This window comes from Saccopteryx bilineata, chromosome 10 (genome assembly GCF_036850765.1).
Source record: "Saccopteryx bilineata isolate mSacBil1 chromosome 10, mSacBil1_pri_phased_curated, whole genome shotgun sequence".
NCBI lineage: Eukaryota > Metazoa > Chordata > Mammalia > Chiroptera > Emballonuridae > Saccopteryx > Saccopteryx bilineata.
Genome location: NC_089499.1, coordinates 38051453 through 38339810, shown reverse-complemented (window position 1 = coordinate 38339810; position 288358 = coordinate 38051453). Strand labels below are relative to the sequence as shown.

The following is a 288358-nucleotide window of genomic DNA, read 5'->3' as shown; positions in this document are numbered from 1 at the left end:
CTGGCCATCCAGCATCCCAGAGCTGTTGGCACCTGGGCCAGCCCAGCGTTAAGATGGAGTGCGGTGCTGACTGAGAAGAAAGGAGGGTTCTCAGTGCTTCTGGCACCATGACCAGGAAGAGAACGCAAAATGCCTCTGGTCACTGTAAAAGCTTTTTATTGCCTTAACTAGAGCTCCAGCAACTACTAAGCAGACCTTGAAAAACTAAGATCTGTAGGCAAAGTCTGCAGCAGGACAAACGAGGTCCTTGTTTCTGGGAAACTCCAGTCTGACTAGCCAAAGATAATCTTCAGTCACGGGTTAGCATGTTACAGATCCACTGGCTACACCACAGCCACCCGAAAGATTGTCCAACATGCAAATCTGATCGTGTTCCTGCTTCTGTTCTTTCTTTGCCTCCTCCTTTGGTGCCCAAGACCCCAAGTTCCTTGTGAGTACAGAAGGCTCCTGACCAGCCCCTGTGGGTTCCTTAAGCCTCCTCACTCTTGGCCTCTCACACTGCGTCCTGCTTAAGTGTCTCAAGCTCACAAAGCACATTGTGACATCTCATGCCTCCAGATCTCTCCTCTGGTTGACGACTTAGAATATCATTTCCCCTAGTCTCTGATTAATCTTGAATCACCCAACTCAAGTATATACCCCCCTTGACCTCTCTCAGGCTGACTTCCTTTAGGCTACCGATATTTTTAGAGTCTGGACCTATAGGCCAGCCTCTTCATGGTCATATTAATAACCATCCTGTAGGCAAGGACCTTCACCGCAGTGGCATTGATGTGACTGCGGGTCTCACACATCAGAAACTATATATAGCCAAAGGGTCGATATCAACATTTCTAACCTCTCATTCTGCCCAACTAGCTTCAAAAGGTGGCGACTCTGTTAAATCTCAGGATAAGCACCCTGGAAGGTTTTGCTCCTGGAGGAAGAGTAAGAAGCAGATAGAGAGTTATAGGAAGTTTGCCATTGTGGGTAAAATGCAGAGAGAAGATCCCCCAGGGTTCTGCTTGCTTTGAGGTTTGGTGGCTCGAAGCCTCCCAATAGCATCTCCACCTCAGAGAGAGAGGAGGAGAAGAAGTGAGGAGTTCAGGCCCATGTGAGGAGTCACGTGTGGGGGAGGGGCAGGGGAGGTAGAGAGGAAGAGGCAGATCTTCACAAATTCCGTCCTGAATCTCCCAGGCCCACCTAAAGCACTCATGTCAGGGCCGAGGGGACAGGCTTCCCAGGAGCCCGCCAGATAGTGCCCTGGCTCTCAGCCCTCGATGCCCCCGGTGGAGGTGGAGCCTGGCTGGTGGCCATCTCAGCCAAAGCGCCACTTCCCCCTTGCCGCTTCGGACAAAATGAATTTTTCTTGATTCAGCTTTAACGTGAATCCAGGGGCTGCTCCTCAGAGTCACCCTCTCTGAAGGCTCAGTCCAGGGCCGCACAAGGCCAAGGGGGTGTCCAGGGGCCCCCACAGCAGGTGCATGTCACCTGGCGGGAGAGAGTCCAAGTCCTGACCTTCCCCTCTGGGTTGCAGTGGGCCTTGCCACACCAGGTCCTCTGCCAGCCTCCTTCACTTTCCATACTCATGTTCATGACAATGAAAAACCCTGAAGATGTAATCATGGGGCTGTGTTGGGAGAACAAATGGGCAGAGCTTGGTAGGCAACCAAAGGAACCTTGCGGGCTCAGGGGGCAGGGCGGTCTGAGCCTTTAAACGGAGCAAGCAGCGGATGAGCAGAGGAACCGCCCCAGTGACGGAGGAAACGGCTTCCAGGCTCTTCCGTAGACACAGGTCCTCTTGCCTTACAAGGTTCTCATTTAAGAACAAAAAAGACCCCTCGGCATTATTTTTCCTTACAACAGCCTTTGAGCAACAGGTTTAGTCAGTCAAAGAATTAAAATCCAAATAATTGAAAGGGTCCCGGCATGGTGTGCAGTGGAGTGATGCAGGAAGGTAGAAATGTATTACTGTGCAGAAGTACCCTCCCGCCCAGGGCTGCACCGTGAGGAAGCTATTTGCATTAAACTCTGAGCTCCTCTCACGCCAAAAAAAAATTAGCACGTGAGCCATTTCTAGCTTTGGCTTGTCCACAGACTATTAGAGCTGTGTTACCTCAAGTAAGATCCTTGATCTCTCTGGTCTCTATTCATGGCATTGTTGAAAAGATTAAAGGAGCACCTGATGATACATTAACACCATTCCTGGCAGGCACGTAGTAATTGCCTAATAAATGCTCACCCTGTTAATTATCCTATTTACTCCTCCACAACCCTGGGTTGGGGCCATCCCCTGCAGCTATACCTGACACTGAACAGGGAGGTTCTGGCCGTCTCCTGACCTCAGCTTCCTCATCTGAAGAATGAAGACAAGGATTCCTGCCTGCTGCTCAGGGCCCACAAATGAAACCACAGACGGAAGAGTGCTTTGGGATCAGTGATGAGGCGAATTCGCATTTTTACATCTGATGCAAGAGCATGTTCCCAAGAGTCAGACTAATCATGAGTTCTCATTGTTTTTAGGAATTGCTTAACCTGTCTACGTTCCAGTTTTCCAACTGCAAAGCAGGGATAATAAAGGCAAACATCTCGTAGGTTATTGCGAAGTTGAAAAAGCATGTGCTAAATGCCTGGCGCACTGTGAATACTGGTTAGTCTTTCTCTCGACGGTTCCAGTTGCTGTCCTCATTGTTATCAATGCGCTACATGCAGTAGCGGTGACCATCTTCCCTCTGTTGGGGTTGCTTATCCCAGAAGCCTTTCATGCTTACACATCACTGCCAGCGACCCCTGCCCCTTGTGGTAAAACCTCAACGTGGGGAAGGTGGCTTGGTTTCTCCTCCTCCATCTGAACCGCCACTTTAAGCAGGCTTCTTTCCATTCCACAGCCCTACAAGTCAGGCTTTACTAGTTTCCAGTTTTAAAACCCAGGTGCTGTAAGTCAGAGTCAGGGCTTCCTGTTTCCTGCCCATTTGGGTGAAGTTCTGTTGTTGGGAGGCTCATGGTCTCACAGAGGCAGCCGGGGCGGGGGGGGGACAAGGGGGGTTTCCCTTGCCAGGAAAATCCAGTGGGTGATGATGCCCAAGGCAGAGGTGACCTCTGTATGGGGCCAGTTCCCATGGAAACACTAATGAACTGTCAAGTAAGGCCCCGATTTCTAAGAAGTCATGGGCCCCAGCCATAAAGGGCTGCTCTTCTAATGGCGGGGAGAAAGGCCCATTTGGTCAGAGACTGTATTCGTTTCCTATGGCTGCAGTAAAATACGACCACAAACTTAGTGGCTGAAAATAACACACATTTTCTATCTTATGGTTCTGGAGGTCAGAGGCTAAAAGGTGTCCGCAGGGCTCCGTTCCTCCTGGAATCCTAGGGGGGAACCTGTTTCCTGCCTCTTCCGGCGTTGGCGGCTGCAGGTGCTCCTTGGCTTGTGGCAGCATCGCTCCAATCTCGGATGCCGTCTTCACATGGCCTTGCCCTCTTCTACCTGTGTCTTTTCCTTTTGTCTCTTATAAGGACATTTGTTACTGGATTTAGGGTCCACCTGGTTAACCCAGGATGATTTCATCTCAAGAGCCTTAACTTGATTACATCTACAAAAAAACTCTGTTTGAAATAAAGTCACATTTATAGGTAATAGGAATTAGGACCCCCTCTCTTTTTGTGGGTCACTATTCAACTTGCTACAAAAGGAATTGTTGGATACAGGAATCACTGAATGGGTAGATTTTCTGCTCCTTAATAACTAGAGCCCATCTTGTGGGGAGGCACAAGCCAGGGTGGCCTGTGGTCTGGAAAGAACCCAGGGCATCCCAACTCAGCCCTAACACTGAGGGTGAGCCCACAGAGGAGCAGGAGGTCCTTGGGGGATCACAACAACATGCCCCCGAGGGAGCCCTGGGTTTGGATGAGGGTGATACATCAGGGGAAACAGAGCTGCCACTGACGGGGGTAACCCAAAGTTCAGGGGACAAAGAGTGAAAAGGAAACATTGCCGAGGGAGTGGTCCCAGGCTGGTGTGAGGAGCTACACCCACAACAAGGGAAGCCAGGCTGGCCTGCGAGGGTAGGCGTCCCCCAAAAGGCCATGTTTAGGGGACGAGGTTCAAATCCATTGGAATAAGCTGGCTCAGAGCCAGGCTGAATCAGGCCCCGTGACTGGGAACTGGGGAGGGGCAGTCGGCATCCTCCACGGAGCTGCTCCTCGGCCAGCAGTGGGGAGCCTGAAGAAGCCGGACTCTTAGCTGGAAATAGCCTGACAGGGTGACTGGTCCAGCAGCTTACAGATGAGGAGACCGAGGCCGAGAGAGAGTGGAGCATCCCTCAAGGCACGACAGCCAACAGGGCAGCTGCAGCCTCAGCCCCGGCTCCTGGCTCCTGGCCCTGAACCTTTCTGTGTAGAAATGTCACTGTCTCCTTCGTGCAGTTGGGTGGCATTGGGCCCAATGCACCTAAGTTCTGAGAGGAAAAGTAGGCTCAAGCTGGCACTTGCGTTGCATGTTTTTACTGTAATAGCCCATGAAAGGTCAATAATTATCATAACAGCCACGATTAGGAGTGACTTTGTCACCGACAAGTTGTGCTTTTAAGTGTTTTTTCCCCATTATCCCATCTCTACACAGTTTCACTGGCCCACCCCCCTCTTGGCTTAGCCCCAGCGCGCACGCAGTCACACGCATGCACACACACGGGAACCACGCCTGCCCCACCCAGGCTCGCCCTGGACCCCGGGACTCACTCACTCCTCTCTCCTGGCCCCTCCCTGGGCCGAGGACTGAAGCTCCCACACAACCCCGTCCTCAGCAGCCAGAGACTGCTCCTGTCCCCTTCTCTCCTGCTCAGTCCTTGGTTCATGTCTGCAGCCCAGGCCCCCCCTTTCTATGACTCCCCCACCAAAGCCTACAATTCTATAGAGTTCCCCTCGGCCTCCAACTGCTCATATCACCATTTTGCCTCTCTCCTTCCCTTCACTCCCAAGGAGCTCTTCTTTGTGGCCTCGGCACCCAGTCCCATGTGTCCCCTGGACTGACTTCAGCTCTCCTCCAGGGCCACTCCCCCCCCCCCCATAGGCTCACCCCTGGTGCCTTCTCCTCAGCCTGGAGAGGGAGCCCTCAGTCCTGCTGACACAGATGACAGCTTATATAATGTTATTGACCAACGTTATCCTGGTAAAGTTAATCATACTTTCTCTATTGGTTTCTTGTACCAGCCCTCGTGTCCCCCCTGGAGTTGGGTGTAAGATAAGCCTACAGATGTGACAGAGTCTCGCTTTCCCCTGGGTCTCCTCTTTCCCGGGTTTGGCTGGACTTCAGCTGTCAGGACAGCCCTGGTTTCTATGTACCAGACACAGCCCTCCGTCCTGCACACAGCAGGACTTGACTTTGCACAGCCTCCCGATAGAAACACTCTTCTTCACTGTGTCGGGGCCTCTGGGCACTGCCGAGTGCTCCGTACCACAGTGAGAACTTCCCAGCTGTCCACGGACGGGTCCCCTTGGGAATACCCTCTACACAGAGGCGTGGGCCTCTGCTCTGATAGTCACCGGGACTCAGGAAGGCAGGAATGTAGAAGTTAGAAAATGCTGTCAGGAGGTGTCAGCCAGACCGGGAACAGTCAAAACTGTCCTACGGACGCTGAGGGGAGACCTTCCACATAGGAGACTAAAAGAGGGGGTGCTCTCCCTTAACTTGGATCAACCCTGTGGTTGTTCTTAAGCAAAACTGTTCTGTGCATACAATACGCTGGACCCAACCCCTTGTCTCCAGTGGGTCGGACCCCCTTGAGAAGCTCTCTGGTAGCTGAGAGATGCTACTAACCACCTGAGGATCACATCGCCATTCACAGACTGTCCACTAGAGGGCAGCTCTAGGTGAGGGCCTGGGAGTTCCCAGGGCCCCCAGAACTCAGGGCTCAGAACTCAGGGCTCAGGGCTCTGGGATCTCTCAGGAAGGAGATCCCAGATGATGGAGGATAAGGTGCTCCTCTCCCCTCCCCCTTTGTAGCTGCTGCGTCCTCCATAAATCAAGTCTCAGAGGCCACATGGCCCAGCACCATTCCTCTGAGTCATACCCGGCTGCCCAAGAGACCACACGTGTACTGGCTAAGACACCCGTGGAGAAGGGAGCCCAGGGTACAGCGAGATCAGAGAGGCATGTCAGAGGTGCCCCTGCAGCCCCTGAACGTCCCTTCTAGCCCTCTCGTGGTTTGCGTCTCCCAGACCTATGGGACAGGGAGGGTTTGGAGGGGCTAAAGGCTTGTCTGTCCTTAGCTAACAGTCAAGTGGGGGAAAGGGGTAGTGTTGGAGCCCTTTTTAAGAAGCCGAAAATGTAGCAAAAGTCAGGGTGCTGGCCTAGACAAGCTTATAGAAGAAAGCCCAATTTGTAGAACACATACAATTAGAACTGCCCTAGTCAGAAGAGGGTAAACTGCCTCCCACCCTCGGAGTACCTTGTAACCACCTACCCTCTCCATCCCCCAGCTAGAGCACCTCTTGGAGAGGCTGAGGGTCTCAAAATACAGTTTGTAAATCATGGGGCTAGATTTACACACTAGCCCACTGGACATGGCCACCAGCCAGGCAGCTCCAGGCCAGTGCACAGGGGACAGTGAGGCCCTCCGGATACAGGGAAGGGGGTTAGGAACTGCAGGGGGCCCTCCTCACGCTGGGGCAGCCACTGTCTTATCCACTGTTGACAAGATGAGCTGTGTCATCCACCAAAACCTTGGAATAAAACTGGCCTTCTGAGTAGATTCTTGATGAGCAGAATGGACAGCCCAGGGTTTCTGAGCGTGAGTGTGAACCCTGCTGCTCCCATGGCCAGCACTGCCCCAGCCAGAAACAACCTTGGGGCACTGGAGGCCAAGGCCGCAGGCAGTCCTTGAGGCTCAGACACAGCCCTGCCTCCCTGGCCAGCCCCCATCACCATGCGAGTGGTGTGTGTGTGTGTGTGTGTGTGTGTGTGTGTGTGTGTGTGTGTGTGTGTAGGACTCCAAGGCAGGCAGGAGTGTGTCCATCTCTGGAGGGAGAGGCCTTGCACCAAGCAAGTCCTTTGAGCTCAGAAACACTATGTGTCATATTTTCAAATAAAGACTGAAAAGGGCACTTTATATTGTCCTAAGGGGCTCATGAGCAGCACAATTCCAACAACCCCATACATGTGCACATACAGACTTCACAGCTACTCATAGTGAAAGGCACATACACACCAGCGTGTGGCTCAGACACATTTGTGGCCCACACTACCACGCAGTATTGCAAACTGGTCTGGAATGTGGACGCTGGGCCAAGAGCATTACGTTGCTGTCCGGCTCTGTGTCCTCAGGTTAGTTACCCCACCTCTCTGAGCCTCTGCTTTCTTTCTCTATTTTATTTCTTTTTTTATTAATAGAATAGATTAGCATGACACTAGTTAACATAATTATGCAGGTTTCAGGTGCCCAGTTCTACAACACATCCCTGTACACCGTACTGTGTGTTCACTCCTGCAAGTCAAGTCTTCATCCCTCTCCATTTATGCCCCATATCCTCCTCCACCCCCTCTCCTGGCAATCACCACACTGTTATCCCTGTCCACGAGGGGTTTTGGGTTCTTTTTTGCTCTGTCCCTCCACCTCCTTTGCCCAGCCGCCCTGCCCCCATAGCTGTCAGCCTGCTCTCTATGTGTGACTCTGTCTCTATTTTGCTTCTGAGTTCATTTTTTCATTAGAATTCACATATGAGTGAAATCATGTGGTACTTGTCCTGCTCTGAATGTGAGCCTTTGCTTTTTCATTTGTAAAAGTGCATGTGTCGGACCATCTACCTCCGAGGCTCATTATGAGGACAGAGTGGGAAAGTGGCCTGCAAAGCCATAGCCTGAGATCTGTGCTTGGCTGTTTGTGGGAACACCCAGGAGAACAGCACTTAGTGGGGGGCTCAGAGGACCAGGAGGCCCTGGCTTACTTCCTGAGTGGTGGATGATGGTCCCAGAAGCTATCCCTGCCTTTGGGCCGGTTTTCCAACTCCACTGAGAATGAGGGTCCTGAGCCAGTGTCTGAAGACCAGCAGCCTGTGGACGATCAGAGGGGTAGACTTGGGCCCTTTCAGCCTGCACGCTACTTGCCTGGAAGACCCAGGAGTTAATGACAAGTCCCCGTGGAGGGAGGCACTGGCCGCAGGGAGACAATGAGGGGAGAGAGAGCTGGGATAAATATAGAGGAAGGAGGCTGTAAATAGAGCGGTGACAGATGCAAGGGGAACGAGCAGTGAGAGCCTGGATATAGAGATCGGTTTAAGAAGACCATACGGAGACAGCCGGCCAGAGAGCCCTGCTGATTGACAGAGAGAAGGGCCACTGTCTAGACCACACCGGTAAAGACCCCACAGCTGAGGACAGAGAACAAAGGATGGAAACACCCCCCCCATGTCTATGATCTTCATGCCCACTTCATGCCTGGACTCCCCAAAGGCCCTTCCCTCCAGCAGTTGAGTTTCTGCCAGGCCACTGGCCACCAGACACACATCGTGCCCGGGCAGCAGTGAAGCCAGAGGAGGTGGGAGAGGGGCAGCACAGGGCACGGGCAAGCCGGGGCAGGACAGAGAAAGGAAACACAGCGCTTCCAACGGCTCAGCCCGCTGCAGCACAAGCAGGGCCCACGGGCCTTCGCTGCCAGCCCTGCAGGTTAACGGCACTGGCGAGACTCGTGCCATTCTCTCCCTGGAGAAGGTGCTTTCTTTCTAGGACTCCCAACCCCGGAAGGCTGCACATCTCCGCTGGCCTGGCTCCACCCAGACTGTGAGGGAGTATGGCAGAAGCTCCTTCTGTCTTCCTTTTATGATTGTAATTCATTCTTTCCAAGGGGGATAAAGGGACGTGCTGTCCACGGACGCGGTCACCTGCCATCCCTCGGTGATTTGCCAGGACGGGAGCTGGCTGCCTTCCATCACGGTGTTCCTCCTTCAGCTTTCCCTCCCCTTGATGGGAGAGCAACAGTCATGTCACATGCTCACAGCCCACATGTGACATTTACCCCAGGCACTGGGCTGGTGGCAGTGATGGTCACATCTGATGTCCACGTGCAAGGTGTTCTTGGGATGGGTTGACTCACTTTAAAATAGCTCTCTCCCTGTGAGTTCTGATTCCCTCCTACCCCTGAGCATTTTTCTTGGTCTCTTTTATTAGTGACTGTTTTGCCACCTGCTCTTAATTGTCAGGGTTTCTCAGGTGCCACTTTTGTCCCTCTTCTTACTCTGAAGCGCTAACTCAGGAAATCCTCTCCCCCCCACACACACCCCACTGAACAAGCACGCCAGCCCCTGAGCCAGGCCCGGGGAGCAGAGAGGCAAGGCCAGTCCCCACCCTCGGGAGCTCAGGCTTCCTGGATTGCAGCCGGAAGCAGGGCAACACGGCAGCCAATGTGCTCTGTGCTTGTGGGAGTTAAGAGGTACTGAGGGACCCCAGCACATTTTTTTTTCTTATATGGAAAATGAGGTTTACATAGAACCCCATGCGGTTGTTAGGATGGTTTGATAGTAGAAAGAGCTTAGAGTAGTACCCAGGAAAATGATAAGCGCTCAGGAAATGCAGACACGTGGGATGACCTGAGCCACTGATGAGAGCCACTTCGGTCTCCAGCCCACATCTTGCCTGTGATTTCAGGTGAGCACACCTAGCCCTCCCCCAAGTCATGTCCATGTGTCCCTGCAACAGACACTTCAAATCCAACAGGTCCCAATGAAACATCTCCCAGCCCCTCCCTGTGCTCCCCATCATGACAGCATCTCCATTCACCCACTGACGCGGTGGCCTGATACAGCCTGGGAGCCTTCTGGTCAGTCACAGTGTCTTGGGAACTCCAGCAGGGTCAGGCTGAGGCATGAAAACACCTGAACTAAAAGTAGGATTTCTCAATCAGAGAAACATCAAATAATCATACAATCTATTCCTATCTAAGCCATTCCAACTCATAGACATGTACCGCAAATAATTGAAATGGGCATTCAAATAAACCTTTGTACACAAATATTTGTAGCCACTGCTCAGAGTAGCCAAGAGGCAGGAACAACCCAAATGGCCATCAGTGGATGACTGCATAAATGAAGTGTGATATACCCGTACAATGGAACACTATTCGGCTGGAAAAAGGAGTGAAGCACTTACACATGATGTAATGTGGATGAACTTGAAAATCACGCTAAGTGGAAGAAGTGAGACATGGAGGTTAATGTATTATGCTATTCCATTTATATGAAATGTCCGAAGTAGGCAAATCTCAGAAAGAGAAGCGGATGGGTGGTGGCCAGGGGCTGGGGAGAGGGGGAATGAGTGGTAACTGCTTAATGGGTACAGGATATTATTTTGGGGTGATGGAAATATTTTGGAATGTAATAGAGGTCGTGGTTGCACAACATTGTGAATATTCTGAATTGTTCACTTTTAAATGGTTCATTTCTATTATGTGAATTTCACCTTCATTTTTTAAAAAAGGAAGCTTGTCAGTTTTTCTCTGGAGAATCTGTTGGTCTTGGTCATAGACCCTGCTCTGTGCCATAGGAAGGCCCAGCCCTGCCCAGTTGGAGAGGCTGGCAGTGTCTGGGCTGAGCAGGGAGGAGAGCTCCAGAGGATGGATAGATGGTTCACAGAAAGCCTTTCTCCTCCAAACCCCTCCTCAGATGAGCTGGCCTCCCCACTGCCCCCATGAGGAGGCTGCAGACCTGTCAGTGTAGGGAAGGGGTCCCTGGGAAAGAGGGGCTCCTGTGTGTGGTGTCCGGGCACCAGCACTGAGGCCTGACCCCAGCAGTGCAGAGCCACAGAGCAGCCTTGTGGGAGTCACTCCACCCCATCCGCCAGCTGCTCAGAGAGAGAGTCCAGGGACTTGCTGCCCTAGGTTCGGGACAGCTGGGGGTGGCCCTGCTTTGGAAGTACACAGGGTCAGGAACAGGAAGGTGGGCTCTGTGGGGCCACTCCTCCAGAAAGAGCCTACTGGGGCCAGGACATTGATTAGCAGGGAGGGAAGGGTCCTGGCCAGAGTCCCCTATCCATAATGCCGTACAGCCCTCATCAATGTCTGACCTCATCTTGAATACATGCTTGTGCTTGAAGGGTCTGTAAAGAGCTCACACTGGAGACATTGGCCAGGGGATGCTAACGGGGACCAGTCTCTGGAGCATTGCAGGCTGTAGGATCTGGAGAAAGCAGGAGCGTTGCTAAAGCAGGTGAGATAGCAAACTGGTACTGGGCATAGCGAAGCCCTTGCTTCCCAGTGCCCCTCCCCCCCAACGCCAAGCTCAAGTTCCACATCAGATGGTAGCAATGGCTTAATTAACCACTGGAAAACTGGGCCAACCACAGGGCACCCACCTCCCCAGCAGTGAGGCCCAGGGCTGGGAGCTCGGGTCTGTCTATCTGTCCTCACTCCACCTCTGTCGGCCACCGAGCGCTGGGTTCCAGCCAGCAATTGATTCCCTCTTGTCTCTCATTTCATTTTATCATCCCACTTTATCTTCCTTGTGGCGTTTTTCTTTCTCTGAACAATCCGTGCTGCTCTTCTAACTTGAAGGAAGGAGGTGGGAGGAATAAAGGGGGGGGGAGGGTTTGTCTGCCTCTCCATTCCATTCCCCTGGTTGGACACGTGCTTCCTCGTCTGGAGATTCTGAGATGGTGATAAGATAATACACTTGGACATTTTTTTACTATCCTTTCCCTAAACCACTGACATCCTGTGGATTCCCCTGCACATTCCGCTCTCTCCACCCCGCACTCCTGGGTCAGGCAGCCCCCGGCACCGCAGGGCAGCCTTTCACCCGCCTCTCCGTCCCAGCTCAGCAAGCCCCAGTCCAATCCAAGAAATTCTGAGCACTTCGCGTCCCTACTTCAGTGGTCCTCAAGTGTGCTTCCCGCACCAGCAACGTCAGCATCTGCTGGGAACTGGTGAAAAATACAAATTCTCAGGACACATCCAGACCTACGGATTCAGCCACTCCTGGGCCAGACCTGACAATTTGTGCTTTAACAAGCTCTCCAAGTGATTGTGATGCTTGCTAACATTGAAAACCACTGACCTACTTAAAAGCCTTTCGTGACTACCACTGCCAGGCTCAGATTTTTCGGGCAGCACCTCTGGGACCTACTTTTTGCCTCCCTTCTGAGATCTGCCTCCTCCTCCCAGCCCTTCCCAACATACCTTGCAGCAAGGCTTCCCACCTGCCGATGGGGCCCTGAGCAGGGGCTGTTCCCTCAGGCTGGACGCTCTTCCCTCCTCGTGCGGAGCACACTAGTCACTCCGCCCTCTGGAACACTGACTAGCCTTCCTGCACTTAATGTCAGTCTGTTGTTCATTCTCTCCCTAGGTTATGAAGTCTTGGAGGGCAGGGCCATGTGTTTGTACTTGTGAACCCAGCACCCTGCATGTACGTGGCACCTGATTCAAAGTAGTGACTTAAGCACTGTTCCCTGAGTCATCACAAGATCCCTGGACACACCAGCACATGGGCAGGATTGTTTCATTTTGCTGTTTGGCTTATTATTACTTAGAGAGGTTGTTGGGCCCCCAGGCAATGCATGGCGAGCTCCCTGCAGCTCTTGGACACATGCCCTTGATAATAAAGCTTCTAGAGACACCCAAAGAGTGGGGAAAGAACAAGAGACTTGGAGTCCAGTGACCTGTGTTTATACCCTGGCTCCCACTGCCTAGCCCTGGGAATCTCAGGAATCAACACTCAGTTTTCTCATCTGTAAAATGGGAGCATTGTTCTAAATTTAGATAAGTTTACATCTTCATTTAAGCCCCCCTGAAAGCGGAGCCTGAGACAACTCCTTGGACGCAAGTAATTTATCTAGGAAATGATCCCAAAGAATAGGACGGAAGGCATGAGGAGACCGAACCAGGAAAGAGGAAACAGCGCTGTAACTGTAATGGGGGCTCCATTCTGCCGGAGCTTCTGAGAAGCGTACAGACGCCTCCCTAGGACTGTCCGTCCAAAAGACAGAAAAGCAGGCTCCTTTATCACACCTCTGCTGTCCCACTGGTTAATGGCTGACATGGCCATTAACTGCCCACTTCCTCTTTCAGACTCCGCTTTCGGTGGGGGGGGGGCTTGTTTGCAGGTGCATGGATTTCAGGAGCTTCAGAGAACCCCTGAGGCAGAGAAACAGAATGGCACAAGGTGCAAGGTGAGACTGAGATCATGTCCCACCATGGCTGCAGCTAAAATCAGAAGCGGGCCAAGGGACCCTAAAAGCATCTGCTTCAGTCTCAGTGCACACACCCATAGAATGCCGTGACTACCTTCCATGTGGCCCTGCTTCTCTGGACTGAGATCCTGTTTAGTTGTCTGTCTTCTACTTAACAGGCATCTCCTGGAAGGCAGGGACAATGCCTGTCTTGCTCATCACTACACCCCCAATGCCAAAGAGAGCTCCACACAGGGGACATCCTCAAAAATATTTGTTGAATGACTGAACGAATGAAAGTAACTCTCATGTAATGGATATTCAAGAAAATTGACCACTCAAACTTTTTGATTTGAAGGAGAGGGTGCACTCTTTTCTGATCAAATTACAGAGAATCATTGAAGATGGAGTGGGTTGGAATGCCTTTTTCATTCAGATGGAATAATGGAGACTAGAGATTCACCTTCTCACCTGAAACAACTATAAGTCATGACAAAATGTACAAAACGATGGCGTGCAAGCCATTGGGCATTGGACAAAAAGAAGAGTTATTCTTGAGAGACAGCAAACAAATTAGGTGAGCCTATGCCTGCCTGAGCATAATGCTCAGGGAAAGTGCCGGACAGCAGTGGGAAGCAGGGGTGGGGGGTGGGGAGGGAGGGACAGGTTACCAAGGGCCATAAGGAAACAGAGTGATGGATATGTTCCCAATCTTAATTGTGGAGGTGATTTCACAGGTATATACACATGTGAAAACTTACCAAATTGTATCCTTTATGCCATTTTATTATATGTCATTATACTTCAAAAAAGCTGTTTCAAGAAAGAAAGAAAGAAAGAAAGAAAGAAAGAAAGAAAGAAAGAAAGAAAGAAAGAAAGAAAGAAAGAAAGAAAGAAAGAAAGAAAGAAAGAAAGAAAGAAGGGAGGGAGGGAGGGAGGGAGGGAGGGAGGGAGGGAGGGAGGGAGGGAGGGAAGGAAGGAAGGAAGGAAGGAAGGAAGGAAGGAAGGAAGGAAGGAAGGAAGGAAGGAAGGAAGGAAGAGAAAGAAGGAAGGAAGGAAGGAAGGAAGAGAAGGAAGGAAGGAAGGAAGGAAGGAAGGAAGGAAGGAAGGAAGGAAGGAAGGAAGGAAGGAAGGAAGGAAAAGGATGAGGGACTTGTATTCTGTTTAGGTAATGGCGAAAAATCTACATTAGAAAAGCACATGTAGAAACTCATTAAAGACTGGAGATGTAATCAAGATCTTTCTAGTAAGATCTTTATCTCTCCGCTGTTTGACAAATCATCCTTGTCTAATATTTGGCTCCAGCTTCCAGTGGGGGTTCAGAGTTTTGTCAGGAGCCCACAGAATCAGAAACACGTTTTTAAGTTTCACAGGCATCGCTCTCCCATCCAGATCAGAGCCAGTTGCTGTGGGAGGGGCACGTCTAGCTCACCAGGCCACACCCGGGGACGTTTTCCTCTGGGGCTCCAACCTTGCTCTCCCCGTTCCACTGTTCCCACCAGAAAAACCCTAGCAGCTTCTGTTTCTATTTTGTTTGTCAGTTTATTCTGTTCATTAGATTCCACATAGAAGTGAGATTATATGGTATTTGTCTTTCTCGGACTGGCTCATTGTATGGGGTCTTAAAATTGTTTTTATATACTATTTGTTTCTCATTTAATTGCTTGGGATCAGATACGCGGTCTCTATGCTATTCATTCTTTAAAATGTGCAGAGACCTAAGTAATGGCCTACTTTGGGGTTCATTTTTGTACATGATCCTTGTGGGCTTGAAAAGAGTATAATGCCCCCATTTCTTGCTAGGGGGTTCTATCTACATGTTTATTGGCTCAAATGTATTAATTATATAATTCAAATATCCTGAAGTATTTGTTGTCTGCTTGATCTACTCATTACTGAGAGAGATACAGTTATGTCAAAAATGTCCTAGTATGATGAGTATGTGTCAATGTATCCTTGTTGATCTGTCATATTTTGCTTTCTATATTTTGAGACTGTGTTATTAAGCACATTTAAGTTTATAATGATTATCTCTTCCCAATAAATTAAAGATTTCATCATTATATCTTGGCTCTCTTCGTCTTTTTTAAAAAATCTGATCTTAATATAGCTGTACATCTTTATTTTCGTTCTCTTACCTGGAAAATATGCATTTTCCACCCTTTTGTTTTCTGCCTTTTTCTGGAATCCTGCTTCATGTGGCCCTTGCAAGTAGAATATGTATGGATTTTGAAATTTCATCTGATAATTCTATCTTATAACTACAGAGTTTGGTACATTTATATTGCAATTATAGTTATATATTTATAGAGATAATTTCTCCATGTTATTTGGTGTTTTACATTTACCCTACTCTTACTATTATTTTTTTTTAAGTTCCGAGTTGATTTTCAAATAACTGATTTCTCTTGATGTAAAAAAAATTTTTTATCTAGAGTCTGGTAATTCTACCAGTTAATCCTAATATTCTCTTCTGATAAATCTAAGTAAAATTATATTTATACCTATTTTTCCTATGATAAACATATATATTACTTTTGTAATATGAAAAAGTTTTGAGATAGAGAGTTTAGTCTATAAATAGATAAATAAATATTTATATGGAACTATTTTGTTGTTATATCCAATTAGACTTACCAACAGCCATAAAATGGAAGTGGTCAGAAGGCAGAATCCCCTCAACTCCTCCTCTCCTAAATATTTTCACCTATGATGAGTAAATACCTGCAGGAGAAGAATGGATGCTGACAGAAACGTCTGAGCTGAGCCCCAAGGCTTATAATAAGGCTACCAGATTTAGCAAATCTGTGAGATATGTTGCATGAGATATGTTATACTAAAAAAACATTGCATGTTGTTTATCCGAGATTCAAATATAACTAGGTATACTGTATTTTATCTGGCAACCCTACCGAATGGCTCAGTCTCACCCATTCATTGCACTGGGAGTAGAGGGAGGCCAGGTGGCCCTTTCCTGGAAGACCTGATCTTTCTCTGCTGAAGAGAGATGAGACAGGTTAGAAATGCAGGCTCTCTGCTTGGACACCCAGATTCATTGTCTCTTACATACTTACAGTCTCCTAGGGTCCTCATTAACACTTAATCTAGGGAACAAGGACACTACTGTTATTCATTTTCAAACTAATGGAACCAGCATCCTAGAACTCCCATCTGGCCCCTTACTAACCACACACACACACACACACACACACACACTTTCTGCCAAAGTCAAACCTCAGAAGCTAGAACGGACCAGAAAAACCCACACTGAAGGATCATGGCCAGGAATTGCCTTCTTCCTAAATTCAAAAAATGACTGCTAAGCAACTGCCCACACAGGACTTCCCTTGTTCAAAACCAACTAACTTTTTGACATCAGTGGGTATGAATACCTCAAAGTCACTGCGAAGTCCTCGTCCCCAATTCTTACCCATAAGTTTTTCTGCTCACAATTATTCAGAGGTCCCATTTTTACCTCTTCTATGCCTAATTATAATAAGCTAATAATCGAGCATTTGGTACAAAACTTCAGGTCCTTGGATATTCTTCATTATACCTGGGATGATTATCTCTTAGTCAAGCTCTGACTGAGAAAGCATGGCCTCTGACCTTGATAAGTTTGACCCCAATGCCTAGATCCATCATTTATTAGCTTATGACGTTAGCCAATTCATTAACTTCCTCTGAGACTTCTATCTCTCATCTATAATATAAAATGGGACGTGTCGTCTTTGTACCAGACCTTATTCTATCAGAAACAATTCAGATTGATAGGGAAAAAATTTTTTTAAGCCCACATTTAAACTAGATCTTTTAAGCTATACAGATCAATAGAAAAACATTATACACTTCATTTGTAGCAGAACTAGAGACCAATTGTCAGATTATGATATATTCACATAGTGGAATATTACACAGGCATTAAAAATGATGACATTTTTTAATCCTTACAACTGTAAGAGGTAGACATTATTTTAGTGAGAAAAGCAAGATAAGAAATAGCATGTATAACATATTATATTTTGTATTAAAAAAGGAATATAAAAATATCTTTATTTACTTATTTTACATAGACAACACACAAAACTTAATAAAAGTGGTTAAATCTGGTGTGAGATTGGGGGTAATAGTTCAGGGCATGGGTGGGAAATGAGATTTTTCACTATATATCATTTTATATTGTTTTGGTTTTGAAACCACATGTATATATAACTTATTCAAAAGTAAAAATTGAAAGTTGAACATCTTTTAAAAATAAAGTCTACTTCTAAAAGTTGTGAGTGAGTTAAGGCTTTGGCCAGTTGGCTCAGTGGTAGAGCATCAGCCTGGCATGTGGAGGTCTAGGGTTCAATTCCTGGCCAGGGCACACAGGAGAAGCGCCCATCTGCTTCTCCACCCCTCCCCCTCTCCTTCCTCTCTGTCTCTCTCTTCCCCTCCTGCAGCCAAGGCTCCATTGGAACAAAGTTGGCCTAGGCACTGAGGATGGCTCTGGCACTAGAATGGCTCTGATTGCAGTGGAGCAATGCCCCAGAGGGGCCAAGCATCGCCCCCTGGTGGGCATTCTGGGTGAATCCCGGTCAGGTGCATGCGGGAGTCTGTCTGTCTGCCTCCCACCCGCTTCTCACTTTGGAAACATACAGGGGAAAGAAAGAAGAAAAAAAAGTTGTGAGTTAAATGAGACTATGTATGTATGTGTGTATATATATGTAAGTGGGGAGGGCATGTGGGTAGTACTCAGAAATCTACTCAAAAATGGCATATAATAGGCATTCATTATTGTGACAGCGTGGATGGACCTGGAAAGTATTATGCTGTGAGTGAAGTAAGCCAGTCAGAGAAAGACAAGTATCATATGATTTCTCTTATATGTGGAATCTAATGAACAAAATAAACTAACAGACAAAATGGAAACAGACTCATAGACACAGAGAACAGACTGACAGCTGTTTGAAGGGAGGTAGTTGGGAACTCAGTGAAAAATGTAAAGGAATTAAGCAAAAAAAAAACCCCTCATAGACACAGACAACAATATGGTGATTACCAAAGGAAAAAAGATGCGAGACAGGTAAAAGAGAGTAGAGGGCCTGACCAGGCGGTGGCGCAGTGGATAGAGCATCAGACGGGGATGCGGAAAACCCAGGTTCGAGACCCCAAGGTTGCTGGCTTGAGTGCAGGCTTACCAGCTTGAGCTCAGGGTCGCTGGCTCGAGCAAGGGGTCACTCACTCTGCTGTAGCCCCCTCCGATCAAGGCACATATGAGGAAGCAATCAATGAACAACTAAGGAGACTAAGGGGCCGCAACAAAGAATTGATGCTTCTTATCTCTCCCCCTTTCTGTCTATCCCTATCTGTCCCTCTCTCTCTCTCTCTCTCTGTCTCTGTCACACACACACACACACACACACACACACACACACAAGAGAGAGTAAAGGAGAGATAAATTAAGACTTGACTTGGGGTGGTGACCACGCAGTACAGTATAAATGGCCTTTGTTACTGTTTCCTTGTTCATGTCCTCATGCCCCTATAAACTAAACTCTCTGAAGATAGGGGGCTGTGTCTTATTTACCCTTGCATCCCTTGTGTGTGGCTCGTAGAGAAACCTTGATAAATATCTGTTGAATAAATGCACAAATTAGTTATCTAAAAATTACCAAAGGGTCATTTATTGTTGGGCGTTTGGGTCACTTCCAATTGTTTTTACTCCTCTATAAAATGCTAGCACAGTCATTCAAGCACATAAATCACAGATCACCACCCACATCTTTACTTGTTTCCTTAGGCAAAATTCCCAGAAGTGGAATCACTGGCTGAATGGATAGGAAAAAAATACAAGGTTGTTGAAATCACGTTGCTAATTTGGCTTCCAAAAAGTTGTCCCAAACTGCACTCTGAGCAGCTGCTTGGGGAGGCTAGGTGCCGGTGCTCGGTGAACTTAGGAGCTCTATTCCTTAAATCTTTGCTCATTCCTTAGGAAGAGAAATGGCATTCTATTGCTTTCATTTAAATTTATTGAATGTTTTAGTTAGGGGAACAGGTTTTCAGATTTCATTAGACATGATTATTGTGACAGCATGGGTGGACCTGGAGAGCATTGTGCTGTGAGTGAAGTAGGTCAGTCAGGGAAAGACGAGAACCATACGATTTCTCTTATATGCGGAATTTAATGAACAGAATGAACTAACAGACAAAATGGAAACAGATCTGTAGGCACAGGGCGCACACTACCTACTTGCGCCTCTATACTTTTCTTCTATATCTTGTCTTTTCAATTTTAGAGTTTTTTGTTAATAATATTTTTAATGTATTTTGTTAATTGTAGAGAGAGAAGAAGGGAGAGAGAAGGAAATAGAAACTTGGATCTATTCCTGTATACACCCTGACCGGGGATCGAACCGGCAACTTCTGCACACCCAAACAACATCCAGCAACGCAGCTGTCCAGCCAGGACCTCTTTTTCATTTTTGCATCTCTGCTCTTCTTTTGCTTCATAGCTTACCTGATTGTCTTCAGGGAAGTTTTTTACATGTTTAGGGAAGATTTATATTGTGAAAACTTGCCAATAGATACAAGAGTAGAGAGAATAATGAACCCCCATGTGTCTATCACCAAACTTCAACAATTCTAAACACTGAATATCTTATTTTATCTATTTCTTCCCTAACATACACACACATGCAAACATTTTTTTTTTAATTTTTCCAGAGTGTTTTAGGCAAATTCTAGACATTTTACCTATAAATATCCAAAGAATTTTTGAGTTGCCATATGAGTATTCCTATTGAAGAAGTACATGCATTGACTCCACAATAAGGAATGTATTTTTAACAGTTCGGAATCCTGACCTCTATTATCCTCCACATTGGGTTGGCTGAGTAAAATGTGGCCTTTGTCCTCTTTCATCCCACTTGCATGTCCTCCCTGGGACATCCATAAAATATTGCAGCCAATGCACTTAGGACAAATGAACAGCCAAGGCCTTGTCAAAGTCACCCACATTGGCCAGGAAGGGGGAATCATCAATTTGCATTTGCTGAGCACATAAACAACTCCTCTTCAGCCTGTGTTTAGCTAACTGATCGCCTGCCTTAATCAAACTCATAATTCAAAAGCATTAACACTGTTAAATCTGAATTCATCTTCATTAAACAGTAGCTCATGTTGAGAAGGGGAAAGTGGGTTTATTCCCTTCCCTTCCTTTCTCCTTCCCTCCCTTTCCTTCCCCTCCCTAAAAAGTGGAGCTGTCTTTGCCCTGCTGGAAACAATGGGTCCCATTGCTATCCTTTTTCCAGAATGGGTTTCAGTTTTAAGTAGAACTCCAAGATGGAGGCAATATCTTTATTTCTTCTGTTGGAACCATCTTATCCGATTTAAAGTTTCTGCAAAACTCAGAATGAATGCCAGCCAGCCTGCTGCCTTAACTGTGAGGACCATAGGTACGCAGGGTGGAGAAGGAGCAGGGGGAAAGAGAGCAATCATAAAGAAGCCATGTCTGCACAACAGTAAAAGGCATTTTTTTAAAAAAAGAAATAAGTGCTTGCAAAGACCTAAGTGCAGCCAGGCTGGAAGAGGAGAAGGCCACGCCATCCCGGCTCTGCCGGCCATTCCTTGTGCTAATCCCGGTGAGAGCAACAGGAGCTGCCGGAATCCGAGCTGCCTGCCTGACTTCAGCATCTGGCGCTGGAGGCCAGGGCTATGAATCAGGAAAGTTATGTTGTGCGAATGAAGAAATACAAGCTTGTCAAGGCCCAGGACTGGCCGTGGACAAGATCCCGAGCCTGCTCCAGAAACGTCTAAATGCCCCTTATTGCCCAGCACTTGAGTTCGGGTCTAGCTCTCAGCCTGTTCCAGACCTTGCGCATCTCCTGGGATGCTGTAGGGAGAGTGGGCGAGCGGGACTTCTGCCAGCCCCTAATCTCAGGGAGCGGTCCTGCCTGTGCCTGCGTGCGTGCGTGTGTGTCTGTCTGTCATGTCATGCTTTGGGATCTGGAAGCTACAAAGCACCTTGTTCAAAATGAAACCTGCTGCTGTCAAGTGGTAAACAAGGCAGATTCTGGGGGTTAAAATGTCAAGCCCAACCCAAAGCCAGGCCTTTGCTAACACGCACAGTGGCTCAGCGGCACTCAGAAAGGTTTTCAAAGGCTCGAGGCCGGCATGAGGTGTGTGAAACCAGAGCTTGGAAAAAGCTGGGGCACAACAGGAGGAGACAGGCTCTCTCACCGTGAAACGTGTTTAAAGAAGAATCTCTTGAATTAAAATAGATGTACTCCTGAAATAATCTTGTTTTGAAACATCAGAAATCTTAGGAAGAGGAAAAAGCTATCAATACACTTACCCTTTGAATCTCTTATGGCCCTTGCTATTTATAATGTATTTTCCCTCCATGTGGCTTAAAATAATCAACGGACATTATCCGTTAACTCTTGCAATCCCCCCTGCCCTGCCATGGACTCCCATACTTCAGGGCCTCAGAAGACACAGGTCTGACTCTGTGGCCGTGGCCTCTCCTGCCCTTGCTCTTCCGAGCCCCCTGGCCTGTCCAGGCCATAAGAGCGTCCTGGCTACCCACCACAGTTCAGGGTCTTTCCTCAACTGCACCAAAGCCAGATGACAGGGATCCTGCTGGAGGAAACACTGAGCATCAAAGTCTACAGGACCCGAAGACTCCCTAGGCCTCAGTCCCCGCCTCAGTGTCCTGACCTGCTGGTGTCACCATGAGACCATTGCAAGTCACCATTGTCAACAATGAAGCTCTGGTGCTTGTGAATTGTTTACTTTTTAAAAAGGAAATTACAGCAAGGTAAAGTTATCTCAAGAAAGGGTACAAAAGGGCAGCCCACACAGTATATATGTGCTAACTCGAAAGACTTGGGAGAATTCACGTAAAAATTCATATTATGAGTTTCTCTTGGAAAACCCAGGACAGATGCTGCCAAATGTCAGCCCTCAAAGGGAGCCGAGGGGCCCTGCAAAGCTTTGCAGATAGCAGGGTCCTCTATCTGAGAGACAGTGGGAGCCCCTGAGTGGCATGCCACCTCCCTGGTGAAGGTACTGCTGGCCCCTCAGGGGCATGTGAGGTGTGACCTCTAGCAGTCAGGAGCAGAAGCAGATTCCCTGGGGGCCAAACCTATACTATTTGGGAGCATATTTTAAGAAAAAAAGATAAAACTTCAGGTATAAAGTTAAATGCAAAAGAAATATTTATTTAGAATGAGAAAAGGAATGACAGACAATTATAAATTTGATGACAAATATCAATGATGAAAATGATGAAAGAAAAAGAAAAAAAAGCATTGGAATTCTAATCAGTTATGTTTTACATAATTCCCATTGAAAAAGGGGGGAAAAGGATATATAGAATAATTATAACCATATGTTCTGCCTTATTGGGTGATTCTTGCAGAAGTGAACTTCTGTTATGACTAAGCATCGATGAGAACTGAATCCATTGCTTACAATTTTATATGCCTAATAATTGGAACATTATCCTACCATCGGTTTTATATATTTCAAGCCTTGCTTGGTCACTTCAATGCCACCTGACACAAAGAGAAGTTTGACAGAGCAGAAGAAGGAATGGACAGGGACAGAGCTCAAACCCCTTACCTTTGTAAATCTTACAGAAATAGAGAACCATATGCATACATTATGGAGGTCCCTCCCAAAGTTCTTAAAAGGGGTCTGGAAAGTGAGGGACCTGGGGTAGTGATGCTTCCAAGTGAGTGGTTCTCTGGTGGATAATAACAATCTCATGGTCATGCATTCTTGAATAGAAGAGAGAAAGGTTAATAACCTGAGAGATGCTGGAGCTTCACATCACCCACAGCCCCTAGGACCCAAGCCATAGCCCAGTGTGAGTGCCCCTTTACTGTAGTACCACTAGCTGTTATAGTGCTTGTCAATCATCGAAGTGACTTCCTCAAAATTATCTTTTGGAGTTTTTGTCAAAGTCTGGATCTTGTGGAGGAAATGTGTTTGACATATGGCCATTGCCTACCAGATATAGCCCACTTGCAGAAAAATGACAGAGGACTGCTGTGCAGGTGGGAGGCCCTTATGTTACAGGTATAGAAAAATGAGAACAGCCCAAGGTTGTTGGGGCCAGGATTAGATTCCTCCTAAACTATTCTTAGCTTGAAGCTCTTTCCACTGGCTCAGAGCAGAGGCTCAGCTTTAAGGTGGCTCAACCATCCCTTCTCACACCTACTGAAATACCACATGCACAGCCTTCTAATGTGTCTTACCTAGTATATTGGTCAAATATTGCTCCAATGCTGTGTAACCATTTACCCCAAAACCTTTGGCTTGTAACAGCTATCATTTATTTTCAGGGATCTATGAGTTGGCTACAGAGGTTCTGCATCATGCTGTAGAATTATGGGGCTACTTCTATTCCACACATTTCTCATGCCAATTGGACCAGAGAACTAACATAGGCATGCTTTTCTTAAGGTGATGGCAGTGGTACAAGATAATGAACCTCTTAATGTGAGACCTCTTAACACTTAGGCCTGGAACTGGCACATTTTGGCTTTCATTCATATGTCATTGACCAAAGCAAACCATATAGTTAAAAATCAAAGCAAAGAATGTAAACTGTACTCCACTCCTAAGGCTCTGACAAGGGTGTAATGCAGAGAGATGGGGGAGGGGGAATTTAGACCAATAATTCAATCTCCTACACCTAGGAAGAAGCACAGATGACAGATGGGCAAGGCCAGCAGCCCACTGTAGAGACGAGAGAATTGGGGAGTGCCACAGACAACAGAGCTTTAGCAGGGCATTTGGCAGGGGCAAATGTAGACAGCTGGGTAGATTTATTGCTGAACCACTGTGCCCAAAGAACTTTGACTAAAGGATTGATGTCCATCTGGAAGAGGCTTGCAGTGGCATACCATTCGCTTCTGCCCTGCTCCACTGTTTTCATCCACATCTTGGATGCAGGTATTGGAATCATGTTTTATCAGATTTGCAAATGATACACAGCTGAGTAGCGTGACTAATACCCTTTGATGACAATATCAAAATTCAAATTGGTATCAACAGGCTGGATTTATGGGCCCAAAACAACGAGGACAAATAAATTAAAAAAGGAAGCAACATTTATTGAACACTTACTAGATGCTAAGCACACATTTTATTTAATCCTGAAACAACACTTTGAAGCAAATCATGCTCTTTTCTTGGGTTAGAAAACTATGTCTTGAAAAAAGAAGGACAAACTGCATTCAAATCAAGCAGGAGGAAAGAAATTAAAAGTTAGCATGGAAATGAAAACAACAGAGGATAGAAAAAGAGAGAAAATCAACAAAACCAAAGTTGGTTCTTTAGAAAGATCAACAATATTGACAAAACTTTAGGTAGGCTTGATCAAGGAAAAAAAAGAGAGAGAAAACTCAAGTCATTAAAATAAGGAATGAGAGAACCTCACTATTGACCTCACATAAATAAAAAGTTATTATATTGGAATACTATAAACAATTGTGCATCAAGAAATTAGATAACTTAGGTGAAATAGGCACATTACTAGAAAGACACAAATTACTAAGACTGCTCAAGAAGAAATATAAAATCTGATAAGCCTATAACAAGTAAAAGATCAAATTAATATATTTTAAATTTCCCATAAGGATTAGCAGTCCAGGTAAAGTCAACCAACATTCAAAGAATTAATACCAATTCTTCAAAAACTCTTAGGAAAATTCAAAGAGAAAGAAATACTCTTCAATCCATTCTATGAAACCAGTATTACTCTGATAGCAAAACAACACAAAGACATCACAAGAATACAAAACAATATCTTTTAAGACTATAGATGCAAAACCCTAAACAAAATACTGGCAAACCAAAACCAGAAACATATAAAAATAATTATATGCCATGAACAAATGCAACTTGTCCCAAGAATACAAAGTTTATTTACCCTTCAAAAATCAATTAATGTATTACACCACATTAATGGAACAAAAGCCAGAAACCAGAAGATCATTTCAACAAATAACAGAAAATATTTGACAAAAACCAATACCTTTCCATTATTAAAAAAAAAAATACCCAAACGCTCAACAAAGTAGGAATAAAGGAACTTCTTCAATCTGCTAAAGGGCATCTGTGAAAAACCCACATAGTAAATGGTAAAATGCTAAACTGTTTCCCCCTGAAATTAGGAATGAATGAGATAAGGATGTCCTCACCACTTCTATTTAACATATACTGGAAATTCCAGTCAATGCGCGATTAGGTAAAAGAAAAGAATAAAAGGAATGAAGACTGGATAGAAAGAAGTAAAACTCTATTTTCAGATGACATGATCTTGTTCATAAGAATGATAAGAAACCCCTAAAACATTACTATAAGTAAAACAAGTTCAGCAATGTAGCAGTAGAAAATATCAATTTACAAAAGTAACTTTTTATATACTAGCAACTCAAAATTGAATTAGTTAAAATTGAAATTAAGAAAATTCCATTTACAATAGCATCAAAAAAAACACAAAAACAAGCCCTGGCCAGATAGCTCGGTTGGTTGGAGCATCGTCCTGAAACTCAGGTTGTTTCGATCCCCAGTCAGGGCACATACAAGAGCAGATCTATGTTTCTTTCTCTTTCTCTCTTTTTTCTCTCTTTTTCCCTTGCCCTCTCACAAAAATCAATCAATAAAAAATTTTTTTAAATAGTAAACATTGAGGTATAAATTTAACAAAAAAATACAAGATTTGATTTGAAAAAAATAAAAACTATTGCAATAATGTCATGTTATTGTTTTAATATTTAAGTAATATCATATTTATTGTTTGGAACACTTCATATTGTTAAAATGGCAATACTCCCCAAATTAATCTATAGATTCAATGCAATTTCTATCAAAATCCTAGCTGTGGATTTTTGCAGAAATTGAAAAGCTGATCCTAAAATTCATGTAGTAATTTAAGAAGTTTAGAATAGTTCTATAATAAGTAAAAATAAGTACTTATCAATCTTTCCTAATTTCAAAACTTACTACAATGCTATAGTAATCAATACTGTGTGGTAGCAGCATAAGAAGACATATAGATCAATGGAATAGAGTTTGAAGTCTACAGATAAATTTTTATATTATAACCAATTGAGTTTTAACAAGGTTACCAAGCCTATTTAATGGAGAAAAAAATAGTCTCTTCAACAAATGGGGCCAGGACAACTGAACATCAACATACAAAAGTTAGTCCCCTGCATCACCGCACAGATAAATTAATTCAAAATGAATCATAGACTTAACCATATGAGCTAAAACTATAAAACTCTTAGAGTAAATCCCAAGAAAAAAATCTTCATGACTAAGATTTGGGGATGTATTCTTAGATATGAAACCAAAAGCATGAGCAGCAAAGATAAATCAATAAATAAATGGGGCTTAAGCAAAATTTTAAGATTTTGTGCTTAGAAAAACATTATCAAGAAAATAAAAAGACAGCCCACAGATGGGAGAAAATATTTTCAAATCATATACCTGAAATGAGACATATACCTATAATAAAAAATTCTTAGGACTCCATAGTGAAAAGACAACCCAATTTAAACAGGGGCGAAGAATTTGAATAGACATTTCTTCACAAAAGATATTGCATAATGACCAATAGGTACATGAAAAGATGCTCAAAATCATTAATTATTAGAGAAATGTAAATCAAAACTACAATAAAATACTATTTCACATCTACCAAAAAGTTATAATAAAAAAAGACAGATGAGTTGTGTTTGTGAAAAACTGAGGAAATTAGAACCCTCATACATCGCTGGTGGAAATACAAAATGGTGCAGACACTTTGGAAAACAATTTGGCAATTCTTCAAAAGGTAAATGTAGAGTTCGTTGCCACATAACCTAGTAATTCCACTCCGAAGTGTATACCCAGGAGAAACAAAAACAGACATCCACACAAAGATTGATATATTAATGCTTATAGCAGCATTATTTGTAATAGCTAAAGAACTAGAACAACCCAAATAATTGTCAACTGCTGAATGGATAGACAAAATATGATACATCCATACGATGGAATGTTACATGGCAACAGAAAGGAATGAAGTACTGACACATGCTACAACATGACAACCCTTGAAAACATGTTAAGTGAAAGAAGCCAGACACAAAAACCACATATTGTATGTTTTCATTCATACGAAATTTTCAGAATGGGCAAATACATATACAGAAGGTAGATTAGTAATTGCTTAGGGCCAGCATTGGGGGGTTGGAAGGAAACAGAAACTGACTGTTAATAAGCATGAGATTTTTTTATTAGGGGGAACAAAAACTGTCTGGAATTAGATTGTGGTAATGGGTGTTCACCTTGTGAATATACTAAAAAACATTGAATTATATACTTATATGGGTGAAATATGTGATATGTAACTTATAACTCAATAAAGCTCTTTTTGGGAAAAAAAATGATTGCACAGTTGAAAAAAATGCTATGTCCTAGGCCTGACCTGTGGTGGCGCAGTGGATAAAGCGTCGACCTGGAAATGCTGAGGTCGCCGGTTCAAAACCCTGGGCTTGCCTGGTCAAGGCACATATGGGAGTTGATGCTTCCAGCTCCTCCCCCCCTTCTCTCTCTCTCTCTCTCTCTCTCTCTCTCTCTCTCTTCTCTCTCTCTCTCCCTCTCCTCTCTAAAATGAATAAATAAAAATTTTTTAAAAAATTTAAAAATGCTATGTCCTAAGAAAGTGCTTCTTATATTTTAATGTGTATGCAATTCATCTGGAGATCAGTGAAAATGCAGATTCTAATTTGTATGTCTAGGATGGAGCTTAGGATTTGGCGTTTCTAACAAGATGCCTTACCACACCTTGAAGAGCAAGGTAGTATGGCACTTAAATTGCTCTCTTGGGGTTAGATAGCTACTAAATGAGGGCAGCTGGGATGCACATTAGTGTGACAGCAGAATTCAGAACTAGTAGTTTAGTGGAGAATGGATTAGCACTGGCTTCTCATCAACTAGTGTAAAAACACAGTCATGGGCTTTATAAAATCATCAGCAATAAAAACCGTCTAACAAGAGGTCACCCCAGCTAATGGAACTCTGAATGGAGTCTTGAACTGAATTAATAGAAACAGAAGGTCCATCCCAGCCAGGAAGGGGTAGTCTGTGAACTCCAATATGATCAGACCATCTCTGGAAAGCCAGGTCCAGGTGTGGTAGCCACATTTAAGAGGAACATTGGAAAGCCAGAGTTCATCTAGAAGAAGATAGCCTACTTGGCGAGGGAGGGGATTAGAAACCTGGTTGTAAGGAGAGTAGATAAAGTGGTTGGTGAGGATTATAATCCAGAAATAAGATTCAAGCAAGCTATAGAGTCTTTAAATAAGGGCTATTCTATGAAAAAGGAAATAGATGTTTTCTTTATGACCCAGAGGGCAGAACAAAGATTAAGAAAGGAAAGTTGTAGAGAAGTCATTTCAATAAATAAAAAAGTAATACATTTCTAATGAGTAAGAGTTTCTTGTTTCATTCAGGAATCAGAAATCAAACACAAATTAGCTAAAGCTAAATAAGGATTTTACTTTTTACATAGCTTAGAAATCCAGAGATAAGTTTCAGACATTCTACTTTTCCACAGTTTGTCTCTATATTAGCTTCACCTTTAAGTTATTCTTCTTCAGTGGCGGCAAGATGGTTACTAGCAACACCAAGCTTAGATCCGATCAGTTTAACAACCAGGAGAATAAATGCATCTCCTTCCCAAGGGTCCCATCAAAACTCCCAGGACTAGGTCCTGGCCAGTTGGCTCAGCGGTAGAGCGTCGGCCTGGCGTGCGGGGGACCCGGGTTCGATTCCCAGCCAGGGCACATAGGAGAAGCACCCATTTGCTTCTCCACCCCCACCCCCTCCTTCCTTTCTGTCTCTCTTTTCCCCTCCCGCAGCCAAGGCTCCATTGGAGCAAAGATGGCCCGGGCGCTGGGGATGGCTCCTTGGCCTCTGCCCCAGGCGCTAGAGTGGCTCTGGTCGCGGCAGAGCGACGCCCCGGAGGGGCAGAGCATCGCCCCCTGGTGGGCAGAGCTTCGCCCCTGGTGGGCGTGCCGGGTGGATCCCGGTCTGGCGCATGCGGGAGTCTGTCTGACTGTCTCTCCCCGTTTCCAGCTTCAGAAAAATACAAAACAAAAACAAACAAACAAACAAAAACTCCAGGACTGACTTTCATTGGACCACCTGGGTCACACGCCCCTTCATGAACCAACATTCTGGTCATCGTGTAAAACATGATGACTTACCAGGCTTGGATCACATCTCCACCATGAAAGCTGACAGATTGGCGCAGCCTTGCCCAAACTACAGGCTTGAGACTGGTGAAAGGGAAGTTCTCCAAAGGAAAAACATAATAGCTTGGCTGTTCTTTCCAGAAGAAGGGAGAACAGAAGTTTGTCCATAGATTTGGCAGCCCAGGCAGCCCTTCAGTAAGTCTGTGGACAGTACCTCAGGAACATGGTACTCACCTACCCCAGATCCTGTACTGTCACATGCACCCCTCCTCTTGCACCTGAGTGCTGTGGAGAAATGCAGGTGCCTGGCCTCATGATCTCCCTGTAAGCAATCAACCAGTTGGGAGGGCATAAAGTGATCAAGTCATGGCAACAGAATGGCTGTCTCTCCAAATGGTGGTGGCGGAGAAAGTTGCAAAGCTGTTGCAGGTGACTCTGAAAACAGTGCCAGAAAGGGGTTTCAGATTAAGGAAGAAAAGGAAATCCACCAACACTCAGGTGTCCTCTGAACCTCGGGCCTATCAGAGAGGGAGGCTTGCGTCTGCATCCACACTGTATCAGGGACGGGGGCTGCATGAAAGGCAGACTGCACTGACGCTGGAAATCAGAGATTTGCACAAAAGGAAACCATGCACGAATCCACGCACATGTTTCATCCCTTCTTCCACAGGGTTTTCAGGGGACTCGCCAGGGAAGGAGCCAGATCTAGAGAAATAGGAGTCTGGAAGTGCGTGGCTACCAAGCGACTCAGACACCTGCTCCTTGCTGAAAAAGAGGCTGGAAACTCCTGACAAAATGAGCATCTGAGGCCTCGCCAACCCTAACCTGAAGACACCTTTCCCAAGAAAGCATACAGCCAGAGAGACCAGAAGGAATTGGACACAGTAATTAACAGAACTTTACGAAACAAATTCAAATTGATCAGTCAGTAAATGAGAGTATTGCCACTCAGACTGGAACTGATTTAAAGGAGCATAAATTGAGTCAATAATAAATGTGGGAAGAGACAGGAGTTGGGAGAAAGCATCCGTGCAGCATGATTGGAGTGGATATTATTTATTATAGGGGACTAATAGAAATAAGAAAAGCTCCCACGACAAAGCCTTTGAAAGAAACTACAATGTAACGCTTAGATCTAGAAGTAAGATCTGGTTTTAGGAGCTTAATTGAAAGTATTAAACAGGGAACAGCAACTTAATTAAATATAAAGATGATGATAAATTGCTGGAATTGCATCTGGCCATGGGAACAAAGCGCTCTGGTGCAACCGAAGGGCTGGGAGACGCGGGCATTTCTGCAAAGAGGAAATGTTCAGAGCGCCGGTTGTCAGCTTTCCTCCACCCCTCCCCATTGGGCTCCTTGTAGGATACAGTACCAGGACCTCTTTAAGTGGTCAAGGCCCTCTGGGGTCTGTCTGTTTCCCACCCTGCTACAGAGAAAGGAAACCCCTTGCTTTCCCCGGCTGCACGGCCCTGCTGGCCTCACCCCATCCCTGAACAGGCACGCGTGCAGGTCCTGCCCCTGTCCGTCCTACACGGAGCCGCAATCCCAGAATCTCCCCACTCCATCCATAAACCAGAAAAAGGGAAAACACCTGGAGCTGAAAGGAGTGGAATTCATCACCGGGTGATTGATTAATAAATGAGGAAACTCCTGATAAAGAGCTGTGATATTGTTTAATCCTGAACTCCAACCCCTTGCCACCGGAGTGGAGGGCCCAGAACACCCCAGTGCCCACAATCCAGCCACCCCCACTGTTGGCCACTTCTGCCACCGCATCAAGAGAGCTCTGGGTCCTGAAGCCATCAAAATGGGGCTGTGGCCTCTGGAGCCCAAAGGCTGAGGCCACACTGCGTTCTGTGCCTGCAGGGAGAGGACGTTCCCCGTCCCCTGCCTCCCTTCCCATGGGCAGCTCTCCTGGTGCCCAAGGACGTTCCCCTTCCCCTGCCTCCCTTCTCATGGCAGCTCCCCTGGTGCCCAAGGATGTTCCCCGTCCCCTGCCTCCCTTCCCATGGCAGCTCCCCTGGTGCCCAAGGATGTTCCCCGTCCCCTGCCTCCCTTCCCATGGGCAGCTCCCCTGGTGCCCAAGGCAAGACTGGTTCTGCACCCAGAGTCTTTCAAGGTCTGCACTGAAAATCTCATTTCATCTGTATTCTGCATCTTAAACGTGTTCATGGGACACTGAGCTGGGGACAAATCCAAGTGATAGCCTCTCTAAAGACAGAGGTTTCTTTTCTGATTAAGTCCTGTCTGACCCTCTTCCCAGGAGGCTCCTCAATCCCTCAGGAAAGTAGTCTAGCCCCACCCCACTAATCTTTCAGACACACACTGACAAGGCTGAGAGTCAATGGTCCACTGACTCACACACACACACACACACACACACACACACACACACACGCATGCACACCTTCCCCCAGCCTACCCTGGATCATCTTCCCTGGTCATTCTTCCATGGTCAAGGTCCAACACCCTCAAACCTCAGCATTTGGAGATAGAAAGGGGCAGGAGGGCGTGTGTTCCCCACCACCGTCTCAGGAAAATGCCCTGAAATTGCAAGGGATACAAATATTAAGTAATTGATGAATATGTACTATAATAGATCAGAAAACCTGGTAGTCTGGGAAGAAGAGGTACAAAAGGGGAGATATTTGTCAGAACTGTGTTTGTGCTGTGATGGGGTCAAGGCATAAACTTTTCAACCAGCTGGAATCTACAGAACAGAAAAGTCCGAGGACCCGTCCACTGCTAGAGGGCCTGACCAGTTAAGTCAACCAAGCTTCTAAATTTCCAGGCATCTTCAGCGTTCCCTCAATGATTCATCAAGATAATGACAATCCCTTCTTCTGTGACCTATTCCCTGGGATCCCTGACCCCTGCCAGGCAAAGCTTTATTGTTGGAAAACCCTGACCGATAGAACAAATTAATCTCTGATGAAAGATTAATGCAAGGATGGCCAATAAATATCATTGCTGCTGCCAACCGTGACTGCTCAGTAGGGCTACCTGGAGTGCTCGCCTGAACAGAGCTGTGACCAGAGCTCAGCCCAGCAAGCACGAGTGCCGGGATCAATGCAGGATGTCTGCCCTGAGCCCTCCGGAGACCATCACTGCAGGTGCTGCTGGTCCGCCATCCTACCATTAAGGGCTGTCCCTCCCTCCCTAGGTACATGCTTGCATTTCGGCATGGCTAAAAGCAGGAGGAAATCTTATTCCAGACAGTACATAACCTTGAACCCATGACAAGGTATGTGGCACAGGCGGGCCCTCCAGCCCTCTTAAGGACAGCCTTTTCCATGTGCAGGTGGCCCTGATCTTGCCAGCAGCATCACCGAAAACCATCAGCAGGGCTCCAGCCCAGGGTGAGAGGCTGGCTGAACAGCCATCAATTCCAGTTTATCTCAATGCACATCATTGATTTGTACTCTCCAGGACAGTCTTCCTTAATCACTAGGGTAGACAGGCAGGGCTTTGGAGAAGGCAGCATTTGAGCAGAAACCTGCTGGAGGAAAGGGTGTGAGCCCTGGGCTATCTGGAGGAAGTGTTCTCGACAGAGGGAACCATTGACACAAAAGTCCCAGGGCAGGAGGAGCCCCTCTTAGAAGTATGTTCAGATTGAATCCAGTAGTCATGGTGATGAAGGTGGGGTTCCAACCCCACCCCTGCCCATGGGGAGATGTTTTTACATGGTCTTCCTCTGGAGCCAGGACTAGCTACCACCTGCTCTTTGCTATTTGTAGCAGTCTGCTCCCAGTGTGCCTCACTGATGAGCCAGTCTGCCATTGGGGCCCCTATGTGCTTTATTTGGACTAGCTGGGCAAGCTGAGACTTGTTCATGGGCTGGAATCTTCTGCAAATAGTGGCTCCCAGAATGGAAAAGCTATGGCTTGCTGGAGAGGTGGGACCTGGCAGGAGTTCCTTAGCTGTCCCGAAGGGAGACAGCCCAGGGTCCATCAGAGCCCCAGAAGCAGAGCAGAAGGTGCTTGGTTATCCTCTGACATCCTAGGTCTCCTACCCGGCACCCAGAATCGTGGGCCCTACACAGTACCCTCAGGGCCTGCCTTACTTTTCAGAGCCTTTTATATTTAGTCCTTTAGCAAACACCTCAGCAGCCCTGGACAGGCAAACAAAATCGAACAAAAATAACCGGCCAGAGAATGGGGCTTTCCTATCCCTCCTGGATCTACTCACCAGCTTCACTTCTTACTTTCTTTCATACGTCTCATTGCTTCTTAACACATTCTATATACTTTACCCATTTAATATGGTAATTGTTCACCGTCTGATCTCTGCTCTCAACAGGGATGAATCTCTGTGAGGAGAGATCTTGTCTGTTTGGTTCCCTTTACGCCAAACACCTGAAGTAGGGCTTAGCACATAGTCAGTGCCCAATTTCTATTTTTGAATAAACATTGATGGATGTATCAAAAATTTTCAAAATTGTATATGATGTCCTAGATCAGCATCAATCATATCAATCTTTATACATGGCAATCTTATATCTATAGTATTTTATTTAATCATTCAAGAAAAAAAATTATTTTAGGAAAGAAAAAAAAAATTTTTTTTTTGAGCACTGTGTACCAGACACAAATGCATTACTGTGGCTTCCAGTTGACCTGGGATATTAAACACACATGTCTTCCCCAAACTCCCAACAAAATAACCATAAAAAAAAAAAGATAGATGATAGATAGATAGATGATGATGATGATAATGATAGATAGATGATGATAGAGATAGATAGATAGATAGATAGATAGATAGATAGATAGATAGATAGAAGCAGTAACCCATAAAGACAGAAAGAAAATGTAATATGAAAGAAGATGGATAAGAGATAACCATGTTGGCAGAGCAGCCAAAGGTGAAGGGTGTGCGTCTGAAGAGAAGGAAGCCAGCAAGGAAGCTGGTTCCTACAGCAAGATCTGGAACTTTAAAAAGAAAGACCATGCTGAAAGCTACAGGTTTTGTGTGTGGGGGAGCAGGGGGAAGGGGATTGAACACAAGAGAATGGGTTGAAGATCAGAATAAGAGACAGTGAGATCTCCACACACACCCCTCCCCATCCTGCACCGACGGCAGGCTGCGTGTGGACTACTGATTTGATCCAAGGTGTGATACGGCTAAATTGGAAAGATGTTATCGGGAAGTGTCTGAGTGATGGGGGAGGGAGATTAAGAGAGATGTCTTATTCCATTTCTGGAATTCAGTAGAAAATAACTAAAAGCTAAAACTCAAAAGCCAGCAGTATAAGAATGGAAGAAACTACCAAAAGAGTTGCAAACATTCACCTCTGGGAAGTGTGAATTATGACAGAGGAGGGATGGGACAGGAGCCCGCTGTTTTTCATTATAAGCCATAAAGAACTATTTGTCTTTTTAAACTTTGTGTGTTACTTCTAGAAAAATAAAAATTGAAGTTCTAGCTGCTATGTAAAGGAAAGATTGGAGGAAGGCAAGAAAGAAACGAGGGAAACCCATCTAGTGGTCTAGGGAAGAGACATAGTAGGAATAGAAGTAGAAAAAATTAGATGCTTTTGCAAAGTTTTAGGGACAAAGTCAATTAGACTTCCTGAAAGATTAAATATAGGTGGTAAAAAAATAAAGTGAGAAGAATCAAATGTAATTTCTAGGTGTTAGAGGTGGAATTAAGTTAGACTCGTGGAGACAAAATACCTCAGCAAGGCAATTTAATAACTTCTGCAGATGGGCGTGCTGCCGCTAGTGAAAGACCAGCAAGCTGCAGGCAAGGGGTTGGTTCTGTTTTTATCCTTACGGAAGGCCCTAGGCTGGGTCTTGCCCCATTGGCTGGAGTGTTGACTGTACAATTTATTCTTTCCCGATTGGCTAGTTCAAATGGCTGTGCCAAGGGGGGAAGGTAGAGATGGTAATATCATTAACTGGATGAGGTGGTTGGGGAATGGTTGAAGAAAAGAACAGGAAGTAAACAAGTTGTTTTTCCTTCATAGGGATTTGGGTGGAGCAACTTTGTGCAGACAAGGTGAGGAAGAGGTTGAGGTTGAGGCAAGCGAGGTGCCCTTGACCTCAGGGACAGGCAAGTGCAGGTGGGTACCCAATAGTGACAGCTTCCTGAAATGTCCTTGCCTCACCCTAGTCCCAGCCTTGAATTGGTAGGTTCTGGTGCTGTTTCCTGAGATACGGATATTAGTGGCAAAAGCATAGGGGATCAATGCTTTTGGAGGACAGGGAGGGGGAAAAAACGTTTCAATTTGGACAAGTCATGGTTGAGTCCTCTATCTGTGGCCCACGTGGAGTTGTCAAGCAGTACGAATCTACGGCTCAGGGGGAGTTCTGTGAGGTGGAGGAGAGCCCAGAGGCACTTACTAGCTATGTGAAGTCAGGAAAGTTCCTGAACCTCTCTGAGCCTCAGCTTTCACCGATATTAAACGGAGATAATATAGGATTACAAAACGGAGATAATACTAGGACTTCACCCCCCAGTCATTGCTGGGTTCACCAAGCACTTGTAAGCACTTAGAACAGAAACCATCAGCCATTGGGGTTCACAGGTAGCAGTTAGCAGACAAGGTCACCTGACCTTGTGTCCAATGCTCTGGCCATTGGGCCTGCATTGTCTTTCTTTCTCCGTCTTTTAATAAATTTCCTGTGTGGTGTGGATGAGCTGCAGAAGGAGAAGGGAGTGCGTACTGGCCTCCACGCTTTTCTCTAGGAGTGGTCGGCAACTTTCCTTCCCTGGAGACCCCATGGGGCCCTGTCCCAGCTTCACCTTTGCAGCCATCCCCTGCCAGGATCCAAGTCAGCCTGTTTTCAAAGACCACGTGGACCCAACTTTGTCCTGGGAGTCTAGTACCTGGCCCAAGAAGGTAAGAAAGGTCACCGCCATGTGTGGGCAGCCCCCCTGCCTCGGTAAACTCATCTCTTGATAAATGATGAATGCTTCCACCTCTCACTTGAGAAGCCAGAACAATGTGCGCTCAAGTCTTTCCAATCGAGGTTGTTTCCACAAGCCTTTGGCTTCTGTGGGGAACATTTGGTTTAAAAGGAAATGGAATTTCCCCTTCAATATTCTTCATGGATGACAGGTCTGTGATTGGAATCAGGGCATGAAAAATCATGCCCTGGTGGTTATTTCCATTAGTGGCTTTCGACTTTGCAGTGGCACCTGGAGCAGAGTGCTTCTCTCCCACCTCCCACGTCCCACCCCCCACAGCTCGGACAGGTCCTGGCCAGCTGACAATGGAGCTTCCTCGTAGTTCAGAGCCTCGTGCTTTCTGGCCAAGAGCTGGCCATCTTTGCATTTCACTCATCTTTGCATCTCACTCATCTTTGCAAGAACCTGCTACATTCCCTCCTCACATCATTGGCCCACAGGCCTGTGCTCTGGTCCTCCTTCTTCCTCTCCACAATGTGGGGGAACTCCCGATCTGCATGCATGCACGCACATGCACACACACAGGGAGTGCTTGCTTCTCTCCCTGCCATGAACAATCCACAGGGAAGGACCCTCTGATCACAGATGATCAGAGAGAAAAAAGAGTATTTATTGTCTACATTGCAGGGTAGCAGATTCATTCCAGTGGAGTGCCACTGAAAGCAATGGAGGTGGGGTCTGAAAACTCAAAAGAAGCACTTTATGAGACCACACTGAAGAATAAGTCCTTGAAGAAGGTGCAGTGACAAATATTGCTGCAGAAGCAGCAGGCCATGTCATGGCTGGTTTGTATGTCTGTCTCCTGTCCTAACCTGGGAGCCCTGGGGACGGCCACACATCAGGATGCCCCCCCTCATACCCAGCACAGGTCCAGCACAGGCAAACTCGCAGGAAACGTTCTTTAATGATGGGATGAAGAAAGAAACAAGAGGAACAGGGCCACTAGCTTCTGGGTGCTGTTTTACTTAACTTGGGGCAGGGTTTCAAGAACAGCAGTGTGTTTGCTAAGTAGAATATAAACTCAAATGAGCAGGTTTCTCAGCAGCCAGGTGGGGAGGCTGGTCTGGGGCCTGGGCGGGGAGGGCGCCAACTACACAGTGCTCACAGCTGCTCCTGAACCAGGAGGAACAGCGTACGGATGCAACACGGAGCCCATCCCAACTCTAATAATACCAGGAAGACATCGGGAGCCTCCAGCCCTTCACAGCAAGCGACAACCATGTTCAGGAGCATGTTTGATTGTTTCTTGGAGTGGGGGCCAGAGGCCAGTGGACGCATGGAGAAGGTTAGCATCTTAGCCTAGGCAGGATGCTCTGTCCACAGGACCACTGTCCGGTCACCAACATTCGCAATGGATGCCACTGCCTTCCTCCCTGAGCCCTGAGCCCTGAGCAGCATCTCCAGGACATTGCAGCTAGGGGCAACCAGTGGAGGATGTATCTGTCTCAATGCCTGGAAGGCGAGGACCGAGAACTCACCCCAGGCCTCTGGGAAATCTGGCCAGTGTCTATGCAAAGTGAGACAAAGGCCCCTCGGGAGAGCAGCCAGCCCTCTCCACTCGGACTCTCCCAGCTGTCCAGCAAAAAGGCTTCACAGGGTCTGGTGACTGGGGCAGGGGTCGGTACCCAGTGAATCCAGCCCCGAGATGAAGAATCATTTCTCTGCTGCCTTCTGAGAATGTCTGAGCTCCAAAGGCAGCTATAAATCAGCCATAAATTAGCTCATATATTCATGCTCCCTGCCACTTTATATAAAGAATCATTCTGTCTAATAAAGAAAAGAAATAACACCTTGCATTGTTTAAGAATTGTGTTTGACAACAGAAATCTGAAAAAAAAAGCAGCGACTTAAAGACAATACATATCTATTTATTTATTTATTCTTACAGAGAAATCTGGAAATAACTAACCTAAGGCTTTTTCAGCACCTCCATGAAGCCATTTAGGGACCAGTCTCCTTAGAGGTGTTTGGGAAATAAATTAGAGAGAGGAAGAGGACAAGAAAGAGGGAGAAGAGAAGGGAGAGAAACAGAGCTTGTAATCAGACCAGAGCAGGAATGCCCAGGCCAGTTCGAATAGAAATGTGTGTGCCTGTGTTAGGGTGGCCAACAGTCACAGTCTTCCAGGACCCAGGACTTCCAGTGTTAAAGCCAGGACAGTCCCAGGCAACCAGGATCAGCTAGTTACCCTAAATGTGTGAAGAGGGTGTTATTAGAGCGCATATGCTAGGCCAGTGTTTTTCAAGGTATTGAGAGCAAGAAACAAGGACCTCTGATCGCCCTCCAGATCCTTCTAGGGAATCTCTGAGGTCATACTGTTTCTATAATAAGTTAAGGTGTTTTTTGCCTACTTCGCTCTCTTTCCTCTCACAGATACAGATACAAGGCATTTTACAGGGGTCATATAACTTGTCATATTGCAACAGATTAGATGTAAATGCAGAAATGAGGTGTTATCTGTCTTCCATTCTGTTAGAAAAGAAAATAGAGATGCTAGACACCAAAGAGATTGTTTTTAATTGTTAAAAAAAATTCACTCTTCTCACTGTTTAGTTTTGTTTTGAAAAATAGAATTATTTTCATTAAAAAATATGTTAACATGTAATGATTTATTGTGATTATGATCATCTATCATGATTTAAAATAAATTTATAAATAATATTTTTAATTTCTTGATCTTCATTTCTAATACAATAAATATTGATAGTTCTAATCCACATTTTAAAAAATATTTTTGGCATTCTTAATAATTTTTAAGATTGTAAAATAGTCCTAAGACCAAAGATTTGAAGATTTGCTGTCCTAGACTAGACTGATAATGGTGTGAGATTGGGGAGCTACAGTGTCAAGTCTCCCGGGACTTATAGAAGGGGAGCAGGAGAAAGCCTGGACCTCGGGGACACTGGCAGCAGAAGGCAGCAGCTGCTGGAGCCCCAGCAGCAATGAGTATGAATAAATATTCCCGTACAATGCAGCTTGAAATGTGCTTCACCAATCAGGGCCAGGCCTGCAAGCTAGTCACCACTGTCACTATGGAGAAAAGTACAGAAATCGAGGAAAACTTGACAAAACATTCATAGCAACTTGATGGAGTAACTTTATGTCTATTGAAACTAATAATACAAAAAGTTAGGCTTGTATTTTGTGTGTCTTCTTTCATTTTATTTTTCTAGCAATTTATTTTTACTGTACTTTATAAAAGTATTCCACAATGCATTGGAAATTTTTTAAAAATAGGGTCCTTCCATTCCTGAGTTGAATCTTTAAAATAAATACATAAATAAATATAAATAAATAAATATAAATAAATAAATAAATAAATAAATAAATATTGGTTATTCAAACAAGGGTTGGGGGATAAAGAATAGAAAATATTATGCTTCAAAGGAAAATTATGCATTGTTGAGAGCACACTCTCCCTGCTCCACTGCTTCTAGCCTTTCATTGAACTATTTTACAATTTTATAAACTGTAGATAACTAACCGCAATGCAGAGTGATTTCTGCTTGTGGACACACAAAACATCTCTCATACAACCAGCTTTCCTCCCTCACTACAGCAGAAACCAATTCAGCCTCCATTTGCTTATTTGTTTCAATATTACTAATTTATAATTTTGTCCATTCTTTGGATTCTTTTTTGAACTTGTAATATCTCTGGTTCCCTCATTAGTGAGTTAAATAAAATCATTATTATGTGTTCATATAAAAAGTAATATGGGCCTGACCAGGCGGTGGCGCAGTGGATAGAGCGCTGGACTGGGACTCAGAGGACCCAGTTCGCAAAGGTTGAAACCCCAAGGTCACCGGCTTGAGTGTGGTTCATCCAGCTTGAACACAGGCTCACCAGCTTGAGTGAGGGGTCGCTGGCTTGAGCGTGGGATCATAGACATGACCCCATGGTTGCTGGCTTGAGTCCAAAGGTCGCTGGCTTGAAGCCCACGGTCACTGGCTTAAACCCAAGATTGCTACTTGAGCAAGGGGTCACTTGCTTGGCTGTAGACCCCCAGTCAAGGCACATATGAGAAAGCAGTCAGTGAACAACTAAGGTGCCACAACGAAGAATTGATGCTTTTCATCTCTCTCCCTTCCTGTCTGTCTGTCCTTATCTGTACCTCTCTCTGTCTCTGTCTCTGTCACCAAAAAAAAAAAAAGTAATATGGTCCTGAGAAGCCATTGACAACAAAGGTAGACAGCTATCCCAAGACATCAGCAGGGCTTGTATATCTGTAGATTGATATTGAACTCAGAGTCCATTTTATTTGATTGTCTTCACCTGTCTGCTAGTGACATTAGTCATAATAATAGTTATACTTGTTCTTTGACTTCTTCTATATAGTCCAACTGTTTATGATTACTGAACATGTATGAGATAATTGTTAATATTCTTTTCATGGCTATGTAGATGATATTATGCTGGTGGCCAAAGACAGAAAAGTGAGACAGAAGGCTAAACTAGGATCAGGATAGTTCAGTGGGTAGAAAGGGTCCGGAGTGCTTTTTTGCAATAAAGGACATATACCTGACTGCTTTCCACTTACCTGCTCTTCTCTTTTGGGGAAAATTCAGCCTCAACTGAGATTGCATGGTTACAATATTGTCTTGTGCCAAATGATCAACAAGGCAAAGTTGATATTGAGACTTCCTAGGAATGAGCCTTTCCAGCACTGTGAGATCACACTATCCAACTAAAAGTTTGGTCATAAATGCATTCTTTGATTAACTTATGATCAAAAAAGGAAACTGAATAAAAAAGAAAAAAGAGAGGGTTCTATGGAAAATAACCTCACAGGGTGGGAGATCTGATCACAAATTTCCAACTGGGCAGGTCACCTGGGTAGACTCAGCCCTACAACTTCCTTAGTGAAAGGCTTTAAGCCAGCCCTGTCATCGTTCTTATGCATCTGGGCTAACACACCTTTTAAATAGCAGAAGTAATACCCCTTGAGTGGGGTATTAACCCTCCAGAAAGCACATAATCTTGTTAACTATCCTGTAATCTAACCCCCTGCCTTGCTTCCTCCCATCTCCATATATGTCCCCTCCTTAATTTCAAATGCATGAAAGAAGCTGCAAAACTTATTCTCCAGAGCATTTGAGATCTTGCTCCCAGCGTATGTCATCAGTTTAGCTCACATAAATTCTTAAGAATTCTCAAAATAATAAGTAAAATGGTTCTTCATATTATTCACAAACGACAGAGTTTGGGGATTTTTACTCTTGGACCTCACCATTGATGTGACTCAGTTACCTTCCGGAAGTCAGTTTCATTCTCATCCTGCCACTTACTGACGTCTGTACCCTCTCCTCTGTGTATTTTTTCTACCTGCTGCTACCTTGTTCCTTTCTCTGAGTTTAGGCTTCCTTGTTATCTTGTTTGTGGCATAGAAAAGAGACAGAGAGAGAGAAGGAGATCAACAGGGGACTGAGCAGTCAGGGCACAGGGGTCATTCCATGTGCACCTTCGTATATGGCTAGACAGAACTGTGTCATGCCCAATCACCACTCAACACCAATTGTATATATTTTTGTGAGAAAAACCACAACTTGGTGAGCTTCTGGCTTAACACTTTGTCCTTAAAAACCGTCCCCAAGTAGCAAAACCAAATCCCATCCTCTTTTATCTAAGGCCCTGGCAGAAGCTTTGTCAGGAGGATCCGGATGCCAGGGAGCCGCCATGGAGCCTGACCTCAGCTGCAGAGGAGCACAGTTCAGTGACCAGCGACTCTGACACTTAAGGAAGCCAGAATGAGGGTCCCAGCCACCCGCTGTCCTGAGGTGCGTAGAGGGGGTGCTACCTGAAGCTCCTGTCTGCTGAACAAACCTTCTTCCCACTTTGGCTGCTGATAGAGCAGCACTCGGATCGTCCCCGGTTCCTCAGGACTTTCTTGGAGGGCTGGCCAAATAAGGTACTGGCACACAAGTCCATTTAGACTATTTGGAATCAAAATCTTTCTCTTGTTTTAATAGTTTCATTGAGGTATAGTTTATATACCATAAAATTCACGTTTTAATTATACAATCCAGGAACTTTTAGAAAATTCACGGAGTTACGCAACTATTGCCACAACCTAATTTTAGTATCTTTCCCTCATGCCAAAAAGTAACCTTGGACCCATGTGCCCATTTGTAGGCGTTCCCTGTGCTTGAGACAACCACTCATCTACTTTCTGTCTCTATAGATTTGTCTTTTCTGGGCATTTCATATAAGTGGAATCATATAATACACATAATGTTTGTGAGTTTTATCCATTATAGTATAGATCTTCATTTTTTAGTAGCCAATGTGTATTTCATTGTATGGATATGTCACGTTTTGTTTATCAGATGGTGGACATTTGGATTGTCTCCACCTTTTGGCTATCAGTGTTGCTGTAAGCACTTGTGTGCAAGTCTCTGTGTGAACTTATGTTTTCATTTCTCTTGGGTAAATATATAGGAGTGGAATTTTGAGTCCTATGGTAGCTTTACGTCTAACTTTTTGAGAAAGTGCCAAATTGCTTTCCAAAGTACCTACAGTACTTTACGTTCCTACCAGCAACATAAGAGCGTTCCAGTTGCTCCACATTCTCGCCAACACTTGTTATTGTCTGTCTTTTCGATTGCAGCCATTTGGGGGTTGGCAATTTGAATCCAGAACCACATAAAATGAGGGCAGTCCACAGCTGTGGCTTCACAGGACAGACAGTGCACAGAAGAAACTGTCCCTCATCCTGCCACAGGTCCCAGGCATCCTGGATTCCTGTTTTTCTTGAGTCCTAATTATTTTATTCTCTAATAAACTTGTTTTGATTGAAGTTTTGTTGAATGGGATCCTGTCACTTGCGACAACACCCATTTGAATTAGACACTTCCCACCACAGCACCCCTATTCCTGACCGCAGTTAGAACTAACATGCCTGAGGGTTGCCTGTTGGAATAAGCCCAGCAGGCATCATGGGGTCAAAATGTGTCCTTCATGCAGACGAACACTGGGGAAGAGAGATGGTACCATCTCCCAGCTCTCCAGGCACCTGAGGTGACACGTTGCCTATTTATTCAGGCTATTCACCTCTCTGGACCTGCCACAGGCTCAGCTGAGTTGAAGTTAATGTTTTCTGCAGGATCACACAAAGCAGTGGGGAGAGCCAGATGCTTTTGAGAAATGTGATGAGTAGGGAGGCACACTTGGTGGGTATCAAAGAATGTATGCCCTGGTGCATTTTGAGAACTTATCTAGGGCACATTTTTCCTGGATGATCGAAGTTGGTTCGATGAAAGCATTGGGAGCTGTGTGACCTGGTTTGAGTCAGCTGACCTCTCTGATCTGTCTTTTGCAGGACTGTTGTAAGGCTTGATGATGAGAAGAGCACCTGCATGGTATTGGCACATGTTTGGCACTTTTTCCAACATTGTCAGCGTGCCAAAGTTTGCTGACGGGAAGTGAGATATAGTGGCTTTGCTATAGCACCACGGTTAAGAAAATGAACATCCATGCCGATGTATAATATATCTAGTGACGTCACACTGTGCCTACTGTGTGCCATCATGCAAATTAGCCATTCACTTAGCCTCAGTTTCTCCATCCTTAAAATGACATCTGTGACAGCACTTCAGTCCGTGAGTTGTGAGGCTCCTATGAGACAATGAAGAGAGAGAACTGAGCCCAGTCCTGGGCACCTAAGCAGCATTTACCAGCATTCACTGTGTTCAGAGCTGCTATTTCTGGTGTTTCTCTGACCTCCCTGAGCTGGGCGCTGCCCTTCCTGTAGCTGCCGTGGAGCTGCTTCAGGGAAGAGCCTGTGCTGTGTCTCTGGTGGGTCGTGAGGGGCCAGGATGGCACAAGGCAAGGCTGGGAGGCCCAGAGGCAGCCCCCACTGTCCTTGTCCAGCCTCTGTCTATGGGAGTCCGCTGCTGCCCCCGGCTGGAGGGCTCTCGGCCAACCAGAACCTCCGCCTGCCAGGGACACTGCTGACCCCACCCCAGGACAGACACATGCTTGATCTCATGAGCTCTCCAGCCCCTCCCAGCCCAGGACAACAGGTGTATGTGCTCAGTAACTCAATCCTACCTTCTAAGGGCCTGAGAAATTGAGAGAGGACAGACAACTCTTTCTTCAGACTACGACACGGCCAATAAACAAGTTTTCAGGGAGAGCGTGGCCAGCTCAGCTTCTGCACAGCCGGCTGTCAGTTCAGGGATCGTCCAGGCCCTTTGCTTTTCATAACAGCCGCAGCAGCAACAACCAGCGCCACGTGCCGAATCCCCAGTGGGTGCCAGCCCTGGGCGAGGTTCTACCCATGCCTTTCCCATTTCTGCCCCTCCACAGCCCTATGGGGAGGGCAAATCCTCATGCACTGGAATCACACCAGGGCTTGAACCTCCAGATCTGCCATCTTAGAGCCTCAGTTTTCTCATCTGTAAAATACAGATGGTAATACTCACTTCATATGTTTTGGGGGAATTAGATAAGGTAATTCAGGGGAAATTGGTAGCCCAGAACCTGGCACAGAGGTAGCCCTAGTTATATGACAGCCAACTATATTATCAGAGCAGTGTCCCCACTATAGGTATGAGGACACTGAAGCCCATTGAGTCAGAACCTGAAGTGGGTCTAATGAGCACATGCTCATCACTACCTCACCTCCTGGTTGGTCCCCAAGTTCCGGTAACTCTGTTATTATACAGACAAGAGGGAGGTTCAGGGTTCCGGACAGAAGGAAGTAGAAAGCACCAGCTAAGATAGGAGGTGGCATTATCTATGGCTTCTTGTTGCCCAAGCTCTTTTGCTCCTAAATCAGAGCATTCTTCAGAAAGGGCTAAAGATGGGCATGCAGAGATGACACCCCAGGTTACCTTCTTCCAAACACAGACTCTAGTCCATACGCAGAGAACCACAGACCACACATCTATGTCCAGACTCTGGGACAGCAGGCAAAGGATACGAGTCGATGAGAAACCTCATGCAAGGGATGTGATGGGTGTCCCCAGAAAGAGCCCTCGGTGTGTCTGTGTGTGTGCACATTCATGCATGCTGTGGGCAAACAGGAACGCCCACAGCTCTGTATGGGTCTGGGTGACCACAGTTCTCCCAACCATTGCTTCATCTCAACATAGTTTAAATTGGCATACATGCATTTTAAATAAGATGCTTGGCCAGAGGTTTTAGATTTCCTCCATAAAAACAATTTTAGACATGATGCTTACGTTTAATTTTAAATCTATAAAGGTCTATATAAACCATAATATGTCAGCAATACCATGTCTTTTAACGAAAAAAATAATTTAGATTAGAACGCATTAAATAAACACGAACAGCCTACTTAAACACCATACAAGGGCTGCCCAGCATACAACCCTTCTTCTCTCCTCTACTCCTGCCGTATGACACCTGCTGACTATTATTGGTTCCGGGAGGGATGTGAGACCTAATGGGTCCAGTGGGCTTGAAGAAACATTCTCTCATCCTGTGGGTGGAAGAGAGGTTTACTTGCTGTCTTGCCGAATAGGAACACAGAGCATGTGATCCCAGGCACGGCTGGGGCCACCTTGATAGCCACAGTGAGGTCCCCTGAGAACAGAGGAGTGACAGACAAATGCAGGTGAAGATCTTGGGGAGATCAAGCCTAAGCTTCACCGTGGGCACCATGGCAGCCCTACCTCTGGACGTCCTGTTTTGCAGAAAGGCAAATTCCTTTGTTGAGTTACAGGGCATTTTCAATTATTTGCAGCAGGAAAGCATCCTTGTTCTGAAAGAGATATATTGAAAGATGAATGGAAAGGAAAGGACTCCCTTGAGACAATGAGGCCAAAGTTGAAAGAGATTGTGGAAGAAGGTAAGGGATTATTGAAGGAGCTTGCACTTAAACAATAAAGACACTTGCCACATGGAATTATTTGACAGGAGAATTATGAGAAATGAAAAGGAGGACTTCCCTTGGGCCCCAGCCCCCGAGCAAGCAGGGACATTAAAGTGGAAAGAGATTTCTTTGTAGCTGGAACCACTCTATCCGTCCAGAACAGCTTGGCCCTGCTTATTCCAGGAAAAAGAAGGGTAAGAGCAGTGGACAGACAGTGAGCCCGTGTGGGAGAGGAGGACGGTGAGAGGACATGCAGCCAGCTGCCCATGCTCACAAGCCAAGCTGTGAGTTCAAGTTCCCAGCGGGTGAGCCCACTCCTAGGGTCTCTGAGCAACTTTGAACCTAAAGCCCTTAGAGGCAGCTTGTATCATCTGCCAGGGGCTTCCTTCCATCCCCTGATATGCTAGAGAGCTCTTTTTACTTTTCTCTCCATCCAAAAAATGTTCTTAACCCTTTCCATAGCCTCTGTCAACTTCGCATTGCCTTTGATGGCAAGAGCCAAATGAGAATGAAAAATGTCGTGCAGCAATGGCTCTCCTAAAAGCTGTGGAGCACATCTGAAAATGGATGCAATGGATGCCTGCCCTGCATCCACTTCTCCTGGCTCTGTTAGCAGCATCCCATTTTGCCCTGAGGCAGTGTGGCTGGCAGTGGGTTGATCTCAGCCCAGATCCAGGGGTGAGCACGTGGTTCAGTTCTAGCCAGTGAAAACACTGCATCCCCCTGTGACAGTAATTCAAGTGTGGGCAGGTGACCCCAACCCAGCCAACCTAAGTGAATGCGATGGAACTGTTGGTAATGAGTAGTGGGAAAGTAGCTTCTTTCTCAGCTAAGCCTGTAGAGCTATAAGCCGTCTTTGAGCTACTGGGGCCATTTTGGTGGCTTATGAGAAGAATCTGCTTAAAAAATGAAGAATACTTGAAAAAGAAAAGCAGAATGAGAGACAGATTGAGCCCTGATGCTATCATTGGAGCCCCGTTTTCAACACCAGTGACTGGGTTTTCATTTATATGAGCTGATGCTATATTCTTTTTTTTTTTTTTCTTAATCACAAGTTAATTTTGCTGTCACTTGTAATAGATGGATTTGGGGTTGATAACAAATCTCAACATTAGAAAGAAAATAAGTTTCTTTCTCTCTTATTATTTAGCAGTTGGTCCTACACAAAAGATCTGTGGTAGGTTATCCGTGATGTAATCAAATTCTCGTCTTCTGACTTTGAATAAGTTATCCATGTGTCTTCATCACTGAAATGAAGGCATCAGACCCAATATCCAGGTTCCTTCCAGTTCTAAAATTATCTAGTTCTATAAATAGTCTCTTTGCAATCTTCACACTCAAAATTAGATACAAAACTAGTGTGTTCAAGAATGTGGATTCAAAACATTAAACTAAAACTTTAATAAGTTTAACCAAATGTTAGATGATGAAAACCAGGCAAGGCCCCTTCACTCTAGCAAAGCATGGAGCCACATTCATGATGCAGAGCTATCATTTGCTAATTTCTGGTGCCTAAAAACTTCCACTCCACCTGCCCCTTCTAATGAGGAATGCCCAGTTGCGGCTGTAGGCAGTCTATTTCAGTCAGCCTTTTAGTCCACACACTTTCATTGGAGGTAAAAGGGGCACAAGTTAATAATCTTCAGAAACGTTTAAAAACAAAACTGTGGTTGCTTTGTCCATAGAATCTAGAACCTTTACTCAAAGCCCTTTAGTGATTCTCTGTTTCCCAGATGCCAAGTTCAACACGTGCCCACAGCTCCATTCCTTCCCCCAATAGCTGCTTATCCTTAGGTACATCACTTAACATCTCTGTGCCTTAGTTTCCTCATCTGTGAAATGGGGATAATAATAGTACCTTACTTCCAGTGTCATTGTGAATACTGAATGAGAAAAGTCCTCAGAACAATGCCCGGCATGTAGTAAACACGAAATAAATGTCCACTCTCATCTTCCCCATAATTCCTATTGGACTTCTCAATGCCCAATGGGTGGTTGCTTGGATGGATGACAAACGGGTTACAGCATGAAGTATTCAAAAGTTTGTCACATCCTGTAGGTGATCAGTAAACGCATATTAACAATAATGTTCTAGAGACATAAAAGTAGCAATTCAGAAGGGGCAACTTACCCAAGCAGTTCCCATTCCTGCCCACTCCCAAGTCTCCCCAAAACCATTTCTTTTTGGAGCTTTTGCTATTGCCTTACAGGGCCCAGGATGTCTAGTTAGAGGATTCGCAACTCTGTAAATTTGCTCTTCTTAGTATCTACTATGAACTGTTCTCAATACCATTGCAGTCTCATTTCTCAATTATGTATTTTTAGCTAAAAGATGCCCAGAGTGACCAGCTAACTTCAAACCTCAATTCCTTAGCACACCCAGAAGTGACAGGATATGGGAACAAATTATCTTAATGTGCTCTTAAGTGAAATCAATTTATGTCTCAGAAAGACCATTTATTGAGGTGTAATAGGAGATAGGTTAGACCAGAGCCTAGTCCCTGGCATCACCCAGAGACCTCCCTCCCAGAAGATTCACCCTCTGAGCACTAAAAGGCCGCTCGTGGCCACAGGACAGGAGCAAAGCTGGAACAACTGACCAGGGGTCATCAACCCTCCAACAGGCCTGCAGAGTACAATGAGAGCAGGCCGAGGGTTCCAGCAGGCCTGTGTTGCTGCTCTAGCAAGATTTGTTTGCTAGCTGGCCACTCTGGGCAGATTTCTAACTTCTCTGAACCTCAGTCTCTCCATATGTGAACTGTAGCGGTGATACTCGCCCCAGGAGTCTCTGAGGACTGACTGAGATGGGGCACGTAGAATGCCCACCACATCCACAAACGGGACAGCCCTTCTGCAGAAAGGTTTCTGCACCAAGAGTCAGCCTCAGCCCCCGGACCCGCCCACTCTCCCTCCGCAGCGATGGGGCGAATCTACACAGTTTCATGCTGGTCTTCTCTCAGGCTCCACCATCTCCTGCCGTGACGTCGTGGCAGTCCTCCCGCTGAATGACACTTACGCAGGTTCTAGTTTAACATTCAGCATATTTCACCCCAAATCAGAGCTTCTGAACATTGTAAGGGTCGGAGGTGCTTGAAAATCTAGTGAAAGCGATGGTCCCTGTCCCTGTAGAATTGACCTTGTATTTGGGTGTGATTTCCATGGGTTCATCGATGCCATGAAGCCTCTTTCTAGGTCCTCCTGTTCCTCGAGGTTAAGACACCCTGCCTGATTCCAGCTTCAGCAGCATCTGGGCCGGGCCGGTGCTCCCATTGGGCACGTGTTCACAAGTCATCCCTGAAAGGTGCGGGGCAACAGTGCCTCACTCACAGTTTACAAAGTGCCACAGAACCAAGTGACATGTTCACACCCTTAATGCCATCCTTACTCGGGTCTCTTTTCAGAGTGTCCGCTTCAAAAGATGGGCTTTTCCGACTCTCTCTTACAAATCAGAAGTCCCCTTACAGGAACTAAGCCTGCTGAGGGTCCACAGAGCCACCTCCCTGCACACCCTCTCCCATCCTTGACCCTTATCTCACTCTGAGCCCCATCCCTGCATGTTCCCAGGCTCCTGTCCCAACAGCCACCTGTCCTGTGGCCTCACTAACAAGCACCGCTGGCCTGCAAAGCTCCTCCGGGCTCAGCTGCCAAGGCAGGAGGGAAGAATGAAGATATCGGAGTTGAAAGACATCAAGGCTTCAGAAACAAGCTCTAAACAGACTTGAATAGCAGAACATTTCAAAGGTATGCGCAAAAGTCCTCGGAAAACTCCTGCCACCGCTTCTGTGAGCAGGCAGTTCCAGCCTTTTTAGATCACTTTGAGCAAGCTCCTCACAGCTGCCAACTCTGGTCCTGCAAAGGAACCAAAGGGCCTTTGTATTGAGTCCTTTCAGTAGAAAGGGACTGGTGAGGCCCTGGACCCGCCTCGCCTGAAACATGAATTTCTCCCAGCATCGCTAAGCTCAGCTTTTTCCACCCTCTCTCATCAGGAAATGATGGGATTTTTGAGTTGGAAGGAAATCTTAGCCATAGGTCTCAAGATGCTCACCTTGCAGATGAGGCTGAGACTGTAAAGTTGGCTTCTTTTCTCAGCCCCTTCAGGGAGCAAGCAGTCAAGTTGGACAAGCTCACGGTCGTCCAGTGTCCTTGCCCCGTTACTATGTGGTACAGTGCACGGCCCCCTTAAAGAGTGACTTCAACAAGAGTTACAAAGGCTGTCCCTCAACAGCCAGTGTTTAGGGAAACTTAACATTGTTGATAAGACTATGACTATTAAAAAAACTGAGCATGAACAAATGATCACAGAATTAGCCCAGAGTGTTAAAATGTATGTGTGTGTTATTTTGCTGGGGCAGCCATAATGAAATACCACAAGCTGGGTGGCTTAAACAACAGAATTGTATTTTCTCCCCACTCTAGGGACTGGAAGTCTGAGGTCAAGATGTCAGCAGGGTTGGTGTGTTCTAAGACCTCTCTCCTTGGCTTGCAGGTGGCCACCATCTCTCTGCGTCCTCACATGGCCTTTCCTCTGCGCATGTGCACCCTGGTGTCTTCCCCTTCTTATAAGGACACGAGCGCTACTGGAATAGGGCCCCACTTCAGATTTCATTTTCCTTTAGCTGCCTCTTTAAAGACCCTATCTCTAAACGTAGTCACATTCTGAGCTATTAGGGGTTGGGACTTCAATATAAAAATGGGGAGGACACAGACCCTGTAACCATATGTATATTTTTAAAAGAGAAAGTGTAACTACCTTGGTGACATAAGAGCCCAGTGGAAAACTCCCCATGGGAAATTAGTTCTGTTCATCAATACAGTGTGGGAACAGACCCCTGGACGGTCCTGAGACACAAATTATAGGGCTCCTTCTGCCACCCACCAGCTGAATGACATTGTACTGGGAGTCAGTTTGCTGGCCAGATAGTGTTTGGATGCTGACATCAATCAAGGAATGAGTGTGAGTTTAGAACAAGCAAACCTGGATCCTTATGAACTGCGGGGCCATGGGCAAGTTCCTTATTACTGCTGACATTTAGTTGTCCCCAATAAAATGGGGCAAACCTGTCCTGAATGCTTCGTAGGAAAGTAGGGAAAATCAAATCAGATTAAAGTATACAGTGGCAGCATTATACAAACTGTAGTTACACCAACTAAGTAAACATTATTAAAACTTGTTTCTTTTTCCTTTTGAGTAAAGTATTCTATCCCCATCAAAAAGATAACATTTCCAAAGGCATGGCTATTAACAGCTGTATTTCTTAATGACCCATATGTCAACAGCTATCTTCGTAAGGGTACAAGACAACTTATGTTGAGACCTGCTTTAGCTCTGGGGGTGATGTGCTTTGTACTAATGAACAGCACTTGTAAAGGGCTCCTTCGCTGCTGGGCCAGGGTCCCCCAGGTGGGCTGAGCTCGCTCATGCTGAGGTGGAGGCGGGCCTGAGCTTGGCAATTCCTGAGCAGGGTGGAGAAGGTGCCCAGGCACTGGCATCTAGAGTGGAGAGGAAGTTAGCAGGAGGTGTGGGCAAAGCTATAGTAGCAGCAGAGGGTGGTGGGCCAGCCCCTAGAGCTGGGCTGGAATCCAGCTCCACAGCCTTGAACAAAATACTTAGCCCCATTGTGCCTCAGTATCCTCATCTGTAAACTGAGGACAACTGTGGTACCCGCAAGGTTGCTGTGCGGTTTAAATGAGTTGCTATACAATGAGATCTTATAAGGTGCCTGGCACACAGTGAGTGGCCAGGGAGGATTAGCCACCTTTTTCTTTCATTAAATGTTGATTATGTGCTGGACACTCGGCTAGGCCTTGGGAACACAGCCTGGCCTGCCCTGCAGAAAAGCACACAGCACACATAGATGTGAAAACCATTTGAACAGTGTTATAAATAGTCTCGCAGAGAGAAGCCCAACAAGCTGTGGAGAGCACATGCCCTGGCCTGAGTGGGGGTGGGAGCAAGGCAGACACGGGACAAGGTGTCCAGAAAAACATCCCAAGGAAGTGTCATCTGACCCAGTCTTAAAGGGAAAGTAGGAATGTCACTGGAGAGGGTCAGAGGGTAGGAGGGCAGAGAGACACGGGGACTAACCTACAGTTCCCGGTGGGAGGAGCCTAAGCATAAACAGAGATGACAAGGAAGCATCTGAGAAGCAGGTGGGAGCTGCAGGTGGTGGCCCACGTGCCCTGCCAGAACAAAAGCTTGGATCTGATCCTGTGTGGGTTTGAACAGGGAGTGGCACTCCAGATCTGTGTTTTAAACCTGAGCACAGCGAGGATGGAAGTGGGAGGGAGAACACTCGTGGCAGAGTGACCCGTGAGCTGATTGGCTTAGGGGGCGACAGTGATGGGGATGCAGAGAGAGCAAGGGCACCAGGCGTGGTGCGACATGGCAGGTGACTACGTGAGGAGGAAGAGAGGGTGACTGGGTCAATAGGTGCTTCCAAAAAAGAAGGAGGTGAGAGGAGGACAAGTCTCAGCATCGGCAGGGGTCCAGCTGTGAGGACGCAAGCATGGAGGCAGCAGCCCAAGGAGAAGGAGCAGAATCAGGGCAGCAGCCCAGCCGGGATTTAGGGGAGGCACAAATGTTCACGGAGGAGTAGTGAGGAGCCAAGGTCAGAGGGCCACCAAGAGCTCAGAGCCTGGACGTTGAGGGCCAAAGCCTGTGGGTATTGGCCACAGGAGGGCAGTAGAGTGCCCATGGAGTCCGGGTAGGGACCCAGAAGCAGAGGGTGAAGAGGAAAAGAAAGATGGAGAGGAAATAGAATAGCAGATGTGCATTAATGTTTGGGAGATTTGGGTGCCATGGGGAAGAGAAAAGGGTGTGACATGAAATCAGGAGAGAATTATTTTTTAAATGAAAGAAGCATGAACCAGGATCCAATAGAGGCACAGGTGGAGAAGCAGGAGGAAAAAGTGCAGCCCCCGAAGGTCAAAGGGCATAGGTGCCAGCCTTGGCTCCTTTGGGGGTGAGTGTCAGAAAATCTGATCTACCCTGACCTAAGAAGCAGAGAATTTGTTGGCTCACGTAACTGAAACATTCCGAGGCAGTCTGACTTCCGGCACAACCGGATATGGGACTCGGGCAGCGAGATCTGGTTTCCCCCTCTCTCCTGCCCAAGTCCTTTCTGTCCACCCCATTCTCAGAGTCCCTTTTTTTAATCTTCTTTTTTAAAATTGATATATCATTAACTTATCATAAAAATGTACCTTTTTAAAGTGTATAATTACACTCTATTATAAATATAGTTAATTATTTTAACTACATTTACAAGGTTGTGCAACTACTAGTTCCAGAAGAATTCTGTCACGCCCACCAGAAACTTGCACCCATTAGCAGTCACTGTCCATTTCCCCCGTACCCTCTGGCAACCACTGGTTTATTCTCTTTCCCTATGTATTTGCTCATTCTGGTCATTGCATATAAATGAAATCATAAAATATGTAGCCTTTTGTGTTCGGTTGCTTTCACTTATCATGATTTTTTTTTACCCATGTTGTAGTATGTATCTGTACTCCATTTCTTTTTTTTTTTTTTTTTCTTTTTCTTTTTTTTTTTTTTTGTATTTTTCTGAAGCTGAAAACGGGGAGAGACAGACTCCCGCATGCGCCCGACTGGGATCCACCCGGCACGCCCACCAGGGGGCGATGCTCTGCCCCTCCGGGGTGTCGCTCTGTCGCGACCAGAGCCACTCTAGCGCCTGGGGCAGAGGCCAAGGAGCCATCCCCAGCGCCCGGGTCATCTTTGCTCCAGTGGAGCCTCCGCTGCGGGAGGGGAAGAGAGAGACAGAGAGGAAGGAGAGGGGGAGGGGTGGAGAAGCAGATGGGCGCTTCTCCTGTGTGCCCTGGCCGGGAATCGAACCCGGGACTTCTGCATGCCAGGCTGACGCTCTACCACTGAGCCAACCAGCCAGGGCCTGTACTCCATTTCTTTTTATGCCTAAATAATATTCCATTGTGTGGATATACTCAGCTTGTTTTTCCATTCATCAGTTATTGATATTTGAGTTAGTCTCACTTTTTGACTATTATGAATAGTGCTGCTATGAACATCTGTGTATAAATTTTTGTGTGAACACGTGTTTTCCGTTCTCTTGGTTATATACTTGGGAATAGAATTGCTGAGTCCTATGGTAATTCAATGTTTAACTTTGGGAGGAACTGACAAACTGTTTTCCAAAGTGGCTACATCGTTTTAAATTCCCACCAGCAATGTATGAGGGTTCCAATGTCTTCACATCCTCTCCAATAATTATTATTTGTCTTTTTTATTCCAGCCAGCCTAGTGGGTCTGAAGTGATATTTTATAGTAGCTTTGATTTGCATTTCCCTAATGATTAATGATGCTGATCATCTTTTTATGTGTTTATTGATCATTGTGTATCTTCTTCAGAGAAATGAATATTGAAATCCTTTGCCCATTATTCAACTGTTATCTTTTTATTATAGAGTTGTAAGAATTCTCTGTGTTCTAGATCTAGTCCCTCCTGAGATATATGATTTGAAAATATCTTCTCCCATTCTGTGAATTGTTTTTTTCACTTTCTTGATAGTGTCATTGGCAACCCAAACATTTTTTAATTTTGAGGAAGTCTGGTTTATCTGTATTTTTTTTTCATTGCTCATGCTTTCAGTGTCTTATCCAAAAATCTAAGCCCAAAGGCATAAAGATTTACACCTATGTTTTCTTCTAAGAGTTTTATAGTTTAATTTTTACATTTAGGCCTATTGTGCATCTTTAGTTAGTTTTCATTTATTGTGGGAGGCAGGTATCCAACTTCATTCTTTTGCATGTACATAGATATCAGGTTGTCCTGGCACCATCTTTTATTATTATTATTATTATTATTGTTTTGACACCTTGTCAAAAATCAATTGGCCATACATATATGGATTTACTTCTAGACCTTTAATGATATAATTAGTGCACCTATTTTTTATACAGAGGGGTTTTTGTGGTCCTTGACGAGACAGGAACATTATTTTAAAAAGTTGTTTAAACACTCAACCCTACATACTTGTTTAAGTATCACTCTACTGGACAACCTGTCTGTCACTGGAGGTTCCCAAGGGATACCTCTGGCCTGCTCACGTCATAACACTCACTATGCGTGACTCCATGCTACCCATCAGCATCCACGCACACGCCTCCCTCAGCTCACAGCACCCCACTTCCTAGATCAGGAAACTATCTCAGAATGATCAGGAAGACCCCACCACTTGGATGTCTCACAAGTAGTGAGAGTCAGGGCAAAGTTCTCACACCTTTTAAAGTGACTTCTAAGGCATTGGTACAAACTCCTAACACCCCGCCACATCCAGCGGACACTTTACAGACTCTATTGAAACACTTCCACAAATGCAGGACTCTGTGTTTTCCTTTCCCTTTCTCTTCATGATGAATTATTTCAAACACACAGAAAAGTACAGTTGATACTATCAATATAACAAATATTCATGTGCCCACCACTTGGGAGTGAACAAAGGTTAACATTTCGCTTCAGGTCATTTTTTAGAGAACATAAACTATTGCAGATGTATTGACGATCTGTATGAATCCCTCTCCAGTTCTCTCTCCACATAGGAAGCGCTGTCCTCATGCCGGGGCATGATCTGTTCATTTTTCTAAACTTTTGTCACACGTGTATATGTCTGTAGACAACACATCATATTGTTTTGGATGTTTTAAAATTGTGTCTAAGTGATGTCATACTATAATATCATTCCAACCCTAGTTTATTCATTCAGTTTTGTGTTGCTAATGCTTTTACCCATACGATTCCATGAAGATCCAGTTTATCCATGGTTATTGCCGTACAGAATTTCAGTGTGGGAGGATACCATGATTTGTACAACCATCCCTACCATGGACCCTTCCCAGGTTGGAAGTTTTACAAATTCTGCTGTAATAAACAACTTTGACGCGATCTGACCTAGGTCATGGGACACACACATTTCAACTTTATTAGATGTTACCAAATCGTGTGTAGGTTGGAAAGAAGTGTGTTCATATTGGACACAAACAACTTACAAAACTGTCTGTGAAAATAGCTCAGAGAGCTTCAAAACTCAGACTGGATTTTGGTTATCTAGTTGGTAATAGTTGAAAATCTTTTATTGTGCTCAGAAATAATTTGCCAGCCTCCAAATTCCATCTTTTTACCATGCACTGGTTCTATTTTTACTTGAGAACTTTGATCCAATTACTCAGTTATTTTAGTCCTCCAGAAAACATGGAATTAACTAAAGAGCTTTATCATAACTGAAATCACCATCAGCCCCATTAATAAGTAACATGAACTGAGCGCAGTTAGTCTGGACTAGAGTTGATATTATGCAAAATACTTACCGATGCTCACCACACCAGAGCTGATCAATCAAATTAGCTAGCAGTGGTCATCAGCCTGGTGACCATACTGTGCAAACCAGCTGAAGAGCAAGCTGGACCTCAGAGCTCCCGGTCGTTACCTCACTACCAGACCCTGGCATTATGTGGGCCACAAGCGTCGGGGCTGGAGGAGTGGCAAGAGCGATAAGCCAGGACATCTCTCCAACACAGTGTCTGACCAGAACCCCAAGAACAGGCTCACAAAGAGGAGGAAAAGGACTTCTGAATCCTCGGTCTGTACTCCTCGAACTACACAGTCTGACTCCCCTTCATTACCCGCTCCTTTGAAGACTGAGTGTCTGTCTCTGAGACATGGGACAAATCCCTGTGGTGGTGAGGGTAAGAGTGAAGGTAGAAGGTAGTGGGTGTGGTGGAAATGGTGATGGTGGAAGTAGAGGTGGAGGTAAGATGGAGATGGCGGTGGAGGTGGTGGAGGTGAAAATCCAAGTGGAGATGATGGTCTTTTGAGAGAAATGTGGCAACAAGCTGTGCTTTATTACTTATTTTGGTGATTACATCATAAGGTATATTAATGTCGAGTCACTATGTTGTATACCAGAAACTAATATCATATTGTATGTCAACTATACCTTAATAAAAAAGTAAATTTAAAATTAAAATATAGAGACGTGCTTCGTTGAAAAGGAACCAGCCCACAGGAGAAGTAGAGGGCAGTGGAAATCTACAAGATGTGAGTGACAGTCTACCTAAAGAGCCGTTGAGTTCAGTTAAAAAAAGAAACAGAAATGATTTTATCAGGAGAGTTAACTGGACACCACTCAGGCAGAAAGCCATTCAGAAGGTGTGGAAAGCCCTCTTTGCTAAAAGCAGCTCTGGGATGTATTCTTGGCTTGTCTTGAAGGTCAAGGAGGCAGTGAACTCATAATGCCACCTCTAAGTTCTGCTTCTTGCTCAGGGCGGGCCCACCTCCCGGGGGCAAGGGCCACCTGGCAGCTCCCCTCCTGGCTGGCTCACACCTGAACAGCCTTTCTCAATCCTCGACTTCCTCCTTCTGCCAGGCTGGACAGCTGGGCAGACCGGGATGCCCATGGTCGTGGGCTTCATGGCTTCCTCCCACCCATGTCCTGGCCAGGGTGTCATGAGAAACAGCAGGTCAGAGCACTCCACGAGTTTGCGAAGTGCAGACTTGGATTGACACGTGTTTACAGGGTCCCAATCTCCCCCTTCCAGGGCAGCCTCCCAGTGCCCCCTCGGGCCACCCGTACTTCTGGATCAGGTGCTCTCCTTGGAAGGGTCTGTGCAGAAGCCTGAAATGGGGAAGCTCCCTGCAAGTCCTCCCTCAGCAGCTGGAGCATGAAGTTTGCTGCCACCACATTTGGACCCAGTAGTGCCCTTCCAGGATGTCATGAAGCAGATACATCTGTGGAGCAGACCCATGGGTTTTCCATATTGTCAAGTTGTAAAATAATAATTATACGCACGCGCACACACACACACACCACATATACATATACATACAGGGGTCCTTGGGTTACATCAAACTTGATATACGATGTTTCAAGTTTATGACACTCACTCCATAAAAACTTTAAAGAATTCAGATGCGAGTGGTTTGGCTTTCGCTGTTAACATCGTACTTACGGACTATGTCATACTTACAGACTAGCCTGGAATGATTCTTTAAGAAGGTAGAGAGGCCTTCAACAGATCCTATTCCCTCTACATCAGCTGCTTCTCAAGATGAAACACCTGTAGTACAGGTAGAATCATCTCCAGCATTTCCTGCATGCTCCTTAGGCAATCCTGATTCACCTGACCCAGTATCTCCAGCACCTTCTGCAGGTTCTCCTGTCTCTCCAGCTTCCTCCTCCCAATAGCTCACTCTCTCCCACCTTGCAATGCCCCTTCCGGTGTGCAAGCCAACCACAGGAATAAAGGTAAGGAATTTTTTTACACTCATTTTTTTTCTGTTACTACAGTACAGTGTACAATACAGTATATTTATGTCTTTTCCTTTTTCTGTGGCTTAGTTGTGTTTTTATGTTCTAGATTATGGTTTCATGTTAGGATAGGTAAGTGACTTAGTATAGGGTGTGTTTCAGCTTACACCAAAATTCGGGTTACATCACTGTTGAAGGAATGGAACTGTGTCGTAACACAAGGATCCCTGAATATAGATATAAAACACACACACAGGCACATGCACACACACACACACGCACACACGCACACACACACACACACACATTTCCGCCCCACCAGTGCCTGCTAACATTTGGTCTTTGAGCCCAGTTGCTGACACAGAGCTCCTTAAACCCTTGTAGTTTCCTGGGCAGTAGGAGGACAGGTGTCTTAATGAAGTGACTCTGGGTGGGGGCTGGTCACCAGAAACACCAAGCATGATTAGGAGCTTAGAACTTACAGAGAAGGGTGAAGAGCTGAAAAATGAGTTGGTAATCAGTCACGGCTCTGTGATGAAGCCTCCATAAAAATCCCAAAACATGGGGTTTAGGAGGCTTCTGGGTTGGTGAACACATCTATGCGCAAGAGGGTGGTACAGCCCAGCTCCACAGAGACAGAAGCTTCCACGCCTGGGGCCCTGCCAGCCTTGCCCTGTGTATCTCTGCATCTGGCTGTTCATCTGTACTCTTTAAAACACTCTTAGTAACAAATCAGCAGTAGTAATTAACCGTTTTCCTAGGTTCTGTGAGCCACGCTAGCAAATTATTAAGCCCAAGGAGGGAGTAGTAGGAACATTTTTGTAACCAAGTCAGATGGAAGTTGGGGGCAACCTGAGACCTGGTACTTTTGGTTGGCATCTGGGGGGGGGCAGTCTTGCAGGACTGAGCCTTTGACCTGCAGGGTCTCCACTAGCTCCAGGCAGTTAGTGTCAGAAGTATTTGGTGCAGAAACCCCACCATACTGGTATCAGAAGTGCCATGGGTGTGGTCGCAGTGTGAGAGTGAGAAAACACAGCAAGTGCTCCCAGACCCCCGTCTGCCTATGTCTAAGTGCAATGTAAACTTAACCACATACTGGTGGGCATGTCGTTGTCTAATTTACTCCACATCTGATCCGAGGAGAGCCCGTGGTGACTTCACTTCATCGCCTAACGCCTCCAGCCCTCTCTGCCTGCCCTGGGGTGGGAGCCCGGCTTGGCGCAGCCTCTCACCCGCACCACTGGGGGGCTGTAACCGCTCCAACAGGAGGAGGCAGGTAACAACCTGGACGCGCAGGGAAGTTCATGCCTCTGGGGATGAACTACCACCAGCGAGGGGTAAAAGACCAGAAGGAGCATATAGATGAATTGTGACCATCTGTCTTCACCCCAAAAGTGGACTCAGTGGTGACCCCTACTGTATTTAAGCTGGTGATGTGAAGAATATTGAGCACAGAGCCTGGGCCAGAGCAGGAGCTTGAGAAATTACACTCATGTTATCCTTACTCCCTTGCCCCGACACTGAGTTTCCTCACCTGCACAGAGTGAATCAAGGCCTGCCAGGTGCCTCCCAGTCTGCCCACCGGGGGAGGGTAGGCAGAGGACCCCCAACTCTTCCTGAGAGTCACTTGCCGATGAAACAAAAGGAACGGAGGAAACCTCCACGTCTATGGAGGGAGTTCCCTCAGAGCCCGCCCAGCCCTGGCCCCTGCTCGTCTAGGGGCCCACAGTGTGGGGGGAGCAGGGGCAAGGAGAAGGGGCCCACCCTGGCTTCTTCAGCCTCTTCTGCAGCCTCTCTGACTGTGACTGGTGTGACCCCCACAATAGAATCTCCTGGGGACCCTGCTAGACATGCGGAGTCCGGCCTCCCTTTGACCAGCACATCAGACTGGAAATGGGCCTGGCACCTGGACTTGAATAAGCCCCACCGTGATTCTGCTGCTTACTAACATCTGAGAACCAAGGGGCCCAGGGTCAAGTATGACTTCTTTCCTCCGAATGTGCTGGGGCTAGAAGGACCTCCGTTCATGACGGCTCTCCGTCCACCTGGAGCCGGATCAGAGCACCTTTGTCTCTTGACCCCCACAACCCCAGCTACTCCAGCACACACCCCCTCTGTTCTCTTTACCTGTTTCCCAGAGTACCTTTGCCTGTCTGTCTGCCTGTCTCTCTCTCTCCCCATGTCCATCTTCCCATCTCTCTGATTCTCTCTCTCGGGTGTCTCCCTGTCTCTGTCTCTCTCCTCTCCCTCTCCCTCTCTCATCGCTCTGTCCCTTAATTGCTCTTTGCTCCTCTGTTCCTATTGTTCTCTCTCTCTATCTCTCTTTGTCTCTCTGGCTTCCTGCCTTCTATTTCTCTCCCCAGGTCTCTGTCTCTGTCTCTTCTCTCTGTTCCTCTCGTTCTGCTTCTTTCTATCTTTCCTCTTGTCTATCTCTCCGTCCACCTTTCTGTGGCTCTTTGTTCCTCTCTCTGCCCCTCTGTCTCTCTGTCTCTCTGTCTGAGTGTCTCTGTTCCTCCCAGCCTCTGTGTCTCTCAGTGTCTTTCTCGATGGCCCTGTCTCTGGCCCCTGTTTCTCCCTCTGTTTCGTTCCCTGTCTTCTCCCTCCCCGGAGGCTCCCCGGCTGGAGACTGGGAGCAGATGGCTGTCAGACCTTGGCCAGGGGCCCATGTCATTACAGAGGCTCTTCCCTCGGTGGTGGCTTTTCAGCAACCATCTGGGGAGTGCAAACTGTCCTGCCACAAACAGGCTGCTGTCACCACTTTGATCCAGGGCCTGGCCCAGCCCGGAGCCCAGCCTGCCTTGGGTAACCCTGAGAGAGGCCAAGCTCCCTGCTTTACTTATGTAATACCCAGAGCAGGGGCCAGAGGCCTGGCCTCGGGGAACAGTGAGGGTGCCTTGTAACCAGTGGGCTTTTCCTCGGCTTTCCCCGAGGCAACAGTGAGAGGTAGGGGTCCTCCATGGACGCAGGTCAGCCTTGACCTCTCTCACCAAGAAGCACAATCAAGGCCTTGACCTCGGCCCCTTCCCATGCCAGGAGATGGTGGGGGGTGGACAGAGTGGGGGGACAGAAGAAGCCTGGCTGGTTAGGGTATCCTAAAGCTCTCTGCCTGATTTTCCCCAGACCTACAGGGCGGCCAGAAGTGGCCTTATGCTGCTGAACTGTGGCCAGCCCTGGCCTGCTTCCGTCTGCAGAGAGCATCAGTCTCTGGTGAGAAGCCAGTGCTCCCCAGCCCCCTGTTAGTCACCCTGTGTCCCCACCATGACCTGGAGCAGCCCCCAAGGCAACCTGAGGAAAACCTCTGCACTGGGTGGGAAAAAGGGACAGATGCCACGGGACCCCCTGACTCACTGCATGTTCCATGCAGGGGGCCAGCTGTGAATCCAGAACAGCTGCATCAGGCAGGAACTGACACACCCACTATTCAGATAAGAAAATCAAGTCACAGAGAAGCCACAGGACACACCCAAGGTCTCACAGCACCAGTGGGGACCCACAGAGGCCTTGTCACACACATGCCCATACACAAATTGCCTGTGTGTGTGTGTGTGTGTGTGTGTGTGTGTGTGTGGCAGAGACAGAGAGAGTCAGAGAGAGGGACAGATAGGAACAGACAGACAGGAAGGGAGAGAGATGAGAAACATCAGTTCTTCGTTGCGGCTCCTTAGTTGTTCATTGATTGATTTCTCATATGTGCCTTGACCGGGGGGCTACAGCAGACCGAGTGACTTCTTGCTCAAGCCAGCGACCTTGGGCTCAAGCTGGAGAGCCTTGCTCAAACCAGATGAGCCTGTGCTCAAGCTGGCGACCTTGGGGTCTTGAACCTGGGTCCTCCACATCCCAGTCCGACGCTCTATCCATTGCACCACCGCCTGGTCAGGCGACAAATTGCCTTAAAGGAGCACCTGTCATGTGCAAAAAGCAGGCTGCTCTAGGAAACATGGATGAAGGGCAGGCCCCGGCCGCAGTGCTCCCACAGACGCAGGTACACGGCCACACCCCAGCGTCCCCGAGAGCCACAGTGAGGCGCACGTCCGGGGCTGCTTCTGCCTTTGCTCTTCCCGCCAGCATACTGGAGACACCCCCGACGGTGAGCTCCGGGGCTGCCTCCCAGGGTCAGGGACCGCCCCCACACTGCTTGTGAATAGTCTCTACCGCATGCTGGCGTGTGCTGGGCCACACTCCGTACCACCTCACTGTGTCTTCCACCTGGGAAAGTGGGTGTGATTGCCACTGGATTACACATGAGGAGACCGAGGCTCAGACAGGCCTGGCAGTAAGCTCACTCACTCCTAGGTGGCCTTTTTAGGATGAAAACCAAAGCACCCTACCCAGACCCGGTGACGTGAAGGGGAAGGCATAGCCCAGGGGAGGCAGGAGAGGCTCTGCTGGTCCGAAGGGGCCTAGCGGGGTCCAGCCTCCAGAGCAGACCCGAATAGTCCCTGCATGAGAGCGTGTGTGTGCACTCCAGACGGGACGCCTTTGTTTTGCGGTTTTCGTACATCCTGGAGGCCCCTGAGCCCCGTGCTCCCCCGGCCCCAGCCCCTTCCCTGCGTCCTCCTGGGGGGAGGGAGGGCAGGAGGCAGGAGGCAGGGGGAGAAGTCCCGCTCGGCTCATGTTTCCCCCTCTTTTCCTGGCAGGGATTACACGGTGAGCAAGGAGACAGCTGAGCTGGCAGGTGGGTGGCCCCGCCACGCCCATGCTGAGGGGAAGGCTGGGGAGGAAGGACGCTGAGGCAACGCAGGCCCAGAGCAGCCGCTCTCCTCACACTTCTCCCCCTCGGCCACTCCAGGCCCTGCATGCCTGTGGCTGACCCACTGGGCCCACACCAAGATCTGGGCACCTGAATTCCGATTCCCCCAAGCTCCGCTCTCCGGAGGAGGCAAAGGCAGAGCCTAAGTTTCTCAGCAGAAGACAGGCTGACTTCAGAGAATCAAAGACCCACGAGTTTGTAGGAGGCAGCAGGGCTCAGGTGAATGAGAACCATGTAATTCTAGAATCTCTAATTAGTACAGCTGCCCTCATCCAGCCTGTCAGAGCCCTCATCCCACACACTCTGCAGCTAGAGGGCATCTGTTGGGTAAACTGCAGGCCTACGTCACCCCAGCCAAGCCCCTCACCGTGAGTTGTCATTAGAGCCTGTGTTTACTTGGGCCACACCTTGAAACAGAGGTTGTCAATCAGTGGTCCTTGGAGATTCATCAGAACAGTCAGGAAACAATTTGATGGCTTCAAACAATGAGAATTGGGTGTGAATTGAGAAGGTGCCAAGAATGATGTGTCATCAGAAACCTGTACATCCTGGGAGCCAAAGGGACCTGAATCTGGGACTCATATGGGACGTGGTTGAATGCCCAACAGATGGGAGGTGAAGCTGAGCTCCTTCTTGGAGCGCCACAGGGTCTTCCCAAGCCCTCCACCCCCAGGAGATCATCTGGGACCAGAAGAGCAAAGCGAAGGTGGACACTGAACTGGCTGTGTGAATGCCTGCAGATCTGACCTGAAGGTGCTTGGTACATCCTGGCAGAGAGAGTCCGGGGCCAGAGTCCCCCAGGAGGACCCTGGATCTGGCACAGCCACCAAGGGATGCTCCGATTCCATGTCAAACAGATATGACCTGGCGTCAAACTCCAATAGCTGGGCATACCCCCACCATCTCCTTCACACTGGGCATCCTAGGACCCAATCAACTTTGTGGCTCCTGTCCACACACATCTTCAGGCAACGCACTCCGAAGTTAACCATCAAATAGCATGCTTTTCAGTTGTCCTGGACCTGTTCACTTCAAGCTCTCAAGCATGTTCAACCTAGCCCTGTTCCTCATGTTTACTCCTGGTAAGTAGGTGCCTTTAGCCCCAGTTCCTCATCTCTACAGTGCAGATAACTACTCCAAGGTGTTGGGATAATTAACTAAGACTAATGAAAGCACAACACTGGGTCCAGCATAGAGTGGGTATTCAATATGTCTGCCTGCCTTCCTTCCTTCCTTCCTTCCTTCTCCCTCATCTATCTTCCCCAGAAGCAGAGTCCAAGCATCTGATCTCCCCTCAGCCCCTTCACTTCTCCTTCAGCCATATTCTTCCTGTCACTCCACTCAGGATCCTCTTCAATTCTGCTATTTCTTGCATAATTGGATCTGTATGCTTTTTCTAGGTTGACTTCAAGAGAGAGACTTTCATCTCCACAACACCAGACATAAGGCCTGCAACACCATGTCTGGTTCCAGATGGGATGGAAGAGTTGGTAACTGATGGGGATGGGAGACAAATGGATAAGTAGATGAATGAGTGGATGGATGGAACGTGTCGGATGGAAGGGATAGATGGATGGGCTTGGTAGATGTTCAGGTAAAGAAGGAGGGATGAGTGAACAAATGGCTAAGTGAGATGAATGAATGAGAGTGTGGATAGATGGAGTGGTAGATAGGAAAGGTGGGCTGAGGGATAGACAAACAGATGGACAGAGGCACATGCCTTGGTTCGCTTTGGACTGAGGCAGGGAGGTACAAGGAACTCACTTCAATGCTTTCGTCTCAAACCCATGTTTTCACTCTGTCTTTTGCTCTCAAACCATAAAGATGAGGCAGGAGAGGAAGGGAACAGCACCTCACACTGGTCTGACAGCAGCAGAGCTTGGGTACTACCTTCATTCTAGCTTTGCCAGGCCCTCACTTCGTGAGCCCTGCCCCAGGCTCCAAGCATCACGATGTGCAGAGCTACAGAACTGGAGAGAGTGCAGAGGGCACACTCGCCCCTCCCTGGCCACGTCCCCTAGTCTCACCCTCGGAAGATACTATCCGGAAGGGGGATTGTCTGTCTTAGCAAAGTTTGACTGTCCTCATGCTCAGCACAAAAGGTCAGAAACCTGTTCTTTTCACTTCCCTGCCTGCCTGTCCCACAGGGCTAGCTTGTACACTGACCACGCTGAGGTTCAGCTGGGAGTCACTTCCATGTGGCCCTCACTAAGTCCAGAGCTCTGGAGACCAGCAACGGTGTCATTCTCACCGTCTCATTCCAGTGACAGAGTTCCTGACACTGAGTTGTCATAGAAAAAAAAAATGTTCGTGGTAAAATAAAATGGATAACGAATCTTGGACACAACTGACCATCATTGGGGAGAATGTGGAATCTATTGGAGAACAATGGTAGACCTTGATCTGGGACACTGAGTTTGAATCCCAACTCTGCCACTTCCTGTGTGACCTGGCACAAGTGTCTGCACCTCTCTGGACCTCCATTTCCTTACCTGTGAAGTCAGGATAAGAATTGACACTGCTCGACTATCTTCTGAAGCCGTGCAGATCACATAGCGAATCGGCTTTGAATCTGGTCCTCTTGAGGATCCCCACCCCTTGAATATACCTGCCTTCTGCATGTTTTAGTGAAAAGGGGCACCGATGTCTTTTTTAAGAGCAGGCTGAGATTGGGGCAGGCCACTTGCAGGGCCCAGGGCAGTGCTCTGAGTGACACAGGTCTCCTGGGAGAGAGCTCTCCCACCTGGGTGTGGGCAGGCTGTCTAATGAGGTGGTGTGGAGGGCCACAGAAAATGGCTTTGATATTCAAGCCCCAAAGCTGAACACCCTTCCTGCCCAACCTCCTAACCTGGAGGGCAAAGAGAGACCTGTTGGGAGGGGATCGGCAGGGCACAGAAGGTGAACCTGCTCCACTTCCAGGTTCCTCTAACTGGGGCTGTGCTAATCACCTGCCCTCAATCTTTCTCTCTGAATTATGAAAAGAGAGTTCTCTGAAAACGAGGCATGTGCAAAAGTTTCCACCAGGTTCCCTGCCCTCCCCCTCATCTCATCCTTCCCAACGTCACACGGACTGTGGCTTATTAGCTGTTCCTGTCCAGTTCGCCCTGTCCTGTGCCTGCACACGTGAGACTAAAAATACCCATGGCTCCTATTAGAGGCTCTGCCCCAGGAACGGGCAAGGCTGGAGTCTGCGCTGACGTGAGAAGCTGGCGCCCTGTGCCCCCTGGGATCCAGGCCACAGGGCCTGTCCGGCTTAGGGCAGACGGGCACCAATCCCCTCCTCCTGGGAGTCTATGGCAAAGAGCAAAAGGCTGTTCTGACTTCATTTGTGTTTCGGTTAAAACATTCAAAAGCCATTTTCTGTGGCCCTCCACACCACCTCATTAGACAGCCTGCCCACACCCAGGTGGGAGAGCTCTCTCCCAGGAGACCTGTGTCACTCAGAGCACTGCCCTAGGCCCTGCAAGTGGCCCGCCCCAATCTCAGCCTGTTCTTAAAAAAGACATCGGTGCCCCTTTTCACTAAAACATGCAGAAGGCAGGTGTGTGAGGTTTAGTGCCAGGACTGGGCCCACCTAGGGAACAGTGTAGACTCACTGGGAAAACTGTGTGAATTGATTTCTTGACCCTCTGTTTCTCTGTCAACAAAATGGGCATAAAGGCATCAGCCCAGACATGGGTTATGGCGAGGACTTACATGAGTTCATGGACATAAAAAATGCTGAATTCTCTACAGAAGTAAGTGACTGCCAGGGAGCAAACTCTAGCGCATACTATGGGTGTGAGGACTCCTCGTTTCCATTGGAGACAGTGGTGGATCGAGGAACAAGCAAGGGGCACTTCAACAGCCGCGATAAACACTTGGCGAAGCTAAAGAGGTCATCTCTCCATGGGCTTTCTTGTGCCACTGGATACCTCTCTTGGCATGGCCTGAGATATTTTGGAAGTGGTGGTGAGAGGCAAATTGATTTTCATCATCTCCATCCACAGGAAAAGGCCAGGAATGCCGTAGAGCAGTGAGTGGTCCCCAATCCCCGGGCTGCGGACCGGTACTGGTCCGTGGGCCATTTGATACCGGTCTGCAGAGAAAGAATAAATAACTTACATTATTTCCGTTTTATTTATATTTAAGTCTGAACAATATTTTATTTTTTTTAAATGACCAGATTCCCTCTGTTACATCTGTCTAAGACTCACTCTTGACGCTTGTCTCAGTCACGTGATACATTTATCCATCCCACCCTAAAGGCCAGTCCGTGAAAATATTTTCTGACATTAAACCGGTCCATGGCCCAAAAAAAGTTTGGGGACCACTGCCGTAGAGTATAAAGATTTCCAAATTCAAACTACCTGGAATTTGAAAGACATGTGCATATCGTTATCTGCAAGAAGTAGGGTTAAAATGAGCTAGGGACAGAACACTGGAGAAAGCCAATGAAGGTGTCATGAACAGAAACACTGAAATGGGGACAGCTGACGGGCCAGTTGGGGAGAGACGCAGGGAAGGGTGGAGAACACAAATTGTGTTTAACAGAAAAGTCACAGCTTATGGCTCCTGATTGGGATGAGGTGAGGGGTGGCTTCGTGGGACTGGGCAGTGCTGTCAGAACCAAGCTCTCCCCAAATTTGTGCTCCAGATGGTCTGTCAGCAGCAGGGGAAGGTACCTTTAGAGCTGCTTGTCCTAATTTAACCTCCTTCGCCTGCACTCCCGGAAGGCCTGAGAGAAAGACGCAGAAGAGCAAAGGCTCCGAATCTGCGGGAGGCTGTCATACCTCCAGGCTAGAGGGGAAGTCTTGGCTGGCTGGGAGCATTCATTCTGTCCAATTTGATTCAAACATCAATTGAGCACCTCCTGTGTGCAACACCCGCAGAAAGCACTGTGAGTGAGGGGGAAGGCGGGAAGGCCTCGGGAATCTGGGAGACAACGACCTGGACCTCAGAAAGCTTCACTTGGTCCAAAGTAGTTTGGAAGAGTAATTGTTTTTGAAAATTACCATTTAAGTGTTTGTGACATTCCTGTAGGAAATAGGAACTACAAATATGAATGCAAAAAAAAATCACCATTTGCATCCCCCTCATGCACATGCACAAAAATTTAGGTAAAAATATATTGCCCTATATTAGTAGAGATAAGAATAAAAATTTGAAAGAGCTACCATGTAACAATATTTTACTATATTTTGGCACAGGTTTATGTAACAATAGCATTCAGTGCTTGTGATGTTATATGGGAAGGTTGACATATACAGCTAGTGAATTTATAAATAGGCACAATCACTCTGGACAATAGCTAGACTATATATATAAGAAAGCCATAAAATTATCATAACCTTCAACTCAGTAAGTCCACTTCCCACAATATACTCTAAAAATTAACCAGCCTGACGAGGTGGTGGTGCAGTGGATAGAGCATCAGCCTGGGATGCAGAGGACCCAGATTCAAAACCCCAAGGTCACCAGCTTGAGCACAGGGTTGCTGGCTTGAGTGTGGGATCATAGACATGACCCCATGGTCACTGGCTTAAGCCCAAATGTTACTGACTTGAAGCCCAAGGTCGTTGGCTTGAGTCCAAGGTCGCTGGCTTGAGCAAGGGGTCACTTGCTCTGCTGGAGCACCTCGGTCAAGGCACATATGAGAAAGCAATCAATGAACAACTAAGGTGCCGCAACGAAGAACTGATGCTTCTCATCTCTTTCCCTTCCTGCCTGTCTGTCCCTGTCCATCCTCTCTTTGTCCCTGTCTCTCTCTCACTAAAAAAAAGAAAGAAAAAGGAAATAACCAGATATGTAGTCAAAGGTATAAACACACAGATATTTATCATCACATTATTTATAAAAGTAGAAAATGCAAAACAAAATAAAAATCCAACAATAAGCAAGTAGAAAAAAATGGATTACAACACATCAAAAAAATGGGTGATGCGCCTTTTAAATGGGATTTTGATGAGTTTTTTTTAATAAACTACTCATTACATGTGTTGGGTGAAAAAAATCATGATACCAAATGTATATGGTATAATCACAATTTTATTTTTTAAACTAATATACACTTATGTGTGTATATATATATACACATACATATATGCAGCTATGCAAACATATACACATTTATCATATGTTGTAGTAAATACATATCATATATTGTAATAGAAGGAAATGCTAAATAATAAAATGTTTTAAAGTGATTACCTCTAGATGGTGGGATTTGGAGTTTCATTTTCTTCCTTACCTAGTTTTTGCATTTCTAAATGTTCAATAATGAGCTTGAGTCTGATAGAGGGCCGTGTTTCATTGCCCCTGGGGAGCTGCGTGGCCTCGCTCACCCAGAGCGGTCGCCTGTGCTGAGGACTCGGCTGGTCTGCGCTGCGTCCTGCCCGTCTGCTCTGACACCCTGGCCACCCAGTCTCTAGGTACCTGGTGCCACACTCCCAGATGCCCGTTTTCTCCCACAGCACATGTGTGGTGTTTGACTATCTCTTCATACCATCATCCCCCTCTGCCTAGCACCCTCTCCAAAAGGCCGGTCTCCGGTGGCAGGGCTTGTATCAGACCTGCCTCTCCCCCTGTGTACTCTCTGCTCTCCTGTCCCTGCTGACAAAGGTCCCCACCACCGCTCAAGCTGGCAGCAGAAGCCCCACCTACAGCAGTTCTGCCTCAAACTGGCCCTGACAGCTCTCTGGCTCCCCTCTGACCTCTTCCTTCTCCTTTGACTGCAGCCTCAGCCAGACTGCCCTGCTTTCGCTCCATGCAACTTGTCAATCTCTCTCTCAGCTCCCGCCCTCCCTCAGCCCTCCCCACCCCAGGCCCCTGCTCTGCCAGGAAAGCCCTCACCCTTCTTCCACAGCTCTCTCTTACCCATCCCTCCCCAAGGCCACTGTTTAGATGTCAGCTCCACCCAGTCACCTTCCTGGACCCTCCTGTCTAGGAGGACAGGTGGCCCTCTCCTGTGCTCACTCTGTCGTTTCACTCAAATGTCACTGCACATAGTAGGGGCTCAGGAACAAGTTGCTGCCTGGGCTGGGCAGTATTTTGGTGGCAGGCCAAACAGAACTGGGGAGCCCCCTTTAAGATTTAACCATCCTCGCAGCAGAACGCTATGGAGCTATGGCAGCCCATGAACTTCCTTGTCACGGCTCTGAAAATGGCAGTCCTTCGCCTCCCTCTGCATGCCTGGCAGGGCTACCTCACTGTTCCTCAAGGCTATCAGATGCATCTGACCACCAACTTGTGACCACAGCCTCTGTCACTGGTTCTTGGCCACTGATGCCACAGAGCCTGGGAAATCTGTCCCCAAAGGCCCAGGTCAGGGCTTAAGCTCAAAGAATTTTTCTGAGAGTCTCAGCAGAGATCTTAGGCCCCGGGCTCGAAGTGTGTTCAGCATAACCGTTGAGACCATCTTCCCTGCAGCCCGGTAGTTGCTCTGCCCGGTCCTGGACCAGGGCATTAAGCAGCCTCAGCTCACAGGCATGTGAGAGCCATAGGAGAGGCGCTCAGCACAGGAGCTTTGGAATTACATAAAGTAGGGTGTCAAGAGTTAGGGTGTCACCTGCTACCAATGACATAGCTATGGGACCTGCAATAAGTCATCATAGGCCTCTAAGCCTCAGTTGTCTCGTATATAAAACGGAGAGAGTACAGAAGCACATCCCACTGAGCGCACACACTGTCCACAGTGTAGTGGGGCGTGAGGCAAGGGGGCTGTGCCAAGCCTCACCTCCTGCTGCGGAGGGCGCTGCTGCACAAATCTGATGTCAGTTCTGCCGGGAATGGCCCCGGTGGCTCACGGAGTGTCTCTGTGAGAGCGACATAACAGCAGAGAGTGACATATCAGTGACACAGAAGGGAAGGTCAGGGATGCCACCAGTTTCTTCTGTCCTCCCTAACTGTGAAACCACAATCATGAGGCCCATCTCAGAGCAGGACCCAGACAGGCGCCTGACCAGAATATAGGAAGCTGCAACATCTTTAACTAAGTCATACCCAAGTATTTTATTTAACTTAATTCAGCAACACCTTCACCCATTTGACAAGCTTAGAAAGGTTAGGTATAGTGGCCAAGTCACCCTCATAGGAGGTAGAGTCTGGAAACATACAGTTGCCTGGTATAACGGCTCCAATGGGAATTGACAGGTTTTCTAAATGTGATGAGCATGAGACCAGAGCTGGAATAATCTTCTAAGTCCTGTTAACTATTGGGATGATCAAAAAGAGAGGCACCACAATGAACTGGCATTTTCTAGGAGCTCTGAGAATTTGGTGGCCAGGGTGGAGGTGGGAACAGTGTCAGGCCTTGAAGGATGGCTAGACTCTCCTTACCGGGGAAGTCCGTCAAGGTCTTCCAGGAACTGATGACAGCAATAACAAAGACTCAGAAGTGGAAGTGAGCCAAACCAGGCTGCTAAGCACACCACGAGAAGTCAAAAAGATTTCTGGGAAAGGTGTCTAGTCCTCCATGTAATGGTTTGCCCATCTAAGGGTTGAGAAACTGGGACTCAGTGCACCCCTTCCCCATGACACCAATAGAAAAAAGGCATGTGATGTCTACAAATTGCCTGCTACAAAGCCTTTCATGCATTGACTTGCCCAATATGTCTCTGTGGGCCAAAGCTTGCCTCTTGGGATCTCTGGAGACCTAAAAGAATTGCGGCTGGTGGGCCCCAAGGAAGACCTATTTCTAAAATAAAACAATAGGCCCTGGCCGGTTGGCTCAGCGGTAGAGCGTCGGCCTAGCGTGCGGAGGACCCGGGTTCGATTCCCGGCCAGGGCACACAGGAGAAGTGCCCATTTGCTTCTCCACCCCTCCGCCGCGCTTTCCTCTCTGTCTCTCTCTTCCCCTCCCGCAGCCAGGGCTCCATTGGAGCGGAGATGGCCCGGGCGCTGGGGATGGCTCTGTGGCCTCTGCCTCAGGCGCTAGAGTGGCTCTGGTCGCAACATGGTGACGCCCAGGATGGGCAGAGCATCGCCCCCTGGTGGGCAGAGCGTCGCCCCCTGGTGGGCGTGCCGGGTGGATCCCGGTCGGGCGCATGCGGGAGTCTGTCTGACTGTCTCTCCCTGTTTCCAGCTTCAGAAAAATGAAAAAAATAAAATAAATAAATAAATAAATAAAATAAAACAATAATGCGAATCAAAGCATACCCCTCTCTGGCGAAGGTCTCATCTACTAAGAGCAAGTCTCCCCCTGTCGCTCGCTGCCTATCTCCAACACACAAGGTCAGCTCTGGGCTCAGAACCAGTTAAGACATCTGATGAATCCCACCTTTAAGACAAGGGATGGAAGGCAGTGTGAATGACACTAGACATGCCAATCATCACCTGTGATAGAAGATAAAGGCAACAGAACAGCCATTTTGACCATTCTTTGTCTTTTGGTGCCCAGAAATTTCCCAATCATTGTGATTAAAATAATAAATAAAGTGTCAGATTGGGATGCAGAGGACCTAGGTTCAAGACCAAGACCCCAACGTCGCCAGCTTGAGCGCGGGCTCATCTTGTTTGAGCAAAAGCTCACCAGCTTGGACCCAAGGTCGTTGGCTTGAGCAAGGGGTTACTCAGTCTGCTAAAGGCCCGCGGTCAAGGCACAAATGAGAAAGCAATCAATGAACAACTAAGGTGCTGCAATGAAAAACTGATGATTGATGCTTCTCATCTCTCTCTGTTCCTGTCTGTCTGTCCCTGTCTATCCCTCTCTCTGACTCTCTATCTGTCCCCGTAAAAGAAAATAATAATAAAAAAATAAAAATAAATAAAAAATTAAAGGTTCTGCCCAAGAATGAAGATATCCCCTAGTTTGTCAGATTCTAGGACAAGGATGTAGCTTAATTAGTTAGGTCAACAATATACAGAGGTTCTTTCTTTTTCTTTTATTTATTTTTTATTTTTTTGAGAGAGAGAGAGAGAGAGTCAGAGATAGACAGGGACAGACAGACAGGAATGAAGAGAGATGAGAATCATCAATTATCAGTTTTTTGTTGCAACACCTTAGTTGTTCATTGATTGCTTTCTCACATGTGCCTTGACCGTGGGGCTTCAGCAGACCGAGTAACCTCCCACTCGAGCCAGCTACCTTGGGTCCAAGCTGGTGAGCTTTTGCTCAAACCAGATGAGCCTGCGCTCAAACTGGCGACCTCGGGGTCTCAAACCTGGGTCCTCTGCATCCCAGTCCGACGCTCTATCCACTGCGCCACCGCCTGGTCAGGCGCATACAGAGGTTCTTGAATTCCATGTTGTTCAAGACAGTGGCAAGATGGAGGGACACAAAGCCTAGAAGGGGAAAGGCCAGATATGTGCAGGGAGTAGTGGACATGACTGTGGCCATAGCATGTGTGAGTTGTCAGCGAAAGAGGAAGACATGGATCTGTAGAAGCCCAAGATTGAAACACGGGCTGAGAGTCTGTTCCTTGTCCCATTCATTATGGAAACAATGGGGGGGGGGAACGTTGAGCAGAAGGAATAGACCCTCTGAATTATATAATCCTAATCTCAGTCTTCTCTACTGCCTTTCCTCCCTTTCTGGATACATCCAAATACTCTCAGCCACATCACCTTCCGTGTGGTGTCTCCTTCTCAGGTAGTATGGATAAAGGGATAGGTCAACAAAGGTCAGGCATAGGAGGGGTGGGCAGTGAGAAGAGCATCTCATCTTTTTGCCCACGCTCCTGGCAAGTAGAAACTCTGCAGACCCCAGACGCCGGCGGCTGGACAGAGGGCCACAGAGGGGAGCTTTGGAGAGTGGCCGCCGGCTCTGGGGAGCTCAGGGGTCCGTGAGCAACAGCATCTCCCAGAGCCATTAAGGCAACACCACCCCCATTTCACGGCTTTGCTCCAAAGCAGTGTTCTCACTGCATTTTTGTCCCCCAGAAACATATGTCAACATCTGGAGACATTCTGGTTGTCACAACTGGGAAGTGGCTCTTACTGGCATCTAGTAGGTTGATCTCAGGGATGCAGCTGCAATACACAGGACATCCCCCTACAACAAAGAATCATCTGGCCCCAAATGTCCCTAGTGCCACCAATGAGAAACCCTGCTCAAAGGATCTGTTTTCAAGCATCCTGGCTGGCACACACCCCACGTCATCCTCTCTTTCTTCAGAAGCAGCTGTGAAGGGGCACCATGGTGAGCTGGATCCTAAGTGAGACGACTGGAGCAGGGAAGTATGGGGGGGGGGGGACAGGAACACCAATTTCAGGTACTGGGGCTTTAGCTTGTCTGCCCTCCTCACTCAGCCCCGTCCGGTAGGGAGAGGCACTGTACAGGCGCTTCTGTCGGGATCTGCACCCTCAAAAGGAGGCAGGCCACACTGTCCCAGGTCAAAAGGGGGTACACTGAGATGAAAGAGCTGCCTGATCAATCTCCAAGACCCCAAGAACTTTGAATAATTCATAGTTCTTACTTCCCCAACCATCTAGAGAGCAGCAAGCCTTAGCCAACCTCCCAGCCACACACACACACACACACACACACACACACACACCAATGCAGATAGGACAGGAGAGGACAGGACCCACTACATGAGGAACTCGCCCTGGGAGTCATCCACCTCCACTGGTCCATTGGCTCAGCTCTCTAAGGACTCCAGTTCAACAGTGTCAGAAGCCAATGACCTATCCTTTCATCAGCTGCCAAGTGGGGGCGGGGCGGTGGTGATGCAATGAGGCAGCCCCCTTTATGGGCAGCCCACCTGTGAGCCACAGCCAGAGGGGAGACATCCTCAGAGTCTGAGGGTACAACTGTGTAACCTCAGCTCTGTCACTTGCCTGTTACTTTACATCTCCGTTTCCTCGCCCTTAAAATGAAGTAAGAATGACAGCTACCATTATTATCATGAGCCAGGCACCTCACGTGCAATCATTCTCACCACAGCCCTGTGAGAATGTGTAACGTGCTTGTGATATGGGTGAGAAAATGGAGGGCAGGTGGCTTGTCCAAGGTCACATAGGCAATAAGTGGTGGAACTGGGACTAGAACCCAAGCCTCGGCAATGCAGTTTGCCTCCTGGGGGAAGGAGCGAGCTCTCAGGCACCATGCTGCAAAGTGGGGTCACAACAGTCCAAGCTGGAAAGGATTTTAGAGCAAAGGCCTCCGTGAGCTCGGCATTTATTAATGGTGGAAACTCAAGTTAGGGGACTGGTTCGGGCGGGGTGGGCTCACCGTGCCAAGAGCTATCAGGCAGATGCCTCTGTAAACACTCCCGAGACCTAGAGCCAAAGGCCCTGCTGTGGTGCCGGGCCGGGCCAGGCCCCGCTAAAAATAGCTGTGCTCTCAGGTCCAGGTCCCTGACCACAGCAGGCAGGCTGCTGCGCCCCAATCTCCTCCTCCCCCCTCCCCCACCCCACCCTGCAGGAGCCAGGCTTCTAGAAGGAACAGCGATGTTAAGATTTTCACTTCAGCGAGAACTGTTAAATTGAGGCCCAGTGAGGACGTTCCAAGTTCCACAATCAGGGGAAGGTTCTGATCCCAAGACCCAATCCATTTCCTTCTTAGAGAGGGGGCTGGCAACCTCCAAAATCCACCCCAGGAAGAAGTGGGGCCAAGAGTTGGCCATTATCTCCACACCTTGCAATTCAATCTGGAGCCCGCTTGTTGTTTTTCTTTTTCCTGAACTAACTCACTCACTGGTTAGCGGCACTGCGCGATTCTGTACTTGCCATGGCTTTCTGAGAAAGTCTGCTTAGGGCCCTCTCGGGGAACCCCTCGGAGAAGGCAGGGATGAGGCATGCGGCCAGCTGGACAATCCTAGAGTCCGGGACAAGTGCTTCCCGAGCAGGGGACGACAGGCAGGGGCGCGGGGCGGGAAGCTCTGGGGCCGGTGGCCTCGGTGCAGGTCTAGGCTCAGCCGGGGATTTCCTTTCAAAGGTGACTTAGAGCCGCTTCATTAGAGGAGCGCCCTCCCGGGCGGGCCTTAATGGTGTGTTTGGCAGAGTCAGCGAAACGCTGCGCGCAGCGGCTAGGCGGCAGGGGAGCGCCCTCTCCCGCGCCCTCATCTCCCGCGCCGGGCAGCGGCGCGCACGGGGCCATTTGCAGCACAGGCAACCTTGCGAGCGGCCGCGGCGCGCCGGCGGGGAGCGGGGTGGCACCATGGAGCTGAAGAAGGACAGCAACTCAGTGGCCATCGACATGCTGCTGATCGTGCACTCGGAGAACCGGCGCGCTCTGCAGGGCACGCACTCGGACCGGCAAGCGGACCTGAGCGCGCTGCCGCAACGCAGAGGAGGTAACGCGCTCTGGGCCAGACCCCCGGAGGCCCCGGCACCTCGGCTTCTTCGCCCTAGGGCTCGCCCGCCGTGGGGGCGCTCTACACGCCCCCGACTGAGGTCAGAGGCACCGACCCTCTCCCCATGGCTGCCTGTGTCTCCACGCTGTGGCTCTGGCGTCCCTTGGCAACGCGCAGCCCCGTGATTGCCCCGAGTTGACTCCCTGTGCGGGCCTGTGGGTGCTTCCATCAACCCCCGCAGCCAGTCTCCGCCAACCACTCTCTGAAAGGTGCAGATCAGGGTTGGAAGATGTCCTGAAAAACGGGGTCCAGAGCCTCAGGCCTGGCTCCTTGGTGGCCAAAGCCTGCTCCCCACACGGCATATGAAGGATGCAGGGTCCCCAGGAAAATCTGGGTCAGACTTGAGGATGGGGAACGCCCTTTAGTGCCCTTGCATAGTTCATAGCCTCAGTTTCCCTTTCTTCTACAGAAGGCATAAAAGGTGTAAAGCTCACACAGGCTTGGATAGGGTTAGGCTTGAAATCTGCTCTCCCCATCTTAACTTACCTATTAATTTTCATTTCCTTCAGACTTTCTGGTAAAGGGTAGACTGATAAAATAAAGTGACTGCTTATAGAATGATTGTGGAAAGCAGGTCCTAGGCCTCCCTGCATTCTCCAGAGGAGAGTACACAGTGGGAAGAAGGTATCCATGCATTATAATTGTTAACTAAGCCCTTAGATGTCTGGGAGCCTGGCAGAGGTGTGTGCACGCAATAGACTAACTGCACATCAGTGCTGTGAGAGTGATGCTTGACAGTCCGCGTGGTAAAATGGCTTCTGCCTCCGGCCTCCCCTCCAGCTCCGGAGTGCCTTCGAGTTGGCCCGGGATCATCTGCCCCCAGAACCCCCATGCACTTTGAACACCCACCTTCCACCTGCCGCGCTGAAGCAATGATATCATGGGTGGCTTTGCCCCACCACCTGCACAGGCTGGAGCTGTCCCATAACTCCTGGTGACTCTTTAGGGAAGCAAAGCAGGGAGACTAAGAGTTTCTGCAGAGTCGAGAAGGTTGATGGGTACCTCCCGTCTCGGAGGAATTTGGGGGTCGACGGTTGTTTGGATGGTTTGGTTCTTTAAGTTCTCAGAACTAACTGCTCTGGAAGAAGGGAAAATGCCCACCCAGAGCATTTATCATGAGGAAACTGGCAGAGGTCACCGGCTCCCTGATAGAAATGAAACTGCTTCTACTACGCACACCACAGTCCAGAAGGCCTCCCCCAGTGTGTGACACAGCCAGAGGGCCCCCACGAAGCACAGCTCTGGGTCAGCCCGTGAGTCCCCGCTTCCCTCTCCCACTCTGATCACATCTCTTCTCAAAGCTCTGTCACTAGGAAGAAAGGGAGAAGAACACAGAGAAGGCCCAGAAATGCCTGGGGTCAGGGCTACTCCGGAAGGTGTCAAACACCTACCACAGACCCTACTGATCCAGACCAATGCACTCCACACTCACGAAAGAAGACCCTGCTTGCTGAGTCCTTTCTGCTATTTTTCTCCTAATGTTTTCCTGACAGATGTTTCTCCCAGACCCTATGTGAGCGGAGAGACCTGTGTCATATATTCAGTCAGACAGTCCTGCACCGGGTCAGAGGATAGGGAGTGTGCCCAGCCTCTGAGGTCTGCTGGGCAATGGTGATGTGCAGGAGACCCCTGGCTCAGCCAGCCTGCGAGCCCACGCAGCCTAATGAGGGGAAATGCTGAGCAGGACTTGCGTGATCCAAGGCCTCTTTTAGGTGCACAAGATCCAAAACTCACCCGGGCCCAATTCCAGGCATCTTCTCCCGTCTCCTCTCTGCTGCAGGTCCTCAATTCTGAAAAGGGGGGCCTGAGCTCAGTTACTGTCACCATGCAGAGGACTGAAGGAAGATGTGACCGGATGGCTTTCTGCTGTGTTGTTATTGTAGAAAAGAGTCAACAGGATAGGAGGCAAAGAGCATGGCACCAAAAATTTGGGCTGCAAAGCCTCAGGTGCTCTCTTCCCTTTCCTCTAGGGCCCTAGCATTTTCCCAGTCATGCCTTAGTGCAGCGCTTCTCAGAACTGTGCCTGGAGGTGCTCAAGTCCTCTCCGGTGTTCCCCTGGCTGTGGACAAGGCGGCCTAAAGCCGCCTGCACCAAGGCGGAAAGAGCCACAGAGTTCTAGGTTTCATCTCCAAAGTTGATGTGACGTGTGCATTCCACTCCAAAAGTTTATCAGTAAGATTCCGGCTGGTGGGTCCCAGACACTGACTGTGGCGGGTTCTGCCGAGGGGGGATCCTGGGGACCTCGGAGTGGCTGAAAGGGCGGGAGAACAAGGCTTGAGGTTGGGCTTTTGAGGACAGCAGCATGAGCTGTTCTGCAGAGGTGGTCTGGTGAGGAAACCTTCGCTGCCACCAAGGAGCACTAGATGCGCCTTTTGCACCAGGAACTTGATTTTATTGCAGCTGTTCCCACTGCCAGAATGTATGCCTGCTCTGTGCCAGGGACCTGACCTCGTAGCCACCACTTCCAACTGTCACCAGAGAGAGAGAGAGAGAGAGAGAGAGCGTTTCCATTCCCTTCCCCATTGCCTCACCAGGCCCCAAGACAGAACTGGACACCAACTGGCTATGCCTCAGCCACGCTCTAGCTGCAAGGGAGGCTGGGAGAGCAGGCACCTCTCACTTTCAGTTCCACAGGGATAGGCAGTCTTTGCCCGCTCCCACCCCACAGCAAGTCCCTAAAAGTGGAAGGTTCACCACATACAGAAATAGGCAGGCAAAATGAAAGGCAAATGTCTTCGACAATAATCCTTCCATATTTATGCAGTGGAGATGTAGGGGTGAACAATGGGCATCTGTATTGCGAAAATTCCCCCTGGATGATTCTGGTCATCAACACCATCACCCTTGAAAACTACTGTTCTAATATTTGTTTCAAAGTTTTCAATATTGAGGGTTATGTTCATGTTCCCAAGCGCATCTCATTCGTGGGCAGCCTCCCTCAGATCCCAGGAGAGTCGGGTCCCACCAGCCCCACTTTAACCCAGATACGTATGCAGCTGGCACATTGTTTGTCGTGTGGGTCTCTGCACCACGGAGAGCCTCATGCCAGTCCTTGTTATTCCACAGGGCTTCGAGGCATCGGAAACGGAATACAGAAATGGCAGAAATTAGAAGGAAACAGCCTATATGGTAAATTCTTCTTTTTCGTTTTATTTTTAAATCTCTAGAATTCAACATGTTGAGAAAGGACTGGACACATTGGGTCTCACTTGTTTGAAGACTGGCTGTAGTCATCTAGCGCTCAGAAGTGGCTGCTTGTGACTCAGCCAGGCCTCTGCGGCCACTGTGACCCTGGAAAGTTTTCCCTGGCATCAGGTCCCCAATTTCCTGGAGGCTGGAGGGGGGCATTGCGTTAAGCTTTTGCACCCACTTGTTCACTGGCATCATCTGGGATATGAGGTTTAGGTGTGTCCCCACGGAGGTGAGACTGCTCCTGTCAAGCAGAGCACCCATCTTTAAATATTTTCCTGAATAGAAAGAACAGTGTTCCGCCTTGAGACAGCGTTACTTGAGGCCTGGGAGATGCCAGTGTCTACCTGCTGGCCTGGGACCCAGAATACCATGAGAGAAGTCAGCTTCCAAAGCCTCCTCTGTCTGGTGCCAGGTGCTTGTTGCCCTGCAGGCCCAGGATATTCTGGGAGTTCGATGCATGCACTATCTATATCGGGTTTTGTTCCGTGCCCTTCAGAGATTCATTAGTCCAGCCTCCAGGAACAAACATCAGTAGAACTGCACTGTGGGTGTATGAGAATTCTAGTAAGAATCAGACTTCCACTCACAGGGCCCCAATAAGGGGCTCAGTCAGATCCCTGGTCAGAGGACTGACTCATCAAATGCCAATGTGAAGAAACCCCCCTCCGTGACCCTCCACAAAGGGGAAAACAGAACCACAACTGAACAAGACCAAACAGCTATGCTCTGCCATCCTTCTGACAGTAACAAAAGGGAAGAATAAAGTTCTAAAAGTAAATTCATTCATTCATTCCCTCAGGAAAGGTCTATAGTGCTTACTCGGTGCCAGACGGGGTTCTAATTTTGGGGGGTGAAACAGTAGAGAATAGAGTCAAAAACTTTTGTTCTCATGGGTTTACGTTAAAATGATTGTAATCATAATGCCATTCAGTGCAGTTGAGTCTCAGCAGCTTGGAGGTGAAGAGTTTGCCTGTGTCCTCTGCCCTGTGCATGGAAACAAGTCACATCCAAGACATACATCCCTAGAGACCAGCCTTCTGAATCCCAGCTGATGGGCACACATGGGTGGGATGGCTTCCTTCACCTTGCTCTAAGGCAGGGGTCTCAAACTCGGGCCCGCGGGCCACATGCGGCCTGCCCACCAATTTTGTGCAGCCCGCAGACTGGCCCGCAGACTAATCCACGAAGTTTGATTAGTCTGCGGGCCGCACAAAATTGGTGGGCGGGCCACGAGTTTGAGACCCCTGCTCTAAGGCCATCAAATGGGAGACGCACCTGCTCTAGCTCTACTGAAGATGACACCGAAGTTAGCGAAACTATGCTGTAGGCTTGTGAGAATGAGGAAAAGACTCAGACCCCTAGAGACCTGCCAGGCACAGAAAGGCCTAGCCTAGGCAGGCACGTGTGCCTGGCCAGTGTGCGCACGAGCAGGTGGGCGACTGACCACAGCAGAAGGAAAGGGGCGTAGCCTCTTGGTTTGTTGCAGCCCTCTCACCTTGCCTCAGTTGCCTGAAATTCATCTTACGTCTTCTCGGGCGTATTATTACATCAGGAGAACATTAAAATATATTGAATTCATCCTCTTTTTACCATCTGCGGGGGTCCTGGTTCAGAAGAAGTGTAGTGGAAAAATACAACAAAACACAAAGGGACATGTTAACTGTTCCAAGACTCTTCTAAAAGTCATGAAGTGGGTTTTAGTATAATGTGCCAGCCAATAAAAAGGATGATTAAAGTAGTTCTTGCAAAAACTAAGAGTTCAGGAAAATGCAGGTCTGAAGAAAGCCTCCGCAGAGGCCTTGAACCTGTTCACCAATATACGTAACTTAAACTACAACTTTATTTATTTTAAATGGTACCCTTACATGCACGCAGAAATTAAAAGTTGTAGCTTTTTGTGTGTGTTTTCTGATGGTGACATTCTGCATACCTATTGCCTTGCTGGTGCTCAAGGCACCCAGCCCTGGTAACCAGCAGACCGCCCAGCCCTGGAAGCTGGATGGCGTGTTCATCTGAGAAGGAAGCAGCTGACAGCTTGTGCTGGTGGCGTGTGCACAAGTGTAGCTGAACATGGGATTGATCCAAAAGTGCACAGGAGCCCCCTTTTGCTGCTCTCTGCACTCCTTGGGCTGGGGCATTGGCAGGTTAGGGGAGCTTGGAGTGCTCCAAACTTTTCCAGGCAGCTGGTGTTTGGAGGGCAGAGCCGCCCCAACCACCCCCACAGTTTGCCCAGTAACGTGCTTCCCCTGCTGTGATTGGCTGCTTTCCTTGGTCCTGGCTGAAGTCTGCCTAGCAGCAAGAGACTGACACCCCACAGCTACAGGGAAACCAGTTGTGCAGCCCTGACTATAAATACTCCACAACAGCTACACCCGCTAATCCTCCTCCTTGAGGATTCCCTTCCCAGATCCTGTTTCCTCCCTAGGCCAGCCCAGCAGAAATGTAGCCAGCTGTGTCCACAGGAGGTGGCCTCCCTGTTCCCTGGCCTGAGTCGAGCCTGGAACTCCAACCCCACATTCCACATCATGCTGGGTTGGAGCTCCTGTAGAGTTGGCCCTCAACCAGTCAACTTCCAGCGGCCCCTCAGGGTTCTGGTTGGCCCCATCTGCTTATAGCACAAGGCTGGGACCAGCAGGCTTCTCTAGGTCAAGACCTTGCCAGGTGGCTTGCAAGCCCAGCCCACTTAGTGCCCACTCACCCACCATGTCTGGCTTCTGCCTGGACTCAGGCATGGGAAACACTGAGTAGCAGATCTGGTTGGGTGCATGAGGAACTTCATCTGAATGGGACTTGATCAGCCAGTACCCTAGAGCAGGGGTCCCCAAACTACAGCCCGCGGGCCGCATGTGGCCCTCTGAGGCCATTTATCCGGCCCCCACCGCACTTCCAGAAGGGTCACCTCTTTCATTGGTGGTCAGTGAGAGAAGCATAGTTCCCATTGAAATACTGGTCAGTTTGTTGATTTAAATTTACAATATTTATTTTAAATATTGTATTTGTTCCCATTTTGTTTTTTTACTTTAAAATAAGATATGTGCAATGTGCACAGGGATTTGTTCATATTTTTTTTATAGTCTGGCCCTCCAACAGTCTGAGGGACAGTGAACTGGCCCCCTGTGTAAAAAGTTTGGGGACCCCTGCTTTAGAGTCATGGTTGTTTCCAGGTCCAGACATTGGTCTCAGTGGTCACTTCCCAGTGGCAGGCCTAACGGCCTTTGCACAGACCAGTGGGAGGCCAGGGGAGAAGATGGCTGGCCAGGATGGTAGCAGTGGGTACGTCCCCAGCTGCCACACACTGGCCTCCCAGCCCCTGCCCCCCCTCTCTGAAGCAGAGATTCAGGGGCATCTTCAGCAAGACCAGGACGCTTCAGCGGCTGTCAAAGGAGAGATGTAGGAAAAAGACAGTGCTTCCTGTAGGAAGGGCAGGTAAGCCTGTCAGTTCCTCCTCATGGCTGTTGACAAGAATGGGCCATCTCTTGACAGCAGCTTGACCCCACTAGGCTCTGAGGACAGCTCCATGTCCCAGGGACATAAATATTCCTAGCACGTGGAGAGTACTTTCACATAGTGGAATTCCTGCAGATGTTTGTGCAACGGAACCAAACTGCAAGTCACCCCGGCTCCGAGGCTGGAGGAGGAAGCAGGCTGGCCGTTCTTCTCGGAAGGAGGCAGGAGGCAGGAGGCTGAGCTAGGAGTCAGGAGACTTGCGGTTCAAACCTTAGGTCTGCAGCTCCCTAACTGCATTCTGGCAAAAAAGTCAACCAGTCCAAGCTGCAAGCAGTTCCCTTAGCTGTAAAATCAGGACAGGAACCTCTCATCCCTCTCTACAAAATGGTGGGAACATCGGGCATTTCATACACTTTGGAGAGTGTGCCCAGCAATACCAAAGTCTGAAGTTGTGGTTACTTAATCCATGGAGGTGTCCCTAGCTTCTTTTCAAGAATCTGACTTGAGTAGTGAACACACAATACCATATACAGATGATGTATTATAAAATTGTACACCTAAAATCTATATAATTTCATCAACCAATGTCACCACAACAAACTCACTAAAAAAAAAAAAAATTAAAGGAAGAGAATCTCATTAGTATCCTTAAAAACAAGCCAAAGAGCTACATTCACAATGCTATAAAAATTTGTACATATATATTTTGAAAACTATAAGAAAAACTAAAAACCGTGACTCTGATAATCAAAAGAAGCTAGAAGTAAAATTTTTTTTTAAATCTGTGTTGGCACTTGCTGGGAGGTGTGAGGGTGCACACACAGGGCCCCAGCCACTTGTCTCTGCGTTCAGGTGTGTAACTGCCAAGTCCGGCGTGTGCACGTGGGGAGGCTGTGCAGGTGGGTGTGCATGTGTGTGGAAGCCAGGCCTGGGATGAACTGGCCCCACCAGCCTGCCTTTCTTGCTGATCCACACAGCTCCCCGCTCTGCCCAGGGAAAATTCCATTGTGGTCCCAATGGTCACTGCAGGTCCCTCTGTCTTCCTTAAATAGGAAACCTGGCAGAGAAGCAGCATCCTCAGCAAACCCAGGTCATCACTTCCTACAACAATCAAGGTAAGGAATTCGCCACCAGGCGTGACCTCTCGCCCAGCTCCTATGTGCCAGTGACAGCCAAGTGCAGAGCGTGGAGAGATGGGTCTGCTCTGCCCCATGGATGTGGGAGCCCCTTTCCCCTCTTCTCTCACCGCATGGGAAGCAATGAAAGTCTGCATGGTGTCAAGGGGTCGAGAGATAGTCCTTGGGCCACAGACCTCCCTGCGGTCATCATCAACACCCTCATTGCCGTCACTGTAGCCAACACTTATTGAGTGCTAACCATGTGCCAGGCATTTTGCCAAGCCAGTTACATAATTATTCTCATATAAATTAAGCTTCACCACAGTCCTGTTTGATTGGTACGCCTGCTATCCTCGCTTCACATATAAGTACACGGAGGCTTTGAAAGGTTTGCATGTGCTCAAGATCAAACGGCTGGCAAGATTCAGAGCTGGGCAATTGACTCCCGCCAACCACCAAGTCCTGAGCTGTTAACCTTCAAAGGTCTGCTTCCCCCGCGCTGCCCCCCTTCCCACAAAACTGGCCACTCCTGAGGAGCAGGAGGGCTCCACTACTGAGGCTGGAGGCGAGGCCAGGTTACCGATCCCCACCCCTGCCTCAGTTTCCCGCTCTGCATTGCAGATGTCTGAGAGCTCTCGTAGGCTCCGCCCTAAGAGTTCACCGCTGGTGCTCTAAGCACTGTTGTCCTAACCTGTAGGGAGGTTATGTGATGGCACCCCGGGGAAAGTGGCTCGCAGAGGATTGGGAGCCTCAGGGAGCTGCTCTCTGAAACAAACGCAGGAAGCTCCTGTGGATGGTTTCCGGCCTGAGGCAGCAGACCCTTCCTGACGCCTGGATCAGTACCCCTTTAAGCTAGAATTCTTGAGAGTTCAGCTGCAGGACAGGTCCTAAAGCCTCTTGGTGGGCCCACCATGACCTACCTGCCACTTGCCCTGAGCATCACAAGGACCACCCTGGGTCCCATTGCTTCTCTGGACTAGCAGCACACAGCCGGCCGCAAAACAAGAATAAGCACTCCCTCACTGAAATGAGAATGGGTTAGGGGCCGCTCGCTCCTCTCACTTAGTTCTGGCCACACCCCTTGATGGAGCCATGGTGTTCTCCCTGTTCACACAGGAGAAAGGTGAGGCTGGGGAGGCTTCAGTCCCCGAGCTGGCTCTAGGGTCATACCTCTGCATTGCCCTGCCTCCCAGGTATCTCTGACAGACAGGCAGGATGGGGTCTGCCGGTCACCGGAGCCACACCTGGCCCAGAGTACCCTGGCTCAAGTGTTCCTGCCACTCACGTGCCACCTCCCAGCATTCAAGGCTTCCAGAGGGGCAGGAAGGAGGGCAGCCTTGGTGTCCTATGAGAAGTATGGAGCCCTGTGTAGATTGGGAGGGCCCAGCCCAGCAAGGTCTTGTGGAAGCCCAGTTCACAGCGAGAGGAAGACTCCCCCTCTTTGGAGGCTTAGCCAGGGTTCTCACTGATACTGACTCATTCATTTCACAAGAAGCAGTTCCTGATGCAGGCACTGGGACTCCATCAGAGAAGAAAACAGACAAAAGCTCCTGTCCCCATGGAGCTGACACCCTTGTGAGAGAGACAGATAGCCCTAAAAGGGTGTCAGATGAGGCTGGAGGGAAGACAAAATAGGAAGGAGAATAGGGGTGGATATATGTGTACATGGGTGTGTATTAGTTTCCTGTGTCTGCTATGACAAATTATCACACACTCGGTGACTTCTCACACATTTACTCTCTTAAATGGGTCCAGAGACCCCAAGTTAAAATCAGTCTCATTGGGCTAAAGTCAGAGTGTGGGCAGCACACGTTCCTCTTGGAGGCTCAAGAGCAGAATCTGTCCCTTGCTTCTTCCAGCTTCTAGGGGCTGCCATCACTCCTTGGCTTGTAGCTGCATCACTGTCATCACTGCCTCCATTATCCCATTGCCTTTTCTCCAGATAAGTGGTTGAATCTACCTCTGCCTCTTTTTGTTGTTGTTGTTGTTTGTTTGTTTTAGGGTTTTTTGTTTGTTTGATTGATTGATTGATTGATTTAGTGAGACAGAGGACAGACAGGAAGGGGGAGAGAAGTATCAACTCTCATTTGCAGTACTTTAGTTGTTCATTGACTGCTTCTCATACATGTCTTGACCAAGGGTTCTAGCCAAGCCAGTGACTCCTTGCTCAAGCCAGCGACCATGGGATCATGTCGACGATCTCATGCTCAAGTTGGGGACCCTGTGCTCAAACCGGATGAGCCGGCACTGAAACCAGCAACCTCAGGGTTTTGAACCTGGCACCTCAGTGTCCCAGGTCAACATTCTATCCACTGTGCCACCACCGGTCAGGTCCTCTGCCTTTGTTTTATAAGAATCTTTGTGATTACACTAGGCCCACCTGGATAATCCAGGATAATCTTTCTATCTGGAGAGCCTTAACTTAATCACTTCTGCACAATCCCCTTTGGTATATCAGGTAACATTCACAGGTTTCTGGAATTGGGACATGGATATCTTTAAGGGCCATTATGAAGCCTACCACAAGGGACAAGTTAAAATAGAGTAGTTGAAAAAGGCCTCCCCAAGAAGGTGACATTTGAGTAAGGGAACAAGCCATATGGGCATCTGAGGAAGGGCTTCCAGCAGGGGGAGCACAGGTGTGAGGGGCTGGTGTGTTCCGTAAGCGCAGAGCAAGTCTCTGGCTGGAGGCTCTGTGTGGGTGGGCTGGGGGTAGCAGAGACAAGTCAGGGAGGGCACAGGCAGATCCCCCAGGGCCTGAGAGACTGCCCTGCATATGCTGGCTTCTAATCTGAGTGCGATCGGAAACCACTTGGTTTTAAATATTATAATCCAGGCAAAGAGATCTTCCCATGGTGTCAATTGGGGTGTAAGAGGAAGAGAGGGGTCGAGGTCTAGGAGCAGAGGATGGAGGAGCTGCAGGAGGCACATTTTAGGGAAAGAAAGTGAAGAATTCCGATGTGGCCTTGTTGAAGTTGACGCCAATGCTGAACAGCCACATAGCTGCTATTTTGAATGGTGACCAGAGACATCAGTATTCCATGTGCCACTTTCCTGCTTATCCAGTGAGCCTTGAAACTCATGAGCTCTGTTCTGTGGCCCACTCCAGCCCCAAGAGCAGCTTTCCCGGCTGCTCTGTATATGAGTAATAACAGGGCTCCGGAAGGACACTCATTTGAGGCCCCATCAGTGACCGAAGCCCCTTTTACGGGTCATCTCATTGATCCCACAAATCACCTTCTGTGTAGGTTATAGCCCCTATTTTACAGATGGGAAAACTGAGGCCAGAGAGATTTTTAGTAACTTCCCTGAAGTTACACAGCTGGCACGTGCCAGGCCTGGAAGTTAAACCCATGTCTGTGCACTTGCAAAACCAGTGGGCATAGCTACTCCACCATCTGCCCCATTCCACACAGGGCAGGGACCAACCTGGTGGGGACAGGTAGGGTGTGGCCCCCCCTCCACCTTCCCGCTGGACAAGAAATTCAAGATTTCAGCCAGAACTTTGTCATTCAGAATGGTTCCACTTTTCCCCCTCCTCACCTTGTCATTCAATGGAGGAGTGGAGGTAAGTGGTGACAGAAGATCATTGGAATCTCAAATCTTCACATGAAATGGGGCTTTGGACTAGTTTGTAGCAAGTGTGGGAATTGAAGGAGAGGTGAGTGCTCCCCAGTACCCCGATGGTGATGCTTGAAGTCAGTTTTCTATCTGTCGAGGCTTTCATCCTTCCGGGTCATCGGCCCTCATCCCCGTGCAGACACTGTCTTCTTTGACCACGCATGCATGCACCAGGGTCAGAACTGCTATGTTTCCAGACCTGGGTCACCCTGGGGAGTTCAACTCTGCAGAAGGAATCACCAGTGACTCTGTGTTTTCAAGAGCCCAGTGGACGCTGGGTCAGTTAGGGCCACAAGAGATGCCCTTCGTCACACACGCTGGCCGGGGCCCCACTGGTCTTAGCCCTGAGCTCTGGCACACTCAGTTGTCATCTCATAACTAGAGCTGCTGAGTGGGGCTTTCATATCGCATTCAGCAGTACCCGGCGAGCATTCTGCAGAGCTGGACTCTCCCTTGTCACCATCCAGTATGCTGCCCCTGGGATGTCACAGCTCACCACGTCCTGCACTTAAAGCTGACTACTGCATTCCGGGGGCAGAACCCACAGCAAGTCTCTGCTGAACACCTAGCTAGAGTCTGTTTAAGGGTATTTTTTAAATGCTTTAGCTGAGGTTTGCTGATGCTCGGCTACCGCAGCAGAATATTCCAAGGCGAAGAATTCAGGTTGTAAATGTGGCAGCCAGTTATGGAAAGAGTTAACGAACACCTTGAGTCAACGATGGCAGATATCTGAGATGAATCCCTCATGCCCTACGCTTACGTGTGTGTACACTCCCCCGCACCGCCCACACTCATACACACACATGCCTGACAATCTTGGCCGACCGATCAGTGCCCCAGGCAGCCCTTTCCAATCAGAGTTAATGAACAGCACAAGATCTGTTTGCCATCTCTGCATTAGTAATTCTGAGCAAATTAGACCTTTAAGACAAATCCTGGTTCAAACCTGCAGAGACCTGGAGACAAGCTTCTGGGTAGGATAACTCTCCCGACGGGGTACTGGGTGCAGGGTACGGGGTACGTGAGGCCAAAGCAGTGTCCCAGGGACATGCTCGGACTCACCTGCTGCGCCTCCCTTCCTGAGAGGGTGCAGGAAGGGGGCTGAACCCACAGCATCTGCAGGAGCACCTGGAGCCAGGGCTGCAGGGCCAAAGACAGTCATTAATACACTTTCACTAAGACGGCCAAACTGCAGCCTCAGAAATGTTGTTTGGCTGACAACGGGTAGGACTGGGGAGGGACGTCATGAGAGAGCCAGTCAGGTGCTCTAAAGCAGTGGTCCCCAACCTTTTTTTGGGCCACAGACCGGTTTAATGTTAGAAAATATTTTCACGGACCAGCCTTTAGGGTGGGACGGATAAATGTATCACGTGACCGAGACAAGCGTCAAGAGGGAGTCTTAGATGGATGTAACAGAAGGAATCTGGTCATTTTTTTTTTTCCATTTTTCCGAAGCTGGAAACGGGGAGGCAGTCAGACAGACTCCCACATGCACCCTACCGGGATTCACTCGGCACACCCACCAGGGGGCGATGCTCTGCCCATCCGGGGCATCACTCTGTCGGGACCAGAGCCATTCTAGCGCCTGAGGCAGAAGCCACAGAACCATCCTCAGCGCCCCAGCCATCTTTGCTCCAATGGAGCCTTGGCTGCGGGAGGGGAAGAGAGAGACAGAGAGGAAGGAGAGGGGGAGAGGTGGAGAAGCAGATGGGTGCTTCTCCTATGTGCCCTCATCGGGAATCGAACCTGGGACTCCTGCACGCCAGGCTGATGCTCTATGGCTGAGCCAACCAGCCAGGGCCTGGTCACTTTTTAAAAATAAAACGTTGTTCAGACTTAAATATAAATAAAATGAAAATAATATAAGTTATTTATTCTTTCTCTGCGGACCGGTACCAAATGGCCCACGGACCGGTACTGGTCCACAGCCGGGGGTTGTGGACCACTGCCCTAAAGTCTCAGCAAGGACCTCTTTTGGGTTTAGTTGTGACTGTTTAGTGGTACCTGACTGTACTTAGGGTTGAGATCTTCCTTTAAATTTTGTTCTAAATGATGTTCCACTCTTTATCATTGATGATTGGTCAAATTAATCTTTTTCCTTAAATTAAGAGTTTTATTTGCTACAGGAATGCCGGAGTCGGCAAACTCGTACCATTTCACACATGTAGGAAGCATGGGGCTGAGCTGTGAGTGCTGCTCCCCTGGAGACCACAAGCCCAGTCCCGGGCTCAGCGCCTGGAGCAGAGAGCCTCCTGGAAGTGCCCTTACACGCCTGTAAATGACAGCTGGGGTCACATGCCCACAAAGGTCAGGCAGGCCAGGGAGCTTTGCTGTTTCCCTCAAGAGGGTGGGTGCTGGTCAGCAGCACCACTTTGGGGGAGACCCAGAAAGTGGGACTCAGAAGAATGTTAGACATTGGCCCCCTAAGAGACAAGAGAGAAGAGAAAGTGCAGGAAGGAGGGGATGGTTGAGAAATGGTGATGGGTGGAGCTTCCCAGCCAGGGTTGCATTCCGCGAGGGAGACTCCCTCAACACTCACCCCTGGAAGGGCTTGAGTGGTATTTTTTAGAGTGGTTTTTCAGCTCGCTTATTCTCAGACAAAGAGCTATGGCTAAGTTGGGAGTGGTAGGAAGTACCTAGACATTAGAAGTTTAGAGAAGAGGTTAGTTATTGAGCCCTAATCCAACAAATTGTTCAGTTTTGCGTTTTCTCTAAACTTTTGGAGATTATCCTAGTCCAGCATTTTCCAAATTGTGTTCGACAAAATAGCACTTAAGCCAACAGACTGTTTTGTTGTAAGACTTCCCAGAGCGTTGCGTACCAACACCTACAAAAGGGGAAAGAGAGGGCCTGTTTCTTGAGTTTTGTTTTCACAAAGTATCGTGCAGCCAAGGATAGAGTCTGCCACCCCCTTTGAAAAACACCTCAGCATGTTTCAGGTGGACAGGTGAAAAGACAGAGGGAGAACTGGCCCAGGCCTCGGCCATCCTGGAGAGACACACAGGAAGTCTTGGTGACTGATGGCAATGGCCCCCGAGCCTAAGACCAAAACTGAATCGTGCTTTTAATGCTGAAAGGCTGAAAGTCATCATTTTGAAGCCATTGGCTGATTTTCTTTGAAAATGAATTGTTCTAGAAACTACACTCAAAATGAGTGTGAACCCCTTCAAAGTAATGCCTCAAGAGGCCACATTGTATCTTTTTAAATTGTTTGAGAATTACTCCTTTGGGCATGCAGAGCAAACTCATGAGCTGCACAAGAAAATCCGCACTGTTATTCTGTGAAAAATAATTAGAACACATTTAGGAGGCAAAGGGTTAGTAAAAAGAGTTCTTACAAGATCAGTAAGGAAGAAAGGAATATATCAGTAGGAAACAAGGTGATCCACAAAATCGTTTAAAGTGGCAAATAAATATGTGGAAAATACTAAACTAAAAATTAAAGAAATGCACAGAAACAACTAGATGTCATTATTCATTAATAAAAAGTTAAAAATTGATAAAATTCAAATGAATTTATTCAGTGAGGGTAGTCGTGATTTAAATAGTTTTACATTACAAATCACTCCAAAACTCAGAGGTTTAAAACAATAAACCTTTACCAGCTCAGAAGTGCACAGGTTGGCTGGACATTTTTGTCAGACCCACACCCAGCTGACTGTGGGTCCTGGTGGGGCTTGCTCATGTGTTGTGGTCAGCTGGAGGGTTGCCTGGAAACCTGCTGGTTTAGGGCGGCCTCACCTGAGATGGCTCTGCTCTGCTCCATGTGGTCTGTCATCCTCCAGGAGGCTGGCCAGGACTCATTCACATGGCAGTTGTGGCTGGAATCCCAGGAGAGAAAGCAGAAGCTGCAAGGTCTCTCGAGGCCTGGGCTCAATGCCTGCATGCACACCGTCACTTCTGCCCCATGCTAACTGGCCAAACTGACTTATAAGGCCAACCCAAAAAGACCTCTCCATGGGAGGAAGTACAGAGTATTGTGGCCAATTTTGCAATCAAACATCAAGGATGAGCAAAATGGGCAGTCTCTTGCATTGTAGGTATGACCATAAACTGATAAAATCATTTCATGGGTAAAGTTTGCCAACATCTAACAAAAGCCTTAAGAATCTTCATACCTTTCAATCCATGTTTAAGAATTCATTCAAAGGAGCTGATTTGAAAAAGTATGAAAAAAGGTGTGTATTGGAATGTTCATCACATCACATGTTCATAATAGCAAAACATTTGGGAAAAGTTAACTATCCAACGAAAAGGGATTGCTCATATAGATTATAAACCATCTATAGAATAGAGTATGATGCAGCCATGTAAAATGATGACAAGTGACTATATTCTATTTTATATTTAGAATAGAGTACTATTCAGCCATGTAAAAATGATTATAAATGACCTATAAAGACTTAAGTAAAAAAAGCAGGTTACAAAAATCATGATTAGTATAATCCTACTTTGGATTTTCAATTTCTATTTTATATTCTTCTGTATCATCCTGGGTTTTGTTTTGTTTACATTCTATTTGGGCTTTTTTGTTCAGTTGGGGATTTTTTTTAGTTTTACTTTATTTTAAATTATGAATTTTAACATATTCATAGATTTATGAAACCACCACCACAACCAGATTACAGAACAGTTCTGTTACCTCCAAAATTGTCTTGTAAAGACTTTTTGCAATCATACCTTCCCATCACCCATAAGAGTCTCTTGGTATTATTGAAAAAGTATTTCTTGGGCCCTAGCCAGTTGGCTAAGTGGTAGAGAATCAGCCTGGTATATGGACGTCCCAGATTCAATTCCTGGTCAGGACACACAGAATAAGACCATCAGCTTCTACACCCCTACCTCTCTCTCTACTCCTCCCACAGCCATGGCTCAGTTGGAGCAATTTGTCCCCAGGCACTGAGGATGACTCCATGGCCTTGCCTCATGCACTAAAATAGCTCAGTTGCTGAGCAATGGAGCAACAGCCCCAGAAGGGGCTTGCTGGTTGGATCCCAGTCGGGACACATGCAGAAGTCTGTCTCTCTGCCTCCCCACTTCTCACTTCAGAAAAACATTTTATTTTATTTTTTTTCATTTTTCTGAAGCTGGAAACAGGGAGAGACAGTCAGACAGACTCCCGCATGCGCCCGACCGGGATCCACCCGGCACGCCCACCAGGGGCGACGCTCTGCCCACCAGGGGGCGATGTTCTGCCCATCCTGGGGGTCGCCATGTTGCGACCAGAGCTACTCTAGCGCCTGGGGCAGAGGCCACAGAGCCATCCCCAGCGCCCGGGCCATCTTTGCTCCAATGGAGCCTTGGCTGCGGGAGGGGAAGAGAGAGACAGAGAGGAAAGCGCGGCGGAGGGGTGGAGAAGCAAATGGGCGCTTCTCCTGTGTGCCCTGGCCGGGAATCGAACCTGGGTCCTCCACACACTAGAAAAATTTTTAAATAAATAAATAAAAAAGAAAAAGTATTTCTTAACATGGATATACCACAGGGTGTTTATCCATTCATCCACTAAAGGGCATTTAGGCCTACCAGCACAATGTTTATTAGTAGTGATAAGAGTGGACATTTATTTGCCTGACCAGGCGGTGGTGCAATGGATAGAGCATTGGACTGGGATGAGGAGGACCCAGGTTTGAGACCCTGAGGTCGCCAGCTTGAGTGTGGGCTCATCTGGTTTAAGCAAAAGCTCACCAGCTTGGACCCAAGGTCGTTGGCTCCAGCAAGGGGTTACTCGGTCTGCTGAAGGCCCACGGTCAAGGCACATATGAGAAAGCAATCAATGAACAACTAAGGTCTCACAACGAAAAACTGATGATTGATGCTTCTCATCTCTCTTCGTTCCTGTCTGTCTGTCCCTGTCTATCCCTCTCTCTGACTCTCCCTCTGTCCCTGTAAAAAAAAAAAAAAAAAAAAAGAGTGGACATTCATATCTTGTTCCCAATCTCAGAGGAAAAGGATTTTATTTTTTACCATTAAATATGCTGTTAGCTGTAGAATTTTGGTAGATGCCCTTTATCAGACTAAGAAGTTGCCTTCTATTTCTAGTTTGTTGAGAGGTTTTATCATGAATCAATGTTAAATTTTTGGCAAATGCCTTTTCTGCATCCACTGATACTACCGAGTGATTTTCTTCTTTGGCCTGCCAATATGGTGAATTACATTCATTGGTTGTCAAATACTGAACCAGCCTTGCATTCCCACAATAAACCACCTTCAGTTGTGGTGTATTATTCTTTTGCGATATAGCTGTATTTAATTTTCTATTATCTTGTTGAGGATATTTGTATTCATGAAGAATATTGGTCTGTAGTGCTCTTATATGTTTTTCTCTGGTCTTGGTATCAGATTAATGCTGGTCTCATAAAATGAGTATGAAACATTTCTTGCTCTTCTATTTTCTGAAGAAACTTGTGAAAAAAGTTGAGTTATTTCTTTATAAATGTTTGTTAGAATTTTCCAGTGAAACCACCTGGCCTGGTATTTGTTTGCTTTTGGAAGACTTTGAACTACAAATTTCGTTTTAGAAATAGATATAAGAGCATTCAGGTTATCTACTCCTTTGGTGAGCTTTGGTATAGTTTGTAGCCTTCAGGGAATTGGTCTATTTCATCAAAGTTGTAGAATTTATGTATATAAGAGTTGTTTGTATTCCCTTATTGTTATTTTAACATGTAAGGGATCTGTAGTGATATCACCCATTTCATTCATGACATTGGAGTCTTGATTTCTGATTTATGTCTTATGTCTCTATTTTGTTTGTTAGGTTTTTTTTGTCAGTCTGATTAGAGGTTTATCGATTTTACTGATATTTTCAAAGAACCAGCTTTTGGTATCATTGATTATTCTCTCATTAATTTCTTCAAATATTTTTTCTATGCCATGCTATTTGACCTCTCCTTCTGGCACCTCAAGTGCATGAATGTTCAGCCTTTAGGCATTGTCCCGCAGGTCCCACAGCTCTGTTCACTTTTTATCTCTGCTGTTCATATTGGATAATTTCTATAAATCTGTCTTCAAGATCACTGAATCCTCTGTCATCTCAATTCTGCTATTGAGCATATCTGGATAATATTTTAAACTACTATATTTTTCAGTTCTAAAATTTATATTTGTTTCTTCTTTGTGTCTTTTTTTTTTTCATGGAAACTTTGTATTTTTACATTTATCTCAGGACTGTTTGCCCTCACTTTTTAGAGCATGGCTTTTTTAAAGTTTTTGGCTGATAATCCCTTAATCTATACCATCGTAGGGTTAGCATTGGTCGATTATCTTTTCCTTTTCAAGTTGAGATTTTCCTGGGTCTGCCTCTGCTGAGCTGTCATTTTGGACTATAGCCTTTGCAGTGCTGTGCAGATCTTCCCTGTCCATGCACCACCCAGTGGCTCCTCTGAGCATCGATCTATCCCACAGTGTAGTTCTCAAAGGTTGTGGTATGATGCTTAGATGAGATCCAAGCCTGCACAACTCACAGGTGACCACAGGGGTTCCTCTATCACTTTATGGATTTGCTTTCTTGAGCTCCCTCCTCTGCACAACCCACATTCCAGTCCTCTGGCCAAAAATCTGGGCTTCAGTTTTTCCACTCATGACAGGCACTTCTCCCAACTGTGTCTGCTTATGGAGCCAATCAGCCAAGAGAGAGAGATAAAACGAAAATACAGTAAGAATTTGCCCCCATAGTCTTGGGAATCATAGCTTCTCTCGTGCCCTTCTTCAAAGACCTACGTGTGTACCTAGCCACCAAAATCACTCTGCACTGCTACCAACAAAATGTCCTGGGGGCTGAGTGAGGAGGTACCAGGAGAGGGGGTGGAAACAACAGGGTAGTGCCCCATTCTCTTACTTAGAGGTTCTCTTCACCCCACAGGCCGGAAGGAATTGCTCCCCTTGGAGCACTTTGTCTCTGTATCCGTTGTGCACTGCTGGGTCTGGGGCTGCCGTTGAGTCCAGTCTAAGTAATACTATAGGGGGAAGGGAATGGTAAACTCAGTGCCAATTTAGTGATGCCTTAAATGCTAATCTTCTTCCCCAGTATTCCTTCTGTCGTGCAGTAATTGCATGATAGTTGCCCTATGCATTCTTTCCAAGGTAGATAGTTGCATTTGGTGGGAGAAATGAGGTGGAGTATGCTTACTCAGTCTCAGCTGGATCTGGAAACAGCTTGGGTTTTGTATTTGTTTTTTAAACAAGAGCTACTTGTATATTCGGAAGAAAGCTCTAAAACTAATTGCGTTTTGTTGTTCAAACATCCATCATGAGATGTGGCGCCCTTTCCTGGTAGCATCTGGGTGAGAATGTCGCCGGCATTCCTTCACAGGGACACAGCTGACTGTCGAGGTCCACCCTCGAGACGCCATGCCCCAGCTGCTCAAGAAGTTTTCCTTGGCTAAACGTACGTACGTACAGGGCTACTCGTGTGTGGAGGGCTGGCAGGGAGGAAGGAGGGCAACTTAATGGGCCAGAGCCCAGCCTGGGCATCTTCTGGGGTAAGGAGAGGAGTGACCTGGACCTACGCACTGGTAAGAGGCGAAGGTATGACAGCTTCGTGCTGGGGATTCTCTTTCTTTTTCCCATCCAATAATCAGTTCTCGAGTGTCTGCAATTAGGCACGAATAAACAAGGCATTTAGCTAAAGATGAATTTCATCACAAGAGTGTTACTGTTTTTAGACACTATTTATTGACTATCTAAAAGGTAGCATGTACAGTGCTAAGTTTTTTTACATTTGTTACCTTTTTAACCCTTTGACGTACACCAGTATTATACCCACTTTCTAGATCAGCACAGTGAGGCTCAACAAGGTGAACTAACTGACCAGCCAGAAAGAGGGTTAGACCCAGGTCCGACTAAGGCCTGGGCTCCTACCAACTATACTTGGCTGGGCCTCAGGGCAGTGCGCCCAGGCCCAGGCCCAGGCCCAGGATGTCTCCTCCCCTCCCTTCTTGTCTTCTCCCTGTATCCGTCCATCTTAGGGCTAAGCAAGGGTCTAGGCCGGGAAATGCCAGTCAAGGAACAGAGGCTACCAAGCAGCCAAGGCTCCAGTTCTCTCCGAGTCCACTCAGTGAGCCAAGGCAGACCCTCCCAGTCTGCCTGGTCCCCCGCCCTCAACAGTCAGCATCTCAGGAGGGCAAGCAGATGTAGAGAGGACAGGCCCTGGGGAGCAACAGGCTGGGCTGAGGTCTCAGCTCTGGGACCTTGAGCAAATGGCTTAACCTCTTATTTTATTCCCTCATCTATAAAAGGAGGAAACTAATTCAACATCCCTCATAAGATTCTTGTTAAGTGAGAGAGTCAAGATAAAGCCCAAGCCAGGCATAGTAAGTACACAATAAACGCTAGCTTCTGTTTTGACGTCCATTATTCTACCAAAGAAGGTATATGGAAAGAAAGAAAACTGTTTGCTATCACCCAAAATGACCTACGTACATCTGCAACCTTCTGTTGTTATATTTACAGTCTACGGTGGCCTTCAAGGGCATGAGAGAAAACCGCCGGCCTTGGCACTGCACCCCCGGCTCCTCCTGGTTCCGTCAGGAGGAACATCTTCCTGACCTGCTTTCTGATAAGCAGGAAGAGTTCCTCTCCTATTATCCATGGAGTCTAAGAACTATTGGCAGCCCTTCTGCCTTAACAGTCCTGGGTTTATAGGATTTGGTTGCCCTTGAACCTTCCAGAGAATAATTTCATAATTGCTTGACCTTTCTGGGTTTCAGCTCCGTACGAACCACCTCCCCTTTGCCCCATCTTCATTTCTGTCCATGGTCAGTTCTTGTTCGGGGTTATCCGGCATGAATTCATGGTACCCCAGCTCTTGGTACCCTCAGCTGTGTTCCAGGATGGCAGGAGAGTAAGGAGGAGGGCAGGAGCAGACTGCAGGTGTCTTTCTTGTCATCCATCCCTGATTCCCAGGCCTCCTTCTGCCCCACCAGGAGGTCCAGGGCAATTGCAACAACAATTTGGTGGGAGGTGGGGGTGGGAGCAAGAGGCTCTGAGCAGGAGAGTGCAGGGGAGGGGTCAGAAGCAAGGCCCACCACAGAGAACCGTCTGTGCTTGCATTTCCGTGTCTTCTGAAGCGTCTCTACATCTGACCTTTGGGATATTATAGGTTTACAAGGCGATAAAAATGGAAACACAAGACCCCGGCAGCCTGGAGGGAAAGATGCCCATGGTAAGTTGCAGGGCCTTCTCCGGGGCCATTCTCTGAGATGAGGAATTGGTTTAGCTTCATGGGAAATCTCCAGTCAATTGACTATAGCTCCCTGGGTCACTGTGCTGAGAATCTGGGACCACCTCTGGGCTCGGTGGGGGAGGAGTATCATGATTGATTAGCAATGTCTGCCATGGACAAAGGGGAGAAATAAAAAGCTCACACACCAGATGTGAGCCCAAAGCTAAAGCAAAAACCTCACCTATAACAGGGCAGCCCATTATGGGAAACATACAAAATAAGAATCTAGAATTTTGTTAACTTTAAATAGACTGCTAATCATCTGTAAGAGTAGAGGCATGTAAATCAGCAAGGTGGGGGAGAGGAAGAAACACGGATGGGGTGATAGACAGTCTGGGTTTGAACCTGCTTTTGTTTCTCATTCACCTTTCCTGGGCCTCAGTTTCCCCCTCAGTAGACCAAATAGCATCTAAGCTTTGCTAACAGCTTGGCACTTCTTCCCATTATTTTATGTTAAAATTAGAATAATTTAGTTAATGCCACTGGTATTTTAAATGTATTTGTGCAAAATCATATTTAGATTTATATAATCTGCTCAGAAGGTAAATTTAATGAGGCATAAATCATGATGGGTAATTTTAATGTTCAGATATTGCAAAATAGAACCAAGACAGGGTAAAACTAGTTATAGTGTTTTCAGTCCTACTTTAGAAATGCCATCTTTCTTCTAAATGGGGGCAGGGAGACCTCATTTGCAGAGCTGTACTGAGCAAAAATCGTTTGATGTCTAAGTCCCCTTCATATCTACTTAGGTCGCCCTGACGGCCCCTGTCAGAGAACAGCAGGAGCCAGATTGCGTGGCAAAAGTGGGGAAGATGAGCTGGGCCTGCCACGGGGTCCCCGCACCCTTCTGTGGGGCTGGCTGGGCCAGGGCTGCACTCAGACCACCCAGATAGGGACTGGTGGTGGCCTAAGTCACAGGAGACAAGAAGCCCCAGCTCTGGCACCACTGGGCTAACCATGATGGTGCGGGCTTCAAGGGAGCACTAGTGTAAGGCTGGGCAGGACAGCAGGGTTTGGGGTGTGGGGTCCAGGGAATGTCTTAGTCCTTGCAGAAGGAGCAGAAGAAGAAAGAAAAAGCTAGAGCACAGCTTCCTGGCAGGATCTGTGCTGCCTGCCTGCACACCGCATAGCCTCTCCCCTTAGAAAAGGGGCAGCCCTGGGGCCCTGCATGTGTCAGAGCCCGTGATCTGCACTTAACCAGGAACCGGGTCAGAGGCTTCAGGCCAAAAGGGGCCGCTGCAGTGTGACCGCAGGGAGCAAGGGGGCAGCCTGAGGTGGCCTGGGGGAAGGTGCCAAAGCCAGTCGGGTGAGAAGGAAGAAGACCCGGTTCCTAATCGGAAGGGTCCTTGGAGCAGAGGGGAAATGTGGAAGGATCCCTGTGGCCTGTCCCGGACACCTAGACGTGACTCGCCGCCTACCAAAGGGCACAGCCACTTGTCCCATGCTGGCCCAGGTAGGGTCAGGGAGCAGCTCGGGCCAGAGCTGGTGGCGACACCCCATTCTCACCTCCTCACCACACCTCTGGGGTCTATAGCACCCGGGTACGGGTCTCTCACGGCCCTTGCAGGACATGTAGGCAAATGCACATGGCACAGAAGCTCCGTACCCATTCTCCTCACACCACCATCTCATTCACCCTCCCAGGTGCCCCACAGATGTGTGCCTGAGTCCCACCCCCAGTGAGGTAGAGGTTAGGCCCCAACTAGAACCCATGCCTTGTGCACCCCACTAAGCATTTTCCTACATCACTGTACTCTTTGTGGGCGGCTGCTGCACCCTGGCACCTTACCCACACTTGCAGTCCCCTGAGAAGACTGGCTGAGAATTGGGTGGGTCCGTGTGAGTCAGGAGACCAATGACCCACCCTCCTCTCACCCCTCCCAGCCCTCCCACCCAGCTAGCCTGATTTTGGTCATCTTGGCTCAGGCGGCCTTAAATAAGAGGACCCTGTCCGAGTCCAGACTCTGCTGGGCTGGGACGGGCGCTGCTGCCCATCCATTGATTGGTCTCACCACTGGTCACTAGCTCGGCAGGTTGGACCGGGCCTGTCCTGCGTCTTGGCTTTCTTTCTCTGAGAAGGGCTGGATATATGAGTGATTCTGGGGTGCAGCTTCCCTCAGCAGCCTCCCCACAGTACTGTAGGTGCCTATTGTCAGAACATGTGACTTTCTTGGGGTGCTCCAGGCTCAAGCTGACGAAGGAGAGGGAGAAAGCCTATCTGGGTGCCAAACCTACCACATCCTGCGAGGCTCAGATGACCTGGCTCTGCCGTGCCCTCTCCCCACGCCCAGAATGCTCTGGAGCACCATGGCCGAGGCACGGACCCTCCCTCGTTGAGCTCATCGAGGGCTAGCAGCATGGCCTGGACACTTTCCGCAGAACACTCATTCCTAGAAAGAGTAGCAGGAATTCTGCAGAAAACTAAATGGTGGGGAGAAAGGGATTCCATCATCAATCTGTCAGGAGACTGCTGAGTTAATTGAGGTGAACCAGTTCCTATAGCGACGTTTCCATAGGGTCTGCAAACAGGCTTATGTGCCCCGCGAGTCTCCGAGAATACTAGAGTGCCATAGTCCCCAACCATTTTGACCAAGGAAACTTTCTAGAAAATGTAGCTCCTGGGAGTAGAGTTTCAGGCTCCAGGAATCCTGTTGAAGGTTAGTCAGTCGCAGCTTCTCAAAAAAAAAAAAAAAAAAAAAAAACGATAGGGAGGCCTGGGCCAGGCAGCCCTCGTCAGCAGGTCTCAGCAGCTGACCAAGCCTCCCTGTGTTTCCAGCCTACCCCTGGGACCGGTCCAGCCTGAAATCCATGCCCTTGGACCTGCGGCAGTTTGAGAAACTGGACGCCTATGCCTCACAGGTAGGAGAGCCAGCCCATCGGCCTACAGGTCTCCCAGTGTGGCGTGTAGTTCCCTGAGCTAGAGTAGCACAGCCTTTCCCCAGGCCTCTAGTGAATGTGTCCTGAGCCCCTTGGATGGACGGCCCGGAGTGCCTTTTCACAGTGTACAGATAGGGGACAAAAGGCCCAAGGCAGCAGGCCCCTGCCTAGGACCAACGGCCACTTCACCCCACCCCACACCCATGAGCCTGATGTTCTCACCATAGACTGCACACCCTGAAGCCGCCCCATTAGCAGGCCCTTCTGCCCGGCCATACCCTGCTCTCTCCCTGCCCATCTGGACATTGCTACTACTGGGCCATGCCAGCCCCAGCCAGGAAGGAAGGGAGCCAGGGGGTGAAGGAGGACCACAGATGCCGGTGGCCAGCACCCACTGTGACCGTAGCCCCGTAGCCCTGCTCACCCCTTGAGCACGTAGGCTGCTAAGCTCTCACACCTCTGGGCTTGGGCACATGTAGCATGGGGGTGGGAATGGGCAGCTACAAAAGCTCAGGCTCTAGGGGCACACTGTGGTCACAGGAGTCAAGTATGACCCTCACCACAGAAAGTCAGGATTGGAATGGTCAGAGCTGGACCTGCTGGTGATGTAGAGTGAGGCACCCTAGGCTGGCAAGCCCAGCTGAGGCTAGAGACACAGCCCCAGAGCAGTGGATGGTCAAAGCCAGCCAGGCCCAGGAAGGGCCAGAGGTGGGGACCAGTGGACCAGAAGCCACAGAACTGAAGGTTGGGGTTAAGTCAGGAGTCAGCCGAAACTTCATGTGCACCTGCAGTGTGTTCTAGGCCCGGGAGAGGGACAGAGGCAAGGACTGTGGAGTTGGGGCTGGACGTAAAAGAGACAGGCAGAGAGCAGCAGGGGGAGTGGCAGACCCCAGAGGGACCCAGAGGCCTCCTTGTGGTCAGAGAGTGAGCCCCAGGGTTCTGGCGTAGGCCGTGGAACAGTTCCAGGAGAGAATAGGTCAAGGAGTACCCTAGGGTGGGGGCTGAGGGACGTGTGGCAACTCTGGCCCATGTAAGCATCCAGTTGCCGCGACTTCTCTAGAAAGATCGAATAAAGCCAGGGCCACCTTTTCAGCAAACTGAACCCTGTTTCCTCCTGAGGGGCCCTGTAAGAAAACCTAATTTGTTCCTTCCTTTTTTTTTTTTGTTTTTCTCATTGTGGTAAAATATATATAACACAAAATTGCCGTTTGAATCCTTTTTAAGTTGCATTAATCATCTTCACAATGTTGTACAACCATCACCACTATCTTCTTCCCAAATCAGAGACTCAATACCTATTAAACAATAACTACCCCCTGCCCTAGGTAACCTCCAATTTACTTACTTTCTCTATGAATTTATTCATTCTAGATATTTCATTTAAATGGAATTATACAATCTGCATCCATTTATGGCTTATTTCACTTAGCCTCCTGTTTTCAAGGTTCATTCATGTTGTAGCACGTATCAGAACATCCCTCCTTATAATGGAAGAATACTATTTCATTGTATGGATCTATCACCTTTTATTTACCCATTCATTTGTGATGGACTCTTGGGTCGTTCCTGCCTTTCAGCTATTGTGAACAATGCTGCTGTAAACATTTGTAAACAGTATTTGTTTGAGTCCCTGTCTTCAGTTCTTTTGTGTATGTACCTAGGAGTGGAGTTACTGGACCATGTGATAATTCTGTTTAACTTTTTGAGGAACTGCCAAACTGATTTGCCCAGCAGCTGCACCGTTTTACATTCCCACCAGAAACGTACAAGGGTCTAATGTCTCCACATTCTTTCTAACACTTGTCTGTCTTTTTAACCATAGCTATCCTCGTAGGTGTGAAGGGGTTACCTTCTTGTGGTTTGGATTTGCATTCCCCTAGTAACTAATGATGTTGAAAATCTTTGCAAGTGCTTACTGGCCATTCATATATCTTTGGAAAATTGTATATCCAAGTCCTTTGCTCATTTTAAAATTAGGTTGTCTTTTATTGTTGAGTTGTAGGAGTTTCTTTATATATTCTAGATATTAAACCCTTATCAGATACGTGATTTGCAAATATTTTTTGTAAGTTGTCTTTTCACTTTCTTAATAATGTCCTTTGACGTGAAAAAGGTTTTTTATTATTATGAAACACAGTTAATCTATTTTTTTCTTTTGTTTTGTTATCATATCTAAAAGTCCATTGCCATATCCAAGGTCATGGAGATTTAGCCTTGTGTTTTCTTCTAAGAGTTTTATTGTTTAAGTTCTTATGTTTAAGTCATTGGTCCTTTTTAAGTTAACTTTTTATATGGTGTGGGGTAGTGGTCTAACTTTATTCTTTTGTAGGAAGATATCCAGTTATTTGACACCATTTGTTAAAGAGACAATTCTTTCCCTATTGAATGGAGTTGGCACCCTTGTCAAAAATCAGTTAGCCATAGATGTATTATGGGTATATTTTTGGACTCTCACTTCTATTCCATTGGTCTACCACACTATTTTGATTACTATAGCATTGTAGTAAGTTTTGAAATATAGAAATGTGAGTCTTCCAATTTTGTTCTTTTTTCAAAATAGTTTTGGTTATTCTGGCCCCTTGCCTATTCTATATGAACTTGAGGCATGGCTTTTCCAATTCTGCAAACAAAACTGTTGGAATATTATAAAGATTGTGTTACTGCTGTTGATTGCTTTGGGTAGTATTGACAATGACTAGGGGCTGCCTAAGCTGCCTAGATACCCACCTGGCTGGCCCCCAAATCTACAAAGAAAACATGTAGTGGCTCCAGAGCCAGTGATTCAGCTGGTCAGCCATACCCACCATGTCTAGCCCACCCCGCCACCAAGGGTTGCCATCAGCCCAGCATTTGTCCCCCTGTGCCTCTCCTCCTCCCCCTCTGCCTGGAGGAGAGCCAGCACTCTCTGCAGGTGGCAGGGTGCCAAGCTCCCCAGAGCCCTCACCCAGGCCCTGACACAGCATCCCCCTCCCACTCCCCAGGTAGTAGTCAAGAGTGGCCTGGACGAGCTGGTGGATGACCTGCTCCAGGAGGCCCACAGTGACCTGGAGAGGGTCCGTGCCATCTGGATCTGGATCTGCCACCACATAGGTAGGACCGCCTGTGGTGTTACTGGTTCTAGGACCCCTTGGTGCCACTCCTGCAGGCCCCTGTTCCCAGGGAGTATCTCTAGGACTCACTCAATCACCAGTGAGTGTGGAATGAGACAGAGAAGATGGAGACAGGGGCTCCCAGATGGCTAGATTGAATAACCTTAGACTAACCAAGCAGAATAAAAGTCACCATGTTCTAACAGTCTCCACAAAGGGTCACTGGGGAAGGGGTCCTTCTGGCCAGTGGCCAGAGCTGAGCCTCTTCACCTAGCGGCCACCTTTTCTCAGCCCTGAGAAATTTAGTGGCTTCCTGGTAAACCTGCTCCAGAGAGATGAGAACACAGGACAGAAGGTCATCTTCAAAAATAATGACCATCAGTTGGGAGGAGTCATAGCTATTTGAAGTGTTTGCAACCAGAGGTTGCGTAAGGTAACAGTGCCAGGAAGGACGAGCTCTCCTTTCCCTGCTCCTGTTCCCACCCTGGCGACTTTGGTCACCAGTCTCAGCCCAGTCTCCAGGTTCTCAGAGCCCCCTCAGGGGACCTAGACCTGTACAGCTGCCGACAGCTCTTCAAAGGGCAATCTCAGCAGTCCCACCAGGTCACACCAGGCCCCACAGCTGGTTGCTAAGGGGGTAATGGATGCTTCCCCTTGCAGTCATGGAAGAACCAGATGGTGGGTGGACTGTCAGTGTTTTTCCTGGGACATAACAACCAGGGGGCTCTCCTGACCTGCTACCCCTGGGCTTTTCCTTTGTCTTCTCAAAGCATCAGTTAGTGATGCATCTTAGGATGAACTCACCTGACACAGATAAGGAATGTGACCTGAGGGGCCACCTGCTCCCCCCCTAGCCCCAGCAGCTCAGCCTGGGCTTTAAGAGGGCGGGGTCAGAAACAGAGTGTTTGATAGGACTCTTTCACTGTACACACACACACACACACACTCACACACACACACACTCTTTGTGCCCTCAGTGGCCACTGTGCCTCGGGGCCTCACCACAGGCCCCGGGCTCTCTTGTTAATGAAGTGACAGGCTGTAGGAGATCAGTCATCTCTACTTGGGGCAAACTCTGATGGTAGCTCAGTGCACCCACTGTGGATCAGTGTGAGGCCTTGACTTTGGGGGCCACAGCAGGGGCAGGAGCAGCTTAACGGAACGACCTGCAGAGCTGAGTGGCAGTGGGGACATGTGGGAAGAGCCCCCCACACCTAGTACTTCTCCCAGGCCTGAGGGAGGCTGAAACCAATGCTACTGGAAGCACAGCCAAGGTAGGGGCCGTGCCCTGGGCTATGGACCCCTGTCTCCTCTGCATCTGCCTTGGTGGGCTCCCAGAACCTGGTCCCTCATGGCCTCCTCCTCTGCCCTCCAGAGTATGACATCGAGGCTGCCCAGGAGAAGGACCGCCAGGCCTTCAAACCCAGCGAGATCCTGCGAACCCAGAAGACCAACTGTGATGGCTACGCAGGGCTCTTTGAGAAAATGTGCAGGTACCAGAGGGGTCCGGCCACAGGCGGGCAGGGCTGGGGCCGCGCACATCCTCCCAGCCCGCCCCACTTCCCAAATGCCGAGTGCCTCCGCCCACGTGACAGCCCTGAAACTTGAGTTTGCAAACTCTGCTCTGGAATCCAAGTGAATCCTGGAAAGGTCAATCTCTCCCGCTTTAACACCAGCATAATTGACTTTGTACCATCTGCCGGGCTTCGCAAGGCATTAACATAATGGCAGATGAATGCACAGAGATAATTTGGTTATAAAAGGCCCTTTTCCCACCTTCTCCCATCTCTGTGCAGCTGAAGGTTAGAAGAATGGCAGATTTGGGAACAGGAGGACGGTGGCTGCTGACACCAAAGGGACTGTGAAAGGCTTGTCCTCAAGTCTGGCACAGGGGCCCTCTCTTGGGTGAAGCAGAAACTCTCCTACCTGAGATCTGTCAGTAGGAGACGTGGAATAACTAGGAAGCAGTGTCTCTCCTGGAGCCTTGGGCTCCGTTTTCATTGCTCTGGGAGTGAGCACCTGGCCAGGCCGCCTCGGTGGCTGACAGCGGCTGAGTGGCCGGTAAGGAAGCCATTTGTGTTTGGAGTCCTCATTGCTGGTTCCTTGAGACAGGCTCAAAGCTCAAGGGAGCCCCACTAATCCCGACAGTTTCCTGAACCTGCTCCCCAAGGTCTGCTGGGGCCCCCCAGGAAACCATCAGCCAGCCCTAAGGGCCACTGGAAAAGGAGGGATGGGTCCCCAGGGGAGGGGCACATTGCTATCCACTGTCTCTGCAGGCTTCTGGGAGGGGTCTTCTCAGGCATCCAGATGTCAGCCGCCCACCCAGGACTTTAGTTTGCTGGTCATCAAACTAAGGGTAGCAATAAACACTTGGAATCCACAGGCGGCAGCTGTGATATGTTGTGTTGAACAGGCAGCTACCAGATGTCCTATTCCATTAGATATCCATGCAACCAATTCCTGGACTGAGCCCCAGGGGTCTACCTCCCATCCCTCATGACCACCACAATGTGCCTAGTCTCTGCGTTGCTCTGACCTGCCTGCTCTTCCCTTCCCCAGTCCCCAAGCTCCTCCCCCACCCTGAGACCACCGCCCCAGAGGGGCTGTCCACCCTGAGGACACCGGCTCCTCCACGCCCATTTCCTCAGCCAGAGCAGCCCTCACCACCCAGACGATCCCACTGCCACCCCCGCCCCAGACCTGGTGCCTCCACGTGCCTGCCTTTGGGTCTCCCCAGGGACTGGGATCCTCTCTAGCTCCCTGCCCAAGCTCCCCAGGCCCCAGGATCCTGAACAAAATTATCTGTAAAGTCCTCCAAAACCTGACCTCACCACCCCCCAGCCCTGCACCCTTTGACGCCGCCTGCACTTTCAGAGCTCACTCCGCTCCCCTCTCCCTAATGCTCCTCCCAGGCCCCACACCAGGATGCCTCAGCACACCTTACCCACAAGCTCACACCTTGCCTTATGCTTGTGTTGAATACACTTCCAAAATTAAAAATAGTCCTGGCCAGTCTGGCTCAGTGGTAGAACGTTGACCTGGCCTGTAGATGTTCTGGGTTTGATTCCCTGTCAGGGCACACAGGAGAAGGGACCATCTGCTTCTCCCTCTCCTCCTTCTCTCTCTTTCTCTCTCTGTCCCTCCCCCACCCCCACCCCCTCTCCTGCAGCCATAGTTCAATTGGTTTGAGCGAGTTGGCCTCAGGAACTGAGGATGGCTCCGTGGCCTCTGCCTTGGGCACTAAAAAAGATGGCTCCATGGCAGAGCAATGGAGCAAAGGCCCCAGAGGGGCAGAGCATCACTCCCTAGTGGGCTTGCCGGGTGGATCCTGGTCAGGGTGTATGTGAGAGTCTGTCTCTCTGCCTCCCTACCTCCCACTGAAGTAAAATTTTTAAAAATTAAAAATATATACTTTTTAATTGTAGGTAATTTATAAAGTTCACAGAAACAAAAGGAAGCAAAATAAATTACCCTGCATCTGACCACATAGAGATAACATTCTGTCCTATTCTTTCTGGACTTTGTTCTATCATAAAACAGAAATGTGCTCATTTCCTTTGATATGTCTATAGGTCTTATACGTCTTCATCTCTCAGTAGCCACCCCTCCCCCTGCTTCCTCTGTGACCACCCATCTCAGAATTCTACACACAGTAGGCCCTCAAAGACAGGAAAAAGACAGGGCATTCCGGCAAACTTGTACGAAATGGACCTTTTTTAAAATATGGACTAGCCATCAGTCTGTCTTCAGCTCTATTTGTGTGTAGCATCTTTCAGACTGTAATTATTTTCATCTAAATTTGTAAATTTAAAATACTGGAGTTTTTTAAGTCACAGAGGATATTTTTCCCTATCCAGTATAAGCTTTCTAGCATGAAATAAAAGGAATGACAGTAGCGTGCGGAGGACCCGGGTTCGATTCCCGGCCAGGGCACACTCCCCTCCCGCAGCCAAGGCTCCATTGGAGCAAAGATGGCCCGGGCGCTGGGGGTGGCTCTGTGGCCTCTGCCTCAGGCGCTAGAGTGGCTCTGGTCGCAACATGGCGACGCCCAGGATGGGCAGAGCATCGCCCCCTGGTGGGCAGAGCGTCGCCCCCTGGTGGGCGTGCCGGGTGGATCCCGGTCGGGCGCATGCGGGAGTCTGTCTGACTGTCTCTCCCTGTTTCCAGCTTCAGAAAAATGAAAAAAATTAAAAAATGAAAAAAATTAAAAAATAAAAAGGAATGACAGATTTAAAGCCAGAAAGACGTCCCTGGTCCTCAGTGTATGCGTCCTTAATTTGCCACTTCTTAGTCTGGTTCCTTTTGGAAGGCGCTTCGCCTCTCGAAGCCTCGGTTTCCTCATCTGCACACTGGAACTATGTTGCCTACAGGCAGGACTGTAGGGCTAAGTGAGAACATGCAGTCTGGAGCTTGCTAACCTGACTTTGGCATTGTTTTTTTAAGCCTTCTTGTCCAGAGGCAGATTAAAGTAGGTGGAGGCCCCTGGCGCAGAAGAAAATATTAGGCCCCTTAAAAAAAGGGGAGAGACAGGGAAAATAAAAATGCATGTTAACCATATTTTTTAAATAAATAAAAAATATTATGTACTATTAATGTTAAAATTGCACATATGAAACCAAACTTGGTGTCATTAGACAAAAGTGTGAAGTTGGGGTTTTGCGGGGCCCTTAGAAGTCGGAGCCCAGGTTGTGCTCCCGGTGCGCCCGCCATTAAATCCACCTCTGTTCTTGTCTTTCTTAAGTACTGAAGTTCTTTTGCTCTGTAGAACTTTCCAACAGACCTATATAGACTCCAAAAGACAGAAAATTGACACTGGCCTTGAGTGAAACTGTCAGCGTTTTTAGCTTAACAATAGCCATGTTCCAGCCTGAAGCTGATCATTAACACACATTCCGACATTTTACATCATTTAAAGATAGGTGCCAACCTGGCAGTTATCAAGGTGCATGACTTCTCACATTGCTCAGGATGTTTAACAATAGCTCCCAGTTCCTCGAATTACTTGAACTTTTACTTTAAAGATCACCAACCTCGTCTATGCCTCACTCCTCTAACTCCCCTTACCTTTCAAATCACTGTTGAAGGTTTGGTAAATTCATTAGCTGATTCCTTAATAACCAGAGACATGTAGCCCGCACTTGCTGATTTATCTCCTCTTAGTTGTCAGAATGTTCTCTTAGCAAGAGTTGTACCCATGCGGCCATCGTTCCTGCGGCCTGTCCATTCTGCCCCTGCAATGGCCTCATTAAGTACTAATTAAATAAAGTAATTTGGTGAGGAATTCAGATTTTTTTTTTCCCCAGCATCATTCATTTCCTCATCGTCTTTCCCAAATCACCGACGTGGGGTTATTTATTGATGCTTTCACTTGTAACTAACCGCTGGTGCGCTTTCTCTCTGACTTTCCGTCATCCAGCACTCCTGTCTCACTCACCCTTTGCCTCAATTATCACAGCCCTAATGAATCGCTTCATTTCCTCGCGAGGCCGAGCTTAATTCCCCAGGTCCCTGCCAGTGAACCGGCCTGCAGTACACGCCCTCACCCTCTTCTCACAGCTCCAGCGCCAGCTAGCTGGCTTTCCAGACACTTTTGATAAAACCAGGAGCTTATTACTGGTTTGAGGCTTTGATGTGGAGGGGACTGGTTGTCACCAATCAGATGTCAGCCTGTTTTCCATCCATTCTTCAGCTGTCACAGAGAGTAAGCATAGTGACATGCTTCTGCCTTGCACAATGCCCCGGACAATACCAAAACATCTCTTGTTTCCGAAGGCCTCGGCACCAGGGAGTGGCCTTCTCGGCTCCCTGAGAGAGGCAGATACATTGGATAACCTTATATTATCCCCAAGTCTGACCGTTCATGTAAAGCCTTCATATACGAACGATACCACTGCAGCACACTACCCTTTAATTTTGCTTTGTGTACCACCCATAAATTTATAGATTGAAACGTATCTTGGCGTACGGAAGGGCTTGTACAAGGAAAAGCCTCTGAAACTGGGTGTTAGGACAATGGAGTGCTGCCCTGGGCACCGACTGGCTGTGTGTGTGTCCAGGCAAGTCAGCCTCCTTCTCTGCACCGCTGTCTCCTCACCTGCTGGAAAGGAGGCCCCTGAGGTCACACCCCAAGAGACTCTACACAGGGCCTTCAAGAGAGAATTATTACCCTGATTATACTTCCTGACCTCAGCATAGGGTGATGTAAGAACAAGGAAAGGGAAGCAGGTAGCAGAAATGTAAAGACACTTCCAAATTTACAAGAATCAACCATGCAAATTGTGAAACATTAAATCATGGATATGCTTGTCCTGCTGCAGAATGGAAATCCCAATATCCCGTGGTCAGTTTAGAATGCATCTTTATTGCAATAATAGTAACCTTCTTGAGGACCAACATTTTGGGAACAGGAAGGCCCCAAGACTTCTAAATCACATATGCTTGCCCAGTGAAAGGGAGCCTTGAGCTTAAAGTTAACAAAATCTTATTTCCTAATTTCATTATATGAAATCCCAATATTTTTCACAGATATCAAAAAATATATTAAAAAGCAGGCTTTATTGCCTCTCCTGCAACCACCACCTTTCCTTCCTTCCCACCCCCTCCTGCATCCCTCTTCCCTGCGTGGTTCAGACATGCTGGGAGAGGGGACCAGAGCCGGGGAGTCCATGTGGGGCTGAGGCAGTATCATGTGGTTCCTACAGTGGGGCCTGGACCATCTCCGTACAAAATGACAGTCACCGTCTGGATCCTCTGCCTCCACAACTAATAGGCTTTGGGGTTTTCAAAACTGTCAAAGGTAAAAACCAAGATTGTGCAGCCTGAGGTTATTAGGTCTCCTTGGGTGCTGTTTGGGGCTCTCGGACAGCTGGCCTGAGCTCTTTAGGAGGCAGAAACGTCTCTTGTCCTCTGCCCCTGCTTCAAAGCTCTCCCAGCTCCTTCCAGCAAGTGCCTCCTCCTCTGGGGGGTTCCAGGGCTTTGCTTATCACTACATTCTGGAGACGGTTCACATATCTGCCCCCTTCCAACTCCGAGCACATCCAAAGCAGCCAGTGAGCTTTATTTTTGGAATGTTACACTTTATTATAGTATAGTATTTATTGCATAATGTGCTGTGATGTAATTCCCTGGTGCCTGGCACAGCACTCTGCTCATCGTGCATGCAGCTGTGGTCTCTTGATGGCGAGAAATGGTCATAGGTCACCCTGACTAGCTACCAGCCGCTGGAAATTACTAGTTCCACAATTCTGCATGGGAATTATAAAATATTACACCAATGCTCTATATTACAACAGCTCTGTCCAGTTCATCCTGCGCATCACTGCTTAGAAATAAAACACCTTTGTATCACAGTCCAGCATGGCATGAGCTTAGAGCCGAGTTTACTTTTTTATCTTTATTCTGCCCCCAGCATTCCCCATGGCCCTCCCACTTCCTCCTCAGATTGCCCGAGGAGAATCAACCCCCATTATTTAATGACAGCTTTTCTTTTTGCTCGTGAGAAGCCTGGCACGGTCACCCTGGAGGTGACCATCAGAGCTGGGAGTAGAGCTAAGATCTCCTGGCGCAGCCCATGACTGCCCAACCCAGCCTGGAGCACCCCAAGATTAAGGGCTCCCCAGGCTTGGGCAGGTTCTCAAAGCTGATCCACAGGAGGGTACCCCCCGGCACACAGTCCAGGGACATGACTTCACCTAGGAGGACACTCAGGCCGGTTTGAGCTTGCCATGCAGTCCCCCATCAGCGCCAGCCCCGTCTCGCTGTAGAGCGCCTCCTTCCTGCCCTGGCTCCAGGTGGCTGCGAGCGGAGGACGGGCACCAGTGGGCGGCAGGTCCAGCGGGCACGGCTCCGCTCAGTTCACCAGACCGCAAAGCAGGCGGGCTCCCCTCCTCCCTCCACACTGTACTAGAGGTCGACACGCACAGACGTTCTGGGCAAGACAGGAAAATACCTCACTGAAGAAAGTAATTTCAAGTAGTATGTATGAATTATTTTCCAATTCTAAAAGTAACACATCATTACTGAAATTTTAGAAAATATAGAGAAGTTCAAAGAAGAAAAGTTAAATCACCCATAATCCCATTCCCAAGAGACCAGGTGACTTTTGCACTGTCGCTCTCTCTGCGCCCCCCCAGTCTCTCTCTCTCTCTCTCTCTCTCTCTCTCTCGTCCTCCATGTATGTCATGCGCGCGCACACACACGCACAGAGTGTACCGATGACAGAGTGTTATCAGCTCTTGTCAGTCAGCACTGCTTCAGGAGCATTTCTTACCTCACTAAATATTTTTCACAATATTTCTTCTCCTCACCCACTCTGAGTAAATGGCGCCCTCCTGTTGCAGCCCAACCTCACCCATCCTCTCTCCCACCCTTCTGGCCTTGCTTTTGACCCTCCGCTCTCGCTGGCTAGCTCCTCTAAGACTATGAACACGTCCGATCTCCTCATTCTGAGAACAGGCCCCGGGCCCTGCACCCACTTAGCGCCCCCCCCCCCAGAGTGCAGGGACACGAGGCAGGGACCCTCCAGGCGTGCCTTCCATCTTCCTGGCCCTGCCTCCCGGGCCGCCCAACATCTAAGCCACCCCTCCTGCTCTGAGTCAGGTTTTCTTCATTGAATTTACAGGGTGACCCTGGTTAACACAATTATACAGGTTTCAGGTGCCCAGTTTTACAACAGCAGCTGAAAATCTAGATATCAGGATCCAGTCCCTCTTGCTTTCTGCCCCCAGCCCCCACGTGCTCCTGAAATCCTTCCCACACGGCCCAGCTGGTTTTCTCCCTCAGCCCACTTGCGAGGCCTTGACCTCCCTACGTGGAGCTGCAGGCAGAAGCACGGGGCCACGGAACAGCCAAGCCCACCGGGAACCGGCCGAGTGGCCTGCTCCCTGCAGGGTGGGGGAAGTCCAAGCGGACGTGGGGACAGGGTCGTCCCCCGCAGGTGAAGCAGACCCAGGCAGGGTGGAGTATGGTAGCCTGCAGCCTCCACCTCTCACCTCGTTGACTCTCTCAACAAATGATATGTAGCCACAGAGAAGTAATACTTAATCCAATATTCTGCAAATTGTTAATTCAACATTCATTTTTATAGGGGAATTTTCCATCCCCATAGTGAATGTGTGGCCATTTCATCCCAGTGCCTGAGAGGCTCCACGGTGCTCTTGCTCAGAGCGACTGAGGCTGCAGACCTGGTTCGAGGATGGACCCCGGCCACCGGAGGCCTCGCCCCTGAACCAGTGCATCTGAGCAGAGCGCAGGGTCAGCACTGCTGCGGAGGGTGGCTAGGCAGGCTGTCTTGTGCTCCAAAAATCCCCATCTAGCCTGACTGGTGGTGGCACAGTGGCTAGAGCATCGACTTGGGACGCTGAGGACCCAGGTTCGAAACCCTGAGGTCACTAGCTTGAGCGTGGGATCAATGACATGATCCCAAAAGTCGCTGGCTTCAGGCCAAGGCCGCTGGCTTGAGCAAGAGGTCACTGGCTCAGCGTGGGCCTCACCCCTCCCCATCAAGGCACATATGAGAAGCAATCAATGAACAACCCAGATGACACAACTACAACTTAATGCTTCTCATCTCCCCCACACACACACACTCTCTCTCTCAAAATAAAAAAAAGGAGCCTCAGGATCTCAGCTACAGACACACAGGTTGTGGCTTGCCAGTGATTTCTGTGGTTCCCAGATGTGGTCAGCACCCACCCCCTGCTGTCCAGGCCCCAGAAAGCGTCACCAGCTTGCTGTGAGCACTGGGGCAGTGCACTGTCAAAGAGGCCCAGGAACTCATAAAGACTGATCAGCATTCCACGTCCCGAAGGACAACCATGGGGACTCCAAAGCCACGGCCAGAGCATCATCAGCAAACGACCTTAATGCGCCGTGGTGGCCCTGGTGGTCCGACCACAACGACCCTGGCGGTGGGTTTTTCCTCCTGAGCCAGGGCTGGAGACACAGGCTGGCCTGCCTCAGGTGTCCCCACACAGAGGTCCGTGGGCAGGACGGAGCAGGGGGAGTCGAGCTCAGCTTTCGTTCCAGCACACCTCCCTGATACCCCACCTGTGTCACCTCAACCCATGGTGAGAACGTCACCATGTCCCTTGTCCCTGTGTCTTGAGGTTGCCCTCGCTGTGGCCCTCACTGTCGGGGAGAGCTGCAGGCGAGCACCCAGGCAGGCTCAGGAGAGAGACGTTTAGTCTCTGGAGGAGCAGGCTGCAGGACAGCCAGCCTTCACCAGCGGGCCGGCCAGCCCTGGAGATAAAAGCCCTTAGACCGTCTATATGTGGCTCTGGGAGAGTCAAGGAAAGAGACACAGAGGGACTCGCGGCCAACAGGCGTGCCTGGGGCCTGGGCCACGGACAGGCAGACTCGGGGGGAGCGGCCCAGCAGAAGCCGCCTCTCAGAGCCCTGTCCCACCCCCAGAATCGCTGGAGTGCAGTGCATGACCGTGCCGGGCTACTCCAAGGGCTTCGGCTACCAGACGGGGCAGAGCTTCTCTGGGGAGTTTGACCACGCCTGGAATGCCGTGTACTTGGAGGGGAGATGGCACCTGGTGGACAGCACCTGGGGCAGCGGCCTGGTGGACACCACCACCTCTAAATTCACCTTCCTGTAAGTACAAGTCTCAGTTCTGCTGGGTGTCCAGTCAGTGGAAATGGGGGCGATCCAAGGTTAAAAGAGGGGGTGGGGGGGAGAGCCAGGGTGGCCGCTCCCACCCTTCCTCAGCTCCAAAGTGAGCTGGCTCCAGGTCAGTTATCAAGGCCCAGAATTTTTGTCACCTCATCCTCCATTAAGTCCCTCCTTTGGCTAACTTCTGCTCTCTACACCCAAGCTCCAGAACCCTCCAGCACTTGCTGCGGGCCATGTGTGAGCAAAGGCAGGGCTGAGAACCCTCTCTAACTCCCTGCGGTTCTCTGCAGACTCTGGCCCATTGACTGTCGTGATGCAGACACCAGGGTCTCTCCTGCTGCTCCTGCTGACACCCGGGCTCCTCTCCTCCTCTCTGGGCTGAGAGCAGCTGTATCACATCTTGAAGGAAGGGGTGCTGTTGGTGTGCAGAGTCACTGAGCCAAACTGGGGTGCAGGGGGCTGGAACATGACTGTCCTCCAAGGCTCTGGCTGACCCTGGCCTTAAGTGAAGGCCCTGGCGTTCATTATGGATTATGATGCCCATCAGCAGCTCAAATCCAATGGAAAAATGAGCGTTATCTTTGACATTTTCAGTTCAAATCTTGACCACCCCGCACACAGGACAAATACACACACACACACACACACACACACACGCATGCACACACACGCACACACACACACTCTGTGCACTCACATGCCTCCTTACCTCTGTCCACTCCCAGGACTGCTCACTCAGGGCAGAGTGAAGCCTCTCCATCTCAGATGAGTCTGTCCATTCTCTTCTTGTCCCCATTGCTGACCCCCAGAGAACCCCACCTCGTGGACCCTAGAAACTATAGAAGGGCCTCCACCCACACAGCTGCTCAGGCTCAGGCAGGGACACTAGCAGGGGCGATAGTGCCGGCCCACCGAGTGTTTTTCTCCCTGCCCTCCACTCCACTGCCTGGCACGTGGCCCATGGGTCACACCTTCTCCTCCCTTCCGGTCTCTGGCTTTTCAAGCAAGAGAGCCCATTCCCCCCGGACACAGCTGTGTGTTGTGGCCTTCTCCGACGGGGCCTCAGATCCTGCCGTGGCTCCGGTTCCTGGAAGCAGACGCTGAGAGGGAGTCTCCAGTGCCCGTGTCAGGGTGGAGATGGTGCCTCTTCCCATGCGGGGCCTTGGCGGGACCCTCCTGTGGGCGTGAGGTCCCCCTCGGAGGCCCCTCCCTTTCCGCGGAGCTGGCCCTGCCAGCCCGCTGACCACCTTTTCCTCTGCTCCAGCTACAATGAATTCTACTTCCTGACGCATCCCGCGCTGTTCATCGAGGACCACTTCCCGGACAACAAGAACTGGCAACTGCTGAAACCTCCTCAATCACTGAGGCAGTTTGAGAACAACATGTATCACAAGAGTGAATTCTACAACAAGGGTATGCTGAGCGCCCACCCGGCGACCCCCGTGATCAGAACAGGTAACCCCGGAGCGGAGCGAGCAGCCGTGCGCCAGCAGCAGGGAGGGCAGCCTGCTCAGTGCCTCTGGGCATGTGGGCCCCCATGGGACTGTCCTTCAGGGCCCATGAGCTCCGTGTGAGCTTTCTGTGGGGGCGTGCGGGGAGCTACAGAGGCAGGCGGAGCTGTCAAGCCGTCAGGGCAGGATGCAGCCATCCGTCACACTTGCAGGGACAGAGCCCCTTCAAACCAGCACAAACCAAGAAGGGGGTGCGGAGGAAGTCTGTGGGTTTTCCTCCGCTCAGCCTGTCAGGGAGGCAGAGTGAGCCCCCCAGGTGGCCGAGCCTCCCCAGGATCACATAGCAGGCCAGGACAGCTCGCCGTGGCCACACCCCTCCCAATTCAGGTGCCAGCAGCAGCTGTCTACTCTGCTGTTCTCTTCCCCAACTCCTGGCAGAGAGCACGTGTCAGCCCAGCTGAATCAGTATCTGTGTGTCAGTGATCTGACCAGATAGCCCGGGAGTGACAGGGGTTTCCCGGGACAGAGAGTCGGGGGAGGCTCTCTGAGGAATATGGCTGCTGAACTGGGTGTTGGGAGCTGGAGTAGAGCAGGCGTCGTGCTACATGGGAAGGTCTGAGCCCGCATGAGCTGTAGCACAGCCTGTGGGTGGGCCCAGAGCCCATGGGAGCCCCACGGACACAGCAGGGGTGACGAGAGCACCTGGGAACACAGGTGTCCCCACGTCAGTTCCAGCTGCCTGTTCCTTCCGCCTCGCAACGTTTTCCTTAACACGGCTGAATTCTGGCATACTTTATAAAACTACAAATACCCGGTGGCTCCTGCTGCTAAAATAATAGCATGAGACCACTCTTGTGGAGAATGCCTTTCTTGAGCTTGAAGCAGGATGGCCTTGACCGTCTCAGACCTTATCAGACGGGGAACCTGGCGTCTGTGGTAGGTGGGCCTGGGAGCCGCAGGGAAGAATGTACCAGGCCACGCCAACACCCAGCTAATGCCACGGAGATGAATTTGCCTTTTCCAGTGATGGAGAAATGTAAACAAACACTGGGTGCTTTAATGGAGAGTAATCTAAAGTTTGATTCAATATTCATGGTGCATATTGAAGGAAGATCTCTTGGTTGGAGTTAGCTGTGATAAGAGTGGGGATGGGAAGGAAGCACAAGGATACTGAGGTGCACAAAGGTAGGACAGGAAGAGGACAAGGACAGTGGGGTGGGAAGCCACCGAGAGCAGAGAGCTAAGGAGGGGTGAGGAAGGAGGAGGAGAACAGGTGCAAAGGAGGTAACAGGCTTCTACAGTCCTGAGGGGTCCCCAGCCCTCTAGCTGAAGTCTTCCCAGCCATACCCCTCGCCTTTGCCAAGAACCCTCCGGGCGAGGCGCTGGAACAAGGCAGGGAAGGTGACAGTGGGCCACTGCACCACAGCGCCCACGGCCAGCAGGGAGGACAGACGTTACACAAAATTAATGGATGACGGCGGTGCTAAGTTCCCTGAAAGGGACAGAGGACAGGAGAGAGGCTTCCAGGACACACAGCCTCGCCTGGGGAATCTGGAAAGGCTTCCTTGCAGTCAGGCCATATCCAGGTTTGGGGAATCAATGGAGGGGACGAACAGGGGAGAGGTTCTGGGGTGCAAAGGGGACTACCCCTGGAGGGTACGAGAGAATGCCCTGCGGCCCCAAGAAGGAGGCCCCTGAGGGAACAGGCCGCTCCAGTGGTCTCCAGTTAGATGGTGGCCGCAGCAGTGAGCCCAGGAGTGGCAGGGAGGACATTTTCACAGGAGCCCTCAGGCGGCCTCGTGTGGGCGCTGGACGGTGTCCACACCACAAACATGGTCTGCACGGGCACCTCACAACCAGCTCGGATGCTAGGTGGAGCAGGACAGGGGCCCTGAGCAGTTGAGGGCTGAGAATATCTCTGCCCACTGAGCTGGTTTAGACGAGGAAGTGAGAGGAGAGGCTTTCAACCAAAGTAGAGTAACAAGTTCATTATTCTTGGTCACTTTCTTTGGAGGTCACCTTGGGATAGATGTCCCACAGGTGCTGAAGGCCATGGACAAAGCATGTAGACAAAGAAAATAGCACGAAAGGCACAAAGCACCCCATAGTGAGTGTAACAGAAAGGCAAGGGATGACCGCAGAAATGTGGGAGCAGTCAGAGGGGTGGGAAGAGGGCCAGGCTGGAGAGGGGGCGGTACAGGGGGAAGAGAGGGCTTCCAGAGGGCGTGGCCAGTAGCCTAGATTCTCCAAGAAAGTCTCTGAAGACTTGAAGAGTGCAGAGAGAGGCCAGATTGCAGAGCAAATGGGTAGAGGGGACGTGCAGTGGGGAGTGCTGGGAGTGTGAGGTAGGTGAGGAGTTGGCAGTGCCCGAGAGGCAGGGGAAGTTCTCCAGGCACCGGAGTCCGGGAGGAAGGTGAGGGGCGGGGCCGTTGAGCGCCCATCCTGTCCTGCTGCCTGTGTGGGGATTGTCATTCCCAGGCTGGGAGTTGGCCCTGAGTGCAGTAGCTGAGCAGCCTGGAATCAGGGTACTCACGGCAGATCAGATAGGAAGTCTTGGGGGCACTTGCCTAGAGCCTGGCATGGCTTTCTGCCTCCCCAGCGAGAGCACTGCACCCCCGTCTTGGGTAAAGTCACAGTGATCACAGATCACACGGCCTGATTCCCTCCAGTGTGCTAAGAACAGGGCTGGGAGGTTACTGGGACAAGGGCCAGGTCAGGGAGTGCTTATGGGCTGCAAAGACCAGAGAACTGACCACCTGTGCCCCCCAAAAATCACCAGGAAAGAGGAAGACAAAACTGCAGGGAAAGGGGAAAGGCAGAGTGGATGCCAAAGACCCTCCGTGCACCCACTGACTCTTCACAAACATGGCTAAGACAGGCCCGTGAGAGAAGCACGGGGTTGGGAAGGGTTGCAGCAAGAAAGCAGTGCCATGCTGTGAGCACAGTCCCCGGGAGAGAAGCTATTCCCCACAGTGTGTAGGCGATGTGTAGACATGACAGCCGTTGAACCGTAATGAACAGATGTTGGAGGGAGCAGTGTGAGAGCAAGGCTCGGGACCGGGAGGAGATGGTCAGTGGCTCTCCAGCCAGGGCCCCGCCCGGGCTCTGGAATCAGGCTGGGCCTCTGCACAGCCTTCCTCTAATGTGGAACAAATGGGTGAGGTGAGCGCATACAGCTGGGGGCAGATTTTTTTTTTTTTCTTGAGATCCTAGCTTTCAACTCCTTCAAAGAGAACCACACCTTCCAAGGGTGTGCGGCAGCTGTCTTATGTCCTGTTCAGTGATGTCACACTGGCTATTTAAAATCAATCGTGGGGAGAATTATTTACACCATGGAAATAAGCAAACGCTACAAAGTCAGGGCTTTTTCATCCAGAGAGCCAGTCGTTAAACATTTACCAGCGCGTCATCACAGGCTGGACCCGTCTCACCTGACCTTGGCTTCCTCTCCACAGTGAACGGGAAGGCCACAATCACCGTGGAGAGCTGCGCCCCGACGCTGTTCATGTTCATGCTCAACGGCAAGCAGGAGCACGGGCTGCTGAGCCTCCAGAAGAACGGCATGAAGCTGGATGTCTACCCTCCGGCCATGGGCACCCACAAGCTGCAGATCTTCGCCAAAGGCAGCTCGGACATCTACAGCTCGGTGCTGGAGTACACGATCAAGTGTAACTACGTGGACGTGGGCGTCCGGCTGCCCACCGAGCTGCTCCAGCCCGTGGGCCCCAGCTGGTTCTCCGAGCAGATGGGCATTCTGAAGCCCTCCCACCCCGACCCCATCATCCACACCACGGACGGGCGCTTCTCCGTCAGCTTCGGCGTGGAGGAGGGCATCAGCGTCCTGGCGTCCCTGCACGGGGACGATGGCCTAATCACTGAGGAGACCCAGCGGCGCTACATCTTCCAGCTGCATCGGGAGAAGCAGACAGAGCTGAAAGTCCAGCTGCCCCGGGCCGGCAAGTTCGCCCTCAAGATCTTCGTCAAGAAGAGGCAGGAAGCGGGCAACTACGTCTTTGTCTTCAATTATCTCCTGTGCTGCAGCAACACCAAGGTGAACTGGCCTATGTTCCCCGAGAGCTTTGGCAACTGGGGGCAGGACAATGAGCTGCTGGAGCCTCTGTCAGGCGTGCTTCCTGCCAACCGGAACGTCCCGTTCAAGTTGAAGCTGCACGGTGTCGCCAAAGCCCTGGTGAAGGGGCAGGACACGTGGCCCCTGACCCTGAACGGTGAGGGCTACTGGGAGGGCAGCTGTAGCACGGCTGGCTGCCAAGAAGTCTATGTCATGGTGCTGGAGAATGCCAACCACAACTTCTATTCCTACATCCTGAAATATAAAGTGAATGACCAGTGAGGGCCTGCGCCCCGGTCACCCATCCAGGGAGCGCCCGAGGGAAGTGCAGAGAGCCCTGGACACCACTGAGTCTGCATGAAATCACTTCTAGGCCCCTGCCTCCGTCTCCCTGCTCTGCCGCAGGAGCGGTGACGTTTGTGTTCTGATGCCTTCACTCAGTTGTGGCGAGGGCCAAGGGGACAGAGGCAAAGGCCCTTTGGAAGAAAAAGGTGCTATGTATATCCAAGGTATTGTAAACTGTACACCACTGCCCAGATGCCCCCTTCTCGTATTAATGCTGCTGTTGTTGTTATAGGGTTGATGAGAGCGCAGTCATGTGATGGTGAGAGAATTAATTCTACTTCAGGCCCCGGAGGGACATGATTTGCAAGGCTGAGTCATCTGGAACGGTAGAGCCCCCTCCCACAAGCAGCACAGTGTTTCTCACCCACTCCTGGACCCCTGGGAAGGTTGGGCTATCACTTTTTCCCAGACCTGACCGTCTTCCGCATTCCTGCTCTGCCTCTGCATTAGATGTTTCTTGCTCTTCAAGAGCCCTGAGGGAAAGAAAGGAGTGGAGTGGAGAGGAAGGTAGCGCCCCCAACAGGCTGGAGGCCGGCGGTCCCCACAATCCCTGTGTATACTGAGAATGTGGCAGCAGAGAAGGGGGAGGAGACTGCACAGCAGAGAGAAGCCGGTGCCCCCTCCTGGGTGACCTGGGTGGGGCGCCATGGCAGTCCCACTGCCTGAGTCCAAGGGACAAGCCCCCTGACTGTGCTGTCACGGAAGACTGCCGGACAGTTGGTTTAGTTGGGGGTGACCTTCCAGGCTCTCCCAGAGCCTGCACCCTACACAGAGAGCCTCGAGAGGCGTGTCAGCTCCGGGGAGCCTGTGGAGAACCCTAAATGCAGACCTGAGCAGAGAGGACAGGTGAGGGAGCAACGGTACACTGCAATGACAAGGAGACTCCCACATAATAGGGCTCTGCCGGCCCCCAGGAGTCCCAGCCAGCAAAGCCACAGCTAGGGGACCTCAACCTGCCCCTGGAGCAGTTTTTGTGTTTGTCCCTATTCCCTCTCCCTTCCAGCCTTTCGCTGACAAGAGAGACCCTCAGGACCCCACCTTCTGTGAGGACAGTTCAGAACCCCTTGCTTGCTCAGGTCTGAGGAGCCTCGACTGCCTAGCTGGCCCTCAGCAGCACCTCTGACAGACGTTGCCATGGCAACTGTGGAAAGGCTGGCTCCAGCAAGGGCAGTGGAGAGGGAAGGCTGGAGAATGCAACACCATCCTGGCACATGGAGACACTCGAGGTGTTCCCTGCTGACCTCCTGGCTTCTCCAGTTCTATGGCCCCTGCCTATCTCAGCGTCCCCACCCCTGCAGGCAGCACTGCCCAGCACTCTCCCCCTACTGCTGCTCCAACGGCCCCCAGGCTCAGCCACAGCCAGGGCCAGCCGAGGAGGGATTCTCACAGCCTCCTCTGCCTTCATTCGCATAGTTGTGTATTCAGCCAGTGTTTGTGGGCACTTAATAAGCACCAAGTAATGTGCTACATGCTAGAGCTACAGGGGGAACAAAGAGGGCTCTGCCCCTGCCATCCCAGAGCTCAGGGTGGGTGGCAGCAAACTCCTCATCGAGGCCTGTCTGAAGTTGCATGCTCCCAACACTTCTATCCATCATCCCCCGAGGCTCCCTCCCCAGCGGTCCCCACTGCCACCCAGCATGGTCCTGGCCCAGAGCATCGGCGCAGCAGTGCCCATCCTCCACCAGGCTGGAGGCCCTGGGACAGAGGGGAGTACCCCCGTGGGGGCCGAGCTGCCCTGGCTTGTGTCCAGTGCCTTCTGGCAGACTCTGCCACCCGGGCATTCAGCACCATGTCACTCGCTAGAAAACGCACAAAGGCTCCAGAGAATTAACTGCTGTGCACCGCGACGACCGGGAAACAAGGGGGTTGTTTACACCCTGAAAACGGCCTTTCTCACACCTTTGATTTAATGGGCTGAAAGAAATGTGCTGTTTCATCAAAATAATAAGTGCCTTCAATGACTCGTGTCATTCACTAGACTCAGAGCTGGCTGCCTCCTGCTGAGAAGGACATGCATCTTTTTTAAAACAATATATTCTGGAGCATGCAGAGGATGCCACCCAGCAAAATAGGAGCTGTCCGGAGACCAGAGACGGAGGCCCAGCCTCTCCAAGTGCCTGCGGAGCATCCACGTGCCCCTCCCTCATCATTTAATCGGGCCTCCTCTTTGTAGAGACAGCTGTAGACACGGTCAGAAAATCACCTGCATTTCTTTCCATGGAAGTAAAAATACATGAAATGAAATCCCATATTCATGAATTTTTACACGCATGCTGCTCAGGGAAGAATTTGGGGTTGCATTTTGAAGTCTTTTATTCAAATCCCCATCTTTGTTTCCCAGTCCACGAATCCCAGCGGCCGGTGGAATGGCACGGGCGCCCCCTGGTGCCCAATGTGCGGAGCTGCCGTTGCTGCACTCTGCGAGGAGGAACCGATCACAAGGGTTTTTCCGCAGAATTTGAAAAATGCTGCTGAGATGTTTATGTTAAATTCACTTGGTGCTCTCTCATGGCTTCTCAATGCTTCCTTCGAGCACCATTTTGCCGCGGACAAGCAATGAAGCGAGCCTGGGGGACTGTCTGGCGAGAAGACACAGAATATAATAGGATTGGGGCGTGCTTGGCCCGGAAATCCGTCTTGAAGCAGAAACACCGGACACAGGACTGCATGGGACAGCTTTGACCTCACTCATTACTATGCCAGTGAAGGACTGAAGCTGATGAAACTCAGAGAGGTTTGAGGGGCAGGTCCCAGGATGGCCAGTCCTCAGGCCACAGGTGGGAGGGTTCAGAAAGGAGGGAAAGTGCAGGGGCAAAGGGGCTACCACCACAAGGGCAATTATCTTCTTTTCAGCTTGTTTCCCAAGCGGCACCAGCACAGCTGGACTCCGTTTTCAGTCTGATTATAATCATTGTGAGTTCCCCATATGTTACATTGTCCCACCAGGACACACTCCGCACACAGCGCCTGCCGAGATGAAAGGGAAATAAATAGATTAACTGAAGCATGAAGGATTTAGGCTAGACATAAGGAACTGTTTCCTGTTGTGGAGCAGGAGGGACAAAAGAAATCCTCTTCTCAAAGGACTTGGAAAGTGGAAAGGTTTTCCCAGTGATCTGAGGATTTGGAAGCCACACAAACTGCAAGGGCTGGGTTCCCTCCCAACCAGCGAGTCTTGAAACACACATGATCACCCACGGCAAACACAGGGCGAATGGTATTGCGGCATCCTTTGCCGCTGGCAGGGTGTTCAAAGGTGGTGCGCCTTTGTGTCCTACATCCATGTACCTGAGGTCTGGCATTTCTTTTCCTTTGGAACAAGTAGTTGGACATCTTAAGAGGTGATTACTTTTCATGACGCGTGCATTGAGTCGTGTGGGCTGGTGGCTGTGGAGTATGCTTTTCCCACATTGTTGCTGGTGTTGTTTTTCAATAAAATTTATATTCATTTTTATCCGACAATGTAATTATCGATCCGTTCTTATCACTGTTCTCACAAGAGGGGAAAAAAACACACACACACAGGAGGAAACACTTTCATGTTCAAAGGAAGCCCTAAGGGGGAGAAAAGAAAATCAATGTCCCAGCCATTTGAATGTGATGGTGAGATGCAAATAGAATGTCAGGCAAATAGCTATTTCACATTAAAGAAAACATAATTAGGTTAGCTCCAGCCCCTCTCCGGCTCACACGCCTTTGAAGAACATGAAGGCAGTCTTTCTTTCATTGAATCTTGTTTAACCTGAAAATTTTAGTCAATCCTAATTTCTGTTTGTAAGTGGGTGGGGGAAAAACATCTACCCAAAATGCCTATCACCATACTTTTTATTGTTGTTTTGAATAGATATAAATTTCTTGATATTCATGTACATGCAGAAACTTTCCAGCAATCTTCCTAAACAGATTGTTCATAAATTAGACATTTAGGGAAATATAGAAATTGAAAATCTAGACACCTCTAGGAAGCTGCTGTAACCATGGAGACCATTTCTCCTAGAACGAAAAGAACTTGTGTTCCCAACTGCGGCCCCATCCACGACCACAAGTCCCAGTACAAGTTCTCTTTAGGAAGGAGGCCCACGGGTAGACCACATCTTTAACAGCATGTTAAGAGAAATCAGAAGAAACAAGTCTTTCTCATAAAAGAAGGAGGAACTCTTGAATTATCAAAACAGTCTGAAAATGCCAATCCCAAGGCTGGAATGGGTGACCTCTACAATGTCCCTTCCAGTCCGGAGAGTCTGTGATGCTGTGTCTCCAAGAACAGATGCTGGCAGGCGGTAGACCTGGGATTGTCACTTACAGAACATCTGAAGGGCCCCACTGTGTTAAAAGCCTGCCCTGCAGCCCCCAGCAGACTGTGCTACTTACTGGCTTCTCTCTTGCCTGAGGTCGAGGGGCTGGGGACAACCCAGCTGAGGGACCAAAGGTGGAAGCAACAGCCCCTGATAGCACGTTGCTTCGCTCTGATTTTGCAAGCAGAACTAAAGAAAACTGAAAGGCAGGAACTACGATGTCATATCTTGGATGTCCCACAGGCTCCCGGAGTCAAAAAATACTGAACCAAAGTCATTTATCTCCCCCTCGATTACTGCCAACTCCTCCTGGGCCTCCAAAGCAGTAGCTATGTCCCTACACCTCCAGGTACCGAAGACAAACTCATGGTGGCCACTAGGGCCTCCTTCATCCCCCTGAGTGGTGAGATCTGGTCAGTGCTGTCTGTGTCTCATGTCTGACCTACTACTCCTGCAACTCCATGTCTGCTCCATTGCACAGCCTTTGCCATAATCCCGGCCATCGTCATCGCTAGGTCACACTGCTGTGAATCCTTGCTGGGACGGCGTGAACCCTCCCCTGCCCCATGACCCTCCATGTTTCCTCTTATATGAACACCAGGACTGTTGGGCTGTGTGAAGACAAGGTTTCCACGAAAGCCTTCCAGAAAGCCTTCCAGAAGAAGTTGACCACCTATGGAGAAGGCATAATCTGTGGCAGGCACTAGTGGAAAATCTCGATCTTCAAACAGAAAACAATCCCAGAACTCTTTTTTTTTTTTTTTTTTTTTTTTTACCTTAAGAGGCAAGATGCTGCAGCCTTCACTCCTCAGGGATCGTGCCTGGGATGGCTCTTAGCAGCACAGCTGGAGGGAGACCTGAGACAGGATGCAATGGTGCAGTCCTGAAGGTGAGCAGGCTGCTCCTTGTAAGTCAGACTGTCCGCAGGAGAACGGCCACCAGAGCAGAATGGCCACCCTGCTGGTGACAGTGGGTGGCAGAGGACGGTCAGGGACTCTTTGGGGCCATGAATAGTTTTATGGAATTTCCTTTTCTCGACCTAATTATGAGTTCTGCCCAAATTTCCCCCCACCCAAACCCTGTTTAAAGGAGATCCTGTAAGCTAAGCTTGGTGCTTCTGTTGAAAAGCACACGGAGCTGAAGGCATTTGCTGGTCCCACCCACACCCACCCCCACAGAGCCCAACACACAAGCCTTTCTGCAGAGAAGCTCTGAATCCCCAGGAGAACGTGTTATCTTAGGAAAGAGCTGTGGAATGGCAACTCTTTGGTTATTTATGGCCGAAAGGCATAAACATTTTCTACCATATGTGGGACTATCTTTAGGAGAGTTGCTATTTTAGAAAACAATGTTCAAGTGAACACGCAAGGCTTGGGGTTCTGTGAGCAAGGTTGTCCTCAAGGCGGGGCCTCTATAGGGGAGCACCTGCAGAACAAGATGTCAGAGACAGAGCCTTGAGGTTCTCGGTGAATCCGGTGGCAGAGCTGAGTCATGAGGGTTTGAGAATGAGAAGGAAACCGGCCAGGGTTCTGCAGAGAGGTTTCATGCCTTACCTTAAACCAGCCCTCCAGATGTCTGGCCATTGCCTGGAGCACAGGGTTAAGAAGGATTCTGAGATTACAAACTCTGCGGGAAAGAGTGTTGTGAGTAGCTAGTTATCCACAGACACTTGATTGAAGGATGAGGTGTGCCAGGCATTTGCCAATCCTAACTCACAGGCAGCCACATCAGGCTAAGAGTAAAAGGCGATTATTCAGATCAGTGGGTGAGCACTGGCTTCCCAGCAACCTAGCCCACTGACTGACAGCCAGTCAGCTACCAAACCATGGGTCCAAGGATGCGCGGGTGGCCTCCTGATCACCTCTGGGCTCCAGGAGGACTCCACTCAGCATACCCACCTGGAGCCCACAAATGCTCAGACATATCTCCCCATCAGGAAGGGGCCCAGGCCAACCTTGTTTACTGCTTCATCTCCACGATCACACAATACCTTGCATTTAGAATAAGTGATCAGTGCATTTTTGAAGTGACATCAATTTGTCATTTCAAAAATGAATACATCACTGGATTTATTTATGTGACTGTTGACCATAAAGACTATTAGAGTTACAACCTCGAAATAAATTTTTCCTCCTTTATCCCAGCTAACTCATACGGTGTACACCAGGCAGCAAGCTCCTCTGGGCCAGTGGGAAATGTATGTTTACAGGAAGAGAGAAATGGCCACCTGGCGGGGACACTCGTGGTGTTTGCCACCAGGAAGTAATCAGGGCAACTGATCGACCGATAGGAGGAGCACCCTCCCTCCCGGGGACCCTGTGCTTTCAACTCATGCTGGGATCACTTTGTTTCTGTCAAAGGGATGGCTGACTGCTTCCGTGACACAAGGAATCAGCCATCATTTTGCCCTGGCTGTGCAGGGACCAAGGCAGTGCCCTCCCCCCGCCCACTCCAGGATGGCAGGGAGGACTGTGAAGAGGCTGGTGGAACGAGGGGAGGGCAGCTGGGTAGCCACACCGTGAATGACCAGGAACAATTGGGCTGCATGATTAATGTAGGACAGATGTTAGGATTGAGGGGCCCCTGGCAGCTCCCATATGGACAAAGAACAGTGATAAGGGGAAATGAGGAAACGTTTATTTAATACAAAATGACTGCGAATTACAAATTGCACAGTGAACACTTTGCTATGTGTGTGTATTTGTTTGTATGCAAACACCCAGAGGATCTGAAAATTAACATTTTATGATATTATGAAAAATTAAGTGTAGCCAAGATGCCAGAGGCATTTGGAGGCTGTTCCTCACCCCCCTCCCCGCCGTATCCTTTGTGATCATCCGCCCGCCATGGGAACCCGGCGGGCGTGGGCTCCACACACGCTTTGGCATCTATCTCGTCAGCATCAGATCCCCTTCCCCATCTCCTGGAGAAGCGGTTAACCTGATCCTGGGAGGGAGTCCCTTCTGTCAGTAAAAGCTTTCCTTGATATTTTTAAAGCTCAATAAGGGGGTTCAAAGACCATTGTTAAAAGAAGCGAATGGGCTTCTTTTTGGAAAGACGGCCTCTTAGCAGCTGGTCCCGGTTTGCGTGAAAGCTGTCTTGTGCGGTCAGGAGCCGTTACTGTAGGATTGAAGCTGCTGTTTTCCTTCTCCAAACATGGGTTTGACCAGGGAAGCACTGCGGCTGGCTTGAGACCCCTCCTTACAGAGCTCTGGCCGTCCTGAGACTGGGGGACCTGGGCTCAGACCCACGGGACGCAGCAGGGTGGCACAGGGCCGGTAGTGCAAACCCTGCCCAGTCACCCACGCGGCTCGACCCCAGCTCCGCTGCCTCCGCTTCCTGTGACCAGTTACTGAGCCCCCTCCCTTCATTTCCTCAGCAGTAAAGCAGGGATGCTACTCAGAGCACTGACAGGTACGTTTCTTGTAAGGATGAAGCGAGTTAACAGCCACTCAGGGAACATAATAGTCCCCAGCACATAGTAAGTGCTCAGCGAGGGTCAGCGGTCATCACCACCACAGCAGTTGTCATCCACATTATGAGGATGGTACTGACATGTGTGTTTTTGCCTAAAGAATCTAAAGGCCCGGGCCTCTCACTGATTTCAGGCTCTGAAAAAAGAAATCCGGTCCTGGCCGGTTGGCTCAGTGGTAGAGTGTCGGCCTGGTGTGCAGAAGTCCCGGGTTCGATTCCCGGCCAGGGCACACAGGAGAGGCGCCCGTTTGCCTCTCCACCCCTCCCCCTCTCCTTCCTCTCTGTCTCTCTCTTCCCCTCCCGCAGCGAGGCTCCATTGGAGCAAAGATGGCCCGGGCGCTGGGGATGGCTCCTTGGCCTCTGCCCCAGGTGCTGGAGTGGCTCTGGTCGCAACAGAGCGACGCCCCGGAGGGGCAGAGCATCGCCCCCTAGTGGGCAGAGCGTCGCTCCCTGGTGGGCGTGCTGGGTGGATCCCCGGGCGCATGCGGGAGTCTGTCTGTCTCTCCCCGTTTCCAGCTTCAGAAAAATAAAAAAAAATTTAAAAATAAAAAAATAAATCCTGTTTCCAACACCTGCCACCCTGCCTCTCCTAGAATCCTTCCAGAGACCAGAAGCTCACCACTCCACCTGGCAGCTATTACATTATTGAACACCTCTATTAAAAAGGCCCTACCTCATATGTAACTGCCTTTAATCAGATCAGTTGAGCAAATCTGCCCAATGGCTTGTATATTCACCTGTTATATTCCAGGACCACCATATGGCAGGGGCCCTGAGCCACCAGTACAAAGCCTGGCCCTAGCCTGGGTTCTGGAAGCCAGGTAGAACAACTGTAACCTAGCTATAGGGAAGGGAGCTCAGAGGGAAGAAAAGGAAACTCTCCCACTCAGGAAAGCCTGCAAGCCATCTGAAACCACATGAAGAAAAATAACGGTTAAATGTAGGTATGCTATTTGCATACTGAATGGTGAGACCACCCCAAGCCTTTATCTATCTTAACACCTCAAACTTGGCTGCGTGGCTAATACCCTCCAAGTAAAACTAGAAGATTCCTCTCTGAAAAAACTGAGCAACCCAAGGAAAAAGACCCACAGGTACTGTGAGTAGCACTCCAGTGAAAGGGCCAGGGCCCCATGTTACCACTTCTGGTTACAAATGACATCTGTGGTGTTTTAAAACTATGTCCACAGATTCCTTGATACCCCGCCCTTCATAATTCCCATCCACGTAAAATCGGTACTATATTTAGAGATGTTCTACTAACAAATAGAATGTGTCAGAAAGAAAGGTGTGTGATATTCAAGATCGGGACATGAAAAGCATTAGAGCTGCTTCTTTGTCCCATCTGAGATCGCTTGCTTTAGGGACAGTGAGCACCCTTGTCGTAAAGACTCTCGGGCCACAGGGTAAGGAGCTGAGGCCTCCCGCCAACAGCCGCATGAGTCAGCCCTGGAAACTGATTGTTCTGCAGGTTCTCCAGCCCCGGGCAGCTTGACTGGAGCCTCATGACACCCCCTAAAGCCACTCCTAAATTCTTGACCCATAGAAATTGTGAGCGACAAAAGTTTGTTCTTCAAAGCTGCTACAATTAAGGGTAATTTGTTACACAATAAATGACTAATAAGGCATTGTCGTTATCTCCATCTTTAAAGTAAAAGGACCTCCAATGACGCCCAGACTTGAGGACAATGCCTGACTCATAAGAGCCCCAGAGCCCTGGCCGGTTGGCTCAGCGGTAGAGCGTCGGCCTAGCGTGCGGAGGACCCGGGTTTGAATCCCGGCCAGGGCACACAGGAGAAGCGCCCATCTGTTTCTCCACCCCTCCCCTCTCCTTCCTCTCTGTCTCTCTCTTCCCCTCCCGCAGCCAAGGCTCCATTGGAGCAAAGATGGCCCGGGCGCTGGGGATGGCTCCATGGCCTCTGCCCCAGGCGCTAGAGTGGCTCTGGTCGCAACATGGCGACACCCAGGATGGGCAGAGCATCGCCCCCTGGGGGCAGAGCGTCGCCCCCTGGTGGGCGTGCCGGGTGGATCCCGGTCGGGCGCATGCGGGAGTCTGTCTGACTGTCTCTCCCTGTTTCCAGCTTCAGAAAAAAAAAAAAAAAAAAAGAGCCCCAGAAAAAGAATCGATAATGCTGGCAAACACCATAGTGCCCAGTTCGTGCCAGGAACTGCTGAGGACTGAATTAGTCAATACATCATTCAAGAAAACGTCCCAGGATTACAGGACACAACAAATGAAGAAAGACTCGTTCAAAAATTAAAGAACACTGGCGGACAAAGAGGTCCTCCAGAGAAGAAATAAAACAAGTGACCTGCAGAGGGTCAGGAATCAGATCACCTCATACTTCATCAATGACGAGAACCTTGAGCATTGCTGCCAATGTTCTGCAGGAAAATGGCTTCCGGTCTGGAGTTCTACACTCAGTCAACATTTCTCAAGGACCAGAGCAGAGTAAAAAAAAAAAAAAAAATTTAGAGACAGCCAAGGTCTCAGAGAAAACCTACTTCCCGTAAGCCATTTCTCTGGCAGAGTGGGCTTCCCAATGAGGGTGTAAACCAAGAACGGGGCCCACTTGGGACCAGGAAACCCTATGACAGGAGAGACGAAGGGAGCCTAGGAGACAAGGGGGTGTGTCTGGAGGATGGCTGTGCAGTGAGCAGGTCGACAAAGTCTCGAAAGAGCAAGGCAGACCCCTCAGGAAGCCTGTCCTAAGAAACAATAAAAGGGAACCCGTAAACTGTTTACCTATGCAGTTGACTTTACTGAGAGAATTTTATAGTGACAGTAAGAAGTTTGGGGGACTATTCGGTGAATGGTATACAGAGAACAAAACAAATGTTAATTCATGGCAGAAAAATTATACAAAAAAAAGTCATCTCAACCATAGTACACTACATGCTGTTATTCACGCGGTCATAATAATGTCGATGTTCAATACTGAGGCACCAGACACTGTGTTTGGACCTCTGGTGTCATCTCAACACTGTTCTCCCTTTCCTGTCTCCCACTTTAGAGAATGAGGAAGCAAATTCTTGCTTTCTCTCAGTGACGAGTGGCAGATTTTTTTGTAGAGTCTGGCATATCTTCATTAGATACACAGCTAGTATTTGCAGGTGCATTTTCATGACGTGGCAAATGGTATCAGTGTTCATTATCTAATTTTTTTAGTGCATATAAATAAAATTACAATGCATGAAATCACACTATGTGTTCTTTGTGGATGTGTACAAACACATAACCATGTTTGTAACATGTTAACGCCGTCACCAGGGGACCACTTGCTCCCGGAGACAGAAGGAAGGGTATGGCATTAGGAAGGGCCACAAAGAAATTTTCAAAAGTCTTTTAGTCTATATAAGTTTTGAAGTATATATAATATATATGATGAGATGTTGTCATTTCTTTCTTTCTTTTTTTATTTCATGAGAGGAGGGGAGGCAGAGACAGACTCCCACATGCACCCCAACCAGGATCCACCAGGCAAGTCCACTAGGAGAAGAGAGAGAGAAAAAGAGAAGTGAGGGAGGAGGGGTGGAGAAGCAGATGGTCACTTCCCCTGTGCACCCTGACCAGGAATCGAACCCAGGACATCCACACACCAGGCGATACTCTACCACTGGGCCAACCTGCCAGGGCCAGAGATGTTGTCATTTCTTAAATCCAAAGGGAAAGAAATGATTCATACTACCATTTTTACAAAAGCCTCTGCCTAACCTAGCATCACAAATATTTTTCTCTTTTCTTCTAGAAGTTTTATGGTTTTCACTTTTTTAAGAGAGAGAGAGAGAGAGAGAGAGAGAGGGTAGAGATGAGAAGCATCAACTTGTATTTGCTTCACTTTTAGTTGTTTATTGATTGCTTCTCATATATGCCTCGATGGAGCGGATTCAAGCCAAGCCACTGACCCCTTGCTCAAGCCAGCAAGCTATGGGCTCAAGCCAAAGACCTTGAGATCATGCTGATGATCCCATGCTCAAGCCAGCATCCCCGTGCTCAAGCTGATGAGCCTGCACTCTAGCAAGTGACCTTGGGGTTTTGAACTGGGGCCCTCAGAGTCTTGAATCAATGCTCAATCCACTGCACCACCACCAGTCAGACATGGTTTTCACTTTTTTTTTTTTTTTTTTTGTATTTTTCTGAAGCTGGAAACGAGGAGAGACAGTCAGACAGACTCCCGCATGAGCCCGACCAGGATCCACCCGGCACGCCCACCAGGGGCGACGCTCTGCCCACCAGGGGGCGATGCTCTGCCCCTCCGGGTCGTCACTCTGTTGTGACCAGAGCCACTCTAGCGCCTGGGGCAGAGGCCAAGGAGCCATCCCCAGCGCCCGGGCCATCTTTGCTCCAATGGAGCCTTGGCTGCAGGAGGGGAAGAGAGAGACAGAGAGGAAGGGGGGGGGTGGAGAAGCAAATAGGCGCTTCTCCTATGTGCCCCGGCCGGGAATCGAACCCGGGACTTCTGCATGCCAGGCCGACACTCTACCGCTGAGCCAACCAGCCAGGGCGGTTTTCACTCTTAATAGAAGTCACTCTACTGAAAAATGAGCCCATGCTCCCTAGAGGGTAGATCACGTGGTGTGTGGCCAGCTTTTGTAGCGTTGGTATCCCTTGGAGCCCTGCTGACAAGGGCAGGTGGCCTCTCCTGCTGCCCCCTACATACTTTCCTGGGGACCCTGCTGTGGTAATGAGTCTTAGCACATCTTTATTACCCCAGCAGCGGTGTGGGCAGAGATTGCAAACTTTACTGATCAGCCTGCACAATGTTAAAAAAAATAGTTAATTGATGCCAATCAAGAAATCACATTACAATCTGACTGGCCAGCTTCTCCCAAGAAGCCTGTGAATACCTCCAAAGACAACCAAGTTGCAGGGTCCCCTTTGAATAGACTGACTTTACTATCCAGGTCACCCGCAACCTGCTCCTCTGATTGTCTCCCAGACCTGCGGCCAGGTCACAGCTGGCCCCGCGTGGGTGCTTTCCCACAACCGCCCTCTCCCCTGACTGAGGCTGCCCCTGAGGCCGCCTCTACAGCCTTTCGATTCTCTTCCCTCTTCCGTGCCTCACCTGTCCTGGCAGCAGCCCTGCTCAGCAAGGATCAGAGTCCACATTCTGCATACAAAGAAACTGCCCAAGAGCTTACAGCTGCTGCATGGCTAGCCAGCTTTGAAGCCCTCCTCCCTGCTCTCAAACTCATTTCACTGGGTCCGACTGCCTCGGGCACTGGGCATCTTTAAGCATTGGTGATGCAGATGACTAAGGGTGCAACTGTGTTACCAGACCCACCACGCACACCTTTCAGAGGTTCTGGGAGCATGAAGGGGTCTGTGTGGCACGTTCAGGGAATAGCAGGGGCTCGGTCTTCTGAGATCAGAGGTTTGCTTGATTAAATGGTTGATGAATGAATTAATAAATAGATGAACTGTCATCTGAGTAGCCCACATATGTTTAACCATTAATCAAAATAGATTTTAACTGCAGACATATTTTTGCTGAGGCGTAAAGAAAGAGACAGAAGGCTGACCTACTTTGCAACAGAATCCACACCAGGCCCTCACCACCAAGGTCCTCTCATCACATGGCTGAATATTTAAGAGGGGACCTCCCGTGAAAAGCACAGGCAATAATATTTGCACAGCCCTCTGGGGTAAACCAAAGAGGATTTACGGGTGTCTATATGGAACAAATTTTATTACATTTTCTCTGCAATATTTAATTATGATGATAAAAATAAAATGCAAATATTAAGAAAGACATTGAATTTATATGAAACCTCCAATATGATCTTTTTAGAAAACTTCAATGAAAACTCTGAGCTTCCTTTCATGACCTTAACTTTTTATGTCGGGATTTATGCTTGAAATCGTTACACACAATTTCTGATCAAGATGTGTTTAATTAGCAAAGTCTTTAAATTCTTCATAGTTTGCTTTAATGAGAAATTTTGCAAAGCAGTGAGAAGTTTCATTACCTTAATTTTAAAGTTATAATAATACTAATGGTATTGAAAGACTCTAATTGTAATTCTTCTTTTTTTCTTTGACAAATTTACTGTTGAAGTTTCTAGTAATTGTACGGATAGATTTTGAATCCAACCAAACATTTTCAAATTTAGTGTTAAATAATACCCCCAAAAAAAAATCCCCCACTAAGTTGGAGACATTCTTTTTCTTGCTAGGACAGTTACACTGTAGCTGGCTTGGGGTGAGAGGCAGTAGGGCACACCAATAGACAGCTATGACTATCTGACCATATCTGGATAGTACTTTAGCCATATTTGTGGTATCTATCTTTATGCCAAGAGTCCAAAATACATGAGTTGATATTCCAGAAAGATTCAGACCATTGGATCATTTTGTGAAGGCAGAGATTTGGACTGCTATCTGAAGTAGCACCCACAGGAACTCCACCTAGCCTCCCTACACCAACCAACTTCCAGTTGTCCCTTGCTCCACAGTCCCCAGGGGGCTGCACTTGGGCTGCAAAATTCTCCTTGGGTGCACACAGCACCAGCTCCTCCGGTATGCCATGCGCCCCTGCCCATTGTCCACAGTGGGCAGCACACCCTTTGCTCTGTCAAAGGAGATGTACAAGTGATCCAGCTTCTCCTTAGTGACATGCAGCAAGCCCGAGATGCCATATTTCATTCATTGGGTTTATAATGTATAGAGAGACTATAGATTACTTAGCAAACCTAGCTTTCCTCTAAGGAGCCTAAGCCAGAAGCTCTGATCATCCCAGGCCTGACCTGGCTGCCCCAGATGTGGAGGGCTTCTAAGACCCCAGGAACCCCCAAATAACCCAGGTGAAATGCTCCAACTTGTCTAATGTACAACATTAGTTCTCCAAGATGCCCAACAATACTCCATGAATAAGTGTGTCAGTCGGTTTGAGGTCGCATCCATTTACAGACTAAGTTCTTCGAGTCATAGGTGACACTAAGCACAAGGACTGCCCCTCTACACAAGCAAATGTTCACTGAGAACCACACTGACCAGATAGATACTAGGTAAAGTGTAAGTAAGCTCAAAGCCTCTAAATTCTTTGGGGTTTTTTTATTTTTCCATTGATTTTAGTTGTTTCCTTTAAAGTTGTGCACTCACTGATTGCTTCTCATATGTGCCCTGACCTGGATCAAATCCGCGACCCCCATGTGCTGGGACAGTGCTTCATCTAATAAGCCACCTGGCCAGGGCCAAGCCTCTAAATTCTTAGCCTGGGGTCCACGAACAGAATTTAGGACTCCATGAATTTGAATAGAAAACACCAACCTCCTTATCCTCACTACACTCTCACTGAAATTGAGCTCTGATTCCATCAGGAATCTAGGCCATGAGCCACAGCGGTGCTAGACATACCTGGGGCCTCTTCCAGTGAAAATCACAGATATTTTCATATTTCGTTATAGTGTTGTAGGCATCTCAAAATATTATTTTCATGCATCTCTGCTTCAAAAGCATAATAGGTGATAGACCTGCTGCTCGGCCTTGTTATCATTGATAAAGAGGCACATATTATATCACAAATTTGTTTTGTTTTTAGGTTTTGATAATTGAATGTCAATATAATTGATTTTCTTTTTAACATTATTTTATTTTATGCACTTAGTCATTCTGAAGGACCCACGGGCTTCACTACACTGTCAAAGAAGCCCCTGGCACTCAGAAGGAATAACTGTAAGCACCTAAGGCCACCAGCTCCCTGGATTTGGGGAGCAATAGGGGAGGCCATCAGGGAGAGGGGTGGAGGGATCTGGCCAGTGGAGGGAAGAGAGGCAGGTCTCCAGGTTTACCCTGGCTCCACGGCTACAATGTACAGCGTTTCTCATTCTGCTTTGGCACACTTCTAAGGAACACTTACTAACACATTGAAATTTTTCAGATCTCTGGAAGACAATTTGGGAAATGTGGATTTAAGGAATGACTTAGCCTGGGAAGATACTGGAATTGCTTGGTGTCATTAAGAAAAAAAATGTGTTCGTGTTAAACCTTTTTGGAACAAAATAAAGAGATCAGGTGATGCCTCCGTAGTCTACGAATGTTAGCTCTTGCAGAAGGTGGTAAACCTATTGGCAAGATAGAACTTTTCCCATCCTTTGCTCACAGTCCAGCACATATTAATATTAACAGACTGCTGCTAGAGTTCCACACTGGGCTGAGGGGCCTCTCAGCCAGGAGGGGGATCCTTGGGGAAGCCGCTGAACTCCGGCCCCAGCCACCGCTTACTACCAGCTTACATACGAACCTGTACTTCAGAGTGCACGCTCCCGCTGGGAGCAGAGGCGGTGTTCAATCTTGGCTGAAGAGATTAATTGGTAGAAGACACTTCTTGCCTTCCTTGTGGTGTTTAATTTTAGATGGAAGATCTGCGATACATCTAGATTGCAGAAAGATCCAGGGACTGGTGAGTTGTCTAACATCAGAGGCAAGACAAATCAATCCAAGAGACGGAGGCCCTCACTGCTTCCCTGAGCCAGTGCCGTGGGCATCAGGACAGCCCTGGGAGCTGGCAAGGAGTTCACCCACATGGGATGCCTCCTAAGGAGGAGGCTGTGCTGTGAACACACTGGGCAAACCAGTGCCTTAGCTGATCTGTCTGCCACAGCTGAAGACATGAGCGGGCTTCTGTAACATACCCGGCTCCTCTTTCTCTCCTTTGTCCAACCATGCTTGTAGAGATATTGGGGGACTTGCTAAGCAGTTTTAGGGCACAGTTCTCCGTTTCCCTCTCTAAAATGTTCTGTAAACAGTCCGCCTCTGACCACTGAGGTCAGCCCCGAGCCTTTCTGCAGCCCCTGCGTACAACATGCTTAGCCAAGAAGCTCTGCTGAGGATTAGGGACTTTGCTGGACTGTGATGATTAATCACCTGGCTGATGATTAGGGACTCTGCTGCCAGAACCTCCAGTAACCCTGGAAACTGCCCCCCTCACAGGCAGCGCTCCACTGGAGGGGGAGCAGGAGCCCTGCAGTGCGCCGGCCCCTGGCACGGCCCCGCCCACGTTATCGTGGGATGCAGACCCGCCCCACCCACAGCAAGTATTCCGCCACAGCCTGAGCACCCTTCTGAAGATGGCCACCACTGTCATTCCGGAATGTGAACTGAGAGTGGAGAACATGAAGTTTTAGAACAGCGCGTGCTGCGGGTGCTGTGAGGTTTTCTGAATATAAGCTTGAATTTGTAGGTATTGTTACCCATCAATCTCTTTTTTTTGGGGGGGGGTAATAGTTTTATTAAGATATAACTTACATATGATATAAATCACCCATTTAAAGTATACAACTGAATAGTTTTTAGTCGTGTTACATTCAGAGTTAGGCAACCATCACAACTGATTTTTTAACGTTTTCATGAGCCCCAAAGGAAACCCTGTGCCCGTAGTTATCACGCCCCTTCACCCTTTAGTGTCTGTTTCCTTTCGAACTCAGCCTCGGTGGAACTGGTTGGGCTCCTTCCACTTCGTCTCTCTCCCCAGGAAACAGAGCACCGTTCTGGGAGAGCTCCAGTCCCTCAAGTTGTGGTTCTTAATCTCTTTTTGGCTCGCAGATGTCTGTGAGAGATTGATGAAAACTGTGGACTCTCGCCCTCAGAGACATTCACACATGCAGATTTATACACTGCATTTAATATAAGGACGTTCCGGGACCTAACACCTTGATTAGGTCCTTTCTTTTCATTAGAGGAGTATAAACTTACTTCTGATCAGATTGTCAAATCATTGAACTTGGGCTTAACAGACAACATAAAATTCCCACATTCTAGGTTCCCACAGAAGGGAGAAAAAAAGAGTGAACAATGTTACTTGAATGATCAAAATTGCACTGTGGAGAAGTAGCGTTTATAGACGCTTGCTTTAAAGGCCTGCAGTGCATCCTGTTTCTAAATGTCCCCCTTCGACCAAGCCAGGCCACAAGAGCTTTCCACCATCGTGTCTGGGACCCTCTCAGCCTACGCCACCAGCCCGCATTGAAGCCCTCTGTAAGGAAGTCATACAGACTCTCTGATTACTAGCAGCTGAAAAAATGCTGCAGGACCTCTCCTAGGCCTGTACACCTGGCCGAATGCGACACACGCTCAGGAAAAAGATGTGCTTCTCCGGAGCCCAGGGTCTGTTCTCATCTTGTGGGCACCAGATAGCCTTTAAAGTCATGTTTTCTTTGCTTCTGCCCTTAAGAAGCTCGGAGGTAATTTTTCTGCCTGCCTATAGCAAGTTGGCTGGACTGGCTGTTTGTTTGTGAATCAACATTACAGCCCTCTTTTCCCCTTTGTCCTGAATCCACCGTCTGTCTGCTCCTACTTGATGCGTTTTTGTATTGCTAGCTCAAACTGCTTCTAGAACAAGTCCACGCATTTTTCTGAACTTGCCATTCTGTGCTTGACTGATTGATGCTCATGACAACTGTTTGCTTGATGTATGTTCTCAATGACAGAGCTTAGTTTAGTTTTTTCTCACCTACAGCTTTTAGGTATCAGACTCAAAGGTGTTTTACAAACAGATAACCATCTCCCATAGTTCACCCGGTGTTATGTGTCTGTGTATGAGAAGGAAGGCAGAATTTTTTGAAGTAGACACAACAGATAGCATTATATTATATTTTTTCTATTCAACAAGGTATTTCCATAGTAGGCCAGGCACTGATCTAGGAGCTTTATAGATGTTAATCTTCAGAAAAACCTTATGAGTTAGGTGTGATTTTTTTTTAATTTTCCCCACTTTACAGATGAGAAAACTGAGGCATGGGAAGGTTAATTAACTTACTCAAGGTCACACAGCTAATAAGAGGCAGAGCTACGATTAGGAATAAGGTCTTCTGTCTGCAGTCCACACTTTCTACCCTTAGGCTGTGCTAGAAAGAGCCTGGGCATTAGGACCCCGGAAAGCCACTTAAATCCTCTGTCACCTGGGGACAGTGATATCCACTGCATCCTAGAGTTGTTGAGATCAAATGAGGCTCCCTGGACAGGTAATGTCCAACCAACAGTGGGATCTCAACTTCGTCCTGTTTAGCCAAATGCGCACAGAAGACCCAGACAAAACTACAGTAGGCATCTAGGCCAAGAGGCATCACTCACCCAACAAAACATCATCTGTAAACACCAAATGGAGACAAGAGCACCCTCATTTTTTACCTTATTTGGATACCTGATCATTGAGAGGTTTTCAAAAATGTGTATTAAGGAACTAATTCAAATTTAGTTTTAACACATTTTAATATTTGGCATATCTTTTTGAAAAGTGAAGCTGAGAAATTATATGTGCCTTGACCGCGGGCCTTCAGCAGACCGAGTAACCCCTTGCTGGAGCCAGAGACCTTGGATTCAAGCTGGTGGGCTTTTCTTCAAACCAGATGAGCCCGCACTCAAGCTGGCGACCTCGGGGTCTTGAACCCAGGTCCTCCGCATCCCAGTCCGACGCTCTATCCACTGCGCCACCGCCTGGTCAGGCGTGAAGCTGAGAAATTAAATTACAATCAAACGTCCTGACACACCGAAACAGTGATCAGTTAACTACTCACTCTGAACAGTTTACATTTAAAGTACTGTACATCTTACTTCCCGATTCATCTGAGAAAGGACATTCCCCTACTGGCTCAAACCATCTGAGCTCCTGCTGAGTAATAAGGACCCTCCCACAAGCGAGACAAAGTCCTTGTCCTTGAGGAGCTTAATTCGCAGATAGAAATAAACAATAACAATATAAATCAAATAAAGATATGGTTTCAGAGGGTGGTGAGCACTATGAAGAAAATAACCCTAGGCAATGAGCTGGAAAAACTGGGAGAAGCAGGTTTTAGCTGCAGCTGTCAGGGAAGGGGACGTCTGAATGCAGAGCCGAGAGGGAACGCCAATCGTGGGCGAGGTGGAAGGAAGGGGTCCAGGTAGACGGCAAGCACAGGGTCCTCACAGGTTAAAGCGGGCTGCAGTCTGGAAACAGAAAGGAGGCCGAGTGGCCAGAGCGCCATAATGATGCAGGGGTGATGGACAGCTTCATAGGCTGCGGTAAGCAATTCGGATTGATCCCAGTGCTGTGAGAAGCCTTTGAAAGGTTTCAGGGGAGGCAGCGCTGACCCTGCTCATCTGCATTTCTAAAGGATATCTCTGCCAGCACTGAGGAGAATGAATTATTGGGGTCGGGAGTAGCAATAGTACCAGTTAGGAGGTACTCTCAGAATCTAAGTGAAAGACGGGGTTAGTCTGGATCAGAGTGACGGCAGTGAGGAAGAGACAATGGTTGGATCTAAGATTCTGGAGGCAGAATTGACAGCACATCCCCATTTGGCTCTGGAGGTGTCGGTCAGGAAGGGATTAAGGAGAACTCTTAGCAACTGGCAAACAGGATACTGTCCTCACACAGAACATTGTGAAAATCCAGGGCTCTCTCTTGGAAATGTTCAACCTAAGATGCTTATCAGACATCCAAGGGCATCTAAGACAGCAGCTCGGGGGAGAGAGCGAGGTCAGTTTTGAATGTAGGGGTCACTGGCCTGTAGATGGTAGTCAAAGCCTGAGAATTGAATGGAATATTCTAGGGGAGTATGCTGAGGGAGAAAACCACGTCAAAGCCCAGGGACAGAGGGGAGAACTTTAGAAGAGGAGACGCCAGACAACTGCACTGAGATGGAGTGGCCAGAGAGGTAGGAGGAAACCAGCAGACAGGTCGTGGAAACGTTGACAGAGGAGGCCCACAGTGGGAAATAATGCGCAGGGACTTATTAGGCCACTGGTGACCTGAAGAGCATGAAAACAGTGTCCTAGTGGGTCTGGAAATGGGGTTGGAGAGGGTGCAGAGTGGGCGGTAAGGGAGCGTCACCACCACAGAAGGGGAGCAAACATAGGGAGCAGTAGAGAGGCATATGGCACTGAAGTTTGGTTGTTTTAGAAAGAACTCAGGATGCGTGTATGCTGATACAAAAGACCCACTGGGAAGAGGGGCTCACAGGAGCCACGTCCTTGGGCTGGCAAGTAAACCATGCATCACCTTCTTGTCTCCAATGGCACATTCGAGCTCTCTGACCTACTTCCTGTGATCCTCACATGCTGCCATCCCTCAGGGCCCCACACGGCACTGGCTCTTTTCTCTGCTCCCTCCGTGGTAGATCTTATCAGCGGGCTCTTATCAACCTTTGTTTCCCACTTGATCCTCTTAGAAATGGAGCATTTCCTCAGAGTTCCACAGGCACCACTCGAAATCAGCCGGCCCACTCCTCTGCGTCCCTGTTAAAGTTCTTTGAACCCTTTCTGTACCTCCAACCTGACTCTGCACATTGCCCACCCATTGGTTAATAAGCAGCAAAACCAGCCTGACCAGGCGGTGGCGCAGTGGACAGAGCGTTGGACTGGGATGCAGAGGACCCAGGTTCGAGACCCTGAGATTGCCAGCTTGAGCGCGGGCTCATCTGGTTTGAGCAAAGCTCACCAGCTTGGACCCAAGGTCGCTGGCTCCAGCAAGGGGTTACTCGGTCTGCTGAAGGCCCGTGGTCAAGGCACATATGAGAAAGCAATCAATGAACAACTAAGGTGTCGCAATGAAAAATTGATTTTTTCATGCTTCTCATCTCTCTCCATTCCTGTCTGTCTGTCCCTATCTATCCCTCTCTGACTCTCTGTCTCTGTAAAAAGAAAAAAAAAGTAGCAAAACCAATATATCAATCCAGATCAGTGTGACTCTGAATCCACACTTCTACATACTTCCCTCAAACACATGCCTATAGTGACTTTATTTTCAACACATACCATAAAATCTTTATTTCAGCTTATAGCTATTCACATAAGTCAGCAAGAGAAAGTATCACTGTATGATAATAAATATGATGAGAAAAAAAATCTAGCAAAGTGGTTTATTCTTACAACTTATTGCTGGAAAAAGTCCTTGAACCAAACCAGTGCAGTGGGAATGCCTTAGAGAAGTATCAGAGTATCAGTTCTTCCGATTTCTTCACAAAAGCTTTATGATTTTTACATAATCGTGTTTTTAAAGAGCCACTACTTCAGACGACAGTTAACTCTTTGGTGTTTGTTTTTACTTCCAAGTTTGTGATTTTTTTTGAAAGAGGCTACTTTAGGGCTGTGAATTGTTTCACCGTCTTCTCACTCTCTCTTCTTAGCTCCTCAATGTGGGCGTCCAGGCGCTCCAGAATATGATGGGACCGCAGCTCCTCCTCTTCCAAAAACCTTGTAGCTATTGAGCCGAGGGGAGACACAGGCAAGGGACTCTAGGAGAGAAACACATTTTGACATATGTAAGTTCAATAGTCTGTTTCTAAGACACATTATGCATATTTTCTAACTAGCAATATTAAAAGGTGCTTTTTAAAATACTTTTTCCTTTGAAAGGATTTTTTGTTTTTATCCTAATGACAAGAATTTTTTTTTAAGTTCTACAAAAATTAACACAGATCTCTTCCTTTCTGACCCAAGGTGTGTTAAGTATAGTGTCATAGAAATATAAGGTATTATTGGTCTGAAGACTATCTCATTTTAGACTTCTACATCCCTCTATTGCCCAGGAGAAAATACACTTACTGCCAGTTATTCAAACTCATTTTTAAAATTTGAGTATGTTACTTTCATTTTAAAGCACAGAATGTCTACCTATAACATATTAAACACCAATTAAAATAAATTATCTTTCCTCCTCCAAAATTTCCATCCACAGTCCCTTATTTGAAACCATTGGGTCAGTGGTATTTCAGAGTTCAGGTCTCAGAGAGGTAATATTAGACATTCACCACATGCAGCCGTCCGTGTCTGCAGTGAGTGTTTTCTGTAAAGTCACCTCAGACACTGAATTACTGAATACAGATCATTGCCCCTAGGGGAAGTTCACACACATATCTCATAGATTATCATGCTAAAAACAACTCATCCGATAGATTCTATTTTCTTTTACGAAAGATCAAGTTCAGAAGCAGTTAGTGCCTGACCGGGCGGTGGCGCAGTGGACAGAGCGTCGGACTGGGATGCGGAAGGACCCAGGTTCGAGACCCCCGAGGTCGCCAGCTTGAGCGCAGGCTCATCTGGCTTGAGCAAAAAAATAAAAAGCTCACCACCGAGTAATAACCCTTGGCTCGAGCAAGGGGTTGCTCGGTCTGCTGAAGGCCCGCGGTTAGGGCACATATGAGAAAGCAATCAATGAACAACTAAGGTCTCGCAACAAAAAACTGATGATTGATGCTTCTCATCTCTCTCCGTTCCTGTCTGTCCCTATCTACCCTTCTTTCTCTCTGTCCCTGTAAAAAAATTAAAAAAAAAAACCAAACAAAAAACAGAAGCAGTTAGTAACTTGCCCAAGGCCAGCCACTAGCCACTAAGGGCTGCCGGAGCTGGGATTAATACCCTGTTCAAGGGGCCCGAGTCGGAGCTACTTGCTGAACTGTGCTTCCCCACCCTCTCCAGCCTTGCTCATCTACATATGGGAGCTGAAACAAGAGGGCAGAGTCAACTCCGCCACCTCTGCTGGGAATGTGCAAGTGTGGGAACTCAAGTTTTTCTCAGCTCCACAGGGTCCATGAATGGCTGAGTACTGACTGGGGATTACAACTATGTTAAGCAAGTATGTGAATTCACAAATACCAACTGCATGACTACGGAGGACCGGCTGTATGACCCAAGTAGAGTCCTAGGTGTCATTCTATAATCAAACACATTGATATGTCTGAAGTAAAAGGCTAAGTGGGATAAATAAAGTCCATGCATATTATCACAGCAAGTCGGGTCAGGTCAGGTCAGGTTCTAGTGCCAAACAGGTTCTGCTGCCAATCTTGGGGAGGAAGTTAGATTTCAAAACTTTTTTTGGACTTCAGAATTACATGTAAGTGAAGTAGGGACTTATTTTTTGAAACTGGAGATGGGAATGAATGGCCTGAGACTAGTGCTTCAGTTCAGAAGGCAAAGAAGATGATGGAGTTTACCGGAAACAAGGGGCCAGCACCGTGTCCAAGGGCAGCCTCTGCGTTGAGGCCACCACTATGCGGCAGTGAATCCGGTTCCAGACACGTCAGATGCAGTTCCTCCCCCACCTCCACCCACCCTCTCCCTTTCCAACAGTTCCTATTGCTTCCTTCACTGGCTACACTTCAGGACTATCCTACCATCCAAAGATGTTCCTTGAACCAGCCATTCCAATAAAAAACTTAACCTCTCTAAAAAAGAAAGGAAGGGAATTTTCCTTTAGGGTCAAAAACAAGTAGGTATCTGTAACTGACATCCTGTTTCAGAACTAAGGCGTATTCTGAAAAGTAATCATGGCTGACTTGTTCTTCATTAGCAAAACCGTACGACAGAAACACATGGGGATAATAAAGGGTACTTAAGAGAACCAGTAAGAAAACAAAACAAAAACACGTCATATTCCTCACCCTTAAAAGATAAAATCAAACTACAGAAACTTAATAAACTAGTAAGACCAGAAAGTTTCCATACCGAAGACATCAACTCTTCTTGGTCATTTACACTCTCAGAGACAGTGTCAGAAAAAGTGGCTTCATTTGGATCGAGCACTGAAGGTAAAGACTGAGCTTTGTACAGAAAGTGAGAAGGCACAGAGACACTGGAGCTGTAAGGGCTGATGGGAGAGCTCAGGGGGCTGAGGACCGCGGATGCAGGCTCTATCCTAGCCAGCACTTGTCCTCTCGGAGAGTGAAGACCTGCTTTGTAGTGCTCAGTCTTCATTCCACCATGTCTGTGCTGGCCATGGGATGGCCTGGATAGCAGATTAGGAAACAAAATTAACAACTGTAGCAATTGTTCTCATTTAAAACAGAAATGCTGTAAGAAGTTCACTTAAAAATAAATGAAAAGGATAACTGGTGAGGCTGTACTTCATGAAATACACAGCCCCCTCAAACCAGGTGTTCTCTCTTTCACTCAGGTTCCAAATGTCCCTCCTCACTGCCAGGCCCCTGCCCTCCCACGCTCATTATAAAGCGAGGAAGACAACCACGCCGCCAGTCAGCTCGTGTGACCAGGCCTAGGACGGGCAGGTACTGTGCACAAAGGAAGGGCACCCACCTCACCTGGCGGTGGAGGAGGGTTAGGGCAGTATGGGTGTCAGCAAAGGCCTTGGGAAGAAAACACGCAAGCATACAGTAAAACCTGAAGTCAGGTGGTTTTTCATTGAGTATTGACTTAGGTAACAGCCTATAATTAACTAATAGAAAACACAAAGGAAGCTTTTTCTAAAAAGCTAACCTCTCAGGGGACAAGTGGGGTTAGGAGGTGGCAGGCAGCATGAGAAGGCTCAGGGGACTAAGGATGCTATTTGCTCCACATCCAATATCTAAAACACAGATGAATAAAAGTGATCTCTAACCCCTCCATTTCTAACCTGACAGCAGCTTTACTAGTGCACAGGGCACTTCAGAATTAAACACATAGTCCTTTGATGAAGATTGGCTATCTATAAGTCAGAAACAATTCTTTAAATTATGAGAATTATATTACAATGATACACATTTTAAATAAACAGTGAAGAAATTTTACTTGAACTCTGTATTCTTGAACTCAGGTGCTCTGCTCTGTACTGATTTTAAGAGCACGTCATGGGGTTTTTTGCACATCGGAGTAGAAATCTCCAGCTTAGATTTGGTATCCATCAAATCTTTCTGTAGTTGTTGATTTTCAGACACTAATTTATTTAACACCTCAATATAATTCTCCTGGAGATCTGCTAGTGAAATCTCTTTGGCCTAATAAAAAAGAATACTAGAGTCACTTAATCTGTATAAGAATACCTGTGATCTGTGATACCACTGTAGTGGAAAATTATGTTGTTTAGTTTTTTTGTTTTGTTTTGTTTTGTTTGTATTTTTCTGAAGTTGGAAACGGGGGGGCAGTCAGACAGACTCCCACATGTGCCCGACCGGGATCCACCCGGCATGACCACCAGGAGGCGATGCTCCGCCCATCTTGGGCATCGCTCTGTTGCAACCAGAGCCATTCTAGCGCCTGAGGCAGAGGCCATGGAGCCATCCCCAGAGCCCCGGCCAACTTTGCTCCAATGGAGCCTTGGCTGCGGGAGGGGAAGAGAGAGACAGAGAGGAAGGAGAGGGGGAGAGGTGGAGAAGCAGATGGGTGCTTCTCCTGTGTGCCCTGGCCGGGAATCGAACCCGGGACTCCTGCATGCCAGGCTGACGCTCTACCACTGAGCCAATCGGCCAGGGCCTGTTCTGTTTAGTTTTAACTAGTTCATCTATGGCTCTACTTTGGAAAAAGTGGAGATCTGGTTTTAGCTAAGACTAAGAGAGAAAAGGGGTTCTGTTTGTTACAGTAAATGGCGTGAAAAGTTAGGGCACAGTGGGCTTTCCTGACATGGCAGGAATATGCATGGGGCAGGAAGAAGGCTCAGAACTCACAGGGAAGAAAGCTATAAATGAGAATCAGATACAGAGAAAAAGAAAGGCAACAGCTATGAGTTCTTCTTTAGAAAGAGAAGGTTGAATAGTCCTAAACACCTGTGGAAGAAAATTGAGAGACAAAAAGAAAAAGAAAAAAAAGAATGAAAGAAATTGAACAGAAGTTTCTAAAAAGGAATTGGGCCAACAGGGAGAACTTTTAAATAAATACTCTTAGTTTTACGTAATGTTGGCACCTATTCTTGTGGGAAATAAATTTGGACATGATAAAGCAGCACTCAGGTAGAGTATAAAGTAGGAATTACTACACTGGTCTGAGTTTTGTGATTATATTTCACTGCTCTTCAATTCTAGGTGCTGACTGGTAACAGACTACCTGGGGGAGAAAGTGATCTGGCCTATTTTTTTCTAATGACAAAATGTTTTAATTAGCATTCTGAAAAATTACACTAATCTTTGAAGTTTAATACAATGTTTACCTTGGTCTTTCCTGTAAAGAATTTTCTGAAAATAAGCTTATCAACAGTGGTTTGCCATACATAATTTAACTAACAAAAATATAAACTTTAAAACACAACCTTTCAACTATCTGTGTACCATTAGTGGAAATAAGTTACAAAATCTTTCAATAAACTGTCAATGCCAGTTAAAATCCACCCCACTCCCCAAATTTTGCAGAACATAGAATTTAAATGGCAAACTGTCAATTTTTAAGTTTGGTAAATAGTTTATTATACCAAAACTATTGTCTTCATTAAGATAAATTTATTAAAATAGTTATTTAACCCAAACATTCACTTATAAAACAAATTCCACCTTCCTAGGTGGTAAAATGCAACAGGACACTGTCTAATAACTATTCTTAATATGTGCACCATATTCACACTGTGTGCAACTTCAAAACTGGAGGAAATTGGCCCTGGCCGGTTGTCTCAGTGGTAGAGCGTCGGCCTGGCGTGCGGAAGTCCCAGGTTCGATTCCCGGCCAGGGCACACGGGAGAGGCGCCCATCTGCTTCTCCATCCCTCCCCCTCTCCTTCCTCTCTGTCTCTCTCTTCCCCTCCTGCAGCCAAGGCTCCATTGGAGCAGAGATGGCCCGGGCGCTGGGGATGGCTCCTTGGCCTCTGCCCCAGGCGCTAGAGTGGCTCTGGTCGCAACAGAGCGACGCCCCAGAGGGGCAGAGCGTCGCCCCCTGGTGGGCGTGCCGGGTGGATCCTGGTCAGGCGCATGCGGGAGTCTGTCTGACTGTCTCTCCCCGTTTCCAGCTTCAGAAAAAAAAACTGGAGGAAATTAAACTGCTGACAGGATTTTCACCAGAGTCTGATGTCTGATGTCATTAAATATACTTTCTTTAAAAAAAAGGTAATGCTTGCCTTACCAGGCATCTTTTTAAAATTTCTCCAATTTTAATGTATTAATAATTATAGATAAATGAAGGTAAAGGTACGATAAAAACTACAGCAAGCACACACCTGGCTGTACACAGAAAGGACAGCGCTACCACTGTTTGAGGGAGACTTCAGGAGAAATTAAGCTAAACAGAATCTCTGGTCATGGTCAGGCTTAAGTACCCCTGAGAATTCCCAACTCCTATGTGAACAGGTCATCACTGCGTAAGAAAAGATTCTATCAATCAGTTATTGCTAAATCATGGGCCTTTGAAGATGCCGTATTATAAACCAGTTAGTGTTTGGTTTTCTCCATTACTAGCTTAGTACTGGCTTAATCAGGGCACATAAAGCCATTTCTATCCCTCCATTTATCCTCCCCCTTACAAGATGTTTAGCTGTTGTCTCCTTTCCTATTCTTACCATCCTTGTAAGTTTGTGATTTAAAAAAATTCCTTTCATTATAGTTTTAGAGGGCTTGGGGGAGGGAGCAAGATTAGAGGCATATTTTCATCTGCCACCTTAAGTGACAGCATAATATTTCAAAGCATAGAAAGCCACAAATTAACCATCCCTCTATAGATTAACATTTAGTTTATTTCAAAATTTTGCAAACACTGAAATGACCATTTCTGCACATTTGCTCCTAAAGAATGGGTTCTTGGGGAATGCAAACTGATATGACCTTTTTGGAGAATTATTCAGCAATGACTATCAAATTCAGAAATGTACATGGCTCAGGAGTTTATAGGCTGTATATATTATAATGACTTGGATGGATACCGCTAAACTGCCCCCTAGAAAGGCTCTATCAATTCACTTTTTCATTAACAGAGTATGAGAGGGCTCGTTTCCCTATATTTTTGCCAACACTGGCTATATTAGTTTTTGAAAATCATTGTCATTCCAATTAGCTATAGAATATTTATTCATTTTGATTACTAGGGAAGTTAAACTGTTCTCCTTGGTTACTGGACTTTTGTATTACTTCTATGTTTTATCTATTTATGTCCTTTGACCATTTTTCTACTGAATAATCTTTTATTATCTTTGTAGGAAATTCTGATATATTAATATTTTGTTAACCTTCTATTTGTTTACAGATTGTCCCCCCAGTCTATTAGTCCTTTTTTTTTTCTTAAGTGAGAAGTGGGGAGGCAGAGAGACAGACTCCTGCATGTGCCTGACTGGGATCCACCTGGCATGCCCACTAGAGGGCAATGCTCTGCCCATCTGGGGCATTGTTCCATTGCAACCAGAGCCAATCTAGCACCTGAGGCAAGGCCATGGAGCCATCCTCAGCACCCAGGGCCAACTTGCTCCAATGGAGCCCTGGCTGCAGGAGAAAAGAAAGAGAGAAGGGAGAGGGTGAAGAGGGAGAAGCAGATGGTCGCTTCTCCTGAGTGCCCTGACCAGGAATCAAACCCAAGACATCCACACGCTGGGCTGATGCTCTAACACTGAGCCAACAGGCCAGCGTCTATTAGTCCTTCTTTTATGGGAGCTTTGCCACCCAGAAATTTTACATTTTTATGTTGTAAAATTCCTTACACTGTAAAATTCTTGATGGTTTCATGATGTTAAGAGAATCTTACCCTCCCAAAAGATTATAAAAATAGCTCCCCATGTTTTCTTTTAGTTGAAATCAAGTATTCATCTAGCATTCTGCACTTCCTTCCTCCAGCCTCCACAGCCCATAATTGTGAAATCAGAACTCCATGGGAGCTTCTGGGACACTGAGTAACTGCGTCTTTGGAGATGCAAATTCTCCTAGCAATACAGAAAAAAAGAATTTCTATAGTCTTTGAGCATCTGACCTACATCAAAAAAAGATGTGTTTCAATAAATAGGTCATTTTTTAAGTTATAAGAATTTATAACAAAATAGTTAAAAGAGTATCAACACTTTATAACTCACTGCTAGCTAATCATGTTCTCTCGGGTTTCCCAAGAGCTTATCGTCCCCACCAGATTATTCTCAGTCCCTTAACCCTTTGAGTAGTGAGTTTTTTTCATGCTCACTAACCTCTGGGAGTGAGTTTTTTTAATAAACTGAAATTAGTTCCAGTTCCAGTTTTATTAACTTAAAATAATGTTTGTTTGATAACCAATTTATGGAAAGAAGAACATACATTTTCCTTTTTTAGTGTTGCCTTACACATTTTTAAAATAAATTGATCGTACTCTGGATGGTCAGGAGGCACAAGGACGTACATGAACGTTCGTACTACTCAGAGGGTTAAAGGGAAGAATCCTCTTATTCATCCTGTGTCATCATCTATTAACAGTCTCCAAAAAGAGTTGAAAATATTTGATTAATTCTCTGCTATGGAAATATAATTAAAATTAAATTATTTAAAAGATCATACACCTTATAATGAAAAGATATCGTGAACCTAATTATAATAAATAGTAACAGCATATAACACTTTTTGTGTACTTAATAAATACCAAGCACTATGCTAAGCCCTTTATATACATCCTCCCTATTATGAACACAGATTGTACATGTATTTTATCATATACATAATATAAAAAATATCTTCCATTTGTTGGAGTGAAGAGACCATCACTATGTGTGCAAAAGTTTCTGCAGAAGGATCATTCCACATTTGATCATAACTCTCCTTTATGGTATCATTATTTACAAAGTGACTTCTTTAATGGCTTAGATAGTAAAAAAAACTTAAGTTCCTATTTATGTACCTCATGTAAACCCAATTCCAATTTCACCACTGTTTCAGAAAGATGACGATTTTCTAACTTGAGTGACTCCAGCTGATCCAAAGTCTCCTGAGAAGGGAAAAGAAGAAATAAATCACACACATCTTACAACATTTTTCACATATAATTTTCATTAGGTGAAGTTACATTCTTCATTGATGTATATAAGTATTTTCCAAAAATATTTTTAAAAGGTGAAATAACATATGTGTAACCAAATTAAAATATTAATCTATAAGAAGATGTATCAGTTCATTGGCAAATCCCTAGCCACTCTCTTTCAGGCTTCTACCTCCAACATCATGTGGACAGCACTCTTTCCACAAAACAATACTCTTTCTTCCATCTTCATTCTCCTTAGCCTTTCTGCTTGACCAGACAGTCCTGCCTTTCTTGGCTTCCTGCTTCCTTACTGAAAACTGTTCCCTTCCTTCCTATTTTTTTTTTAACTCCATGCCAACACCTTTTTTATTTACCTTAAATGAGTAATGTCCTAAGTTTGGTTCAAGTCTCTGCCCTTCATACTATACTCATTAAAATCTCTTAAGTTTCTCAGGATGTTTCAAATGCCAACTTCATGCAAAGACTTCCACAGCTAAATGTCTTATCTGAATTTTAATCTTGAACTCCAGGGCTTCTTTGGAACTATTAGATATTTCCATATGAAAGTCCAACCATCATCACAAGCCAAATGTGCCAAACCAATATCCCATCACCAGCTCCTCTATTCTGTATACCTTTTCTACAAATTCATTATCCTCCCCCAGATGTTCCCTCTTTTCTCTATTTCACTCGAGCATCACTTTCCACTCAGCTGCCCATACTGCAAAAAAGTGACTCTTTCTTTAACCCGCCCTCCCTGGCCAATCAAATACAAAAGCCCCGCCCCATCTATTTTACCAGCCCAATACCTCCAGAATTCATCTATTTCCCTCTACCTCCCTCGCCCACTGCTCAGGCAGGCCACCATTTTCCTGTTTAAACAGCATCTGAATAGTCTCTGTGCCTCCCTGCTTCTCCCCATATGATGACCACACATATCTTTTATCCTGAGTGAAACCCTTCTCTCCTGACAACGCTCAAGATAACTCTCAAACTCTTAAACATGACTGATGGGACCCTTCGGGAGCTAGTCTCTGCTTTCTCGTCTTATCCACTGTCCCTGCCCCACTTGTACTCTAGTCTGTCACAGAGACACGTCACACTCACACCACAGCAAGTCTTCTCTACTTGTCTGTGTCTACTCTCCCCTCCCCACCAATCTTCACTAGAATGCTTTGACCCATTTACTCAACTCAGAACAGGTGTCTAACAAAAATTTACTGAATTAAATACTATGGAAATTATATCTTTAATAAATTCAATCTTCAAAAACAAACTTCAAATAAAGAGAGGTTTTGTTCAAGTGCCACCTTGTGCTCTATAGCTTTTTCTTCTGCCTTTTGTATCTCTGCTTTGAGCTGCTTTTCCATGTTGGAGGAAGAACTTTTGGCAGAAGCAATACTGATATCTCGCTGATGCAACTCCCGAGTTAAGTGGGAGATTTCCATCTTCATTCCTTCTAGTGCAGAACTGTAACTTTGGTCAGCCTGTAAAATCTGTTCTTTTAACTACGAAGAAACAGAAAGAAGCATGAAAAATTAAGAGACAGCATGTAGATGGAAAAATATATTAATAGTTAAAATACAGTAATTTTTACCTTACTTCAAGATGTGAATTTTTTCCTAAATATGCAAAAATTAGCAATTTACCAAGCTGCATATCTGTACTGAAGGTCAGCTAGTTATACCCAAAATCATTTGTTCTATCTCAAAACAGGGAGAGCTATGTTACTCAAATACGGAGCAACAGCACCCAAGTCCGTGTACACATCATTCAGAGGACAACATCTATGACCTTCATTCTTTTTCTAGCTGCAAATCTAAAAATTTGTTTTCATGGTTTCCTGGTCCAAAGAAGATAACAAAAAGACAAGGAAAAGAAAATGACAGAAGTAATCTCAAGTAATAAAAGACTGAGTCAACAACAGCACAGCCAGAGCCCTTTCGCACAGAGAAAGACAGCTCTGCGCACCTCAGCAGCCAATGAGAACATGGACTGCACCTCCGCCAGAAGAGAAGCCACCTCCATAATCACCTTCGGCCAATAAGAAAATAATAAATGCTAGTTCATACATCTCTTTGCAAGCAGGAATGTGTATATATCTTAAGAATATCTTCATAAAAATATGTTTAAAATAGAGTTTTAGTGTGCAGAGAGGGAAGGCTTCAATTATCTTAAAAATATCTGTATGGCATCCCTGAGGATGACAGGAAAGACTCTTCCTCTAAGCACATCCCAGGTGCTCGCTACTCCTGAATGTCAAGTGGCCCTCTGAACTACATTTTCCTCTCACTAAAAATAACTTCTACAACCCCCCACCCACAACGCAATCCCTGAGTACAAACACTCGGGACCCCAGCCGCAGGCCTTTTTCACCTTCTTAATCTCCACCCTATACTCGTTGTTATGTACTTCCATCTTCTTCAACTCTTCATATTTCTCCATCAGCTCCTGGCTCAGCTGTTTACATGTTGTACTCACAGATTCCAAGCTGTAAGACAAAAACAGGACCATGTATTTAAAATAAAACCCTGCAATTCACACACTGAATGATCTGACCTTTCTGAAGTCCAAGACATAGCTCAAACATCACATCCCACCCAAATTGAATTCATTTCCAATTTCCTTATCCAATTCAGACTTTTGAAGATATTTTTGATTTCTGTGTTTACCTACAGTCTTATCTTTTACTTAAAATTTAACTGCACAGCCTAGCGTGCAGAGGACCCAGGTTCGATTCCCGGCCAGGGCACACAGGAGAAGCGCCCATTTGCTTCTCCACCCCTCCGCCGCGCTTTCCTCTCTGTCTCTCTCTTCCCCTCCCGCAGCCAAGGCTCCATTGGAGCAAAGATGGCCCGGGCGCTGGGGATGGCTCTGTGGCCTCTGCCCCAGGCGCTAGAGTGGCTCTGGTCGCAACATGGCGACGCCCAGGATGGGCAGAGCATCGCCCCCTGGTGGGCGTGCTGGGTGGATCCCGGTCGGGCACATGCGGGAGTCTGTCTGACTGTCTCTCCCTGTTTCCAGCTTCAGAAAAATGAAAAAAAAAAAAAAAAATTTAACTGCACAAAGTTTTAAAGCTTACAGCTGATTTTTTTCTCTCTGGTTATACGGGAGCTGCCATCCAATTTAAATCTTCCCATTCTACGCAAAGCTGCCAGAATAATAATCTTTGAGAGTTTCGTACTTGTTGCCCTTACTTAGGAATTAACTGCCTACAGCAAGGGTCCCCAAACTACGGCCCGCAGGCAGCATGCAGCCCCCTGAGGCCATTTATCCGGCCCTGCCTCACTTCCGGAAGGGGCATCTCTTTCATTGGTGGTCAGTGAGAGGAGCACTGTATGTGGCAGCGCTGCAAAGCGTGGCGTTGCTCAACGTACAGTACTACTTCCGGTGACGTGGGACGCACATGTCACGGCTCCGAAAGCGCGTCATATCACTTATTACGGCTAGCAGTGACAAATATGGAACTGGACATTGACCATCTCATTAGCTAAAAGTAGGCCCATAGTTCCCATTGAAATACTGGTCAGTTTGTTGATTTAAATTTACTTGTTCTTTATTTTAAATATTGTATTTGTTCCTGTTTTGTTTTTTTACTTTAAAATAAGATGTGCAGTGTGCATAGGGATTTGTTCATAACTTTTTTTGTAGTCCGGCCCTCCAACGGTCTGAGGGACAGTGAACTGGCCCCCTGTATAAAAAGTTTGGGGACCCCTGGCCTACAGATATAAGAACCTCAGGGATACCATACCTCTTATATCACTGCTCATTTCTACTCGTAAAATCTTTTGCCTCTCAATCAATAGGCTCTACTGCCTGCTACATGCCCTTTGCCACGCCTGACTTCTCGTCTCTTCACATACCATCCCCTGACCACAAAATACGCTCCTCTCCCGCCTGGCAATGGATGCTGGACATCCTTTCAAGAATCGAATCAGCCTTTACCTGATAGAGCCACCCAACATTTTATAGCTTAAATGTACAAATTTTCTACCTTAAATCTACCATTTTAAATTGCTCACATATTTCAATGTATAAATTTTGTCTCTCAAACTACAAATTCTATGATTAAAATAATGTCTTTTACTTCTTATTTCCCTCCAGCTTTGCCCACAATCCCCTCAGCCCTTGGGTTACTGGTTCTAGATTATTCAATAAATGCTCAATAACTACCCAGATCATTTCACCAACACAGCCAACTTACCAAGTAAACCATCACTGAAAAATACTATCTTTGCAATACAAAACACAAAACCAATTATTTAAATTCCTCCAGTTAAATATGTTATTCAAACTGAACAATACAAATAAACTATCTAAAAGGGCTCCTTTATCTAGTTGCCTATAAATATAAAAAAAAAATTTAAGCTATTGTTTTAGTATTAAACACTGGTATTTATATCCATTCATTCTAATTTTACCTATTTCTAAAAATCCTGAAGTGTTCCTCTGTCTGGTACTTAGTATGGTACTATAATATGTAAGACAGTAGAGTTAGAAAGATCAGAGATAACCTTGTCCCATCCATAGATGGGGAAATCAGAGCCTAAAGAAGCTAAGGTGTCCAAGGTCACACTGCAAGCCAGAAACAAGAGGCAAGTCTTCAGAGCCTGAGGAGAGCACAGTAAGATATACATACATGTAAAACATTACTCAAAAGCCAATCATGGGCCTGACCAGGCGGTGGCACAGTGGATACAGCATCGGACTGGGATGCAGAGGACCCGGGTTCGAGACCCCAAGGTTGCCAGCTTGAGTGCGGGCTCATCTGGTTTGAGGAAAAGCCCACCAGCTTGAACACAAGGTCACTGCCTCCAGCAAGGATTTACTCGGTCTGCTGAAGGCCCGCGGTTAAGGCACATATGAAAAAGCAATCAATGAACAACTGAGGTGTTGCAACGCGCAATGAAAAACTAATGATTGATGCTTCTCATCTCTCTCCGTTCCTGTCTGTCTGTCCCTGTCTATCCCTCTCTCTGACTCACTCTCTGTCTCTGTAAAAAAAATAAATTAATTAAAAAAAAGCCAATCATGGAACATCTATAAAAACATAAAATTAGTCCTACTGTCAAAAAAAAAAGATTTCTTTTAGTCAACCTAAAGTGATTAAATAATGGTAATCGGAAATATCTTAAGTATTCCAAAGGTAAAAAGAAATAAAACAAAAACTGCATATGCATCTGTGTAGGCTTGTATATTTAACATGTAAGAAAAATACTTGGTGGTTTCCAAAAATAGGAATAAAAGAAAAAACATGCTCTGGCCAGATGGCTCAGTGGTAGAGCATCGGCCCAGAGTGCGGATGTCCCAGGTTCAATTCCCTGTCAGGGCACAGAGGAGAAGTGACCATCTACTTCTCCACCCTTTCTCCTTCCGCTTTTCTCTCTCTCTCTCTTTCTCTCTCCCCCACCCCCATAGCCATGGATCAATTGGTTCGAGCTAAAAATAGTTCGTGTGAGCATGGCCCCAGATGGACAAAGCATCGGCCCCAGATGAGGGTTGCCAGGTGGATCCCAGTCAGGGTGCATGCAGGAGTCTGTGTCTCTATCTCCTCTATTCTCACTTGGAAAAAGAAGAAGAAAAAAGAAAAGTAAAAACAAAAAATGTGGTACTTAAGGGCAAAACAGCAATATTTTGTTGTTTGTTTGCCAAAAGGCTAATGGTTTATATATTTTATCTTTTAAATACAGAAAATGTTAGCACACAAATGACCATGATTCATGTTTAGAATATCAAACTCCCTCCAGTCAAAAAGTTTAGATGTATGACAAACAAAAGAAGTTCACAAGTATGACAATGATGTAAGTGAGCTGGGCATGGTATAGCATAAGTCAGGATTACATTAACACCAAGGAAATGCCGACAGCATTTCAGAACAGAAGGGAGGAGCAGTTCCTGTTCAGTGTGACCTTGCCAAGAGCCATTCCAGCGAGGTGGCTGGTGGAGAGGGAAGCTCACTAACAAGACTGCACATGGTGAAAGGTGAAGAAGTATTGAGGCCCTGGTTAGCTCAGTGGTAGAGCATCAGCCTGGCATGTGGATATCCTGGGTTCAATTCCAGTCAGGGCACACAGGAGAAGTGACCATCTGCTTCTCCATCCCTCCCACTCCCCCTTTTCTCTCTCTCTGTCTTCCCCTCCTGCAGCCATGGCTCAATAGTTCGAGCACGTTGGCCCAGGCACTGAGGATGGCTCTATGGAGTCTCTGTCTCAGGTGCTAAAAATAGCTGAGTTGCAAGCATGGCCCCAGATGGGGGCTGCCAGGTGAATCCCACCCAGTTGGGGTGCATGCAGGAGTCTGTCTCTCTCTCCTCCTCTCACTTGGAAAAGAAAGGGGAGAAAACTGTGTTTAACAACTTGGACATTTTTGAAATGTGTATATAAGTATCTACCTGCCTTCCAGACGGGTCACCTCTGCCTGCAGGAGCTCCTCACTGGTGTGGGTAAAATCCAGCTGGGAGAGCACATGGTCCAAGTCCTGCTCTTGAGAGGCGTACCTCCTTTCTGTGGGAGACTCCTCCAGTGACCTAGGAAAGGGTACAAGAGGACCATTAAAGGGCTTTTATCTTGGTAAGCAAAAATAATGCAACATGTGCAAATTTCCCAACTGTCTTTGGTAATGAAACTCTTCAGTTAGTCTCCTGCTTTACAAAAAGAACACGGGGAGAGTAAAGAGATGATGCTTCTCAAAAATGTCTGCAGCAGTTCATGCCTTCCCCAGCTGGCATTTGGCCTGACTTTCAAAGGAAAAAGACAAAAATTACTTTGTTGACAACTGATACCTTGAGTGGAAGAAACTAGAAAATTACCTGAGAGTTCTGGCAGGAACAGAAATGAGCACCCCATTCAATCAGGCAAGAAGAACACAGCCCCTTCTATTTGTTTTCACTACAAACCCCACAGCAGTAATTAATGTACAAAAATAAAATGTATTAGAAAATTTTTAAAGGGCCATCTCATAGCTGATATTGAGGATAAACAGCTAATAATCATGACCTAATCTACTAAAGGAAGGGAGGCCTTCCAGGAGATACAGATTATAATGCCTTTCACATCTGGAGTCTGGCCAAGGGTACAGATTGACCAGCAGTTCCTAGCTTTCTAAATATCAGTCTCTAGGTTAGGGACCCAAATTGGAGGTAGAAAAGACTAACCCCACAAAATTTTATAACACTATAAAAATTTAACTCAGAAATTAAAACAATAAGAAAACACATAATGTGATCAAAAACAAAATTATTAACATGCAACATTAAAACTGATGCTTGATGTCAAAACTCCAGTGACTGAGATGAATAACACTTGAGGTAAAATGTACCGTAAGGCCTCTGCTGTGTGCTGAGTGTCGGTTTCCTTTAATTTGGCTTGCAGCTTCTCCTTTTGCACTTTTGCCTCATGGATGAAATTTTCTTGACACTGAAGAGTTGCCTTCAATTGCCTCTTTTCTTCTTGCAGAACCTGCAAAATACTCAGGAAAAAAGTCAAATGTTATTACAATTTTTTCTATTTCAAAAGAAAGGAAGCCAGAAAGTCAGATTATAAATTATACAGCAGGCACAAAATTAATACAGCTATCAATATCTGATCCACCAGCTACAGAATAGGGAAGAAACCAGATTTTAGAAATAATTCTAGGTTAATTATTGTCTCTTGAAATATACATACCCACATTTCCCCAATTATAGTGCTTTTAAAACATACCTCTAACAGTTTTTCTGATTCCCTCAATTTTTGTTCCTTTTGCTGCTGCTCTTGCATAACAGTCATATTGGTTCCAACCAAGTCGTTTACCCTCATGGTGAGGCGCTCTATTTCCAACTCATTGGCACAGATAGTGTCATTGGCCCGCTCCAGCTTACTGCTCAGGTGCTGAATTTCTGACTGGCTGGACAGCTCCACAGACTCTAATTTCTGTTTCCGATTGGCAAGCTGAGCCTAGAAACACACAGAATACCAACAGGCAAAAGTAAAATTATAAGAAAAAGAAACCAATAAATAAGGAAAACTAAAACGAAGCTGAGTTTTACTTCCATAAAAATATAAAGCATTAGCTCATTAAAAATATAACCCATTCATAGAAAAAAAGAAAACCAATTCTCATGATAAAAACTAGGCATAGAGGGGAACTTTCTCAACTTTCAAAAACTATCTATAAAAACCATATAGCTACAGCATAGGGAATATAGTCAATATTGTAGTAACTATGTAAAGTGTTGGTGGGTACTAGGACTTATGGGGGAGAATCACTTGCTAAGTTATATAAATGCTTAACTATTATACTATACACCTAAAACTAATATAATATTGAATGCCAACTGTAATTGAAAAATTAAAAAATTAAAAAACAAACATATCAAGAAAAACAGTACAGCAAAAATTACACTTAATGGAGAAATTGGAAGCTTTCTCACTAAGCTCAGGTATAAGACAAGATTGTCCTCTCTCATCACTCCTTTCTAACATCACACTGGACGTCCTTGCTAATGCAATAAGGCAAGAAAAGGAAATAATAGGTATGAGGATTGAAAAGGAAGACATACAACTGTCTTTGTTCACAGATAATATGATCGTCTATGTAGAAAATCTGAAAGAATCAACAAAAAGAACTCCTGAAATTAAGCAATTACAGCAAGGTTACAGATACAAGGTTAACATATAAAAGTCAACTGCTTTCTCCTATACCAACAATGAACATGTGAAATTTAGATTAAAAACATAGCACCATTTACATTAACACCTAAAAAATTAAATACTTAAGTAGAAATCTAACAAAATATGTACATGGTCTATATGAAGGAAATTACAAAACTCAGATGAATGATATCAAAGAAGAACTAAATAAATGAGAAGATATTCCATGTTCACAGATAGAAAGACTCAATACTGTCTGGATCTCAGCTATTGTCTATGTGAACTATAGATTCAACACAATCATAATCAAAATCCCAGCAAGTTACTTTATGGATATCAACAAACTAAATCTAAGATTTATTTGAAGAGGCAAAAGGCTAAGAATAGTCCATATAAAAATGTAATGATAGATACATGTCATTATACATTTGTCCAAACCCACGGGACTGTATAACACCTAGAGTGAACCCTAACGTAAACTATGGACTTTGTATGGTTATGTGTCAATATAGGTTCATCCTTGGCAACAAATGTACCACCCTGGTGAGTGATGTTGATAATAGGGAGGCTATGCATGTGTAGGAGCGTACAGGAAATCTATACCTCCTTTTCAATTTTCTTGTAGCACTAACATTGCTCTAAAAAGAATAAAGTCTTATTTTTAAAATAAAGTAAAATAAAAATAATTATATATATATACACACACACACACACACACACATAAAATCTTGAGAAGGAAGGATAAGAAGGATTGAGAAAGTAAAGAGATTGCTCAGAAGAGCCCTGGCCGGTTGGCTCAGCGGTAGAGCGTCGGCCTAGCGTGCGGAGGACCCGGGTTCAATTCCCGGCCAGGGTACACAGGAGAAGCGCCCATTTGCTTCTCCACCCCTCCGCCGCGCTTTCCTCTCTGTCTCTCTCTTCCTCTCCCGCAGCCAAGGCTCCATTGGAGCAAAGATGGCCCGGGCGCTGGGGATGGCTCCTTGGCCTCTGCCCCAGGCGCTAGAGTGGCTCTGGTCGCAACATGGCGACGCCCAGGATGGGCAGAGCATCGCCCCCTGGTGGGCAGAGCGTCGCCCCTGGTGGGCGTGCCGGGTGGATCCCGGTCGGGCGCATGCGGGAGTCTGTCTGACTGTCTCTCCGTTTCCAGCTTCAGAAAAATGAAAAAAAAAAAAAAAAGAGATTGCTCAGAAGAGATCCTACCCACCTACTGAAAAGACAGCTACATTATTCTACCTACTTATGCAGAAGCACAACTGTACCCATGAGTCATCATACAGCAAAACTGAATTTACCTATTTAAAACACAAAAAATAGAAACTATAATGCATTATTATATTTCTTATGAAAGTTCAGAAATTAAAAAATTTTAAATTACTAACCTTAAGTTTTCAGGTGAAATTTTCCTCTCTCCCCACCCAGAGCATGTTCCATGCAGCTAATTATTTAATTATTTTGTTTCAACATTCTTTTCAGATACATTATAAACAGAACACAAAATGTTTAAATTGGAGGAGGGCAAAGGTGGGGGGGGCTGGGGAACTTGGTTCTTTGAAGAAAAATGGTGTTCCAAGGAGAATCAGCTTTTGAACATTCCTTGAATTAAAAGTTTTAACCAACTACACTGCCACCTCAAATTAGTTTCTTTCAGCGATATATATACTGAGGTACACATAAATAAAACTTTATCAACTGTCTCAGACCTGTAGTATATACTTCCTTAAGACTCGGGTAATTTTTAAGCAATGTATCCCCCCTACACTGGTTTTTAGTTCCCAACTTTCTAATTCTCACGTGTTAACCCAGCATCTTCATATGTATACTGAAGATGGATATATATCATCTGTGTGGCTAAAACTCCCCTTATTCTAAATATTTTTAAAAGGTAAAGGTACACAATTTTATTTTAGAAATGGAAATGGAAATGTGTCTGGGAAATCTATCTGCTGATTTTATTATATACAGTACAGGGGAAAAATCCTATACTGTGGTCACATAAAGTAGATGCTCGAAAATGTCCGTAAAACAGAGAGAGGGTGGGAGGAAAAAGCCAGAGAGATCAATGGTGCTTGTATAAATTATAGATCAAGATTCTAGGGTTAAGAACCAAGCTTTTTTTCCCCACATTCCTACAACAGTATAAAAGAAGGACATCAAGTAGGTGTAGATTCACAAAAATAACTGCCAAGCTTTCAACTGTCTCCAAACATTTAAAATACAATATAAACTTTTTTTTCCCCCAAGAGAAAATTTTATACAGAATCCTGTGCAGAATAAATCACTGAAGAGATTGAGTAAGGGTAAGAAGGAGAAAAGGGCTGGAGCTCAGCTGGTTGAACCTCCCCAACCCTACTTTAACCTGCACAGCAACCAGCCCTCTGACAGAACCCAGCTAGAAAACTACTCAGGATGAAAGACAATACATAACGCAGAATACTAGCATGTTTATTTTAATACTGCAATAGCTATTTTACTATTCAGTTCAACTCCATGATCTTAGAGTAAACTCTATGTTGTAGTTGTAGTTTAACCAAGCCATAGTTTAACCAGTGAGTCTAGATTTATACTTAACAACTAACCAACCTTTTAGTTTTGAAGAATCAAGAACATGGCTTTCTTTTATTGACTCACTACTTCGGTTACACAGACATACACAGTGTTTTTAAGCACAGTACAAATTCTAAATTTTCACTAACTAGGATTGATACATTAGACCTGTGCTATTCAATACAGCAGTCACTAGCCGCATGTGGCTACTGAGCATCCAAATTGTGGCTAGTTCAAACAAAGATGTCCTCAAAGTGTGAAATACACATTGGATTTCAAAGACTCAGTTGAAAAAAAAAAAAAGAATGTAATAGTATTTTTATATACTGGGTTAAATATATTAACTTCATTTTTTATTACTTTTTTTAATGTGACTGCTAAAAAAAATCCTCATTAATCTAACATATAAAATTCTAACTATTCTATTGGTCTGGAATTATATCAATAACACTAATGATAGCAATGACGGTTAAAAGTCAAGAACTAATTAAGAAGGCAACCACATCAGAGAGATGGAAACCAAAGCCAAGAGTGAGCAGCTGAAGTGTGAGCATGGGGAAGGGGCTGGGGATAGGGATCTGAAGTCAAATCCTCCTCCCGCTTGGTGGTATGCAATCCTGCTGCTTTCCCAGACAGTGAGATTACTGAGAACAAAGTGATACAAAGTCAATGACTTTTTTTATTTCCAAAGGACCCCAGTATGAAGCTGTGGCCACTACAGGTACCAATCTTTTCCAAGCTCCCCATCATTGTCAACTCCAAATATCTCCGTGCAGGCCACAGCCTCCAGCATCTCTACTCAGGTAGCAGCTGAAGAGCCCATGAATAAAACAGCCCCCAGGAACACCCTCTTACCACTGTTGTGTCTATGTCACCGTGAACTTTTCAACAGTAGGTTGAAATTCAATTAGCTCTGTGATGATTCTACCAAGACAACAGATTAATATTTGAGTTGGAATCATCTTTTCTTCCTAAATTCCAATAATGCTTTTCTGGTGATTCCTTGCCTTCTAAAGAGTAATGACCTTAAGTTTTAGTAACTATATAGAACCTTTTCCTATGCTATATAACAATTACTCTGTCACTGCATCTAACAATGTCACAATATTTAACAGCTATACTTTTTAATATAATTTAGAACAAACATCTTCCTTACTTTTCTATTTTAAAATGTTGGTTAGTACCACTCATTTATTCTTCCATATGAATTTTAGATTCATTCTGTTAAGTTCTCAAAATGTAATAGTCAGCAAATTATGTGAATAACAACTTGAAAAAGCAACTATGGATCCCTATCAAATACATTACCCCCAAATAATTTTCAGATTTAATATTTTAAAAAGAAATTATAAAACATTAGAAGAAATCTTGCCTTAGGTAAGGCTTTATAGTATGATATCAAAGATAAAAACTCTAAAGAAACAATAGAATTAAGCAATTCTAAATAATTGTTTATAAAACAATTGTATTTCCCTAAAAAGGCTAAACCGGGGACTGGGGGACGGGGACACACAATTACAACAAAACAGCAAAGAATTAATATACTTAATGTATGAAGAGCTCTTTCTAAACGGTAACACAGAAATATCCTAAAAGAAAAATGAGCAAAGGACACAAACAATTTACAAAAGAATGTAAATGACCACAAGTAGAAGAAAACATGCTCAACCTTGTTCACAATTACAGAAATACAAATTAAAATGAATAAGATACCATATTTTTTCACCCATCAGATTGACAAAGACAAGCCTGAAAGTAGGGGAAATAAAAAGACGTACCATATTCCCCATGTATAAGATGTACCCTTTTTCCGGAAATTTTGGGGTCTAAAAACTGGATGTGTCTTATTCAGTGGTTGTAGATTTTTTTTTTAATTTTTTTGAAGACTTTATTTATTCATTTTAGAGAATAGAGAGAAAGAGAGAAGGGGGGAGGAGCAGGAAGCACCAGCTCCTGCATCTGCCTTGACTAGGCAAGCCCAAGGTCTTTGAACCAGCGATCTCAGCATTCCAGGTCAATGCTTCATCCACTGTGCCATCACAGGTCAGGTGGTTGTAGATTTTTTAACTTTCCCACTTTTCCACGTGGATGAGGAGTTGTATGAATTTTATAATAAATAAAACTTGAGTTCAATAACTTTACATAATATATGTTTTTTTCAAATTTCAGGCCCCAAAATTAAGGTGCATCTTATACATGGGAATGTCTTACACATGGGGAAATATGGTAATAGTGTCCAGGTCCTTTTGCTGGTTCCATATCTTGGCCACTGTGAACAATGCTCTGATGAACATGGGATGCATACGTATTTGCGTACCAATGTTTTTTAGTTTTTTGGGTATATAACCAGGAGAGGCATGGCCTGGTCATATAGTAGCTCTATTCTTAATTTTTTGAGGAACCACCATACTGTACTTTCTTCCATAATGGCTGTACCAGTTTACATTCCTACCAGGAGTGAATGAGGGTTCGTTCCTTTTTCTCCACAGCCTCTCTAACCTTTTATTTCCTATCTTGTTGATAACAGGCAATCTAACAGGTGTGAGGTAGTATCTCACTGTGATTTTGACTTGCATTTCTCTAATAGCTAGCAAAGATGAGCATTTTCTCATATATCTATTTGTTGTTTATATGTCTTCATGAGAAAAGAGTCTGTTCAGGTCCCCTCCCCATTTTTTAATTGAATTGTTTGCTTGTTTGTTGCTAAGCTTTATGAGCTATTTTTTTAAAGATCTTATTGTACAGAAAGAAGAAAATGTCCATTACATGCTTTGCAATATTCCAGCCAGAACAAAAAGTTGGAAAGGCTGAAACAAGATTAGCAAATGAGTAGTCAAAGGGTCTAGTCTTAGTTTTGCAAGTTGAAAAAGTCTAGAGATCTCTTATACAACAATCTACAGAGTTAACATTTCTATACTATACACTCTTTAAAATGGTTAAGATGGCAAATTTTACAGTGTTTTTACCACACACACAAAAAAGATAGTAAAATCATGATAACTATTAATGCTATGGTAATGGTATACAGAAGTTTTAAGTTTTGGCCCTGGCTGGTTGGCTCAGTGGTAGAGCCTGGCATGTGGATGTCCCACATTCGATTCCTAGTCAGGGCACTCAGGAGAAGCAACCATCTGCTCCTCCACCACCACCACCACCCCTTTCTCTATCACTTTCTTCCTCTCCTGCAGCCATGGCTTGATTGGAGCAAGTTGGTCTGGACCTGAGGATGGCTCCACAGCTTTGCCTCAGGTGCTAAAATAGTTCAGTTGCTGAGCAACAGCCCTAGATGGGGGCCTGCCAGGTGGATCCCCGGTTAGGGCGTATGTGTGAGTCTGTCTCTCTGCCTCCCCACTTCTCACTTAAGGAAAAAAAAGTTTTGTTGTTCTTTTTAATGAGGACCATACAGCACTGCTATATCCTGAATCACAGAAAGATTTCGTTTGGTTTGTTAAGGGAGAAAGAAAAATATAAGTAATATTTTTAATTAAATAAAAATATTAGGAGTATAATTCAAATACCCTTATAGGGAAACAAATGTTGGCTTTTTAAAGGCGTATTCTGGCCTTCGCTGAATTTTGGAAAATAAAAATCTCATTTTTACTAACAATAAAGTTTTAATTATGCAGAGTAATCACAATAGCAATTTAAAAGTAAAGGCTCTACAATCAATAATAAGTACACTCCACAGATGAATAACAGAACTACTAAAAACTCAATTTTCTTTTTTTGCCAATCTGAAGGTTACAATGAGAATTCAACAATATTTTATGGGTATTTGTGTTTGTTTAGTGCTTTAGTTCAGGTCAAAAAACTCAGGTCTAGAAATGCAGAATTTTATTGGTCCATTCTGGTTACATAGCTCCAGCAGCTTTGAAAATAAATTGCTTGCTGTGAGCCCCTCCTGCCATTCTCAGTGGAGTCACTCACAGCAGAGCCATTAGTGGCAGTTTATCAGCCAGCTGGTATTTCAGGGGGGTGGTCAAAAGGCAATACTTTATTGAGACTACAAGTAGAAAATAATTAATTTTTTTTAAGAAAAGCTTCCCTCAAGCACTCTTAACTTACTTAGTCTATTCCCTTCTTCTATAAAACAGATAACTACCGACCTCGACAGATTATCATAGAAAACAGAGAACATATAACTATATGTCCTGGAAAAGTGCATCTAGAAGAAGCACTAAGACAGTACCTGGTACATAATAGGTTTTCACAAATATTCATTTCCCTCAATGTTTCCCTTTATGTTCTTGGTCCTTAATTGAAAAAGTAAACATACTGAATGTGTCCCAAAAATAAATAGTTCTAAATTGGTGACTATATTTTGGTTTTGTTTAAGCCATTAGTTCTTCACTAAAAAATGGTTTCTACTAATGTTCTAGAAAGTGCTTCCGTTGCCACAAAGATACTGCTTTTAATTAGTGAGCAGAGCAGTGCAGTGTGACTCTCTCAGCATTGTGTCCACACAGGCAGACTGGCCGACGCTCCCTGGCCGAGGCACTAGCCAGAGCACCCCAGCTACCACAGTCAGCCATCCCAGACACAAGCAGAACCAAGGCAACTGCCAAAACAGCCGGAACACATAAGCCAGAGACACAAAGACATGGAAAAGATGAAGAGAAAACAGAGGTAGAAGGAAGTGAGGGAGATGGGGAGAGAGCAAGGTGAGGAGTAGGACCAGGAATGGGAGTACAGAGGGAGCATGAGAATGCAAGAAGCTGGCACAGGGAGAGCCCAGCACGCGAGTGAGGGCGAAAGGAGGCCAGGGAGGAGCGCAACCAGGCAAAGGAACAAGTGGGCCTGAGCACGTGCGTGGACATAGGCACACGCGGATTACATTAAACTAGTTCAAATTTAATCAAGACCTCTGATGCTCATTCTTTCAAAATGTCTTGAACCCTACCTGAATGATCTCTGACTGTTCAGCCAGGGCTTTCCTTTGCGCCTCCAGGGAAGAGACCTGTTGCTGATAAATCAAACGCTGCTTCTCCCAGTCCAGTGATTTCTGACGAAACTCCTGAAGAGGCAATTAAGGTATTTAACTTGGAAGTGCTTCCCCTCACTGTCATGCTGCCCAGATTCACTTTTACCTTAATTCTCCCCATGCCCTTGGGACACATGCACCTTTCTCCACAGCAGGAGCCCCATTACTCACTTAGCTGACAGAACTGTGGAGCAAGCCTGAACTGCTTACATACTGTGCTCCTAGATATCTGTCTTTCTAAATTTAACACCCTAATGGTGAAGAGGATAAAACACAGAGGCTAAATATTGGGTTCGAGACAATTTTCATAGATTTGCTGCCACCTAAGGGTTGTTATAATTTTTTACTGATTATTCAGAAAACTGATGCTAAGATAAAATTTCAAAATATGATTACAGATATCCCTCACTATCCAAATTCCTTATATCTAAATCTAGAATTGAACAGATTCAAATATATTTCAGGTAAATCCCCTGATAACCCAATTCTTACTTCTTGGTATCTAAAACTCAGGTATCAAAACCAGGTCCAGATAACACAATATCCTTTGGTATACTAATTTCTACTATCTCAACAGGAGAACTGCAAAGACTTGACTAACAAGGAGAATTTGTACCAAATTTTAACAAATATTTGTAACCCAAAGTAACTTTGAGCTGCATGAACAAGAAAATGAGCCCATTATTTATAAAAAACAGGACAATTTAAAGGGGATGAAAACTCAGTATTTCACTGTCCTCCAGGACTCTCAACAAGTCTCATGATAGCTTAGGGTAACTATTGGTAACCAGGTACAGTTCTAGGTGTTAGGGATACAATAGCTAACAAAACAAAAATCTCAGCCACACTCAATGTGAGGGCAATAGACAACACATTCTTTGTATATAGTATAATTGATAGTAATGTGCGGTTTAGAGAAAATAGAGCACAAAGTGCTCAGGGTTTGGGGTTGCAATTTTATAAATAGATGGCCAGACTGAGGAACTAACTTTTAATTGGACACCTAGTGAGACGGGGATGAAATTATACTATTCTGGGGAGAGGGAACAGCAAGTATAAGACATTGAAGTGGAGGCATCCTGGTTCTTCATGTTTAAGGATGAAGTAAGGAGGGCCAGTGGGGGCAGAATGGAGTAAAAGGAAAAATAAGAGGAGAAAGGTCAGAGTGTAACAGAGAGCAAGACTGTGTAGCTCATTAGGATAACTTTGCCTTTTAAGAGAAGCTACTAGAAGGTTTCTGTAGAAGAGGACATTATATGACTTATATTATAATATAATCATTCTGGCTATTGTGCTAAGGAAAGAGAAGTCAAGGTGACACAAAGCTTCAGGTTTAAGCAAATCGCGGAATGGAGTTCCCATGAACTACACATGGTGTTCGAGAGATGGGAAAGAAAGGATCACGTAAAGCCTGAGACAGCCTCAGACATTCAAGTAGAGATGGGAAACAGGCCATTGGGAATTCTTCTGTCAAGAAGAGGAGAGGTCAAGACTGAATTTATAAATTTGAGAATTAACATTTACACAGTGCTTAGAGCTATGAGACATAATGACACAAGGAGGGTGAGCACGGATGGAAGAAAGAGCTCCAATGACACGACCCTGGAGTGCCCCAATGTTACAAGGCTGAGGAGCAAGAGACTGAGAAAGAGTGGCTAACAAGGTAGGAGAAAACCCCCCAAAAAGCATGGTTGTTCTCCCGCCAAATCAAAAAAGTGTTTTACAGAGGAGGGAGTGACAGCTGAGATGAGGAAGATGAGGGCCAGCCACAAGGCTCTAGTAACGTGCAAGCCACTGGTAGAGTGGGGGGGCGGGGCAAAAGTCTTACTGAGTTGGGTGCAAGGAAAGTGGAAGAAAAGGAGACAAGTAAAGATGCCTAAAGAAGTTTAGTTATAAAATGAAGGAGAAAAATAAGGCAGTATTCTGAGGAGGAAGAGAGAGGTCAAGAGAGAATATTGAAGAGGGGATAAATTTGGATATTGGTGGAAAATACCCAGTAGGAAGGAAAAAGCTGAGGATGCAGAAGAGAAAGGAAAGTCTCTGGAATAATGTCTTGGGTAGGGAGGGCATGGGCAGTTCCTCTGGCAGGAAGGCAGAGCACATGGGTAAGGTGCAAACAGGTGGGTAGAAACAGTACTGCAGGTTTGTGAAAATTCTCTTCTCATAGCTTCTAGTTTCTCAAACAGAAAGCGAGATCATCATCCAAAGGTGAGAATGTGGAGAAGTGTTGGATGTTTGAGGAAAAAGTGTGAGACAATCACAGAGAGCAAGAGACTGAGAGGAAACACAGCATGACTTTGTGTAGCATTAGCACCCAGGTGAGGTGAGTGAGCGCAAATGTAAAACGAGGCCAGTCAGCATGATTGTGTTTCTCCAGCCACGTTCTGCCACACACGGCAAGTTCAGTGGGCAGAAAGCTGGACTGACCAGTTCCAGTTTTGCCAAGCAAATGTGATGAAGCAAGAGAGGGGCACAGGCACTGAAGGGGAATGTGTGGGACATAACCATGGAATTTAAGCTGAGCAAGGACTGGTGAGTGAACAAGACAAGGACACTGCCCACCAAACACTGCTAGTAACTTGTGGTCAATGATTCCCAATACCAGCATTTTGGATACAATAATCCTTCCTGTGTAGAACAGTCCCCAGCATATTGTGTCCCTGGTCCTTGGCTCCTAAATATCAGTTTCATTTCCAGACATCTGACAACCCAAACAATGTCTCCATACATTTCCAAATGCCCTTGAAGGGTGGTATTGCTCTGTTGAGAATTACTGATAGCTAGTAATCCCATCAACCAGAGGGAACCATATGATGATAGAATATATAGATCACCCTTGACCTTTGAAATAGCTTGGTGGCAGTCCTGGAGATGGTAGAAAATTGATATCAGAAGCCAGCACTGTTAGAAACAGCACTTTCCTCCATGAAGGCTGACAATCACTATGAAGAAATTATTACTATGAACCTACCTCTATTTTTCCGGTTAACCTCACAATTTCAGACGGATCTTCCCCGTGATTTTTGGCATTTCCTCTGAAGTCCTTCATTTGCTTTTTCTGTAGTTTTTCATAGCTTCTCTTCAGTCTGCCTAACTGTAGACACAGTTATTTCTAGACTTAAAATTTAAGAATTTGTAAACAGTGGTGGTAAAACAAACTAGTATTATGAAAGCAAGACTGTGCTAAATAGTACTACTGAAAACAGATTAAGAGTGTGTCCGATTTGCAAATTAAAATATAAAACAACTCCAAACTACATAGAAAACATAAATACTATAGAAGAAATACATTGAGTCAAAGAAAAAATAAAGGAAAAATATTTTTCTAAACAAAACTTTAATTTTTATTACAAAAGCTTTGTACTTAAAAGTCCACCGACTCATCCTGCCCCCAATAAAAGCAGCAAGGCCTGTGGTTCTTGAGCCTCTCTCTGCCACTCTCCTGTGGAACACTGATATTCAGTAAGTAGGAGAAAAGTAATTTGAAATTAAATAAAAATAAAAGCAATTTTTCTCAACCTGAAGAATAAATTTAATAGAATTTTGTTACTTCCCTTATTTATCCCAAAATGCTTTTGAAATCTTTGGATCCTTTATTACTGGCAATCTAGTAACTGATGTATCTCAAAAAATAGTATTTAATATGTTTTGGTAACAATATGTCACAGAATGATATGAAAATGGCTCTATTTCTTTCAGGTACTCAACCGAGAAACACATTTTAGAATCTCTGTTCTAGATCGTATCAGTCATTTACCATATTACCCCATGTATAAGATGTTTCCATGTATAAGATGCACCTTAATTCTGGGGACCAAAATTTGAAAAAAATGTATTACATAAAGTTACTGAACTCAAGTTTTATTCATAATAACATTCAAGTTTTATTCATAATAAAATTCATATAACTCATCACTATCAAAACTCCTATCCATTAGCTTGACTTCATCTGTGTCTGATGACGAATCACTGTCTTCATATATTGCCTCGTCCTCAGTTCCATCTACGACATTTGATATGCCACAACCACTGTATAAGACACACCCAGTTTTTAGACCCCAAACTTTTCAGAAAAGAATGCGTCTTATACATGGAGAAATACGGTATTTAGGCAAGATTCTTTGAGAACAGAACTTAAGAACAGAAAAATAAATTCCCACCCCTGTTCCTCTTATGGAATACCATATTTCCCCATGTATAATTGATCCCATGTATAAGATGCATCTTAATTTTGGGGCCCGAAATTTAAAAAAAATGTAATATATAAAGTTATTGAACTCAAGTTTTATTCATCATAAAATTCATACAACTCCTCAACAAGCTCAAAAAAGTGGGAAATGCAAGTAAAAAAATATACCACCGCTGTATAAGACGCATGCAGTTTTCAGACCCCAAATTTTTTGAAAATGCATGGGTTTTATACATAGGGAAATATGGTATATACTTCCCACTTTACAAAGTATAAACTAGCATATTAACAAAGTTCTCAAGGGTTAAAGAGACAAAATTATACATCCAGAGCTAAAATCTTACTTCTTCATGTAGTTTCTTTAACTCCTGCTTGTAATCCATGGCCATCTCTTGCTTGACTTTTTCATGTTCTTCTATCTGCTGACGCAACATTTCAACCTAGAAGTAGACAGGTGGTAGTATTTTCCATTATTAGCATTGAAACATAAAAATAGAAAATAACCTTTGTACTTACCTATAAATACAAGTTCTCAATTGTATGTGGTATTACCCCACTTCTCAGTAAGCCAAATATAGTAGCTAATTATTTAGTGATCCATGACACTGCCAAAAAAATGGCAGTTTGTTTGTTTGTTTGTTTATTTTTAGTGACCAGTTAGTGAGCAGTGAGAGAGAGACAGATAGACAGGAAGGGAGAGAGAGATGAGAAATATCAGCTTACAGTTGTGGTACTTAAGCTGGTCACTGATTGCTTTCTCATACGTGCCTTGACCAGAGGGCTCTAGCTGAGCCAGTGACCCCCTTGCTCAAAACCATGGATCTTGGGCCAAAGCCAGTGACCTTGGGCTTCAAGGCAGCAACCTTTGGGCTCGAGCCAGTGACCCACGGGGGCATGTCTATGATCCCACACTCAAGCCAGCAACCCTGCATTTAAGCTAGTGAGCCTGTGTTCAAGCCAGATGAGCCCACGTTCAAGCCATTGACCTTAGCGTTTCAAATCTGGGAACTCAGTGTCCCAGGTCGACACTCTATCCACCACGTCACCACCTGGACAAGCTATTTCCAGGATTAAATGAAAACTTACTCTCACTATCTGATTTATTCTTCCCAACCTCTTAAAAAAAAAAAAACCCATGAAGAATTAAGTGATATAAAGTTATAAGAACCGTGGAAACTAAGAATACGAAACAAACTCTGAGACATCAAGAATAAGTTCTATAACTCAAAATGCAAAATAGTAAGGTTAGACAGAAAAGACAGTACAAAACATGTCCTGCTTTACCATTTATCCCCCTTCAGACAACTCAATTCCACCAACTGGAGCAAAGACGTCACCCTAACGCACTTCACAGTGGTCTGACGGAGCCACAGCTTGTCCATGCTCAGCCCTCATCTCCAGCAATATCCATCACTATTTCTCAACCTCTCTCCCAGTTAGAATTTAATCTAATAATAAGTGAAGAGGGAGAGGGAGAATGATGATCAGGAGGTAGTAACCTCAAATACGATATAGAATGATAATTTTAAAAACAAAAATATAGATCTTAAGAATTATCATCACAAGAAAAGAAACTGTATGTATGATGAAGGATATTAAGCAGACTTACCGTGGTGATCATTTTGCAATATATACAAATATTGAATCATAGCATTAAACACCTGAAACTAATATAAGGTTGCCGCTCAATTATATCTCAGTTTAAAAAAACAGAAACAAATTCTTATAAGAACAAAAAGTTAAAGTTAGAAAATCTGTACTCTACAGTCCTCCTAGGCAATGTTCTGCATGTAGAAATTAGGTCAAGTGTGTGACCATGATGCTCAAATCTATATCGTTACTGATGTTTGTTTCTTGTTCCATCAGTTTCTAAGAAAAGTGGATTAAACCCCCCAGCAACAATTGTGACTTACAGGGGTTCCTCAGGTTATGATGGTCTTGATATAAAACATTTCGAGTTTACAATGCTTACTCCCATAAAAACTTTAGAATGTTGAGATGACAGTGTTTCAGCTTACGCCGTTAACAACATAATTACAAACTACATGGGCGAACTAGTTTGGTTGTGCATGACGGAAGGATACGCAGTAACAGGAATATGAGTGAGGGAGTTGGTGCCCCCCACTACTCTTACCTACACCATTTTGGACTGTTAAAAGCACAGTGTTCCGTTTGTGTTAGGTAAGGGTATGTTTCAACTTACTCCAAAATTCAGGTTATGTCACTGTCGTAGAAACGGACATGTGTCGGAACCCGAGGACTCCCTGTGTTTTATCTCTCCTAGTAGTCCTGCCACTTTTTGCAAACAGATAAGGGGAGAGAAAAATTTCGTTTAAGGCTATTTTATTAGATACTTAGAAATTTAGGGGCTTTTTGCTTGTTTTTATCTTGTTTGAGTTGCTCCAAAAGTGTAGCTGAGACATAGGCTTTGGGGCAGGTACTTGGAAGTGATCCCAGTAGCAGAGTGAGGAAATGGAAAGGGAGACACCACCACCCCACCACCCCACCCCACCCCACCCACCCACCCCACCCCGGGAAGGAAGGAAAGCCAACAAGAGAGTGTGTTACTGAGTTGATTTCTGCAGTTAAACAGCTCGGGCTTAAAGCGCACTTGAAACTCACCATGGACCCAGACAGAATGTTTCAGAATTATCCCTCTAGCAAAGGTCCCCAAACTTTTTACACAGGGGGCCAGTTCACTGTCCCTCAGACCGTTGGTGGGCCGCCACAAACAGTGCTCCTCTCACTGACTACCAATGAAAGAGGTGCCCCTTCCCGGAAGTGCGGGGGTGGGCCGGATAAATGGCCTCAGGCTGCAGTTTGGGGACACCCGAAGCTGGAGAATTTATTCACTGATTCCAGTCCCGCCACTGCTTCAGACTTGCCCCGTAAGTGTTAATATCCCCACACTTCTGGGTTTACCTGAACAGCTTTCTACGGCTCCAGAGAGAAGCACAGTGCAGTGAGATGCTGGCAGTGCACAGGAGCTCTATAATAGCCAAGATGATATCAGGAGGCAAAGAATATGTGGTCCAGTCCACAAAGAATGTCTGCTACAGTTATATATACTGAAATTTCATATTTTATCATTATGAAGTGTTTCTCTTCACCTGAGTAATGTTCATTGCTTCTGCTTCAAGTATACTTTTTCTAATATGAATAAACCTATACAATATCTCTACTCAAAATGTTTCCATGATATATATTTTTATTGTACCTTTTACTTTCAACTTTGCTGTACCTTTATAAACACCAAATAGTTGAATTTAATTATTTTTACTCAGTTGGATAATTTTTATCTTTTAATTAGGTCATTTAGTGCAATTACGTTGAATGGACTTATCTAGACTTAAATCTATCATCTTATTGAGTGCTACTTGTACTTAATAAGGTCTGTGTTCCTTTTCTCTTCTTTTTTGCCTTCTTTGGAAATGATAACTTACCATTTCATTTTTTCTCCTATTAGCTTGAAAGACATATACTCTATTAATATGTTAATATATACTTTTAATTGTTCTTTCAAGATTGGATATGTGATTGAACAAATTTAATGTTAATTAGTAGTTTTACCAATTCCAAGGCAACCCAAGGAATATAGAAATACTTTCATTCCATTTACCCACAATCTGACTTAAATGCCATCATAATCGACACATTTGTTAAACTGAAAAGGTTATTATTGTTATATACAGTCAATATTCATTTAGAGTTACCCATATATTTACTACTGTATTTATTTTCATTTCTTCCTTAATCACCTAAGCTTCCATCTGGGATCATTTTCCTGCCTGAAGAACACTTTTTAGTATTTCCTTGGTGCAGGTCTGTTGGTGATAAATTGTCTCATTTTTGTTGACTTAAAATACCTTTTTCATCTTTATCCTGGGTATAGATTTCTGGTTTGGCGGGGTAAAAAAAATCATTTCTTTGTAGATATCATTCTACTGTCTTCTGGCTTTCACTGTTTTAGCTGACAAGTCAACTGTTAGGGACTGTTTATAGATAACCTGTCTTTTTTTCTTGGTAGATAAAAATCTGGTTTTGCTTTGATTGCTTTTCAGATTATTACTTTGCCTTTAGTTTTCAACCTTGGTAAATATTTCTTTTTATTTATCTTGGTTGAGATTCTTGGATTTCTTAAATACACAATCTTCCTCACTTTTGGCAAAACCTCAGCCAATTTATCTTGAAATATAGCTTCTGCCCACTCTCATACTTTTTTATCCTTCAGAGATTCCAAAAGCAGTCCTAGGCCCTCTCACCATATCTGCTTTCTCTTACTTTCTCTTCTATATTTACTATCAATTGATTATGCTTTATTCTAAACATTTTCTTCTGCACCATCTTCCAGTTTACTAATTACCTCAATCTTTAAGACCTTGATTTTAATTATTCTATTTCTCAATATTTTAACTTCTACTCGTCTTGGGTTGTTGTTGTGTTATTATTTTGTAGTTTCCAATTCTTTGTTGAGTTGCTCAATCTTATCTTTTGTCTCTTTGAACACAATAAGTACAACTACTATAAATTCTAAGCACAACAGTGCCATTAACTAAATGTGTCTTGGGTCTATTTCTATCTTCTATTGACTCTGCTTTTGGAATTTTTGTTGTCTTGCCTCCTTATGTGTCTGAGGTTACCTTCTCAGTGGCTATCAAGCATTATATTTGCAAACTTATTTGAAGAAATAATTCAAGACCCAGAATAGTGTTTTTTCCTTTGGAGAAAATGTAAGTTTTCAGGTTCCTGGAAGCCTAGCACTTTAGACCTTCCTAGAGGTAGTAGCACCCTAGGACCATTTTAAACTAATTCAGAGATTTCCATTTCCACAGCTTAGCAGCAGCAGTCTGAGGGAACCTGTTCTACATCTGGCCCACCCTGACTCCTTTCAGGTCCTAACCCAAAATGAAGAGGGGTTCAGAGCCACACTAGACACCAAATTCTTTATTCTCTTCCCCCCTTGAAGTTACCAAAAACCCCATTCAGTCTCTATCCCATCAGCTGCCTTCCCTAGTTCCAGCTAACAACTGCCTCAAACCTTGGGCTCACTTCCGTGGACCTCTAGTCTAGTAAGGATCCTGGATCCTGGCCTGGTAATTCTTCACTGTCCGGTTAACACTCTACTTCAAGCAGATTTTTTTTTTAAAGCCTAACTTACCTACTTGTTCTTAGTAGGTAAACTGGCCCAAATTACTTAGTCTACCATTACCAAATGCTAAAGTCTAAAAAATTCATATTTAAGTAAAAACATCCTGAGTGAATTTACTTCAAAAACACAATTTTATAGCCAATCAAACTTTCAATCAGATGTGAAAAGAGAATAAAGATATTTTCAGATCTATAAATACATGTTCTACCAAAATGAGGAAGTGAACTTACACCCCCTCCAGAATGGTGGTAGTTTCCAAGATGAGGCTACTGCTAGCCTCGAAAGTAACTTATACATTGGAGAATATCAAGAAGGAAGGGAGGAAGGGAGGGAGGGAGGGAGGAAGAAAGGAAGGGGGAGAGGGAGGGAGAAATGGAAGGAGGGAGGAAGGGAAGGAGGGAAAAAGGGAAGAAAGAAAGGGAGGGGAAAGGGAAGGGGTGAAGGGAGGGGAAGGAGGAAACAAAAGAAAGAAAACAGATAAAGCCCTGGCAGGTTGGCTCAGTAGTAGAGCATCAGCCTGGCATGTGGATGTCCCGGGTTCAATTCCTGGCCAGGGCACACAGGAGAAGCACCCTTCACCCTTCCCCGTCTCCTTTCTCTCTATCTCTCTCTTCCCCTCCAGTAGCCTAGCCAAGGCTCCATTGGAGCAAAGGCTAGCCCAGAGCTGAGGAAGGCTCCATGGCTTCCACCTCAGGCACTAGAATGGCTCTGGTTGCAACAGAGCAATGCCCCAGATGGGTAGAGCATTGCCCCCTAGTGAGCATGCCCGGTGGATCCCAGTTGGGTATATGTGGGAGTCTGTCTCTCTGTCTCCCTGCTTCTCACTTCAGAAAAATACAAAAAATAAAATAAAATAAAACAGATACATCACCTGATATATCTGAAAACACTAAGAGAAGACTTACATTTGTGTCAGAGAGTTTGGGAAGAATCAATGGTAGGTATATTTTTAAAAAGCAAATGAAAACAAACAAGACAATTATCCATCCCCAAGGAAACAAAATACTGTACCAGAAATAAGTTTGATTATCATTATACTATCTGACTCAGCTGTGAATAATATTTACCATCTTAATGATGTAAATACTGAATACTGAGCTAACCAAAAATTAAGATATACAATTCTGGTAGGATGAGGGGATGGAAATTGTGTGGAAGAGAGCAAAACCCTTAATTTGCATAGTAGGAAGGCATCAGATAAATAGCTAAACCTGAAAATTAGGATATGCGAGCATAAAAGGTGACTGAGACACACGGGAGAACAGCAGAAGAAAGAGTTAAGGCGCTGAAAGACCACTTCAGAGAAGCAGGAACCCTAGGTTTGGGGGTGGGGCAGATAATCAGTTTTTCCTTATGGGCCTTGTAGAACTATTTCTTTGTATTTATTATATGTGGCAAACATAAATATTAAATGAGAAAGATTGTTTAATTTTGTTTATGTATCAGGGTCTGGCTCATAATGGGCACTTAAAATATTGAAATTTCTTCAAGGAGGAGAAAAAAAAGGTTAAATGCTAAGAGTTAGAGATGGCATTAGGTAGAGAAATGGGAACCAAGGTTTGAAACTGTCAGTATGGATGACAGAAGAGCTGAAATAATTGATTTCAGATACAATTTAGTTTTCAAAGTGCTTTCTTAAACAGTAACTCAATCTCCACAACAGCAGTGGGACTCAGGGCTTTTGTCCTAATTTTACACATGACTAAACAGGCTCAGAAAAGTTAAAGGCTTTGTTCAAGGCCAGTCAGCTGGTCAGAGGCTGACCTAGGACTCCGAGTCCCTTCGTTTCATTAAGTCTGCCTGCTCTGTAGGCATGAGAAGGTAACAGCAGGAATGTCCATTAAAACCAACCCAATCTCAACAGTGTAATCAGAAAACACATAAAGCATTCACTTACAAAATGAGTTGTTTATACTAGTGCTCCTTCAAGTAGGACCTGTGACCTGTGGAGGGCTGGCCCTGGTCACAACAGCAATACAGCTCTGTATCAGGAGCTTGAAGCAGAATGTAAATTGACCATGTCGCAAAACACACTGTTTAGTGCAACTGACATTCTTATATAGCAAAACTTTCTATGAACGGAAGGCTGCAATGTATTGATTTACATTCCGGCACAAGCTTTTTATCTCATCGTGGGCCTATCATCTGAGCACCACTGGTTTATACCTTAGGACTAACCCATCCAAGCTTCAATCAAGAATGAAAAAAACATAAAGCCCTATTTTCTAGTTCTTGTGTCATTTACTGCTCAAAGTAGAATATGAATTCAATTTCACAACCTCTAGGAATAAATTCCCATTACTAGTGTTTGGTAAAAGCACTTGAAATCTAGGAACTTAATCAACTTTCAGCAGCCCATTCAAGGAAGTGACAAATTGACCAGACAGCTACAATTCTTTTTATCTCATCACAGGCCTATCATCTGAGCAGCACTGGTTTATACCATAGGACTAATCTTCCAAGCACAAAAATTAATTCAAAATGGATCAAAGGCCTAAATATAAGATCTGAAACAATAAACTCCATAGAAGAAAACATAGGTACTAAATTCATGGACCTTGGCCATAGAGAACAATTTATGAATTTGATCCCAAAGGCAAGGGAGGTAAAGGCAACAATAAATGAATGGGACTACATCAAACTAAAAAGCTTCTGCACAGCAAAAGAAACTGACAACAAAACAAACAGGCAGCCAACTAAATGGGAGATGATACTTGCAAACAACAGCTCTGATAAGGGATTAATATCCAAAATATATAAAGGACTCACAAAACTCAGCAACAAACAAGCAAACAATCCAATTAAAAAATGAGGAGGGGACCTGAACAGACACTTCTCCCAAGAGGACATATACAAATGGCCAACAGATATATGAAAAGATGCTCATTTTCACTAGCCATTCAAGAAATGCAAATCAAAACCACAATGAGATCCCACCTCACAATGTCAGTGTATACCACTCAGAGAACTGTACCTGAATAAACTGAACAGCACTGATGAGTGGTGATCCTCAATAGCAAAGTCCATCAGAGTGGAGCTTGGGACCAGTGTTTCCCTACAACTCTTCCAATACTTTGGAGATTGACATTCATGCCAGAAATCTAGAGGCAATTCTTGCACTTATAAATGCTTTCTGCTTCCCTTCCAACAGTCAGTGTCCTCTTATTGTACTAGCTAAATTATGAGAAATCAATCAGCAAATACTATTAAACTTTTCCCCAAAATCCAATAACTGCCAATAAATGTGAGTGGCAGGATTGCAAGTAATTTTGATTTTTCTCTTTTCTTTCTTTTCTCCTAATTTAGAATAAGGACAAATATAAAATTTTTAAAAAGAGTTTTCTGAATTTTGTTTTAAATCTAACCAAAAGAGGCAAATTACTGAATTTTGGGCTTAACTTTTTATACTAGGCATACAGTGAGGCCAAAAACAATGAGTCACTAACCTCAGTGATTGTAAATAAGGACATATAAGATGGCAGTTATACAAAGATTGTGTGACACAAAAGAATGCAATTTATATTTTGGTAAAGAAGTTACATATGAATATGTGACCAAAGTAACATGATTATTGAAATAAATATGAATATTCTTACACATTTTCAAAATACATTTTTCTTCTAAAAGAAACTATCAGAATTAAAAGAAAACATAGAAACAAATTACACAGAAATGCTTTCTTCTACAAATATTTTAAAAATATATTTACGCCCTGGCCGATTGGCTCAGTGGTAGAGCATTGGCCTGGCGTGCAGGAGTCCCGGGTTCAATTCCCAGCCAGGGCACACAGGAGAAGCGCCTATCTGCTTCTCCAACCCTCCCCCTCTTCTTCCTCTCTGTCTCTCTCTTCCCCTCCTGCAGCCAAGGTTCCACTGGAGCAAAGTTGGCCCAGGAGCTGAGGATGGCTCTGTGGCCTCTGCCTCAGGTGCTAGAATGGCTCTGGTTGCAACAGAGCAACACCCCCAGATGGGTGGAGCATCACCCCCTGGTGGGCATGCCAGGTGGATCCCGGTGGGGCGCATGCAGGAGTCTGTCTGACTGCCTCCCCGTTTCCAGCTTCGGAAAAATGAAAAGGAAAAAAAAATATATATATATATATATATATATATATATATATATATATATATTTACTATAAAATGTCATAATATCAAAAAGAGAAGTCAATCAACTGCTTCACCTCTTTGTGTTTCACATCCAGCTGACTCCTGAGAGTCTTCAGTTCCCGTTCACGGATGTCCAAGCAAGCCTCTAACGCATGAGTCTGCCCTTCCCATTCAGACTTTTTATGAGCCACCATTATGTCGATCTGTTTCATGAGTTCCTGCAGTTCTGCTTCACAGGACGTCAAAAATCCCCTATACATAAGAACAGACCCTTAAGAACACAGAACATCTGTCAAAGTAGCTTTTCATCTTCCAGATGCAAAGATATAGCAGACGTAAACCCACCTGAGATGGAACAATGGCAATAAATAAATTAGCAGAAGCAAAGAACAGTATTTCTGAGCTTTTTCGTTTAGTGTTTATATTAAGATGATGGCTTATCCCAAAAAATATTTTGTCTTCCTCTAACAGCCAACCTGAAGGCCAAGTCTTTTGGTCAATCACAAAATTGATGTTTAAGTCTGATGTGTGAGTGAGACTTCAACAACCAACACCTAGCACGTCTGTAATATTTTCGGGAAGCTCCCAGGAAGAATCCAGGCAGCTCAGGTCACACTCGCAGCTAGCCAAAATAAGAAGCTTTGGAAGCAAGTAGGCTATTGGGAAAATGATAATACAATTTTAAGAGCTGTTTCAAGAAGTTCATCCTTGAGTCAGATTTTTTCAACTATTTTTTCTATCTTATTGTTAGAAAATCACTGCAACCTATCTGATTATTGTAAACTTACTGATGTCTTTCAAAGCTCCAAGAGACGCCAGATAGTACAGAGCTGGAAACAGAAGTAAACAGGAATGTAAGGAATGCAAAAAATAAGTTTCCAAAAACACCCACAGAGAGCTATAACTACTAAGGCTTAAATATTTTTTTTAAAAAGTGTTGTTCTTAGTGTCATGAAACCCTTGCTTCGTAAGAGTAGAAAATGTAGGAGGAATGAAGGCACATTCCAGCTGCCACTGCTGAGATAAGGCAAACATCCCAGAGATGCTGTCCACTAACATCAATCAGCTTAGCTATGGCTCAGCACCGTTGCTTCTGTACCCAAAGCACAAAATGGTCAGAGGCATAACTCAAATATGCTGTTTAAACTTAGTGAGAAGTTTAATGTCAAAAGCAAACTTACCCATCATGTCCCCGATTTTGTATTCCTTCCAACAAAGCCTCCATCTCCAAGTCCTCTTCGTTTTGGCACCTGTAAAGGAAAAATATCAGTCAGGAGAAAATTCATTTTTTAAGTTCTAAGATGTGACAAACTTAAGAATGTGAATGAAAGCATACTGTAAAGCCAGCAGCCAGGGCCACGATCAGAGCAGCCTGGCTCATGCAGGTTCGTATTGGATTCGGACAGTCGGTAAAGAAACAACGGAGCCAAAAGCTGATGGGCCATAGTCTTTTAAGTCTAGCTTGCACTCGGCGGGCAAGCAAAAACACACAGTGGGCTCCAAAACCCACTCACATTCAGTGCTCACAAAGCTACTGACTTATCCGAGTTTCCTAGAATCAAAGGTTTCTAGCTCACCAGACTTATTCACCTCTGTTCCCCATCTCCTTCCTTCTCCAGCGTCAAACTGCACAAACTGGCCTCTCACTCAATACTCCGCCATCTTGGCTGCTTCTCCTGGCCACTTGGCCTCTTTCTGCTCTCCTCTCTGCTCTTTCCTCTAATCATAATCTCAGGAACCAAGAGTGCAAGCTCCTGTTCTGCCCCTATTTTATAGTGTAGATTCAAAATCTTTAACCCAATATACAAAATAGGGAAGTCTCTAATACAAAGTCACTTCTCTGAGGCATGATGAGATTGTACCACCCCACATCAAAAAAAGGGTAGGAAAGGCTTAATCCCAAAACCAAGCCCCAGGCTACAAGGATTCTGCCTGCCTTTAGCCCACTCCAACACACATTAATATCACCTGGGTGACGGCCTCCTCGTGGGCAGCGTCCTCTTTAACAAAGTGAGCATAACACATTTTATCTGCCCAACACATACAAATTAATGAGAAAATGTCGTGCTTCTCAGGATGACTGTAGGAGCAGTTGAGGACTATCACTTCAATAAATATTAGGACCAAATACATGTCAGACTAAAACAAAATAACTGAAAGTGATCTGAATTGCTGTTGACACTCTCCCTGCATGACTGAAATCAAATACCTCATTGTTGTATCCCACTTCCTAATACAAGGGTGGGCTGGGGGTGGGGGTGCGGTGGGGGCTAGAAACAGAGAAACCCTAACATATACTCCATACAGAAGAAATCAGGGCTCACACATGTCAGAGAAAAAGGGTAGCTTTTGGGGATTTTTTAGTGCTATTATAAACAAGTAAAATGCCCTGAGATGGAACAATTTGGTCCATCATAGGAGATCCTACTCATCTTCAGAATGACAAACCCTTAAAGCTTCCTAGAATCCCCGAAAGGCAGCTCCACAGGCCCTCCCTCCTCTCCACTCCATCCTTTCTAGTCCGTAACAGGTTGTTGTTTGTTTGTTTGTTTGTTTGTTTGTTTTTGGTGACAGAGACAGAGAGAGGGACAGACAGGGACAGATAGAGAGGAAGGGTGTAAAGCCAGTAGCCAAAGCCACCATCACAGTCGCCTGGCCAATGCAGGTTCACATATGATTCGGACAGATGGTAATGAAACAACGGAGCCAAGAACTGGTGGGCCATTATATTTCATCCTAGCTTGCACCCACTGGGTGAGAAATACACACAGTGGGAAAACACTTCCCTTTCCATTCAGGTCTCCCAAAGCCACTGACTCATCCGAGTTTCCTAGAATCAAAGGTTTCTAACCTCACCAGCTTTATTCACCTCTGTTCTCCATCTCCTTCTCTCTGCATAAACTCTGCACAAACTGGCTTCTCCTTCAGCACTCCACCATCTTGGCTGCCTCTCCTTTCCAATGCTAATTTCAGGAATTGAGAGCAAGCTCCCGTCTGCCTCATTTTAGTGTAGAAATCAAAACCTTTAAGCCAATATAAAAATAAGGAAGTCTCTGATACAAAGTCATTTATCTGAGGCATAAATGGGATTCCTCATAAGAGTGCACCACCCCACATCATGCAACAATCAAGGGTGTAGGGAAAAGCTTAGCTTTGAAAAGATCTTAGTATTAAAAGGGCAGGAAAGGCTTAGTCTTAAAACTAAGCCTTAGGCTACAATGACTTTGCCAGCTTATAGCCTGTCTCCCACACCCAGTGCAAATTATAAGCGAGCAAACATATATATCATATTTACAAACTTATTTGACCAACAAAGAGAAAGAGATATGAAGCATCAATTCATCGTTGCAGCACCTTAGTTGTTCATTGATTGCTTTCTCGACTGGGGGGCTACAGCAAGCGGGTAACCCCTTGCTCAAGCCAGTGACCTTGGGCTCAAGCCAGTGACCATGAGGTCATGTCTGTGATCCCAGGCTCAAGCCAGCGACCCCACTCTGAAGCTGGTGAGCCTGTGCTCAAGCCTGCAACCTTGGAGTGTGGAACCTGGGTCCTCTGCGTCCCAGTCCCAAGACTCTATCCACTGTGAGACTGCCTGGTCAGGTGATAACAGGCACTTTCACAGGACTTACACCACAGTGGAGTACATCCTCTTCCCTTACTATCTATCCCTCCAGGGCAGAAAACCAACTTTATTCATTCCTGCAGCTACAGAGCTTAGCGTAGCATTTCATCATGGGATGTACTGGATGCTTTTGACAGAACCTAATCAGTTCCCCTCTCTTTTACCTATCCTCCTATGCAAACAGATCACAGCTGGAGAGCTAAGAGAAGAGTCTGGCAGAGAAAGAAGGAAGGGAAGGGAGACAGAAGAGACTGTCATAGAAAAGGAAAGACATCATAAGAAAGGGAGGTGAATCTCTGATCAGGTGGTGGCGCAGTGGATAAAGCGTAGACCTGGGACACTGAGGACCCAGGTTCGGAACCCCAAGATCGCCAGCTTGAGCACAGGCTCATCTGGCTTGAGCGTGGGATCACAGACATGACCACAAGGTCACTGGCTTGAGCAAGGGATCACAGGCTCAGCTGGAGCACCCTGGTCAAAGCACATATGAGAAAGCAATCAATGAACCAAATTGCCGCAATGACTACCAGCTGCTGTTTCTAATCTCTCTCCGTTCCTGTCTCTCTCTCTAGCAAAAAAAAATAAAAATAAATTTTAAAAAATGAATGGGAGGTGAGAAGAAAGACCACCCTTAAATTCAGAAGTGCTAAGGACTAGTAATACCTACTGCACGATTCTCACAAATCAATGTCAAATCACTTCTCACTCCTGAGATAACGCTTTTTTCCTTACACTTTCAACAACTCAGTCCTGAATTAGTCTTTTAGGTAATTCCCAAATACTATGGAATGGAGGTTCTGCCTCTTTGACCTAATGTGTCATCTAAAAATTACACTTCTCTGAGGATTCTTTCATTCAACAAAGAATTCAGTGTTGTATTAACCACTAGATATACAGTGATGAAAGGCATGGCCCTTTCAAGGGGTAAATAGTCCAGTATGAGAAAGAAAATAATCAAAAATATTCTCCCAGAGGGAAAACGTAGAGGCATTCTCCTTCAAACAGAATGAGAAAACTAGAAAATACAACCTCTGCACGTTATTTGCAGCTATTTCTCAAGTTCTAACAGGAGTAGTGAACTATTCACGCATACATTTGGCAGAGAGGGTTTTTTCCCCAGGGGTTTGTACTTCATTAAAATTAAAGGAGGAGGTTTTCACGTTCTATTCCACTTTCTTTCAAACCACAATATGGTCAATTACAACACAACCCAGATTCCGTGCTTTGGACCACTCTAGGGAACAGACAGGCAGTAGAAAGTTCACCCTGTTCCGGGATATAGTCCTGCTCTGCAACTGACTAGCTTTGTGTCCTTAGACTTCAGTTTTTGTATCTGTAAAATGAGGAATATGAATATATTCTCCAAGCTTTCTTCCAGCTTTTTCATGGGATTCTAACAGTTAAATGTCCACTGTAACTAGCATACTCCTGACAACTACACATGGATATCTATTAAATATGTTGGAAAGTGCTATTATGCAAAATTATCATTAGTAAAATCATACTTCTTTAGGTCATGTTATTCTTAAACATTAATATATTTACTAATATATAGTATTAATACATATTTAGTAATAGATAATATATTGATATATTTTCTGGGTGACATTTTAATAATTAGCAGTATTTATATATAATAGAAACTAAAAGTTATTGAGTACTCAACAGTTCTTCCTGGAATATATTGTCTAATTCATTCATCACAACACTCAAAAAAAATGGATACTATTACTTTAAGGAAACTGAGGTTTAGAAAGTTAAATAACATGACTATGGTAAACTACAAATTATGTCCTAGGATTCAAATATAGGCAGACTGTCGAGGCTCAGCAACGTATAATCTTTTTTTTTTTTTTTTTTTTTTTTACAGAGACAGAGAGAGAGTCAGAGAGAGGGATAGACAGGAACAGACAGGAATGAAGAGATGAGATACATCAATCATTAGTTTTTCGTTGCAACACTTTAGTTGTTCATTGATTGCTTTCTCATATGTGCCTTGACCATGGGGCTACAGCAGACCGAGTAACCCCTTTCTCAAGCCAGCGACCTTGGGTCCAAGCTGGTGAACTTTGCTCAAACCAGATGAGCCCACGCTCAAGCTGGCAACCTCGGGGTCTCGAACCTGGGTCCTCCGCATCCCAGTCCGATGCTCTATCTACTGTTTCACCACCTGGTCAGGCAGCAATGTACAATCTTGATATATTTTACAGTATTCCAGATCTTAAAATACCTTCAAATCTTCTTTTGGTTTAATAGCGTCTTCTTGGCTGTAAAATCAAACCAAACCAAAAAACCCTCAACACAGGAAAAAAGACAAACTGAAGATGGTATATTATCATGGCCACCAGGTGGCAATAGCACAACAGTGAAAATAGACCAGGAAGAGGGAAAATTACCATTTCAGAAATCAAAATAATGGTCTAAGACAAAGAAATCCGTTTTTAACCAGATAGAAGGTGACAGAAGACAATTTAACTTTGGGGGAGGGGAAAAAATAAATTCGTTTTTAAAAGGGGTATGGAGACCAGAAACATTCTCTGTGTAAAATAATCTTACTAATGTATAATGTTTCTTTAACAATACCCTTACCATCTGCTTGAGTCGCTGTCAAACACCATCAATTCTCATTCCTTAGGTCAGGTAAATAGCAAGGACCCAGATTTTCTGTGGACTTCTCTCAGTTCAGTTTCTCACAGCTACATCACTAATTCCCTTCCTAGCCAACCTGACCCTCATTCATCGCTATGCATTATGTCACTTTGCTGTCTTCTGTGCCATGTGAAAATTACGTAAAGTTGCATAGTCTTTGTTCATAACATTACATACAAGTTTAAGTAATTACTGTTTGGTAATCTGCCACTCCTGGCCACTAACACAAAATGCTAATGTGATAAACAGATACTGTATAGCTCCCCAATTGTTATAGGACAATCTTAGTCATCTCTGCATTTAGACCAAGACATAGACAAACAGAAGTTATTAACTATAACTCTCCTTTGGAATGAAACTGTTTTAAATCAGTGAAATCTGGGATAGGATGGTTAAAGGAAATATAAACTATTTCACCAATAGGATATCTAATAATGGATATCTTGAAATTCATTAACATACTGAAGAGCTAGATAGGACCTGCAGACCTCCAATCTAACCTCTTCGTTTTACAGATCAGGAAAAAGATCTAGAGTATATGACCAAGATAAAATAATTCACAAAATGAGGCCCAGGAATAAAAATAACTCTGGATAGAATCACAAATAAATGTGTACTAATAGAATCAAATCTCATTTAAAGGAGCATAATAATGCTCTGTCCCATACCTGCCTTGGTGTTACTAAGATTACAAAGATCTGAGGCTCTGTCAGACATACTATAGCTGCTCCAATAAACAATATAATCTACCATTGTCTGGAAAGGTCCCTACTTAAGGGGGGAAACAATCATCAAATTAAGTATCAAAGAAATTTTCTGAAATAAAAAAATTTTAAAACGCTGTCTGAACTGTGGCTCAAAATCCAAAAAGAGTAAGGAAAAAGACTGAGAAATCTGAGTAATAATATATTTTACACGGGAAGAATGCCATAAGCAAAGTTATAAGACAAACACCACAGTATTTGAAAGTTTTGTCACAAATGCTTAATTATCCAAATATACAGAGAACCTAAAAATTAAGGGGGGAAAAGAAATCTATAGAAAAATAGGCAGAAGGCATGAACAAGTAGCTCATAGAAAAACAAATGCAGATGACATTAAAAATATGAAAAGATGTTCAACCTTGCTCACCAAATTTAAACTACACTGTTACCTTTTCTTTTGTACTAGATTAACCAAAAATTAGGTTTGACAATATACACTCATGAGGCATAGGAAGACAGGCACCCACATACATTACACATAAGAATGCAAAATGGGGCCCTGGCCGGTTGGCTCAGCGGTAGAGCGTCAGCCTAGTGTGAGGGGAACCCGGGTTCGATTCCCAGCCAGGGCACATAGGAGAAGCGCCCATTTGCTTCTCCACCCCCACCCCCTCCTTCCTCTCTGTCTCTCTCTTCCCCTCCTGCAGCCAAGGCTCCATTGGAGCAAAGATGGCCCGGGTGCTGGGGATGGCTCCTTGGCCTCTGCCCCAGGCGCTAGAGTGGCTCTGGTCGTGGCAGAGCGACACCCCGGAGGGGCAGAGCATCGCCCCCTGGTGGGCAGAGCGGCGCCCCTGGTGGGCGTGCCAGGTAGATCCCTGTCGGGTGCATGCGGGAGTCTGTCTGTCTCTCCCTGTTTCCAGCTTCAGAAAAATACAAAAAAAAAAAAAAAAAAAGAATGCAAAATGGTACAAGTACTAGAGATTTTGGTAATGCCTAACAACTGACATACAGGGTGGGGCAAAAATAGTTTACAGTTGTTCATATGGAAAATAATACAATAATAAAGTCTGTGTTTCATATACTCACTACTGTAAATCTACTTTGGCCCCACCCTGTATATACATTTATTACCCTTTGATCCAAAATGCCACTTCTAGGAAACTATTCAGGTCAATAAGTTCATGATTTTTAAAAGGCAAAAGCCCTCGATGTTACCTTTGGAGATTGTTAGGCCACCAACTCATTACTGTGGTCTGAAAATAGAAGGAAAGAATTACTGTATTTCTCCATGTATAAAACACAAACACTTTTTAGAAAAATTTGGGGTCTAAAAACTGAGTGCGTCTTATACAGGGGTTGTAGATTTTTTCCTTGCATTTCCCGCTTTTTCGCACTTGTTTTTGTGCTCATTGTTGAAGACTGATTCGTCATCAGACCCAGATGAGGACAAGGTAACGGTGGAAGTTTTGACAAGCGATGGTGAGTTGTATGACTTTTATGATAAATAACTTTATGCAATACATATTTTTTCAAATTTCAGGCCCCAAAATTAAGATGTATCTTATACATGGGAGCATCTTATACATGGGGACATGGTAAGCATTTTTCTTGCCTTTCCTGTATAAACTATGTATCAAACAATTGATGGTAGTCAAAATAGCTGGTGGGAGAAAGTTCATGAAAGATTTCCAGGTAATACTGATGGAATGATAGAATTAGAAAATCACCACACTGCAACCCCTAGTGCAATAATGGATATTGGCGATCTAACTCCATGAAGACTTCTCCATCAAGTGAAAGGCTCATGGGGAATTTCATGATGGATGGATGGGGCTGATAACACCTGATTCCACTACACTGTTCAATCTTAACAAAAATAGCAAGACTACTTATTGTGCGCCTAATGATCAATGTAACGAGAAGTGCCTGTACCACTTAGGATGCTGCCCCTCCCATCAAAAAAAAAAAATCAAGGTAGAATCTGATCAAGTTTTGATCAGTGCCGTTCAACAGAACTTTCTGTAACTGTGAATATTTTTTATATCTACAATTGTCAAGTGCTGGCTACAAGGCAGCTGTGCCTTCCTGGGCACTGGAAACGTGGCTAATGCAACTAGAGAACTAAATGTTTAGTTATTTCATTTTAATTCATTTAAATAGTCAAAGCTGACTGTTGGCTACTGTAGTAAACAGTGCAATTCTAGATCTAACTACTGGTTTAGAGAAAGTAAAGGAAATAGATGTACATGTTAAAGGACACCACACAAATACAATCAGCTAAATCTAGAATGTTAAGGGCTTGAAAAGAGAGGCAAGGGACTACTATATTTAAAAGATTTAAAAGGACCAAATGCAACATGTAGATCTCTCTGGGATCCTAACAAGTTAATTATAAAATACATTTAAGGGACAGTGAGAAAACCTGAACCCAGACTGAAAACTGACATTATGAAATTTTTATTAATTTTCATAGGTGGGTGACAGTACTGTGGTTACATAAAACTGAAAAAACAAACCTAGCTCTTGGGAGAAACAAAAAACCTAACATAACATAAAAATCAAAAATTCTGCCTGACCTGTGGTGGAGCAGTGGATAAAGCGTCAACCTGGAAACGCTGAGGTTGCCGGTTCAAAACCCTGGGCTTAAAACAAAAACAAAAAAAAACCCTGGGCTTGCCTGGTCAAGGCACATATGGGAGTTGATGCTTCCTGCTCCTCCCCCATTCTCCCTCTCTCTCTCTTCCCTCTCTATAATGAATAAATTTAAAAAAAAAAAAATCTTTAAAAAAAAAATCAAAAATTCTGTTCCTGCAACCTATGTCAATGTTTAATGTTCATTCAGTTCAGCCGAACTTCCAAAGTTGACATTTTCTTTAAGTAGGAAGCTGAGAGTGGAGTGTACTGCTGATGCTGTCACTATCAGTCACTTCTGTTACATAAAACAGGGAGATGAGGACCAAGCAAAGAGCTTCCTTTTAAAAGGAGGAAAATAGCATCAGTACAATTGATGATCACAATTATTACAAAGAATTTTTAAAACCTAATCTACATACATTTTAAAGAGCAATGTGACTGAATATTTATACATCTCTAACACATTTAACACTGTTCTTTTTTACTATAATATATTGATCACTGAGAATGCTACAAAGGGCAAGAAGGTCAGAATAAAAATCAACTTAAAACATGGTACCATATTTCAACTAAAATAATATCCTGTGCTGTACCATTAAGCTATGGCTATAAATCTAAATGTAAATATTTGAAGGTAATGTAGCTGATGAACCTTTTTAGGATTTCCTTTCATATTTATAAAATTAAGTACAAGCATGTGGGGAACTGTATAACTATAGGGTACCTAAACTACAACACAGATTTATAAAGGAATAAAATTAAGGTTTCAGGAATTGGACGCAAGGCTCAAGGAAAACCACTTGTACAAATAAGTGTACTTTAACTACAAATGAAGACTAGTCACTAACATCAGGCTGATTTTCACTCTGAGGTTGTAAGGGACATAAGGAAAACCACATTAAGAGCCCAGACTTACTATCTTCGATATCTTCATTATTAGTATTTCTAAGGAACAATCCCTTTCAGGCCCTCTATTATTTACTTCCCATCCATGATTTGCATGGAGCAAGCCTCAGTTCAGGCTTCCCAATTTCAGAACCTCATGATCTCTACCACATTTCCCTCCTGTACTAAACAGTAACGTTTTTAAACCAACTCACTATTTTTTTCTAATTGCTATCAACTTCCCACCATAAATGAACCATGCCGATGATGACCTAAGTAGCAACAACGATAGCTAGCAAGCTAACTAGACAGGACAGGCTGGGCGGGAAAGGAGTGTTGGGGTCCCTCCCCCGAAGGAAAGGGTGATTGACCACCTGGCTGGCCCGGAGGGCGCGCCCCGGAAGGCCATGTCCGCCTCGGCGGGTCCGCGGGGCGTGCCCTGATGGGCCGAGGGGCGGGGCGCCGGAGCGAGCCCGGGCCGGTGGAGGCGGGCCTGGTGGCCGGCGGGCAGCTGCGGAAGCCAGCCCCGGGCCATACAGCCCTACGGCCGGCAGCGCCGCCGCGGCCAGGGCTGCCTCCGGAAGGAACACCGCGGCCCGTCGCCTGTCCTCCCCGATCACATGCAGTTAGGGACCTACAGCGTGCGCATGCGCCCGAGCCTTCCCGCCGTTACCTTCGGCCGGGGGCGCGCGCGCGTCACCGCCACCCTGACGTCCAGCCTCCACGGTTGGCACATTTGTTCCTCCCCTTGCCCCCTCACATTTAATAGGAACAACCTTCCTTCCTGACCTCCCTTCAGAACAAGCAAGTGGACTCATCCACATCCGGGGGTCGGAGAAACACAGCGTGCAGGTCACGTGGTGCAGAGGGTGGGCGCCGGCGGCGACGGCGGCGGGTGCAGTACTGGGTTGGGTGCTGGTAAGGGTTTTCCGCGCGCTTGCCCTGGGTTTTGGAGGGCGGGAACGAGTTCTTCCCTCAGCAGCACACTCTCCTCCACTCCCATTGGCGGAGGCCAATGTCTTCACTTCTTCCTCCTAATCATAACTGCCCGTACCGCACGCCAGGTCGGGTAGGAAGCGACTCGCGTGGTGGGCCTGGACCTGTACGCCTCCCCCCCCCCACACCCGCTTCCACATGTGGTCCATCCCGCCTGAGGCCGGAAGTCGGTGGGCGGCCTCACACCTGCACGGATGGTGGTGGCCTGCGAGGGTCAATTCTAGCGAGAGAGAGAGCGCGCGCGAGCGTCTTCTTTTTTGGGTTTGCAACTCTGTGTTTACAAAATTCTAAAATACAAAGATGAATAAAACGTGCACCTGCCCCAGGAAACGCACGCACCGCGAGCTAGAACACGAAACAGCGTGACAAGCGCCCAGCCGGGACCATTCGGTGCGCACGGAGACTTGGGACCTGCGGAGGGGCGGGTACCGCGCGCGCTTGCGGCTTGAACAGGGCTTCCTGCAGGAACCTAGCTTTTTAGATTGGCTGAAGATTAGCTGGGGGGAAAAGGAAGAGGAAAGCGTTCCAGGATTGGGAGCATCACGCGTGTAAGAATGGTTTGTTCAGTGAATTGGTAGTAGTTAATTCTGTCGAGCGTAGCAAGTGCATGGGACATTGCCTCTCTCTTAATCCGTCCCAGCCCCTTTAGAGTGCCTAACTCTGGAAATGGGATCTTGATCCTGATCTAACGCCCACGTTCAGTTTGGAAGGAAAAGTAGAGGTTAGTGACAGGAAAAGGAGGCTTTTAAGTGCAAAGGATGGAAAGTATGATAGGGTTAGAGGTGTTTGAAGGAGTGACAGGTGAAAAAAGATGTATGCCAAATTGGAAAAAGCTGTGTTAAGGAGTCATGGATGCAGGATTTACAAATAATGGTTGGCGATGATTATACCTGAGCAATCGGTCACAGAGCCGACCAGATATGTTTAGTGGATCCTAAGGACAAGAAGGAAGGGTCAAGGGCAGGATGCCTGCTAGAGCTGGAGTGATTTGAGAAAACGTTAGAAAAAAAGGTGGGATCTGTGGGCCTGGGGAAATAAGCAGGTTTTGATCAGCAGAAGAAAGAGGAGGGTATCCCAGAGGCAGTGGGAAAGGAGGGCTCTTGCAGGACAAGGACTCCAGAAATGTAACTGGACGTGAGGGTGAGGACCCCTTGTGTGTCAGTTTCCTAAAGACAGGGTCCTTGTTTGAGTTATTCCCCAGGTAATAATTAATTCCTTTTGGGTTTTTTTTTTGGGGGGGGGGGGTTGGCGGGGGGGGGGGGCGTGCGGATTTTATTGCCCTAGTCAGTTGTCTCAGTGGTAGAATACTGGCCTAGCATGTCCCGGTTCAATTTCTGGTTAGGGCCTGTACACAGGAGAAGCGACCATCTACTTCACCCTTGCCCTTTTTCCCCTCCAGCCTCCCCACCCTTTTTCCCTTCTGCAGTGAGCCTCAGGCTCTGAAAAAAAAAAAACGGTTTCGTCGCTGAGCAATGGAGCAACTGCCCCTAGTGGGCTTGCCGGGGAGGGTCTCAGTGGGGGCGCATACAGAAGTCTGTCTCTGCCTCCCCTCTCACCAAAAACAATAAATAAATAAGTAAATAAAAATTATTTATTGATTAGAAAGAGAGAGAGAGAAAGGCAGGGGGAAAGGAGAAATGGGAAACACCAACTCACAGTTGCTTTTCATATGTGCCTTGACCAGGCAAGCCCAGGGTCTTGAACTGGCAACCTCAGCGTTCCAGGTTGACACTTGATCCACTGTGCCAACACAGGTCAAGCTGGGTTGATTCTTGTGTGAGACATTAAGACCTCACCTGGCTCACTGATTGCAGAAGTAGCTGGGCACCTTTTGCTTAGTTTTGCCTGGATCCTTATTATGGGGGTAAAAACCCTTCCCCTGCTCCAACCTGTATATTTATTACTGTTGGGGACAAACATAGGCTAATATGAAGGAGTTGGATTCCATTTCCAAGAATTGTTTCTTGTTTAAATCTTCATACTCTTAGAAGTGGGGGATGACTTGGTGCCATTGACTTTCAGGCCATCAGTACGGCTGTTTTGTAGCAAGGAGCACAGTAAGGTAATACCTGGGATGAAGAATAGCCCAAACTTGGAACCAAGGAACCCCGAGGTACCTTCCAAGCTGGCTACGGGTGTTTAAGAATAAGAAAGAACTGGGGAATCAGCTGTGATGAGTAAGCATCTTGACCAGGCATTCAAGGGCATGCAGCGTCAGGAATCAGAGGAACCCCAAAGAAAAGAAACAAGCAGCATAGGGGCCTACCTGCTCATTTAGAGCTGCTGCTTTCAGGGCCCTGCCTGTTTGTCATCTTAAGAGGCCATGCCCTGGCCAGTTGGCTCAGCGGTAGAGCGTCGGCCTAGAGTACGGAGGACCCAGGTTCGATTCCCGGCCAGGGCACACAGGAGAAGCGCCCATTTGCTTCTCCATCCCTCCGCCGCGCCTTCCTCTCTCTCTCTTCCCCTCCCGCAGCCAAGGCTCCATTGGAGCAAAGATGGCCTGGGCGCTAGAGTGGCTCTGGTCTCAACATGGCGACGCCCAGGATGGGCAGAGCATCGCCCCCTGGTGGGCAGAGCGTCGCCCCATGGTGGGCTTGCCGGGTGGATCCTGTCGGGCGCATGCGGGAGTCTGTCTGACTGTCTCTCCCTGTTTCCAGCTTCAGAAAAATGCAAAAAAAAAAAGAAAAGAAAAGAGGCCATATCCTTTACAAGCTCGGGTTTCTGTCAGGTCTGTAGTTGGTCACTGTGTATAACCCAGTTCAGTGTTATCTCAGTATGTCCACTTAGCATCTGAGAATGCCAATATTAGAACCAAAACAAGTGGTAAATCTTGTCAAAAATGATGCAGGAAAGGCTAGAAGGACAGAGAGGAGACCTGATTATGAGTCAGGGACTCATCAAAGACACCCTGAACAGAAAGAGGTGAATGTGCAAGTTAGGAGAGAAAAGCCCTCAAATATATTGCTTTTCTGTTACACTATGACATTGGTCTATCAACTAAGCTATGTCTGATATCCACTGTACACTACGAAGCATCCATCAACCGGAGGGAGGACAGGAAGGACTGTGATCATATAAATAGGTTGTCACTTGACCCAGATTAATCTTTCTTGGGGTGATATTATACTGAAAGACACATCCAGGCTAAAAAGGCTGGGGAGTCCTAGTGCTGGATTACATCACCTGTGAGTCTTTATGTTTTAGAACTGACCTCTTTGGCTTACAGATTTGACAAGATCCAAGCTACAGGAGAATGGACAGTGAAGTACAGAGAGATGGCAGGATCTTGGATCTGATTGACGACGCTTGGCGAGAAGACAAGCTGCCTTACGAGGATGTTGCTATACCGCTGGTAGGCTATGATTGTGCTGAGAAGGGTGGGTTCAGGCATGACCTAGTGGGCCCTAGTCTAGGTATAATATCAATGGGCAAGTGAACTAGGAGGGCAAAGAAATCAAAGCTGTGGAATCCACTAACTTTAGAAGTTTCAAGAGAGCCCTGGCTGGTTGGCTCAGCGGTAGAGCGTCGGCCTAGCGTGCGGAGGACCCGGGTTTGATTCCCGGCCAGGGCACACAGGAGAAGCACCCATTTGCTTCTCCACCCCTCCGCCGCGCTTTCCTCTCTGTCTCTCTCTTCCCCTCCCGCAGCCAAGGCTCCACTGGAGCAAAGATGGCCCAGGCGCTGGGCATGGCTCTGTGGCCTCTGCCTCAGGCGCTAGAGTGGCTCTGGTTGCAACATGGCGACGCCCAGGATGGGCAGAGCATCGCCCCCTGGTGGGCAGAGCGTCACCCCTGGTGGGCGTGCCGGGTGGATCCCGGTCAGGCGCATGCGGGAGTCTGTCTGACTGTCTCTCCCTGTTTCCAGCTTCAGAAAAATGAAAAAAAATAAAATAAAAATTAAAAAAAAATTAAAAAAAAGAAGTTTCAAGAGAGCATCTAGACTTTCTATTTGAAGAGAAACGTGGTTCAGAGAGCTAACATGACCAGCTCAGTTAGGGGTCATTCCTGGATTAGAACCCAGGTCTTCTGAGCCATTTTCTGTCAACTACACCAAAGCCAGTAAACGAGATGAGTTTAATGCATAAGATGGAAAAATTACAGAGCAGTGGCACATAAGCTGTACAGTATTTCTTCCTTCCCTGCCTGTGGCTATCAATCTGTTGACATTTTTAAAAACTCACATTCTTGGAACATATACCTATCCTACATTCCCTGGAAAATATTCAAAAGACATCTGGCTTTTCTTTTGCCTTGAGACCAACAGGGTCCTGGGATAGACTTTGCTGCTATCTAGGGAACTGCCTTGCAAGCGGTTCGTTAAATCTTATATAATAAATGATTTAAAAGTTTTGCTTGTATAAATGCTCATTAAATATCTTGCTTATGCTCTAGAGGCCTGCGAAGAGCAAAGAGATCAGGGCCCAGGGCCTGTTTTTCTTTAGGGTATGCCAGCTGCCCTGAGAAGATTAACTGCTGCTGTTATTACAGAGAAAGAAAATCAGCTCACCCACATTCTCATTTAAGAATAAGAGATGCTGCCTGACTTGTGGTGGCGCAGTGGATAAAGTGTCAACCTGGAATGCTGAGGTTGTTGGTTCGAAACCCCAGGCTTGCCTGGTCAAGGCACATATGGGAGTTGATGCTTCCTGCTCCTCCCCCTTCTCTCTCTCTCTCTTTTCTAAAAATGAGTAAATTTTAAAAAAAATAAGAGATGCTAATATGCTCAGTGAGTACTACACATATCAAATAAGTCACAGTGTGGTTCAAGTTTAGAAAAATAGTTAAAAGAGAGAGTATAATGAGAATTACAGCTGCCACTTATTGAATACCAGTTTTATGCCGTGGACCAAGGTTGACATTTGACATACATGATCTCTGCTCTTTAAACAGACTTGTAAGAGCGGTAGCGTTATCCCCATTTTACAGTAAAGAGATAGGATCAGAGGAGGGAACCTGCCCGAGGTGGGGTGGTTGGTAAGTTGGACTTCACACTTAGGTCTACAAGGCTCCAGATCCTGTCCTATAAACTTTGGTTTCTTTCATTCCACAAGCATTTCTTTGAAACCGTCTGTGGGCCAGATTATGTGAACGTAAGATACTATTTCTGCCCTTGTGTGTCTGGAGAGGTACCACATATAAATAAATAATTATAATAATTAAAATAAGTGGGGGTCATGAACTGTAGTACAGGAGGTGGCTCATTGCCTGGTGGGCATCAGAAAGGTCCTCAGAATATAATGGCCTAGCTGGTTGTAAGGGAGGACCGGAATTTAGCAGGGGTAGACCAGGGCACTCCAGCGGTGGGGATGCGTGCAGAGGATCAGAGCTTTAAAAGTCTGCGAGAGCGAGGTATTCTGAGTGTATGGAGAATACGTTTGTCATGTAACAGAGGCAGAAAAGTTGAGCTCAAACCAGATCTGGAGAGGAATATATGATACTATGCTTAGACCTCATCCTTGGGATAGTCAGGAATGAATGGTCTTCAAAAAAGAAGTCTGCCATGCTCAAAATTTAGGTTTTGGAAAATCAGCTTAGCAGCATTGTCAGAGAACGTCTGCCATGGAGAAGGTGCAAGTGAGCAGGCAGAGAGACCAGTTAGGAAGCTGTTGCAATGGTCCAGGCAAGGGAGGAGGGCCTCATTCTGGACATGGTTATGGCAGGGCTTGGGGACCTTTTGTGTGGTAGGGGATGAAGGAGAGGGAGATTTTCCTGCTGACTTCCAGATTGTAGCCTGGCCCGGGCGTTAACCCATGTCTTTGTCCGTGTCTTGTGATTCTAAAACATCGTGTTTATCAGCTTTTAGTGCTGCCTAACTAGTCACCAGTGGCTTAGCTATAGCTACTTGTCTCATGATTTTGTATGTCAGCTGAGAGGGTCTTCTGGTCTGCCAGCTCGGCTGATCCCTGCTTTTGCTCTGCAGTCAGCCAGCAGGCTAGCTGGCAGCTGGGTCATTCAGGACACTTTCTCATGGGTGGCAGTTACGGGGACTGGGACGATGAGGTGACTAGGCCACAGTCTCTCATCCAGGAGACTAGCCCAGACATCACATGGCCATCTGAGGGTTCCCGAGCACCATCAGAACAGACTGCAAGCTTCAGGAAGCTTAGGCCAAGAACTGGCCCCTGGCACTGCAGCTGCTTTCTGTTGGCCAGAGCAAGTCACGTGGCCAGCCCCAGTCCAATACTGGGGAAACATACTGCCTTTTCTTTCCATAAGAGCAGCTGCAAAGAATTGTGGTCATTTTTACAATGTACCATAATAGATGGTTACGTCTGTGATACTTTTTTTTCCAGGCACATAGGCGATTTTATATGTGGGCACTCATTGCCCAGAGACAGTCGTGACCAAATGAAAGACATTGTTTTAGAACGCATACCACAGGGGCATTAAATGAAACAAAGTTGCCTGCCTCTGAATTAAAGAATTTGTTAAGCAAGGAGTTGTTTATTGCTTTGTCAGCTAAAACTAACTATTGGAACCAAACTTACTTTAAGTTTGGGCATATTACTGCTTTACAATAAATGATAGTTATCTTCAATTGGTACAAGTATATTTGAATTTCATTCTTAACATTTGTAGAGCAAGATGATTCAGAGACACTTCTCATTATAATTATTTTGTATGTACTGAACATAATTCTAAAGAAAAACATTATATTCGTATACTGCAAATTGGAATCCATTGGAAAATTGTAAGTCTGGATAATAACAATTTGCTAACCCTAAAAAAAGTGTAAATTCAGATTCTTAAAAAGAAATATATTGGTATCAGTGAACTCTGACACAAAGTAGAGTCCTGGTAGTAATAAATTTAAATTTAAAATATAAGGAAACTTTCTTAGAAGGTCTTACCACACCCAAAAATATAACTATATAGTGATGAATGAGTTAACTAACCTTATTGTGGTAATCATTTCACAATATACAGTGTGTCCATAAAGTCATGGTGCACTTTTGACCGGTCACAGGAAAGCAACAAAAGATGATAGAAATGTGAAATCTGCACCAAATAAAAGGAAAACTCTCCCAGTTTCATATCTATTCAGTGCAGTTCGATGTGGGCTCACGCACAGATTTTTTAGGGCTCCTTAGGTAGCTATCCCGTATAGCCTCTACAGACTCGTCACTGACTGATGGCCTACCAGAACGGGGTTTCTCCACCAAACTGCCGGTTTCCTTCAACTGCTTATCCCACCAAGTAATGTTATTCCCATGTGGTGGCGCTTCGTTATAAATGCGTCGATATTCACGTTGTGCTTTGGTCACGGATTCGAATTTAGCGAGCCACAGAACACACTGAACTTTCCTCTGTACTGTCCACATCTCGACTGGCATGGCCGTGGGCTGCTCCGCTGTATACACGGTGTTATGTCATCATCTGCATGCGCATATGCGGCCACATCCTACAGAAACTGGGAGGGTTTTCCTTTTATTTGGTGCAGATTTCACATTTCTATCGTCTTTTGTTGCTTTCCTGTGACTGGTCAAAAGTGCACCATGACTTTATGGACACTGTATACAGGGGTGAACTAAGGCAGGTTTGCATTTGTAATACAAATAATACAGTAATTAATAAATAATACAAGAATAAACTTTTACATACTCATAACTGTAAACCTACTTTTATCCTCCCGTATGTGTAGCAGATGATCATGTTTACACTTTAAACTTATGTGGACATTATTTCAGATTCTACACTAAATGTGGCCAGCAGCTTACCATTTTAAGAAAATGCTGGCAGGATCTGAATTGGTCATTTTCCATGTTTTATGTTGCCCTACTTCACCACTAGGGGGTGGTCTCGTCACATTTTCACAGCTACCACTTAGCTCCATTCTAGTCTAGGCATATTGGATGCAGGCTAGTTTTTCATACATTTTTCAGCAAAGTGCAATGTGGAAATACCAGAACGAGAATGCTTGAGGAGTATGCCAGCAAGTGTGATATTCTATTAAAGCAGTCCCCCTCCAAAAAAAGACATTGTATTGACTCTTTTCAGTTTCCGCAGCCACTATAATAGCAAATGTCCCTTGAGCACTGGATGTCCTGCATAGTGCTAAGCACTTGATCTAAATTACCACATTTAGTCTTACAGTCCTGTGAGATGATAACTACATTTTCTTCTTGTTTTCAAAGAGGGAACAAAGGTTCCAAGAGTTTGACCACCTTACCTGAGTAACCCAGCAAGTGGAGTTGTGGGCTTGGATTCCAGCAGCTTCTGGAATGTCCTTAGCCTCTGCCACATCACCTCCTGTGCAGATGCTAGAGCCACAAGACCATCATTCCCTTCTGCAAACAACCTGAGTGATACTTCAGATCCTTCCTCACTTCTTTTTATTCTAGCTCTTTCGTTAGGATACACTTCTGTCAATCATGCTGCCCGCTTCTGGGAACTCGGGTTTTAATAATGTGTGCTCTTGAGTTCTAAGGGATTTGTTAATGTGCATTATACTGTCTTTCTGAATGTCCCTTGTACCTTTGCAGAATGAGCTTCCTGAACCTGAACAGGACAACGGTGGCACCACAGAGTCCGTTAAAGAACAGGAAATGAAGTGGACGGACTTGGCCTTACAGTATCTCCATGAGAATGTCCCCCCCATAGGAAACTGACACTTGGCTCCCTTCTCATGGACAGATTTATTTTCTTAAAAAAATACATAGATAACAAAATGTGGTGTGTTTTTTTCAGTCTCCTAATTCAAATCTGTTAATGCTAGATCAACACTCAAAAATGTACACCCCCATAATTTGTGGCAGCAAAGTGCAATGTGGAAATACCAGAATGAGAAGCTGATTGAGATTTCTCAGGAATGCAGACTATTTGGCTCTTTGAACCTGAAGTTCTTCGTTCACTAGCTTGTCTTAAACATTAGCCTTTAGCATTAATTTTGCTTTACTGTCAGTTTAACACTTCCCAACTGCTTCTGTGTGTCCTGTGACAGAGAAGATTGAAGGTAAGAGAGGAGAAGGCTAAGAAAGGAAACCAACATAAGAATTACTAACTTCTGCCTGACCAGGTGGTGGCGCAGTGGATAGAGCGTTGGACTGGGATGTGGAAGGACCCAGGTTCGAGACCCCGAGGTTGCCAGCTTGAGTGCGGGCTCATCTGGCTTGAGCAAAGAGCTCACCAGCTTGGACCCTAGGCCCCTGGCTCCAGCAGGGGGTTGCTCAGTCTGCTGAAGGCCCGCGGTCAAGGCACATGTGAGAAAGCAATCAATGAACAACTAAGAAGTCACAACGTGCAACGAGAAACTGATGATTGATGCTTCTCATCTCTCTCCGTTCCTGTCTGTCTGTCCCTATCTCTGCCTCTGTAAAAAAAAAAAAAAAAAAAAAAAAAATCTCACAGACTTTCCTTGGAGAAGCCGTCGGGTGGCCGGGAATGGAGCCTGGAGATGTGATAGATAGGGAAAAGCCCGTGCATTGATTACTGGGGTTCCAGAGGTTCCTGAGATTTCCCATGATTTCAAACTTTGGGTACATTTATAAATTAGAATACCTGACAGTTCCCTCTGCTCTCCCTACCACTTCTGTTGCCTCTGGAAAGGCTCTTTGGCTAGATAGACCACTAGTTTAATACAGTAATGGATCTATTTCCTCAAAGCCCATTGTGGGATAAGTGAACACCATGGAGTCGGTATTTAGTTATACATGTGTTTGAGAACTATTGTGAATACCACGTGTATTTATCTCCTGGAATTACATGCCTCCATTAAGTGGTGTCTGTCTTGTTCTCAGTCCAGATTTTAAACTGGGAAGACGCCCTGGTTTATACCTCTGTATCCATCATTGAAAACACTGAAGAACTGAAAGCTCTCTTCTCATCCTGTTTTCATTGTGTCTTTCTGTTTACCTAGCTTTTAGAAGGAAGAAGTATGTCACAAAACAAGTGAGCTGATTTAAAGTTTCAATAGAAACATTGTGTGGCAACTCTCCTGTAATCCAAACTCTTCCAGGCTAATCTCTGTGCATCAGTGTCCTGCTGAGAAGTCATTCAACTCAGAATAAAGACCACAAGGCACCAGTACTCGGAGAACTCACAGAAAACAACCCAGGAGAAAAGAGAATTAGATGTTAAGGAAAAAATTTTATACCAAGAGAAAGCTTTTCAAAAAATTAGGCGTTCTGCATTCTAGTTAATTGAGGGTGTTACTACAACTTTATTTGTGGTACGTAGTATTTAAGACACTGACGTCTATCTAGGAACTTGGCGGGTGTTCATGTGAATCCAGCCTTTCCCAGGAATATTGGTAGACCAGTAAAATACTAAAGTCTTGATTTCAACTGAATCAGAGTCTGTAAATTAAACAGCTGTTGGTCTATCTGTTTGGCTTATTAACGCTCATCTGAGGCCTGCCTCCACGCCAAGTTTGTGACCTGTGAGACAGGCAGAATCCTAGCTCATTGTATTTGGAATTAGGTTACCAATCCTGGGCCAAATTGTCAGCTGGGGTTTTGGGATCTGCTCATTTAGGAGTGGCTCAAAGATGGTGAGCACAAGAGATTCAAGGCTGCTGTCTAGGGAGGCTTTCAACCATAGCTATCAAACATCCAAAGGGGAAAGTGAAAAGGAGACAAGAGATTGGTGTTGCTTCCTGCAACTTTCCAGGTGAAAGCATGTGTATTCTCTGTGGGTGCAACCTGGCTTGGAGCTGGGAATTGTGGCAATGAACAAATTATGTATGGTCTCTGCCTTCCTTTACTAGGATAAACAAACATGAAACCAAGAGCCATAAAAACCTGAGACCCTGGCCAGTTGGCTCAGCGATAAAGCATTGGCCCAGAGTGTGGAGGTCCTGCGATCAATTCCCAGTCAGGGCACACAGGAGAAGTGACCATCTGCTTCTCCACCCCCTCCCCCTTCACTCTCTATCTTTCCCTATACCCCTCTTGCAGCCATGGCTCAAATACTTTGAGCAAAAGCTGGCCTGGGGCACTGAAGTTGGCTCCATGGCCTCACATCAGGCACTAAAATAGCTTAGTTGCCAAGCAGAAGAGCATCGCCCCCTAGTGGGCTTGCCGGGTAGATCCCAGTTAGGGTGCATGCAGGAGTCTGTCTCTGCCTCCCCTCCTCACTGAATTAAAAAAGAAAAAGTCATACAGACCTATGATTTCAAATTGTGACCTCCAAGGAAGAAAATTAGAGGATATCACTTAGGTTGATTTCCTAGAAGCAAAGCCTGTGGCAGTTTCTTGTGCAAGGAATTTATAGATTGTGCTCAAGAGAAACCTGTGAGGGTAGCAGGATAGGACAGTGGGGGGTGAGGAACCGTGCAAAGGGGAGGCACCAAGAGTTCCCACTCTGAGACCAGAGGCTAGGCCTCTCCGAAGTGTAGGTCAGTCATTGGCCCTGCCCCGCGCACCATCCCCCAGGGAGGGCATGGTCTCCCGGCATGGACAGGAGTGTGGCTCCCCCGAGAACAGTGTGGCTCTGGGCTCTTAGAAACCAGTACACAGTGACCAGGGAGTGTGTACACAGACAGACCAGGTGAAAGGGAGTCTGGGCCATGATAATGACTACTACAAGGTACAAGGTATGACTCAAGGGACCTGATTCAGTTGGATAGTTATGGGGAGACCTGATAAGTAGCTTTTATAGTATATAATTTGACATTTTGTTTCTGAGTTTTTCCCACTCTCCAAGAAATTCAGCCCTTTGTGCTTCCTCTTCACAGCAGAAAGCAGACATGCTCAAAAACAAGCCCATCCCTTGTTTGGGAAGTAGGGAAGGCGAGGAAAGAAGGAGCCTCTTAGGAGTGGTAGAAACCTAGGCCCCAGTCGCTAGTGGCACCCAGGGACGTGGTAAACCAGAGATTCGCGGTTCGGGGGGTGCCCGAAAGGAGATGAGCTCAGCACAGTCTTCCGGGTGAGGCAGAGGCGCTAGAACACCGGAGCCACCTCCTCCAAGGGCCCCTCAGAGTTGTCAGTGAGGACAGCAGCCCAGACAGGCTGAAGAGTAAAGGTCCTCGCCCACTTTTCCAGATCATTCATGAGCATCCTGAATGCTTGAGAGACTCTAAGATAAGGAACGGACACTCCAGTGACCACATTTAATTTCTGCTTCAGCCCAGCAGTGAGGCCAAAAAGATTTGAAGAAAGAGTGATAATTTCTTGTACCCTCCTTGAGTTTGTGAGCCAACACCTGGAGGAGGGGAGGAGAAGCCAGGGGTGAATTGGGGGTAAGGAATGACTGCAGAGAGAACAAACTGGAGAGGCAGCAGGTGGGACTGGCATTACCAGCAGGGTAGGTGGACAGGCAGGAGGAGGTGGGGATGGCCTAATCAGCTTATGCTTTATATTTTTAAATACAAATCACTGGGTTGATGCAAGTGGGAATAGAAGTAGAAAGACAGAAGAGCCTTTTGCATTGACTCAGATGAGAGATGGTGGTAACTGGGGCTAACAAGATGGAGATGGAAAGAGGAAATTGGAATAGCTCTCAGGTAGAATTGTCCAGATGTGCCCAGGGAGAGGGGCATTGCATGGACACAGCACCCTGGATCGTGTTTGTGTGGTTCTAAAGAGACTTGAGTGCCCAGTGTGATCCCTGCCCTTGTGACCCAGAGTGAATTCTCTGACGCAGACACAGGACCCCAGATGCAGCCCCTGGAAACATAGAATCTGGGTCCAGAGCTGCCCATCCTTTGAAGCTCCAGTTAGACCCACTTCTAAACAATACAGTCACGATAACAACAGTTAGCGCTCCTGTGTGCTTTAGACACGATTTCTAGCCCTCACGTCCACTCTGAAGGTGGATATTTTTATCCTCATTGAGCAGGAAATGGCAACTTAAAATTAAATGACATGTTCCAAGTTAAAAGATTTATTCCAAGTCACTCAAATTGTAAATGAATTCCAATGAAGGCTGTGTAATCCTAAAACTTACACCCTCTCCCTGGACCACGTGACCTCTCTGTAAAGCCTTCTGTGAGCACTCCATTATGAACTGGGAAGAAAATTCTATCAGAACACTCAGAACTTCAAAATGGTAGCCTTGTTTTTATAATTGAGATAAAGAACCTAAAAAATAATTTTTATTAGGACTCAGAGAGTCATGAAATACTTAAAAATTCAACTTATTACCAAACTCATATATAATTCATGACTTTACCAGCACGAGTCATATTGTTGTTCCTGGTTTTTGTACAAGGTTAAATCCTTAGGTTTATAATACCCGATTTTGGTACATTGAGACAGGACCGTTTAGTATCAATTCTAGTTAGTATCATACCAGCAGGGGGCACTCAATTCCCATAAGAAAGTCTGAATTACTGGCAGATCTCTTAGCGGATGTGAAACTGAAGATACAGAATAAAAACAATGTTCTTTTCTTGGAAGTGAGTCTGTATATGTGAATCCCTGGGATTCTGGCCACCCACCCTCGGGCTGGGCAACTCACTAAGTGGGTTCTTCACTCATGCTTTATAGGGGTCAAGCGAGGGTGCCTGGAAGGTGAGGGCAGTTCGGCACTCTGCCCGCTTGTGACCCCAACTTATACTCTTAGGCCTGGGAAGTCTTTCGTTAAGCTTTTCCCCAGGGTTTGTGTTCAGTCATTTAGATAATTTAAGCATCATCCTGGAATGACTTCCAAAGCCTCCTCGCCTGATTTGGCCCTGCTTCACCCACAGTTAAATTCTTTTCCCATTCCCTGCCACGCCCTGCGCCATCAGTGAGCTCCTGAGGAGAGCGGTGGGGGCTAGGGGCTAGCATGCAAAGGCAAATGGGTAGTCTTGAGAAAGCTTCGTATTTTGTGGCCTTCCTGGCCCCTGGTGATGACCTTGGCCTTTGACCTTCTGCCCAAAAGAACTGGCTTCATGGGCATGCAACCTGTGCAGCCACAGAGGATCCCACCCCCAGAAAGTCCTGCTGTGGCCATCTTGAACTCTCAATAATTTTTTATCAAGGGACCCAGGTTTTCAATTTGTACCGGGCCCCATAGATTATGTAGCTGGTCCTTACATCTAATGTAGCCATCTCTTGGGGTTCCCTATTGGACAGTAACTAACTTGACCCAGGAAGTGCCTTCACCTTGGGATTGAGAAGTCACGACACTGTGCAAGTTGTCCTTCGGGGTGACGGGAAAGCAGGCGGACCCAGGAGGATGGCTGGGGCTGACCTCCAGGAGCTGACCACCAGGCTTGCTGCGGCACCGACACCGAGAGCTGTCGCGGCTGCTAAAATAGTTTCCTGAGCTCAACTGAGTCCTGCATCGTTCCTGCCACCTGGAAGCTGTCCTCACTGCCCCATGGGGCATGGGGTGGGTATAGACATGCTGGAAGTACAGCCAGACAGGTTGTGGATGGCTGAGAGAACTTGAAGCAAGATTATTGCCTCATCCCATGTCCTTGCCCGAATTTCATCTGGCTCTTTTTTATTATCATTATTTTATTGATTGATTTTAGAGAGAGAAGAAGGGAGAGACAAACAGACAGAAACCTCAATCTGTTCCTGTATGTGCCCTGATGGGGAATTGAACTAGCAACCTTTGCAAATTGGGACAATGCTCTAACTAATGGAGCCATCTGGCCAGGACTCATCTGGCTCTTAGTCAACTCCTATATGAACTTGCACTCTGTAAACTTAGGTATAGCAGTGTAGTTGTCTCAGAACAGAGCCTTTGACTGAAATGAGATGCCAGAAGCACAATGACAGAGCTGGGAACAATGGTCAGTGCATTAGTGTACGAAGGGTTTCTACGTGGGTATTTACTTTATCAAGTTGAACCATATGAAAAAAAAAGTTTTTATAGGTCAAAAATTGTCCGTCACAATTTCCTATGTTTGTAGGTAACTTTATTCTTACCCAGAGCCAGTGGAGCACATAGACAACGCACATCCACACACAACACCCAAGAACTGGATTTGATGGGTAGAGGCGGGGAGCCAGCGAAGGGTGGAGGATTTGAAAACAACCAAATGACTCGAAAGGAAGTGAGGGAGGAGGCCGTATATAAACCCATCCCAGTTAGTCCATGCCTTCACTGTTGACTCAGATCCCCTTTATTCATGGTGCCACCACCCAAGGGCAAAGGGGTTTTCCTCCACCCATGCCACGATCTTGATTCCACTCTCTCAGCCTGTCTGCCATGCTCGCTCCACCTTCCTCTTAGTCTCCAGTCTCCACTCCCTGCCCCCACCACCACACTCACAGATTGGTAGTCACGCTAACTGGCACGGAACCTAACTGTGCACAACTTCCTGAGGAAAAGTGAGGTGGCAGCATCCCTGCCCTTTTGCCAGTGGCGATCCCTACCATCTGTCATCTGCTAAGACACCACTGGGCCACAGAAATGACCATGGACCGGTCGAGAGAGGCACCTCTCAAGCCCCATCTTCTTGGCTCTTGTGTCTCCAGCTGCTGTCCTCCCAGCCTCCCTGAGGGCTGTGCAGATGTTGAGACATTCTTTCCTCTCCATTCACAGCTCCCGCTCACCCAGGCTACCCTCTGGGAGGTTAGGTTCCCACAAGTCTAAGTTCTTAGCCCAGAAGAGCAGGCAACATTGTCTTTGGAAGTACGACAAAAATGAGCACCCGGCTGGGGAGTCCCAGATGGCCTGGACTCTTGGCAGGGGTGCAAAGGGCTTCAGCTCTGGCCCCCTCTCCCCCCACTGGCTGCTTCCGACCTCTTCACCCAGTTTCTCTCTTCCTCACAAGCAACCAAGCAATCAGTCAATCCTGATCTGTGTGCGTGTTCCTACTTCATCTCTTCTTGCCGTTTTTCTCCTTTTCTCTGTCTCTCTTGTTTTTTAGATTTTATTTATTCATTTTTTTAGAGAGAGAGGAGAGAGAGCAAGAAATGGGGGAGGAGCAGGAAGCATCAACTCTCATATGTGCCTTGACCCAGAAAGCCCAAGGTTCGAACCAGCGACCTCAGCGTTCCAGGTCAACGCTTTATCCACTGCGCCACCACAGGTTAGGCTCTCCTTTTCTCTTATTCAAACATTTATCTAAATATCTCACTCTATGAACTAGACGTACCTTCTTTCATATTACAAATATCTTCTAGAGTACAACTCACACCAAGTTTGCACCTTGCTTTATTTTAGATAATACTTTAAATTACATACAAGTAAAATATATATAGGCTGCTGCAAAGTATAATGGCTAAGAATACAGACTTTGGAGGCAGAAAAGCCTAGGTTCAAAACCAGCACCCCCAAACCAGCTACTTACCTTTCTGAACCTCAGTGTCCTCATTGGAAACAGGGTTGATAATGCCACTTATATGATAGTTTTATTGGAGGATAAAGAGTCAGTTCCACTAAAGGGCTTAGAACAGTTTCTGGCACATGATAAGCACCTGATAAATATCAGCTATTGTTTGTTTTTAATATAATAAAATAAGTTTTCAGCCTGACCTGGTGGTGGCGCAGTGGATAGCGCGTAGGACTGGGATGCAGAAGGACCCAGGTTCAAGACCCCGAAGTCGCCAGCTTGAGTGTGGGCTCATCTGGTTTGAGCGAGGCTCACCAGCTTGGACCCAAGGTCGCTGGCTCCAGCAAGGGGTTGCTCAGCCTGCTGAAGGCCCACGGTCAAGGCACATGTGAGAAAGCAATCAATGAACAACTAAGGTGTTGCAATGCGCAATGAAAAACTAATGATTGATGCTTCTCATCTCTCTCTGTTACTGTCTGTCTGTCCCTGTCTATCCCTCTCTCTGACTCACTCTCTGTCTCTGTAAAAAATAAATTAATTAATTTAAAAAAATAAGTTTTCAGATGAATTCCACATTGATATGCTGAAGTCAAACAAAAAATAATTTTATTATGTAAATAATCATTCCCAAATAACCCTCAGGGGTTAATTTGCATAGTAGAAACAATAAGTGCCAGAGGCTGTGTGACCAGAAGTCTGCAGGTCAACCTCTCTGAGTTTACATCATAGGGTTGCAGAGTAAAATGAGTACAATGTATTCAAAACCATTTTTTAGTTATAAAGAACTATATGTATATACTTAAGTTAAACATCATAGTTTATTTACTTTGTAAATTTGTATGTATTCTCAAATTCACCTTTCACATAGCTCTTAGTATATATTATTATTTATACATAATAGATGTAGGCATATCTGTGTGTGAATTTGCATTAAAATGTTTTTAGGCCCTGGCCGGTTGGCTCAGTGGTAGAGCGTTGGCATGGCGTGCAGGAGTCCCAGGTTCGATTCCCAGCCAGGGTACACAGGAGAAGCACCCATCTGCTTCTCCACCCCAACCCCTCTCCTTCCTCTCTGTCTCTCTCTTCCCCTTCCACAGCCGGGGCTCCATTGGAGCAAAGTTGGCCCGGGTGCTGAGGATGGCCCTGTGGCCTCTGCCTCAGGCGCTAGAATGGCTCTGGTTGCGGCAGAGCGACGCCCCAGATGGGCAGAGCATCGCCCCCTGGTGGGCATGCCGGGTGGATCCCGGTCGGGCGCATGCGGGAGTCTGTCTGACTGCCTCCCCGTTTCCAACTTCAGAAAAATACCCCCCAAAAAATGTTTTTAAAAGTCTGGAAGAAAAAACGGCAAACTATTGGCAGTCACTGCCTCTAAGGGGAAGATTAGATAGGCCAAGGAAGGAAGGAAATTGTCCTGTCTGTATTTCCTTCTGTGAAAGCAGTGAGGTCATGGGAAATTTTCAAAAGTAATAATGTAGATATTGCAAAAATCAGAATAGCACTGTTTACAAAAATATATTCTCACTGCCTTTAAATAAATATTTGGGATGTATGTTGAAACTTGTGCCAGCATTCAGTAATTTTCATTCCGCTAACATCCAGCATGAGTGCCTGCTCCATGTGAAGCGCTCTGGGCAGCACAAAGGTGGATCAGACGTGGGATTGTACCTGAGGTCTTAATGTGGGAGATCGGATAAAACACTTATGCAAAGGACCATAATCTAAGAAAAAGCGGTTAGTGTAAATGCTCAATAAATACTTACTGGAAAAAATGAACAAACGGATGGATTGATGGATGGATGGGTGGATGGATGGATGGATGGATGGATGGATGGAGATATGGAGATGATGTCATGGAAGAGGGGAATCAGAAGAGGAACAGACCTACAGCTGAGGAAATTTTTAAAAACCTGTGAAAAAGATAACCTTTGAAAGACAGCTTGAATTGAACATCTAAAAATTAGAAGGGGAGCTGGGAAGGTGCCTTATGGTAATGATTTCCTGTCATTTCTAATTTGATACGTACCAGTTGTTCCTTTCCTCTCTCCCTTCCTACCAACTAGAGCAGAGCTGGTGTATTTGGAAATGTGGGAAATTTTTTTGGTTGTCACCATGACTGGAATGGTGGGAAGGGGGTGTCAGAGAATACACCCTTCTCTGCATTTAGGGGTAGATTGGCCAGGGCTTTTAAATATACTGCAATAAAGAATTGTTCTATCCAAAATACTGACAGTCACCACATTGAGAAATACCAGTAGGTGAGAGAAACATCATAAAAAGATCATTACAAGGTCATAAAGAAACTGCTGACATAGACATCTGCACATGCTTTCTGCTTTTGTAGCCAAATCAAATAGCATGACCTCCCTTCTAGACAAAGGAACAGAGAAATAAGATTGGAAAGGCCCATTGGACATGCTGAATAGACAGAGGGATGGTCAACAGAGATGAAATGTTCTCTTGAGGAAAGAGGACCCAGTCAAGATTTTTTATTAGGAATATGATATTGTCATATCTGTACTTTAGGAAATGCCAAACCTCTACTTTCTTTCTTTTTTTTTTCTTTTTTTCTTTTTCCGAAGTTAGAAGCAGGGAGGCAGACAGACAGACTTCCATGTACGCCCAACCAGGATCCACCCGGTATGTCCACCAGGGGGCGATACTCTGCCCATCTGGGGTGTTGCTCCGTTGTGGCTGGAGCCATTCTAGCACCTGAGGCGGAGGCCATGAAGCCCTCCTCAGCACCCAGGCCAACTTTGCTCCAATGGAGCCCTAGCTGCAAGAGGGAAAAAGAGATAAAGAGGAAAGAGAGGGGGAAGGGTGGAGAAGCAGATGGGCGCTTCGCCTGTGTGCCCTGCCCTGACTGGGAATCGAACCTGGGACTTCCACATACTGGCCCAATGCTCTACCACTGAGCCAATCGGCCAGGGCCTAAACCCCTACTTTTTAAAGGCTTTTAGAGAGCCAAAATGTGGAATAAGTTAACTTTTTAAAAAAGCTTTACCCTGCCTCTGCATTAGAAAAAGCTAAGAGATTATTCTATATTTTAGAAACGTCCCCAAATTCAAGTATAATAAAAACAAATTCATTCAACAAATTATTCTAAGACAATTGGCTTTCCATTTAAGAAAAAAACCCTAAAACTAAATTAGACCACTACTTCATGCCACATATTCAAGATGGTTTGAAGAATTAAACATAAAAAAATTATGAAGATGTTAGGAATCCATGTAGTTGAATACTTTAGGAACCTTGGGGTTGGGGAGGCTGCCTTTTTTTTTCTTTTTTTATTAGTTTATTGTGTTTACATAGATTCTAGTGTCCTCCCATGTTCCCCAGTACATCCCCCCTGTCCCTGGGGAGGCCTTCTTCTTCTTAAGTAAGTTTCAAAAGCTAGAGGCCTGAAAGGGTAAAAATAGGTGAACTTAAGGTCTCTACATGACAAAAGATATAATGTTAAAAGAATAGACGTGCTCATAAAATATATAACAGATGAAAGATTATTTTCTGGATACCCATAAAGCGTCTAAATCAGTTAGTAAAAGGTAACCCAGATAGGAAGATGGGCAATAGGTAGAATTAGGAAATTCACAGGAAAAAGATACGAAACATGAAAATAGGATCACCTCAGATACTTCAGACCGACTCCCTCAACTCCATGCCTACCACTTTGTAGCCTGCCTTGCTGCATGCTGGTGATTGAAAAGCTAATGCTGACCATTGCCAGGCTCCCTGAGGGCTGAGCTGTTTCAGCATGTGACCTGGCTTCCCCTGGACAGATGTACCCTCAGGAGATCTGCTGACTCTGGTGGGGTGAAGGGCTCCTTTTTGTGTGTGTTCATTCGGTTTGAGTTCTTCCTGTGTTGACATGGAGATTTCAGTCTCTAGATGCTTCGTATTATAGACGGATGCAGGGCACCCATCATGCAGCTGAGGCAATATTATCCCGGAATCAGGTGCTGCTGAGGCTTCCCAGTTTCCAGATTGCTGAATCAGCAGCTGGGGCGCAGCTTCTGGGATCCCCGGTTTCCTGATCATGGCAGCAAGGGAGGATCCTTTCGTGGGTAGGTTCTGACCTGAAGTTCTAGGAGTCAGTCCTCCAAGCTCAACCTGCTCTCTCATCTGATCTGAAAACATTGTAAGCATCTAGTGTCCTATATTTAATCATGCCATTCCCCTACCCACTTCTACCTATCTTTCTACATAAACTACCTGTCATCTGTTGCTGAACCCTGACACCACAGTGGTCAACCTTGCTAATAATCAAAGAAATACAAATGAAATGAACAATAACGTCATTTCTCATTCATCAGAATGTGAACACTTTAAAAAGACTGATAAAATTCAACATTGGTGAGGTGGAGGGGAAACCTCTCTCTTGGAGTTTGCATAGGTTGGCAGTACCCATCCAAGTGTAAAATGTGCATCGAATCCAGCCCAGCATTCCACCTCGAGACATCTGTCCAAAAGAAATACTGCCACATTTTCCATGGGTAGTAATCACACCATTGTGAAAAATGGGGCCAAATAATTGTGAATAGCTGAAATGTCCACCAAGAGGAAGTAGTTAAGAAAGTTATTGTATAGCCATTCCTTGAAATACTCTGCAGTCAGCAAAGAAAGAAGCTAAGCTCCATCCAAGCACTAATATGGAAAGATCTCAGACGTATTTCCAAGTGAAGAATGAATGGCAAAGCAACATGTATTGTTCGATCTCATTTATGTTTTAAAATGCAAACAGCAAAAGTACATGTTTTTATTTAAACCTGCATGTGTCTGCACGAACACAGACACAGATCAGAAAGGGCAGAAACCAGGCTCCCCTGCAGGGTTGGGGTGGTGAGCTGAGGAGGGGCCTGTGCAGGAGGACTTCGCTTCTACTTTCTAACTTCCTTTCTGTTTCAACACTTGAATATTTTACAATTTATATAATTATGTTAATGCGTAACTTACAAGTTTACAAAACACTATTTGATCAAGATTTCAACTATCAAATAAATGTCAAAGCAAAAGCCATATAGAGATTGATTCATCAATCTATCATATCTAGAAAAAGAGAAAGAAAGCAAATATGACAAAATATAACACACTGAATCTCGATGGGAGAATATGGGTATTGATTGTACTAGTCGCTCAATGTTTCTGTATTTTGAACATTTTTCATAATATAAAGATGGAAATAAAAACATCAAATACACATCCTTGGACACACACACACACTTTTCCTGCACAAGCAGATTTTTCCAGATGTGGAAGCAAAGCCTGTGGGCTCTCTCAGCTGCAATTATGGCCAAAAGGCATTGGCCATCTTTCGCAATCGTTTCTTAGAGCAAAGATCTCTCACTCCTGCGCCAGTGTATTGAGGAGCCTGCAGATGCTCCAGGGTGGACTGACTGGGGTGGACTGCAGCCCTCTCCCCAGTCCCTCTGGAGTTACGGCCAGGAGAACAGGGACCTAGCTGTTCCTCCTCTCCCTGTTCCCATGGAAGTGAAGAGCCCTTGACTAAAGTCACCTTTAAACATCAACTGTGCCCCAACCCCAGGTGCATGCTAAATTAAGCAAGCTGTAGGAAGGGAGAGGTGGCCATGGGTAAGAATAGGAGCTAAGGGCTCCTTCATGGCCACAGTAGAGGGCTCTGAAAAGACTCCATTCACTGGAGCTGGTATACTCAGCAGGCCTCATTCAGTCTTGAGATAGCAGTTTGTGGATAATGGGGGAGAAAGGGAATAGCAAAAAAAAAAAAAAAAGGCGGGGGGGGGGGGATTGGAATTTTAATGAGAACCATCTGGAGTGCTTGCCAAGGGTGTAATGTTTTTAGAACAAGAAAGTAATTCCTCAGGTTAAATGAGGAAAAGAGCAATGGAGAAAATTGTTAGATTGTGCTTAACGCCCAAAACTGATGCCGAACAGAACCACCTAGCGCGCACACAGCAAGCACGCAGGCCCCGGGTGGGCGGGGGCTGCACGGAGGACAGGGCCTTCCTCAGCTCTGGCCTCAGGCAGGGAAGAAGAATGCTCCTCCTCTGCCAAGGAGACTTTGAAGGATGGGTTGTGGAGGGCCCTGGGCCTGCGCCTGGAATCTGGGTAACCATGGAAACGGGCCCGCGGGTAACAACAAACAAGGGATGGAATTTCAGCTTTTTGCAGCCAGGCCGCAGAGGCAAAGGAATGGGAAAGTTCAGGAAAGTTTTTTTGTTTTTAACCCGGGGGTGGGGGGAGGCACAGGGGGGAGCAGCAGTGTTGGAAGTCAAGGCTCCCTGCCCAGCACTCCAACGGCGTCTCCGGGAGCCAGGTTCTGGGTTCTCCATTCCGCATGATCGATGTGCAAAGGCCAAGATCCATGTGACTGAAGAGGCAGGCCTCGGTTTAATGAGAAACGATATATGTGATGGAGGAAACGTTTTTACAGAGTTGCTAGGCAGAAAAATAAAATTTAAGGAACCTATGGACTCTAGAATTTTTTTTCTGAGGCCTTTAGAAATAGAATGGCTAGCGACGTGCCTGGACAGAACCAGGGCCTGGGGCTGAAGGGGACCGTAAAGACAGACATACACTGCGGCTCTTTGCTTTGCAGATGGGGAAACCAAGGAAGAGTAGAGGAATGGTTCCCATGTTCTGGCTCCTGATACAGGTGTCCAGGAATCCAAAACAAGCCCATAGCAGTCCCTGGGAGTCCGCAAATGGGTTTAGGTGAAATACTGTTAAAATAAGTAACAACAACTGCTGCGGAGCATAGGATTTTTAACCCTGGGATCAGAAAAGGGGAAGAATGCATGATGGTTTGGCACTCTTAGAAAGTAAGATTAATGCAGTGTGTTTCACTCCTGCTTCACTGCTACAACCATTAGTCGTTAAGAAGGAGCCTCCGTTCGGAAAAGAGAAAGACTCAACAGTTAAGAATTTAGTAAAGGAACTAGTTTTAAATGAGCAAAGTTACATAACTATCTAACTGTTTCAAGAAATCATCTTGAAACTTCATTAGCAAAAAATGTCCCTGAATCAGCCAACAGGAAATAAGTCCAAGGAATTTCTGGAAATAGGAGGGTGTTATTTTGTTTGTCTTTCAAGTAAAGTGGGGGGGGGGGGGACTTTTTAAGGAAAAAGGAAGCCCTGACCCACATAAAGATAGGGTTTCAGTAAAACTAATTTGAGAGCAAGAGGAAGAGCATCAGCCTCAGCAAAGGAGTGAGAACCCAGAGCATGGAGGGTTTGGGGTGGGATGCTGGGCGCAGCTGCAGCCCCCGCCAAGAGGAAGCAGGAAGCCGCCAGTTTTACGCGAAAGATGAAATTCCATTCACTGAAACAAAATAACACATCTGCATGTGACTGTCCACAGCCCTGTTGATGTTTACAGGGGAACTTAAAAATTGTTTCAGCACTTAACAATCCAGAAATACTTGTTATTTATCCTGAAGTCCCCAATTTTCCCTAAAGCTGTGCTTTGTAACTTTTTATCCTGAAAACCCCTATTTCTCTTATTCAAGTCATTAAAAATGGGGGGGGGGAGGAATGTGTTATTTATTTTCTCAGCAAATGTTTTCAACAATTTACTCTATACCAGGCCCTTGAAGGTAGTGCTGTGATCATATCCAATTATTATTGTCTCTTTGGCTTAATACCCTACCTGAGTTTTTAATATTAAAATGCAGAGTTGGCTGGGAATCTATGAGCCTCCCTCATAAAATGTTGAGAGTTGTCCACCTTCAGATACTTAAGTGCTACACAAGCTTAAGGAGGCCACTGCCCATTCCTAATGAGAATCTCCTGTTTATGATTCATGGATTAAACCCCTATAAATGGCTTTATATACATGCCCAAAATATGTGGACCCACAAGAGGTCTGAGAGTATTCACGTAAGTATGTGTCTGCTCGTGAGAAAGTGTGTGTGGGAGGGAAGGAAGGAAAGAAGAAAGAAGTAGAAATGTTTTCATTTTTAAAAGCTAGAAGGGCAAGCAAACACTATTCATGCTCATCATGAAAGAAGTGAGGTGTAGGGCACAGCGAAGGGAGGGGCCAGCGCCCTTCCAACGCGTCATTTCTTCAGCCCTTGAAAAGACTACTCTTTCAAGGGAATCCTCAGTTATAATTATACTGTTTTGTTTTTTAATCTCAGTGGTTTTTAAAAGGTGGGAAACCTTTTATCCTTTCATAAAAACCTTTCTTTGAAAAAGCTCACTCACTCAGGTTTCCCTGATCTCAGTGATAATTATCACAAGGAGAGGAAGAGCCCCCTGCAGTCGGCACAGTGGTCTCCACACCATTGCACCGCTCAGTCCCAGCCTGACTGAGGGTCTCCACACCACTGCACCGCTCAGTCCCAGCCTGACTGAGCACAAAGGGACTTGGACGAGATCACCTCAGCTAAGGGTGCCCACATGTTTATCATGAGAAAGCGTTCTCCAGGCCAGGTGTCCCTTTCTGGCCAACTGCACATAGTACCCACTGGATGAGCAGAAGCCTAAGTACTAGATGTGCTCTAAGTGAGGAGCAGAGGCCACTTCCTGTCCCCCTCCCTGGCCTGTACCCACAACTTGCTTCTAGACTTCATGGAAAGAAGAGATCAGAAACACTGCAGCTATTACTCAGATGTTTTACATATGTTGTACAAAAATTGAAGAGCATTAACTTCTTTTTTTTAATTTTTGTCAAAAAGCCTATGTGAAACTGGATTTTTCAACAATAAATTGAATGAACCAGAATATGTTGAACTCTAGTTTGTATTGTATTGTCAAACATAGAAGCCCAACAAACAAACTGTACCCAGGGAGGGTCCTATATTCCACTAGGAAGCATGCAATATCATGTAAGTGGCTTTTGATTGCAAATAATATGAAACTCAATGAACAGAAGCTCAGGCAATAAACAATGTATTATTTCATATAATCAATCCAGACCAGGTTCAGTTGACTCCACAACTAAATATCATCACCCAGAACCTAGGTGCTTGTCCATCTTGAAGGTTCTGTGTCTTTCTCAGCTGTCGTCTTGCTCCCCTGATGGTCACAAGATGGTGGCCACAGCTCTGGGCAATGCAGCCTCACAGCAGAAGCAGAAAAGGGATTATCTTCTTCTCTCTGGTTCATGGGTGGGCAGATGGCAGAATTAGGGCCACTGAGAGCTTAGTTGGGAAAGTGGAACACACATGTGCACACCGCATGGAGAAAGCCATGACCTGACCGTTCAGAGCAGAGAAGAACCAAGCCAGGAGACAGGGCAGAACAGGATATGAATGTCTTTCTGAAGCCACATATGCTCTTGGCCATTTTAGTTACATGAGCCCATCGCTTCTTGGCCTTTTGGCTACAATCAAGTGTAGTTACATGAGCCAATAAATTCCTTGTTTGGTAGGACACTTCAAGGTGGGTTTTCTGTCACTTATCACACATAGACCTCACTCATATATACCTCACTTTTCTAACTTTCCAGCCCTATGCTAGTCTTCCAACTTTGTTTTGCTTTTTTGAAATATTATTGGTTGAAACATTCTACAGTATACTTGGCCAGTATTCCTTCAAACTGACAATGTCATAATAAACAAAGAAAGACTGAGAAATGGTCACAGATTGTAGGAGACTAAGGAGAAATGAAAACTAAATGCAACATGGTATTCCAGACTGGATCCTGGAACAGATAAAGAATATTAATGAAAAACTTGGAAATAAAGTCTGTAGTTTAGATTGCCCCATGTCGATGTCTTAGTTTTGACAAATGTGCTGTTATGTAAGACATTAGCACAAGGGGAAGCTGGGTGAAAGGTATATATGGGAACTGTCCTGTCTTTGCAACTTTTCTGTCAACCTAAAATTACTCCAAAATAAACAACTTCAAAAAATATATATAGCCTGACCAGGTGGTGGCGCAGTGGATAGAGCACCGGACTGGGACGTGGAAGGACCCAGGTTCGAGACCCCGAGGTCGCCAGCTTGAGCGCGGGCTCATCTGGCTTGAGCAAAGAGCTCACCAGCTTGGACCCAAGGTCGCTGGCTCCAGCAGTGGGTTACTCGGTCTGCTGAAGGCCCGCGGTCAAGGCACATGTGAGAAAGCAATCAATGAACAACTAAGAAGTCGCAACGTGCAACGAGAAACTGATGATTGATGCTTCTCATCTCTCTCCGTTCCTGTCTGTCTGTCCCTGTCTATCTCTGCCTCAGTTAAAAAAAAAAAAAAAAAAAAATATATATATATATATATATATATATATATATATATAATTGGTCACAGATATTTAATTTTTTTTTTTTTTTTTATTTTTTTTTTGCATTTTTCTGAAGCTGGAAACAGGGAGAGACAGTCAGACAGACTCCCGCATGCGCCCGACCGGGATCCACCCGGCACGCCCACCATGGGGCGATGCTCTGCCCACCAGGGGGCGATGCTCTGCCCATCCTGGGCTTCGCCATGTCGCGACCAGGGCCACTCTAGCGCCTGAGGCAGAAGCCACAGAGCCATCCCCAGCGCCCGGGCCATCTTTGCTCCAATGGAGCCTTGGCTGTGGGAGGGGAAGAGAGAGACAGAGAGGAAGGTGCGGCGGAGGGGTGGAGAAGCAAATGGGCGCTTCTCCTGTGTGCCCTGGCCGGGAATCGAACCCGGATCCTCCGCACGCTAGGCCGACGCTCTACCGTTGAGCCAACCGGCCAGGGCCTGGTCACAGATATTTAAAGTCTAGTAAGTACTCAATGACACTGATTTTTTTTAATGACACTGATTTTTTTAAGTCATGGATAATACTGTAAGTCCCCAAAAAGTTAAGGGACTTGCCCTTGGCACCTGGCAACTCATGTCAGAGATGAGTCTGGAACCCAGGCCGTATCACCTGGAGGCACGCTGCAGCCCAGGGATCCAGAGGCCTTGCTCAAAGGATTTAGTTTCCATGGAAACAGCTCTTCTCTGAGTGCACTAAATTCCCTTGCTGCTCTCCACATTAGCTCTGGACTGTTACATTTCAAAGTCCATTTCTCACATTGATAAATTACACAATTATAGCAGTCCAAGCATAAGCTATAACAGCATGCAAAAAGAATTTGTACCAGAAATTTAAACTACCATATGGTCAATGGATTAACATTAATCATAAATAGAAACCATCACATTCTCTGGTGCCATGCAGTGGCATTCATGTGAATTAAGCGTTTTCTGAAAAGCAATACACAAACAATGTTAATATAAAATGAACCCAAGCCACACCATTCACAAAGACAGGTTTTAATGGAGCTGCATCGCAAATGACTTAGGTGGGAGTGAACATGGCATTCTGAAATAAACAACATTGGATGACTCAAAAAGTGGTTCTAGAGATGACAGTCACTGATGCCAAAGATTCATTTTGGATCATGGTAAACTTTGGTAGAGTTTGGATACAATGTGTTTCATAAAATGTGAGGGAAAAAGCAGAGGAAGCTTTAGCTCCTCAGGAGTGATCTCGTGTCAAGATGAATTCCTTCACGTAGAGTATGATAATACAGCTTCGGGATGAGCTTGCGTAAAAGAGATATACCCTTGATCACACGCGTTCTCCCCCAGAACCACACCAATCCCATCCTGCAGGACCCCTTTCTGTAATGCTTCTATTGTCCACACGCTGGCACACAGAGCTGGGCACAGCTGACCACAAATGTTAGTTCCTCCCCTTCCTCTTTTCCCTACCCAATAATTATTCCTCTTCCCTCTAGCGAGCACTGACCCTTAGGCAGAGCCCCGGCATCTGCTGGAATGCTGATCACAGAGGGTCAGAACCCGGTGCATCCCTGGGAAACACGGACTGAAGTATGCTAATTAGCACCCTTCCCTCTAATTGCTGGTGACTGTTGAAATTATCTGATAAAAGTTATGACAATAGTTCCTTTTTGTTGGCAGGGATGTGATTTAGGAAGCACATCTTGATAGAAGAACAAGCCACAATTTCTGATGTTGGCTACAGTGTCCCTCATTAGCTAATGGTTATATGACAGAAGATAAAAATGATCTTGACAGGCAGGAATAATGGGTCCCAAATTACAAAATGTAATTTAGAAAGAATGTAGGCAGTGCCCTACAGTTAGTTTCCAAAAAGTGCCTTGCAGAGGCCCAGGAGGCAGCAGGTGATGACAGCAAGAGCAGAGCCCTAAGTCTGGGAGTGCCAGGTCCTTGCTGAGCCACTGACCAGCTGGCCAGCCTTAGACAAATGACTAGCTTCAGGGAATGCAGTCTTCTCATCTGGAAAGGAAGAAACTCAAATGCGATGATCTTTCTCAGACTTAAAGCAATTCTTTGCCAATGAGAGGAGGATGATTCAATGAATTACACTGTGTTTCCATAATAGAGTATCGTGCAGCTGTTACAAGCCCCGTGTTTCCCAAGAATATTTGATAACATGAGAAAGTGCTTGTGACATAATGTCAAGTTAAAATTAAAAATGGGTTTGGTTCTAATTTTGCAGAAGAAAATAGAGGAATGTTACTGGAAGATAAATGTCCTCTTAATGGGTAGGTGAGTTTTCTAATAACTAAAGTGGTCCATCAAAAGGACCCATTCTTTCAGACAGAAATGAACTCCCCAGTAGAGAAACAATTCAGTCAAGGGTGGATGGCTCGCCTGACAAAGACATTGTTGGCCCTGAGAATCCTTGACAATGGGTGGGAAGCGTGAATCTCAAATGACGCTTCTAACACTAACAGTCAACAGAAAATAGAAGAGACAATCACTAGGGGAAATGAGTGGAGACACTGCAGAGCTCTGCAAAGCCCTGGCTTGACCAGTGAGAAGTTTGGTGTTAGTTCTTTGAATTAAATTTGGTCTGTAGCCCAATTCTGCATAGCAAAAGAATTACCATGGAAAGGCGTCACTGGAAAAGTGTAGAGAGCTAACCACTTCCCTTTGATATAGCACGAACTTTTTACCTGGGAATTCTGTAGTTGGTTTGGAATGCTGAGTTTACAAGGCCACTTCTGCTGAGTTGGCCAAGCCGGGAGTGAAATGTGTTAGACACCAGCCAGTAGCTTGGTGGGAATACACCTGCCTATATGTGTGACGCTAGATGTGACCAGAGTCAGTTCAGGTCCCACATCATATTACTGATCAGTGATCCCTTTACTAATGGCCACCTCATGTTAAGTGCCTAGAGTCTGAGATGGGCATGGACTAGTTGAAGTCTTCCTTAGCATACTAAGGAAATAAGTTGGTTATTTTTACTACATAGTCTATATTTCTGAGCTCTTCCCCTCCCACTAGTTCATTGCACTTCAGCCATTTGGACGTTCTTTGATTCCTGAAACACACATAGCTCATTCCCTTCCTAGAGCCTTGGCCTTTGCTCTTCCATTTATCCAGGAAGCTCCACCTCTAGGTCTTTGTATGCCTGGCTTCTTTGGGTTGTTCCGATATGAGCTCAAATGGCACCTACTTGACCAGTTCTTTCCTGACCACCAACCCAAATTAGCAACTCTGTCCACAAGTGCCCCTGGCCTAAACAGAGCCCATTCACTTCACCACATTATGTCTGAATGTCTTTCTGGAACTCATTACTATTGGAAGTTGTCTTGTTCATTTATTTTCTGCTTGTTTATGGTCTTTCCTTTCCATTAAAGCATCAGCTGGGGGAGTAGAGAGCTTTTCTGTTTTGTTCACTGCCACATCCTCAGCTTTTAGAACAATTGCTGGCACATGGTACACATGTCATGAACAGCTGTTGAGTGAATAAATGATTGAGTGAACATAACTTTTCCCACCTTGATCTTGGAGAAATTTCCTCTTATGTAATACAATGTTCTCTGGAAGACAGAGCAAGTGAGAGAGTGAGACTCAGGTAGACAGATACTCTTGTGTTGAAAGGACTTATCCCTGGCAACTTGCCCTTCAATTGCCTTAGTGTCCTGAGGTGTCCAAGGAAGAAAGGAACACAGGACTTTTTCCAGAGCTCCACTTGCTAGCGTACCAGTGCCTGAGATCAAGTCTGAGTGCACATGAGCAAAGCTGAGCTTGGCTCCCCTCTCAGGAACTTTTCCCCATGGCGAACTTCTTTCAGGACCTCAGGAAGCAGACACCTGTAATTACATAAAGGAAGGAAGATGGGAGGAGTACTCTTTGGAATGTCATCTCACAGGCTTTCTTGAGTTAGGAATAATCTCAGGGCACCTTAAGCATGTTGACCCACACAGATAGAGCTGTTTGTAGCCTGTTGGGGAAATCCATATGCAGGGATGGGGAAACAAGCTTCTGACAAGGAAGTAAAAAACAAAAACAAAAAACATCTTGAAGATAGGAATGTCATCTCCAGCACAGGAGCGGACTTTCAGGAAGAAAGATTGCGCAGTGATGAAGTGAGCATACAGACCACACAGACCATGCTCATTGAGAAGGCCGTAGGCTGTGGGGGGCAGATTTTTGGCTAATATACTAAACTGGTGGGGTGCCTGTTACTTCTTGCTTTGCTTTTATAGCTGCTGGAAGCATAAAAAGGGAATATTCTTCATTTACTTATTCATCAACCAATATTATCAACTAACTGTTATGTTTCAGATACCATTTTTGGTTTTAACTCTGGAATCATTTTGGAATCAACTCTGAACAGGATAGACAGGGTCCCTTTGCTCATCGGGCTTACGTTCAAGAGTACAGACATTTAAAAGCTATTTGCACACGTAATTAACAGCAAATATGAACTTACGCATAGGCAAGTTGGCCAAATGAAAAAAAGGGTCTTGCTGCCAGTTTCTTCCTTGCTGCACTCCACCTGTTGAAAGACCCCACAAGTCTTGGAGGTGGGCAGCAAATGAGGACTAAAGGAAAGCGATGAGCACCAGACCTGAATCCAGGCTCCCCGGGCTCTGTAGAACAGGGCCAGCCTGACCCAGGGAAGCACAGAAACCAAGGGACCCACACTGTTCCCCATTGCGCTGCTGGCTCAAGTCATGCTCTTATAGGAAAGTGCTCTGGGCAGGTCGCCTCTGGCCCACTCTAGCCTCACACCATTTTCCTCCCTCTTTGCCAAAGCTGAAAGCCACACGTGGCTTTTTTTTTAGCACAGCCTTTCTCACAAGTTCTGTCCGTTCAGCTCCTCCAGGAGGCAGACACCAGGATGGAGTTGGGAGCACAAGAAATTGACTGGGGGAGACGACTGTGAAGGAAGAAAGGGAAGAAGGAATGGAAGAACATGGGAAGAGACTCAGAGTGGTAGAGACACAAAACAACCTTGGCCATCCAATTAGGACCTCTAGAAAAAAGATTGCCCATTTGAGGAGTCCTGCTTTGGACAGAAATTGTCAGGCTCTAGTGCCTCTTCTTACACAGTCATTGGCTATTGCTGACCAGGAGAGTGTGGACTCAGCTCAGACCCAGCAACAGATCCCAACCTTCTTATCGACAGGTTCCCTCTAGAAGGGAGAGCTGAGCAGCACACTCCCGAAGCTGCCGCACAGAGTCAGCTTGTGGTGGTGTTCTCACCCACAGTGCCTTTCTCCATCATCGCGATTGATAGCCAGAGGGTTTCAGTAAGTACCGCCTTTGGCCTTCAAGTTGGGGTGAGATGGGGAGGTGGGCACAGGCAGCCCCTGGGGTTTGAGGACACACCAAGAAATATCATCAAGCTCCAGGAATGCCAGCTACAATGGCTGAATGGACAACGGGGGGGCAGGAAACAGAGGGTTGGAAGGCCAGCGAGTCTAATTCAAGAGAATACTGGACAGGTGGCTGACTGCCAGGACGGCCACAGTGGACAAGCCAGTGATGGGGATGCAGGATGAGCCGTACTGCATGCTCCCCACATGGAGGCAGACCAGCCCACCCGTTTAGCCCCTCTTCCTTGATTTCCTCTGTTCTCATAGGAAATCTAAAGACCTGTCTCAATAGACACTTATCTATATACAATGCTGTCACTCCTTCCAATCCTCAATAGGTTATTAACTGATACTAAAAAAAAAACCCAGAAAATTGTTTTTAGAAATCCAAGAGTCAGGCCCTGGCCAGTTGCCTCAGTGGTAGAGCGTCGGCCTGGTGTGAAGAAGTCCTGGGTTCGATTCCTGGCCAGGGCACACAGGAGAAGCACCCATCTGCTTCTCTACCCCTCCCCCTCTCCTGCTTCTCTTCCCCTCCCGCAGCCAAGGCTCCATTGGAGCAAAGATGGCCCGGGCACTGGGGATGGCTCCATGGCCTTTGCCTCAGGCACTAGAGTGGCTCTGGTCGCAACAGAGCGATGCCCCGGATGGGCAGAGCATCGTCCCCTGGTGGGCGTGCCGGGTGGATCCCGGTCAGGCGCATGCGGGAGTCTGTCTGACTGCCTCCCCGTTTCCAGCTTCAGAAAGATACAAAAAAAAAAAAATCCACAAGTCAAAATGAATATACCTTAAACAAATTTTAAGTCATATTTCTCAAAATAGATGGGAACCATCATCTTAGTAATATGTTTAGTCTAATTTGGCGATTTTCGACCTTTGTCATCTCACGGCACACATAAACTAATTACTAAATTCTGCGGCACTCCAAAAAATGTATTTTTTTCTGATCTGACAAAAATGTAGGCATAATTATTATTCATTCACACTGGATGGCTATTGTTGTGTTGGCTGTTGTTATCTTCTTTTCTTTGACAATCTAAGTGAAAAGAGCTCACTGCCCCTGACTAACTAGTCGCACATTGCATGTTTTAGAAATTCTTGTGGCACACCAGTGTCCCTGCCTTAGCACAGTGATCCAGTATTAACATCCAATGTTAAGAGACCCTGGACACACCAAAGATTACATTGTATCATGAACCGAAATACGCTGAACTGAAATCTGTCTCTAAGATCCAAAGATAAAATCAAGTGAAATGTAACCATGATGATTCAACAAGAAGGGTCCCACGTTTCCAAGCACCCCACATCTTATGAACACAAAAAACGAAACATCCACCTTCTGGAAGAGCACCATTGAGAGCCCAGGAAAATCCATCTCCAGACCTTTTGCTCTGAATCTTCAAGACAAAGGTGACTGTCTGAGTGCTGTGAAGGGCTGGCATTGGAGATGGGCAATGTGCTTAGAGGACAATGGAAATGCTTAGATCGAGGACAGACAAGTGGATAGAGCGTTGACCCAGCGTATGGACATTCTGGTTTCGATTCCTAGTCAGGGCACACAGGAGAAGCAACCATGTCCTTCTCTCCCCCTCCCTCTGCCCCTTCTCTCTCTCTTTCCCTCATGCATCCAGTGGCTCGATTTGTTTGAGCGTCGGCCCCAGGCACTGAGGATAACTTGGCTGATCTGAGCGCATCAGCCTCAGGTGCTAAAAATAGCTCGGTTGATTTTGAGCATCAGCCCATGACAGGGGTTGCTGGGTTGATCCTGGTTGGGGTGCACGTGGGAGTCTGTCTCACTATCTCCCCTCCTCTAACTTAAAAAAAAACACAACAAATTAATCTACTCAATCCTTCTTCTCAGAGAGCATTAATGCAATAGATTCTTGCATAACAGAAAATAATTTCCCAGAAGTGCCGAGAGTTCATTTTGTTGCTTCTCTTCGTGTTCCCATGTGTGATCCTGGACATTCTCATGAGTTAGTGCTGCCTTTACAACAGTTGTGTACATATGGTAGCTAAGAAACATTTTGCAATGTTAAATAATTCATAGTGCTGTTAAATTTGGTTGTTGGCTGAACTTTCGGTGCGTAGGCCTCCATTTGCACTCTTGGCCTGAGCCCCACAAATGTGAGGGACAAGCCTGGACAGCAGTACCCTGGTTACCAAGCAGAAGTCAACAGAAGGATCTATGTAAATTGGGCCACAGTTCATGAAAACATTCCCATAATGGATCATTCATTCCCATGATAGCAATGATGATAATCAGAGCTGCAGTTTCGTAAGCACACCCAAAGGCTCCGGGTGCCACATGTTTTGCTCTGATAGTCGGCTGTTCGCTCTTTTCTGTGCAGTATCTCTGTGTGCAGTAGAGTAAGTGCTGAGTAGCCCTCATGCCCTGGGACTCGGCAGCCCCTGGCTATAAGGGAAGGGCCACCTCTAGTTCTACCCCAGGCTTGGCACTCCCAAAGCAGGGAATCTGGGCTCTCTGCAGGTTGTGCTCCTAGATGTTTCTAGAGGGTTCCCAGGTGGTCTCTAGAGCCAGGCTTTAGACATGCTTCTCACTCTTCTTCAGTGCCGGCACTGCTGCCTCTTCTGCCCAGTGTCCTTGAGAGGTCATCCCTCTGCTGGGGGTGGCCGCACCCTGCCAGAGCAGCACTGTGAGGCCCAGCCTGAGCCCTGGTCTCCCGGTGGGCCCTTACTCCATGCTCTGAAATCCCTCTCCACCACTACTCCAAGCAGAACCCTCAGCTCAGGCCTCCTGCAGGATGTCTCTCTCCCAGACATCCTCCAAGGACACGGTTCTCTTACGGTATCCTCCGCCTGGTTGTCCGCCCCTGATCTGCCCAGTCCCCAGGAGTCTCCATGGCCCGTGTGCAGCCCAGAGAGAGCGGGCCTTTCCCTTCTTATTCCACCAGTGGAGGTGCTCAGTAGCCTCTCTCAAAATAGACATTTAGTCTGCCTTCAATGTGACCCTTACAAAATAGTCACTTTCCTAAGTTGTAAAGGAAAAGAAAAGAAACTCCACGTGAAGGTCTTATTCCACCACATGCTCTGGTACGCATCCTACAATCCAGCTGTCATCTCAGCTGCCAGAGATTTCCAACCTGTCCCTCAGAAGTGGCATGCTGGAGGTGGGGGTGGGGGGACGTCAGAGCCCACACCCTTCAGACAGCACACATCTCTGAAGCGAAGGAGGTCCTCAGAACTGAGTCTGGGGCTGTCCCGAAGGTCCACAGGGGCGCGTGCACATGCCCCAGTTGTCAGAGATGGAGGACGAGGGAAACCATGCAGCTTGCTTCTTTAATTTTACAGGTGGGGAACTGGAAGTGCAGAGAGAAGTAACTGACCCAGTCACTGGGAGTCTGGGCGGGGCAGGAGCTCTGGCCCACGGCTCTTTCTATCACACCAAGTCTGTGGACGCTGTTCCCGGGAGACAAGCCCACGCTTCCTCAGTAAATAAGGAGAGACTTCCGTTGCCTTTTCGTCGCACTCGAGCAGGACTGTGGCCAGGCAGTGTGGGCAGAAGACCTTGGACAGTCGCCAACCAAGCTGGCTAGCTCCAAACTGGTTTGGGCTTAGAGAAGAGGAAGGAAGATGAGATCAGGAGGGACAGGGCAGTGGGGACCCCCTTCTCCACCTCTGCAGCCTCTGCCCTGCCTCCACCTCCCTGCTACTTCTTGATCCACATCCCACCCCCACCCCCACCACAGCACATCTTGCCTGGCCTTCCCCACCATCTCATCACCTGGGCCTCCTCCTGAGCAGAGCAAGGGCAAAGTGCGAAGATGTTCAGGAAAGTAAAGGAAGGGTGGTAAGTAGACGAGATACACACCTGATACCATGGTACAGTGAGAGCACTGCAGAGATAGAGACACAGCTCCCCAGGGATAGAGATCTACAGCCATGTGCTGTCTGGGGAGCACCCTGGAGCAGTGGTTCTCAACCCCGGGGACACACTGGAATTACCTCAGGAGCTTTAAAAATACAGATGCCGCCCTGGCCGGTTGGCTCAGCGGTAGAGCGTCGGCCTGGCGTGCGGGGGGACCCGGGTTCGATTCCCGGCCAGGGCACATAGGAGAAGCGCCCATTTGCTTCTCCACCCCCCTTTCCTCTCTGTCTCTCTCTTCCCCTCCCGCAGCCAAGGCTCCATTGGAGCAAAGGTGGCCCGGGAGCTGGGGATGGCTCCTTGGCCTCTGCCCCAGGCGCTAGAGTGGCTCTGGTCACGGCAGAGCGACGCCCCGGAGGGGCAGAGCATCGCCCCCTGGTGGGCAGAGCATCGCCCCTGGTGGGCATGCCGGGTGGATCCCGGTCAGGCGCATGCGGGAGTCTGTCTGACTGTCTCTCCCCATTTCCAGCTTCAGAAAAATACAAAAAAATAAAAAAATAAAAAAGAACAACAACAACAAAAAAATACAGATGCCTGGGCCCACCCTAGAGACTGGCTTTCAGCCCGAGCATCAGGGTTTGAAAATTGTCCCGTGATAGTTTCCATATATAGCCAAGGTTGAGACCCAGCTCTTAGAAAAAAAGGCCCTGGTCCATCTTGTATTGAGTTCTCTGCTTCAAAAAGAAGCAAATAGCATTTAGATAGAACATACTCAAATCCTTTCCCTATCCTATTCTCAGCCTGCACACCAGAAATTACAGTATTCTAACCTGAACTGTCAGAATTTCTGCTCTCTGCTAGGGTCCCTTTCCTGGTATCCTGTTCTCTGCCACCACTGTCACACCTCCCCTCCTCAGAGTCCGCCAAGTCCTGCCTGGGTCTCAGAGTCTTTTTTTTGTGGGACTTGGTGAAAATATTTAGAGTCACCACTGCTGTGAATGTGATCTTTTTAAAAAGGCATCTTTCCCTTCTAGTCATGATAGAGTAACTGATACCAGACATCTTCTCACTATAAAAAAAAAAAAAAAAGAGAAAGCTAGACAAACGTATGAAACAGTTGTTTTCAAATCATGGACAACAAGCAGTGCAGGGCTACGATCGAGCGATCAAGAAGGAAAATGAGCCTGGCAACTGCCTGGGCTTTCTGCCAGAGCCACTCTTGCAGATGGTGGCACAGAGGGGCGTATACAAGCAACACTACGTGAAGGCATGCTGCTGAAAACCGCGGATAAGCAGACCGTCTTCACGGCAGATAGTTAATGAAAGATACACTGAGTCAAGGGGGGAAGAGGAGAACTGCCACGGATTTATCCTCAGGGGGAAAAAATGCAAGCTGGAAGATGCTGGAATGGTTATTGTTAAACCGCTGAAAGGAAAAAGAAATCAATCTAACATTCTATAAGGAGTGTAAATATCCTTCAGGACTGAAAGTGAAGATGTTTTTAGACAAACAGAAGCTGAAAGAATTCAGTGTCAACAGATCCATTCTACAAAATATTATTAAGGTTTTTAATAGATATAGATAGAAACTTTAAGTAAATATACCTAGAACATTTTCAGTTTGGAGAAAAATGATTCTGATGGAATTTTGAGCTTACACAAAAAGAATGAAACATTGACAGAAATAGCAAATAAGTAGATATGTATGAAAGATTGTTTTGTCCTTATTTTAAACTTTATTTAAGAGATAATTGACTGTTCAAAGAAAAGATAATAATAATATGTTATGGGACTTATAAGAGTAAAATGTATAATAAGAGTACAAAAGATAGGGCATGCTGTGAAGTTCTATATTATATGTGAAATGGCATAATATTATTTAAATGAGATAAGTTAAAGATATACATTGTACATCTTTTCTCAAATATTAAAAAATAAAACAAAGACATATAGCTAAAAACTAAAAATAGAGATAAAATAAAATAATTGAAATAAAATAAACAGACCCAACTATATTGCTGTCTGTAAGAACCCCAATTTAATGATAATTACACAGAAAAAGTAAAGGTAAGAAAGAGCTTTTATATAAAAAGATATACCATATGAACACTAATTATAAGAAAGCTAAAATAGCTATATTAACATTAGATGAGGTAGATTCCCCCCCCCACGGGCCCCTCAGATGAGATAGACCAGGGGTCCCCAAACTACGGCCCGCAGGTTGCATGCAGCCCCCCGAGGCCATTTATCCAGCCCCCGCCGCACTTCCGGAAGGGCACCTCTTTCATTGGTGGTCAGTGAGAGGAGCACATTGACCATCTCATTAGCCAAAAGCAGGCCCATAGTTCCCATTGAAATACTGGTCAGTTTGTTGATTTAAATTTACTTGTTCTTTATTTTAAATATTGTATTTGTTCCCGTTTTGGTTTTTTACTTTAAAATAAGATATGTGCAGTGTGCATAGGGATTTGTTCATAGCTTTTTTATAGTCTGGCCCTCCAACAGTCTGAGGGACAGTGAACTAGCCCCCTGTGTAAAAAGTTTGGGGACCCCTGAGGTAGACTTTATTCAAAAACTATTACCTCCTGACCAGGTGGTGGCGCAGTGGATAGAGCATCGGACTGGGATGCAGAAGACTCAGGTTCGAAATACTGAGGTCACCAGCTTGAGTGTGGGATCATCAGGTTTGAGCAAAGCTCACCAGCTTGGTCCCAAGGTCACTGGCTTGAGCAAGGAGTTACTCGGTCTGCTGAAGGCCCGCGGTCAAGGCACATATGAGAAAGCAGTCAATGAACAACTAAGGTGTCACAACAAAGAATTGATACTTCTCATCTCTCTCTGTTCCTGTCTTTCTGTCCCTATCTATCCCTCTCTCTGACTCTCTCTCTGTCTCTGTAAAAACAAATTTAAAAAACTATTACCAAAGATAAAATTGAACATTTCATAATGATAAATGGGTCCATTCACCAAGAAGACACAACAATCCTAGTTATTTGTGTACCTAACAACAAAACGCATGAAGCAAAGACTAATGGAACTGAAACCTCCCAGAACATCTTCATCTTTATCTACATATGTAGATAGACTTCATCTATAACCACAGTTGGATATTTGAATATACTTCTCAATTTATAGAATGGGCAGACAAAAATCAGCTTGTATATAGGAGATCTGAACAATAATCGAACAACTTGATCTGAAAAAAAACAGCAGAACACATTCTTTTCAAGTATACATGGAGCATTCACCAAGAAGCACCAGATTCTGGACCATAAAACAAGTCTCAATAAATAGAAATATATTAAATTATATGTTTTCTGTCCACTCTAAATTAAAGTAGAAATCAACAGCACAAATACCAGAAAGAAATCTCCAATAATAAAAACTTATGTTCACAGAAAGACTTGTACTCAAAAGTTTACAATGGTTTTATTCATAATAGACAAATACTACAGTGTGTCCGTAAAGTCATGGTGCACTTTTGACCGGTCACAGGAAAGCAACAAAAGACAATAGAAATGTGAAATCTGCACCAAATAAAAGGAAAACTTTCCCAGTTTCATGCCTATTCAGTGCAGTTTGATGTGGGCTCACGCACAGATCTTTTAGGGCTCCTTAGGTAGCTATCCCGTATAGCCTCTACAGACTCGTCACTGACTGATGGCCTACCAGAATGGGGTTTCTCCACCAAACTGCCGGTTTCCTTCAACTGCTTATCCCACCGAGTAATGTTATTCCTATGTGGTGGCGCTTCGTTATAAACGCACCGATATTCATGTTGCACTTTGGTCAGGGATTCGAATTTAGTGAGCCACAGAACACACTGAACTTTCCTCTGTACCGTCCACATCTCGACTGGCATGGCCGTGGGCTGCTCCGCTGTATACACGGTATTACGTCATCATCTGCACATGCGCACACGCTACCACATCATCCTACAGAAACTGGGAGGGTTTTCCTTTTATTTGGTGCAGATTTCACATTTCTATCGTCTTTTGTTGCTTTCCTGTGACTGGTCAAAAGTGCACCATGACTTTACGGATACACTGTATAAACAACCTAAATGTCCCTCAACAAATAAAGGGATAAACTCATTGTGGTATAGCCACACAATAGAATGTTACTCAACAATAAAAAAGAAACAAACTATTGCCAACCACAAAAAAGGGTGAATCTCAAGAGCATTGTTCTGAGTGAAAGAGGTCAGGCACAGAGCAGCTCATACTTTCTGAGTCCATTTATAAAAAATTCTAAAAAAGATCAACTTAATCTATAGTGACAAAATCAAATCAGTGGTTGCCTGATGTCGGGGTGGTCAGAGGAGGCCAACTGCAAAGGGGGACTAGAAGTACCAGCTACACAATTTGCAAGGCCCAAAGCATAATGAAAACATGAAACTCCTTGTTCAACGGCGCCGGATGGCTCCATTGGTTAGAGCAGGGGTAGTCGACCTTTTTATACCTACCGCCCACTCTTGTATCTCTGTTAGTAGTAACATTTTCTAACCGCCCACCGGTTCCACAGTAATGGTGATTTAAAAAGTAGGGAAGTGCCTGACCTGTGGTGGCGCAGTGGGTAAAGCGTCGACCTGGAAATGCTGAGGTTGCCGGTTCGAAACCCTGGGCTTGCCTGGTCAAGGCACATGTGGGAGTTGATGCTTCCAGCTCCCCCCCCTTCTCTCTCTCTGTCTCTCCTCTCTCTCTGTCTCTCCTCCCTCTCTGTCTCTCCCTCTCCTGTCTAAAATGAATAAATAAAATAAATAAATAAATAAATAAATAATTAAAAAAAAATGTTTTAAAAAGTAGGGAAGTAACTTTACTTTATAAAATTTATAAAGCAGAGTTACAGCAAGTTAAAGCATATAATAATAATTACTTACCAAGTCCTTTATGTCAGATTTTCACTAAGTTTGGCAGAATAAATCTTTTTTTTTTTTTAATCTTTATGTTCCTTTATTGGAGCAAGATTCCTGACCAGTATACTGTGATGTATTTACTAAACAGAGACCTGTGCAGAAATTACATGCTATCCATCTAGATAGGTTTCCATTACACTTTGCCTATTGATGGGATAGTTCCATTTATAAAGTTTTATACATCAAAGAGCTTTGAATCTGACCAGGCTGTCCATTAATCCATCTCTGAGAAAGTTAAGTGGCATTTAATTTCAGCTACTATATTTTACAGCATTAAAAAGCTTAGGCATTAGGTAGCTTCTCAAAATGTTGTTCCCTGCACAGTGGCATTGAGCAGACTGATCACAGTCCCACATCTCGCCCAGAATCGCACAGAAGGGTCTTATTTGAGAACAATACACTAAATAGCTGGTACTTAGAAACAAAAGCACTCCTGAGTTTCTTAACCACCAATACGAGCTTCTTACTCTGAGCCTGTCTTCTTGGCCATTTTATAGTGCCAATAGAGACTCGCCAGCAATAGCCCCATTGTGTAACTCGGCAGTAGAGCACCAGGTCTGTCTGATGGTGGTGGCAGGCACTATTGTTCTATCCAGGTAAATACAGACCCATTTTTTTTAAATGCCAATTTCAAATACAAAATAAAGGGTACAACATACTCAGAACTGAGTTTTGAGCAATCTGGTATCCCAAATGTTTTAAAATTGATAGTAAATTGTACTCATGATGTTTCCCAGCTATGGAGACATTAATACATTGATTCAAATCCCTTTACTCAGTCTACATAGCCCTGAGGTCATCCTGCAAAGTGCGTATCAAAAAATATGGAGTTAAGCTAACCAAGTTTGACAATATGTCACACAAGTCAAACTTGAAATCTGTACTGAGAGAAAAGCATCAAACCCTTTGTGTACACATTTAGTTTTATTGTAACAAAGCAACTTGTACACTTTGAACGTTTAAAACTGAGCATCATCTTTCCTTTCCAGTGAAACAAAAAGAAAATTTAAAAATAAACAGGAACAAAATTACAATAAAGCAATGTCAATTCTGAATAAGATCTTACAGGTTCTGCTGATTCTCCCATCGAGTGGCAGGGCTCAAGTCATCATTAGGAGAGAATTTTATTTTAAAAGTGTCATCTTAAACTGCAAGGATGTCCTTTAAACATCATAATTAAACATGCCAAAGGAAGCCATGTTGTCAAAATGCCCACTTAACCCACCCAAACATCTCAAACTCACCCTTTGCTGACCTTCTATAACCTCCCCCCATTTTTTAAGTTTTTTTTTTCTTTTTTTTAAGCAAGAGAAAGTAGACAGATGCATGTTGGTAAATGCTAACTGTCCATATTCACACAGAGACACAGTGTAATCTCTGAGCCCAATATACAGAAAAAGGAGGAAAAAAGCTAGAATTCTATGCACTACTACACAGGGTCCTAGCACCCTCCAGCTTCCAGCAGAGCTAAGGGAGCAGAAGGTTTTTCTTTTTTCCCACAGAGCACGGTGGTGTTGATTTTATGAAGTTTTTGTTGAGACAGGAAGGGATAAAAATGAATCTGGAACAGAAAGTGGCAGAGATTCTTTTCCCACTGTAGGCAGAATAAATCTTTATAAGACAACTTACTCTAGTTAAATCTATCTTTTTATTTATACTGTGGTTACTCCGCTACCGCCCACCATGAAAGCTGGAACACCCACTAGTGGGCGGTAGGGAGCAGGTTGACTACCACTGGGTTAGAGCATCATCCCAATATGCAGAGGCTGTCCGTTCCATCCCTGGGCAGGGCACATGCAGAAAAGAACTGATGTCTCTCTCCCCCACCCCTCTAAAATTAATCAATACTTTTTTTTTTTTTAATTTTTAAGAGTTTCAAGGCAGCAGCAGCGGAGCACTGAACCAATAAAACCAACCCAGGGTACAAGAGGACTTTTTGTGGTGATGAAAATGTGCATCTATATGATTTGGGGAGTTGTTAGACATTTGTGTACATTTGTCAAAATACATCAGCTCAGGGTTATAATGGCAGAAATTCCCAAGGCCACTGAAGGGAACAAAACTGCAGACAGACCAGCCAACCATCTCTGGTGATCTGCTTTCTCCATTAATCTACTAAAAACAGCCCTTTAGCATTTATATTTCAACTGTGCCTTCTCCAGAAACCTCCCAGCTCATCCTCATCTTCATCTAGTATTTATCAAATAACTACTTACAGGCATCATCCAAGGAGCTGGAAATACAAAGACTTTTAAAAATGCAACTTTTGTTCCCAAATAAATAGTCCAGTGCTGTGCTGTTCGATATAGGAGACTTTAGCTACATGCGACTATTTAAATTACATCAATAAAAATTTTTTAAATTAAAACTTCAGTTCCTCATTCATACTAGCCACATGCAAGTGCTCACTAGCCACCTATGGCTAGTATCATTGTGGCAAGTTCTTTTAAACAACGCCCATCATGGAGACAGGCCAGGAAATAGACATAAACGAGATATTTCACATTTCTTCTAGTTTTAAATACTTGTTGACGCCATAGTCTTTTGTATTCGATCACCTGGAAATCAGAAGCAGCCTATAGCTAATCAAGATGGACATCGTAGGTTTTGGGGGATTCGCTTGCATTGAGATGAACTTGGAAAGTCTTTTTGTCAAATATGAGCTCAGTTTGCCTTTCTGAGCTGAAATACTCTAGAAAGCTCTTGTTCAGTATTTCTCTATGCTGTTACAGTTATCCATATTTGTTGCTCCAGAGCCCTCAGATGAAAGCATTACCTCAGAGGTCCTTAATCTTTTCTCCCCAACAGCTTTAGGGACACGATGCTTGTCGACTTCAACTCCACATGGTCTAAGATTTTGGTGAGGGAGAGAGGACAGATCAGTGGTTCCCTCCAAATGAGAACAGTGACCTGCTGTCCCATCCTCCCCAGGATTTGGAAACCCTCACTCCCTTGTCTTCCCTGATGCGAGTAACTATCTATTTTAATCCCCAATCTGACACATGTATCCCCTCTGCAGCCTGCCAAAGAGTTGCCAGCCTCTGCTTACACACTTCTAGCAATGAGTAGCTCACTACTTCCCATTATAGCCCATTCCATCATTAGAAAGCATTCTTCCTTTGATGGAGTCAGACAGAACGTGACTATAGAGACTGTGTATTGATCTCAGTTCCCTGATTCCTTCTCCTCTGGAAGGCCTTCATGTCTATGAAGAGACTCCAGCTTCCTTACCCCAGAGCTTTGACCTCTCCTACTATAAGGTGCTGCCCTGTCAGATTCTCTGCATGCGCCCTACATGGAGACCCTAGCATGGCCTGCTCCTGAAGATTTTGTCATAGAGAATGCTGATAAATGAATGCTCGTGGTGGTTCTCACAGAACCACTGGTCTGGAGCCTCCTTTCAGGTCTTCTTCTGTTGTTGGTGTCATCAACAAAAGCATCATTAAACATTTACTTCTGGTGTCCTTGCCAACACCCCAGGCTAGTCACACCCCTGGGCTCATGGCTGCCTACCCCTACCTCCCAGGCACTGGGGCCAGCCCGGCTCAGCCATGGACATGGCGTTTCCAGACCAGAGCTTCCTGTGGAACATCTTCCAGGGGGTTGATAAAGAGAGAAGCAACGTGATATCTGACAATGAGCTTCAGCAAACACTATTCAACGGCACTTGCACTCCATTCAATCCGTGACTGTCAGGTCAATCACACTGATGTTTGACTCTGAGAACAAGGCTGTGTGAACTTCAGAGAGTTCATAGGCATCTGGAAGAACATCATGGACTGGCAGAATGTCTTCCGCACCTACAACAGGGACAACTCAGTGGTGACTGACAAGAACGAGCTCAAGCAAGCTACTGCTCTCAGGTTCTAGCTACCGGCTCTCTGACCAGTTTCACAACATCCTTATTCAAAAGTTTGACAGGCAAGAAAGATTGCCTTTGATGACTTCATCTAAGGCTGCATCATTTTGTAGAGGTTGAAAGATAGATTCAGACATCTGATATGGATCAAGATGGCTGGATTCAGATGTCACAGGAACAGTATCTCTCCATGGTCTTCAGCATCATATAACGCTGGCCTTTAACAAACAGCGACATGACTTAATGGAAAAAAGACTGAAAATGCCAAATCTCTTATCTTTCACAAAACGGAGCATGGATGCAGTAGACACTGTTCTTCCTTTAGTCTTTATACAATTAACATCTGGGGACCCAACTGTACATATGTGGATCAGCTGATTAACATTTTTATAATCATAACAATAGTCATACTGCTATTCAGATACAGGCATTTGATTTGGGACTTTAATTATGCCATGAGGTAAAAAATAATAATGTTTTCAGGCATTCTGCATGTAAAACATCCATCATGTGCGTCTTTATATTGCTCCTCTCTATAGTGGAAATACCTTTATTAGTCAACAGGAATTTTAAAATAATACAGAAGGTATTTTTACTGAAGGAGCTTATTGTATTCATCCGAATATGCAAAGTAAGCAATAAAGCAATGCATTCCTTAAAAAATTTACCTCAAGCCTGACCCAGAGGTGGCACAGTGGATAGAACATTGGACTGGGATGTGGAGGACCCGGGTTTGAGACCCCGGGGTCGCCAGCTTAAGCATGGGCTCGTCTGGTTTAAACAAGGCTCACCAGCTTGAGCCCAAGGTTGCTGGCATGAGCCCAAGGTTGCTGGCTCAAGCAAGGAGTCACTCGGCCTAATGTAGCCCCACCCCCACCCCGGTCAAGGCACATATGAGAAAGCAATCAATGAACCACTGAGGCAAGGGTCAGGAACCTTTTTGGCTGAAAGAGCCATGGACACCACATATTTTAAAATGTAATTCTGTGAGAGCCATACAACGACCCGTGTATGTTACGCATTATCCAATAAAAATTTGGTGTTGTCCTGGAGGACAGCTGTGATTGGCTCCAGGCACCTGCAACCATCAACATGAGCTGTAGGAAATGAATGGATTGTAATACATGAGAATATTTTTATTTTTAACATTATTTTTTTTATTAAAGATTTGTCTGAGAGCCAGATGCAGCCATCAAAAGAGCCACATCTGGCTCACGAGCCATAGGTTCTCGACCCTTGCACTAAGGTGCCGCAACAAAGAATTGATGCTTCTCATCTCTCTCCTTGTCTGTCTGTCCCTCTCTCTGTCTCTTTCTGTCTCTGTCACACACACAAAATTACCTCTAGATCTACGGCAAAATAACTGTTAAAGATGCAAATCGCTCGGGGCTCTCTATAAGCCCCACCGGAGATACTTCTTTTTGAGTTAAGCTGTATTTTTAAAAACTGTCCAAGAATTGTTTCCTCCTTTATAATGAGAGCTCTGTGGGTGTGTGCTTATTTATTTACTTATTTGGCTTCTTGGAAGCCTGAGCCTGGTGAGACTGTGCCCCTCCTTGGCAGCCACCCCTCCCCTCACCTGACACTGTGTCCTTGGTGACACCCACACTTCCGGGGCTGCGCAGCCCCTCCGCTGTCTGGGAGCTCAGGAGCCCATCAGTGAGAAGAATGGGGATGGCGGAATCTATGACGATCCTCCTGGCTCTTCGCTCTTCTACCTCAGTCTTCTTCCTCACCAGGCCCCCTGAGGAGGGGACCCTGTGGCGGCTACAGGACTGGGGACCTACCTGATGGAGACAAAAAGGGCAAGTCAAGGAACAATGAAATCACACCCATTTCAGATTTCTTTTTCTTTTTTATTTTTTTAATGTATTGATTTTAGCAAGAGAGGAAGGGAGAGAGGGAAAGAGAGACAGGAACATCCATCTGTTACTACATGTGTCCTCACCGGGGATTGAACTGGCAACCTCTACACTTCCGGACAATGCTCCAACCAGTGGAGCCATCTGGCCTGGGCACATTTCAGACTTCTGAAATGTGTTTTAAATGGTATGGGAGTGGCTTTGCAGGCGGACTTCAAAGAATGGATCGCTTTTTTTCAAATTCCCATCAAAAATGTTTTAATTATTGGCCCTGGCCGGTTGGCTCAGCCATAAAGCATCAGCCTGACATGTAGAAGTCCCAGGTTTGATTCCCAGCCAGGGCACACAGCAGAAGCACTCATCTGCTTCTGCACCCTTCCCCTTCTTTTTTCTCTCTATCTCTCTCTTCTCCTCCCGCAGTCAAGGCTCCATTGAAGCAAAAATTGGCCCAGGCACTGAGGATGGCTCCATGGCCTCCACCTCAGGTGCTAGAATGGCTCTGGTTGCAGCAAAGCAACGCCCCAGATGGGCCGAGCATCACACCCTGGTGGGCATGCCAGGTGGATCCCGATTGGGCACATGCGGGAGTCTGTCTGCCGCTCCCCCCCCCACTTCTCACTTCAGAAAAATATAAAAAAAAGTTTTAATTATTTTAAAGTGAATTATCATTGCATTCAAGCATTCCTAAGAGTTTCTCTCTCTCTTTGTTAATTTCACACCTTGAGTCTGGTGGAACCAGCCTAGGACTGTAATCCTGCTCTCCTCTCCCCAAATGTGACCCCACAACTCCCTGCTCCAGTGTGCCTTCACCCCCCACCACGTGTGCCCATACAAAGAGCCTTGCCTTAGGACCTCTCCCACTCTCTTACACCTAAACATCCCATCTGAGACCCACCATCAGACAGCCTGCCAAGCATTAATTCTTAGCTGTCTCTGGAGGTGGATGGGACCTGTCCACAAACACTGAGGGGCCAGATGTGTTTTAAAATGCAGAACTTTTTGGATTTTAAAAAGTTAATGTAGTACTTATTATCTGTATTATGTAAAATCCCAGTAGGGTCTGGTGCAGTACTCAATGGTCTGCACCAGGGGTCCCCAAACTTTTTACACAGGGGGCCAGTTCACTGTCTCTCAGACCGTTGGAGGGCCGGACTATAAAAAAAAAAACTATGAACAAATCCCTATGCACACTGCACATATCTTATTTTAAAGTAAAACAACAAAACGGGAACAAATAGAATATTTAAAATAAAGAACAAGTAAATTTAAATCACAAACTGACCAGTATTTCAATGGGAAGTATGCTCCTCTCACTGACCACCAATGAAAGAGGTGCCCCTTTCGGAAGTGCAGCGGGGGCCGGATAAATGACCTCAGGGGGCCGCATGCGGCCCACGGGCAGTAGTTTGGGGACCTCTGATCTGCACGAAGGTTCATACTCCATGGGATAGAGATGAGAAAAGGTTCATCCAAGTCAGGTGGTGCTACCAAGTGAGTTCCTAAAAAACGTGCAGTTTTCAGAGCTCTTTCACCTTTTCGAATTGCCGGTAAGGGATGGTGGGTCTGCTTGATCTATCCTTTATCCTCTTTTCATTGCCTGAGTTACTTCCCAAACTAATCTGCCTTAAAGAGATTCCTACAGCGTTTGTGGGCACAGTTTGAAAGGCAGTTAATAAATAGTGATGAAATCCTTATGCTCAGCCCAACTTTAAATACAAAAAAAAAAAATCTTTGTTTCACCTGGGCAAACCCCTTTCACAATGACCCAACATCTGCCCATCTGTCATCTTCTGTGTTCCCTAATTTGTCTTCAAAGGGCCAAACCACCTGGCACCTTCCAGGTAAGCCACCTTGCACCTGCACCATCCAGATGGTTACCTTTTCTTCAAAAGTGGCCTGATCCCCCTCCTTTAATCCCCCTGACATCCGGAGTCAGTGTGCATTAATCACAGAGCTGTGGGGTGGCGTCATTCTTGAGAGAAAGGTGATAGGGACCAATGACCTGAGGGCTACTCACAGACTCCTCTTAAATATAATCAGTGTGGGATCACAGGGAATCTGCCGATAAATTGCAGAGAAAAGTGCCTGAGGACCTCCCTCAAGATACTGCCTGCACTGAGTCCAAGTCGCCAGTGGTGCACCTCTCCCTCTGCCCCACACTCTGCACAGAGCCTCTCTCACTAAGCCCACTCGGTCCCCACACCCTCCCTCCCACCTCCGGTAGCAGGCGGGGATATTGTTTTAGAGGGAATTGGACATACTTGCTCCCAGAGACGGATTAAGGTTGGTTGAGACCCCGGGCACAGAAGAAAATATTGAGCCCCTTAAAAAAAAAGACAGGGAGGGCCCTGGCCGGTTGGCTCAGCGAGCGGTAGAGCGTCAGCCTGGCGTGCGGGGGACCCGGGTTCGATTCCCGGCCAGGGCACATAGGAGAAGCGCCCATTTGCTTCTCCACCCCCCCCCCCCTTCCTCTCTGTCTCTCTCTTCCCCTCCTGCAGCCAAGGCTCCATTGGAGCAAAGATGGCCCGGGCGCTGGGGATGGCTCCTTGGCCTCTGCCCCAGGCACTAGAGTGGCTCTGGTCGCAACAGAGCGACACCCCGGAGGGGCAGAGCATCGCCCCCTGGTGGGCAGAGCGTGGCCCCTGGTGGGCGTGCCAGGTGGATCCCGGTCGGGCGCATGTGGGAGTCTGTCTGACTGTCTCTCCCCGTTTCCAGCTTCAGAAAAATACAAAAAAAATAATAATAATAAAGACAGGGAAAATAAAAATACATGTTAACCACATTTTTAAATAAATAAAAAATATTGTATACTATTAATGTTTTAAAATTGCATATATGAAACTAAACTTGGTGTCATTAGAAAAAAAGTGTAAAGTTGGGATTTTGCCGGGCCTTTCAGAAGTCGGGTCCCAGGGCACGCACCTGGTGCGCCCACCATTAAATCTGTTTCTGCCTGCTTCTATTTCTGCTCTGTTTAGGTGGCCAACTTTTGGATGGCCACCTAGATTTGATCATACTCTCCAGCCATTGAAAGGTCCCAGATCCTTATCCTATGTCATATCTTCAAGTGGCCTCAGGTCTCTTCCCTTTCTTCTGGTTAGCTTGCTCTCATTTCTTGCTCCCGCTGAATTTCACATCTCCTGTCTTTTGTCTCAAAGCATGGCCAAACTAGACAACACATCTCCCTTTCTTTGTTCATCACCAAACACCTATCATGTCCCGTGCTGATAGCAATGTACCTTCTACTGAAGAGTGGGTTGGGGAGGGACTGTGCTACAGGCCCAACCATTAGACAGTTTAAAAGGAACTATCTGACCTCTTAAACAGAGGCTTTGACTTCTCAGGCCCAGCCTCCTGATGCTTCTCACACCCTCCCTCTCTCCCCAGGGTCCTGCACACTCCATCTCGTAGTTCTGCTCATTTGAGTTTGCAGAGCAATTTCATTGTCTTTGCTGTAGAATAGCTGAAATAGACCAAGCTCAACTAGGCCAAGGCCAAACCATCTGACTCTACCACACTTGCCACTAGTGGGGCTTCTCTTGGCTGGGCACCTGCACATTGTGTCTGTGGTCAGGCCTGGGTGTGCATGTCTCTGATCTCATCCTGCTGCTCAGGGTGTGCTGTGTTCCCACGTCTGTGTCCTCTGAGGATTTCAGAGCTAACAAAAGCTGATATCTGCCCCAGGCCAGGCAGTGCTCCACATACTCCACACACGTCCTCCTAACAACATTTCCACTTCATTATCGTCCATGTTCAGATAGGAGACCTGAGCTATGGAGAAGCTAAATAACGTTATTATGCACTCAAGTGTTTGGAGGCCTCTAAGTTTATGTGTGTTATATAATCACGCATTCTCATGTCTGTCCCTGGTGCGTGTGTGTACATAGCCCTAGAAACCCCTCCTCCTGGCCCATTGCTCACCTTAGGGTTGGTCTCTCCTGCCCCCGTCCTGGGAAGGTTTAGTGCCTGCAGCTATAGGTATGTGTACGGCCAAGGACAGTGATGGGAGAAAGGGGTATCTGTGCCTGCATGGGACATGATTGGATCCAAGCAGCTGTTTCAGCAGGACCAGTGTCCTATACCTTCTGTGAGCTCCTTAGGGAGAACTAGAGGAGAGGTCCCGTAGGTGGCCAGGCATCTAGGCACCTCTCTCCAGAGACAGTGCCCAGCGGCTGCCAGGCTCACTCAGGGCAAATCAAGGGAGACAGGCTCAGCTGCCATGCAGACAGATACCGGCGGAGACTTTCTAGCAGTGCCAGTTGGCTGGTAAAAGACTAGTATAGGGTATAGGGCACTGACAGCAGATGGGACTTCTCTGTTCTCAGAATGCAAGCAAAAAGCCACCTCTTTCAGATGGCTTGAACATTTTCCTGCCTTTACCAAATACTGAAGGGCTACTTTCATCTTCTGCTATGGTAAACACCTTACAAACACCATCTGTAATCCTTGAAACAACTGGGTAAGTGTAGCTTATTGCAGTTGTCTCCAGTTACAGATGACGAAATGAGGCTCAGAGAGGTTAAGTGACTTGCCCAAGGCCACACAGCTAGTGGCAGATCTAGAATGCAAGTCCAAGTATTTTGGATCCCAAAGTCTGGACTCCTTCTTTGTATCTAAGTATCTATAAACTACTTGATTACTTCCTTGGAATTGTTTCAATTCCTTAAGCGTCACCTCCTGAGGAAGGGGCTGCTGTGTTTCTGTGACCCTGGGGTTTGTTGGCCTGGATGGAGGCCAGTCAGCAGCTTCCATCTGGGTTTGTCTATTAACAGAGCACGAGGCTGTCCTCTAGCCACTGCTATTGTTCATCCTTAGAAACCTGACACATTGATCCAAGGCTTAATCAAGCCATTTTACAGTAAGTGGGACTGAAGCACCTGCCCCCAGTCACCATGGTGAGTCTGGGCAGGATGACACCTACCTAGAAGCCAGCCTCCCAGAGCAGGACCTCTGGTCCAGAGCTTCTCTCTGACTCCTGGGCTCTCATCCTCATGCGGGTGTGACTGAGGATGGGAGATCGGAACATTCAACAAGCAGAATCTCACAGTTCCCCTGCGGAGCCACCAAGGACGCAGTCCTTCCCCTTCCCCTGCCTAGGAACTGTCCTTAGGACAAAGCCAGGCTCCCTTGGAGCGGCCTTCCTAGCTCTGCCTGACTTGAATCCTGCCCTCCTCTTCACTCCCCTCTCTTAGCCCACACGGACCATGCTGTTTCTCAAATTCATCAAGCTCCTTGCTTCCTCTGTCCCCTCTGCCTGGAATAGTCTTCCTTAGTAAACTTCCCATCTTTTCTGCCTGATCCCACCAGTACGATCCTCAAGGAAGTCCTCCCTGGCTCTCTAGGTCCTGCCAAGATCTCTGAAACATGCACTCAGAACCCAAGGAACTGGGTTCATTTAGTGTCCTTTTCCTGCCCTAGACTACAGAACGTGTGAGAAGACAGACCATCCATGTCTCTCGTTCATCACTGTGCCCCCAGGCCACACTGCCTGGCACAAAGGAGCTGTTTCATAAATACTTGAAAGATGCCTACGATGTGATAGAAGGGAGGAAGAGGAAAGAGAGGCAAGGAAGCAGGGAGGAAGGCACAGAGGGAGAAGAAGAGGTCTCAGCCTCTGAACCCCACAGGTCCCACCCTTCAGAGCTCTGATGCACACTTGCTCATTTTGCTAAAGAAACGTCAATTGCAAAGCTGTCGTTCCGTTGAGGTCACTCAGGGGAGAAAACACATGAGAACAAGGCAATAGAGGAAGCCATTCCCAGGAATGCAGAGACCTCCATTCTGTGGGTTCTTGACTCACTTTCCAGACACACCATTGACGTTGTCCTCCCTCAAGGTGTTAATCACTCACGGGTGACTACCCTGGATTCCACTGTCCCAAGATGACTCAGTGGACACTCCAGCCAGACTTCCCACTGTCTCCTCCTGGCTGGGCCAGCTGGGCTTCAGGCCCTGACACTGCACATGCTGAGGCTGAGGTCACCCCCTCCCTCTACCTTCACTACCACTGTCTCAGTGTGGGGGAGGGGGTGGGGGGTCTATGCATTGTCCTGTCTCCCCTTCACCAAGGATGGTTAATTTGTCTCTTTGTTCTAGAAAGAGGCAACTGCAGACTGGAGAGGGCCTAGAAGGAGAGGGAAGGGGAACAAGGACTATTCTGCCTGCTCTGACAGTCCTGCCTCCTCTTCTATTTCTAGAAGCCAGACAAGATGTCCCTGCTCATGACTCTGACAGGGAGCCCCACTAGGCCAGGCAGACCTGCCCTTCCACAGTTTAGTCTGAGCTTCATGGTGAGTCTCACTTGCCCCAGGGAATCTTAGAAAAACCAGGAGAAGGTGTGAGAAAGACCAGGATGTGAAACGCCTGCTTGCTCATGGCTCTGGCTGGGCCTGCAGGAGCTGTGCACCCTACGGGGCTGCCCACTTAACCACCAGCCTGCGGAGAAGTCAGGCCACACCACAGCTGGAGCAGCTCAGCGGAGGCGGGACGTGACCACAAGCCACAGGCCAGAGAGGGTGCTCAGATCCTCACATGCTCAGGATGGTGTTCTCGTACCCCAGGCCTCTCTGACTGGTAAAGGCCTTTAGAAACCCACAGCCGACTTTTCCCAGAAAGCTGCCCACAGGCACCTGGCAGTACAGGGCTCTGTAACCCAGCCAGGGTGGGCAGCCCGGGCTGGGTGCCATGACGCACAACGACCTTTCACCCTCGGGCCTCCCCAGGGTGCTCCCAGAGGTGTCGGCGGCTTCAAAGGTTACTGTCTAAAGTACTACTGTCCCTTGTGCATCTCATGGGAATGATGTATGTGGATGACGTTTGGGGGCAATGCTGATCTAGGCCAGTCCCTTCATTTTACAAACGGGGAAACTGAAGCCTGGGTCACACCGGTGGTAAAAGGCCGAGCAGGACCTGAAAGGAGGTCTCTCTGGAAACCCCTTGAGGGAAAGAAAAAAATCTCCGACACTAACTGAGACCGGGTAGGGGAGGCGGAGGAGGGTATGGGAGATAAATGGTGACGGATGAAGGCTTGACTTGCGGGCTGAACACACCATACGGTGTACAGGGATGTGCTGTAGAATTGGGCACCTGAAACCTGCATAATTATGTGAACCAGTGTCACCTCCCCTCCCCCCCCAAACAAAAGAGTTCAAGGTTGGGTAACTATTTCATTAGTTCTGCTTGGTGTTTCAGAGGAACTTTTCCTGGGATACCAGAGTCTAAAACAACTTTCCTTGAATGGCAAAGCCCTCTTTCAACCTTTTGTTCCTTACAGAACCCCCATCTCAAGCCCCCTCTCTGACCTATAATTTACCTCTGAGCAAGGCTGGGTGCTGGCACTGGAGGCCACATAGAGGGGAGGAGAGAGAGGCCTTGCCCTCAGGGAGTTCCAAGGGAGACCCCGTTTCAGGTCCTGCTCGGCCTATTAGCACCAGTATGACCCAAAAGCACTAAATCAGGGGCTGAGACTCACAACAGCCGAGATAGGAATAACCTAAATATCTGTTGCTGAGTGAATGGATCCAGAAAATGTGGTATATACATACAATGAGATATATTCAGTCTTAAAAAAAAAAGAAAGAAAGAAAGAAAGGGAGCCCTTGCTGATTGGCTCAGTGGTAGAGCACTGGCCTGGTATGTGTAAGTCCCAGGTTTGATTCCCCGTCAGGGCACACAGGAGAAGTGACCATCTATTTCCCCACCCTTCCCTTTCCCCTTTTCTCTCTCTCTCTCTCTCTCTCTCTCTCTCCTGCAGCCATGGCTCAATTATTTCAAGCACATTGGCCCCTGGTGCTAAGGATGACTCCATGGAGCTTCCGCCTCAAGCACTAAAAATAACTCAGTTACCAGCTTGGCCCCAGATGGGCAGAGCGTCCGCCCTGATGGGGGTTGCCGATTGAATCTCAGTCGGGGCGCAAGCTGGAGTCTGTCTCTCTATCTCCCCTTCACTCACTTAGAAAAAGAAGGGAAAAAAAAAAGGAAACCATGCCGTTTCCAACCACACAGATGAATGTGATTGTGAATTTTATATGTCAACTTGACGGGTCTAAGGGATGCCAGATAGCTGGTAAAACATTATTTCTGGATGTGTCTGTGAGGGTGTTTCTGGAAGAGATTTGTATTTGATTCAGGAGACTGGGTAAAGACCTTGCCAATGTGGACAAGCGTCATCCAGTTCACTGAAGATCCAACCAGAAGAGAAAAGTAAAGAAGGGCCAAAAGTTCTTTCTTCTTGATCTGAGATGCTCATCCTTCTCTCACTACTATCAGACATTGTTTCTCAGGCCCATAGACTTCAGAACTTACACCAGTGGCCCTCTGATTCTCAGACCTTCAGACTTAGACTGAATTAAGCCATCAGCCTTCCTGGTTCTCTACCTTGTAGATGGCAGATTATGGGACTTCTTGGCCTCTATAACCCAGTGAGCCAATTCCTACAGTATATATCCTCTTTTTCTTTTTTTTTTTTTTTTTCATTTTTCTGAAGCTGGAAACAGGGAGAGACAGTCAGACAGACTCCCGCATGCGCCCGACCGGGATCCACCCGGCACGCCCACCAGGGGCGACGCTCTGCCCACCAGGGGGTGATGCTCTGCCCATCCTGGGCGTCGCCATGTTGCGACCAGAGCCACTCTAGCGCCTGAGGCAGAGGCCACAGAGCCATCCCCAGCGCCCGGGCCATCTCTGCTCCAATGGAGCCTTGGCTGCGGGAGGGGAAGAGAGAGACAGAGAGGAAAGCGCGGCGGAGGGGTGGAGAAGCAAATGGGCGCTTCTCCTGTGTGCCCTGGCCGGGAATCGAACCCGGGTCCTCCGCACGCTAGGCCGACGCTCTACCGCTGAGCCAACCGGCCAGGGCTATATCCTCTTATATGTAGCTGTATGTGTCTTCTTGTTACTGTTTTTCTGGAGAACCCTGACTAATACAGTGGACTTTGAGGTCATTGTGCTAAATGAAATAAGACAAATATAGCATGATCTCACTTACAAGTAGAATCTAAAATGATAGATATGCCTGACCTGTGGTGGCACGGTGGATAAAGCATTGACTTGGAATGCTGAGGTCGCTGGTTCGAGACCTTGGGCTTGCCTGGTCAAGGCACATACAACAAGCAATCAATGAACAACTACAGTGAAGCAACTATGACTTGATACTTCTTATTCTCTCCCCTCTTCTCTCTGTAAAAATCAATAAATAAAATTTAAAATAATTTTTTTAAACGATAGATATGATAACCTCTACTTCTCTTTACTCCCCAGCCCAACAGGTGGTAGCTGCTCCGTACTTACTATCTGCTGGGAGCCAATCCTCCATAGCTTTTCTACACACCATAGAAACAGAACTGAATGGTGGTTGTCAGGGGTTGGGCAGAGGGGATATTGGGGAGAGATGATCAAAAGGGAGACAGTTTTGAAGATCTAAGATACTGCATAGTGCTTATAGCTAACAATAGTGCATTGTATACTTAAAACTTTATAAGGCAGATCTTAAAATAAGGGCTCTTACCACACATATAATCATCATCATCATCATCACAACAATAATAACGAATGGGGTTGGAGAAACCTGGGAGGTGATGGCTATGTCTATGGCCTTGATAGTGCTAATGGTAGCACCAGTATCTCCTTATCCCCAAACTCATCCAGTTGTGTACATTAAATATATATAGCCTTTTATATGTCAATCATATCTCAATAAAATGGTTTTTAAAAAGTTATCACATCGCCTGACCAGGTGGTGGCGCAGTGGATAAAGCGTCGGACTGGGATACGAAAGGACCCAGGTTCGAGACCCCGAGGTCGCCAGCTTGGGCGCGGGCTCATCTGGCTTGAGCAAAGAGCTCACCAGCTTGGACCCACGGTCGCTGGCTCCAGCAGGGGGTTACTCGGTCTGCTGAAGGCCCACGGTCAAGGCACATGTGAGAAAGCAATCAATGAACAACTAAGAAGTCGCAACGCGCAACGAGAAACTGATGATTGATGCTTCTCATCTCTCTCTGTTCCTGTCTGTCTGTCCCTGTCTATCTCTGCCTCTGTAAAAAAAAAAAAAAAGTTATCACATCAACTTGACCTGTGGTGGAGCAGTGGATAAACCATTGGCCTGGAATACTGAGGTCACCAGTTCAAAACCCTGCATTTGCCCAGTCAAGGCACATACGGGAGTTGATATTTCTTTCTCCTCCCCTCCCCTCCCCTTTCCTCTCTCTCTCTCTCTCTCTCTCTCTCTCTCTGCTCTAAAGTGAATAAATAAAGTCTTTAAAAAAAAGGCAGTGTGTGAGAGGTGGGACCATGTGGGGCAAGGATGAGTGCTGAGGATCATTGCGGGAAGGAAAGGACCACAGACAGGGCGACGAAGCCTCCGCCAAGGGACCCCGAATGAAGAGTGACTGCAGCAGCTGTGCTTGTATGCATGTGCGCGGATTCCTCCACTTTTATCCCATTTTTATTTCATGTAATGATTGCTGTTCATAGTTACTGAAAGGTTGAAGCTGAGGTGACCAGTCCACCAGGGAGCGGGGGAAAGCCTCCCTTGGCAACTGGCAGGTCAGTATAAACCCCTGACTAGGTCAGATCTGGAGAGAACTCCAGCTGGACTGCCTTATCCCGTATGAGATAGCTGACAGGCTAAACCCCTTCCTGGATCTATAGGTGGGCACCGGGGTGAGCCGAGCTGAAACACAAGGTTGGTGTGTTCCAAAAAGAAATTTTATTTAACACGCCTGGGTGCAAGCGAGCCAAGACAGACCAAAAGCCATGCCGGCAACGGGGAGGGTAGAAGTAGGGTTTTTAGCTTTTAGTCAGGGGTCTTGGAAAAAGCTGCTGACGTCACTGCCTCTATAGATACAAGGTAATATTTTTTCCTATGTGGATTGAGCGGCACCACAGCTTCTCCAAATTGTTTATCTCCCGGCTCAACTGTCTAAAGGAGTCCTGGGCTAGTTCAAAAGGTACCTCCTCCTCCCAGGGGTTTACACTGCCCTCAGAGTGGGGGTGGGGGCGCTGATCTATCAGAAGACGGCACCTCTGGGCCTGTGGCTAGGCTTTTACAACTACTAAGATTTAGCCCTGGCCGTTTGGCTCAGTGGTAGAGCGTCGGCCTGGCGTGCAGAAGTCCCGGGTTCGATTCCCGGCCAGGGCACACAGGAGAAGCGCCCATCTGCTCCTCCACCCCTCCCCCTCTCCTTCCTCTCTGTCTCTCCCTTCCCCTCCTGCAGCAGAGGCTCCATCGGAGCAAAGATGGCCCGGGCGCTGGGGATGGCTCCTTGGCCTCTGCCCCAGGCGCTAGAGTGACTCTGGTAGCAGCAGAGCGACGCCCCGGAGGGGCAGAGCATCGCCCCCTGGTGGGCAGAGCGTCGCCCCTGGTGGGTGTGCCGGGTGGATCCCGGTCGGGCGCATGAGGGAGTCTGTCTAACTGTCTCTCCCCGTTTCCAGCTTCAGAAAAATACAAAAAAAAAAAAAAAGGAAAAAAAAAAAGATTTAAACTCCCCTAATTGTCAGGTCCCTTTCCAACTTAAGCTTTCCCTGACATTTCTGCAAAGATAAACTTTTTGACATTTCAAAGTGAAGGCTAGGAAGCCATTAAGTGAGAAAATAGCAAGCCAATTAACTGAATTTGAATTTTATAGGGGCCTAAACTTAAAGGCACCCTGAACTCAAATCTTAGTTACCTGTAGAACTTGGTTTTAGGTTAGGAAATAATCAGGTGGGACTATGAGTGAATTAGAGAAATAATCAACACCACCCAGAGGCAGATACTATGGCTAGTGACCATAGATGGAGCCAGTAATGGTGGCACCTTTGTCTCTTTGTTTTGATGGACAGTAAGAATATTTTTGTTTTATGAAAGATAATTGCATCTTGTTCTAGAGAAGCATGGAGTTGTGATTGTCGTAGAGGAGTTAAAGTATTTAGAGAGGGGTGTGTGTTGATGTTCAGTACCCAAAGAGTAAGACTGTGTTGGTCACTAAGTGGTTATCTCTCAACCCCACATCCATCTTTCTATATGCTGCCTTGTAATGCTGGGATCAGGATTTTGCAAACTCTATCTTCCTTTGGCTAATGTAGTCCCACCAGTTAAATTTCACTAACAGTAGGTGCGAAATGGAGACAGACCTGCTCCTTCCTTTTGATGCCTGTCTCAGAAACGGCCTGTTAGTCATGCAGCAGCTTTGGGGTCCAGCCCCCACTTTCTTTTTAAGCTTTTTGAATGAGCCTCATCGCAGCTGCTATGAGAGGTCTGAGGAGACTCTTGCATCCCAGCTGCACAGGCCCCACATCTGAACACTAAGATTATGAAAAACCTCTTTCTCTGCTCCCCAGCTCAGGGAGCAGTAGCTGCTTCCAATGATCTATCTGCTGGGAGCCAATCCTCTGTGCATTCCTTCACATCTTCTGATAGCTTTTTCTACGGGGTATCTTTGAAAAAAAGATTTGCATAACAAACAGCCTTGGAGGCTACTGAGAGTGTCTCCCACTGGGGTACAGGATCTCTATTCTGACCAGGATAATAGAGATAAGAACTCTCTGTGGCAAATTTGGGCAGGTGTTATGGACTGATTTGTGTCTCCTCAAATTCCTAAATTTAAGTCCTAACCCCTAGTACCTCAAAATGTGGCTGTGTCTGGAGATAGGTGTTTTTTTTTTAATTTATTTATTTTATTAAATTTAATGCAGTGACATTGATAAATCAGGGTACATATGTTGAGAGAAAATATCTCTAGATTATTTTGACATTTGATTGTGCTGTATACCCCTCCCCCAAAGTTAAATTGTCTTCTGTCACCTTCTATCTGGTTTTCCTTGTGCCCCTCCCCTCCCCTAACCCCTCTCTCCTTCTTCACCCCATCCCCCCTCCCCCAACCCCCCGCCCCTGTTGCCATCACATTCTTGTTCATGTCTCTGAGTCTCATTTTTATGTCCCTTCTATGTATGGATTCATCTTAGTTTTTTTTCTGATTTACTTATTTCACTCCGTATAATGTTGTCAAGGTCCATCCATGTTATTGTAAATGATCCGATGTCATCATTTCTTATGGCTGAGTAGTATTCCATAGTATATATGTACCAAAGCTTTTTAATCCACTTGTCCTCTGACGGACACTTGGGCTGTTTCCAGATCTTCGCTATTGTGAACAATGCTGCCACAAACATGCGGGTGCATTTCTCCTTTTCGAGCCATTCTATGGTGTTCTCGAGGTACATTCCTAAAAGTGGGATAGCTGGGTCAAAAGGCAGTTCGATTTTCAGTTTTTTGAGGAATCTCCATACTGTTTTCCACAGTGGCTGCACCAGTCTGCATTCCCACCAGCAGTGCAGGAGGGTTCGGAGATAGGGTTTTTGAAGAGGTGATTAAGATGACTAAAGTGAGCCCTAATCCAGTATAACTGATGTCCTTATAAAAAGATAAAAAGAGGACACTAAGATACAGACACATACAGAGTGAAGACCACATGAAGACACAGGAAGGAGAGAGCTATCTATACACCAAGGAGAGAGGCCTCAGAAGAAACAACCCTGTGACACCTTAATCTTAGAAGTCTAACCGCCAGAACTGTGAGAAAATTAATTTCAGTTTAAAATGTACTTCTGAAGCCACTGTGGAGTTGTCAGACAGAGCAGCTCTGGCACACTAACCTGGCAGGTTTGTTGGCAGCCCCCTGGTAAGATCAGGGATTTCCTGAGCTCAAGCTCCTCGGCTGGGATGCAGACCCACTGTGTGTTTGTAGTACATGTAGACCCACTTCTGCGTTGCCCCTGTGGGGAACAAGAGAAACCGATGCAAACATGAAGCTCACAATGCCTGCTGTGCAGTCCGTAATAAGCTGTCTAAACCCATTTTGGCTTACTGTCCCCTTACCAGGCAAATCTACAGATGTGTGGCAAGCGAGCATAGCCATTGCCAGCAGGCGCCTGCTTGGCAACCACTTGTTCACTTGACATTGCCTCTAAATTACCTCATGTTGCCTTTTTGTTTCATCAGCCCTCCAGCAGCTGGGTTAGTAGCTCCCTATCTTAATTCCCCTCTGTTGAAATACCCAGTGTGGTCTCCCTTTTCCCAAATGAACCCTGCCTGGCAGCCCAGGTTTGAGGTCTACATTAGCGCAAAAGGCTCAGGCTACGCACCTATCCCATGAAGTCAACTGCTAGTCACTGAGTACCAGCCACAGTGCAGGTGAGGGCTGGGAGCCGGCAGGGGCCCAGATTCAGAAGCGCGTGGTGCTTTTCCTTCTGATGAACCTTTTGGGGGGGGAGTGAGTGAGTGATGAGGAGAGCCCTGATGAGCACTGTCAGGAAGGGTTTGGCCAATGTCAAAAGTGTTTTTTGCTATTGTGGGCCACCATTCATTAAGTGTCCATCAAATCCACTAAGTGCAGAATACTGAAGCATTTTAAAAATGAAATAAAAGAGAAGAAAAGAGCATAGAATCGAAAATAACAAAGTGCATTGCACACAGTACATGTAAGTTTTACGTTATTAAATTTTTGTAGCAGGTGTGTGTGTGTGATTGATTATACTACCTGGATTGTCATGTTAAATGCTTTTTTTTTTTTTTTTTTTTCTTCATTTTTCTGAAGCTGGAAACAGGGAGAGACAGCCAGACAGACTCCCGCATGCGCCCGACCGGGATCCACCCGGCACGCCCACCAGGGGTGCCGCTCTGCCCACCAGGGGGCGACGCTCTGCCCATCCTGGGCATCGCCATGTTGCGACCAGAGCCACTGTAGCGCCTGAGGCAGAGGCCACAGAGCCATCCCCAGCGCCCGGGCCATCTTTGCTCCAATGGAGCCTTGGCTGCGGGAGGGGAAGAGAGAGACAGAGAGGAAAGCGCGGCGGAGGGGTGGAGAAGCAAATGGGCGCTTCTCCTGTGTGCCCTGGCAGGGAATCGAACCCGGGTCCTCCGCACGCTAGGCCGACGCTCTACCGCTGAGCCAACCGGCCAGGGCCTAAATGCTTTTTATTATTATTATTATAGATTGTGGCCAGAGTTTGAAGAAACCACTGGTCTAGCAATCTTCCTTCATTATTTTTTCTTTTCAAAATGTGGGGAGAGCCCCAACTGAACATAAGGCTATTTTATTCCATCAGTCAAGCACACAGGCAACGAGCAGCTGCTCCTGTTGGAGATTCAGAAGTGGGGGCTGCTGCTAAGGAGTTTCCAGGTGGGGGGGACACAAGAACCAACAAAGGGGCAAGACTGGAAAGCTGGGGTGCCATGTGGGCAGGCAAGGGTGGAGCGGGATGAGAGGTGGATGTTGCGATGTGACTACTCTGATGCCAACTCATGACACTTTCTTAAAATCATCAATCAGGGCGCACAACAGACTCTTACAACCCTTACTCCATTCCTGACTCTCACCCTACTACCCAAGGGGGGTGAGGTGAGGCTCAGGAATAACACAGGGATGTCTGTGTACTTGGCCCCTTTTAATTTTTTTAAGCCTCAAGTTTAATGGGTGAGTTTTAGGTCGAGTCAAAATGTTCCTGCATCAAAACAACTGTGTGTGTGAAACAGCTGCTACCGTTGCAATGAAAATAGTCGCAGGAAAATTCCATGGACCTTCCCTGCGGGAGCCCCTCACACAAACTTCTATTTCTTTGCTCTGCCAATTTGAGGTCAGTATGGCTTAAAAAGGGTAGCATTTGTGTCAGCCGGGCCTGGCCTCCCAGGCGAGAGCTAAGTAAACAGGAGTCCTGGGGAAGACCGTTTCTTCACCAGGGCCCGTGGTGGATTTTTCCAAGTGAATGAAAGGTCGTCTTTGTACAGAGGAGAGGGGAAAGAAAATCTGCTATTTCACGGCTGCCCGTTCTCCATGACCTCATCAATGTTGACCTTCTCACCATTTTCATCTCTTTTGGACTAGAGAGAAGGCCAGGAGAAGACAAGTGAACAGTAAAATCTTCTTTATACAGAGTGGTCAGGGGAGGCCAGGAAGTTACTGACCGCCACCCCTCACGCCAGGTGACAAGGGGTTGAAAGAGGGAGGGAGGCGATCTGTACGACCCGGAATCCAAGCTGCCTCGCGTTGGGTGAGGTGTGCTGGTTTTAAACGCCTACCAGCCAGACTTCGACTTTTTGAGCCCGTATTATTTTTCTCAGGAGGAAGCAACATGGAAATGGCACTGGCCTTGTCATTTAGGCACTTCCTGGAAAACCATAATTACCCATCACATTATAATTACCCGCCACCACTCTCCTCTACTTGGAACCCTTGCTTCCGAGAGTTCTATTCTTAAATTCCTTCCCCGCCCTGAGAAACAAGACAAAGCACTTTAAGTGGTTTCTTGATGAACAATTTTCTCCTCCAAGTACCTTTATATACTGCATGCTACCCCTTGAGCATCTATTTTAATTTTCATTATAAATGAGATGATGTCTCTAAGTGACTGAAAGGAAAGGAGGAAGAATTTATTTTCCATGACCAGCAAAGAATAGCGCTGACCGTCATCTCCGGATTTTGTTTCTTTTTTAAACGTCTAGAGGGAGTTCTGCTTCTTCAGAGCCAGTCTGGTGTGGCAAAGAGTACATGCTACTATCCAAATGTTTGACCTGGCAGGAGGCACCGTCTTTCCAGGGCTTGGTTTTCCATGATAAAGCAGCATTTGCCCAACATGACCCTGGGGAATCTGGGGTGGCAGAAGAGCAGAGAACCCAATGACATGGAAGCAAGCACTGAAAGAATACTTCTCTTCTCTTTTCAGGTTGTAGGAGAGGAGGTCTCAGTTTGGTGCTGGAGGGCCTTTACCATCTCTTTGATGACTTCAGTCTTCCTTTAGAACACCTTGAACAGCCTGTAGGTCCAAGCCATCCGCTGACAATAGCAGCTGGAATGTGATAACTTCATCATGGTTTTATTGTTTTGGTTTTTTTTAATTTTTTATTCATTTTAGAAAGGAGAGAGAGAAGGAGAGAAGAGAGAGACAGAGAGAGAGAAGGGGGAGGAGCAGGAAGCATCAACTCCCATATGTGCCTTGACCAGGCAAGCCCAGGGTTTCGAACAGGCGACCTCAGCATTTCCAGGTTGACGCTTTATCCACTGCACCACCACAGGTCAGGCCTTGGTTTTATTGTTTTATTTTTTCCAAAACCTTCCATTTATTTTAACTATATCTAATTTTCTATTTATGGTGAAAATATAGCTTTCTTTTTAATTGGCAGTTTTTCATTAAAAAGGGCTTCTCATTTTAACATCAAGGGTGGGGTGGGGCAGGCAAGCAGGGGTTGGGTAAGGAGTGTGCCTTAAGTAAACCTGTAGGGATTAATCTCTCCAGATATTAGAAAAGACCGAGGAAATCATAGTCATCTGCATATTGAATGAACGATGATGAATTTGAGCATGCGCCCTACAAATGAACTCTGACTTACACTTTGTTATCATCTACCCAGATACTCAGCAGAAATAAACTAAGTGCAGATAAACACCTCTATTACCTGGGAATTAGAGGGTTTTGTTTTGTTTTCTTTCCTACTTGTTTATTTGAAAACTGATGATGTGTTTTTTTTCTTTTTTTTTTTTTTTACAGAGACAGAGAGAGAGTTAGAGAGAGGGATAGATAGGGACAGACAGACAGGAACGGAAAGAGATGAGAAGCATCAATCATCAGTTTTTCATTGCAATATCTTAGTTGTTCATTGATTGCTTTCTCATATGTGCCTTGACCGTGGGCCTTCAGCAGACTGAGTAACCCCCTTGCTCAAGCCAGCGACCTTGGGTCCAAGCTGGTGAGCTTTGCTCAAACCAGATGAGCCTGCACTGAAACTGGTGACTTTGGGGTCTCGAACCTGGGTCCTCAGCATCCCAGTCCGACGCTCTATCCACTGCACCACCGCCTGGTCAGGCATGATGGTTTTCTTTACTTAAAAAGAAAATTAATTTATGCCTGGCTTGCGGTGGTGCAGTGGATAGAGCATCGACCTGGAACGTTGAGGTCGCTGGTTCGAAACCCTGGGCTTGCAGGGTCAAGGCACATATAACAAGGAACAAGCAAACAATGAACAACTAAAGTGAAGCAACTATGAGTTGATACTTCTCACTCCCCCTCCCTCTGTAAAATCAATCAATTTAAAAAATCTTAAAAAAAAAAAGATTTTAAAAAACAATAAAAGAAATTCCATACAAATAAGACTTGGCATTGCCTGACCTGTGGTGGCGCAGTGAATAAAGCGTCGACCTGGAACGCTGAGGTCACCGGTTCAAGACCCTATGCTTGCCTGGTCAAGGCACATATGGGAGTTGATGCTTCCTGTTCCTGCCCCCTTTCTCTCTCTCTACTCTCTCTAAAATGAATAAATAAAATCTTAAATAAAAAAAAAAGACTTGGCACTATTTGCTCCACACACAAAAAGGAAAACTAATTATGGTGTATATATACACTGTCCTGCATTTTGCTTTATTTATTCAATAATTCCCCTGGAAAATTCTTTCCAGTCCACTGCTATAGCTCTAATTCATTTTTTAAGAAGGTATACACATCATATGTATATCATGGTCTGGATCTGTCACCATTCTTTCAACCCTTCCTATACTGTATAACTTTCACACTGATTCTGAGTCTTGCCCTTTGTAAACAATACTGCCATAAACATCCTCCTATATATCTTTATACACTCATGGTATAATATCTAAGCCGAGGATAGAGTCCTAGGAGTGAGCTTGCTGCTCAAAGAAGAGCTGTACTTTTATTTTAATTCATAGATTATATGCCCCAAGCACACATTTCCACCAGGGCTTCATGATAGTACCTTTTTCCTGAATCTCCTCCAGCAATCAATGTTACCTTTTTAATTTTTGTTGTCAAATGAGCAAACAGTTTAATTTGCATTTCCTTAATGGCTGGTGTTTTTAGCATCTTTGCTTTTGTTTTGGGGCCATTCCAAACTTCCCTTTTAATGCCCTCTACTCATTTTTTAAGTTGGATCATCTTTTACTTACCAATTTGTAAGAATTTTATCATATTATATATATTAACATTTCAGCCAATTCTCAGACATTATATTATTCTTTATAATCATAACAATAACTATGTGTATCCAATTCAAAAAAATCTTATAGAAATTTAAAGATTTAAATTTATATATTAATATAGGAAGAATTGATAGTTTATGACACTATTGCCTTCTCAGACAAGAATGTGTATTTCAGTAAGATTTCAGAATTTTCCACAAATAAGCCTTGTGCTTTTCTTGCTAAATTTATTCTAGGGCACCACAGGTCTTTAGCAACCCTGCACTGAAAAATTTTTTTCTACTTCTATATCTAGGTGTTTATAATTTCCTAAGTAATGCTATTTTGACATGTATCATCTATCAAGACAGCTTCCAAATTACCTTATTATTTCCAGTAGGTTTTTTTCCTAACATTTTTTTGATAGACACAATGACTACTCAGCTGCCATCATGGAAAACAGCTTACCCCAAAGGAAGAGGAAGGGCTTAAAACACAACATTTCATCCCCCACTGTGAGGTTGTAGTGCATTTGCTTGCTATTCTCCCTCTCTCTCTCTCTCTCTCTCTCTCTCTTCCTCTCTCTCTCTCTCTCTCTCTCTTCCTCTCTCTCCCTCCCTCTCTCTCTCTCTCTCTCTCTCTCTTCCTGGCCTTTACTTTGAAATGTAGCAAAAAGTTTACCTTTGCAGGAATGTCAGGAAAAGCTTATATTGGGGAGGGATCTGATAATTAGGGGAGTTTAAATTACAATGGTTGTTGGTAAAAGCCTAGCCACAGTCTCAGGGGCACCAGGACCCAGCTGTTCCTGGGAGATTCCTGACCTCCACTGTCTTCAAGATTTACCAAAGACACCAGATAGAACCACACTGATTAGGTCTGTGTAACATCAAAAGAACTTGCAAAGGAGGTGTTTTCTGCTGCTGAATCCCTGCTCATTATCAAGTCAGTGACCAAAGGCAACAAACCAAGATATGCTAATCTGAGCATGTCCAGGTGCACCCAACCCCAAGCTAGCAAATGCCTGCAGCAACCTCTATATCTAATGGCTTCCTCCTGCAGCTTGGGGCTGACACCCTTTGTTGGTCTCAGCCCACCTGCACCCAGGCATTTTTAAAATAAACTTTCCTTTTGGAACACACTAGCCTCATGTTTTTGGTTAAGCCTGCAGTTTCTGCCTTTCACTTTTTTTTTTTTTGTATTTTTCTGAAATGAGAAGCGAGGAGGCAGAGAGACAGACTCCCGCATGAGCTCTACCAGATCCACCTGGCAAGCCCACCAGGGGGCGATGCTCTGCCCATCTGAGCCATTGCTCCCTTGCATTCTTACGCCTGAGGTGGAGGCCATGGAGCCGTCCTCAGAGCCTGGGCCAACTTTGCTCCAATGGAGCCTTGGCTGTGGGAGGGGAAGAGAGAGACAGAGAGGAAGGAGAGGGGGAGGGGGTGGAGAAGCAGATGGGCGCTTCTCCTGTGTACCCTGGCCGGGAATCGAACCCAGGACTTCCACAAGCTGGGCCAATGCTCTACCACTGAGCCAACTGGCCAGGGCCTGCTTTTCATTTTTGAATTTTCTGGGAGAACTGAAATATGGTTACAGGGGGAAAATTATGGCTTTATATCTTCTTTCTCAATGTTTATAGCAATTATTTAATTCTTCTTTAAATATCTGTTAGAACCTCCAAAGCCATGTTGATAGCAAGCATCCCTGTTAAGTTTCTAATTTTAATTGAATTATTTCAGTGTTTCACTATTTAAAATAACAATTCCTAGTTGATTTTGGCAAATAGTTTGTTTAATTGTTTAAGCAGTTTATTTTTATTTCAGTTACTAGAAATTTGGGGGGATAGCTATTGAATTTTACCAAGTCTTTGCTATATCTATTAATATGAGCCCATGATTTTTCTCCTTTGTATGCTGATATAATAAATTATGTTGAATGGAATTCCTGATATTTATTCCTGGGGGAAAAATTCTATTTGGTCAAAATATATTATTCTTTTGATATTCTTCTGAGATCTATTTGTTACTTTGTTCATTTATTTGTTAATGATAAATATTTATAGACAGCTTTCTATGTTGTAGGTATTGTTTAGATCCATAGCAATGAGCAAAACACAAAATCCCTGATCTATGACACTTATCTTTTAGCAAGCTGTTAAAAAATTCAGTGACCTTCAATGACAAACCATTTCTTTCTTGCTCATAGGTCGGTAGGTTGACTGGACTTGTACTTGATTTTCTAGTATACATTTAAATGTTTTGTTGAAGAGTATCATCTGGCTCCATGTCAACCTTCTCTTGGGGTCCACAGATTTCTAGGGCTCAAACTCTGCCTAGGCTCCACCTTTTCTGAAACCTTGTTTCAAGATTCCCCAGTATTTTCTGAACTGATGGGGGAGAACAACTCTCCCTCTTTCTTTCTACTGGTCCGCTTACCTGGAGAGAGACAGAGAGAAAGAAATTCATTTGAAAGTGGATGGAAGAGAATCACATTTGGGTTACCATGTCCCCAGAATCACCTCTAAAATACCCTTTTAAAATAAATTTAAGTTATAACATAAATTTAAGTTAAAAAAAAGCAAGAGGATTTACACAAACATACTAAATAAATATCATTACAGGTGGTACCTGATAAGACAAATCACAAAAGTGGCGTGTGAATGACAAGGTCTGAGAAATACTGCACCAGAATAATACAGAATTTCCCTTCCAATTCTGATGTGCTCTTGCTCTGCATAGAAGAATTACTGGAATGTTCTTCTAACAGGGTGTTACATGTTGTTTTCCAGAAAAAAGGAGAGATCACAATCAAGATTAAACTAGTAAAATGACTTCTGCATGGTCAGACAAGCCATATGTATACCATGTATATATGATACACATGTATCATATGTATGGTATGTATTGATATATATATAACTGTATACGTATACATAAATATATATCATATATGTAGACAGACCTCAAAATGGAGGCAGATAATTAAAGAAAGTAAGGAGGTAGGAATTATAATGTTTTAGATATAATTCAGCTGACTGATAGCATCAAGGACACAAAACCCTGGGGTTTTTCGAGAAGGGCAGGACAGGACAGGAATTGTGACCATTATAAGAGACTTCCTCTCACAGGCCACCCCTGCATAGAAAGAGGGATCTGGTCTAGTGAGGACCAGTCCATCTTTATTTATTTATTTATTTTTTTGGTTTTCAGGTCTTATCTTTTTAATCAGCTCCATGAAGGACATACTAAACGCTACATGAAACACAACAGAATAATTTTTCTTCCAGTATTAAAAAAAAATGACAATCACAAGTATTTTAAGAAAATTCTAGGCCCTGACCAGTTGGCTCAGTAGTAGAGCATCAGCCTGGCGTGCGGGGGACCCGGGTTCGATTCCCGGCCAGGGCACACAGGAGAAGCACCCATTTGCTTCTCTACCTCCCCTTCCTCTCTGTCTCTCTCTTCCCCTCCCGCAGCCAAGGCTCCATTGGAGCAAAGATGGCCCGGGCGCTGGGGATGGCTCCTTGGCCTCTGCCCCAGGCGCTAGAGTGGCTCTGGTCGCCCCGGAGGGGCAGAGCATCGCCCCCTGGTGGGCAGAGCGTCGCCCCTGGTGGGCGTGCTGGGTGGATCCAGGCGCATGCAGGAGTCTGTCTCTCCCCGTTTCCAGCTTCAGAAAAATACAAAAAAAAAAAAGAAGAAAATTCTATATTATCAGGGCAGTGATCTTCAGTAAAAAAAACATAACAAAAAATCCCTCTAGTAATTGTTCTTCAATTCTTAGTTGCATTTGGAAATTTCCTAACCATAATAAACACTCTGTATGAGTTTTTAGATGTCCCTAGATACACTATTTCTGGGGGTGGGGGGGAATATCAGTCTGGTCAAACATTTTTTTTAGGGGGGTGTCCAGAATCAATCCTGTGAGATCAAACTCAAAACTTGGAAAAATACCAGACAACAAATGTCCCAGAATTGTCTTTAAATGGGAGGAAAAAAATTAAAAATACATGGAGCTTCCTAAAAGGTCTTTAACAAGCTACCTTGGGAGCTCAGTTCAAAAATAGAAGTTGGTGTATTAAAACAGATGTTTCAGTGCAGCTCCCAAACTCTATAAATACAGCCATTTGGAAGGACAATCCTGGATCAGAAGTTTTATTCCTGTGTATCTACATTAGGTGTGCATGCCTCTTCTCGGTTGTCATAATTGTCTCTGTAACTTCCTCCTGAGTAGCGGTCATAACCACCCTGGCTTCTGCCACCATAGTTTCTGGACCTTCCATATCTGTATCCATATCCTCCAGGTCGACTGTCATACCTGCCACTCCCATAGCCCTGCTCCCTACTACCTCTAGAGTAGCCGCGACCATGCCCATGGGCCCCAAAGGCACCCCCTCTGGTTCCCCCGGCCGACTTGCCTTCGTGATCTACACGGATCTGGCGACCATCCAGAGACTCTCCATTCATGGCTCTCATGGCATCTGAGGCATGCTCTGGATTGGTGAAGGTAATGAAGCCAAAACCCTGGGATCGCTGCGTCTCCCGGGCCTTGACAACGACCACCTCAGAAATTGGCCCGAAGCTGCTGAAGTGATCTTCCAGAGCCTGCTCATCGGTGTTGAAGTTGAGCCCTCCAACGAAGAGCTTCCCTTCTTCAGAAGACATAGCAATGGATTGGAGTCCTGTAAGTTAAGTAAAAGAGGCAGATGGAGAGTTACCACCGAAGAACAGAATGACTCCAGTCCATCTTTACTACAAAGAGGAGGTGTTTTTTTTTCCAAAATCAGAGCCTCAAATGTTTCTTTGTTGTGTAGCATTTATTGTTACTGTCCACATGAGTTTGAGAGAGTGGGAGAAGCAAAACCACTCTTAGAGACCCTGAGGACACACACAGCCATCTCAAAGTTACAAATCGCACCTTAAACATTCACAGCCCCAAGGCCAGGTCACCTGGCTGCCATTAGCTCTTCAACAACAAAGCACCCATGCAGCTGGGTCCTGCCTCCATTTGCAATGGACTTGCCCAATTGTCAGTATGTTATGTTCTGTAGGTTAGGGACACTTCCGGAAGGACTGAGCACTCCACTCAGGCGGCCCACAAAAGCCTCCCTGGCCTCAGGAAAGCTTCAGGCCTAAGGGTGAAAGGAAAGAAAGGGTACCCTTGGACACCTGCTTTACCGGGGTCAGGTTCACTTTGTTGAAGGAGCATAAAACACAGGGAAGGGAGGGAGCGGTGCAGGTGCTGGCTAGAGCGGGGTGTTGGAGCGCGGCAGCTCTCCATCCAGTCTGCGGCGCCCTCCGTGAGGCTCCCAGCCCGAGGCTTAAACTGAATACGGAGCTCATTGCTCAGCTCCAACCACTGCTTCTCTCTGAAGTCGACCTGTGTGCCAGTGAAGAAAGCCATTGTGTTCTGCACACTGGACTCGCCACACACGCGACCTTTCCAAGTACTCACCTGCCCAACCAGAGCCCCGAGGCCCCGAGTGAGTGAGTGAGTGTGTGTGAGTGTGTGTGTGTGTGTGTGTACACCTGAGCGCACGCCCGGCCTTGCCCCGCACACAAGAAGGACCTGGACAGGGGAGTTCTGGGGGCCCCGGGCGCACGGGATGGGTGAGCTGGGCCTGCACAGGACAACGGTCCGCACGCCCGGCTGGCGCGTGGCCGAGCCCGGGGGAATTTGAAAAACTCGGTCATTGTTCGCGGGGCTGGGCGGCCGCCGCCTGCAGCGGACGGGCTGCGATCTATTCACAGGGCAGCCCGGCTGCCCGCGCACCTGCCGGCGCCTCTCCCCTCCCCGCCCGCCATCTGTCGTCTGAGCACCATTGTAAGTAGCGGCGCCTGGCGTCCTGGACGACACCCAAGGGGACCTGGGGCTTAGGCCTGGCTAGAGGCGAACAAGGAGGGTTTATTCCCCATCTCATTTGGAGGAGACCTTAAGCAAAATAGCCAAGCCCTCCAGCTTTTGGCGCAGGGTTTCTTTGCCCCACCCCCCCTGGACCCCGGAGACGCAGGGTCCGCAATCTGAGCCCAGCCTCCTGCTTGGATTTTCCACGTGTTATCCAGGCTGGAGGGACCCGTCAGCGGCAGATCCCACCGCAAGCCTCCCTGAAGAGCCCCCGGGAGCCCGTTTCAAATGCAGATGCTGGTTTTGTCTACAGCCTGATCCTCTGAGTTCACCCCAATTGTCCGAGCCTCTTGGGACACTGGGTTGAAAGAAATCTCTTTTCTGCAACTGCAAATGCAGGCTTTTCACGTTCCACCAGCCAGCCTGCTGCCCCAACAGTCTTTTCTTCGCTCACATTTGTTTACTATCTCACATCTTCCTTTAATGTTACAGGAAGTTTTAAACGCTTTGCTATATATCCCAACCAAAAAGAAAACTAATGTACCAAAACAAAACAAAGCTATGGGCATTGTGGTCCTGACATCCTTTTCAAAGTACCCCTTTGTTCCTGCAAAGATTCAAATCCACCCTCCCTCTTAGGCACCTCCCCAGTCCCAGCCTGGAGAGCTGACGCTCCCCCACCTCACTCCACCCCCCCCCTCTCCCACACACAAGCACATCATCTCTTTTCATAGATGGGAAACTGAAAAAAGGAGCCAGGAGGAGCTGTGGACATAGAGGTGGACTTAATCTCCCTGAATTAAAAACAAAAGCCACCTGCTCTCAATCTGGGCTGCTATTACTAGCAGGCAGGTCCATGCAAAGAAGGATGTCAGGGCTCAAGGGGGGATGTTGGAGGGTGATCTCTTAGGTTGGGCCTCTCCAGATGGGTGTCTGTCTCTTGACCCTGCTGCCAGATAAAGGTGAGTGCTGGGACCCCAGGGATTCCAGACCCGAGGGAGCAGAAGCCCATGCTGAGTGGGACTCTCCTTCTCTAGAAATTTTAGTGCTTGCAGCTCTAATATTCTCCATCCAAAGGAAATCTGTCTAGTGGCATCAGATCAGACCAGGGAATGGAGAAGCCTTACTGAGACATTGCACTTCAGGTCCCCTTTCTTGGACAGACCTAGAAACAAAAAAAAACATGTTTCTCTGAATCCCCTTTCCCATCCTCTTTAACTCACAGATGGCATCTTTCTTTAAGTGTGCTAATATTACTGATTATCCCCGGGCTCTGTGTGTGTGTGTGTGTGTGTGTGTGTGTGTAGGTGACACATGCACACAGTACACAATCCAAAAGGAACAAATGGTTATTCACTGAAAAAACAAGTCTCCCTTCCACCCTGTTTCCAGAATGCCAGTGTTTGGTTTTCTGTTCCTGCTTGGCTATAAGAAGACCTAGGCTTCCATCTCAGTCACTGGGCTTCTGTCTTGCCTCCAGCTGTGGGTCCTGGCGCAAGAGCCTCCTTCCTGCTGAACCTTGGCTGCCTCCTCAGTAGGACAACCTACTATATAAGGTTGTTAGGACCAAATGAGACGGTGTAAAAAGTGTTATAGGCTCCCTGAAGGGCTGTGTGCTCAAAGTTATCACTTTAGAAACAAAGTGCTATTCTCATTCCCCTCACCTTGTCTAGCAAGGTCCAAGGAAATAGGTGTTGAAGACTTTGGATGAGAAAATGAAAGATTCCACAGCTGGGAGATAATAGGCTGTGACAACGTGGAGGAACACTGGAGTTAAGAAAAAATGAGCACAGGAGGCTGAAGGGAGGTGTGTCAGTCAGGTTCTGCTGCATAACAATCAACCACAAAATATATGACAAGAAGTGGGTTTTTTTTTTCTTGCTCAGCATCTGCAGGCCAGTAACCACTCTGCTTGAGGCTGTGGATTTGTGGGGTAGCCGGGGCAGTTCTTTTCCAGGTGTCTTATTCTGGGACTGCTGACAGATCAGCTCCTTAGGCTATGCTGTTCTGACAATGACAGAAGTATGAGGTACCAAGCCAAACTATGCAAGTATAATAGCTGCTAAGATCTTATTGGCCAAAATAAGCCATATGGCCCAATGCAAAGTCAAGTTAATTCTATCTGCCATGAAATAGTGACAAAGGCATGTAATACCATGGAGCAAAGAATTGGGGAGTAATATTTCAATCACTTCTCTCTACATTCTCTTCCTAGATAGCACCCATCCCCACTGCCTTAAATATCATGCATTTGCTAAGGATTCCCTAACTTACATTCCAAGCTGCAGCTGTTCTCTATATTCCAAACACCTCTGAGTTCCCACAACCCCCTTTCCCCTAATATCTCCACTTGCATATTTCACACTTTGCTCCAAGTAATTCTTGGTTCCCTGTCTCTACCCAAACCTGATTTCAGCAGAGGACTTTCCTTCTACCCTCTTGCTCAATCAGCAGAAGATCACCTTGCATCCATTTTTCTCCCTTACCATCTCCCCACCACATTCAACCTATTAACATGAGGCTGCCTCAAAATGGGCCTCTTGCCCTGGCCAGTTTGCTCAGTGATAGAGCTTCGGCTCAGCATGTGGAAGTCCCAGGTTCGATTCCTGGCCAGGGCACATAGGAGAAGTGCCTATCTGCTTCTCCACCCTTCCCCCTCTCCTTCCTCTCTATCTCTCTCTTCCCCTCCCGCAGCCAAGGCTCCATTGGAGCAAAGTTGGCCTGGGCACTGAGGATGGCTCCATGGCCTCCACCTCAGGTGCTAGCCTGGCTCTGGTTGCAACGGAGCAATGCTCTAGATGGGCAGAGCATCACCCCCTAATGGGCATGTCAGATGGATCCCAGTCAGGTGCATGAGGGAGTCTGTCTCTCTGCCTCCTGCTTCTCACTTCATAGAAATACAAAAAAAGGGGGGGGGGTTCTCCCTGGTTCAAACCCTCAGCATCTGTCACCTGGACGACCCCCACAGCTTCATAACTGCTCTCCCTACTCTGCCTTTGCCCCCTTCGGTCTTTTCTCAACACACCAAGACTTATGTTTATAAGCTATACATCAGATCATGTCACTACTCTGCTCCTAATCTCCAATGGCACCCATCTCAAAGTCCTTATAATGCTCTACAAAGTCCTGCATAGCTTGCCCTCACTCCTCCACCTCTCCAACCTCACTCCCTAATACCTGGCCCTCACATATTCTGTTCCCGCCACACTGCCCTTCTTACTACTATGCAAATACTGCCAGGCCCACACTGGCCTCAGAGCCTTTGCATTTGCTCTTTCCTCTACCTGAAAAGCTCCTCTCCAAAACTTTTACACTGCTAGGCTCTTGCTTCACCTTCCTAGGAAAACTTCCCCTAGCCACCATATCCAGAACATCACCCCTCACCCAAACTTCCAGATCCCCTTGTCACTATCAAACCATCGATATGATTTACTTGTTTGTTATGTTTATTTTCCATTTCTAGTGGGGATAATGTATGCTCCGTGTATGGTGGCCCTCCCAGTTTACTCAGAATTGTCCTTATTTCAGCACTAAAATTGCCATGTCCTACGAAATCCCTGGAAAACTGGGATAGTAAGTTACCCACAAGGGCAGGATTTTTTCTTTTTTGTTCACTTCTCTATTTCTATTTCTGGTGCTTAGCACATTGCCTGGCTCTCAACAAATAGTGGCTGAATGAATAAATGAAGCAACAGCCAGAGATCCACAGAAAATTTAAATCAGATCACATCTTTCCCATACTGAAAACCTTTCAACGGCTCCATGTTGTACTTAAAGCAAAATCTAAACTCTTCACCACAGTCTCTGAAGCTTGTCTCTGCTGGCCTTTGCCCGAAGCAGTGCATACCTTCATTTCTCTGCAGTCCTTGAGCTCTGGAAGGTCTGACCCCCTTCCAGCCTCCTCGAGTATGCCGTTTCTCTTCTTTCCTTCAAGCCTTTGCAGTTGCTGTTTTCTTGGCCTGAAATACACTTCCCTGGAGGCTCCTGCTCATCCTTCCAGGCTCAGTTCAAAGGCGCAATGTCCTCCGAGAGGCCTTCCCAAGCTGCCCCTTCTAAGAGGCTTCCTCCCCTTATTTGTATCTGGCATGCCGCTCATGACTAACTGTGATCACTCCTGTTTGTTTGTTTGTTTGTTTACAACTTGTTTATACACCACTGTCCAGAATACACTGAGTGCTTTCAAATATCTGCTACAGCATGCTTCGTGGTCAGGAAAGGGAAAAGAAGAGTTGAGAAGTTTTCAAGCTCAGAGGCAGGAGCTAATTTCACTAGGAACCAAATGGGCTTTTTTGAGCAATGAAAGCATTCTTTGGACCTTGTCAAGGAAGATTCTAACTATAATAAAAATCATATATACCGACCTGTGGTGGCACAGTGGATAAAGCGTCGACCTGGAAATACTGAGGTCGCCGGTTCGAAACCCTGGGCTTGCTTGGTCAAGGCACATATGGGAGTTGATGCTTCCAGCTCCTCCCCCCTTCTCTCTCTCTCTGTCTCTCTCTCTCCCTCTCTCTCCTCTCTAAAAAAATATGAATAAATAAATTAAAAAAATAATATATACCATTTATTCAGCACTTAACATGGGCCAGGTATGGTGTTGGTCATCTTACATACATCACTTCATTTAATCCCACAACAGCCTCATCATTATCTCCATTTTCAGGTAAAAGAATTAAGTGTAAAAGACACTGTATGTTGCTTACCTAATGTTCATTTTCCATATTCTCTTTGCTAATAGGACCTAAGTTTTGTTCAGCATGAGAATGTGTCCAGCCCACCATGATGGATCTAAAAAAATTCTATTCACTGCATTCCCACACTCCCTTGCAACTAAGGGTGACCATGTAAACCTATGCTGGACAATGTGAAAAAAGCAGGAGTCTTCTGAAGAATGAAGCATTCTGAGAAAACCTCTGCTCCTCCCACATCCTTCTTCCTGTCTTCAAGTGGTACATTGTCTTATGCCCTGGCAGCCTGAGATAAAAAGATCAAAGGTGAAAGCCATCAGACTAAGCATGGCTGGTTAAAAAGATGAAAGTTCTTTTATATTTTGATCATGTTGTTAACTAGCTGAACCAACACAAGAAACCACCCAACCTCCAGTCTTTTTTTGTTATGTGAGTCAAAGAAACCCCTATCTGTTGAAAACACCACATTAGCTAAATTCACTGTTACTTGCAACTAAACACATTCCTAAGTAATAGACTGGGGCTCAGATAACTTTGGAGATAGTCAAACCTGGAGAGGAATAATCTAGTCAGGAATTTGTGACTGTAAAAGACCAGCAGGCTAATAACTGGAAGTTAAGCTCAGATTTAAACAGATCCTGAAGCCATTGCTTTTGAGACCACTTAATAGGGAGAAGGCAAAAAAAACAAAAAGGTTACATTCACTGTTCATCAGAATGTGACTATGGAATTTCTAACAGCAACAGAGGAAAATCTATAGGAAAGTTAGGGGTAAAAGATGCAAGGTTTTGTCATATAACAAGGTATAAAAGAACTAACATATTTTAGTCTCTATTATGCTCCAGGCACTGTGTCAGAAATGTTACATTACCAGCCCATATGGACTTGCCAATTGCTTTGCAAGGCAGAAATTATCATCTCCACATTACAGAGGAAGAAGTTGAAGCTCAGGGGGGAAGTAGAGAAAAATATTTACAAGCTATAAATTCAAAGCAATCCCAGTCAAAAAGCATTTTACTTAATAAATTGACAAGCTGATTCTAAAATTCATAGGAAATACAAACAACCTATAATACCCAAAACAACCTTGAAAAAAAGTTGGAGAACTAACACCTGACTCCGGAAATGATTATAAAGCTAAGGTAATGAAGACAGCATAGTATTGATGCAAAGATGAACAAATAAATCAATGGAACAGAATAGAGAATTCAGAAATTAACCCATGTGTATATAAACAACTGATTTTTTACACAAGCACAAAAGTAACGCAGTGGAGAAAGGACAATCTTTTCAATAAACGGTGCTGAAAGAATTGGATATTATATGCGAAATGAACATCATGAAAGAGGAGGCAGAGAATGAAGAGAAAGAGGAGACAAAGAAAGAAGAGGAGGAAGAAAGGTCTTGGAGTCACTTCTTGCACCATTAATAAAAATTAACTCACAATTGATCACGTATCTTATTGTAAAAAGTGAAACTCTACCACTCTTAGAAGAAAATCTAGGAGTAAATCTTCATAACCTTGTGTTAGTCATTGGTTTCTTAGATATGACATCAAAAGCACAATCCATTAAGAGATTAAGTGAATAAATTAGACTTCATCAAAATTAAGAACTTTTGCTCTTCAAAAAACACTGTTAACAGCAGGAAAAGAATATCCAAATAAAATTCAAAACACTAATTCAAAAGAATATATGCACCCCTATGTTCATTGCAACATTATTTACAATAGCCAAGATTTGGAAGCAGCACAGGTGTCCATCAGTAGATGAGTGGATAAAAAAGCTGTGCTGCATTTATGTAATGGAATACCACTCTGCCATAAAAAAGAAAGAAATCTTTCTTTGCTACAGCACGAATGAACCTGGAGAGCATTATGTTAAGTAAAATAAGCCAATCAGAGAAAGACAAGTATCATGTGATTCCATTCATATGTGGAATCTATAAACCAACAAAATAGAAACAGATTTATAGCTAGAGAACAGACTGACAGCTGTCAGAGGAAGGGGGTTATGGGGCTGAGTGAAAAAGATGAAGGCATTAAGCAAAACACAAAACAAGACAAAACTCATAGACATAGACAACAGTGTGGTGAGTACCAGAAGAAAAGGGTGTGAGAGGCAGAAGAGGGTATAGGAGGGATAAATGGTGATGGCAGGAGACTTGACTTGAGGTGGGGAACACACAGTACAATATATAGATGATATATAACAGAATTGTACACCAGATATCTATATAATGTTATTAACCAATGTCACCCCAATAAATTCAATTTTTAAAAAAGAGCAGGAAAAGAAGCCACAGACCAGAAGAAAACATAGGCAAAGCATATTTCTGAGTAAGGATCTGTATTCCCGAAGATATTAAGAATTCTCAAACTCAACAACAAGAAAACAAAGAATCCAATTTAAAAAGAAAGGGCAATATATTTGCAATGCTTAACAAGAAGATATACAATTGGCAAATAAGCACATGAAAAGATGCTCAGCAATAATAGTCATGAGGAAAATTCAAATTAAAATGAGATTCCACTGCCTGACCAGGCGGTGGCACAGTGGATAGAACATCAGAGCAGGACTCGGGACCCAGGTTCGAAACCCCGAGGTCACCGGCTTGAGTGCGGCCCCATCTGGTTTGAGCACAGCTCACCAGCTTAAACCCAAGGTTGCTGGCTTGAGCACCGGGTTAATCAGTCTGCTGTAGCCCCCTGGTCAAGGCACATATGAGAAAGCAATCAATGAACAACTAAGGTGCTGCAATGAAGAATTGATGCTTCTCATCTCTCTCTTCCTGTCTGTCTGTCCTTATCTGTCCCTCTCTCTGTCTCTCTTTCTGTCTCTGTCACACACACACACATGAAAAAGATAGCACTACATGTCTATTAAGAATGGCTAAAATTTGGCCTGACCTGTGGTGGCGCAGTGGATAGAGTGTTGACCTAGAACACTGAGGTCGTCAGTTCAAAACCTTGGGCTTGCCTGGTCAAGGCATATATGGGAGTTGATGCTTCCTGCTCCTCCCCACTCCACTCCCCCCCCTCTAAAAAATAAATAAATAAATAAAATCTAAAAAAAAAAAAAAAAAAGAATGGCTAAAATTTTAAAGACTGGCCATACAAATGTTGGTGAGTACATGTAGGGAGTTATACTCTCCAACATTGTGAGTAAGAACGTAAAATAGTACAACCACTTGGAAAACAGTTTGGTTATTTCTTTGAAAGTTAGACATATACCTACCAGATTAATCAGCCATTCCTCTTCTGAGTAACTATCCAAGAGAAAGGGAAATATATGTCCCTACAAACACCTGGACGTGAATGTTCATAGCAGTTTTATTTGTAATAGTTAAAAGCTGGAAAAAAACAAATGTCCATCAAATGATGAATAGGTATACAAATTGTGGCACATGCATCCAATAGAATACTAACTACCAATAAAAGGAAATAAACTACTGAGACACAACAAGAGCTAAGTAAAAGAAGTCGGACAAAAAAGAATACATCTTGGATGATTTCATTTACGCAAAAGTCCTTACAAGACAAACTAATCTATAGGAATAGAAAGCAGGTCAGTGGTTGCCTGGGTACGGGCAAGGGGTTGAAGAGAAGGTTCAAAGGGACCCAAGGAAATGTCAGAGATGATGGACATGTCCACGACAGTCGGAGTGATCATTCCATGGGTGTGTATATTAAAGTCAAAACTAAACATGTTGCCTGACCTGTGGTGGCACAGTGGATAAAGCGTCGAACTGGAAATGCCGAGGTCGCCGGTTTGAAACCCTGGGCTTGCCTGGTCAAGGCACATATGGGAGTTGATGCTTCCAGCTCCTCCCCCCTTCTCTCTCTCTGTATCTCTCTCCTCTCTGTCTCTCCTCTCTAAAAAATGAATAAATAAAATAAAATAAAATAAAAAAACTAAACATGTTGTTCCGTGTAGTTTATTATATGTGAAATGATACCTCAATAAAATTGTTTTTAAAAACACCCAAGGCCACGCAGGGGTGCCAGTCGCCAGGGCTTGGGAGCGGAGCTCCTTCCACCCCACAGACTGCACCCAGATGGCCATAATCTGTTGGCAGGAGCTTTGTGTGTGAAAACTCCAGCTGGAATACTTGGAATTCTTCATACAAATTCCAAGAAATCCAGGGACTTCTGGCCACCACATGAAAACATAAGAGGGAAAAAAATGGCTTATTTTCTGGAAAAAAAAAAATGAAGTGTATTTTATGGAGTCATGGAGTCTCTGAAACCCCAGCAGCCCTTTTTCCTGGTGTTTGTTGGAGCTGGGGATGGAGGTGGGGAAGAGAAAACCCCAGTCTGCCAGCCTTTCTCAGGCAAAGACAGTCCCAGCAGTCATGAGGCTCCTGAGGGTGGAGGAGGGGGAGGGGCGGAGGAGTGCAGGCTCCAGGCCGACAGAAGCCTCAAACTCAGAAACAGGGGAAATTAGGCTGTTGGGGGAGGGGGCAGTGTGACCCTAAGGGAGGCTGTGTCACCTGCCGTTTTCCCTGGTGTCCAGACTGTGGCGGGAGCTGTTCCCAACAAGGGCAACTTCTTATCTGTGGATTAAGATGGACAGACAGACAAACACTAACTATTTAGCTGCCCTGGCTGTGAGCAAGGCAGCCAATCGATCACCCTGGTCTTTCTAACCAGATCAAACTCTATTAGTAGAGCTTGCCACTTTGTACCTCAGTTGTGTCATTCACTCTTTCTGGTCGACAGCTAGTATTTACTAGGCAGCAGGTACTCTTGCAATCTCTGGGAATCCCCCACCCCTGCCCTGTGGAGCTTGCATCCCAGTGGAGAAAACAGACCATGTGCAAGGCAAATAAATAAGCATTCAATGGGTCAGATGGCTGTAAGTGTAGGGGAGAAAAATAGAACAGAGACAGGGGACAGGAGAAAGGATGGGGTTGCGAACAGGACTGGGAGAGGAGGGGGTGGCGTCTCACTGAAGTTCTAGTGTGACCGGGCCGGCTTCTCTCCTATGATGGTTTGTTCCTCTAAGCCTAGAACAGATCACAAAGAGTCAGTGTGAAGTTTGCTGGTCCCTTGGCAGCTATATCCAACACCCACTCATCTTCTCCGCAGCTTCTCCTGGACAGGAGGAAGGCATCTTGGCAGCCTACCCACCACTGCCCTATCATAGGCTGCTGCTGGGGGCTACTCATTCTCGGGCTCAGTGATGAGTTAAATACCTCAAGAATCGAGTGCTTTCTGCTCCTCCTTTCCAAGAACTAGACCTGCTGAGGAGTTTAGCTCCTTCTAAACTTATAAAAGTCCTGTCCCTCAGTCTCTCATTCTGAGCCATTACCACATACCTTCCATATATTTATTCAGGCCTCTTTCTCTGCCTGTAATCGTACCGCACAAATGCCCATCTCAGTGCCTTTTCTCTCGTGCTGTTCCTCACCAAGAATGCCCTCCTCCTATTCAAACACTTTCCGTACTCAAAAGTGAAGCTCTACGCTAGCTATTTCCAGAGCCCTTCCCTGAGCAGGTCTCCCTGCAAATCCCCTTTCCTTGGTCTCCAACACCACATGCAGAGCAACAGAGCAGTGGCCCCAGATGGGCAGAACATCAGCCCCAGACTGGGGGTGGGGCAGTTGTCAGGTGGATCCTGGCCAGGGCGCATGTGGGAGTCCGTCTCTCTACCTCCCTGCCTCTCATTTGATTTAAAAAAAAATTTTTTTTGCCCAAATTTCCTTTTTTATATCTGAGAAATGAAAATGGTTTGGAAAATTCCAGGAAGGGAGTGTTCAGCCTTATTTGAGTTGTGCAAATGGGAAAAAAAAATGTGGTTTTCCCAAAATTAACAAATTCCCCCAGCCTTTCCTATGAAAGCTATTCACAAAGCTCTGAGTCCAATGTGTTAAGCTCACCAGTTTCTTTATTTTTCTGAAGAATAAATTGTCTTTCCATTTATATGTCTGTCGTAAGCACACACGTAGTTTTGGGTGAATGACGAGGATGGAGTCAGAATAGGAATTAACCAATATTAAAAATGAAGCATGTGACAAGTAGAAAGTGGTGAACTCTTTGATGCCCAATCCCCTGGCTTTCCCGTGTACTAAAGAAACCATATGTTAATAGCAGTATGCCCCTACCTATGTCTATCTTCCCTCTCCATTCATCCAAACTCATTCATTCAGCCATCCATTCAACAAACACTACTCGAAAGTCCTATGTGGTTGGTAATTTCTTTTTTCTTTTCTTTTTTTTATTTATTCATTTTAGAGAGGAGGGAGAGAGAGACAGAGAGAGAGGAGAGAGAGACAGGGGGGAGGAGCTGGAAGCATCAACTCCCATATGTGCCTTGACCAGGCAAGCCCAGGGTTTCAAACCAGCAACCTCAGCATTTCCAGGTTGAAGCTTTATCCACTGTGCCACCACAGGTCAGGCAATTTTTTTTTAAATTTATTTATTCATTTTAGAGAAGAGAGGGAGAAACAGAGAGAGAGAGAGAGAGAGAGAAGAGACAGAGAGAGAGAAGGGGGGAGGAGCTGGAAGCATCAACTCCCAAATGTGCCTTGACCAGGTAAGCCCAGGGTTTCGAACTGGCGACCTCAGCACTTCCAGGTCGACGCTTTATCCCACTGCGCCACCACAGGTCAGGCAAGTTGGTGATTTCTAAAATGACTCCCAAAGACCCTGTTTCCTGATACTTATGTATACTTGTGTAATCCCCTCCCCTTGAGTGTACACTGGACCTACTCCCTTGCTTCTAATGAAGGGAATACAGTAAAAGTGATATTACATCCAACATTAGTTTCCAAAGGATGGTAATATTCATCTTGCTCACACTCTCTCTGTGGTTCCTCCTGTTTACTCGCTCCGATGAGGTCAACTGCCAAGTGGTGAGCTGCCTTGTGGAGAAGCCCATGTGATAAGAAACAGAGGGCAGATTCTGGCCAACAGACAGTGAGGAACTGAGACCTTCAGTCCAACAGCCTGTGAGACACCAAATCCTGCCAACATCCACTGAGCTTGAAGCAGATCCTCCTCATCTGAGTATTCGAATGAGGCTGCAGCTTTGAAATATGCTGAGCCAGAGCACCCAGACATGCTGCATCCAACTCAATGTTGTTGTGTGTGTGTGTGTGTGTGTGTGTGTGTGTGTATTTTTCTGAAGCTGGAAACGGGGAGAGACAGTCAGACAGACTCCCGCATGCGCCCGACCAGGATCCACTCGGCACGCCCACCAGGGGCGAAGCTCTGCCCACCAGGGGGCGATGCTCTGCCCCTCTGGGGCGTCGCTCTGCCCCGACCAGAGCCACTCTAGCGCCTGGGGCAGAGGCCAAGGAGACATCCCCAGCGCCCAGGCCATCCCCGCTCCAATGGAGCCTTGGCTGCGGGAGGGGAAGAGAGAGACAGAGAGGAAGGGGGGGGGGGTGGAGAAGCAGATGGGCACTTCTCCTATGTGCCCTGGCCTGGAATCGAACCCAGGTCCCCCGCACACCAGGCTGATGCTCTACCGCTCAATGTTGTTTTAAGCCATTATATTTTAGGTGCAATTTGTTATAAAACAATAAGTAACTCATACGTCAACTATGTGCCGAGCACTGCTCTTGGCCCCAAGACACAGCAGAGGATAAAGCATACACACACATCACTGCCTCCATGTAGTTGACAGTTTAGGGAAGGAAGGCAGATGATAAATAAAGTGTGGTGACAGAGAAAAATCAGGCAGTGAAGGGGAATTGAGGATTACCAGGGTTTGGGGTAGATGGCAAGGTGGGGGTAACAGTAGTTGTAACTTTACGTGGGGTGGTTGGAAGGGTCTTCCCGAGAAGGTGGTGTTTGAGAAGAGACCTGTAAAGGAAACCATGAGCCACAGGCTGTCTAGAGGAAGAGTGTTCTAGGCAGAGGAAACAGTCCAGAACGAGTTTTTGTTTTGCTCGGCAAAATAAAATTTAAGGAAGAAAAGGCTTCCAGCTTCACTCTTCAGCCTGCAGAAAAATAACTAAGCACAGGCAGCCCACGAGAAATGCATTCCAACTTTCCTCCTGCTCCCAGAGAGAGCTCAGAGTCCAGACAGAGCTTAGCTTTGTTTCTGTTTTGTTTGTTTCCTGTGTCCTCAATATAGGCAGTTACTCACCTTGGCAGGTGGGGTTTCTGTGATTTGGGGGTGGAGGAAGGAAGTTGCCTCATGTCTCTTCATCGTGCCCTCTGCCCTGGTGTAATTTTCCTGCTCGATGCGGAGTATCGCAGGCAGGGATTGGGCAGCTGGGGCCACTGGCCAGAGGGCATCCCATCTGGAGAAGACTTGGACTGCCTGATTCATTCTGTGACCCTCAAAGCCATCGTTCACATTGGGCGAGACCCTCCCAGGGTCCCCCCCAAAATCCTGCCAGAGCCACTCTGACTGCCAAGAATTGGTTGGAAACAGGGGCCCTGATGACCACTTACCTCCATCCCTATAGGCCTTAGGTTTATTTGAGAATTCAAGGGGAGAACAGTTTACAAAATGCTTTTTGAACAGCCCTATGAGAAAAGCAGGCCTAATAAAGTTATTCTACTGTGTGCAAAACTAGAGATTTGGGTATATTCAGAGATTCTCCTTCCCCACACCCCCTGCCCTGCTGGGCACTGAGGCCTGGGTACCAGGGCTGTCCGGTGGAGAATGAGGATTGTGAAAGGATGTGCCAGCGGCGGCTTTCCTTATGAAATCTGACCAGAGCCAGATCTGATCTTTTGGCTCAAGCACTCACAACTGAATAAGTACCTCTGACTTCCGTCAAACACTGGCTTTACTTGATGCCTCTCACACCCAAGAAATAGAGTGTGAACTTTCCATCTAGCCCGAGAGGTCCAGAAGGAAAGACCAGCTCAACATGGGCCTGACCTTGGCAGCCATGAGTCTCTGCTTCTCCACACACAGGGAGGAAGGGTGAAATAAAGACATTTTCCAACCAATGAAAACAGGGAGCTATTGTCATCTGCAAACCCACATTAATATGGAAAAGAAAAATGACCCCAAGTGGCCTGGCCTGTGGTGGTGCAATGGATAGAACACTGACTTGGAATGCTGAGGTTGCCAGTTCAAAACCTGGACTTGCCCGCTCAGGCACCTATGAAATGCAATCAATGAACAACTAGAGTAAAGTAACTACTTCTTGCTCCCTTCCCCTTTAAAGTCAATAAATAAAATCTGTTTTTTAAAAAATGACCCCAAGTGGAAGCATGGAGGTGAAGGAAAGAATAGAGAGTAATGAAAAGGGTAAAATATATGATAGATCTAAATGAATATTGATAATATATAAGAAAATAATAATAATGTCCTCTGAGGCTTAAAATACATTTAGCATTAAAATACATGACAACAGCCTGACCTGTGGTGGCGCAGTGGATAAAGCGTAGACCTGGAAATGCTGAGGTCGCCAGTTCGAAACCCTGGGCTTGCCTGGTCAAGGCACATATGGGAGTTGATGCTTCCTGCTCCTGCCCCCTTCTCTCTCTCTCTCTCTCTCTCTCTCTGTCTCTCCCTCTCCTCTCTAAAATGAATAAATAAAATTTTTTAAAAAAATAAATAAATAAATAAATAAATAAATAAATAAATAAAATACATGACAACAGTAATACAAAAGATCTTTACATTACCCTGAAAGTGGCAAAAGTATAAATTTATATCAAACTTTAATGTCAAGGGTACATACTGTAAACTCTAAGATGACCACCAAAAAATTATAATAAAATAATATGTAATTAAAAAGCTAAATAGAATGAAATAATAAAAATAAATTTAAAAATTAAAATGAGACATAATAAAATAATTTAAAATTTTAAAAATAATAATAATACTTAGAAAGCAAGAAAAGAGGAAAAAAGGACCATACAACAAGGTATACAAATAGAAAAATAGTGAGATATAAGTGTATTTAAATTCAACTATATGGCCCTGGCCAGTTAGCTCAGCGGTAGAGTGTCGGCCCAGCGTGTGGAAGTCCCGGGTTCAATTCCCGGCCAGGGCACACAGGAGAAGCACCCATCTGCTTCTCCACCCCTCCCCCTCTCCTTCCTCTCTGTCTCTCTCTTCCCCTCCCGCAGCCAAGGCTCCATTGGAGTAAACTTGGCCCGGGCGTTGAGGATGGCTCCATGGCTTCCACCTCAGGTACTAGAATGGCTCTGGTTGCAGTGGAACAACACCCCAGATGGACCAAGCATCGCCCCCTGGTGGGCATACCTGGTGAATCCCGGTCAGGTGCAGGCGGGAGTCTGTCTGTCTGCTTCCCCCCACTTCTCACTTCAGAAAAAAAAAATTCAACTATATTAATAATTTTATTCAATATAAATTGGCTAAATATTCTAATCAAAATCAAAGATTGTCAGACTGGTCATTTTTAAAGGAACGTTGACTGAAAGGATATGCACCCTCTTGCCTGGCTCCCCCTGGGTTTAACCCTCTTACTACTTGGAAGGCTGACTTGAGAGCTGGAGCTGCAGGGGTCACCTTAGAGCTGCAAGGCTCAGTCTAGAAGCTGTGGCCAATGGATGGAGGCGCAGAAAGAGGAAAGGTGCCTGGGCCACTGAACACACTGTGGAGCTACCACACCAGCCCTAGAAGGCCTACCTCCAGACTTCATGCATTGCAAAAGAAAAATAAATCCTTCACTTTTCTAAGTTTAAGCCACTCTTTGTGTGGTGTTCAAGACTCAGGGCTAAACAATCCTTGATACACAAGATTTAGGACATGACATCTGCCAAACAACCTACTGAGTGTCAGATACTTAACCTTAAAACAATTAAAACCACTGGATTGTGTACCATGTGAAACCTCTAATAAGCTCAGTGTTACCTCACAGCAGGAGCAGAAGCCACTTGGGACAATCAGACCACAGAGGAGTTAAATGGATTGGGTCCAGTCACATGCATACCCCATCTCTCACATCAGAGGGATATTGTTATGGTACTTTTATAAAGCAACTTAAATGGGTTAAGAGGAAAAAGTGACTTCTTGTTGGCAGCCATCAATCATAAAACCATGGCAAAAATAAATGTCCATGACTTCATTTTATTCATTCAACAAATATTTATAGAGACTTACTATACATTGTTCTAGCCTTCAGGGGTATAGCATTCAACAAAATAGTCAAAACTGCCTGGCCTAATGCAGTTTACATTCTAATAGGGAGGCCAATAATAAGCAAATGCATAAGTGAGATAAATTTCATGTAGAATGGTGATAAGTCTACAGAAAGAGAAAAAGGAGCAAAGAGAACAAGGAATGGAGTAGGTTGTAATTATAATAATTATTTGGTATGATTAGAAAAGGTCATGCCTGACCTGTGGTGGCGCAGTGGATAAAGCGTCAACCTGGAAATGCTGAGGTCGCCGGTTCGAAACCCTGGGCTTGCCTGGTCAAGGCACATATGGGAGTTGATGCTTCCAGCTCCTCCCCCTTCTCTCTCTCTCTCTCTCTCCTCTCTCTCTCTCTCTGTCTCTCCCTCTCCTCTCTAAAATGAATAAATAAAAAATTAAAAAAAAAAAGAAAGAAAGAAAAGGTCATGCTGAAAGGTGATGTTTGATAAAGGATCTGAAGGGAATAAATAGGAGAGAAACATGGGCAAAACTTTCAGTCAGCCCATGCCAAAGCAGGAAGAAAGATTCCAGAAGCTACAACTTGTCCTCATGAATGGCTTTGGCTGAGGGTGTTGCTTGTTTGAGAACTGCCCTTGAATCTTAGGGAGGGGGAACCTGGCATGTAGGATGTCCCACTAATATGGTACAAGATGAGAATTTACAGAACTGACCATTCTATCTAAATACCATTACGTAGATTTTTCCATTTAATGCTTATAACTACCCTATATCTAAGGTGGGTTTTATGGTGCTTGATTGAAACAGGATGAGAGGAAGGCTCTTCTTTTTCCCAAAGTAGCAAAGACAGTAAGTGGGGAAGAAGGCTTTCCCAAGTTGATGCCCTTAAGACCTTACAATCCATCCCTCCATCTCCAGGGACTGTGCTCAGGCCGACACGCAGGGAGAGCAAGGGTGAAAGAGACCATGGAAGAAGAAACAAAGAGAAGGGAGTCCAAGAAACTTGGCCCCTCTCAGAAGCCCTGGGCTGAGCATTTCCTCTCAACTGTGGCATTGAGAGGGGTTTTGTGGGTCCAGGAGGGAGAGGCAGGGGCCAATGGGTCAGGTGTCTAGCGTTAGGTAACTTGCAGCTGCATAGACTAGGAGTTCTGCCCCCCTCCACTCCATCCTACATCCCTCTTCCACCGCCCATCCTGATTGCTTTCCCTGGACCTGCCTCCCTTGGGCATTATTCCTCATGGAAATGAGGCAACTGGGCAGATGCTTTATTGGTAGTGCTTTTGTAGGCGCCTGACCCAAAGGGAAAGGTCTGGAATGTGTGGCCGACGTTAGCCTCTCCAGTCTGCTAGCTGTAAGCAGGACATCTCAGCCACTGGGACAGGAATGTGAGCAGGACTCCAGCATGTGCCAAGATGTGAAGAATGATTTGTGAGATGCTCCTCAGGGCTCCACTGCCCTGAATGGAGGGGTGGGAGGGAGAGTAATAGCGTTCCCACGCCTGAGCCCAGAAAAGGAAACCCAAAGTTCTCTCTCCTTTTCTCTCCCTCCTATTTATTAAGTGCCAGGCACCTTGATAGTGCTTTACATACATGATCTCATTTGAGCCTCACCACAGCCCGTGAGGAAAACCCCACTTCATGAAGGAGGAACTGAGGCAGAAGTGATGTGATCACACTGCCAAGATCACACTGATACAAAAACCCTGGCTCTTAACCACTGCGATGTAATCCTTTTCTATCCCCTCCCTCTGTCTTCTTCCTTTCTTCTTTGTATTCTTTGGTCCGATAAGTATGTATAAGTCGACTATTATGTTCTAGGTACCGTGTTTGGCACTGAGAATAAAACAGTGTAGAAAGACTGCACTGTTCATTTGGAGGGTAGACTGACAAAAGGAAATAACCAAACACATAAATAAATAAAGGATTAGGTAGTAATGAAATTGCTTGTTGTTACAAAGAGAACAAGAAGAGTAATGTACCAGAGAACATCTGCAGATCGGGTGTGTTCAATTGGAAGGTTGGGGACAGCCTCTCTGAGGAGGTGAAATTTGAGAACAGACATAAAAAGAAGGAAACAGCCACGTGCAGACATGGAGCCAGGGTGATCCAAGTGGGTTTGGGGCTGAAGAGAGGAAATTCCTGCAAAGGGGAGCAACCTTTTAAAGAGATGAAATGATCTAAATCTTTATAGGAGCTGTGGTTATATGACTATATACAATTACCAAACTTCATCACACCATACACTAAAATGGTTGTGTTTTGTTATATATTATACAATATGATACACATTACTAAACATGCAGATGTGACTTTGTCCAGAAATACTGATAACTGATCTGCCTGACTCCTTGACCCCTGCCTCTCCACTGTCCCGCACTCTCCTCCCTGGAGCTCACGTTCCTCTGGTGCTTCCTGCTGACCACAGAGGAAACAGTCCCTGTGCCTCTCCAGAGTCACTCTTTTGCTCCTGTGTCAGATCCCGTATCTCCTGTCACTTTAGATTTGGACTGGTTTGGGAAGGGTCTACCAAAAGGGTCTGAAAGTGACAGCAGAGTAGTCAAGATCCTCCAGACCTCCAACAGAGTCTAGACAAGGACTAGCCTAAATTGGGGCTGCATTTTCACTCTCTCCAACTCTGGAGCCATCTGATTTTATCAAGATGAGGGGCTCTGCATTCTTCTTATTATTTTTTTTTTGTATTTTTCTGAAGTTGGAAACGGGGAGGCACAGTCAGACAGACTCCCGCATGCACCTGACCGGGATCCACCCGGCATGCCCACCAGGGGGCGATGCTCTGTCCATCCGGGGCATTGCTCTGTTGCAACCAGAGCCATTCTAGTGCCTGAGGCAGAGGCCATAGAGCCATCCTCAGCGCCCGGGACCAACTTTGCTCCAGTGGAGCCTTGGCTGTGGGAGGGGAAGAGAGAGACAGAGAGGAAGGAGAGGGGGAGGGGTGGAGAAGCAGATGGGCGGTGCCTCTCCTGTGTGCCCTGGCCAGGAATCGAACCGGGGACTCCCGCACGCCAGGCCGACGCTCTACCACTGAGACAACCGGCCAGGGCCTCAACTCGTATTAGTCCACTGCCTGGTACCTTTGAAGATCAACCTCACTTCTTTCCTGGCCTCACTAGTGTGGGTGTGCCTTAAACAAAACATACGGTTTCCTTTCTGCTGGAATTTTCATATTCTTCTCACAAGTCAATGCTATCGTGAATCTCTAAGGTAGGAATGCTGTTTATGGAGTCTCCTGGGCCTTGTGAGCACAGATTCCATGGGGCCACAGAACATACCCTATGAGCCTCTGCACAAACCAGGCCAGACATTATCCTGTCCCCCAAGTGACTCCCTGGGCCCTGCATGGTCACAGTCACAACAGAAGCCTTCCAATGGGGCTGGAAGTCCAGATGCTCTGACCTCAGAAGGTGGCAGAAGGGGGCCTGGGAGAGATAGTGCTCTCCCCTCCACTCTCTCCTGCGAATGCACAAAGAGGAAAGAGTCAAGACTGGAAGCAAAGGCCAGCCTTCCCTAGATACCCAGGTTTCATGAAGGCAAGGTGGTTGAAAAAGGTGTCTTGCACCTCCTAGAACTGTGGGCTCAGCCCCTGGGCCTCTAAACCCCTAAGCCTCAAGTCTTCCTTTCCCAAGTCTTTACTGCAGCGCTGGAGTCCTGGAGTACCAGAGTACCATGTGTCATCTACAGTACTACCTTCACAGAAGCGTCCCCAGCCCAGCCTTACCCTCAGTGGATGTATGGGAACCCAGCCCACAGCAGGGAAAGCAAGCCCAGAAGTCGTAGAACCAGCTGAACAACCTTGAGCTTGCCAGCTTCCTGTCCCCAGTGCCCACACCAGTCTTGACAAGGTCTAGAACCAACTCAACTGCCTCAGTGAGAAAAACCAAGAGGAGGCTGAGTCTAGCTAAATGGGGAGGAGAGAACAGCACCTTCACCCTGGCTCCACCCCAGCCTGCCTACTGGACAGGAAAGAGATAAAAGGAAAAAGTCTAACCCCTCAGCAACAGAAGGCAGTAGAGGGATGTCAACAACATTCCAAAACATGGAGAGCAGACAGATGAGGTTATACGTTTCTACCCAGCACTGACTATCTGGGGAAGGGGAGAAGAAAGCTCGGCGGAGCCTCAGACAATCTTAACAAGTGAAGCCACTAGGCACCTCCAAGACAGGGCAAGGATGAGGCTAAAACCAGGCAGGTTGCTTGTAAACCTTATGAAGAGAAGCACACTCTGAGATTCCCCCGCACCTTCTCCACATGAAAAGAATATCAGCACCTAATTCCTTACCACTCCCTCCCTCCCATCCCCACTGCCAAGCTGGAGATACCATATGAGAGACTGAAGGTGGCAATGGTCATGGTGGGGCCTGGCAGGGCCCACTCTCCAACCCCCTTCCGTGTCCTCTCTGAACACACTGGTCGCCAGGTTTCCAAACTCAGGGCAGGAGATTCATAGGCTCTTTCACTGGGAAACTGACTGACCTAAGGGAAATGACCTAGATAGCCTGCTATTTTGTGGTCCCCAACACCAGAGCCAAAACCTTATCCCATCTTTTTCTGTGAGGCCCACCAAGAAACAAACTCTGCACCCACATGGGGCTTCCATCAGCTCTGAAATGCCTTCCTCTTAAATAGGACGAGACGGCCAAGAACCAAAGTCATTTGAGGGAAGCCTTAACTACAAAAAAAAAAAACAAACAGAGAGCAAAACAAACAGCAAAAAAGGAACTCCAAGGAAACAGAGATAATGTGGAGATTGGAATAAGAAAACAATTTTCATTGAAATTACTACTCCCAGAAGGATAAGAGAAGATAATTAATTCGTGAAACAAGAAGATGGTGTCGTGAAAGGAAACACTAAAAAAAACAAACAAACTCAGCTCTTAAAAGTTAAAAATGATAGCAAAAATATAGAGGGGTTGAAATACAAAGGGAAGAAATTTCCCCCCAAAATTAAAGATAATAAGAAAAAAAATTACTTAAAAATTAAAGAATCATGTGAGGAGTTCTAACATCCAAGTAATTGGAGTTCCAAAAATGAGAACAGTTCAACTAAAGAAAATAACCACAAAAGTCTTATGAGAATATTTTCTAGTACTTAGAGACATGAGGTCCCAGGTGCAAGAGCCTACCAAGGGCCCAGAACAAAAGACAAAAACATATCAAGGCACATCATCCAGAAATTTTAAGACATCAGACATGGAAAGAAAATCATAAGAGCTTCCAGAGAGAGAGAAGACAATTTATATCCAGGGATCAGCAATCAGAATAACATCATTTTTCTCAATGGCAACACTGAGAGCAAGAAGACAACGAAGCAACTCTTTCCAAATACGGAAGGAAAATTATTTCTAATCTAGAATTTTATACCCAGCCAACTATCAAACATGTAGGAGAATAAAATTAAGAAATTTTAAGACACAAAGTATTTTTTTACTTTGCCTCCTACACATCCATTCTTAAGAAGCTTCTAGAAGATGAAGACAAGGAGTCCGGGAGACAGGAAAGCAAACAGAAGAGAAGTTGGGGAAGAGCCCCCCAATGGAGATGAAGGAAGATCTCAGGATGAAAGCTGTTGGGTGGGACCAGACAGTAACCTGTCCCAACTCTCCAGGAGCGATGTCACCAAGATCAAAATGGACCTGCTAAAACTCTAAAGGGTCTACATTCATTGAGTTAAATTTAGGGTTCTACTTGTCCATTTAGGCATAAGACAATGCTAAATATATAGCACACCAGGAAAAAAAAATTGAGGCAAAATTTTAACTACAATAAAAGTTGTATAATAAAGGTAGTGTACTCATGGCACAGTATGTAATTCAGCTATTAACAATATTTAGCCCTGGCCGGTTGGCTCAGTGGTAGAGCATCGGCCTGGCGTGCGGGAGTCTCGCGTTTGATTCCCGGCCAGGGCACACAGGAGAAGCGCCCATCTGCTTCTCCACCCCTCCCCCTCTCCTTCCTCTCTGTCTCTCTCTTCCTCTCCCGCAGCCGAGGCTCCATTGGAGCAAAGTTGGCCCGGGCGCTGAGGATGGCCCTGTGGCCTCTGCCTCAGGCGCTAGGATGGCTCTGGATGCAACAGAGTGACGCCTCAGAAGGGCAGAGCATCGCCCCCTGGTGGGCATACCGGGTGGATCCCAGTCCAGCGCAAGCAGGAGTCTGTCTGACTGCCTCCCCATTTCCAGCTTTGGAAAAATGAAAACAAACAAACAAACAAAAAAAACCCCAAAACCCCCAATATTTACATAATCACAATCATATAAACATTGAATAGTAATGTATGTTAAAAAAAATGTCATGTAGCCTATATCAAGTGACTGGAAGAAGAGAATTATGTATGTGTGTGCCTGTGTGTGTCTGGTGTGTAAGAGATCATTATCCTAATCTTTCATAGAAGGAAGATAATACCTAAAGCAGAATCACAATAAAATAGAAGAAGACTATTTTTTAGAAATTTAGGTGTCAATACAGAACATGCAAAAAACTTGAGAATGGTTATCTCTTGGGAATGGAACTTGGTTGGGAGAAGAGTTGTAGTACTATTTGACTTTTTAAATCTTTTTTATCGAGGTATAACTGACTTACAAATAACTATACTTATTTAAAGTACACAATTTGATATTTCAGCATACGTACACCACAAAGTGTCCCTTTGTTTTTGTTTTGTGACAGAAACACAAAGAGAGACAGATAGGGTTAGACAGACAGGAAGGGAGAAAGATGAGAAGCATCAATTCTTTGTTGTACCACCTTAGTTGTTCATTGATTGCTTTCTCATATGTGCCCTGACTGGGGGCTACAGCAGACCAAGTGACCCTTGCTCAAGTCAGCAACATTGGGGGTCATGTCTGTGATCCCATGCTCAAGCCAGTGACCCTGTGTTCAAGCTGGTGAGCCGGCACTCAAACCAACAACCTCGGGGTTTTGAACCTAGGTCCTGTGCGCCGCTGTTCGACACTCTATTCATTGTGCCACCACCTGATCAGGCATCTTTGGGTTGTTGTTTTTTTCTTTAAGTGAGAAGTGGGGAGGCAGAGAGACAGACTCCTGCATGTGCCCCAACCAGAATCCACCCAGCAAGCTTTCTATGGGCGATGCTCTGCCCATCTGGGGCTGTTGCTCTGTTGCTTGGCAACTGAGCTATTTTAGCTCCTAAGGCAAGGCCATGGAGCCATCCTCAGTGCCCAGGACCAACTTGCTCCAAACCGAGCCATGGCTGTGGGAGTAGAAGAGAGAGATAGAGAGAGAGGCGGGGGGGGGGGGGAGGGCTGGTGGGGGGGGGGCAAATGATCGCTTCTCCTGTCCCCTGACTGGGAATGGAACCCTGGACACCCACACGCTGGGCCGACTCTGTACTGCAGAGCCAACAGGCCAGGGCACAAAGTGTTTCGTTGTAATTCCTCCCTCCCACAATTACTCCTGGAGAGGGACATATGGGGGCCAGAGGTCAGTAACCACCATGAATGGCTCAACACTTCCTGCTTCTGTTCTAGTGTACAGGGAGTCTGGGCTGCTAGTGCGAGTTCTCCAGAGTCCAGCCTGGGCAAGACACCTCGCAGTCCATCTTGGCCTTAGCACTCAGCTTGAGAAGCACTGCCTGCAAGAAGCCTGCCATAATTCCCTCCCTGTGCCCATCCTCTCTTCCTCCAAGATGTAGCTCTCTGCTTTATAGTGTACTAGCCTCTTTAACCTCTGTACCCTGTGATTTGTAAGCTTCACAAGGATAGAACCCCCCCCTTGGATTCATAGGACCTGGCTCAGAGTGGGTGCTCAGGAAATATTTTTGAATGAATACATGAAATACAAGACAGAAGAGATGCATGTAAGGGAGATTACGTGAGTAAATGCAACGCATTTTCTCAACATCAACGATTTAAGGCTGTTTGTGTTAAAGATTGTATGTATCTCTTTAAAGACCATGTGAAAATCCAGGAGAGGCTGAAATGGGAAAAAAAGTCAGAAAGTCAACTAGAGCTTGTAGTCCATTCTTAAAGAGGCCTGGGAAATAACTGTCCCCTGGATAAAACCCTGTCCCAAACATTCCTCCACCACCTTTCTCAGGAACCCGAGATGCACCCTGGGAGTTCTGGGAGCAGACCCAGCAATGGGGATGAGGCTCACTAGGGGGCAGTCTTTCATCACACTGGCCCTGCCCCAGCAGCCACAAAAACCTGCCCGGAGTTCTTTTCTAAGAGGAACTCTGCAAAGCCAGGGCCTCCTCACATTCCCTGCAGCCTCTTGCCAAGAGCAGAGGGCCTTTCCAAGAAACAATGACAAGTTCACCAAATCAGTTCTCACTCAGTGCAAGGGAGGTGTGCAGAAAAGATAGGCATCGGGGTCACACTGACATTGCAAAATGATCTTCCCTTCTTCACTGCCTTGAATATGCCAGTTCTTAGTTCCCCATCCTCAGCCTGATGGCTGCCCAAAGAGGAATAAACTGAAGGGAATACCCGGTAGCTTATTGGTTTATTCTCCCATATCCATCAGACATCACTTCCTAGACACATGTAGGACTGGGGACTGTGGAGGTTCTTGGCAGCTATGGACCCCAGAGCAGGGAAGAGAGATGAGAGCAGTGTTCAGAGACCCCTCTGCAGTGTAGGATCTCACCACTTGCAGGAATCATCCCAACCCCGGACCTGTAAGGACATCTGAAGTCAAGGGCACAGAGGAAGGCCAGGGACTACAGGGGTATGTGCAGTTGGGGACGTCAGGACATCTTGATTTTTAGAACAGCACCCTCTTATCTCAACCATTATGGGGCCTAATTTTAAAAATGCTTCAACTCTTGAGGAATTAACCCTCCAAATACACAGACCCTGTGAGGCAAACTACGCATGACAGAGATTTTGGGCCTGATGCCTGGAGTGAAAGGGAGAATGATGGTGGTGGAAAGAGGATTTGGGAGAAAAACTTGGGGCAGGGTAGGTATAAAAAGGGTGAATAATGGACCTCAGGGGCTTACAGAAGGAGAAAGAGAAGAAGGCCCCCAGCTTGGCTCTTGAAACTGAAGGAGTAGAACTTTCTCCCAATGTCCAGGCTCTTGCTGAGAACTTGCTGTTTTAGATTCTGATGGGCTTCCTGTTCCCCATAATCTATCAAAAGAAGTGTCCAGGAGAGGCTGGAAAACAGAATCCTCTTTGATATTGCCATCTGGGCCCTGGAGCTCCTCCTCCACCAATTAACCATTGGGAAATCAGAGATCATTCCTTTCCCAGCTCCATGGGGGGTGGGAGGGTTGCTAGGGTTTAGCTTAGCACTTGCCTTCATATTCCTGTTGGGTACAGTAGGACACAGCCCAGCCTAAGGAGGGACAAGGGTGTGGGTGCCTGGTCCTTTGCTAAGCCCTGTACACACCTATAATGCAACCACACCCGTGGGAGCTGCACTTGCCAGAGCAAAAGCACCATGCCTGGTTTACTCTGAAAACTGGGTCACCTCTGCATCTTTCCTGGGCAGGATTCCAAACCCAGCTAGCCACACTCTCATCTGGGAAGAGTCATTACCTGCAGGGGGAGGGGGATGAGAGAGAAGGGGACAAGCTGGGTGGAAAGGGAAAAAACTGGAAGAAAGTACTGGTTCACTTGGCCATCCTCTCTTCCCCTGCCGTAAGCAAGATGATGTACGTGTTAGCAGGTTGGCCAGCCCAGTGCCCACCTGTGCACACCTGCCTCTGGCACCTCTGAGCTGTGGTGACCCTCTCACCCAACCACCCTGCAGAGCCAGGTGTGGCATCCAGCTCAGGCAGCTCCACTAAGGCCTTCAGCCCTGCCCTGCCTGGACGGCCCTCACCTCCATCTTTGCAGAGAGGAGG

At 46.1% G+C, this 288358-nt stretch overlaps 3 protein-coding genes and 2 pseudogenes across 22 annotated transcripts; 3 read left to right on the top strand and 2 right to left on the bottom strand.

Annotated features, from left to right (window-relative positions):
• Nucleotides 1–75921: 75921 nt before the first annotated feature.
• Nucleotides 75922–120418, top strand: KY (kyphoscoliosis peptidase). Its single transcript, XM_066245271.1, has 11 exons — nucleotides 75922–76364; nucleotides 79491–79553; nucleotides 84116–84178; nucleotides 96114–96188; nucleotides 97902–97964; nucleotides 100804–100886; nucleotides 103886–103994; nucleotides 105369–105486; nucleotides 114404–114592; nucleotides 115875–116065; nucleotides 119517–120418. The coding sequence occupies exons 1-11, from the start codon at nucleotides 76229–76231 to the stop codon at nucleotides 120410–120412; spliced, it is 1986 nt and encodes a 661-aa protein (XP_066101368.1). The 5' UTR covers nucleotides 75922–76228; the 3' UTR covers nucleotides 120413–120418.
• A 21648-nt stretch (nucleotides 120419–142066) lies between these two features.
• Nucleotides 142067–191820, bottom strand: CEP63 (centrosomal protein 63). 15 transcript variants are annotated; one of them, XM_066244773.1, is made up of 16 exons: nucleotides 191688–191820; nucleotides 181586–181654; nucleotides 181193–181234; nucleotides 180479–180656; nucleotides 171496–171591; nucleotides 169934–170056; nucleotides 166882–166995; nucleotides 158508–158741; nucleotides 158125–158264; nucleotides 157199–157333; nucleotides 153184–153298; nucleotides 152118–152315; nucleotides 150688–150774; nucleotides 145724–145929; nucleotides 144665–144944; nucleotides 142067–142455 (listed from the first exon to the last, which is right to left on the bottom strand). In XM_066244773.1, exons 1-16 carry the CDS (start codon nucleotides 191720–191722, stop codon nucleotides 142297–142299), a joined length of 2211 nt encoding a protein of 736 aa, XP_066100870.1. In that variant the 5' UTR covers nucleotides 191723–191820; the 3' UTR covers nucleotides 142067–142296. The 15 variants fall into 15 exon arrangements, with proteins under 15 accessions (XP_066100870.1, XP_066100873.1, XP_066100871.1 ...); XM_066244776.1 differs by having other exon boundaries at nucleotides 191572–191697; XM_066244774.1 differs by lacking the exon at nucleotides 191688–191820 and adding an exon at nucleotides 191537–191550.
• On the top strand, nucleotides 191611–201208 carry ANAPC13 (anaphase promoting complex subunit 13). 6 transcript variants are annotated; one of them, XM_066244789.1, is made up of 3 exons: nucleotides 191611–191750; nucleotides 195121–195246; nucleotides 200377–201208. In XM_066244789.1, the coding sequence occupies exons 2-3, from the start codon at nucleotides 195148–195150 to the stop codon at nucleotides 200500–200502; spliced, it is 225 nt and encodes a 74-aa protein (XP_066100886.1). In that variant the 5' UTR covers nucleotides 191611–191750; nucleotides 195121–195147; the 3' UTR covers nucleotides 200503–201208. The 6 variants fall into 6 exon arrangements, with proteins under 6 accessions (XP_066100886.1, XP_066100883.1, XP_066100885.1 ...); XM_066244786.1 differs by having other exon boundaries at nucleotides 191678–191816; nucleotides 200377–201205; XM_066244788.1 differs by lacking the exon at nucleotides 191611–191750 and adding an exon at nucleotides 192149–192284 and having other exon boundaries at nucleotides 200377–201207.
• Nucleotides 201209–235813: 34605 nt separating this feature from the next.
• Nucleotides 235814–236382, top strand: LOC136314589 (programmed cell death protein 6 pseudogene; annotated as a pseudogene).
• A 24287-nt stretch (nucleotides 236383–260669) lies between these two features.
• LOC136314189 (RNA-binding protein 3 pseudogene) lies at nucleotides 260670–261696 on the bottom strand (annotated as a pseudogene).
• Between the last annotated feature and the right edge of the window lie 26662 nt (nucleotides 261697–288358).

Coding starts and splice junctions, on each gene's coding strand:
- CEP63 (XM_066244770.1), bottom strand. CDS start 191,433: ATGGCCCGGGGCTGGCTTCCGCAGCTGCCCGCCGGCCACCAGGCCCGC. Junction 181,655..191,272: donor GCGCCCTCCGGGCCAGCCAG/GTGGTCAATCAC, acceptor TTTCCTTTACAG/GTGCCAAAACGAAGAGGACT. Junction 181,235..181,585: donor CAAAATCGGGGACATGATGG/GTAAGTTTGCTT, acceptor TTCTGTTTCCAG/CTCTGTACTATCTGGCGTCT.
- ANAPC13 (XM_066244789.1), top strand. CDS start 195,148: ATGGACAGTGAAGTACAGAGAGATGGCAGGATCTTGGATCTGATTGAC. Junction 195,247..200,376: donor AGGATGTTGCTATACCGCTG/GTAGGCTATGAT, acceptor GTACCTTTGCAG/AATGAGCTTCCTGAACCTGA.
- KY (XM_066245271.1), top strand. CDS start 76,229: ATGGAGCTGAAGAAGGACAGCAACTCAGTGGCCATCGACATGCTGCTG. Junction 76,365..79,490: donor GCTGCCGCAACGCAGAGGAG/GTAACGCGCTCT, acceptor GTTATTCCACAG/GGCTTCGAGGCATCGGAAAC. Junction 79,554..84,115: donor AGAAGGAAACAGCCTATATG/GTAAATTCTTCT, acceptor TTCCTTAAATAG/GAAACCTGGCAGAGAAGCAG.